Source organism: Balaenoptera acutorostrata, chromosome 21, assembly GCF_949987535.1.
Source record: "Balaenoptera acutorostrata chromosome 21, mBalAcu1.1, whole genome shotgun sequence".
In the NCBI taxonomy this organism is placed as follows: Eukaryota; Metazoa; Chordata; class Mammalia; order Artiodactyla; family Balaenopteridae; genus Balaenoptera; species Balaenoptera acutorostrata.
In genome coordinates this window covers 9,613,655-9,900,928 of record NC_080084.1, presented here as the reverse complement: position 1 = coordinate 9,900,928, position 287,274 = coordinate 9,613,655, and the positions used below count along the sequence as shown (strand labels likewise).

General features: G+C 48.6%; 5 protein-coding genes, 1 long non-coding RNA gene and 1 pseudogene across 14 annotated transcripts; 5 read left to right on the top strand and 2 right to left on the bottom strand.

Moving 5' to 3' along the window:
* Nucleotides 1–105,888: 105,888 nt before the first annotated feature.
* Nucleotides 105,889–115,270, top strand: LOC103021099 (eukaryotic translation initiation factor 2 subunit 3-like; annotated as a pseudogene).
* Nucleotides 115,271–149,370: 34,100 nt separating this feature from the next.
* ZNF703 (zinc finger protein 703) lies at nt 149,371–153,979 on the top strand. The gene is made up of 2 exons (XM_057537477.1): nt 149,371–150,118; nt 151,127–153,979. The coding sequence occupies exons 1-2, from the start codon at nt 149,882–149,884 to the stop codon at nt 152,654–152,656; spliced, it is 1,767 nt and encodes a 588-aa protein (XP_057393460.1). The 5' UTR covers nt 149,371–149,881; the 3' UTR covers nt 152,657–153,979.
* Nucleotides 153,980–166,066: 12,087 nt separating this feature from the next.
* On the bottom strand, nt 166,067–169,130 carry LOC103016200 (uncharacterized). Of its 4 annotated transcripts, XR_003622260.2 has the most exons (5): nt 168,800–169,130; nt 168,431–168,590; nt 168,246–168,288; nt 166,942–167,264; nt 166,067–166,496 (listed from the first exon to the last, which is right to left on the bottom strand). It is a non-coding gene; the product is annotated as an uncharacterized LOC103016200 (long non-coding RNA). The 4 variants fall into 4 exon arrangements; XR_449983.2 differs by having other exon boundaries at nt 168,246–168,590; XR_003622261.2 differs by having other exon boundaries at nt 166,942–167,027; nt 168,246–168,590.
* A 21,925-nt stretch (nt 169,131–191,055) lies between these two features.
* ERLIN2 (ER lipid raft associated 2) lies at nt 191,056–207,897 on the top strand. 2 transcript variants are annotated; one of them, XR_009006532.1, is made up of 13 exons: nt 191,056–191,159; nt 192,428–192,549; nt 193,841–193,922; nt 194,999–195,045; nt 196,768–196,829; nt 197,001–197,126; nt 200,447–200,520; nt 200,687–200,745; nt 201,277–201,368; nt 202,104–202,193; nt 203,905–203,984; nt 204,394–204,785; nt 205,348–207,897. XR_009006532.1 is itself a non-coding variant. In XM_007170099.2 (12 exons), the coding sequence occupies exons 2-12, from the start codon at nt 192,443–192,445 to the stop codon at nt 204,592–204,594; spliced, it is 1,020 nt and encodes a 339-aa protein (XP_007170161.1). In that variant the 5' UTR covers nt 191,056–191,159; nt 192,428–192,442; the 3' UTR covers nt 204,595–207,897. The 2 variants fall into 2 exon arrangements, 1 of the variants encoding a protein (XP_007170161.1); XM_007170099.2 differs by having other exon boundaries at nt 204,394–207,897.
* A 4,846-nt stretch (nt 207,898–212,743) lies between these two features.
* Nucleotides 212,744–224,646, top strand: PLPBP (pyridoxal phosphate binding protein). 2 transcript variants are annotated; one of them, XM_007198715.3, is made up of 8 exons: nt 212,744–212,902; nt 214,886–214,993; nt 215,072–215,107; nt 215,688–215,763; nt 219,552–219,686; nt 221,340–221,482; nt 222,295–222,393; nt 223,257–224,646. In XM_007198715.3, exons 1-8 carry the CDS (start codon nt 212,804–212,806, stop codon nt 223,389–223,391), a joined length of 831 nt encoding a protein of 276 aa, XP_007198777.2. In that variant the 5' UTR covers nt 212,744–212,803; the 3' UTR covers nt 223,392–224,646. The 2 variants fall into 2 exon arrangements, with proteins under 2 accessions (XP_007198777.2, XP_057393441.1); XM_057537458.1 differs by lacking the exon at nt 212,744–212,902 and adding an exon at nt 213,073–213,356.
* Nucleotides 224,647–244,675: 20,029 nt separating this feature from the next.
* On the top strand, nt 244,676–278,963 carry ADGRA2 (adhesion G protein-coupled receptor A2). 4 transcript variants are annotated; one of them, XM_057537261.1, is made up of 19 exons: nt 244,676–245,359; nt 257,393–257,464; nt 266,990–267,061; nt 267,333–267,404; nt 267,546–267,617; nt 267,923–268,086; nt 268,475–268,688; nt 269,323–269,487; nt 270,075–270,273; nt 270,745–270,894; nt 271,023–271,184; nt 271,909–272,133; nt 272,313–272,529; nt 273,132–273,340; nt 274,125–274,252; nt 274,530–274,653; nt 275,098–275,243; nt 275,886–275,975; nt 276,209–278,963. In XM_057537261.1, exons 1-19 carry the CDS (start codon nt 245,097–245,099, stop codon nt 277,476–277,478), a joined length of 4,014 nt encoding a protein of 1,337 aa, XP_057393244.1. In that variant the 5' UTR covers nt 244,676–245,096; the 3' UTR covers nt 277,479–278,963. The 4 variants fall into 4 exon arrangements, with proteins under 4 accessions (XP_057393244.1, XP_057393242.1, XP_057393243.1 ...); XM_057537259.1 differs by having other exon boundaries at nt 269,979–270,273; XM_057537260.1 differs by lacking the exon at nt 266,990–267,061 and having other exon boundaries at nt 269,979–270,273.
* Nucleotides 278,964–278,969: 6 nt separating this feature from the next.
* On the bottom strand, nt 278,970–283,805 carry BRF2 (BRF2 RNA polymerase III transcription initiation factor subunit). Its single transcript, XM_007170100.3, has 4 exons — nt 283,559–283,805; nt 282,781–282,840; nt 281,296–281,617; nt 278,970–280,462 (listed from the first exon to the last, which is right to left on the bottom strand). Exons 1-4 carry the CDS (start codon nt 283,710–283,712, stop codon nt 279,724–279,726), a joined length of 1,275 nt encoding a protein of 424 aa, XP_007170162.2. The 5' UTR covers nt 283,713–283,805; the 3' UTR covers nt 278,970–279,723.
* Nucleotides 283,806–287,274: the final 3,469 nt, after the last annotated feature.

Sequence of the window (287,274 nt, the reverse complement as noted above, 5' to 3'; positions counted from 1 at the left end):
AGGAACGTGACTGAGAGAGTCCAAGAGTTGCCGTAAGGGTGAGTGGAAAAAAGAGTGATGAAGTGGACCAGAGGTCCATGTTACAGATTTTGTCTATCTTATCCTAAATGCAGGGGATCATCACTAAAGGATCTTCAGGGAAGACTGGCAAGATCAGATTTGGGGCTTTAAAAAGATCATCCCCAGAGAAGGAAGCGGAAAGGACTCAAGAGAGGAGCAGTTAAAAAGCTATTTTGGGGGTCAGGCGGGAAGGGGGTACAGTGGTGATCGGCACAAAAGTGGGGTGGCAGAGCAGAGGCCCTAGCCAATGCTGATTCTGTCTGAGCTGCCACCTCCAGGAAAAGGTCAAAGAGCAAGAGGAAAACAACCCCGTGTGCTCAAGGAAAATTATGAGAATCCATTTAAAGCAATCCTAAAGTCTTAGAGTCTGAAGACATGTAATTAGAGTGCAAAGATAGATCTTCAGCCCAGATCATTCACAGAGCCTCAGGCTACTACTTAAAGAAAAAAGAATAGAAGGAAACACACCAGTATGTTAACAGCGGTTATCTCGGATTACGGCTGCTTTTTCCTTCCATCTTTGTGGGTTTCTGTTTTCCAAGTTTTCTATGATCATGTATGTGTTTCTCCTGGAATTAGGGGAAAAATCCATAGATTAATTGAAAAAATAATAATGTCTTCTCAATTCCTGGGTGTGTCTCCGGAAAACAATTAAGGGTGTCTGCTGGGATTTCATCTTCCCAAAGGGATGGTGATCCTTCCTACGTAATAAAGAGGGAGAGGCATTCAGAAGTGACTACCAAATTCTCACTGCCAGAAAGTCCCAGATCCTTAGGACAAACACACACACACAAGTGATTGCTTCCTTCAACTGCCCTGGTAAAATGTACAGCTCCCTTCCGCAGCTGACCCTGTACCATCACCTCCCGGCCGCACCCTCCCAGAGGGGCTCCCCTCGAAGCTGACAACTCTCCGAACTACTGCCAACTGGACCAGAGATGGAAGTGGGACTCAAGTTATGCCAAATGGATTTTCTCTCTCAGAAATTTGGAACTGAGGCAATGAGACTCAGTGAAGAAAGATGATGGTACTTGGACAAAACTACGGTCCTCTAGCATCAGGGCAAAGTTGATACAAGTGTTCCTGTAGCATCAGGGCACAGCGGATACAATTCAAAGCCATGAAGAAGTAAAAACTGAGACACTCCTGGAGGAAACCCCTAAGAGGGGCAGGAACAGAAACAGAGGCAGATCAGAGACTGCACGGCTCCTTGGAAGGTAGAAGAAGGAAGCCGCTCCCATCTGCTGCCCACCTCATTCCCCAGATGGCCTGTCTCCTCTTAGCTGTCTGAAAGATAGACTGTTGTGTTCCTTCAATAGCTCCTGTTTACTTGAATTTGTCCGAGGGGTTTCTCTTCCTTATAAAACCAAAGGGCTTCAACTAACAAACTCTCCTCCTATTTAGCCAGCAGCCCAACTTCTCGTTGTTTAGGAGCAGATTATCCATCCTGCTGATTATCAAGCCTCTGCCCAGGCCTAAGTCACTGTGATCTGGGGAAGGCCATGGGCTGGGGTCTCTCCCCTCCAACTAGGCCCCACCTCCCAACCAGGTCAGGCCAGGCTCCTACTCAAGCCGGGTCAGCATCTCCACTCTCCAAAGCTCAACAAACCAAGAGAGGGCTGCAGCTCCCCTCAAAGGCCATCCTGCGTCTCCACCAAGAAGAAGTCAGTGCCCTGTGGTCTCAAGAACTTCCTCAAGGCAGAGGCTTTGCCCCTTGGGGAGAAGCCCCTCCCCTCCACAGGAGGGCCGAGGGCCCAGCAGCCACTGCCTTAAGCCAGAGGAGGGAGGGAGTTTGACAGCTCCAAGGTAAAGCCTCTTTTTATTAAGACAACACAGCAAACTTTTTTTAACCGCAACTGACATCACTCTAATAAATCACCATCATGTCTTGTGGGATAGAAAAAGCCAAAACACTGTCACATTTGATTTTGCTGGCTACTCTCGCCTAGAGAACAAACCATGTGTTTTTAATCAACAACACTTTGTTTTGCATTTCTCAGACCCCAATACTCTTTAAATAGCTGCTTTTACCAGAGGGCTATTTTAAACCCAGGGCCAGCTTCTTTGCAGAGGACATTAAGAAACAGAACACCACGTTACCAGTTCCCCGGGCTTATCCAAGCACTTTCTCTGCTGGGCTGATTTTGTATTAGGAGGTTCTCTCTGTCTGTTTCAGAGGGGGCTTTCCTTGTCCCTCTTTGGGAATTGAATTACATGTCTTCCCAGAAAGTTGGAGGGGTTTTTTTTTTTTTTTTTTTTGGTTTCTCTAACAGGCAGCGCAACTGGGTTATGGGAAAACGGCAAATTCCCAGCCAAAGGAAACAGAGAAAGTCACATCTGGGACGAGGATTCCAGAGGAGTGAAACAGGAGGTGGCAGAGGTGGGGGACTGTTTGAGGGGAGAGGAGCAATGAAATAAGATTTCTGGAATGGCACATGTCAATTTCTGATGCAAAGAGGCCCCGGGCTTCTTGGAGGCTGATGGGCTCAGACGAACCAACTGAAGCCTGCAAGGGATTCATCCTTTGGATCTTGGGGAACGAGTAGCACCTCAAGGCAAGGAGAAGCTGTGTGCAGGAGCCTTGCACTAAAAGGGGCTGCTTCCCTGACTGCCCAGTCAACACACCAGGATCTCAGCAGTGATTGGCAGCTGGGCTCATTGTGTCCTGACGTAGGTCTGCAACAACACCTGGCTTTGAAAAGAGGATAGAAGGGGGCTGCGAGAGAAGACCTTAACCTTCAACTAGAGGAACACTCTACACTGTTTGCAGAACAGTTAACTGAAGCCCAGTGGAACAATTCAACCAAAAATACAGACATGGCTTCCGTGTGGTTCTGGTGTCAACCGCTATCCCTCAGCTGTCTGGTAAAATTCTTTTCCGTGAGCGACTAGTGAAATCTTCCAACACGGGTCAGCTCAGGGCTTTCTTCTTCCCTGGAGGTCCTAAATGTTCATGCTCTGCTGGTCAGATGATGCGTGCCACCCAGGGGGGCCCCATGCTGATGCACCCAGACCCAGGCCCTTGCACATCACACTCGTCCCTGCCTGGGTCTGAGCCGACAGTCTAACTACAAAGAACTCACTCTCAGTTGTTCAAAGTTCACTCTTTCGTGGAGAGTCTTCATCAGCTATACACTCTGGTTATTCCTTTTTCTATGTATTATTCCATAAAATCACGGAATGTGTAAGCATGATACTAACCCATGGAAAACCTACTCTGTCGATATCCTCTGCAAAATCGCCTGCCTCCACACTCCCCAAACACCTGCAACTGTGTTGGGGAAGGCAGTAGTTTATAAACACACCTGTCATTGGGAAGGATGTGGTCTTCCAGGCTGAATGCTGTCTGGAAGACCCTCTCCCATGACTCAGAAGCCTTCATTCCATGGTCAGTTCTGTCTCCTTCTCAGAGATGAGCCAGCATGAGTAGCTATTGACTTGCAGCCTCGCTGGGATTTGCTGTTATCGTGGTCACCTCTGGGGATTTCATTTGGCTGCGTAGGAGTCTTGGGGCTGATTATTTACAAGTCCAGGCTAGGGATTACTTTCCAGTTAAGTATTACATAGAGGTATTTAACTCATGGCCTGGAACCTTAATGTTCCATGGCAAATGTTTTCATTCATTTGGATGTCTTCACAGAATAAATCAAGAAACCTGAAAAGATAGTCAAATATTGGAAAACATCTTCTGGTTGCTATTTATGTGGGGATTCAAGACCACATTCAGAAGGAGGGGTGTGTGCGGGTGTGTGGTGTGTGTGTGTGTGTGTGTGTGTGTGTGTGTGTGTGTGTGTGTGTGTGGTGGGGAGAACTGAAGATTCCACGGTTGGTACCTGACAGGAACGCCCTCAAGCAAGCCTCCGGAGTTGCCTCACAGATTTCTTCCTATGTTCACCTCCACCTGCTTCCCACATCTGCCATCCCCAGCCATGGCCAGGTGCACAGAGCTGTCAGGATTAGGAAGGGATAGAGTCTTGCTACCCAAAGTGTGATCCATGCACGGCATTGGCACGCTTATTAGCAATGCCCAAGTTCCCCTGCCCCGCATGGATGGACTCCGAATCTACATTTTAATAAGATCCCCCAGGAGATCTGTATGAACATTAAATCTGAGAAGCACTGGTATTTCTTAAGCCTGGCTACACATTAGAACCACCTGGATTTTGATACTAAGTTTTAACTGTAGACCAATTAAAGCAGAATTTCTAGAGGTGGGGTCCAGGCTTTGGAATTGTATCCATCCCACGTAAGTTCAATGTACAGCCTGGGTAGAGACTACTGGTCCACAGGGTAATCCCACGTCCCTCAGGGCTCACGCCAGAACCGCCATTTGAGCCGCGCCTGCACTCCAAGCACCATGCAGCCGGCCCGTCCATGGTAGTGATACCACACGTCTGAGGACCAGAGACAAGCAGGGAAGAACAGCCGTGAAGTTCCAGGAAGCGCAGGCCCAAGGGACGCATCGTTCCTCTCCCAAACAAGCCAAGCAGGCTGCGGTGGGAGAGCAGACTGGAGAGCGCGGCCACCGCACAGCAGAGACTCACAGGTCACACTGGCCGTGACCTCCCTGGGAAGGCAGGTGCAGCAGCCCCCAGATCAGGAGCGCCCCCCCCCCACCCGGAGGAAGCTCCCAGCAGCTCCTGTCTCGGTGCATCCAGAAAAGCCAGGCCAGCCCGGTGAAGGATTTCAGCCCGATTTAATGGGACCTTTGCGAACAAAATGTGCTTATTACTAAATAATAATTACAGGAGAGCCGGTGCCCCGGGGGGAGCAGGTAACATGGGATCCCATTTTCTAATGCCCTCCATGAACAAACCCTGTCTGAAATTAAAACATCCCTGCTGTCAACACGAGTGTTTTAAAGGGGTTTCTGTAATCGAAGCGGTAACTCTAATGCCAACGGTTCACGGAAGGCTTGCTCATTTACAGGGAGCTCTCACAGATACTAATGCTTTTAAGCCTCAAAACAAGCCTGGGAGGCAAGTATTTTTCCTTATCCCATTTTATAGATGAGGAAACAAGCCCCGGATATTAGACAGGGCAGGCAGGCCCAAGGTCACTCAGCTCGTGACCGCATCAGGGAGAGCTGGGCCTTGGGATGCAAGATGGGTACCCAGTGCCCTGCCCCACGGCTGCCTTCCAAAGTGCACTAATGTCATCTAGTCAAAACTCTAATCCCACCAGAAAACTTGCCCTCCTTCACTTCTGGAATTCCCTTTGCTGCTGGCCACCAGAGCCTTTGGGGCCCTACCTACGTGCTGTGTGCCAGCTGACCTCTAGGGAGGCGTGTTTGTGGTAGCCAGGTGGGGCCCCCTCTGAGACTTAAGGCAGCTATGACCAGGAGTTTGCCAGCCAACAGGAGAGCAGGGGCAGGTAAAACTCGAAGAGTTTACACATAGGCGCACGTTCACACACACACACACACACACATACACACACACAGTTTTTCAACAGTAGTACACATTCAGAGTCATGTTTCCAGTCGCCCCAAAATTCTGGGTGGAAGTCGTGAGCCAAAGAAATCGTGAACACTTCAAATATGGCGACCAAGTCATAAACGTCATCACCAACTTGCAGAAGATTAAGGAATCTGGGAACAGATTAGCCTGGTGTAGACAGTGACTTACGGAGATGTGTCGGAGAGAGTCAGAGAAGCCAACGACTTCAAATCCTGTAACGTTTCTTAATCGAGTGACACTATTATTTGAAATTGGCAGAACACCAATGGATTTAGTCCAAAGACATAATATATGCCTTTTTTTTTTCCTGGTTTTCTTTTTTAAGGGCATTAGGGTTTTAGTTCTTTTTCCTTTCTTCTTGAGGGGTTTTTTTTTTTTTTGGCAAAATATCGCTTTCTTTTCTCAAATCCGTTTCCATCTGACATACAGAAAATGGAGACATTCCAGGGAGCCCTACACCTCCCTTCTCCTTGCACCCCTAGAAGAGCGGGCTTCTTGGTTAAACTAGCCGGCTCTGCGAGCCACAAGCAAGAGCACACAATTTTGTGCAAGTGGTTCAGCTATTCCCTTGCAGGGAGAGAGGGTGTGGGAGCCCTCACCACAGAATCACCCCCGAGATTATGGGGGACCTTCCCCTTCAAAGGTCCCCCTCCATCCCCCTCCCTCTCAGGGGTTCCACTCACAAGGCTGCACAGCCCCAGGCGTCCCTCTGTGTTTCCTCCCAGCCTCCCCGGGCCTCAGCCCCACTCCCAGGGCGGCCCTCCCTTCCCGGGGAGGCCCCAGAGAGGCCGTCCAAGGCCCTGGGAGACTTTCGTTCCTGCAGCTCCCCTCCCACGGGCCCTGAGAAACCCTGGAGAAACCCCGGAGATCAAAGGCTCAGCAGCAGACCAGGTGTCCAGCCTCGTTCACAGGCCACGATTAATCAAACTCCTGACTCACAAGGAGATCAAACCCGGCCCCCTGCCAGCTGTTGGTTAAAGCTGGCCTTCAAGTTGCCCTCATTAAATTTCCTCTCCCTCTCTCCCTGCTGACTCTGCCCCGTGACCATCTCTCTCTCTCGGATCTTTCTCTCAGCGCCCGTTTCCTCTCCCTCCTCCCTCCTTCCACTGGCCTATCAGTTTCTGATCTCCTCTGTCCCCGCCCCCCTGCCTCCCCAGCTCCCCGGCACCCCAATTGCTCTGTTCTCTTGGTCCAATTCCTTCAAAAATCCACGGTCCCCAGACTCCCTCGCCTGGACACTCTCTCCTGGACCCTACTGCTCGGCCCCTGAAAGTTCCAAGAGGAAGTCATCAGGGGCATCTGCTGGGGGGTCGGAGAGAGGGTTTCCCCTGCTCTCAAGGCCAAGGATGAGTTCATCCATGCGGAACTGAATTCTCACCTGCCCCTCTTTGCAGCAGACACAGGCCTGTCCAGCACCACAAGCACAGACACACACACACACACACACACACACACACACACACACACATACAGATACATGTACACACACATACAGACACACACAGAGACACATACAGATACATATACATACACACACATACATGCACATACACATACATACACACACACATACACACACATACAGACACACACAGACATATGTACACACTTACAGACACAGAGAAACCGACACACACACAGACACATGCACACACATACACACTCACATACACACACACACAGACACAGACATACACAGACATACACAGACACAGATACACATACAGACACACAGAGACACATACATACACATACATACACATACATGCACATACATATTCACACACACATACAGACACACACAGACATGTGTACACACTTACAGACACAGAGAAACCGACACACACATACAGACACACAGAGACATACACACACACAGACATACACATACTTACACATACACACATACACATATATACATACTCATACACAGACATACACACACACATGCGCATACACACATGCATGCATACATACACACATACATACCTACACACATACACACACCCACATATCCCAGCTGGCCAGTCCCCACCTTAGCACGGTCCTCGACTCTCTCAGCCCTGAACAGGAAGCAGCAAGTACCCACTAGAAGTTGGAACACAGGCAGCGGGCCTTCGTTTTCCTCCCAGCTCTGCCCAGAATGGGGAAATTTTGAATCCTGACTTCTCCCCGGCTGATGTGTTGAGAATATTCACTCCAGTTGTCTGAGGTTTGTTTTTATACACTTTTTCCTACAACAAACACTGACAAAAAAAAAGCGAATCCGGGCTGAAGAGCACTGTCCTCTCTTTTCTCCGTCTCGCTACATACATCTACGTGTTTTTTAACTTGTTTTCCATTTCAGTGGTTCTTCACGCGCACAGGCGCGAGAAAACACAGATGGATAGGAGCAGGCCCTGTAGGAGCCGTGCGCGGGAGGCTTCGCACCGCGCTGGAGATTTTTAGAAGTCTTGGAAGACCTCAGGATGCAGAGAGGTTTTTTTTGGTTTGGGATATTTTTTTTTCCCTTTCCTCCTTATAGACTTGGAATGTTCGCCTCGCTTCCTCTCCCAGTTCTATTCCTCTAGCCCTGCATCACCTGCTGCGGCTGGGAACGCAGGGGCCCTTGGCCTCGGTGAGTGGCTCGCTGTGGCTGTCCCGGGCTTGACCCCTCTACCTGCCCATGTTTCCCCAGCTGTGGTGAGGCGAGCCCAGGGGAGGGGAGGCCATCCATCACCCGGGCGGCAGCGGAGGCCTGAATGAGGGCCAGAGGGGTCAGGGCTTGCCCACTTGGGCAGCTCGGAGCGGGGCAGAGGCATTACAAATTGTTGAGATATCAGGGCCGGCCTTGATTGATGGTGCAGAACGAGGGGCAAGATGCTGGCACTGGGGCCCAGCCTGCGCTCCGGTCCCCCCGGCTTCCTCCCAGCCCACCCCCGGCGGCCCCTCTTCCCCAGCTTGCTTTCTCCTGCCTGCTCACAGCCCATCAGTCAAGCCGTGCCCCGAAGCTGACCTTTGGCAGAGAACAGCCAGCCTCAGAGAACCATTTCTCGCTGAAAAACCTCACCAAGGAATTTTATTAATGCTGGCAGGCCAGCAGTCACCGTGTGCCACCACTGCTTCCTGTCACCGCCGCCTGCCTCCGCGCCCCTGAGTTTCATTAGCTTTGAGCCAGAACAGAAAGGGCCGGGTGTGACCAGATTGCTTGAGCCGCTCCTATTTCTCTCTCTCGGCCCCAAACCCACTTCTGCCGCAGGTAGAGCCACTGGTCTGAGTCACCTGTGGACGTGTGGGATGCCTGTCTCATCTGAGACTCATCGGTTTCCACAGCCCCACCTTCACCTCCACGCAGTCTGGCCTGAGTGATGGGCGTTTCAGGAAAGGCACTGAGGCCTCCTCTGGGAGAAGAGCAAGCATCAACTGAAAAGTCCAGCTGGATGGAGAGGAGACGTGCTCTGGGCTCGGGCCGGGGATGGACGCACCGTCAGGCAGTTGCTAGCTGCCTGGGGGACCTGACCATCTCCTCAGGGCCCCTCTCTGGAGACCACACAGGTTGCCAGTGGTACAGCACAATAGAGCGGAGAGTGGGGACATGTTGGGGCAAACGGTGATGGAAGATGTTTAATAGAATTACTATTAGGCCTCGAGTTAATGAATCACAACTGCAAGAAATCATGATAATCCAGCAGGCATTAGTGACAGATTAGCTTCAAAGCTGCCATAAAAGTGCCGTAATGCTTACCTAACGGCATGATTAATTCTCCCAGCACAGAATGGCTTCATGGAGGAACCAGGCCACAACAGAGGCTTGACAGAAAGCCACGCCAGGATCCCCGGGGCGCCGGGGGCACCCGCACCCTGCCTGGGCCCCGTGGCTTCCACTCTACCGGGAAGCAGCTGCCCCACTGGATTGCCGGTAGACAGGCAGCTGCTCAGGCTAGCCCCGAGCCGCCTCGGGACGGGGACAAGGAACAGTCCCCTGGACTCCCGCCAGGGCTTTGCCCCTCCCCCGGTGGCTGTCCGGGGAGACCGGGAAGTCACATCACCCCAGCTCCCGAGATAGGCAACCCCTGTGACCAGCGCTGCTGCCTGGAGAGCCCCATCCTGGTCCGCTGCTCAAAGGGTCAGAGATCTGGAAAGAGTACTCAACTGGGGAATTCGCCGTGACTGTCCTCACCCACTGTGTGACCTGGACAGTCACTTCACCTCTCTGGGCTCAGGCAGTCAGGCTCCAAGCCTGCATCCTTAACCACTAGACTGCCTTCCTATAATGGCATCTAAGAATTATGAATCGCTAACTTGTCTTTCAGGCATGATGCAAATCTCATATGTATTATTTCATTTGCTGCTGCCAACAGCCCTATGAGATAGGTACCAATGTGTTCACTTCACAGATAGGGAAACTGAGGCTTGGAGAGGTAAGGTAACTCCACAGTTAACCTAGCAGTAAATGTGGAACCAGGCAACAGTCCCCAGTTCCTTGCTTCTCTATCAGCCATCTTTGGCCCTAATACCACCAATTTCACCTCAAGGGAAAAGCAGCTTGTGAGACACTGAACATCATCTTTTACAATGTTCAGCTCTGCTCGATTGCCCACCCGCTGCCCGCCCCGCCGCCCGGGGCAGTGGAGAATCAGAACCGAAAGACAGCCAATCTGGACTCCTCGTCTCCTGTTTACCCCGACTCTAGGATCCCGTTCTGATAGTGTTACCTTGGGCACAAAACCACTCCAGGTTTCTGTTTCAGCTTCTCTTTTGGACCAAGGGAATAGTAATGTAACAGAAGAACAAGGCTGACTCCATATTGGATCTATTCCTTTAGCTCTAACCCTTGTGCGCTTTTGCCTGTGCTGAGTCATGCTGGCTCTGCACTTTTTATAAAAGAATGTTGCCTATAGCCTGAAATATACAGGGTAGCCCATTCTCAAGGCTCTGACCTTTAAAGGTACAGTGTAACACTTTTCCATTCATATAGAGATTAAAAGTTGCAGGCCAGACAATAACCTTTGTCTTGTTGGAGGTTTACAGGAACACTGTGACCAGACCTAGGAGGACAGCTGCAAGAACAAAAGATTCCTGCACCAAAAAGTTTGTAACAACCAGCCACACCCCCTTCCCTTTTATTTTTTTTTATTGGAGTATAATTGCTTTACAATGTTGTGTTAGTTTCTGCTGTACTACCCAAAGCAATCTACAGATTCAATGCAATCCCTATCAAGCTACCAATGGCATTCTTCACAGAATTAGAACAAGAAATTTTACAATGTGTATGGAAATACAAAAGACCCCGAATAGCCAAAGCGATCTTGAGAAAGAAAAATGGAGCTGGAGGAATCAGGCTCCCCATCTTCAAACTATACTACAAAGCTATAGCAATCAAGAGAGTATGGTACTGGCACAAAAACAGAAATATAGATCAATGGTACCGGATAGAAAGCCCAGAGATAAACCCATGCACATATGGTCACCTAATTTATGACAAAGGAGGCAAGAACATACAATGGAGAAAAGACAGACTCTTCAATAAGTGCTGCTGGGAAAACTGGACAGCTACATGTGAAAGAATGAAATTAGAGCACTCCCTAACACCATACACAAAAAGAAACACAAAACGGATTGAAGACCTAAATGTAAGACCGGACACTATAAGACTCTTAGAGGAAAACACAGGAAAAACACTCTTTGACATAAACCACAGCAAGATCTTTTTTGACCCACCTCCTAGAGTAATGAAAATAAAACAAAAGTAAACAAATGGGACCCCTTCCCTTTTAGTAGAAGAGAAACCTGAATTCTAACTCGGGTGAGATGTTTCTTTGGGAGACTAGTCCGCATCTTCCCAGTCTGCTGGCTTTCCAAATAAAGTCACTATTCCTTGCCCCAACAACTTGTCTCTCAATTTATTGGCCTGCCATGTGGTGAGCAGTACGAGCTTGGACTCATAAACTGTAGTGATAATAGTAATAATAGGTTGCCCACCTCACAGCAAGAATGTCTTGACCCCGCAGGGCTCAGCTCTACCTTTTCACAACTCCCACTAGGGCCAGGGCCACTCTCCTGAGCACAGAGTCCGCTCCAGATCCTCGCTCTGTGTTCTGCCCGTCTTCCCATAAATATGGAGGCAATTAGCAGGAGGCCCAGGTCCAAGAGGAATTCACAGAGCCATGTTCATCTTCGTAATGTTGAAGAAACCCCCCAGGAGGCCTGAGTCACTGCCGTGGCAGGCCAGCTGTTTCCGGTCTGATTAACTAGGGCTCCATGAGAGGCACCCAGCCCTGCCTCCCAGCCCACACCGCTCCGGGATTCCCACCAAGTGGGCCCCCCCCCCTCAGACTGCCACTGATACACTTGCAAAAAAGTAGACTTGGTCCTCTCCTGCCAAAGCATCAACAGGCTACAATCTTCCCCGAGGTCAATGTACCTCTTAAACTCCAAAATCAAATGGCAACCATCACTCAATCAACAAATACAGTGGACCCTTGAACAACAGGGGTTTGTACTGCGTGGGTCCACTTACACACGTATTTTTTTCAGTAGTGAATACTACAGTGCCGCGTGACCTGTGCTTGGTTGAATCCGCAGATACGGAACCGCGAAAATGAAGGAACCACGGACGTGGCAGGCTGACTATAAGATATACGTGGATTTTCGACTGTGCAGAGGGTCGGTGCCCTAAACTAGGAGTTGTCCAAGGGTCAACTATATTTGTTTTTACAGGCACTATGGGAAAGGCCAAGAAGACTCATTTCATCCCTTTGCAGCCCTGAATCCCAAAATGGACATGAGGCTTCAAGATGTGTATCACCAGCATTGGGTGGTTTTTCTGACAGTGACTTCATGATGGCCCTTCATGATGGCCCATGCGTCTCGTAGCTGACAGCCTAATGGGTGTCAAATGGACCCCATCACTTTAGTTATAAAGTCACCAAATCTCAGGGCTGGAAGAGACGGCAATGATTGTTTCTCCTGGCCCCCCTCCCCAAATCTACCCCCATCTGCTATTGACTCCTCTTGAGTCAAATATATAGTTCTTATTTCAACACGCTGAGCCCAATGAAAGCCCAATAAATATTTATTGATGGTGGTGCCTGTGATGAATTAACAGCCAAAGCTATAAAATGAAAGTTTCACACAAGCAGAGACCCTGGTGAGAAAAGAAACTGCTATGTAAAGTTTGACATTTTTCAATATGACAAGTATTCACACACTCACACTCACACACACGGGGTGTTAGACAGAAGACCACTGCTCTCTACCAAGCCTACCCAGAGAACCCCACTGGAAAACAGGAAGTATCCCTCTTATAGAATGTTCCTGCCTTTGTGGCAGGCGTGTTCAGCTTCTCAGAGGCCAATCAGCCCAGCCCGTCACCACGTGCTGGGCCCTGGCCCCAGAGCCTCTCCTTGTCTCCTTGTCAGATCCAAGAGCCAATGCAATTCCGGTCCTAGAGAAACAAAATGCCGCCACTGAGTGCTCCATCGGGCATCCCAGACCAGCTAAAGTAAGTGCAGTGACGTATACATTTCTACGGATGCTAAAAATTTAAGGAAAATGATCCAGGGCAGGAGAGGCAGCTTGAATGGGAATTTTTGACAAGACAGTGTGTGTCTAGAAGGAAATGCCATGGAGTGTGGCCATAAAGACGTCAAGAACTTTGAGGCCTGGTGGATGGAGACCAGTCATCATGCAGCCCCCATCCACCCACCCAACGTGTCCATATGCATGAACACACTGACTGTAGGTCTATGAGCCTCACTTGGTTCCGTCAGAGAACCAACGGTAGAGCACACGTTTTCCCCCATCTGGCCTGCCTGGGTCCCCTCTAATTGCAGCTCCGAGGCACCAAAGCTCCCTGTCACCCACTCAATCTTCATCCATTTGACTCTGAACTCAAGTTCCAGGGACTTCGCAAACCAAGCCACACAGCTACCTGGAGCGCAGTCAGAAAGGGACTCTGCCACTCCTGAAACCAAACAAGAGAGAACCGTGTACAAGCCGATAAAGCACGTGGGCTAAAGAAAACCTCAGCCAGCTGGAAAGGAGGAAAACACAGACGACCTTGAAGAAACAAAATCCAGTTTGTGCTGAATTGATAAAGTGAGACTGTGCGTGTCACTCCCTTCCTCTGAGCCTGGTCTGTGCACCGAGATTCTCTCACCCTGGAGGAAGCTGGCTCTAGTGTAGCATGTGGCAGGGCCTGGGGATGGGGACGGAGAAGGAGAAGTAGGAAGGGAAAGGGCGTGAAAACTGAAGATCCCCAAAGAAAGCTGTAGAGGGAAGAGGGTCGGAGCTGCAGGGCAGGCTGTCCTGCCTCTTCTGGTCCTCCCGGACCCCATGCTCTTCTTCGTCTTCCAGCTCTTGCTCCTTGTCCTGTCTCCGGGAACCCCCTTATTTGGACCCGCTGCTGGTGTTGACCAGGCAGCCTGGAGAAGAAGACAGAGAGGGAACCTGTTGATGACCAGCGTTTAGCGGCATCGCCCAGTGCCAGGTCCTCTGCTAGGGAACGTCCTCCCATGGGAAGATCACAGTACGTCCATGGACAGAAGGAACACCCACAGTCCAGCTGGCGATGCCCGCTGGTCCCTTCCCAGCCCGGACCTGTCTTCCCCAGCTGCTGAATATTGTCTCCTAATTCTGCTCTAGGTTTTGGTGTTTGTTCCTGCCCAGATGGGGTGTCTGATCTTGCCATGGCCGGTGTTCTCTGCAAAAGGGGACCTGGTACACTTTTATAGGAACCCAGTGGCTCCCTGGGGCCAGGCTCTAATGCTGTCCAGATGCAGGAAGACAGAAGGGCCATTCAAAAACAACCGAAATATCAACACACTTTGAAAGCGGTCTGTTAGCACTTGTCATAAGCACAATAAACAAAACAATGAAACCATCAGAAAGGACCGTAAGACAGTCAGGCTTTAGGAACTTGGCTTTGATGACTTAGAAAAGCAAAGAGAGGGGGCAGAACCAGTTCCCACTTGGGCCGAGGCTTGTTTGTTCTGCTTATCTGAAGTTAGCGCACGAACGAACGATCCTCACTGTGATGAAAGGACCTAGAAGTTTCTCCCTTGCAACTGGACTCTTTGCAGATGGGAGCTGCCTTCCACAAGCGGTCAGTTTCTGCGCTCGGTCCATAAAACACCCATCTGTATGACACCGCGCCCATCTGCGGAAAAACCCTTGTCCCGTCTGAGTTAGCTCAGCAAACAAGTGAACTTAGCCAACGACATCATTTGCTGGGTCTTCCCCAGGTGAGCTCCAGGAAATGAGACCTCGGCTGGTGGGGACAAAGTTGCAGATCCTCAAGAGTCAGGTCCCCAACCCCAGGGGAGTCAGAGCCAGGACCGAGGGAGGAAGAGGCTGAGAGAGAAATGTCAACCGTCCACCTGGCCCACTCCAGCCTTCCAGTCTGAGTTGTGGAGCTGGGGCCTGGGCTGTCTCCGGGTGAAATGAGGCCGCCTGCTTACCAGTTACACAAGGTTGTTTCCCACTGTCTCCGTGGCTCAGGCTTTACTTAATTCCCAAAGTGGGCGCCGGCCAACATCTATCAAATTACCTGCCAGTGATTTAAGTGAGCTTAGTTCGTTTGGGTGCAGTCCTGCATTTTGACTGTTAGTCAAGCAAAATAGGGGATTAGCCAAAGGGGGGAGGGGGAGGGATCCAACAAGCCCATCTACGGTGGGAGAGGGGGGTTATAGAAGCAAATGAGACCTGACGGCAGGAGTAAAAACCCGGGGGTCCCGAGACGCAGGCACTGGTCCCCTGCTCAGCTGTTGTGACCCCAAATCCATCTCTTGTGACCTCCTCTCCCTGTACATACCTCCAGTCGGCCAGTCTGCTAAACCCTGTGGGCAGATGAATCAGGAGATTCGATGCTGCTCTCCCCTCCTAACTGGGAAAGCAAAAAATAAAAAAACAAAAACAGATGTCAGAACAAAGGAACAAAACATACATACGGCAGGAATGCTCCCATTTCTGCTCCAGACCTAAGGCCTGAAGTCTATTCTGCCATAATCTTCCTCCTCCCAAGTCAAAACGCCCCAAGTGTCTGCTGTTTTAGTCTGAATCTGGCTGTCTCTCCGGAACGGAGAATGAACCCACAATGATCAGTAAGAATTCACTGAACACCTTCAATGTGCCCAGTCCGTCCCTTCAACAACTTCAAACATCTTATCAGGTGGGAATAATCTTGGAACCGAAGCCTCAACTTCTCCAGCTGCCTTGCAGCCTAGGGAGGATGCCGCCCTTAGCATCGAAGGCCCACCCCAGTTCCGTCCCTAAGGCCTCCCAGCCAGGTGGGGACAGAAACCCAAGAGCCAGGAGGCTTGAGCCACCTTTCCTTTGATCAGCCTCCCGTGGCATAGAGGAAAGGACAAGGAGTTTTGGAGTCAGAGAAACCTGTGACTCAAGTCTCACCTTTAGCACTCCTAGCTGCCAGCCTGTGAGTAGCGACATAATTCCTAGAACTTTGTAAGGACCAGAAGAGCTCATGCTTAGCAAAGACCAATGCACAGCCCAACACAGAGTATGTGCAATAAATATTAGCTGCTTTATGCTCATCTCCGCCCACATACAGCTGTCAACCCATAGACAAGTATTTGTTAGAAGCCAGTTAAGCGCCCAACACAATGGGAGTTCAAAGGATACAGATAAGAAGCCAAGGTTGCTGCCTTGGGGGAGTTCCCAGGATGATGGAGAAGATGAGCAGACCATTTAATAGAAAGAGAAATGGCTTCGATACAGAAACAGGATCCTGTTATGATGGGGAGGCAATATGGTCCTTCCCAGGCTTAGACTCATCCTGCTTGGGATGCTGCTTTACTGGTAAAATGACCCTGGACCAAGCACTTAACCCCTCTAAGTCTTGGTTTCCTCATCTGGAAAATGAAGAAAATCACATCTATCTCATAGGGCTGTTGTCAGGATTAAAGTAAATTTAATTTAATTTAATTTAAATATGCCCCTTATCAGTTGTGTAATCTCACATGTAAAATGTGGATAATTGACCTAACTCATAGGGATGTTCTGAGGGTTAAATCTGTTAGTACATGTAAAGCATTTAAAATAGGGTAATGTCGTTTTTCTCCCTGTTATTACCCTCAAGAATGTAAGTTCCCCGAGGGGAGGATTTTGGTCTGTTTTACGCATTGATGCATTCCCAATAGAACAGGACCTGGTACATATTGCATAAATATTAGTTGATTCAATGCTACAGGAGAACCAAGCAGAGGGGCAGATTCCACTCCAGGAAGGCTCCCTGGAGGAGGCGATACAGAATGGTGAATAGGAGTTAGCCATCCTGAGAAGGAAGGTGGGGAAGGGAACGCCTGCAGAGCAACTAGCACAGGGGGGTACCAGGCGTGAAAGAGCATGGTGTGAACAGGAAATGCCAAGCAATCTAGCATTTGCAGAATAAAAACGACAGGAAGAGGCAGGAGATGAGGCTCTCTATCCCAGATCTTCCAGTGATTGATCTTAGTGGAGCCAAATATACCCGGAAAACATACCCAAGAGAAATGTGAGTATTTGAAAAAGACAGCTCCCATCAGCCCCTCCCGAGGCCTCCAAGTCCCTGGGCCAGATCCAAGAGAGCCCCAGAAAGAGCAAATGCCCTGGGGAAGGTCCCTTCACATGGGACCCTAACCCATCTGTCTGCAAGATTTCCAGCTCACTTGGAGAAGCAGGCGACCATGCCTGTGAACTCTGACCCCATCCATCCCAGCAGGGCCTGGGGAAGCATTTACATCTTCAAAGGTCCTGGTAAATGTTAGCCAACAGCCTCTCCCCATCCCCCAATCCTCCCTCCTCCCCCTCTGGGCCACTAGGGGTCAGGGACCAGGGTCACACCTGGCCAGGCCCAGCCCAGGCCCAGATCAGTCTGGCATCTCATCCACAGACCATCCTGCTGCCCCCTCCCCCGTACCCCTCTCCCTTCCCACACACACTTGCGCCCAGGGCTAGGGGAGGTGCAGGGCCACAGAGAGAGGGCCCCTATAAGGAAGGCCCAGGACATCTTCCAAGGGGCCTTTAGACAAATGAGGGCTTGGGCCAGCCACCCTGGAAGGAGCCCTGGGTTCCGCATTAGGGGAGGGGGCAGGACAGGCCTGTAGATGGGGGTCAGCTCCAGGGACTGCCATCAAGCAGGTTTCAGCGACCTCTCCCTGACCCCGAGAGTCCCTCTGATCTGCTCGAGGCAGGGAGGCCTGTTAACTTTTACCAGACTCCTTTGACATGGAGCTCTAATAAGAACCCGGGAGGGAGGTTCACTCAAGTGTCAGAGGTTCAGCGCAGACTCCCACAGCCTCACCACCCCGCTCCCCTGCCCTGCAGCAGCTCCCAGGCCCAGAGCAGCAGAGGGGCGCCAAGGCCCGGGGGGGAGGGCCGCTTCCACACTGGCCCTTCACATGCCCCTGCATCGTGACACGATGGCCTCAGCTCACAGCCTGAACTGACCATCTGACAGATGATGGTCTAAAAGTTTCCCCAAAGAGTCAGGGCCTTGCCACACAGAGCGACGACTGGAACCCGGGCCTCGGGAGCTCCGTTGAGCTGGACCACTTTGGGGATGGCTGCCCAGCCAGTGCTGACCAAATGGACCAGGAATGAAGGGGGGCAGCACCCCCAGGCTGAGCCTCCCTGCCCTTCCCCCGCCACCTCTGCTCCAAGCCAAGGCCCCCTGCAGCTCCCACCCAAAGGGAAAGGAGACTAAGTAAGGGGCAGAGGCTGAATGGCCTCCTCGGCTCCACAGTAACGAGCTGCCTGGCTTGGGAACCACTTACCTTCCTGTGCCTCGGTTTCCCCACTTGTAAAACAGAGCGGGGGCGAGGTCTCTAAGATAACCTCCCCATTCTGCATCCTCTGATTCCAAGTTTTCCATCCGCCTCCAGTTTCTTCCCCCCTCCCCCCCGCCCCTCCCGCCCTGCCACCAATCCTCCTCAAAAGCCCTGCGAGATTCTTCTGGTTTTACCACAGACTTTATAGCCAGAGGGATGCATCTAGCCTAAGCCTTTTACTTAAAAAATGAGATTGCTGGAATGCAGACAGATGATAATTCATCTGAGTGACCTGCAGTAAGACCCCTAGAGGCACAGCCAGGCCTGGAATTTAGGTCTCCCTGGACCTTGTCCTTTATGCTGGGCCAGCTGAAGGCTCCAGATCCCCCGGGGAACACCACCTCCTCAGAGGGAACAGGCCGGAGTCTTTACCGGGCATTCGAGACCACCTGCCCACAGCCTGTCCACCGGCCGGTACTCTTAACTGCCCCCTGATGACCACCCTGCTTTTCAGTCAACTTACCCTCTCCCCAGCAAATCCCAGGATCAGACCTGGCCCGGCCTCTGCTCCTGAAGGCCCCATCCTACAACCCGCCAAGCCCACCCTTTCCCCAGAGCTTCCTGCCCCCAGGGCCCTGCCCTCCCTCCCTGACCTCCCACAGGCCACGTGTCTGAGTCACACCTGCCCACATAGCTCCTCATCCCGCTCTTGAAGGCATCACCAGCCCCCTGCCGTGGCCAGGGGACCACTCTGTCTGGGAGCTCCCCATGGATCCCGGCAGCCTGGGGTTGAACCCTGGCCCACCTCTCCCTGGCCACATGGGCAAGTCACTTCACTTCCTGTGCCTCAGTCTCTTCATATGAAAAGTGGGTGTAACAGGAGCTCCGACCTCAGCCAGCCATGGTTAGGATGCCCTCTAACACATGCACATACTTAAAACCATGCCTGCATACATACACAGACAGACCTCGGGGATTCTGCGGGTTCCATTCCAGCGCAATAAAGCAAATAGCCCAATAAAGTGAGTCACAAATTTTTGGTTTCCCAGTGCATATAAAAGTCGTGATCCCACTATACTGTAGTCTGTTAAGTGTCAATAGCATGATGTCTAAGAAAACAATGCACATCCCTTAATTTTAAAATACTTGATTCCTAAAACATGCTACCCATCCTCTGAGCCTTTAGCGAGTCACAGTGGCAACATTAAAGATCACTCAAATATAACAATGATGAAAAAGTTTGAAATATTGCGAGAATTACCGAAATGTGACACCCAGACACGAAGTGAGGCAGTGTCATTGGAAAAATGGCACCGATAGACTCGCTTGAGGCAGGGTTGCCACAGACCTTCAAACTGTAAAAAAACACAGCATCTGCAAAGCACAATAAAATGAAATGCAACCAAATGAGGTCGGCCTGTGTATATATATTTACTATGTATAATTACGTAATATATATTATGTTTCATGTATATATTTTTCCCAGCTGTTAAGTTTCTCTGAATGCAAGTATAATACTGGGCTTCTTGGTAACTTCTAGAACTGTGGCGATGTGGGTCAAGGAGGCTTTCGGAAATGGATGGGTAGGTATGTAAATGGGTGGCTAGTCTTGGAGGTGACTCAACATCAGGATGAGCTCACTTGTTCTTGGAATGCCCTTCATCGGCACAGCTCCAGAACCCAGGAACAGATATTTTCTCCCCCAAACCATGAAGATTCCCCTTCAGATTCTAAATGCCACTTCCTATCTCCTGCCACCAGCAGAGTTCCTTAAATTCTCTTGGTTCACCCACTCTGCTTCCTGCTCACCTCTACAGACAAAGGGCTCGCGGGTGATTGATGGTGACAGTGACCTGCCACTGACCCTTCCAACCTGGGCTTGCTGCCGCCCATGAGGCCCTCTGCAGCCTGCACGGCTTTTGAAATGCAGACCTGATGGGGCTGCTGGTTTTCTTCCCCTTGTGAAGTGGCATCTTTGAAGTGGACCCCACTGGGTTCTGTCCAAATGCCTGGGCCCCCGAATCACCATCTCCAACAGCTTGCCCTGTAGACTGCCTTTTCAGGTTCAGGGCGTGAAGCTAGACAGACCTGGGTTCAAATCCCGACTCTGCCACTTTCATGCTTTTTGTTCTCCCAGCCTCCGAATCTCAGATCCCTTACTGTGAAGACAGAAGATAAGGCATGGCCCAGGGAGCTGGTGGAAGGAAAGCTTGAGGTAACATATAAGGCTTTTGGCCCAAGGCTGGCCTGTTGTAATTACTCAGTAAGTGATGACCATGGGGAGGAGGAGAATTATATGAATGTGAAAGTAGAGGACTGGACATGAGGACAAACGTGACTCTGTTCTGTCGTCCTTCTTCTTCGTATAATATAACCAACCTCCTTGGTCTCCATCCCTGGAATGGTCACACACACACAGGCCACATTCTATCCACGGCTTTTTACTTAAACTTCTCCCTGCCCAGAACTTCTTGGGCTGCTCTCTGGGACAACCTAACCCCGTGGACCTGTCTCCTTGCTCCTTCCCTTGGTCATCCAGGGATCTGCTGGCTGAGCTCACGTCTTCCACAGCCGAGTCACCCGAGACTTTCTGCCCTCACAAAAGAATCTGTTTCCATTACACCACTGAGCATTTCCCATATCACCATTTTCAAACCATCTATTTATTCATTGTTTTGAGTTTGTTTGCCTAGTCTTCAAAAAATGTTTGGCAGGAGTGACTTCTTGTTACTGAATTTGGGCGCCCGGCCGAAAGGTATCAAACAGCCTGGACTTTGAGATGAGGCTGGGGCTGGGTCGACCACCACTTTGAAACAACCAGAAGACCAAACGAAGCCTCAGCCGGACCCGTGCCCTGCGATTTTCCACAGATTTCAGTGCGAGGGGATCCATGAATGGCAGTTATTGGAGAGATGAAGCTGACGAAAGCCACAGGGCCAGTGACGGCCCTGGGAGCACAAGAAAGAGGGTCAGAAATGCACCAGGGTCATAGATGCAAACTATTACATCTAGAATGGATAAACAACAAGGTCCTACCTTATAGCCCAGGGAACTATACTCAATATCCTGTGATAAACCCTAATGGAAAAGGATATGAAAAAAGAATGTCTGTATGTGTATAACTGAGTCCCTTTGCTGTACAGCAGAGATTGGCATAAGATTGTAAATCAACTATACTTCAGTAAAAATAAATAAATAAACAAATAAATAAAATAGTTTTTTTTTAAAGTAGAAGGAATGATGGAAATTTTTAAAAATCAAAAAAAGAAAAAAAAAATGCACCAAGATCAGAAATGCACCATCATCACAGCTCCCTTGAGGCTACTCACAGGTGTAAAACTTGAAGTGGAAAGTAGAATAGGTGCTTGCATTTGACAAGGAAGCAGGTTTGACTTACGTCAAAGTCCAGCTCCACAAGCCTGAAGACTCATTCGCTCTCTCTCTCTCAGATCCTCATTCATGGGGCCTTAATGATATCCAAAGGCAGACTTCCTATGCTTTTTTAAATGTTTTAATTTTTTTATTGAAGTGTAGTTGATTTACAATGTTGTGTTAGTTTCAGGTGTACAGCAAAGCGATTCAGTTATACATATACATATATATATATATATATCTCTTCTTTTTCAGATTCTTTTCCATTGTAGGTTATTACAAGATATTGAATATAGTTCCCTGTGCTATACAGTGGGACCTTGTTGTTTATCTATTTTATATATAGTAGTTTGTATCTGCTAATCCCAAACTCCTAATTTATCCCTTCCCTCCCCTTTCCCCTTTTGTAACCACAAGTTTCTTTTCTATGTCTGTGAGTCTGTTTCTGTTTCGTAAATAAGTTCATTTGCATCGGGTTTTTTTTTTAGATTTCACATATAAGTGATATCATATGATATTTGTCTTTCTATGTCTGACTTATTTCACTTCATATGATCATCTCTAGGTCCATTCATGTTGCTGCAAATGGCATTATTTCACTCTTTCTTATGGCTGAGTAATATCCTATACTCTTCATTGTAAGGGAATGCACTGGAGCAGATGAGAACCCAGGAAAAAAGAAAGCTGCAAGTCTGTAATAAGATCACCCTGTTTAAAGAATGTCAGTAAACACCTCTGAAAAAGAGCCTTCCCTGGAAAGGCAGTGGGGAAGGAAGAGATTTTTCCAGGCCCCAATTCCAGGGAGCTCCTGGGACAAAGAGATTTCCCTGAAGGACGTCCATGTGAATGGTCTCCTCCCTCTGTTCTTACACCCCCAGGGTGTTCAGAGCAGTGGGCAGTGGGGACCCGACTGCGGAGGGGTGTGCCTTGGGGGTGAGGAGCTTTAACAACTGAAACGTAGAGACAGACGAGCCTCAAAAGGACTCATCTATCCCCCCTTGAACGAAATGAGCTGAGAGAAGAAGAAAGAAGGGAGGTGGGGGGAGCTTACCAAGTGGAATGAGTCGCTGAGTTAAATTACAGGGGCCTGGGAGGGATGATTAACTACCCTCATGGTTTTCTGCTTCACAGCCATATTTCAGCCCAAACCTGGGGCTTCTCGGTTACACAGCCCAGTGCAGGCCGACCATTTTTTCCATTGACTGAAAACACATTCTGACTGAAAACAAACTTTGGATCCCCGAGGCTTGGCAGCCCTGGGTCCTTCTCCATATTTAATCAACGGGAAGCTAAACACTTTCAGTCTGTGATGGCTCATTTGGACGGGGTCTCGGGGCTTTTGCTTGGTGCCAGATATAATAACTCTCTGCTCTCTTTTCTAAGGCCTATTTTATAATTTTGCTGTTTTTCAATGTCAAGCCCATCTTTTGAAGAATTTTTATTGGATTTCCTGCTAGACTTCAACGAGGATTTTTCTTGCTTTGGCAGAAATATCAAGCAGAACAGGGGAAAAACTCAATCATCATCTTGGAAAGTCGTGATGGTGTGTTGAGAGGGGTTGGTGGGGGAAGGCCTTTGTCTGTTTGCACACAAACAGGTTTCTAGAAGGTTGGAGCCCCGCTTGCCAGCTTTGGGGGTGGAGGGGCCTCTGACTTCTGATTCGTGGGGTGGAAATTGACAGGCAAGGTGGATGGATGTGGGAAGAGAGGGGAAGCTGGGACAGGGGAAGGGGAAGAGAGGCATGAGTGCATCAGACAGGCTAAGAGGGGGGCGGGTGGGTTTCCAACTGATGTCCGTGGTGAGGCCTGGTCCCACCATACACGCCCGTTCACGAGGGCTGCCGGGATGCAGAGGAAGGGGACGCAACGCCCACTCAGGGGGCAGCAGGCAGACCCTTAACCAACAGCGTGACTCCTCGGAGCTGCTAAAACCCCAAGAATGAGCAGGAAGCCTCCATCCAGAGGGTCCTGTTCTACCAGCCTCAGCCATGGGCTCTGCACCGGCTCCAGGCAAGGTTCAGATCTTTCGTTTTTCTTCCTAGCAACTTGCCAGTGAGCGACAGCTTTTGTTTGCTCATATTTTCCTCTCTTCCCAGAGTCAACTTTCAGAATATACCAGGACGCTCCCTCTTACTCCTGAACTTTCTTTTAATTTCTCTTTTTTTTTTTTTGGCAGGGGTGGGAAAGGGGGAGTCTCTGGAGAGTATTAACCAGAGAACAGAAGTGGTTCTTTGTCCCAGAATGAAAGCGGGAGAGAGAGAACACTTTGCTTCTTTCCTTTTAGGTTGTGTTTCTTCTGTTTGAGTTTTTGACTTTTTATGATGACATGTTAAGTAAACCGAACATCACGCCCCCCTCGGCCACTTCACATCTACCGCTCTTGGCTTCACAATTGACAGAATGTTTTCACATGTCTCATCTTTTTATTCCCACCACAGGGCAGTGGCCATTGTAGGGGTGAGCAGCCCAGACTCACACGAGCCACGTGATTTGCCCCAGTCTTATGGGTAGTAAGACTTTTTTCTTCTTTGCTACAAAATGTATATGCTGCAGGGGGTGGGGAGGTGTGGGGCTGGCCCCCTTTAAAATGGCATCTCCCTGCGCTGGCAGAGTCCTCAGTGTAAATTTCCTGCAACAGAGGACATTGAGTGTTAAGACGTCACAGCAGTTTTTACCATATCCACAAATTATGGAACAATTTCTCTTCGGGCCAGACTACAAGACCAGGCTTCCAGGGCATCTGAGCCATGCCTCGTTCCTTTCATTGCTGGTAGGAAAAAAGGACACAAAAAGATCAGGTAAACAAAAGAACTTAGGGAATACCCACTCCGGGCCCAGCGCTGGGCTCGACAATGGAGGCAGTCAGTGCAAGAAAAAGAGACTGTCCTTGTGTTTGAGGAGTTTACAGTCCAGATGAGAAGATAATTATAAACAGAATGTTATAACTGCCAAGGACCTTAGAGATCATCCATCTAAACCCCTCATTTTCCGGTAAGGAGAGGGGACAGTTCAGAGAAATGGTGAATCAACAGGGGTAAAAATAAAACAGTATTTTTTTTGAAAATTTCTTAAAAGCAAACTGTATTTCCCAGGCAATAGCTGTTTTTTAAAATTGATTTTTATTGGAGTATAGTTGATTCACAATATTGTGTTAGTTTCAGGTGAACAGCTAAGCGAATCAGTTATACATATACATATATCCATTCTTTCTTAGATTCTTTTCTCATATAGGTCATTACAGAATATTGAGTACCGTTCCCTGTTATACAGTACGTCTTTGTTGTTTATTTTATTTATAGTAATGTGTTTATGTCAATCCTCCCTCTACCTTTCCCCCTTGGTAATCATAAGTTTGTTTTCTACATCTGTGACTCTATTTCTGTTTTGTAAATAGGTTCATTTGGGCCATTTTTTAAGATTCCACATATAAGTGATATCATATGATATTTGTCTTTCTCTGTCTGAATTAATTCACTCAGTATGACTCTCTAGGTCCATCCATGTCACTGCAAATGGCATTATTTCATTCTTTTTTATGGCTGAGTAATATTCCACTGTGTGTGTGTGTGTGTGTGTGTGTGTGTGTGTGTGTGTGTGTATACACCACATCTTCTTTATCCATTCCTCCGTTGATGGACATTTAGGTTGCTTATTTAATTTCATGCTGCAGAGTGCAGTGACCACTGCACGCTGGTCAGAGAAAGTAAAGCGGTCGGAGACGTGCACTAGGAGAAAATAAAACTTGATCTCGACCTGAAAGCATGTGTAGAACAGATGGATGGACGGGAAGAGAAGGGCCACAGAAACCAAAGAGAAAAGGTAAACTTGAGCCTGGTGTGTTCCCGAGACATGAGGGGCAAGAGTTTAGACATGGGGAGAAGGGAGGGGAATCAAGGTTGAACACTGGCTGAAGCCACAGAGGACCTCAAGCAGTCGGGGAGAAAGTGCACACATAGCCAGGGAGAGTCACATGAAGGTCAGGGCTTCGACCCCAGCTGACCAGGAATTTTCTAAACTTTATACCCACACCTGATGACCCATCTAAATGTACCCCACAGACGGCTGTGATCGCAACCGGTGCTCAACTTGGAGTCTGGACAGACTCGCAACTGCTGCAGGGTCCACTTGCCCCTCAGCCTGTCCTGCCGGGAGGGTGGGGACATCACCCCTCCTCGTTCCTGCAGCCACCCCTTCAGTGCAAGTTCCCAGCCCCCAGCCCCATCTGCTAGGTCCCAGGCCAGGGCTGGTCCGCGAGGCTAAAAAGGCAAAGAATAAAGGTGCTTTCTGACCACCTAGAGGGGTGGGATAGGGAGGGTGGGAGGGAGGGAGACGCAAGAGGGAAGAGATGTGGGAACATATGTATATGTATAACTGATTCACTTTGTTATAAAGCAGAAACTAACACACCATTGTAAAGCAATTACACTCCAATAAAGATGTTAAAAAAAAAAAAAAAGAGGCAACGAAGAGGGAGCCCATCTCAGACAGAAAGAACTCCTAGCTGAGGATGGGAAATTAGAGAGAAAAGCTCTCTCCCCAAGACGTCAGAGAAACGCCAAGAAAACCTGGAACAGAATTCTCTCCACAGCAGGGGTGGGGGGGGAGCCTGAGAGCAAGAAAGCTGGAAAGGGGCCGCCCCTGTGACCTGAGCATCTCCACCCACCTTTGTTCCTTTTTATGCCTCACTTTACCCATTTGAGCCTAAAAACAAGAAAGCCAGCCTTTTTCCTTCTTAACAGAGACTGAGATGAGGACAAGGCAAAAGGCGAAGACCCAGAACGCTTGCGGGCATGGCTGCCGTTACAGCTAATACTAATAATGACACAATAATGTCATTGTCACTCTGCCTCCAAACACAGAGCCTGTCTGCCCTCACGAACAAGCTCTTTGTGCCTCCCGTAGCCCCCATGTGAAGGGGAGCATATCCTCCTGGGGATTCCCTCAGCACCCCACCTTCCCTCTTTCTGTCCTAAAGAAGCGTCCGCACTACGCTGAGCTCAAGGCTCCGTGTTCCTAAAGCCCCAAAACATCTCCACCTGACTGTCTTCCCTCCGGGGAGAAGCTTCTGCCCCATCTACCCTCATTTCCCGCTCAAGGACACCAGGAGTGAAGCTTGCCCACCTAACCCGGTGACAACCTCTCCCGGGGAGACCGTCCTCCACCCATTCATCAGTTCTGATCCATCCTGGGAAATTCAGACTCCACAGTCAAGTCCTCGCCTTTTGACTGTGAATACAGTAAGTCCCCTACATCCGAACGAGTTCAGTTCCGAGAGCGCGTTCGTTAAGTCCAACAAAGTTAGCCTAGGTACCCACCTAACACAATAGGCTATATACCACTGCTTTTACCCTTGCTTCCGGATATCCTGGTGAAATAAAGGTACTGTACTACTGTACTCTATACAGCACCGTATAGTGAAATACACAAAAGCACAACCATTTATAGAGGATGCACGCACGTGACAATGTATGCCAGACAGGTGAACTAACACGTGATTGGACATGCGACCTCACGTCTGCATCTTTGAAAGTTCGCAACTTGAAGGTTCATATGTCGGGGACTTGCTGTAACTGCCCAGGTCGGGCCATCCCCAAACCCGATCCCCACAGCCCTGAAACGTACACACCACGCCCCAGGGATGTACCACTCCACTAGGTAGGGCTCTTGCCAGGTCTGAGAGGTGAGTGCCCGGGACCCTCACCTCTCCAGCCCTGTCCCACGCTGGCCTGCTCTTCCATGCTCCTTGAGGTTGCCCCTGAGTCTCCCAGAGCTGCCCCCTTGCCTCTTTGAGTTCACAGTCTTCCTTTGTTCCTTCCCCTGGCCCCCATCTTCACCTCCCTCCTTTGCTGTTTGAGATTAAGAAGCATGCCACAGTCGTCCATAAATTACACAGCAAGAGTAGATGACAAAAACAAAATGTAATTCAGGTTAAAGTCACCCTCCAGCTGAAATGATAGTTTTTTAACTAAACAGCAATGTTGCCCTTCCACTTTGCTGGCAACTGGGCCCCTTCTTAGTCGTCTTTCTTGGGGGTGACTTAGGACCCACCTAGGCCTTTGGAGAAGATTCTCCCATCATTTCCTCCCCATCTCTCTGGATCAAGCTGCTGGGCTTGGCACAGATGACAAATTCCCCAAGTAATCCCTCAAAAGATTGGAGAAATGCTCCGAATGCCCCATTAAATTTATTTTCCATGCTTTAAGAGACCCAAAACTATGTCCAATAAATAAGTGTTCCCTGTGATTTACTGAAATGCTCCTCTGATTTAAAGTTATAGGGGAAAAAATATGAAGCCCCTGGGAGCCCAGGACCAGCCATGCAAGTGAGACCAGATGTGAGATTTCTGCCAGGGGAGGGGTGGGGGGGGGAGGGGGGGGAAAAACAGCCCGACTGATGGAGGTTTGAAAGTGACAATGTCTGAACCCCAGTTCTCGGCTTTAACATAAAAGGTCCCCAGTTGAGCATTCTTTCTTACAAAATTTATTGTGGTTGTAGTTAGAGGGGGAACCATCAAAAGAGTAATTCTGGCCCTTGTTTTGCAGAGCTCTTTTGATAAATATGATACTTAGAAATATGCCTCCCACTAGACAGAAAAGCCATATAGTTAAAATGAAGTAATCTGTCAGTAAACTCGCTAGAATCAAAGCCAAGATGAAACCTGTAACAGGAGAAGGGGAAAAAAAACTCCACTTAGAAACGCTTGAGTCAAGCAGGGGAGAAGGTGGAGATTAAGAATTGTCCTTCATTCAGATATTTTTATCTACAGAGTTAAAAGCGGAGATTTATTTTTAAAGGGGGCTATTTATGTTCCAATCTTCACCAGATGGGCGTGTGTTTCTGCCTCTCTTGTGCAGGCCAGGCTCAGTAAAAACAGCTTCTCTTGTGAGCTGAAACTTACCCAAACGAAGGAGGAATAAAAACTTTGGGAAGCGAGTGTAACCTTTGGAGCTGCTTGGTAAATATTGGATGTGTTTCCTGCAGAGGCCCAGGTGAGCCAAAACCAAGAAACAAACAGGAAGGAGGGGAAACAGCCAGTGTTCAGACTAAACCATATATGAATATATATTATACACATACTGCACGTGTGTGTGCGCACACACATGTGCTGATTCCCAAAGGGCCAGAAAGCTTAGGCTACGAAACGTCCCAGTGGGGATACGACATCAACGGTTGTCCCAAATAGCCCTATCTTTGGAATCCTCTCCTCCATCTAATAAATCACCTGTTTGAAAAATGCCTTTTTCATGGTTAGGGATGAAAATTATAGGGGGTAATTCCCCTGGTGAAATTACCCCCAAAGTGTTTCTTACTCTTCCTTCCTCTGTACCTGGAACCAAAAGAAACTCAACCCCATGTCCTGCAGGCTCTCAGGCAAGCTGCTTTGGAATCTCAGGCTTCCCAAGCCTTCCAGAGCAACCAGGCCAGCACAGGAAAAATCTCTCCTCACTGCTCAGGGCGCTGAGCTGGTCAGCTTCCCCAGAGCCTCACCCCGGGAAAAGCCTCCTTTGTTGTGTCTGCTTCCCCATCTCTGTCCCCAGAACAATGCCTGATACAGCCATCCCAAGAGTATCAGAAGTCTCCATCACTTCCCTGCCATGATAGGAGGCAGGAAGACCTCCCTGCTGTCGGTCTTGTGTTCCGCATCTACCCAAACTGTAGGACAAAAAGATAAAGACCCAAGGTGTATATATATATATATATATACAGCCTCGGACAAATTACAATATTCACATTCTCCCATTCCCTCCCTCCATGAGTACTTGTACTACAGTGAAATGTGCCTAAAACGGACCTGGGGAAGGAGAGGAGAGAGCAGAAGCGTCCTGGAAGGGATCTTAGACATCCGATGACTTCACATCACACCCTGGCTCTGCCATCAGGCATCTGTGCGACCTGAGCCCAGTGGCTTCTCCTCCCAGAAATGTCTCTTTACCTCTTTGGTGAAGGGTTGAACCACACGACCTGCCATCCTCAGACTCCCAGGGGCAGCTCCTTTCTCGTGGACCCAAAGGCGCCCTTCCTCCACAGCACCCGTGCCGGTCCGGGCAGAGCTGGAGGGTGTGGGGTATGAGAAACACCTGTGTTTACACTGTACAATCTGCAGTTTACTGTCATAAAATCATTTAATACAGTTATAATTTTTTTGGCAAAGGGTTGTGTTTATGGTGAAGCAAGGCAGAGAGGGAATGATTGACTACAACTGATTAAAACGATAAATCAAAAACAAAGGAGGGAGGACGCAGGGAGCCCAAAGCCACAGGCAAATCCAATTTAAGTCTCCGGTTCTGGGCCTTTGTGGGAACAATTCTGTCTGATGCGGAGCCAGCCCTGGAGGTACAGGCCCGGGGCTCGGGGTGGGCAGGATGGGGCACAGACTCAACAGGGTAGAAAAATAAGGAAACGGTTTTACGAGAAGTAGTTTTACAAGAACTGGTTTCCTTGGGCCTCCATCTTCAAAAAGGATTTGGAGGGAGGACCTGGGAATAAAGGGCTGTGTGTGCATGTGCGTGTGCGTCTGTGTGTGTGTGTGTGTGGGTGTGCATGTGTGTGTCTGTGTGTGTCTAGGTAGAATACTTTCAGCCAGAACTAGAAGGATCTTCCAGAATCAGAACCATCCCTCAAAGACAGTACCTGAAACCTCACCACCAGCAAGGATGACATGAGACTGCAAACACTCTGACCTTGCAAACATGACATCCTTCAGCAACTGAGGGCCCGCTGCGCGCTGGGCACCGTGCCAGGGCAGAAAAGGGACAAAGGATTGTTCATTCAACACACGCTGACCGAGTGTCTACGCTGGTCCAGCTGCTGCCCTAGGCTCTGGGGAACACAGAGTAGGAAAGAATCCTGACCCCATGGAGCTTCTGTTCTTGTGACACGGACGCACACCACGTTCAGAAGACCCATAGGTACCCAGTTCTTTATGCTCCAGTGTGATAAATGCTGTAATCCAAGTATATTCAAGGGGTCAGGAACACTGAGGAGGTTACTTCTGAGCTGGATCTTGAAGAACGAGAAAAGTCATCCTTTCCCGGCCGGAAGATAACGGTGCTCTGGAGGGGTCACTGCACCGGCAAAGGCAGAGAGTTCTGGAAGGGCCTGCTGAAGGTGGGAGAGAATTTCAAGGTCTAGGAAGGGATGGGTACTGAGCCGATGGTCTGGTTGTCAGCTAGGAACTTAGTCACTTAACGGCGCTCTGAGAGCAATTCTTCAAAGAATAATCAGAGGTCAGAGCCGGGAAGGGGAAAGAGTCACAAAACTGTGGAGGAGCGCATTAGATGGAGTCAAGACTAACCTCACTTGGGAGCTTCCCTGGTGGCGCAGTGGTTAAGAATCCGCCTGCCAATGCAGAGGACACGGGTTCGAGCCCTGGTCTGGGAAGATCCCACATGCTGCGGAGCAACTAAGCCCGTGTGCCACAACTGCTGAGTCTGCACTCTAGAGCCTGTGAGCCACAACTACTGAGCCCGTGTGCCACAACTGCTGAAGCCCACGCGCCTAGAGCCCATGCTCCGCAACAAGAGAAGCCACCGCAGTGAGAAGCCCGGGCACCTCAACGAAGAGAGTAGCCCCTGCTCGCCGCAACTAGAGAAAGCCCGCGTGCAGCAATGAAGACGCAATGCAGCCAAAATTAAATAAATAAAATAAATAAATTAAAAAAAAAAAAAGACTAACCTCACTTATCTCGCAGCTTTGCTTAGGGTGGTGTGGCAGAGATGACTACCGACCCCCAAGGCTCATGCCCCCCTTGACACAGTGTGGCGTTGTTTCTGGGGATCTGCTGCCCCGTCTACAATTTTCAACTCCACGCCCACCCCCCCCACCCTGTGCAACTACATCAGTTCATGGGACTCTCCTCACCAACGAACGTGAGCCAAAGGGCTGTGTCAGGTTCAGGCCCAGGTGGTTAAGTCTCCCATGCGCTCCCTGGATGGAGACCCCTGCACGGAGACCGTGGCTGCCAGGTGGTGACGATGGTACCAACCATCCTCAAGGGCTCAGAGGAACCAACCAACCAACCAACCAGAAACAGCTTCACCGGGTTTTTCATTAGTGATGAAAGCGCTGTTTTTGTGTTAAGCCACCGAGGTGTTGGCGTTGTTTGTTATGGCAGTTAGTCCAGCCTGATACAGGTAACCGGGTTCCAGGTGAAGACTCAGTATTTAGACATCCTTACCATAAGCCAGGTTCCCCAGGAAACAGCCTGAGACAGAGCACTGTGTACAAAGTTAACTGATTTATTTCCCACTGTCTGTAGTATGTGTGTCTTACCAATGACTCCATATACTTGCCATTGCTTGTTAATCCCCAGTAAGATTATCAAAATGGCATTAATAGAGTGTACCACTATGTCATTCTATGGAATGTCTAGATGGCCTAGGTCCCTTCAGGCTTTGTTATGACAGAGGGCAGAAGAGTTAATGTAGCCCTAGGCCAAGACATAAATGTATACTGTTGTCCATCTCATATGAATGTGAAGTGCTTTGATCTCCCTGATAGGTATGGAAAAAATGCATTCACCAGATCAGTGGCCTGTACCTGAGGCCATACTAATACGTCTAGCACAGATACTACAACTGACAAAACAATTGCAGTCAGGGCTCCCACTTGGCTGAGTTTGTGCTAGTTCACTGTCATCCCCCAAGATCATCTGGTTTTTGTAGAGTCTAAATTAGTGGGTTAAATGAAAATATGATCTGGGCAATCATCTGGGCATCCTTTAGTTCTTTAAGAACGGCACTGATTTATGACATTTCCTCCCTTCAGAATGCAATATTGGTTTTTATTTACTATTTTGGCCAGGAGGTGGGGGAAGATTCAGAAGCCACTCCTATTCTAGTATCTCTTACTCCACATGCTAAGGGGCCAATGTGGTCCTGCCAACTACGAAGTCTATTCCAGTTATACATTCAGGGATCAGGGAAGTGACCACTGGGTGGGTCAGAGGACCCAATGGACCCACTGTGAGTCAGACTTAGCCAGAGCGACCATACTGATGCTTCAGTTTCCTGGGAGTCAACACAGATCCTGTGTCCAAAAGTCCTTGATAAGTCTGCATATTCCCTCTTCCCCAGGGAATGGTTACCCAAGTAAATGGCCACTTGTACATTTGGGGAAGGACAAAAGAAATCATTATATATTGGCTGTGGCATTACAGGGTCCTCTCCTCTGGAGACCTGATCTCTCCCTTAGTTGATAGGTCCCAGGTCTAAACACTGGCTTAGGTCCAGAAACTAGGCAAGGAATCATACCTGTTTACTGGGGGTAGACACCCTCAGCTTCCTGAATTTCTCTTGGTTGTATAGCGTGAGTGATTCCCACGTTAGCCGCCCATCTGCTTGCCCCGAGGGATGATATTCTATTAGCTAGGTTCATGGTTCTCTGCAGGTCAGGCCCCCCAACCACCACTCTGTCCCTGCTCCCCTGATAACTGTGCCTACCTTGCTTCTGACGACCGTAACAAGTAAGCATAATTTAAAGAACTTCTGTCAGAATTACATGAGATAAAATGGAGGTTGTCATATGCTAACCCAATGAAGTAAGGTACAGAGGAAGAACTAGCTCTTGTAGACAAAAGAACAGTTTTAAGATCTAGCTTTGCACTTGGCACTTAATGAGACCTTGTAACCAACCCTCTTTAACTCACACTTTCCCTAACTTAAAATAGTGTAGAATTGCAATTGTAATAACAATAACCATGTGAGTTGGGGTGGTAATAATAATAATAATAATAATAGTAATAATTTCCTTTCAAAAGAAAAAGGAACCACATTCTCCAAAAACTTCAGTTTTATTCTTGATTCTGGAGGCTTTTCTCCTTGAAGTTCTCTCCCACGGAGTTTGCTGGGTCAACAAAGTTCTGGTCACGATAGCTACAGATAATATTTTCAAATTTCAAAGTTCTGAACCAAACCCAATGGCAGCCTTTTAAATCATCCAGTGGAGAATCATTCACCCTGGGCCACCAAGGAGTGATTTGACTTCTTGTCTCCAGAAGGCATCAAAAAGATGGTGAAGGGCTTCCCTGGTGGCGCAGTGGTTGAGAATCTGCCTGCCGATGCAGGGGACACGGGTTCGAGCCCTGGTCTGGGAAGATCTCACATGCCGCGGAGCAACTAGGCCCGTGAGCCACAATTACTGAGCCTGCGCGTCTGGAACCTGTGCTCCGCAACAAGAGAGGCCGCGATAGTGAGAGGCCCGCGCACCGTGATGAAGAGTGGCCCCCGCTTGCCGCAACTAGAGAAAGCCCTCGCACAGAAACGAAGACCCAACACATCCATAAATAAATAAATAAATAAATAAAATTAAAATTAAAAAAAAAGAGAGAGGAAGTTGCATTTGTTGAGTATCTTTCATGTAACAGCACCATACCTGGCCCTTTAAATATGCTATTTCAGTTAAACCACACAACTCTATAAGGAAGACATTACCCTCTGGAGGAAGAAAAAAAACCAAGGCTCAGAGTGGTTAATGAGTTGTCCAAAGTAACACAGCTAGTAAGTGGAAGCGCCTATATTGAGTGAAGTTCTGTCTTAGTCTGAAGCCCACGCTCTGTCTTCAAGCAAAATTCCCCCAAGGACGCACACTCCGCAGAAATGCTACTCCTGCCTGCTCCTGGAAGGCCACCCTGGGCCACCTGCAATGAACTGCTGTCTGCAGCAGTTAAGATGCCTCTTTCAGTTTCATCTTTGCTTTAAAAGCAAAGTTTCTCATTTGTTACCCAATTATATTTCCAGTCCAAAAAGGTTGAGAGCTCCACCAAAGCCCCAAATAGTCCCTACTGTAAAGTGTAACATCCAACGTTTTTCTCATATTACAGACTAGAACACTTAGGCACTTGGAACTTGAGGAATCCTAGAATGTTTTTGCAGATAAAAGAAGAGTTTGTTTCTTTAAGAAACATAACTTTTTATTATGATTTCGACAATTTCCACACATCCTTTTCTCCATCCTTAAACAAGGGTGATAAATTATAAGCATTAATTAATGTTTACTTTACAGTAATGACTCCCAGGGTTCCTGACCTGGATGATCCCAGGCTGTTGTGCTTTTGGAGTTCCTGTATCAGCTTTTTATGGGTTTTTTTTCTCCTGCCTGAATGCTGGTCATCTCTCCCTGCTCTTGGTGTGATCTGTCTATAACAGCCTTTACTTTGCTGTTTCTAAATATGATAGGCTTGGAAACAAATAACCAAGCTTCCTGGAGATGTGTGTTCAAGAAATCTATGAAACTTTAGTGCATTTATTCATTCAACAATCATTTATCAAGCACTTCTTATGGGCACTTATATGTTGGGAATACGGTAGGAAACAAAATAAGCAAAAATCCCTTCCTTCGGGAGCTTGACATTCTATTGGGACCAAAGAAAACGGTGGCATCTTTCTAAACATGCAAAGGCCATTTTTGCTCACTGCCTAGTCCCTTACTGTGTCCACATGGGTGGAAACTCACAGCCATGTTCCCCACAAAGGAGGTGTTACTGTCCAAGTACACAAGTTCCTCAGGGCTCTCAGGAGCACAAAGCTAAAGGAGAACTGTTAGTTCTGGAATTCCAACACATTGTGGATTAAACTTGCTTTTGTGGGCCGGTCTGGGCACCTCACCACCATCCGTACCTCTGTTTCTATAGGGAAATATATTCCAAGTCCAGGCAGCGGGCTTCCTGATGAACTTTTGGAACAGAACTCACTTGTAAGTTTAGGACTGCCTGTACTTGTCTATAAATGCTCCAAATAACAAGGGCATATCTGACTGAAGGGTTAGAAATGAGCGTATCTGGATGCCACCCAGCACCACCATTAAAGAACGTGGATGCCTCGGGCAAGTCCCTGAATCTCTCTGAGCTTTAGTTCAGTCTCTTATATATTGGGTTTCATGAGGATTTTATTAAATAGGGGTTCTGCTGCTAAAAGCAAAAGTCTGAAAAGCACTCTCTAAAAGAACCAATACATATTTCTCCAATGAATGAATAAATAAGTGAATGAGACGAATGAATGAGAAAACGTCACTTCCATTCCTAACACACCTGGAGTCGTGTCCAAAAGGAAGAACATTTCATTGAGAAGTGTTTTCTCTTTTTCCCCTTTCTATGGCGGCTTCTGACCCAAAGTCCAAACACTTGGGAAAGGAATAGAATGATTGTCCTCACTCCTGGGGATCCCAACTGAGAATCCGGGCCTCGGCAGGACCCCAATCACTTACAGAAGCCCATTGGGTCAATTATTAGGGCTGGGAATGGTTGGAAATCGCCAAGCTGCATGCACTTGTCTGGTGAAGAGGAAGAAATTGAGGTACTTGAGGAGAAAATCAAACCCAAGAACTAGCTTCACAAGTAACCATTCACCCCTTCCCCAGGGCAGGACCAGTTTCATTCCAGACGTGCCTTCTCCTGGCTGCCAGGAAGGGCAGGACTGGTTCCAGGCAAGCCTTGCTGGGAGGTAGCTGGCCTGTGTATTTCTAAGCCACACTGCTGGATCTCAAGGTCACATTGACGTCTTGGGATGGTCTTTCTCCCACCTCCCTCCTCTTCAGGCCCCCCACCCTTCACCCTACCCCCTGTTCTCCAAAGAAGGATGGCTTTGGGGAAAGGCAAACACCAGGTCTTCCTTCGTGTAGACAACATTTATGGGAAACTCAGAGAAGAAAGTCCAGGGGACCTGGGGAGCTGTCACCACATGCACGAGCAGGGAAGATTTATGTCAAGGACCAGGATGTGGACATACCAATGAATTATCCTTTTGTGCCAAGGTAAATTGGATAGGGAAAATGTGTGTCACAGAGGCAGAGCCTGGGCTTCGCTGCAATCCTTCTGGCACCTGGGGAAGCGGTCCTCCCTTCCATTCTCGTAACAGCAAAACTATCTGGAGCCAATGATTCTTCCAGGCTCTCCTGCACAAGAATAACTAGCGTTCACTGAGTACTTTTTAAGGCCTGCATCTTACTTGCATTAACTCATGTAACCCTCCCAAACTCTAGGAGGTCAGCACTGTGACCCTCCCCACTTCAGAGATGAGTAAACTGAGGGACAAAGAGGTTAACTTGTCCAAGGTCGCAGAGCTAGGAAGTGGCTAAGCCAAAGCATGAACCTAAATGATCTGACTCCAGATCAGCCTCTTCCCCACTAAACCACACCAACGGTAGCCACAGAAAGTGCATAGGAAGTCTTGAAGTGATACAGCCCCTCTCTCCTTAGAGAAAGACACTTGTCCACAAAGACGTTACATGAGTTAATGCAAGTAAGATGCAGGCCTTAATATTCATATAAATATTACCATATTTATCTATGGTAAACACCATAGGTAGTTTTAGAAGGTCCCAGAGAATCTAGAACTTCTTCAGTCTCATTCTCCACATTCTCTGCTTACTCCCCAGACAGTCTTCCGTATCAGACTGAATGTCTCCTGAATAACGTAGATGCCCCAGCTCACCCCCACTCCCCCTCCTCCCCCTGCCCCCAAGCTGTACCTGATTCCTACTCATCAGTTCGATCTCAGAGGGAAAGTAACTTCTTTAGGAAATCATCCCTGACCAACGCACACACACACACAGGTGTCGTCCCTCCCTAGATCTACCTATAGCCTCCTCTACTCCCCCCATCAAAGTGCCTCAGACTGTGATGTAGTGGCCTGTTCACCCCACACCGCCACCCTCCTCTATACTCTCTAAGGCTGACTGTGAAGATATAGATCCCAGCACATATTTCAGTCGTTCTTTGTGGAAGAAAAAAGGAAAGACGTTAGAATAAGCATCAGAAGACAAGGCTCAGGCCCCAGATTTGACTCTAACGAGCTGTGTTCTGTGGACAAGTCCCTCCCCTTCCTGGGCCTCGGTTTCTGCATCTGAGAAACGGGAATTGGACCTCGTGGCCTCTAACATTCCTTCCAGCAGTGACATCCTACAAACCGATTGCCCCAAGTCTCTAACTGGACCTGTGACGTGGCTGGGTTTAGAGATGGAGGTCCTTTTCCAGCCTTTCCACTGCCTCCTGGACTCTGTGGGTGACCCCACTCCTGGGACCAACGCTGGTAGGGGTTGAACGCCCGCGCCCTTCCAAGTTAACGTCCAAGGCCAGGCCCCTGTAGGAAGTGTGTTCTTTGTTTTTTCTTTTTAACAGCTTTATTGAGATGTAATTCACATACCATACAGTCACCCATTTAAAGTATAAAATTCAATGGTTTTTAATATATTCAGATATGTGCCACCATCACACAGTCAATTTTAGAACATTTTCATCATCTCGAGAAGAAACTTTATATCCTTTAGCTATCACCCTAAAGAGGATTCTTACAAGTGTACTTTCTCTCTCTCTCTCTCCCCATCCCATTCCTTGGTTTTGACTTGTACATTACAGGTGGAGGGAAAGACAGATCAGGAGAAGAAATACAGCTCTTCCTATAAATCTCACCCATCTTTTTGATAACGCTTGTCCCTCATTTACTTTCTCTTCAAGATTGGGGTCTCCCCTCGGAGCAAGGACATCCGTGTTCCTCCACACAACTCAAAGAAGATTTTTTTTCAGGAGCTAGTTTCTTCAAAGAGCTGTTCCCTTTGCACAAAACGTTTTGAGAAGAAAACGTTTTGAGAAGAAAAAAGCTCTTGAATATTTCACACCGGGTGCTCCACGGGTTTTAGGATGGGGCAGAGTGTGTGTTGGGGGAAGAAGTGATCCGGTCTGGGAAGGGAGCTGGAGGGTCAACTCCTGTGTCCCCGAGGGAGGCCCTCCAGCACCGCTGCCTAGGAAAAGACCTGACGTCTTCCATCGCTGGAGGCCCAGCAATGAGGAGATGCCCGGGCAGCCGTGAGCTTTGGAATCTCAGACAGACGTGTGGGATTCGCTTGTGTGTTAACATAGGGCTGCTGTCCACCTCTCAGGCTCACCTCTCCATGGTGCCTAACGTCATAAGTGCAGGCAGACCTCAGAGACATCATGGGTTCGGTTTCAGACCCTCACCATTAAGCGAGTATCAAATAAAGCAAGTCACCCGAATTTTTTAGCTCCCAGTTCATATAAAAGTTATGTTTACACTATACTGTAGTCTATTAAGGTGCAATAGCATTCTGTCTAAAAGAACAATGCACAAGAAGGAGAACACTGGCTGTACAGGAAGATAGAGACAGTGGGGCTTTCTCATCAGAGCAGAGGTCGAAATATCAAAAGGGGAAAAGCTGGGATAAATCCTGTGTTGTTGGATTGGAACTGGAGATAACCATGGGAACTCATGGCTTGAAACATATATCGAGTTACAGGAAGAAATGTAAATGCATGGTTTTGGTGGGGAAAAATGCACATACCTTAATTAAAAATTACTTTATTGCTAAAACATGCCACCTATCCTCTGAGCCTTCAGTGAGTCGTAGTAGTAACATCAAAGATCACTGATCACAGGGCTTCCCTGGTGGCGCAGTGGTTGAGCATCTGCCTGCCGATGCAGGGGACCCAGGTTCGAGCCCTGGTCTGGGAAGATCCCACATGCCACGGAGCAACTGGGCCCGTGAGCCACAATTACTGAGCCTGCGCGTCTGGAGCCTGTGCTCCGCAACAAGAGAGGCCGCGATAATGAGAGGCCCGCGCACCGCGATGAAGAGTGGCCCCCGCTCGCCGCAACTAGAGAAAGCCCTCGCACAGAAACGAAGACCCAACACAGCCAAAAATAAATTTAAAAAATAAATTAATTAATTAAAAAAAAAAGATCACTGATCACAGATCCCCATGACAAATATAATGAGAAAGTTGGAAATATTGTGAGAATTACCCAAATGTGACATCGAGACACGACATGAGCCAATGCCGTTAGAAAAATGGCACCGATAGACTCGTTTGATACAGGGTTACTGCAAACCTTCAGTTTGTAAAAAACACAGTATCTGCGAAACGCAATAAAGTGCAGTAGAATGAGGTCTGCCTGTGTTCATTGCTTCCACTGGATGGGGAATCACTCTTCCTTTGCTTGACATAGACCACCCCCCAGTCACGGCCCAGAGGCTTCCAGGAATGGAGCCTTTACGACGTCTTGGCCATGACATTGTACGTTCCCATTTTTTCCTGATCACTTGGTATAAGAAGCATGGAGACTACTGGGCTTTTCTGGGTCCACCGTGCTTTACATGTGCAACCCAATAAGACGGGGTCCCCGGAAACACAGTGTGTACCCTGCACGCCCGGGACCCGTGCAGACCCGCGCTGTTGTGTGTTCACGCGGGTTCATTTGAGGGCAGCAGCTCCCAGATCTCGGGGCAGGTATGGGGTCTTGAGGGGATGGCAGGGTTGCCCGAAGGAACTGGGGGTGGGGAGGATGAGATGGAGAGGGACACAAGGAGAACGGGAACGGGGAGGGCAGGAAAGAGAGGAAGGGTACCAGACGTGAGGGGGGCTGAGTGTGAGTCTCGGGAGACGCAGGGTTCATGGCGATCTTTTGCCAGGAGCCGATTCCAGCTGCAGGTGTCAAAGGGTTCTCAGTAACAAATGTACTTCCTACTGCGGCTCAGAGCTTTGGAGCTCAACTGATGTAGGGGCAAGGAAAGAGACAACGAGTGGGCGTCGGGGAAAAGCCGGGGAGAATTTAATTACAGGGCCGACTGGCCCCCTGGTCGCTGTGATGCGGCCAGCATCCCACGGAGAAGGCTCTGGTCCTCCCGCCCGCGTATGCCTCCCCAGGAATGGGCGGCCCGCTGGCTACCCGCGACGGGACTGGGTCTACAGGAGTCTGTGAAACGTTAGTCTGTCATAGGGTTGTACTTTCCCCTGTTTTTTCCTTTTCCCACTCTTTCTCCGAAACAGGGCCAGTGCCTCCACGCCACCGTTACACATATTGGTTCTGACAGCTCAAATTAATATGTCAGATGCTGTGATCCTCGCTGGCGACAGGCCTTTTGACCCTATCAGCGCAACCTGCCTCCCTGATTGAAAATCTCTGCGCCTCAAATTGATTCCGAGTATTATAAACATCCTGCAGCCACGATCCAAGGAAGCCACCGGTGAAAAACCTGGGAGAGCTTAATTTGCCCTCCCCTGCTCCAGCTGCTCCAAGCAGTGGGGCAGGACTAGCAAAGGGGTTAAAAGGAAGGCCTTAGACTGGGCAACCCTGTAGGCTGAGAGTCTCAGAGACCTTCCACCAGCTAAGCTATGCCCCTGCTTGCCCTGCCTGCATCCTAAAATGCAGTTGGAATAATCCAATGAGATGGAACCCGATTAGGCATCTGAAGTCCTAGGTTGTCTAGCTGTGTGACCTTGGAAAAGTTCCTTAACCTCTCTGAGCCTTGGTTTCTCTTTATAAAATGAAGATAGGGGCTTCCCTGGTGGTGCAGTGGTTAAGAATCTGCCTGCCAATGCAAGGGACACAGTTTCGAGCCCTGGCCAAGGAAGATCCCACATGCCACGGAGCAACTAAGCCCGTGCACCACAACTACTGAGCCTGAGCTCTAGAGCCCACAAGCTACAACTACTGAGCCCACATGCCACAACTACTGAAGCCTGTGCGCCTAGAGCCCATGCTCTGCAACAAGAGAAGCCATGACAACGAGAAGCCCATGCACCGCAACAAGGAGTAGCCCCCGCTCACCACAGCTAGAGAAAGCCCACGTGCAGCAACAAAGACCCAACACAGCCAAAAATAAATAAATAAATAAATTTATTTTTTTTTAAAAATGAAGATAGTAATAACCACTCTGTTTAACTCAGTAGGACTGTCATAAGGATGGCATGAGGTGATGCATTCTGAAGCACTGATGGAATGCAGGGAATTGTGACTATTTTTATAATACACTGGGGAGATGGAGGAAACAACATTGGCAAAATGTTGATAACTGCAGATGCTGGGAGATGAGTACATGGGGACTCACCATGCCCTTCTCTCTAATCTTGTGTATATTTGAAATTTTCCAAACTAAATTTCTTTAAACAAAATGCATTGAGCCATAAAGTATATACGTTTTAGAAGTATGTGTGTGTGAGTGTGCACATGAAGTATGTGTGTGTGCGTGCATGCATGCACGCATGCGGCCACATGCAGAGAGGAGAAATCACTTCACAGTGAACCCTTCCCATCTCACACGTTTAGGGATCCCCAGAACTGTGCATTGAAACAGAGTCTTAACCAAAAAATGGGAATGGGGATGAATTTGGATCAACATGAAAAGATGTCTGTGACACACTGCTGGTTTTTAAAATAGATTATCAAGCATCCAGGGAAGGGCCTGTTTCCTGAAAAGGGATCATCAGTGGACAGGGCAGAGCTCTCTGCACAGGGGTTCCCCGGCTGTGAAGAGTCTTCCACCCAGAGCCCATCCCACTTTCTCCACATGTGCCCAGCTCACACTTAGCATTCGGGATGATAGTTCATCATTTACCTGCCAGCTCCTGCAGCCCTCGGAGGGCTGGGCTGCAGTGTGTGGTGGGGACCTCAGTCCCAGGCACCCAGCACAGCACGTAGCACGTCGTCGATTGCACTGCTCACCGCTGCTCTGCTGAGGCCTCCCTCCCGCTTCCAGCACCTTCTGTCCTGCAGCGGCTTTCCCTGCAATGCAGCCCCTCTGGCCCAGCCACCCACAGGAGGCCAGAATCTCTACTAAGCTTTCTCAGAGGCTTGGGAGGGTTTCAGACCCGTTTTTGTCAAGCACGCACACGTGACTCTGACAGACAGCCCAGCCTGCCCGCCATCAGCCGGACGGGTCCTTTACTTGTCAGCCCCTCCGGACAGGTTCCAAGAGCAGCAGGACCGGAGGAATAGCTCCCTGACGATGGCTGCTGTATTTTCCTCCCCACGTTGACGATGGCACGGAAGGAACACAGAACTTCCTCCAAACTTCTCCAGGGCTTCAGGACAGTTCTCGGGGTCCTCCGAGCACCCCGCAGAGAGGTCACTCTCTCCATCCCATGGCTGCCCCCACCAAGCCGCGCTTGGGAGGGAGAGCGGGTGGGCAGGAGAGGAGGGGAGAGGGAAGCCTGTGCCTCCGGGTGAACCAAGAGACGCCAACCACGAGCAGACCCCCAGGAGAGCCACAGAGTCCATCTTAAAGCACAGGGGACGTTCTCACCAACCTCAGTTCCTCCTGGCAGAGGCCGACAATCAAAAATGTCATGGGGGAGGGAGCAGAAAAAAAAAGAATGTCATGGCTCAGCATCCTAGCAGACACTCCCTCCCACTGGTCACCTCCCCAGGGCCCTGGACAAGTAATGAACACAGGCTCCTCCCCCTTCCTTCCACTTCCCAAGTTGTCACAGACTAAAATGCTTTCCAGCTGGTCCCCTTGACTGTGAGTGAAACTACTCACTCACTGCAAGTCGTCTCCAAATAGACAATGACTCGTAGATACAGCATTTGTCTTCAAAGTCCATCTGTCTAGAGCTGGCTCTGCAGCCCCTCCCATCGTGTCTGGTCCCAGGTATGTTGAGTCTACAGAAACCTGTGACCTTGGGCTCAGATCCTGGATCTCTCGCTTACCAGCTGTGTGACCTGGTTAAGTTAGTTCATCTTTCTTTCTGTGCCTCGTTGTTCTCACCTGTAAAATGGGGACAATAATTATACTTACCGCATAGGGATGTTCAGGGGATGAGCTGAGTTTGTATCTGTAAAGTGCTTTGCGCACTGACACATAGTACGTGCTCTGTGTTAGCTGCCACCATCATCATCATCACCACCATCATCATCACCATCACCACTATCATCACCATCACCATCATCACCATAAGTATCATCATCACCTTCATTATCACCACCATCATCATCACCATAATCATCATCATCGTCACCACCATCATCATCACCATCACCACCATCATCACCATCATCACCATAAGCAACATCGTCACCTTCATTATCACCACCATCATCATCACCATCACCACCATCATCACCATCACCATCATCACCATAAGCAACATCGTCACCTTCATTATCACCACCATCATCATCATCACAATCATTATCATCACCATCATTATCATCATCCCTATTACTGTTTATTAGGAACCTTTGTTTCTGGCTTCCTAAAAATTCACCTTTTTCTTCTCTCTTTCCCCACCTCTTTACTTACCAAGAAGTCTGTTTTCAAAGTCCAAATCATTTCTCAAAACTAAAATATGATTTTTCTCTCTCAAGCTCTCCTCCTTCCTACAGGCCAGACTCATTTGTTCATGGTGTTTTATGATCCTCAAAACATTGGAATTTCTCCTGCAAAAGCAACAAAGTAGCCTTTGTTCATCCATAACTTTGTTAATAACTGCTGCCAGTTTACAAAGCTCTTTTATTTACATTCTGCCATTAATCCTTTATGGAGGCCTGGAAATGGTAAGTTGGTCACCCAGGGTCCTTTCCTTTCCCAATTACAGCTTGTAAATGGCAGAGCTGCAGCTGGACTCCTGGCCTATCTGACCCCAAGTTCAGTGTTTTCCAAACCTTACCTGCCTCCAGGGAGACCCAGGTGTCTACACACCTGAGAATAAACACTGGCCATTGGGGAGAAGTCACTTCTCGGCCAACCCTTTTTCTCACACATCCAGGGGTCTCTGGAACTGCCCATGAGAACAAAGTCTTAACTTAAACAGTGTGATGGAGATGAATTTGGGTCAAAATGGAAAGGAGATGTTTGTGGTATGTTGTCGATCTTAAAAGTAGGTTACAAAACATTATGTACAACAGGGTTTCATTTTGTAAAAATACACACACCAACCCACAAAGAAAAGAAACTGAGAGTACCTATACATTTGGTGTTGACCATGGTAGAAATAATACAGTTTTTAATTCTTTTGTTTTGTCTGTATTTTCTAATTTTTCCATGAAACGCACTATTGTGTTTGTAATTTAGAAAAATTAAGACTCGGGGGGAAATTGATACAGATGCACAAATGCTTTACTGTCTGCCCAAGGGATGCTGGAGCTTTGGCGCTTTCTCTTTAATGAAGAGAATCAGACTCATAGGAGGAATCTGGCCTCTACTCAGGGTCTCGGCACGAGACCCAGATGCCACACATGACGGCTGCCCCCATGTTTCCAGGAGAGCCTTCGTTCCTCCTGCAGACAGAGTGAGACCAGGGATGGGCACCAGCATCCTGGGTGGGGAGAGAAACAGCCACCACCTTCGTCACCACCCCTAACATGGGCAAAGCACTTACACGATTTCTCATTAAACCTACACCCCAGCCTGGGAGGTGAGTCGGGCAAGCGTTATTATCTCTATGCCACGGATGAGGAAACTGAGACCCACAGAAGTGAAGGAATTTGCAGAAGATCCTGCAAATGGGAGGGATTGGGAGGCTATGGATGAAGCCCAGGTTTCCTGGCACTAAGTTTGCATCACTCACACCGGGTCCTGTTGTCACATACAATGGTCCAGGCTATTCTGCCAGGGATTTGAGAAGCCACAGAAGCCCTTCTGTTACCCCAAACCCTCTCCCTGCCTGGGAACTTCCCACCCCCTACTTGGTCTCAGAACTTCCTGGCTGGACCCACTCCCAGCCAGGTGGCTGCAGAAGAGACCAGGTGTATAAACTAGCTAGGGCTGCCATTATGGCTCACCATAGATGGGTGGATGGCTTATACAACACGAATGTGTTGTCACACAGTTCTGGAAGCTAGAAGTCCAAGATCAAGTGTGGGAAGGGTTGGTTTCTTCTGAAGCCTCTCTCTCTTTGGCTTGTCTTCTCCCTGTGTCTTCACACGGTCTTCCCTCCGTACCGATGTCCAAATTTCCTCTTCTTGTAAGGTCACCAGTCATATTGGATTGGAACCCACCGTAATGACCTCATTTTAATGACCTCTTTAAAGACACCCCGTCTCCAAATAGAGTCACATTCTGAGGTACCCGGGATTAGGACTTCAACATATGAATTTGAGAGTGGACCCAATTCATCCCATAATACCAAGTAAAGTCCCTCTAACCTGGAAGAGTTCCCCAAACCTCGCCGGTGGCACTTCAGCAAAGACTGATGACCATTGATGCTAGTAACCCCTTGAGTCCCAAGGGGGATGAATTGCCAAGAGGCAACAGTGCAGAAAACTGGAGTGACAAGTCCTAGGATTGGGGGCCGGGGGTACAACACAAGGGAGCCTGGAAGATGGGTGCTGAGAGGGCAGGTCCCCTGCAGGTTGGCGTGAAATGAGGAGGCAGGACCAGGGTCTCTGATGGCCCATGAGTCCATGTAAACTGTTGTCCCATTGGCGAGTGGGCAGGTGTATCATAAAACATCTTTGCCTATAAAGGAGGATTATGATAGGACAATTGCTTTCCTAGAAAGAAAAAAATTAGAATGTTCTGGAACTTTGGGCAAGTCACTTCCTTATCAGTAAGAGAGGGAGATTAGAGTATAGGGTACCTAGCTTCCCATCCAGCTTGAATGCTTTCGGATTCTAAAATGATGATTCTTTTTTTTTTTGAAGTTTTAATTTTTTAAATTTTTTATTGAAGTATAGTTGGTTGACAATGTTGTGTTAATTACTGCTGTACAGCAAAGTGATTAAGTTATACATATATATATATATTCTTTTTTTTAAATATTTTTTCCATTATGGTTTATCATAGCACATTGAATATAGTTCTCTGTGCTATACAGTAGGACCCTGTTGTTTACCCATTCTACATATAATAGTTTGCATCTGCTAATCCCAAATTCCCAATCCATCCCTCCACCCCCCCCGCCTCACCCCCTTCCCCCTTGGTGACCACCAGCCTGTTTTAAGACAATGATTCTTCTTCATTATTTCTCTGGAAGTGATAAAATTTTTTCTGCAACCAGCACATAGTAGGTACTCAGATAAATTCAGCTTCCTTCCTCCATCTTCCCCCTTTCATTCCCACAGCTGTTCTCAGTTCCCAGTTCCTCCTCCTGGGTTAAATAACAGAAGAGAAAGAAAGTAGAAAGGGCAGTAAAAGCCCCAACAATTTACATCCAAAAAGGCAAGTCTAAGTGGAAAAGAGAAAACTATTCACGTGCGCTGACACGGCTGAGATGCCTGTCAACTTCCAGAGAACCTGGGCGACTCTTCTGAGTCAGGCAGCCACAAGTATAACCAGAAAGTAAACGTGTTACGGACCCTGAGGCCCTAGCAAGCACTTCCCTTTCTCATCACTCCCAGGGTGAAGGCTCTGCTCCATCATTAGACCTGACAAAGCTCTGCCACTCAGCCCACAGGGGCTGGGCAGAGATGAGGGGCCCAATTCCAGTCTCTCCTCCCCAAGTGCTGCCATCACCGGGGTGCTTCCATCTCTGCTCAGATGGCACATGCCCCAACCCGGCCCCTCACTTCCTTGACTCCATTGCATCCACTCTTCTGTAGCTACTCTTTCTAAGACACCATCCTGAAGTCATAAATGCACAGCCCATCATCCTTACCATGATCCTTCCCAAAGCCTCTAGATCTTTGACCCCACCAGGATCGTCACTCCATAGACGCACACATGCTACTGTCTCCCTTATTCTCCCTCCGTCTTCACTGTCTTCTTCCTCCAGCCCAGATTCCATGGGCCATCATTTCAACCTCTCTTGCCAATGTGCGTAACTGGTTAACCCGACATGCTTCACTGGGACATCTTGGCCCTTTTCCAATGTCCTCGCACCATCCACACCCGGCCAAACCCCCAACCAGAGAACCCAACTGTCCAACCCCACTGTAGCTACACTGGGATCGCCAAGCACAGATAGAGGAAATCCTACAGGATTATGACTGGCTTTCCATATTGCCCTTCAGACAAAAGCGAAAATCCTCACCGTGGTCTACAAGGCCTTGTACAATTTGCCACCTACCTCTCCAGCCACACCTCTTTAATCCATTCAACAGATAATTATTAAGCACCTACTCGATGCGCTTACAGGGCACTGTGGCCCTCCCCCTTTGCACCCTATCTCCAGCGAGGATAAACTTCTTTCAGTTTCTGAAATGTGATCCTTGTCACCCAGGCTTATCTCTGCTTAGAAGACCCTGCCGTCTCCTTCCCCTGACCGACATCCTCTCGTTCCCTCTGCAGGTCTCAGCTTCAGTGTGGCTTCCCTGAGCAGCTCTGTCAACCTCTTAAGCTAGATTTGGTGGCTCTGCCAATGGGCACACGATAGCACCTGCCCATTTCTCATGATGGCACTTTTTGATGAGGTATATTTAATTACATGATCTGAGTTGCTCACTCATATACATATATATGTATATGTGGCACACCCACACACATATACATAACACATATATATACACACCTATATATACACACATATGTATACACACATATGTATACACACATATGTATACACACATATATATAACACATATATATACACACATATATATAACACATATATATACACACATATACATAACACATATATATACACACATATACATAACACATATATATACACACATATACATAACACATATATATACACACATATACATAACACATATATATACACACATATACATAACACATATATATACACACATATACATAACACATATATATACACACATATACATAACACATATATATACACACATATACATAACACATATATACACACACATATATATACACACCTATATACACACACATATATATATAACACATATATATACACACATATATATAACACATATATATACACACATATACATAACACATATATATACACACATATACATAACACATATATATACACACATATACATAACACATATATATACACACATATACATAACACATATATATACACACATATACATAACACATATATATACACACATATACATAACACATATATATACACACATATACATAACACATTTATATACACACATATACATAACACATATATATACACACATATATATAACACATATATATACACACATATACATAACACATATATATACACACATATATATACACACCTATATACACACACATATATATACACACCTATGTATACACACATATATATACACACATATATATAACACATATACATAACATATATATACACACCTATATATACACACATATATATACACACATATATATACACACATATATATACACACATATATATACACACATATATATAACACATATATATACACACCTATATATAACACCTATATATACACACCTATATATACACACATATGTATACACACATATGTATACACACATATGTATACACACATATGTATACACACATATATATAACACATATATATACACACATATATATAACACATATATATACACACATATGTATACACACATATGTATACACACATATATATACACACATATATATAACACATATATATACACACATATACATAACACATATATATACACACATATACATAACACATATATATACACACATATACATAACACATATATATACACACATATATATAACACATATATATACACACATATATATAACACATATATATACACACATATATATAACACATATATATACACACATATTCATAACACATATATATACACACATATTCATAACACATATATATACACACATATATATACACACCTATATACACACACATATATATACACACCTATGTATACACACATATGTATACACACATATATAACATATATACATAACATATATATACACACATATATATACACACATATATATACACACATATGTATACACACATATGTATACACACATATGTATACACACATATATATAACACATATATACACACATATATATAACACATATATACACACATATATATAACACATATATATACACACATATATATAACACATATATATACACACATATATATACACACATATATATACACACATATATATACACACATATATATAACACATATATACACACACATATATATACACACATATATACACACACATATATATACACACATATATATACACACATATATATAACACATATATATACACACATATATATACACACATATATATAACACATATATATATACACACATATATATACACACATATATATACACACATATATATACACACATATATAACACATATATATACACACATATATACACACATATATATAACACATATATATACACACATATATACACACATATATATACACACATATATATAACACATATATACATACATATATACACACATATATATAACACATATATATACACACATATATATACACACATATATATAACACATATATATACACACATATATATACACACATATATATAACACATATATATACACACATATATATACACACATATATATGTATATATATATAGCAGGTTTTAATGAATAGCTACAGAAATGAAGACTTTGCTGTGAAATCTCTATGCACACATCTTGGGTCACCCCTTGTGTCACCGGGGTTGGCTCACCAGATCTAAGCAGGCAGCTCTCCAGGTTTTAACCCTGGTGTGCCCCTTCCTCTGTAGCCTTTACAAACCAAGGAGGGACCACTTCTCTCTCCCCCAAAAGAAGTCCAAAATCTTTCAAGGCCCATCTGAGAAGGGTGTCGAGAAGCTCCACTCCCACCCCGCTTGGCTGCTCCCTGTTGGGTCTGGATGATAGGGACTCCCAAGGACAAGAAGCCAGAGGATGGCATCTCTACTTAGACCTTATCCTCGCTAGAAGGTTAAAGCTCAAGAGAAGCCCCCTGGAGCCCCCGCTGTCTCACCTCCATCTCTCTCCCACTCTCCCTGCCCATGAACTCCTGCTCAACAGTCTGGCCTCCACAAGGAGTGGAGGGCTCTCTCAGTCCCCCACCTCTACTCATGCTTGATTCCCCCATCCCACCGTGTTGCCATGGCAAAATGCTAGGCTAAGGACCAGGAGGCCAGAGGGGGCTAAGTGCCAGCTTGGGATCAGTTGTACGGTTTGCGGCAAGTCACTTAGCTCCTCTGATTTCTCTTCTCATCTATGAAAATGGAGATGGTCATCCCTACCTGCTGTGTTTTGGGGAAAATGGAGTAAGAGCTGCAAGACTCTTGTGAAGTTTTCTGTAGACGTTTGACAGCACGACCTATATTCCTCGCCATCCTCCCCAGCCCTGTTCCTTTATGAAGTCTCTCCAATGACCATGGCCCATCCGCTTCCCTAATTATCACTGTTGTTTAGGGAATTTTTCTTATATATTGAGATTGGATAGATATAAGTAAATGTCTCAAATGGAAACAAATAAAGTAAAAACATTTAATTATATGTTATATGTTCCGACAACTAGTGATAACAACGGTACCTACCTTATAAATCATTACTGTAACAATTAAATGAATCTGTATGTTATGTATATGAATATGAATGTATAACTATGAATATGTGCATATGAATTAAACCTATTAAGATAAGCACTTAAAATAATGCTGGGCACACGGTAAGCCTAAGGAGTATTAGCTATTTTCATCATCACCATCATCATTATATGCTGATACCCCAGAAATTGGTGACAGAGGTTGCCTCTGGGAAGAGGGAAAACAGTACTTACGGGACAGGGAAGGCAGCTATTTTCCTTTTCTATGCACAGTTCTTTTTAACTTTTAAACCACTTGGATGTATATTACCTATTAAAATGAACTGGTTCTAGAAAATTCCCTGACGGTCCAGTGGTAAGACACCGTGCTTCCACGGCAGGGGGCACAGGTTCGATCCCTGGTCAGGGAACTAAGGTCCTGCAAGCCACACGGAGCGGCCAAAATAAAAAAATAAAATAAAATAAAAATGCACTGGTTCTAAATTTTTTTGAAATTGAAACCAGTGGTATAGCCAGCATGCACAGAGCCCTGAGTCGGTGACAGTCATTTGGTTCCTGGTCATCTGCAGCCTGGCTCTGTCACTGGATCCCCATTCTCCATCACAACCATGTTGGCGATGTTTCCTGCTGAGCTACTGATGGGGGATGGTGCTAAGTCACCAAATCATGTAACCTTCATATCAACCTTGGGAGCTGGGGAATATCGCCGTCTCCATTTTAGAGGTGAGGAAATTGAGGAACCCAAGAAACAAGAAACTAACCCACGATTCTACAGACAGTAAGAGGCAGAGCAAGGATCCCACTAGGTGTGAGTGCCTCCTCAAGCTACACTCTGGACCATCTGTCATTACATCCCAACTCCACCTGCCCGCACTCACTCCCAGCCAGCCAGTTTGTGCATGGCCTGGCCCCTCAAAATAGGTCAGCGTTCTAGAGAAAAGAGCCTGTGTCATCTTTATTTATATTTTCAGTGCCTTTCCCTCCTTCCTCCCCCAAAATAATAATTAGAACTTTCCTAGTCCTGGGCAAGAATGGGTACTTGTTAAATATTCGCTGAATTGAATTAATTAAACTTGGCAAAAACACCGTCCCTTCCAGGCCCCCCCATCGTCATCATCACTGTCTCATCACAGGTAACTATTTCATGAGGTGTCTATGCTGTGCTAAGATCTGGAAGCAATCCATAGGTCTATAAATTCTGGAAAGACCTTCTAGATGATACTTCAGGGAAGGGAGGAGGGCTAGGAATTTCCTGAGCACCTCTGGAAATGTTCTCGGAGCTGCCTTTTCTCCCTTCCTATCCACCCCCACACCCACGTACATGCACATGACAGATCCTCAGCTCAGATAAGGTGTTTCAGCCATCAGTCTATCACAGGGGGGCCAGGGTTTTATTGAGCAATTACAGCACTGCTGTTGCACTGCAATTATCGTCTCCAGGAGGAAAGGACTTAACCGGCCTATCTCCCTCACCTCCAGGCTCTGGCTGGGATACCTGTCAGACACCTGTCAGCTCCAGAGCCTACAGGGCCAGCGGGTTGCCTTTCAGGTCTGACATCGCTGAGGCCTTGCTACGTGGGGCTGGCCCTGGGGCCAGGCAAGGTACTTCCACTCAGATGGAGGGGAGATGGGTGGCTCTCAGAAGACCCTCCCGCCAAAAGAGCATTCTCCTTCGCCACCTGGATCCTTGGAAGGAGGGGCCCTCCCTGAAGCCCCAGGGGAGTCAGAGCCGGTCTGTCCCCGACAGGACCACACACAGACGGCAAGGCCACAGGTCTCATCGTGCACTTGGGGGGTGGGGGGAGGCTAGCAGCCCCGCCCTGGCCCTTCTTTATCCTCCACTCTTCTCTGTGCTCAGGACCGCCCGGGCAGCTGGTCAACCTCAGCAAACCCTCAGATGACTACGGAACAAGGAACTGAGGGCAGCGTGCAATGCTACTCGCCATCCCAGCTCAGGCTGCACTTGCCCAGACGCAGGGTTGCAATCTCCTTCTCCCTGCAGAGACAGCATCTGTTCTCCTGGCTTCAGGCACCATCTGTCTCCTCTAGGCTGAGGCCCTGCATGGCCATCTCTGCCTTTGCCCCGGGCTCCAGGCCCCTTCTCTAAAGCCCGCAAGGACATTTGCATGTGGCTGCTTTGCTTCCCTGTAAGCTACATGCCTAAAATGAGAGGGATTCTGGTGTTCTTCTGCGCCCCTCTCTCTCTCTCTCTCTCATCATTTCTAAATCCTCTCCGTCCCTTTGCATTTCCAACCACCAAAAGTCACAGCAATCACTTTATCAATGTTAGACCTCATCACATTCTACCAAAGTTTCAAGGTGACCTACAGAAAGGGCATCACTACTCCCTTCAAGGGCAAAGGCAGGAAGGGCAGCACGTTTGCCGGAGGAGTACCCCTCCCCCTGCCTGTGGCCCTGACTCTAGACTTGAGCTCTGCGGGGTTGATGGTGTCTCTTTTCCTCACCACCCTGCACACAGGACAGTGCCTGGCACACAGGAGGGGCTTAGAAACTCTCCCCGCACCAGACACTTGGAACTTCAACAGTTCTTAACACGTCTGCTTCTAGTGTTTTCCAACTATGGGAAAGACAGCAGAAATAAAACGAAGGGGCAGCGTGTTTAGGGACCACCTCCACTCTGTCTTGCTTCTTTCCATTTTTAAACCTGTCTGACTCCACCCACCTACCCGACCTTACTCCCTGACAGGTCCTGACAAACATGCTCTGAACTCCGGACACATAGATCCAGGCCAGAGCAGTGTAATTGAGGAAGCAGTGCCCAGCCCTGGCTGCCCTGCAGAGTAAGCAACTAAGATGATTTCAGGGGGTGAGAATCACAAGTCTCTGCCTCAAAAAGCATTGCCTCTCTTCTCACCAGTACTAGAAACTCTGTTGACAGGGAACAAAGCCCAGCTCTGTCTGTTTAATGGGGAATGAGCCTTCAAAAGCAAACACATCTGACTGAGCTAAATATTGAGTTAAATTCATACTAGGGTGTAAATGACTGCCAGAAGATCTTTCCCTGAGAGAGAATTGATGAGGATACCTGAAGAGAGGGGTGAAATCTCCTGTTAGTGGGAGAGAAGGAGCAGCCAGAATCATGGCCATTAAGGGGCTTTTCCCAGTGAGAAAGTACTGGACTGGGGGTCAGCGACACGAATTCTAGTCCCACCACTGCTGACTTCAGGAATGTCGTTCCACCTCTTTGAGCCTCACCTTACAAATCTATAAAATGGGATAATTAAACTAGCCGCTCCCTAAGGTCCCTTCAAGATCTGACAAACTGTGATTCAACCATTTCAGTTTGGCCCCCAGCCTATTTGTTTCTGTATTCTTAACCCAGCACTGTACACAGAGCCACTGTTTGTCGTCAATGTGCCTGAAGATCCCCATTGTTCAGACCAGGAGTTAAACAATGCCTCCCAAGTCGATTTAGAAACCAAGGTCATCACAGCCTTGAAGAACCATAAAGAGAAACAGAAGACTGATCCTGATAGGCTTACAATCCTTTGGAATAACAGGAGCTGAGGCTCAATTAGACATGAAACAAAACTCGGTGACGGCACATATGAAATTACAATAATCCACCAGATTTGCAGGGTGATTTGCTGTTAACCACCCTCTTTGATCCGTTTTCTGATTTGGTCCTCTCTGAAGCCGTGTGAAGTAGTCAGGGCAAGAACTGTCACCCCCATTTTACAGATTTAGAAACTGAGTCTCCGGCTGAAGAATTGCAGCAAGTGAGGGGCAGCCAGGACTCAAGCTCAGATCAAGTGATTCCTCTCCTTCAATCCCCCCACCACCCCACTGCTACCTCCAGATCCAGAAGCAAGCTAGGAAAAGGCAGAGGGAGATAAACTCCGGAGAGAAACCCAAGTAATCTGCAAAAGCAACGGATGCTAGAGAACCCCCATTAGCTGGAGCCAGAAACCATCCGAACACCTCCTGCTTTTCTCTGCTGCCTGCCTGCAGCCGCCAGGGCTGGGACACCGTCCTGTCTCCACAGACCCCGTCTGTTGGCCGCAGCCAGTAGCAGGGTGATGGGCTCCCATAATCTGCTTTCCCATGAGCTCTGCCTAGCCAAGGCCAGGTTCACTCTGGGATAATTGCAAAGCAGCAGACTCCTGCCTGTGACTAATCAAGCAAGTAGGACAGAGGTAAGAACAAACTCAACCAGGAAAGGAGGTGAGGGAGAGAGAGAGAGAAAAAGAAAAATAAAGAGAGAGAGAGAGAAAGCAAGCCGCTTTAATAATAGGGCAATTGCCCTCTTTAGGATTACAATCTGCCAGCATTTCACTAAACTTTATGACACATGATGACAAGTTAATAGGCCAATACCTCACTGTGTGCGTTAAACAGATGCCCCGGCCTCCTTGTGCAGGGAGGTAACCCCCAAGGCCAAAAAAAATCCAGCCAGGTGCGGGGGAAGAGGCCAAGAAGCTGGGGAAACTGGTTATTTCTGTTGTCAGAATGGCCCTGGCAATAAATCACCATTAATAATACGGCTATCTATCAAAGAAGAGCTCTGGCTGCCAAGGCCTTTGAAGTGGCAGCACCTATACTCTCCCACCTATAAAAGGTACCTTTGTGCGTCTGTCACGCTGGGAGCTGACGAGGTGAGACTCCGAGGAGTTCAGACCTTCCCCCCACCCCTCACAGCAGCCAACCCACCACGCTCCCCACCTGGCCCGCCTGCAGGCCGGCCTGTCTCCACTCACTCGGCCCCAGGCTGCCAGGCCTCCAGCCGCCAGCAGACCTGCGAGACAGGGGTGTGGAGCGCTGGGAGGGGCTTCCAGCCTCCTCGGTGACCGAGGAGTGACACCGGCCACCATCCCCTCAGCATTAACCCCCAGGAAGGCAAGCCTGGGTGGGTCTGAGGGCGAGACAGTGTCTCCAAGGGACAGACCCTGTCATCAGAGCCACTGGGGAACCTCCCCAGGGCGCCTGCCCAGACATAACTGGATGAGGCTCTGAATGGGGGGAGTGGTCATGGGCTCTGCATCTTCAACGCAAGCCCCTCGAGGAGATTTTCAAGCACACAAAAGTCTGTAGTGGCTGCACCAACTTACATGCCCACCAACAGCGTACTTCGGTTCCCTTTTCTCCACATCTTTACCAACATTTGTTATTTCTGGTCTTTTTGACAACAGCAGCCTCTATGGAAAACAGTAGGGAGGGCCCTCAAAAAGCTAAAAATAGAACTACCATATGACCCAGCAATTCCACCCCTGGGTATATATCCAAAGAAAATGAAAACACGAATTCAAAAAGATACATGCACCCCAATGTTCACAGCAGCACTATTTACAATAGCCAAGACATGGAAGCAACCCAAGTGCCCATCACCAGATGAATGGATAAAAAAGATGTGGTATATATACACAGTGGAATACTACTCAGCCATAAAAAAGAATGAAATTCTGCCATTTGCAACCATGTGGATGGACCTGGAGGATATTATGCTTAGTGAATTAAGTCAGATAGAGAAAGACAAATATGTATATAATATCCCTTATATGTGGAACCTAAAAAATAAAATAAACATATGAATATAACAAAACAGAAACAGACTCACAGACCTAGAGAATAAACTAGTGGCTACCAGTGAGGAGAGGGGTGGGGGGAGGGGCAAGGTAGGGGCAGGGGAGTAAGAGGCACAAACTACTACGTATAAAATAAATAAGCTACAAGGCTATATTGCAAGGGACAGGAATATAGTCAATATTTTATAGTAACTCTATAGAGTTTAATCTATAAAAATATTGAATCACTATGTTGTACACCAGAAACTAATATAATATTGGAAATCAACTATGTTGCAATTTTAAAACACCACACACACAAAAGTCTGAGAAGCAGCGCTGGCCCCTGGTCCCGTCCAGGAATCTGGGCGCCAGGGAGGGGCAGCTGTTGCTGCTCCTGAGGCCTCAGGAGCCGGGCTGGGTGCAAGCCAAGTTAGTCAGCTCTGGCTGCCGTAATCCAGAACCACAGACGGAGTGGCCTCAACAACTGAAGTGTATTTTCTCACAGTTCTGGGGGCAAGAAGTCCAGGATCCCAGGGTCAGCAGGGTTGTTTCTGAGGTCTCTCTCCTTGGCTTGTAGACAGCCGTCTTCTTCCTGTGTCTTCCCATGGTCTTCCCTGTGTGCCTGTCTGTGTCCAAATGTCCTCCTCTTATTAGGACCCACCCTAATGACCTTATTTTAACTTAATGGCCTCTTAAGACCCCCATCTCTAACTACAGTTGCATTCTGAGGCACTGGAGGTTAGGACTTCAACATATGAATTTGGGGGACACAATCCAGGCCTTAACAGAGCCCTAAAGCTCAGCCAAGGGGTGAGCCCCCGAGATGGAACAAAGGCCCTAAAAGCCACCCAAGCCACTGGCAACATCTGCAACTGGGATAAATCTGAGTTAATACAACCCAGCCGTCTCATGGCCCACTTCACCTTGCAGGGGATTTGCCCCTAGGCTTCGACAGACCCTGCGTGCCCGCGTCCTATCCAAGGGGGCAAGGTTCTCCTTGTTTCTGCCTCCCAGAGTGAGATGTTTTCAATGTGACCTGGACCAAGATCCCAAGGCATCTCTAAAAGGGGACACCTACTGAGCACATACCAGGTCCCCAGCGTTGCTCCGAGGACCGATATGGTCTCATCCGTACGATTACCTATGAGGAAAGTACATCAGGAAACTGCGAGGGAATCTGCCCAAGGTCAGCAGTGATCGAGAGCCCAGTCTGGCCTGGAACCCAAGTCTCTGCGGCTCCTGATCCCCTGTCTCCGTCCCCTTTGCTTCTCGGCCTCCTCTTGACACGCGCAGGTGCCGAACGGTCAACGCTGGAGCTGCTGCCACCGTCGCCTTTGAGAGCCAGCCGAGCGGCTAGGAGTTAAGGACTCGCCTTTAACATTTTATAGGGGATTTAAAGCTACTTTTATCTGTGGGGCATTTTCCCGAAATCGTGGCCATATACGTTTACGTGTTTTATACAAGCACATCTATGGTTTGTCGACAGCAACACTTGTGTGCATTTGTCTTGTCAACTGGCTCAGGCTTGAGTCCCTGGAAGCCAGGCCAGACCCCAGGGTTCCCAGGCTGATGGCTTTCCTTCTGTCACTAGTCCCTTCCCTTCTCTGGCCTCAGTTTCCTCGGGGGCGGGGGGTAAATGAAAGGCTCAAGCTAAGTTGTGTCTACAACCTCTTCCTTCCCTGGCACTTGGGATTCTTAGGGAAACCCTGAAGAGGAAAGAAAATGGTGAGTTTTGCCTGAACAGTCCTGTGCCCTTTCCAGGAGAGCTAAAATCTCAGCCCCAAAGCCGCCAGTGTCCTGAGGCAAACGGAGGACCGCTGAGGCCTCCTACACATCCAGACAGAAAGTTCCACACCCACCACCACTGTCCAGGGAGGCGGCACCAGCCCCTCACCATCCGACGGTTTCTGAGATCCTCCAGTTTCATTTCATTTTCTCCTCCAGCCTCAAATTCCTCGTGGGTGTCAGTCACACAGCCCCCGAGGTGCCTGCAAAACCCACAGGCACTGCCTCTACGAATGCCAGAGAAGGGTGAGGAGGGGTTCCCTCGACCTTTCTCGATGTTTCGAATCCTGACGGATGGTTCCTGCGGCCTTGATGTTCTGCTCCTGACGGGGAGCTAGGCGCTGGTTTCGCCATCTGGTTTCCTGAGGAGCCCGAGCTGTGGGGAAGGAAGCTCTTCATCCTCCTGGGCCTGGGCCTCTTCTATAAAATGAGGGGTTTGGGTCTAAGGGTTCTGTCTCCCCCTCCCCCCAGCTGAAGGCGCCCACAAAGCATCTCACAACCACACAAAGCATCTCACAACCACACAGGTGAAGGCACACAACACCCCTCGTGTGCACTCACACACACACACACACAGGGGGTCCCTCCTGCCCCCCTCCAGCTCGCCCCCCTCTCACAGGCCCTGCTTTCTCTCCCCCCCAAACAAGCCCGTCTCCAGAAGCAGCCCCCAGGAAAGGACCGCCCAGCGGGGGCTCCGAGAGGACAGCTTCTTGGCAGAGACGGGAGTGGGTGGAGTGGATCAAATTTTTTCCTTTGAGGCCCAAAGGGCTGTCAACCCTCTTCACCTGCCCCGGGGGCCTGACAGCCACCAAAATTTACGACCTGGACAGCTTTGATCCAGGCCTCTGATAAACATCAGGAACAGCTAGGCTCTAAGCCCCGGAGAAGGAGGTTTATGGACAGGAATGCAGCCTCCAAGAGAAAGAGAGCCCCTGGGAGGCGGTGCCTGGGGCAGGTGGAGGCTTGAAGCCCCCCCTTGCCATCTGGGGAGAGGGCACAGAGGCCTGGGCCTCAAACCACCAGTGACACTGTTCAGAGGGATGGGAAGTTGCCATCAAAACTAAACCGGGAAGAGGCGACACTCTGGCCCAGGCCCCTGAAATTCCCTCACACTTGCTCACCTGTTCTTCCAAACACGGTGCCCACGTTTCTCTAAACAGAGACCAGAGAGAGCGCCAGATGAGACAGGAGCTGAGAAAGGCACGTTCACCCAGCAGGCCCCTGGGTTCTGTTCTCGTTCGTGATACTGCTGTTCTTAGCGATGATGGGTGCGGCAAATCGCCGCATTAGATTTCCTCCCTGCCTCCTTGCAGAAAGGACAGGAGGCAGGACAACGTCCAAGCAGCCACAGAACCCCCGTGGCCCTTTCCCTCGCCCTCAGCGTGGCCCTTCGGGAGGGCAGGGAATCGTGCACCCTCGGGGAACATCCTCCGCTTTGCCCATTGGCGAAGGTATCCCCGAATTAGAGCCACGTCCAAGACGAAGGAGCCCAGGAGTGTCATCCGGACACTGCGTCCGATTGGTTGCCTCAAATTTCCACGCTCAGCCACTTCCCTAAAACCGCCCCCTTTGGGAAAGCAGGCTCAGCTGCGGAGAGCCGCAGAAGGGTCGTTACGAAGCCAGCCAAACAGGTGTGGTCTCTGCCCTCTAGGGTCCACAGTGTGATACAGACGTCAGGAGACAAGTGTCCTAAGAGGCACCCCCAGAAACAGGCAGCTATTCACGGGCCCAGCGAGCCTGTCTGAGGCCACGCGGGCAGGAATAGACACGTGTGCGCTGAGCACCAAACTGGGTCTAATGACCCTGGCCTGTCTCGCAGGGTCATCTTGAGAAATAGCTGATGTCAGACCATGAGCCGGAGCAGCTGTCCTCCATTTGCACTCAACAAGAGGAAGGGACCTTGAGTTACAGCGGGAGGGATTAAGGTTAAACATTAAGAACAGCTTCCTGGAGAGGAGGGTTGTGAAACACTGTAATGTGTTTCCCAGGGCCTGCCATGGACATGCCTTCTTCAAGGAGGCTTGAAAGAAGAAAGAGGTTGGGGACCTCGCCAGGTCATCTCGTCCATCCTGCTGAAGGCAAGGACTTGGACTCCAAACCCACCAGGCAGGGCCCCTCGGACACAGGATGACCTCGATGGCTCCTTACAATCAGAAATGTGATTTTGAAAATCTCCCCACACCCTACAAATTGAGAAGAGAATCCAGAGCCGTCTTGAGACTACCCTTCGGGGCCTACTTTCGAGCCTTCGTGTAGCAGTAGACAGTATTAACAACAGAGTAGGAAACAGAGTGATTTCCAAATGCTGTGAAGACCGAGACAGAAATGTATCAACCAGCACCGAGAGAAAGCCCCGCACCCCCAGGGACAGAGAAATCATAAGATCATAACCTTTGATTGCAAGAGGGAACCATCCACCCATTTTACAGATGGGGAAACTAAGGCCCACCTAGACGTGGGCAGTTACTTTGAATCAGAGCTGGGACTGGAAGACCCTGGTGAGGAGCCTGGCTTTACCACTAACCAGCTGTGTGACCTCCAGCAAGTCACTTAACTCCTCTGGTCCTTGGCAGCCTCGTCTCCAACATAGGAATATTATAAATGTTAAACCTAATACATAGGACATCGTCACCAATTCTAGAACTCAATAGATCTAAACATTAGAACTTACTATTGTTATTCTCAATTTGTGAACCTTTCTGTTAAGTCTGGCTGCCTTGATCGGAAGTGATTCTTCTAAATTTTCAGATGAGCAGAAAAATAAAATGTTTGGTCTCTAAGACCAGGGAAGATATGTAATTAGCCTTAGACATCTTCCCATCCAAGTCCATTCATCTTCCAGGTGAGAAGATGGAGAGGTGTCCAAGGGCGCTCAGAGAATGACAGGAGGGAACGTGGGAGAGGGGATGCTGAGGGGAAGCTTTCTACTCCTTCAGTGCTGGGGGAGCCAGTCCATCCCTGGGGATGGTTTTCAAACACGTGAACTTGAAATCCCAAGTTGTTCTTTAGAAGTTGCCCCTTCCATAGCCCCCAGTTACCGGATCCTGAAGTTGGTACCCAGAGGGTCCCGAAAAGCCTTGATTAACCTGATGAACCCGGCGTGGTCGCTGGCACCAGAGTAGGCGGGGTTTGTCCAATGGCTTGGCTTTCCCAGCCCTGCCCTCCGTAGCCTCCTGCCTCGTCCCGTCTCCAGCCCGCTCCCCAACACACTCTCCCTCTATCTCTAAAATCAAACCCCACCCAAGAAAAGAGCGATGGAGAGGCACACAAAGACACTTGGTGAGCACCTCTTGTTCGCAAGCCTCTATGTCAGTAAATATTACCCGATTTGATTCCCCCCCACCCCGCCCCATCCCACCATCATGCAAGGTAGTTATCATTACCCACCTTTGAAGATAAGGAAACCGAGGGTCAGAGTGGTTAGCCATGCTGACCTCGTCACACAAGGAGTGAAAGTGGCAGGTCAGGGGATTAAACCCCAGTCTCTGCATTCTGAAGCCGGCCCTCCTCTCCTGGGGCAGCTGACCCAGCCCAGCCCTGGGGCCCCACTCCGAGTCCTCTTCCTGAATGCTTCCAACATCACTTGCCAGTTCGGATGCCCCAGTCTTCACCTTGTCCCCGGGCCTGAGTCCCCTTCTTGGTGAAGTCCCCTGGGACTGGCAGAGCCCCCCCCCCCCCTCCCTGTTCCTCAGGCCCTGGAACAGACATCCTTCCGTCCCTTTCCTACCTGGGCTTCCAAGCATCCAGATTCTCTGTCACTAGGAGCTTCCTGCTTTGGGAGAGGGCCTGCCCCCTCTCTCCGTTACATGGGTGACTACCCTGTCTGTCACCGCATCCTTCGGGTTGTAAGATGTGGCTACAGAAGGGGACTCCTCCCAGGGCCTGCTGTGGGACTTTGCCCCAGATGCCCCTCAGCCGTGCCTGACTAAGATGCTGCAACCACGCCCCCTGGAAACACCCCAGGAGACAGGACCACAGCAGCAGAGTGGGCAGGAGAACAGACCCTGGAGTCAGACTGACTAGCTGGGAACTCTTGGGCAAGCTTCTTATCTACACCTCAGTTTCCCCAGCTATAAAATGGAAATACGAGGACCTACCTCATGGTTCTCATTAATTAAATGAGTTAATATGCGTAAGCAATTAGAACAGAGCCTGGCACGTGATTAGTACAACGTACATGTAATTAAGTGAAAGTAAATGCCTATCCCCTTCAGTTTGAAAATCACATTCCCAGGCTTGGGGAATCTCAGGCTTGGAAGGATGCATCTCCTGCCCAGCACAAGAGTGCTTACAACCACAGCACCCAAGGGTGAGCATCAGGCTCTGGAATACCTCTAAGGACGGGGAGCTCACTACCTTACAGCAGCCTATCCCAGTGTTAGACCTTTTTTTTTTAAATTGAAGTATAGTTGATTTATAATGTTTCAGGTATACAGCAAAGTGATTCAGTTATATAGATATATATCTATATATATATATTCTTTTTCAGATTCTTTCCCATTATAGGTTATTACAAGTTGCTGAATATAGTTCCCTGTGCTATACAGTAGGTCCTTGTTGTTTATCTACTTTATATACAGTAGTGTATATCTGTAAATTTTGTTTTGTTTTGTTTTTACCCTGAATTAAAAGCAGCCTCCCTGGAGCTTCCACCTCCTGGCCTGAGCCCCAGGCCTGCTTCTGCCCACATGACAGCCCCACATTCCCTCCTCACCCCTGCTCCGGGCACCCTCAGCTGTGCACCGTGATTTACGGGCGGTTTCCACGCTGACAGTGAATGCAGACCAGCCTGGCACCTTCTCACCTGCTTCCCGCACCTTCCCTCCCCAAAGCCCCCAGGCTGGCATTCCAGCACACACGCCGGTGCTGACAGCTCCGAGGGCAGCTCAGCTGGGCTGGGCATGTCCAGAGCCAGCGGCTGGTGTCCAGGGACACAGCCGAGAGTGTGGGCCCCGAGCAAAGCCTCCAAGGCCAGGTCCAAAGACAAGGAAGGGAGAAGATCTTCCAGGATCTGCCTTAACACAGGCAGAATAAACAGATGGGGGTACCTGGGAGGCACCAGGAAGACTCTTGCTTTTTTTAAGGTCTTGTGCTTTGGGGTTAAGCCTTGCCCTCTTCCTCTTAACCTTTATTCAATGTAAAGATTGATGTTTATTGTTAAAAATTGATTATATAAAGCCTGTGATCCTTTGATGAAAATGAAACTGACATTTGTGGTGGGTAAATGACAGAACAAAGTGCCTAGGAAGAGAGAATATTCTGGAAAATGGAGGAAAGAGCAAACCCCCTCCACCTCTCAGCTTGCCTGGAATGATTGAAAAGGTGAAGATAAATAATATTTATTTTAGGGCCTGCCATGTGCTAGGCATTGCCCTTCACCATTGACCTAAATGAATATATCTAATCTTTCTAACAACACTATGAGGTAGACGCCCCTTCCACTTACAAATAAGGACATCAAGACTCAGAGAAGTCAAGCAGACTGCCAAAAGTCACACAGCTAATAAGCGGCTGAGTCAGAGCTCAAACTCAGGTCTGGCTCTGCCCTAAGCCCTTTCCACTTTCCACTGTGTGACCAGACCCCACGGCCTCCTCAGTGTCACCCAAGCCCTGAGAGCTTCCACATCAGGTTGAACGAAGTCTCAGGGACCTGGAACCACCCTCAGCCCCTGTCAGGGAGCAGCCCAGCGCAGGGCCCGGGAGCCAGGACATTGGAACCAGACCCCCTGGTTCCGTTCCCGGCTCAGCCTCCCTGGGGCTTGTGACCTCTTTGAGCTGCAGCTTCCCCATCTGTAAAATGAGGACGACAGCAGCTACCTCTCTGGGTTTGGGGGTTGATGAAACGAGTCACTTTGTGAACAGTGAGTGAGTAAGTGTCACACACATATGTGTGCAGCATTGAGCCCTGATAGTACGGGAGGGGCCAGGCTGGGGACAATCCTCATCTCTGAGTCCCCATCGCAAAACAGGAGGGCTGGTTCCAGATGAACCTTCACAGCCTTTCCCAAACCAAGCGTCCCGGGATGGAGCCTTAAGCGCTTCTCTCTGGGGCAGAAACACCTCCTGGCAGGAGCCCCAGAGAACAGCTGGCTCCAGGTGTCACTGGGGGACATAGGGACTTCTTCCCAGCTCTTCTAGAAAGAAAGGTTGAGCTAAAGGTTCTGAGTGCCCAGTGTCCAGCCTAGAACGAGGTGGCGTCCGGGAAGCCACCGCAGAGGCGCGGGAGCCGGGAGGGCCTAGCCTCCACATGCCTGAAGGGCCCTGGCAGCCCACGCGCGGATGGCCCTGGGGGTGGGTGTGAGGACAGGACACCCCCAGTGAAACTGCTCAGGGGGCCATCTGCTCTGCCTTCTCACCCAGAGACAGGACCCGGGGGGCCAAGCGAAGACATCTGCCCTGCGGGAAAGTAAGCAAGGTCCTAGGAACTCCTCCCCCGCAAAGGACACGGCCCTCCTGGGCGCCGCACGCCCGGGGCCGCCTGAGCCGCTGCTCCTTCACACGTGACTGCTCCCCTGCTCAGAGCCAGGAAACCACATTCATACTGGGTTCTTCTCTCACTCTACCATTAGGCTGGGAAGAGGCAAAGAGGCCCTGCCTCTCTCTGCAGGGTGCAGCAAGGGCTGGATTTTCCCTCTTTTGAGACATTTTGGGACCCACTGATTCCTGATTTCCATCCCGCTGTGGAAAGGGACTGACAACTCATATGTCCAACTCGGTGCAGCTCAGCAGAGGTTCCCCCTGGGCACATGCCAGGAACTAGGTCTCTAGGGAGAGACAGAGATGAACGAGACACAGCCCCTGCCCCCGAAGAGTTTAGAATCTAGTTAAGGAAACAGAGTAAACAAATGACTCCAACACAAAGGAGATGCGATCATTGCTAGATGAAAGACCAAAACAAAATGCCGCAGAAGCCCAAGAAAGGGACCTGTGGCAGGAAGACTAAGTAGTATGTGTTTGCTTTCTAGAAAGTGATATCATACGACGTCATATGATATCACTGAGATGTGGAATCTAAAATATGACACAAGTGAACATATCTACGAAACAGAAACAGACTCACAGACATAGAGAACAGACTTGCGGTTGCCTGGGTGGAGGGGGGCATGGCTTGGGAGGTTGGGGTTAGCAGATGCAAACTGTTATATACAGGATGGATAAACAACAAGGTCCTACTGTAGAGCACAGGGAACTATCTTCAGTATCCTGTAATAAACCATAATGGAAAAGAATATGAAAAAGAATATACGTATATATGTATAACTGAATCACTTTGCTGTTCAGCAGGAATTAATACAACATTGCAAGTCAATGATACTTCAGTAACATAAAATTTTTTTAAAAAGGTGATCTGGCAAGATTCCTCAAAAGCCTTAAAAAAATGTTCATAATCTTTGATCCAGAAATTTCCACTTCTAAGGATCTATTTTGAGGACATAATCAGAGGTGTGCATGAAGATTTATGGGCAAAGACATATTTATGTTACTTATGAGAGAAAAATGGGGGCACAAAGCAAGTGTATAGTAATTACATTATAGGTGAGAGGATGCAGAGGGGAAAGTGTTCAAGCAGAGAGAAGAGGATGTGCAGAGACATTGTGGCAACTCCAAGGACTGAGAGAGAGAGAGGGAGAGAGAAGAAGGAGGAGGGGGGGAGGGGGAGGAGGGGGAGGGGAGGGGAGGGAGAGGAGGGGGAGGGGAGGGGAGGAGGGGGGAGGGGAGGGGGAGGAGAAGGAGAAGAAGGAGAAAGAGAAGGAGAAGGAGAAGGAGAAGGAGAAGGAGGGCGAGGGGGAGGAGGAGGACCAGAGAGGAGGGTAGAGGCCATACCTTGTGGATCTCAGACGGCGGTGAGGGTTCTGCTCTCACTCACTCGCCTTAAGGGCAGTGGGAAGGAAGCCTTTGCCGTATCTTACGAGGAGGGTAGCCTCTGGCCGCACTGTGGCAACTGCCTGCCGTGTGCAGGCGCCAGTCTAAGCGCTGCATGGATTCACTTATTTAATCCGTACCGCTTTGTGAGACAGGGAAGTGAGACTCAGCGAAGTGAAGTAACTTGCCTAAGGTTGCACAGCAGTAAGAGGCGGAGCCAGACAGTCTGAGACAAAGAAGTTAGTTGCTGGGCTAAGGGTGGAGGGAGGGGACAGTGTGATGTGGGCAGACCAGTTCAGAGCCATTGTTAGGAGCCATGATTAGCAGGACCTGGTGAGAGGTGAGGGTGAGGTGGGCAGTAGTGGGGAAAGACAGAGCAAGAGTAACTCCCAGGCCTCTAGCTGGCACTTTGCTGATTTGGGGGAAACCAGGAGAGTGTTAAGTACATATGCGTAGCTATTATATACGTACACGCACACAGACATATATGCCATATGGCCTATTAGGCAGAGAGAGAGTGGAAAGAAATACAACAGGATAGTAACAGTAGCCATCTTTAAGTAGTAGGCTGATGAGTTATTTTTGTATTTCTTTTTTTACACACCTGCACATTTTGTAAACTTCTTACACTAGGTGTACATTATTTCCATAATCAAAGTAAAATTTGTGAGGCCTCCAGATACGCATGGAGCTGTGGGCAGCGCTACCTGGGTGTGCAGAGGCCCCCAGGCACTGTCCGTGGCCCCGCCTGCTGTGAAGACAATCAGCCTTCTACGAGCCTCCCAGCTGCGGTGCTCTCTGTGCTCCTCCGAGGCCGCCCACAGCCTGAGGCCAGCCCAGCTCCACTCCGAGCCTAAGGGTGGGCATTGGAGGCGGAGTTCTCAACAGGAATTCCAGACCAGGCTGAGAGGTCCTGGCTTCCTGTGGAGGAACCCGTAACACAAGTCCAGTGGGAAGTAAAAGCAACCTCACAGTGGCGGGATGGGGAGCGGGTCCTCCTGTGGTCCCCACAGCAGGTGGCAGTGAGGTCTCCCACTGGGCTCTGCGTGTCCTGCCAACCCCCCTGGGCTTCCCCTGCAGGCCTGGGGCCACATTCCAGCTTCCCCGCCGTCTGGATGTAGCCAGAGGTAAGTCCCGGAGAAGACGGCTGGGAAGCAAGAAGCAGGCCATTCCTCTAACTCCATCCTCTTGAGAGCAGGATTGGGGTTCAGAGGACAGAGTCTACAATAAAGACTCGAAAAGGCCCGGAGACCCCCAGCCGAGCGGTCAGGAGCTTGGGTGGGCTCAGCTGAGGGTGCAACCAGGAGGCACCCTCCTTATTCCCCAGGGAAGCAAAGCGAGCTCCCTTGAAACCAGCCGGTAGGAAGGTGCTAAGGAAATAGGGGTGGAGGGACCCCAGGAAGAAGTGTCCGTCTGCCTGGCAGGGGCTTCTCCAGGGCGCAGCTGCCTCTGCTGCATTTGGAGAGGCCACTTCTGGTTTCTGGAAAAAGCCACAGCAGCTTCAAGAGCCAGCACACCCCGGTTCACATCCAGGCTCTGTTACCGCTTTTGAAGAGTTACCACGTTAAAGACCTAAATGTAAGACTGGATACTATAAAACTCCTAAGGAAAACATAGGCGGAATGCTCTTTGACATAAATCACAGCAATATTTTTTGGCTCCGTCTCCTAAAGCAAAGGAAGCAAAAGCAAAAATAAACAAATGGGACCTAGTTAAACTTCAAAACTTTTGCACGACAAAGGAAACCATTGACAAAACAAAAAGTCAACCTACTGAATGGGAGAAAATATTTGCAAATGATATGACCAGTAAGGGATTAATATCCAATATATATAACCAGCTCATACAACTCAATGTCAAAAAAAAAGAAACAACCAGATTTAAAAATGGGCAGAACGGGACTTCCCTGGTGGTGCAGTGGATAGGACTCTGCACTCCCAACGCAGGGGGCCCGGGTTCGATCCCTGGTCAGGGAACTAGATCCCACACGCATGCCGCAACTAAGAGTTCAAGTGCCACAACCAAGGAGCCCGCCTGCCACCACTAAGACCCGGTGCAACCAAATAAATAAGTAAATAAAAATATTAAAAAAAAAAAAATGGGCAGAAGAACTGAATAGATGTTTTTCCAAATAGGAAATGCAGGTGGCCAACAGGCACATGAGAAGATGCTTAACATCACTAATCATCAGGGAAATGCAAATCAAAACCACAATGAGATGTCACCTCACACCTGTCAGAATGGTTATCATCAAAAAGAACACAAATAACAAATGTTGGCAAAGATGTGGAGAAAAGGGAACTCTTGTACACTGTTGATGGGAATGTAAATTGGTGTAGCCACTGTGGAAGACAGTATGCAGGTTCCTCAAAAAACTAAAAATAGAACTATCATATGACCCAGCAATTCCACTCTTGGGTATATATCCAAAAAAAAACAAAAGTACTAATTCGAAAAGATACAAGCACCCCAATGTTCACAGCAGCATGATTTACAATAGCTAAGACATGGAAGCAAACTATGTGTCCATCAACAGATGAATGGATAAAGATGTGGTACATATCTACACTGGAATACTACTCAGCCATAAAAAAGAATGAAATTTTGCCATTTGCAGCAACATGGATGGACTTGGAGGGTAGAAAGACAAATACTGTATGCTATCACTTATATGTGGAATCTAAAAAGTACAACAAACTAGTGAATATAACAAAGAATGAATAGACTCACAGATACAGAGAACAAAGTAGTGGTTACCAGCGGGGAGAGAGAAGGTGGAGGGGCAATATAGGGGTAGGATATTAAGAGGTACAAACTATTACGCATAAAATAACCTACAAGGATATATTGTACAACATGGGGAATATAGCCAGTATTTTATAATAGCTATAAATGGAGTGTAACCTTTAAAAATTGTGAATCACTCTATTGTACACTTGTAACTTATATAATATGTACAACAACTATATTTCAATAAAAATGAACAAACCTTTTAAAATTGAAAAGTTAAATGGTTACCATGGCATGCCTTAAACTTATACAGTGCTGTACGTCAATTATACCTCAGTGAAACTGGAAGGAAAAAAGTGGTTATGATGGCAGTGGACCCACAGGGCTATTGGGAGACCACAGATTACGAGTAGGAGCCACTGTGCCCAACACACGGATCCACACAGCAAAGGGCTGCCTCTGTAGGAGTGTGTTGCTGGGTAACGCTGTCCAGGTGCTGTTCCAGTGACCAAAGGACACATACACACACACACAACCCCCCGTACACGTCGGTGTCAACAGTCACATTTACGAAGGCATAAAGCTAAGCATAACCACCTAAACACACAAATGCGTGCACAACCTGTTTACTCGCATTCTTGTAGTCACATTTCATTCATAATCATAAGTTAGGACAATATGCAAATTACAAAGTGCTTTTTACCTGACCCTTATCTCATTTGATTATCAAAACTTATGGCGAGAGGTAGATAAGCTAATTGTTATCATCCGGTTTTCACAGATGATAAAACTGAGCTAAGAGTCTCCCAAAGACACACAGTAAATGACAGCAGTAGATTTAAACCCGGTTCCAAACCGTACGCTCTTCCACTCTGCCATACAAGCTCCCATGACACAAATACACCCTTATCTCCTAATTGGCAAATCGAAGTTTCTTAGCTGCCAAGAAGACTTGGAATCAGCCCATCAGGTGAGAGTCAAATAAGACAGAGAAGCTGATAGTCTAACAGAGAAGGCTCCCTCCGCCATCAAGCAAGAACAAGCAGCCCCTCAATCTACCCTTCTTACTTCCCAGCCTGTATCTGGCATGTTCTTTCCACCCAGGACACCATCCCCAGACTTCTCTCTAATCAAAAACCAAAGCCCAGCTCAAGTCCCACCTCCTCTGAGGAGCTCCCCTCCTCCAACATCCCACCACCACCACCCCGCACACACACACACCTTTCTCGTTTCTCTCATGTCCCATCATAGAGTCGGGTCCTCACTGCTTGGCACATGTGGTTCTGGAGTTGTTTTCTGTGTTTCAAGTATGAGCACAAGGGCTCTGCGCTCAGCCAGCCATGGGTTTGAGTGAGCCCCACCTCCCCCTTCCTAGCTGTGTGGCCCTGGATAAGTTGCTTAACGTCTCTGGGCCTCATTCTCCTTGCTATCGAAGGGGGATAATGACAGGACAAAGCTCATAATTATGAGAGCTAGATGTAAAACATGTGCCCGACACAGAGCAAAAGCCCAATAAATGTGACCTAGGAATACAGTTTGAATTTTCCAGCAAATGACAGCTCACGGAGTTTTGGACACATTCTTTTGGGAACCCCCTAAAGGGTCTAGCACAGGGCTGGGCACAGCCAAGTCATCAGTTGGCCAGTAAAGATGAGCACCAGATCAGCCACCAGCCAGCTGTGGGCGCTAACCTGTCTGGCCTCAGTTCTCTGATCTGCGGGGCTCGGCGTCTTCCCTGACCCAGAGCACAGAGCGGGTGACAACCTGCACTCTCAACAGCACAGATGGTCCCCAACTTGTGACGGTTTGACTTACGATTTTTCAACTTTACGATGGTGTGAAGGCGATACGCATTCGGTAGAAACCATACTTCCAATTTTGAATTTTGAGCTTTTCCCAGGCTAGCGATCTGTGGCACGATGCTCTCGTGATGCTGGGCAGGGCACCCAGCCACAACTCCTCGTCAGCCCTGCTATCAGGGGGTGGGGGAAACAGCAGATGCGATTACCACCGTTCTGCACCCAGACAACCATTGGCTGTTTTCCACCTTCAGCACAGTATTCAATCAATTACAGGAGAGATTCACACTTGATGATAAAATAAGCTTGGTGTTAGATGATTTTGCCCAACCGTAGGCTAACGGAAGTGTTCTGAGCCTGTTTAAGGTTGGCTAGACTCAAATATGCTGTCTGGTAGGTTTGGTCTACTATATGCATTTTCAACTTATGATATTTTCAACTTCTGATGGATTTATTGGGACATAACTGCATCATGAGCCGAGGAAGATCTACATTCACGAAGGGGAGTGGCTAAGTGAGCCAGGGGTTATTTGGACCTGGGTCTGGACCCTGGCTCCACCTTGAGCAACAGGAATGTCCTCTCTGAGCTTCAACAATAAAGTAAGGGTGACAAGAGCAACTTCCCAGCACTGTTACAACAACTCATGGGCGTCATGCACGCAGAACTCCTGGCACGTGACGAACAAACGTGCAATAAAGTCATTGGTGGTGGACATTGTCACCATTTCCATTATTATTGTTACTAGTAATCCCTAGAGTGAAGGATAAAGGAGGTACAGAGAATTCAAGCCACAGCTGCTGGGACAGAAATTTGACTTAGGAAACCGTAATTTGAAAAGTTACATTCACCCCAATGTTCATTGTAGCACTATTTACAATAGCCAAGACATGGAAGCAACCTAAATGTCCATCAACAGTGGAATGGATAAAGAATATGCGGTACATATATACAATGGAATATTACTCAGCCATAAAAAAGAAAGAAATAATGCCATTTGCAGCAACATGGATAGACCTAGAGACTGTCATATTGAGTGACGTAAGTCAGACAGAGAGAGACAAATATCATATGATATTGCTTATGCGTGGAATCTAAAAAAAAGGGTACAAATGAACTTATCTACAAAACAGAAAGAGAGTTACAGATGTAGAAAACAAACTTACAGTTACCAGGGGTAAGGGGGGGTGATGGATAAATTGGGAGACTGGGATTGACATATACACACTACTATATATAAAATAGATAACTGATAAGGACCTACTGTATAGCACAGGGACCTCTACTCAATACACTGTAATGACCTGTATGGGAAAAGCATCTAAAAAAAAAGAGTGGATATATGTATATGTATAACTGATTCACTTTGCTGTACAGCAGAAAGTAACACAACATTGTAAATCAACTATACTCCAATAAAGATTTAAAAGAAAGAAAGAAAGAAAGAAAGAAAGAACTTAGGAGAATTGCCTCTGACAGAGTGAATAGTAAAAGTCTGAGAGCTTGTGAATTACATGAACCCCAGGATCTCCTTTCTGTCTAATACTCAGTGTCAGTGGATCAAGCCACACGCCTTTCCCAGGCCCCCATCCCACAAGGTACGGAAAGAAGCTAAACACACACTTGTCCTCTGCTGTGTGTTGATCGGAAGATCCTCGGTGCCACCTGGGCTTTACTCCAGCTTGTCCGGTCAAGGCCCCCGGGCAGGCAAGGCACACACCCAGGGCGGCACCTGTGAGGCACGGTCCCCGCTGGGGCTGAAATCACAGGCTCCCTGCCCCTGGGGACCCCCTGCCTGCCCAAGGCCCATCTCCAAAGAGCAGAACTGCAGGCAGCCAGACTGTCCCAGGCTTGTCCGACTGATGTCCCCCAGCGGGAGGCCCAGGTCACCACTGTGACCCTCTGTGGGGGGGGGGGAGGGGCAGGAGGGGCCTAGGTGAAGGAGGAAAAGTCTCTCGGGGACCAGGAGAGGAGTCGGGCATGAAGCAACGAGCGCTCCCAATGAGCAATAGGGCACTCCCAACTCCCAGAGCGGCTCTGCCCCGCCCGGCCTCCCTTGAGGCCGCTGCAGCCAACTTGAGCCTGGCCACTTGCCAACCCTCAAGTGTTGCCTTTAGGGGGACTCAGCAGCTTTCCAGGTGCTGACCTTCCTGCCAGAGTTTGCTGATGAACACCTGTCACAGGCGTGAGTACCAATGACAGCCCCGAGTGAGTGGCGTTAAGGGGACACCTGCATTAGTGACGTGCCTTTTCAAGGTCAACGATGCCTATTTAAGCGCCTGAGGGGAGGTGAGGGTGGGAGGCACCAGCCACGCTGCAGCCCAAGCCAGGGGCCCCATGACTTGTACTAACCCTCTCCCCAGGCATCCCTGTCATTGAAGGAACTCAGAGACTTTCTCTCCCTCACCCTGGAGCAGAGGGTGACAGAGAAAGACACATTTGTCTCAAGCCGGCCCTGCTCACCTCTGCTGGGAGGCTGAGCTCCCTCTGTGCTCACAGGAGGGGACGGGGTGGGAGTTGTTGATGCCAGATGAGAAGATTTGGATGGGAGGTGATGGGGACAGCACATTTCCAGTGAAAATGCAGGGGCTCGGGAGAGGGAAAGCGTTGACAGAGTGTTCCCGACGACAGCACACCCTGGATGGGCCAGGCGTTGACCTAAAAGTCGGGAGGAACGTATACAAAGATAGCTGCTCCATTTCAAGAAAATGGAACAGGTGTCCCAGGGAAAAAAAAAAGTCCCGACGCTGATTTTTAAGGGGTCTGTGCATGTGATACATGGTGGGTGGTGGTATTATTATAAAAAGATGTCGGGGATAAACCACAGGCCTCCCCACAGATGCCACGGCCAGACGGGAAGATTGGCAGGATTTTGACCTCACTCGTTCTCTCTGTCCCAGGATCCCCACAAAGCTCCGCTAAGGGGCCCAGACACCAAGTGCTTCCATCAGCAAAACAGAGATGCAGAAACGGCAACACAGCACCGCCCAGAGCTTAAGGACCACGCCGTGTCTCCCACCAGGGCAAGTTTATGACTCACCCCACATATTCCATTTCCCATCTTCCTGCAGGCCTGCGACTCACCTCAAGAGGCCATTTTCCAGTTGAGGAAAACTGAGACCCCAGTCACTGAGCTTAGCTCAAAGCAGAAACCAGGGGTGGTTGTAATGGTAACACGTAGGATTTATTACCGTAGCCTGGCGCTAGATACACGCTAAGGTTATTAATTCATGCAATCCTCACCTTATTATAATCTCCACTTTATAGATGAAAAAACGCGGAGGGACTTCCCTGGCGGTCCGGTGGTTAAGACTCCGTGCTTCCACCGCAAGGGGCGTGGGTTCGATCTCTGGTCCCGGAAGTTCCGCATGCCGTGTGGTGCAGCCAAAAAAAAAAAAAAAACTCAGAGAAATTGAAGGAATTGCCCAAAGTCACACAGCCAGTTAAGGAGTGAGGACAGCTCTCAAACCCGTCCATTTGGACCCAAGGGCGGTTTTTAACTGGTATAACTGGGGCACAAACAGGCTTAACGGCCAGGATCAGGGCTCTATGGCTGGGTGGGAGGGACTGAGCCCCCAGGGAAGCCTGCAGGAGCAGACAGCGAGCCCCGGACTCTTCTGAGAGCAGCTCCCTTCCTCTCAGAAGAGAGAGGTTCCCAAGGGCTGGCAGGGAGGAAAGGCCCGGGGTTTAACCCTGTACTGGTCCAAATACAGGTTCCCGCGTGGGGAGGGCAATGAGAGAAGAGAAGTCAAAGCCATAAACCTTCCCTGCCCCCTAAGGCAGGTAAACGGGAGGAAACGAGGCCAGCAGCCATGTACCCCTCGATCCATATTTCACAGGAAAGATGATAACGATTGGACATGTCACTCCCCAAAACCAGAAACTCAAAGCAATTTTAGATGAACTTTCAGAATGATGAAGGAAACGGCCGTGTTCGTGTTCTACACCAAATAAATCACACCAAAATGATAGTTGTAATTCCCAAAAGTACACAGAGAATTGATTTTACTATGACACTTATCATGATGAAAGGGTTCACCCCTGTAAGGGCCCTTCTTAAGTGTCTCCAGCTTAACCCCTGCCCTGCCAGGTCCAGCTCATCTGCGCCCTGAGCCCCAGCGTGCAAAGCTGCCCCCTGATTCCAGGCTGCAGCCTGGCGCTGCCCCTGGGCCCCGCCAACGTGGGTCACCAGCAGCTTCCAAAGCCCTGGGTGAGCCCAGCGCCAGCAGACGTCTGAGGTCAACCGAGCTCCTCTCTGAACTAGGAAACAGCCTCACTGGCTGTGTCTGTCTGAGTCTGAGTGAAGGGAGGAAAGAACTGGTGTTTTTCACGTTTACCTGCTTAATCTTCACAATTACCTGTGCGCTGGGTGTTATGACTTACTCCCTTTATCAGATGAATTAACTGAGGCTCAGAGAGGCCAACTTACCCAGAGATTTGAATATAGGTCTTAGTGACTCCCAACTGGATTCTCTTCCCAGCACGTCCTGCTGGCAGTTGGGCTGCTAAGATGCTACCCCCAGCCCTGGGCCAGAATTTCATTCATTCATTCAGGGCTCAGCAAGTATTATTGAGTATCTATAGGTACCAGGCACTGGGTTGGGGACACGGTTGAGAATAGGACTCTGTTTCTGCCTCATGGACCTAACTTGACACAAATGAATGAAAGTAAATGAATTACAAGCAGTGAAAGAGTGCTTTGAAGGACATGCATGGTGCTGTCCCACTTTAAAAGGGAGCTGCCTAGGTCAGGAAGGGCAGAGGAGGCGTCCCTGAGGAGGTGACCTGAACTGGGAGCCCAAGGATGGGACGGTGCCAACCAGGCAGAAGGATACCTACATAGTGGGGACCAGGGTCTGGAGGCAGGTGTAGCCGGAGTGGAAGAGGAGGTGAGGGAAGCAGCTGTCAAAGGAGGCCAGAGGGATGGGAGGGCTGAACCAGCAAATCAAGGAGCTTTTCTCCATCCATAGGAAACCATGGAAAGCCATTGCAAGGATTAAGCAGGGGAGGTTGGGACATGATCAGATTTGTGTTTCAAAAGCTCACTCCAGTGCCGATTCGAGGACCAGGCTGAGCTTAGGTGGCCTGGAGGCTGAGCTTGTTTTCAGATAGGGGCCCAAGAAGGCATAAGGCACAATGTATCCTTACAGGAGTATTTGCATCCTACCAACTGGAGGTCAGAATTATACGGCTCACCATCAAAGGCTGCTATCAGACTTCAAGAACAAAGACTGGATAGAACAAGTTCTATAAAATAAGCTATAAAAATCAACTCAGGACAAAATCAAAGAGCGTTTCTGGAAAGAAAAATAGATGACGTTTCAGAGTTAATGTCATAAACATCTTTAGCTCTATATTGCCGTCTGTTTTTACACTTCTAACTTCAGAGCTAAGATCGCTTCAGCCATTTTGTTATGTCAAGAGTTTTTTCTGGTTTGGTTTGGTTTGGTTCTGGGGATTTGTCTTTTGTTTTCTAAATGCAGCTGGTCCAATCCCGGTTCTGCCTCTTACTACTTTGTGATCCTGGGCAAAAGCCTTGACTTTGAACTTCAGTCTTTCCTCTGACTTTACAATATTATGATCCTATGACATACAGAGACCCTGTAAGAGTCAGATGGTGAATGCTTGTCAAAGTCAAGCTGTGGGAATTTACGGTTAGACATACTCCAGAGAACAAATAACAGGAAAGCTTTCTAGCCCCCAAGCCCCCTAAAAACAAATCTGCTGGGATCCAGGAGTCTGGCTCAGAGCAAAAGACATACCTTTAAATCAATAACCATGATAACGTGCCCCACGGTTTCAAAGATTAGGAATAATGGGGGCAGTAATCAGAATACAATCATCTTAAAATTATCAAAGGACAAAAAAGCAGGACTCAAGTAATTACCTCCCAATAAGTTTCTTCTCTCTTGCATTCTCCAAGTTACAAGGTAAACACTTAATGAATTAAACTAGAAAGGAGAGAGATTTTAGTAATGTCATTCCGCTGCCCAAACAAGTTTATAGGAGGACAATTAACAGTGAGCATGGTATAACTTAGCAAAACCTAGGTACAAGCTCCTACCGGATGCCCTTAAACCAGTAATTTTCAAACTTAAGTAGTAAAGGATAAGAGCACATTTAAAGGGAAAAAAAAAAAAATCGCACCAATCCCCATGGGGTTGACTTAAGTTATTTTACCATAAATTTAATATATACAAACACTGACTGAGGTATAAATCCTATGCTTCTAGCTCTTATGCACATATAAAATAAAAACAAATTTATGGAGTAAATACAATTAAAACTACCAAACCAATAAAATTCAAATTAACAACATTAACTTACTATGATGGATAATGATGCCTTGTAGAAGCTAGGTCTGGTGCTGGGCTCACCAGAAAGATATCATTGTTTTAGGCCTCACCTCCACTGTCAGCTCGATTCTTTGGACTTTAACATGATGGACCATTATTTAATCCAGAGGTCATCAAACATTTTCTATAAAAGGCCAGATTGTAAATATTTTTGGCTTTGCAGACCATATGGGCTTTGTCACAAACTACTAACTCTCGTTGCAGCATGAAATCAGCCATAGACAATGGTTAATGGATGGACCTGGCTGTGTGCCAATAAAACTTTATTTACGAAAACAGGTGCTGGGCAGGATTTGGCCCAAGGGCCAGAGTTTGCTGACTCCTGATTTCATCCATCATCTTCATTATGTCATCATTTGGCCTTTTGCCTTTTAACAACGACTTTCACTCAACTATTGATTTATTATTTTTATGGACCAGTCAATCCAATAATTCATTCCAAATTTCAACCTTGAAAAAAATTAAACGGAACATATATTTCTTGCCTATTTACAGTTCAATCACTGGTAAAAAGTTGATATGAAAAAAAGGCAGGATCTGAGTAATGCACCTTCTAAAGGGGGTTCTGGGTGCCTGTGGTCCCCTGGACCATGTGTCAGTTCCATCCTTTTATTTCTTTTCTCTATTTGAACTACAGATTAGACATCCAACAGCGATATCCTTCTACCTTAATTGGACATGAGCATATCATTTAAGATTGTCAGCCTCTGCTGTTTTCTCTTTATTTTACCATTTGGTCATTCAAACAAAAAACGATCATTGAGCACTTACAATGTTCTGAGCACTTGAGATCTTAAGTGCGGAAAACAGACCCAGAAACCCAGCCTTCACAGATCTTACATTCAGATTGGGGAGTGGGTGGCAGAGACAGACAATAAAAATTAGTCTATTAATACATAAATGGTGCTGTTTGAATGAAATGAAATGAAGGTCTATGTTCAATGATGAAAGAAACCAGCATCTTCATCTTAGAAAATGCTCGCCAATTATGAAAGAGCATCCCAAAGAGAAGTGTTCTGTGTTTACCCTCTACAAGAATTCAACGACGGCAGACAGGGAAGGTTTGCTTTGTTTTGCACTAGGACAGGTCATCCTAACAGGAACCAGGCTTGCTCACCAGCCCATCAGGAGCTACCATGCTGTCACATCTGGGGCTCCTTAGGCGCCAAAGTGGTCAAAGCACAAAGGCTCCAGAACTGAAACGGGGCAGCACTATTTAGTACTTGCAGGTGACCTAAGGTATTGCTGGTATTGTTGGTTAGGTAGTCTCACCTCCTTCACAGCCCCTCACAGATGGCCTGGAGATGAGGAAGTGGACTTTGGAAGGCCTTGCCGGGTCCTGGCTCTGCCACTGGCGACTGTGGACGAGTCAGCCACTCTGTTTGAGTCTCGGTTTCCCCATCTGTAATTCTGGAATGACAGAAGTGCCTTTCCTGTCTCCCTCAAAATTCTTAAGAAAACCAAATGAGATAAGTTATGAAAGAGTTTTGAAAGTGAATCTGCTGAGAGCTGGCTTGACCCCAGAAAAAAAGTTGGAGGGCCCCAGAGAGGGGAGATTTGTATTGTTAAGTAACATGGGCCCAGGCCCCTCCACCTCACTGGGCCCTGCTTATGTGCACTGGGTCCTTACTTTTGTTCAGCCCTGTGTACAGGCAATCTATAAATGTCATGTAACCCGGTTATTACAACTGGTATTATGATGATGATGATGATATCAGTGTGTTGGAAGAACTACTAAAAGTCTACATTTCTAGAATGTTCACACAGTTGAATCCTCTTTACAAAGGAGAGACCCTTATCTCTATTCACCTTCATGAACATAATTAGCTAGCAAGCCTAAAGATTTTTTCCTCTTTTATTTTTTCTGGCGAAATCTTTTATAGACTGACAATCTACATTATTCCTATTATCTTTTGCTTTAATCAGCTTCAAAAAACGATCCCCCAAGCCCCATTTCTATTGCATTTTTCTCCAGACCTTGGAAAAGAAAAAAAAAGCAAAGCAAAATAAAACTCCCTGGTCTGCAGACTGTATTTCTGCAGGGTCATGGAGAAGAATATGAATGAATATTCGGATTTACTGAATACAAACAGGAGGGAGGACATCTTTCCTAAAAGCTCACAAACGTCTGTACAAACACTCTTATCCCATCCAATCCCTACTGTGTGAAAGCACAGAATCAGGACAGACAGAATCATCGCTTACTAAGCCCTGATTGTATGCATCGTACTGTCCTACATTAATATCAACCTGGGTATTTACTGAATTTCTACTGGGGGAAAATCACTCTACGATGTACACCCATCTAAACACAAACACGTACGGTTCTCTTTCTCTTTCTGTATCTTTCTCTCTCCAACTGTCTCTCTCTGCCCCATATCCTCTGACCACAGACCGGTTGTTCTCAATCAAAGGCTGCCTAGAATCATACCTCATAAGCGCCCAGGGCAATAGCCTGAGGTTTACAGAGACTAATAATAATGTGGTTCCCAAGAGGAATAAAACGTCTTCCTCCTCGCTCCCCACCTCCCAGCCACCAGGCACCCCACTCCCAGGAGGCAAACGCAAACCAGACTAACCCGAAGAAAGCCAGCCCCCTAAGATGACAACATTTTCAATTCACAGTCTGATTTTTTTTTTCTTTAATATGTGCGTTCTGTGCTTTTCCCTTCGTCAAAAGAGCACAAGCCTTTCATTTTGCCTTTTATTTGTCTTGCTGCCGGTACTGTGAAAATGTATTGGCCTTTCAGTTAGTGATTACACATCATCACATACCCAATTTATAACACCATGCCCCAAAGAACAGATGTAATAAAGCAAGGGCAGGAAGTAGCAACCTGATAAAACAGAGCTGCCGACTCAAAGGTCTTTGCATGTGTGCAGGACAGAAAACAGTGCCGACCAAAGGCCTGGGAACTTGTATTTTGCGAACGACTGCAGATGTTATGGACACAGCCCCAGCGGGTGGGTGGAATGGGGAATAGAGAAAGTGTAAGACCCACACACAGTGAACAGACTTGTGGTTGCCAAGGGGGAGGGGGAGGGATGTATTGGGAGTTTGGGGTTAGTAGATGCAAACTATTACATATAGAATGGCTGGACAACAAGGTCCTAACGTATAGCACAGGGAACTATATTCAGTGTACTAGGATAAACCATAATGGGAAAGACTATAAAAAAGAATGTAGGTATATGTATAACTGAGTCACTTTGCTGTACAGCAGAAATTAACACAACGTTGTGAATCAACTATACTTCACTTACAAAAAGAAAACAAGTGTGAGACCAAATTTCCTGGCCCAAGGTCTTCTATGCTCATCTGATCCAACCCAGAACAGATCCGCGACCAGACCCCTAAAGTCAAGGAACCCTTGGCTGGGAGGTCAGTCTACTCTCTAGTGGTCTGGAATTCTATTCCTTTGTTGCAAGAGGTCCCTGGGACTAGGGTCGTGAATAGGGCCTTTTGATGGCCACTTGCTAGTGACACCTCCCCTGATCCTCCTCAGAGACCCCCAGACTGCAGAAAGGATCTACCTCGAAGGACCCAGGAGAGATTTCCTTGGTTCCATGACCATATGAACAGAAATTATACCAGTTATCTCTGACTTTACAACTAATGAGATGTACAGCTCAATGTAATTTATTTGTATGTCTGGACTAAATCAGAAAAAAAAGTCTTTCATCAAAGGAAGAGCCCTCATTTGGGGCTCAGAAAACGTGGTCCCTCCACCCAGGGCGAACGGGCCTCCCCTTGGCCCCATCTAGACTCTCCCCTTCGCCCAGGTGGCCTCCAGGTCAGGGGTGGAGCCCCCTCCTCCGCCAGGCTCAGACTTGTTTGACAGGCACTTAGCCCTCAAGCCCACAAATCCGGTTCCCTGACAGTCAACTGGGTACAAGGCTTCCTGGACACGAGGTCAGAAGGAACTGTGACACAGATGCCCTCCAGACCAGCAAACACTTGGGTCCTTTCCTTCAGCGTTTTCTCCAGAGTGACCTCTGTCAGCTTTGATCTCAGCCAGGCGGGACCATCTCCCAGTCCCTGTGCTGCTCTGAGCTGTGGCTTCCCTGAGACCCTGCCCCCCACCGCCCCTCCCTTCCCCCCAGCCATTCCTCTTCCCTCCTCCTTCCCTCCTTTCCCAGGAGACCAGCGGTGACCTCACGGTCTTCTCCTCCAGCCCAGGTCCCTCTACACTTAGTCACATAGCGGCACACACCCTCACACATCCATGCCCACTCACACATACACACACCCCTGCTCACACACACTTGCACATGCACAAATACACACTCCCACATTCACACTCACACGCTCACAGGTCACTCACATACACACATTCACGCACACTCACATGCACACTTACTCACATACAGTCATACATACTCACACATGTACAGAATCCCTTCCCAGCTGCTCCACCCCCACTGAGCTCAGAATCTAAACTCTGCCCCACACTTTCTACCCTTCAGTGTTGTCTCACTGTTTTATGTGTGTCGATCACACATCAGGCCCCCTAACTCTGCCCCTAAACTGCACAAGGGTAAGGCAGAAATGTGGGCTTCCCCCATCCCTCATCCATGGCATTTAGAGCTCAGTAAACTTTCAGAAGCGCTGAGCTGAGCGAGATCCTGGAGATCACCAAGCTTCCAAGTTCTCCGCTCCAAACTAAGCCCACTGATGGATGGACGTACCCACGCACACTCGCACGCACGCATGCACACATGCATGCTCTCACATATGCTAACACACACGCGTGCACACACGCACGCTCACGTGCACAAATGCATGCTCGCACACTCGCACACACATGCACACTCACATGCACAAATGAACACATGCACACACGCACACTCACACATGCATGCACACATGCACACACACGCACACGCACGCTCGCACACATGCACACACGCACAAATGAACGCATGCACACACGCACACTCACATGCATGCATGCACACATGTACACACGCATGCTCGCACACATGCACACACGCACGCACACATGCTCACACGCACACTCACACATGCATGCACACACGCACGCTCACATGCACGCATGCACACATGTACACAATGCACACTCGCACACATGCACACACTCACACACACATGCTCGCACGCTCACACGCACGCACGCACACACGCACGCTCACACGCACTCAGTGATCGATGCGTCAGTTGGAAGGACGGGGACAACAGTGCATGCACTCCAGGGTCACGCAGTGGTTGCTCCCCTGTACTTGGCACTTTGGTGGTGGACTGGGACCCAGGGCCCTGCCACTGGACGCTCCGTTCTGGCCTCAGACCACCCCCCGGGGGCGGGGAGGGGGTCCTGGAGGTCCCAGTCAGAATACTGATCTGGCTTCAGATGGACCTGGGTTCCAAGACTGGCTCTGCCACTTACTCCCTGTGACCATCAGCAAGTTCTTCCAAGGCTCGGTTCTTCAGTGTAAAATGGAAATAGTAATGGGATCTGTTCCACTGAGCTGCTGTGAGCATTAAAGGAAATAAAGCAAGAAAAGCATTCAGCACAGGGCCTGACACATAGTAAAGAGCAATATGTGATTATTATCTGATTATTATCATCAGGGTTAAAAAGTAAAAGGAAGGGTGGTGTCCAGTCCTGGACCTGCAACCACTTACCTGTGAATATCACTTCACCGCTCTAAGCCCATTTCTTGCTTTGTTTGGGGTTAACTTTTCTCTTTGGCAAAAAATGAAGATCATTAAACCTGCCTTACTGGGCTGTTGTGAAAGTTAAGTAAAATTCCAGCCAGGCTGCACCTCTCACCTGTGTGCACACCTAGCATGTAGGAAGCCCCGAGTCAAGGTGGTAATTGTGCTTATCTATAAGGCTGTGGTGTCCACCTACACGCCTTCTGAAGTCCCCACCAGCTCTTCCCACCTCTGTCCCTGCTATCCCTTCCCTGCCCCAAGTCCCACGTAAGCCCAGCCAGGCTCTTCAAGGACAAAAAACCTCAAAAATGCCCTCTCTGGCCAAGGCTGCTAGGGACAAGCTTCCTCTCTAACATCTCAAAGCACTATAAAGCTTGTTGCCACTCACTTCTCCCATGTTTTTCGTAAACCAGATCCCAAGTTGGCTCTGTCATTGCTGAGCTTGCAGTCTCGTCCTCTCTCACACCCTGGAGAAACGGAGCCCCTGTCATCTTCATACACCCTGAGGGCTGTGTCCAGCCGTGGGCTAGCCAAGGAAGGGTCATCTAAGAAGCGTTTCAGGGACTTCCCTGGCCGTCCAGTGGTAAAGACTCTTCCCTGCCACTGCAAGGAGCACGTGTTTGATCCCCGGTTGGGGAACTAAAGATCCCGCCTGCTGCATGGTGTGGCCGGAAAAAAAAAAAAAAAAAAGGAAGTGTTTCATTGCAAATGATCCAAATCCCCTTGTTTTTGGAGAGCAAGGGTTTGGGGATTTAGAACCAAGAATGAATGTTTGGATTCACAAACACAGAGAACAGACTTGTGGTTGCCAAGGGGGAGAGTGGTGGGGGAGGGATGGGTTGGGAGTTTGGGATTAGTAGATGCAAACTATTATATAGAGAATGGATAGACAACAAGGTCCTACTGTATAGCACAGGGAACTATACTCAATCTTGTGATAAACCATAATGGAAAAGAATATGAAAAAGAATATATATATATGTATAACTGAATCACTTTGCTGTACAGTAGAAATTAACACAACATTGTAAATCAACTATACTTCAATAAAATAATGTTTTTAAATTATTGACACGTGTACACTGATGTGTATAAAATTGATGACTAATAAGAACCAGCAGTATAAAAAAACAAACAAACAAACAAAAAACAAGTAATACCAAACTTTCTTGGGGTTATTTGTATGGAAATATGTTAATATAAATGTTTCAGACATTACATGAAATTTCTAAAAATCTTATATGTTCTGGTATAATGTTATAAGTCATAATTCTAGTTATTACTTTAAAATGTATATCTCAGAAATAAATAAATTTCCTTGTCAATTGCATTATTATGAACTTTCATCAAATCTTTAACCGTGGTCATTTTTAAGTCTTTTGTCATTTACAGACAGTTCTGGGTGTACTCTGATGCTTTCGCAAAAATGTTCCTATAAAAGGGTTTCATCTTCAAGGAATTCATGGAAAAGACTCTGACAAGTACAGGTTTCTGGTAACTGACTGTACTGCTGAACTGAATGAATAAGCATTTTCAGAACTCTAATGAAAAACTGATGAACTCATAAAAGTGCTAACAAAAGATCAAGATGAAAAAAAAATTAATTACATGGGACTGAGTGAACTGATGAGGATAAGTATAATTTTTGTGACTTTCTGTTTTAATAAAAAAAAAAAAAAGAAAGAAAGAATGAGGGCTTCCCTGGTGGCACAGTGGTTAAGAATCTGCCTGCCAATGCAGGGGACACAGGTTCCAGCCCTGGTCCGGGAAGATCCCACATGCCGCAGAGCAACTAAGCCCATGCACCACAACTACAGAGCCTGCACGCCAGAGCCCGAGAGCCACAACTACTGAGCCCGTGTGCCACAACTACTGAAACCTGCGCACCTAGAGCCTGTGCTATGCAACAAGAGAAGCCACCGCAATGAGAAGCCTGTGCACCACAATGAAGAGTAGCCCCCGCTCGCCGCAACTAGGGAAAGCCCACGCGCAGTAATGAAGACCCAACTCAGCCAAAAATAAAATAAATAAATAATATATTAAAAAAAAAAAAAAGAATGAACGTTGGAGGAAAACTCCAGAACAGACTCACGTCACGCTTTGAGAATCTGCGTAAACCGCTTATTCGTTTGATTTTAATTTTAAATGATTTTTCTGATTATAAAAATAATCATAGATGTAGAAAACAAACTTATGGTTACCAGGGGGGTACATGGGGGAGGGATAAATTGGGAGATTGGGATTGACATATACGCACTACTCTACATAAAATAGATAATCAACAAGGACCTACTGTAGAGCACAGGGAACTCTACTCCATACTCTGTAATGGCCTGTGTGGGAAAAGAATCTAAAAAAGAGTGGATATATGTGTATGTATAATTGATTCACTTTGCTGATTTGCAGCATTGTAAATCAACTATAATCCAATAAAATTTTTCTAAACTAATCATAGAAAATACAGAAAGGCAAATATTTATGTATATACAAGTTACGTAATATATACGACTACTATTACCGGTTTTCTCATGTTTATTTTAACATCCTTGGGATCAACTTGTATAAAACATTTTACATCTGTTTTCCAGTTAATGTTACATATTATTATACAATTAATTTCCCATAGCATTAAAAACCTCTTTAATGACATCATCTTTAATGACTCCATAAACACACCCTCATTTGGAGACCACTAATTTATTTAACCATTCTCCTATCTTTGGCCATTGAGGTTGTAACCACTTTTTAACCGTAACAACCTCTGAAGCTCCCTGAAGTTCACGGCTCCCGACCAGAGGTGAGGAATTTGCGGCCCATGGCTCATAGGTGCCTCTGCACCCACCCACCCATGCACCCACCCAGCTCCACGTTAAGGTCCTGCTTTAACTACAGGATGAAGATCAGAAAGCCGCCTGCATGCTGCCTCTTTGCTCACGCATCCAGAATTAACATTTTAATGACTAAAGAGCAGCGCTGTCATCCTCACAGACATAATTCTGGTCAATAAGACAGGTGATCTAAATTGTAGGGAAATCCATTTTTACTAGAATTCCATAAGGTTGATTGAACAAAATACAATCTATAAATCCTTTCCTTTCTTTTTTCCTTACCTTTGATCTGGTCTATCTTAGTCCAAACTCTTTTAATTGCAAGAATCAGAAACCCACTCCAAGGAGCTCGAATGAAAGGTTAGAGTTATTGCAAGGATACACAGAGGTCCAAAGGGAAACCAGGAAGCATTGAATCATGCCTAAAGCAGAGCAGAAAACAGGGATTTGCCCTCTCTCTCTCTCTCTCTTCACTCACACGTGATTTCTCTGCTTTTCTCTGGGCTCCCACTCCCTCCCCGTCTCCCTCCCGACTGGCTTCTCTGAGTCTCAGTTCCTTATACATTCAGCAAATACGTAGACCCAAAATAGCTCCCTTTGCCCCCAACTTTACAGGGAACTTTCAGCACACATGCCCAGCGTCGGCCTGCAAAATCCTTCTGATGCCTGGTTCAGATTCCCCAAAGAAGGAACCTTACTGACTTAGGAGGACACGTAAGCCATTGATAGCTCTCTGGCCAGCCCCCAGTCAGGTACTCCTGGCCCAATCGTCTGTGAGGGGGAAGCAGGGTCACGTGGGCCCCGCTCACCCAGCAAGGCCATGGGGGGGCAGAAGTTTCCCTGGAAAGGAAGTTTGGGCCAACAAGGAGCCCCGTGTCTAATTCCTAGACTAAGGGCTATAAACTGAGTCAGAGATTTTCTTTCCACAGAAGTTCTGGAAACACAGTCTTAGGAAAGTGCCTAAGACTAATGCTATCTCTTCATAACCAGGTGAACAAACACCATGGTTCCTGGAAGCCATTAGCCCTGTGTACCCTTAACTAAACCCCTGATTCTAGTCAGGAGCCTAGAGCCTCCAGCAGGTTCTTCAGATCAGCCGGCTCCTGGAGGTACACCCACAAGCTCAGGGCTGCTCTCCAGCATCATGGGATTGGTCTGAAGCTGTCCTGACAGGCGGGCAGCTACCTGGAGGCTTCCCCAGGTCACCTGCACAGTTGTCTGGTCTACAGGGGGCAGTGGGTGTAACAGAAGGACACTGAGCCTCACACCCCAAGCAAAGATTTCCCAAGTACAATACCAGAAAAGGCGCTAACAATACAGGAAATGTTGATATGTTAAGCTACATTAAAATTAGAAGCTTCTGTTCATAATAACATAAGATGAAGAGAGTGAAAAGGCAAGCCACAGAGTAGGGGAAAATATGTGCAAAAAAGATATCCAATAACAGAGTGCAATTAAAATAGAATAAGAACTTGTACATTTTTTTTAAATGCAACAGAAAAATGACCAAAAGATTTGAACAAGCACTTCACAAAAGAGGATATTGAAATGGTTTATAAATGTACAAAAATATGCTTAACCTCAGTAGCTACTGGGGAAATGCAAATGAAAAAACAAAGTGAGATATTGCTTTACCTCGTCAGAATAACAAAATGAGAAAGAATGCCAATACCGAGTATTGTAGAAGATGGGGAGAAATAGAAACTCACACGCTGCTGGGTGAGAGTGGAAACTGACATGGCCATTTTGAAAACCTATCTGGCGATATCTATTCAAGCTGAGCCCTAGACATACCATAGGACTCAGCAATTCCACTCCTAGGCATATGCCAAACAGAAATGCAGGCAACATAACATTATGTAAGAGTGCCAAAAACTAGAAGCCACCCAAATCTTCATCAACAGTAGAATGGATATGTTGGGGTGTAATCACACTATGGAAATTATATAGTAATGCAAATAAATAAATGAACTACCGTTACCTGCAAAAACATGGGTGAACTTCACAAGCAAAAAAGCCAGAGTACATACTATATGATTTCATTTACATGAAGTTCAAAAACAGGCAACACTATGCCATATGATCCAGCAGTCCCACTCCTAGGCATATATCTGGACAAAACTATAATTCAAAAAGATACATGCACCCCTATGTTCACAGCAGCACTATTCACAATAGCCAAGACATGGAAACAACCTAAATGTCCATTGACAGATGAATGGAAAAAGAACATGTGGTATATATATATACACACACACAATGGAATACTACGCAGCAAAAAAAATGAAATGATGCCATTTGCAGCAACATGTAGAGACTTAGATATTATCATACTAAGTGAAGTAAGTCAGAAAGAGAAAGGCAAATACCATATGATACCATTTATATGTGTAGTTTAAAGTACGACACAAATGAACCTATCTACAAAACAGAAACAGACTCACAGACATAGAGAACAGACTTGTGGTTGCCAAGGGGGAAGAGGGGGCGGGGGAGGGATGGATTGGGAGTTTGGGATTAGCAGATGCAACCTATTACGTATAGAATGGGTAAACAACAAGGTCCTACTGTATAGCACAGAGAACTATACTCAATATCCTGTGATGAACCATAATGGAAAAGAATATGAAAAAGAATATATATGTATAACTGCATCACTTTTGCTGTCACAGCAGAAATTAACACAACACTGTAAATCCACTATACTTCAATTAAAAAAAAAAAACAGGCAACACTAGTCTATGGTGTTCGGAGATAGGATTGTGGTCATTTTAAGGGAGGAGGCTGGAGGGTGGCGGGGAGAGGGCAGAGAGGGGGTTCTGGGACTCTGGAAACATTATAGTTCTTCATTGCGGTGGTGCTTACCTGAGTGTGTTTACTTTGGGATAGTTTGTCAAGCTGTACTCTTAGATACAGTCAGTTTTCTGAATGTACTTTATACACGGATTTTTAAATATTCATGTTTTACAAAGGTCAGTACTATACAATGTGATACGTGTAACTATCCCCAAATATTGTTATATTCCATTACATATGTGACTCTTGAGGGCCACACAGATTAAGTGATTTCCTCAAAGTCACACAGGTAGTTAGTGGTGGGCCAAGTCAACCTAGGTTGTAAGACTCCAAGGTCAGTACTCTTTCTACTATATTCTGATGCTTCCATTTATATACCGAAGCTTCAACCATAACGCCCACTCCTGCCAGGACTGATCAAATAGGCCTCCACCTCACAGAAAGAAGAAACAATTGATATTGAAGACTTTTGTGGAGCCATGAGCTAACCTTGATGTTATGTCAGCTCTCTAGTGGGCATTAGCCACACTCAATGGTCAGTACTTCTGCCTTGCCTATAAAAGTCACTCCTGCAGAAACACCTCAACATGGAGTCACCAAACCAAGGGGGCCCTCCTTCCACCGGCCTCCCCAGACAGCTGCTGTGCTCTGACCTCATGTCTGATGCTGCAGCTTTGGCAAAGACACCCCAGTGCTCTTCCTGGTACCATTGTGGCTTTAAGGATCTGTTTGGTTCAAATTCAAACAAAAATAAAGAGAAAAGGAGAGAAAATGTAAAATGGGACTAAATTAAGATAGGGCAGAGAGTCAACTCTCTGAATTGCACCTGGACCTGGGGCACCTCTTGGGACTGTGGGTGTCTCATGGGAAGAAAAGAGAGCTCTGTCCCAGGAAAAGTTTAACATCACAGAATTCATCACAGTTGAAAGAGACTTTGAAGACTTTGAAAATTCTGACAGCAGAAAATGATACAGACAACACTTGGAGAGTATTTTACAGGTTCCAAAGCTTTTTCCCATTTCTCTGTTGATTCTCCAGGCAATCATTACAGGTAAGATAGCATCATTATCCCCATTGTAGAGACAAGGAAATCAAAACTCAGGCTATCTGCAGAGTAACTAAGTGGTGGTCTCCTGTGATTGGTCTCAGGTTGATTGAGTCCAAATTCCAAGTTCTTTCTACCCCCCCATACTATAAACCACACCCCACTCCAAGGGGACACCTGAAATTTGTCCTGACTACTTCTCAAGAAGTCCTGGAACCAGAAACCAACAGGGTTCCAAGAAACTCAACTAAAGGATGTGTTAGCCTAAGACCCTGGCTGAATATGATGTTAGATGTTTTTTCATTTTCTGTGTCAGCATCAAGAGGCAAATCTGAATTCAAAAGAAAAAGTTTTAAACAAGAAACTATTCACAGTCTGGATATATTCTCGAATTCCCTAGTTTTCTAGAATTCTTTAATTTTAAGATGACAAGGAAGAAAACACCACAAATAATTCTATAGCTATCTCAACTGACTACATGGGAAAAGCATAACACACAATTATTATTTTATTTCACTGCTCAAATGAATCATCTGCACTCTATGACTGCCTGTTCTCTATAACAATAAGGTATCAAGCCATCTACATTATAATCATCTACTGCTAATCTACAGATCTGATTATGTGAAGCACTCAGAAGTTCTGCATACCAAGTTGAAACTAGTTTAGAATAAAGTCCAAGTTCTCCAGTAATGAATATACTTTTTTCATCTCTGCAAAAAAAAGACCCTGGCTGGTTCCAGGCTGAAAGTCTGTGGATTTTCATAGAGACACTGTGTGCCCATAACACACCACATCTGTACAGAGTACCCCTCAGCCAGCCTTCTAAGTCTGCAAGGTTGAACCACTTCAGAAGCCTTATCCAGCTTGGTTGCCGCCCAGGTCTGCATTAAGACATTACAAAGTTAACAGAGAGCGAGTGGAATCAGTATAAAGGGTGCACCCCTAACGTCTTGGGTTATTTCTCTCCAGAGATGAAAGGCCATGCTCATCGTGACAATTTCTGCAGTCAAAGAAGGACCCACTTGCCCCTGGGTTGGCTCCCACGAAGCCACGGAGCTCATCGTCTGGACAGCGTGTCCCAGGGGATGGGCGGTGAGTCACACACAACTAGCAGGCCCAAAAAAAGCAACGGGAAGGTCCCACAAATCCCCTGTATCTCCCCAGAGCACCTCAGAGCCCGGCCACTGGCTTCCCAGCGAGCGCCCCACTGGCAAGAGCCTCAGACTAGAAGATTCTCTGCCCAGATTTCTCCCAGCAGCAGAAGCAAAACCACCAGGAGCCCATCAGGAGGCCCCTCACCTCCCAGCATCACCCGCCCTCCCGAGCCAGGAGCCACGGGACAAGGGAGGCCACCCAAGATTTATAACATCCGGTACGTGCACCAATTTAAAAACCAGTTGCTTTTGAACAGTGAGCTTTCCTGTTCGTGGTCTAGCCCTAAACAACATAAGGGTGAAGGAGGCTGCTGTTTGCACAAATGAGGAAGCAGGACTCAGAAAGGGCATCTCCCTTGTGTTAGAAATCTGGCTGCTCTAAAGAACTTCCCGTTCTCAAAATCACCTCTCTTTGCACACGTGCTCTGATTGCCCCATAACAAACCCTCTTCGCTGGGCCAGTTGGAGGTGCGCGATGGTTTAAATATTGCTGCTCCAGGGCTACCACCACTACTTTAAAAAGCACGCCCAAGGAGCCACTGGGGGTGGGGGGCACAGCCGGCTGGCTGGATGCAGATGCAGGCCAGGAGCCAGACACCCACGTAGGCACTCACTGCCTTCTCCTCCTCTCAGGTTTCCTGAAGTTCTGCTGATTGTACCCCGCAGGCCCCAGCTCTTCCTGAAAGTAGCACGAGCGCACGCAGCGGCCACCGGCTTGGCACGAGGGGTGCAGCCGAACCAGTGGGCCCGTTCCCATGGCCGGGAGGACCGGGCCAGGCTGGCTTTCAAAGGAGCCAACCCAGAGAGCTCAGGTTCCAACCCTCTGAAATCCCCCCCTGTAGCAAGATGGCAATGGCCTGGTCATTTCCCTACCTGCTGCTGCCCCTGCCATCAGAGGGAAGAAGAATCGGGGCCTGGAAGAGGGGTTGCCGTGGGCTGGAGCCCAGCCCTGGAGGGCAGGCAACCAGATGTCCGTCAAGAGTGAGTATTGACGTCTATTGACCGTCTGTGGACGGAGGCTGCATCAACAGCTTCGGGAGTTACGGAGGAAGGCCTCGAAATACCACATGACCCACGAGGAACACCCCCCGAACCCTAGCCCTGTGCAGAGGCCTGGCCTAAACCATACCAGACACAACACAATTCCCTCAGCTGAGATAAGCATGTATCATAATCAAGCGTCCCTTGGTCCAGGGGTTCCTAACAGTACCCCCTCTCCCATGGGCTATTTGGAAATTCGGGCAATGGGGTTTGGGTTGTCATAGTGCCTGCGGTATGCTGGTGGTCCTCAGAAGGTAAGAACCAGAGATGCTAATCCTCCAGCAACGCAGGAGATAGTTCTGCACTAAGAGTCACCCTGCTCGAAACACCAGCAGTGTCCTTGCTGAGAAAATTCAGCGCCTACCGTCCCTCCCCTTAATTCTCAGCCTGATTTTGTCTTGTCTCCCTTGGATAAATTTCAGTCTCACGCGGTGCCCTGCAGGGTGGGCACTCGGGAGCATGCGTGCGAGGATGCTTCCTCAGGCAGGGTGCTGGCTGGCACGGGAAGCTGGGTGGGATAGTGTCACAAGCATGGACTCGGGGGAGCTTTCCAGGGTGAAATCCTGCCTGTGGGACAGCGGTCAGGTCCCCATCTGTACAGGTAGTCATTTTCTCCTCCTTCCTAGAGTGGTTATGAGGATTTACTGCCATCATGTATTTACAAGGCTCTGCTCCATACATGTAGCAATTTCTACTGTTTAGGAGCTGTTAGCCCAGGAATCTGGATTTCAGTTGTTCAGGAGCCGACATAGTACGATAGAGTAGAATGAAGACCGATTGGGACGTAGAAATGGAGCTTCAAACCCCAGATGTACTTTTTCACTCATGAGGTCGGAAGCCAATCAGCTGACCTCTCAAAGCCCCATCCTTTCACACCTGAAAACATTCATGTACCAGTAAATCCTTCACAGGGTCATTGTGAGGATTAACGGATATGAGGAAGTGAAAATGATTTGATCTCTCTAAAGAGAGGCTGAAATATAATGTGTTCCATTCACATATAAGCATCTAAAACTAGAATATCCACCCATATATTGATATTTTCTCCTTCACTTAAGATGATATCATTTCCTCTGTGACTAAAAGTAATCAATGTGATGACATATAGAAAGATATTCAGCCTCGCTAATAATAAAAGATGCATATTAAAATATCAAGAGACCATTTTTCAGAGAGCACATTGGCAAAGATTCAAAAGGCAGATGACACTCAGTGTTGGCAAGGGAAACAGGCTTATTATATATAAACATCGTGGGTGGAAATATTAATTGTTACAATATTTCTAGAAGACAATATGGCAAGAACTACCAAAAATTATATACATGCATACATACTTATATATAAAGGAAATAATTAGTACTTACCCCCAAAAAACTGTACAAAAGTGTTTACTGCCACATTCCTTACAAAGGATAAAAATTGGAAATAGCCTAAATGTTCTTTCACTGGAGATTGGTTAAATAAATAATGCCACACCCATATACTGGAATATAAGCAGTCACTACAAAACATAAAATAGAGCTATATGGAGTCTTGTGGAAAGATGTTTGTATTAAATTATTGAGTGGCAAATAACAAATTGTTGGACAGTACCCTGGTACAATCCCATTGTTGTGAGGAAAGAATATAAATATTTTATAGCTACATTTCAGAAGTTTGAGAGAAGATATGCTAGACTCAGGGGTTACCTCCAAGGAAGAGACTAAGGGTGAAGGAGAGAAAAAAAATTCAGTTTACATCTAGAGGTGCGTTATATTCAGAAGTACATTCCACCTGAATGCCAAGTGGTCAAATGTTTAAATTCAGCCAACGAGAACGCCAAAACCAACACACACTTTTATGCTAAAGCTTTATTATTGCAATTTTAAAATATTTATTTATTATTTTATTTTATTTTATTTATTTTTTTGGCTGCGTCAGGTCTTAGTTGCAGCACAAGGCGTCTTCATTGAGGCACGCGGGATCTTCATTGTGGCACCCCGAGTTCTCTCTAGCTGTGGTGTGTGGGTTTTCTCTCTCTGGTTGTGGCGCACGAGTTCCAGGGCGCGTGGGCTTTGTAGTTTGCGGCACGTTAGCTATCAGCTAGCGTATTCTCTCCTGTCATTCATATTAATTATCCGCTATTCCCCCTATTTATTTATCTATTTGAAAGTTCGTAAATTTTGTGCATAAAAGTAACACACATAGTGCAGCACTTCACTTCTGCAATAATAAATGCACATTTTTACTTCCACTGATTGATAAGATTCTGACATGTAAAGTACAAAAGAGATTCCCACTCCAAGCTACATCTAGAGGGCTTGCCTTTATTTCAAAATCAATGTTTAACTATTAATAAATCTGAATGCCACACCTTGTTCATATCACTGCTGTCATTATGATTACATATGATGCAGTCACACAACCGTTGATCACACACAGGTTCAGCGAGGCCAGAAATGATGTTGAAGTCGGTCTCAACTGTCTGTCCCTCCAAAGGCAAAGCCCAAAACTGAGGCCAAATATCAGATCTGGGCAGAATACTAAGGCCAAAGTGGCCTCTGGTCCGTCTTGAAATTATTCTTGTCTACGTTGTTTGATTTCTTTTTTTTTTTTTTTTTTTTACAAGAAGCATGTATTTCTTTCATGACTGAACAGATATTTCTATTAAAATCACACACACACAAACTAGCACCCCATCCTCAAAAAAAAAAAAAAAAACACAGATGGGTGAGAACATTGGATTGAACCTCTAAGTAGTTCTCAACCTTTGTGAATAGTGGGTGTTATTTGGTTATTATTTGATGCTGGATTCTATGGGCTGAGAGCTTGCAGTCCACTCAGGGATGAGCGTGACCCATGGCGCCTCCCACTCAGGAGTCCCTGATGGAGTCAGCTGTTTCCCCAGCAGCAGACTGCCCTCCCTCCACACCATGCTTTGAAGCATTGCAGAGGCAGTGTCTCGAACACAGATCTGACTACCTCAAGCGCCCGTGCAAAGCTTGCTAGGGCTTCTTTCACTGACAGGATAAAGCTTAATCCCTGGGGTGACATTTAGCATCTTCCCAAGGATGTCCCCACCCTACCTCCTCACTCCATCCTTCCCCTGCAAACCATGCCCCTGGCACACTGGACTCTGCTCCTCTGTTCCCTTCACCTCAAGTTCTCTTCCTGGTGAACTTGTACTCGTCCTTCAAGATCCAGTGCCAACATCGCCCCCTCAGTGAAACTCTCTTCCCCCGCATCCCAGCAGAATTCATCTGTCCGTGCTGCCTGCTTAGACGGAGAGGCTCCCTCCCCAGTCTGCAAATTCCTGGACATAGTTACCACATCATTGTCACCGTTCATCCCAAGCCCCTGCACGTAGCAAATCCGTCCTTCCGGCAAACAGAAGGACCTCAGGGGCTTCCCTGGTGGCGCAGTGGCTGAGAATCTGCCTGCCAATGCAGGGGACACGGGTTCGAGCCCTGGTCTGGGAAGATCCCACATGCCGCGGAGCAACTGGGCCCGTGAGCCACAACTACTGAGCCTGCGCGTCTGGAGCCTGTGCTCCACAACAAGAGAGGCCACGACAGTGAGAGGCCCGTGCACCGCGATGAAGAGTGGTCCCCACTTGCCGCAACTGGAGAAAGCCCTCGCACAGAAACGAAGACCCAACACGGCCATAAATAAATAAATAAATAAATAAATAAATTTAAAAAAAAAAATAATAATAATAATAAAAAAAAAAAAAAAAAACAGAAGGACCTCAGCAAACGGTGAAAGAAAGAATGAATAGATGAGTATAGACCACTGGTCCCAATTTTTTGTGTGAATTTTACACCCATCCCTTGATATTCATGGAAATGTTCTGAACAGATTGCAAAACCAGGGCTGGGAATCACTGGACCGTTGGTTTTCAAGCCCCATTCTCCGGAGACCCCAAGTTCAAGGCAGCGACTGAGGGCAGCTGTGAGGTCCCAGGAGAAGCAGGGGCCTCCCAACTCAGTTATTTAGTACGACGCAGACCCTCACTGGCCCTTATGTGCAGGATCCCAGGGAGAGTGTGTATGTAGTATTCCTTTTCATATTCTTTTCCAGTATGGTTTATTACAAGACACTAAATATAGCTCCCTGTGCTATACAGTAGGACCTTGTTGTTTATCTATTTTATATATAGTAGTTTGTATCTGCTAATCCCAAACTCCCAATTTATCCCTCCCCCTCCTTTCCTATTTGGTAACCATAAGTTTGTTTTCTATGTCTGTGAGTCTGTTTCTGTTTTGTAAATAAGTTCATTCATATTATTTTTTAGATTCCACATATGAGTGATATCATATGACATTTGTCTTTCTGTCTGACTTACTTTACTTAGTATGATAAACTCTAGGTCCATCCATGTTGCTGCAAACGGCATTATTTCATTCTTTTTCATGGCTGAGTAGTACTCCATTGTAAATATGTACCACATCTTCTTTATCCATTCATCTGTCAATGGACATTCAGGTTGCTTCCATGTCTTGGCTATTGTAAATAGTGCTGCTATGAACGTTGTATGCATGTACATTTTTGAATTAGAATTTTCATATTTTCCAGATATATGCCCAGGAGTGGGATTGCAGAATCATATGGTAGCTCTATTTTTAGTTTTTTGAGGCACTTCCATACTGTTTTCTATAGTGGCTGCACCAATTTACATTCCCCCTAACAGTGTAGGAGGGTTCCCCTTTCTCCACACCCTCTCCAGGATTTATTGTTTGTAGACTTTTTGATGATGGCCATTCTGACCAATGTGCAGTGGTACCTCATTGTGGTTTTGATTTGTATTTCTCTAATAATTAGCGATGTTGAGCATCTTTTCACATGCCTGTTGGCCATCTGTAGGTCTTCTTTGGAGGAATATCTATTTAGGTCTTCTACCCATTTTTTGATTGGGTTATTTGTTCTTGTTGTTATTGAGTTGTATGAGCTGTTTGTATCTTTAGGAAATTAAGCCCTTGTCAGTCCAGTTTTGCCTGCTTTTAAACTTCATACAAGTTGAATCCTAGAATATGTGTCCTTTTGTGTCTGTCTCCTTTCATTTAACCTCATATCTGAAGTTTCACCCATGTTACTGTGTGTTTTCTTTAGTTGTTAAAACAGCCAAATAAAATACTAGGGAAGAAAAGAACTTAGAAACATGTGTAGTATTATTAGCTGAGTCTCGGGCAGTCTGTAGACTGTAAGCTCCTTGAGAGTAAAAATGATGTCTTATTCTTTTTTTTCTATTTTCATCCCTTAAAATTATGCCTAGCTCATAATCAGGGCTCGACAATTTTTTGGTTGAATTGAAAATTATTATTATTGCATAGACCATCTGGCCTTTTATATCCCATGTTTTTGGGGTTTTTTTTAATCCACAGCCTAATTGCCCCTCCAACCCCATCTCCCCAACACAAGCCGGCCTGGATGGACTCTGCCCTTTGTCTTTCCTCTCCAGGCTGTGCACAGCCTCTGTCCCCAGTTTGGACTCCGTTACTTCCCTCTCCAGACGCTAGAATGACTCACTGGGGTGGAAAGAAGGGAGCAGGGAAGGAGTATGGCTGAGTGGCTCAAAGATCTAGACAGAAATCTGTCAGTAGAGGATCGTGGCTGGGCCAGGAGAAGAGCTAGAAGCAGCCTAGATGCAGTGGTCAGACAGGAGACAGAGGCAGACCCGGTGAGGGCTCCCCACCCGGCCTGGGCTCCAGACACCAGCTCCGTGGAGCTCCCTGGTGTGGGTCTTTCCTCCTGGGTGTGCACCACGGCCAAGTTCAGAGCTCACCCCAGCTGTCGGGACACACTCTCACTCCAGCTGTTACTGAGCAATGGATTCCTGTTGCCAAGATATGGATTTGGTTTTAATAACAGTTAGTGCAAACACTGTAAATTTACTGCTGTGAGAGAGAGTTTTTGAAAACGTCCACTCGGGCTATAATTTTTCAGCCGTGCCAGCTGTTTGCACTCAGCTCATACCTGACGTGGTGCTTTGAAATAGCAATCACTGTATTTATAAGAAGGCGAGGACTCATAAATATGTCACAAGTGGAATATACAACGCCATATTTCACCATTTTCTATTTCAAAATTGTGAGTTATGACTGCAGAAATGCACGCCCATTAAAGGTGATATGATGTATTTTCTGCCCTGTTCAGGAGTCCATCCATCATCGAGACAATAAAGAAAACCGCACTTACTTTTTTCCTGTCGACTGTAATTTATGATCCCCAAAAAGCTGTAACCTTTTGGCAGGCTTTGCAGAAACCACTGCACTGTTAGCAACTAAATAACCTTTTATAAGGTTTTAAATGTGTTGCTACAGTCTCAATGCACTTGCTGTATTGATCCAGAAGATCTTGGGGGGAAAAAAAAGGAGTGGGAGGAATGGAGGAAGATGATCTATAAGCAGATCGATAACAGCATATAGATTGTTGAAAGATGCTTCTAATGATTTTTGCCAGCCATCATCTTTCAGCACGCCACGCCCCATCTCTTAGGCTTCAGTCTTGGCTGGAATTGATTGACCTTGCTTTTTTGCTCCCTCCCTCCCTCCTATTGAGCAGCCAGACGGGGGAGAAGCAGAACGAATTGGCCACCACAGGCTCTTTGCAGAAAAGCTCTGAGAATCACAGGGCTGGAAGGTGCCGTCAAGACTAGCTCAGCGCCCAGATGAGGAAACCGAGGCCAGCCAAGCAGCTGTGACTTGCCCAAGGTCAAGTGAAGATTTAGGAGCAGAGCTCTGATGCAGAGTCCTGGTTTTCAGCCCATGTTTTCCCCAACTCTTCCACTCCGCTGTCTCATGTTTGCCCTGGAGGAAGAGGGTGTGCCCGGAGCAGGTGAAGGCATTTCTGCTGAGCTCTGTGGACCCAATAAATCTATCTGGCAGTGAGGTGTAGTGGGAAGACGATGAGCTTGGAAATCAGACAGAACCGGACTGCAACCGGACCCACCTCTCACTCCCGTTGGCAATAACCAGCCTATCTGGGTCTCTGCAAGATGGCATAAACCACCTTGTAAGGTGGTGGGAAAGATTAGATCTGGTGTCTGGGTGACACCAAGCTCAAAGCCTGTAAGTGACGAAGGAACAGTGAATGATTCCCTGTCCTGCCCCCTTCAGCATCCTCCCATCTCTAGCATTTTCTGGGTTCTCCTCCCTCTCCCTTTGACCCACCTTATCCCCCAGGACGGTGGCGATGGAAACCCTCCAGAAAGAGCCAGCTATGGGAGAAAGTTGGGTGAGCTTTTCAACCACAAAATCTTTGGTGCAGAGGCGTTAACTTAATTGTCAACAATGAAAGCAGCGGGGGGTGAATACAATTAATTTCCTCTCCTAAGCACAAGTGGGGCCAGGTTCCTGGAGCTCAGAGACCCAGCCTGGTCAGTTCCCTCTAGAGGGGCCCACAGGAGGCCATGGGTAATGGAGCTTTTAATACTATATTCTTGGTAGGGAACATTTGCAGGGGAAAAAACGTCCTTGTGAAGCAACCAGGCTGTGGTGCAGTGAATGTGTCTCAGGGGACCCTCCCACCAGACAGCCCTGTGTTCTCAGAAGCAGTGCTTTCAGCCCCAGGAACATGCTGCTTGGGAGCAGAAGTGGACACATGGCCTGCAGGACAAATCCGGCCACAGCCTGTGTCTGTAAATAAATTCCATTAGAACACAGCCACGCCCATGGAATTATGTATTGTCAAAGGCTGCTTTCAGCTACAACTGCAGACGGGAGTACAGTGTCCAAGGGGGACAGGTTCCAGGACCCCCTCAGACACTAAAATCCATAGATGCTCAAGTCCTTTATATAAAATGGTGTAGAATTTGCATAGAACCTACACACATCCTCCCGTATACTTTAAATCATCTCTAGATTATTTATAATACCTGATACAATGTAAATGCTACATAAATAGCTACCTGTGTGTGACAAATTCATGTTTTGCTTTTTAGAGCTTTCTGGAATCTTTTTTCCGAATATTTTCCATCTCTGAGGATGCGGAACCCAACGGATAAGGAGGCTCAATTGTAGTTTCAACAGAAACCAGAAGACACGCCACGTCTAAGACAGTTTCCAGCTAGCTCTTTCCCCCAAAAATGTTGCAAACCCCTGCCCTGAAGTCCACCCAGCTATGCCACAAGCCAGAGGGCCTTCCCAGCAGCAGGTGATGGATAAATATATGTGCAGTGACCTATAGTTTACAAAGTACTTTCACAAATGTGTTCTTGAGAAAATCTCCCAGCAATCCCGTGAGATGGAGATTCTGATTCTTCCTGGGTTACGGAGACACATACCGAGACCCAGGAGCCAGGGAACTTGCCCAAGTACCCACGGATAGTCAGGGGCGGAGCTGAGCCCTGAACCCAGGCGGGGTGACCTGAGATGCCCAGCCTCCCCACTACCCAACCCGAAACAGGAAATCGGATGCCCTTCCCACGCCCCTGTGTACCACTGCCAACCAGCTGGTGACCTGGGAAAGTCACTTGGCCCCTCTGGACCTTAGTTTCCTTACATCCCAATGAAGAGTCACTTCACAGACTTAGAGAACAAATTTATGGTTACCAGGGGGGGAAGCATGCGGGGAAGGGATAGTTAGGGAGTTTGGGACTGACATGTACACACTGTCATATTTAAAATGGACCAACAAGGACCTACTGCAGAGCACAGGGAACTCTGCTCAGTGTTGTGTGGCAGCCTGGATGGGAGGGGAGCCTGGGGGAGAATGGGTACGTGTATAGTATGGCGGAGTCCCTTTGCTGTGCCCCTGAAACTGACACAACATTGTTAATCGGCTTGACTCCAATATAAAATAAAAAGTTAACAAAAAATTAGGAGTCGCTAAAACACTCATTTTGAAAGACGCTAAGGGGCTCTCCAATGATGCAGGTACACTGTGAAATATTTCCTGGAGCCAGGAGCGAACCCACCTCCTCACTCCCTTCGCCCAGTCTGATCCTCCCACGGACAGGCCAGAGGGGAAGCTAGTGAGGCAGGCCTGAGGGTGGGGAGGAGGAACCCCACTAAAGCCCACGGGGCCCCTGGACTCCACACGCCACGTCAGAGGGTGGACACAGTAAGAGCGGGCCCAGAAAGGCTGCCCGCACACACAGGACGCCTCGCTGGCCCCTGGTCCTTAGGCTCCAGACAGAGAGTGTCTGCGAGGCCGGAAAAGCCCCTGCTGCCTGTCCCTGGGGCGCTGCCCCTCACCACTGTGGGGTAGGGCGGGTCAGGGGCGGGTGATGACAGAGGTAAGAGCGGTCTCCACTTTGTCACAAGCCCTGCCATCTCTCTGTGTCGAAGTCACCATGTCTCTCTCTCTCTCTCTCTCTCTCTCCCTCCTGCTCTCTCCCAGAGCACCCGCCCCAAATCATTATTAACATTATAAATAAAAACGAGCGGCAAGTTATTAAATGTAAAATATGCAGAGTTCCTCCCAGAGCTCGCCGGGCAGTTCATAAACGTGACGGCTTAATTTTGCTGCCGGTCCAGGCAGCTGATGAAGCATCGCTGGCTCCTGGGCTAATTGAAGCTGTTAACGAAGTGGAGGAGAGAGATGATTGCAGGCGGCCCCTGTCCTGCCCGCGGGGAGCAGGGGGGCGTCTCTACCCTGTCACTGCCGCCACTGCACCGGGGCCTCGGAATCCCCAAAAGCGAGCTCCTTCCCTGGATCCACAGCTCTGCAGCTCGGAATCTCCATCTGGAGTCACTTTAAAAGCCAGAAGAGGTCCCTGAGTCTCCCATGGAGAAAAGCAGTTTCAAACACAGATGGGGGTAGAGTCGATATAGGGTTGGTTTTAGGATAATCTGAGGGATTCTGGCTCTCAGAGGCCCTGGCCCTCAGAACCCAGGCTGTGTGGAAACAACCCAAATGTCCACCAACAGACAAATGGATACACAAACGCTGGCATATGTATACAATGGAATATCATTCGGGCATAAAAAATGAAACAAAGGACTGACACCTGCTGCACGTGGACAATCCTTGAACACATTATGCTAAGTGAAAGAAGCCAGGCACAAAGGTCACATATCGTATGGCTCCATTTCTATGAAACATCCAGAACAGGTAAATCCAGAGAGACAGGAAGTAGATGAGCGATGGGCAGGGGCTGAGGGAGGGGAGAGTGGGAAGTGGCTGCTCACTGGGGACAGGTTTGCTTTGGGGCGATGAAAACGTTTGGGAGTAGATAAATATGGTAGCTGCACAATATTGTGAGTTACTAAATGCTACAGAACTGTTCACTTTAAAAGATTCGTCTTATGTTTATATGTATTTTACCTCAATGTAAGAAAAATGAAAAAAGCAAAACAAAACCGAGGCTGAGTTTAACTTGATGCCTTTACACCAACCATACAGGCACCTCTTCATAGGCTTCTGGTTCTTCAATCCAGAAACCCGGTCAAGACCTAGCTCCATTCTCTTGGTATGACAAGGGGTGACCATAGGCCTCCAGCTTCCTCTTCAACCCATCCAAACATCAAAAACAACTGCCCACCCTTTGTCCCAGTTGGGGGTTTTGGGCAGGAGCAAGAGAGCCTGTGTGAGGGAGAGCTCAGTATAGCAGAGAGAACTGAGTGTTTGAAGTCAGGAGAAATTTACTGAGGCCTGGTTCTGCCATGGTCTAGCTGTGAGATCTTGAATAAGTCCCTTAAATTCTCTGATCCTCACTTTCCTCATCTATCACACAGGGATGGCCGTGTCAGCTTTGCCTTCTTCACACTTCTGTTGTAAGTATCCAATGAGATACTTTGTGTTATCATTATTGGTACCTCTTTAAAAACCAGTGTATTACGCTCAACATCACTAATCAACAGAAATGCAAATCAAAGCCACAATGATATATCACCCCACACCTGTCAGAATGGCTATCATCAAAAAGCCTACAAATAACAAATGTTGGTGAGGATCTGGAGAAAAGGAAACCCTCATACACTGTTGATAGGAATGTAAATTTGTGCAGCTACTATGGAAAACAGTATGGAGGTTCCTCAAAAAACTACAAACAGAACTACCATATGATCCAGCAATCCCACTCCTGGGTATATATTTAAAGAAAAGTAAACACTCATTCGAAAAGATACATGCACCCCAATGTTCATAGCAGCATTATTTACAATAGCCGAGATACGGAAGCAACCTAAGTGTCCATCAACAGATGAATGATAAAGAAGATGTGATACACACACACACACACACACACACACACACACACACACACACACACAGTGGAATATTACTCAGCCATAAAAAAGAATGAAATTTTGCCATTTGCAACAACGTGGATGGACCTAAAGGGTATTGCTTAGTGAAATATCTCAGACAGGGAAAGACAAATACTGTATGTTATCACATATACATGTAATCTAAAAAAATAAAACAAATGAATGAATATAACAAAAAAGAAACAGACTCACAGATACCGAGAACAAACGAGTGGTTACCAGTGGAAAGAGGGATGGGGGGAGGGGCATAAGGGTATGAGATTAAGAGGTACATACTACTATGTATAAAATAAATAAGCTACAGGGATACATTGTACAGCACAGGGAATATAGCCAATATTTTATAATAACTTTAAATGGACTATGATCTATAAAAATACTGAATCACTATGTTGTACACCTGAAACTAATATAACATTGTAAATCAGCTACACCTCAATAAAAAATAAACAGTGTATTAACTAACAAGTATTTATTAAGCAACCACTCCATTCCTAGCCATGTGCTAAGCCTTGTGCAGGAAGCAGGGGAAGGGAATCGGGCACCAGATAGGGTAGATAGAGAACAGGCGTAAGAGACCATCCCTGCCCTCCAGGTAGGAAGGCAAAACCAACACAAATTAAGCCATTGGAAAGCAAAGAACAGCAATGTACAATCAGTACTGATGTGATGCTGGAGAAAACACTGTGAGTTTCGGACACCGAGAGCCCAGGGTCCTGGGTTCTAGGAATGCTCTGTGGCCAAGTCTAGGAGCCATTTGGAAGTCACTTAAATATTTTGGCAAAATGGGCAGAAGATCTAAATAGACATTTCTCCCAAGAAGATATACAGATGGCCTACAGACACATGAAAGAATGCTCAACATCACTGATCATTAGAGAAATGCAAATCAAAACTACAATGAGATATCATCTCACACCGGTCAGAATGGCCATCATCAAAAAATCTAGAAACAATAAATGCTGGAGAGGGTGTGGAGGAAAGGGAACCCTCTTGCACTGTTGGTGGGAATGTAAATTGATACAGCCACTATGGAGAACAGTATGGAGGTTCCTTAAAAAACTACAAATAGAACTACCATACGACCCAGCAATCCCACTACTGGGCATATACCCTGAGAAAACCATAGGTCAAAAAGAGTCATGTACCAAAATGTTCATTGCAGCTCTATTTACAATAGCCAGGACATGGAAGCAACCTAAATGTCCATCGACAGATGAATGGATAAAGAAGATGTGGCACATATATACAATGGAATATTACTCAGCCATAAAAAGAAATGAAATGGAGGTATTTGTAATGAGGTGGATGGAGTTAGAGTCTGTCATACAGAGTGAAGTAAGTCAGAAAGAGAAAAACAAATACAGTATGCTAACACATATATACGGAATCTAAGGGGAAAAAAAAAAAAGGCCATGAAGAACCTAGTGGCAAGACGGGAATAAAGACACAGACCTACTAGAGAATGGACTTGAGGATATGGGGAGGGGGTGGGGTGAGATGTGACAGGGTAAGAGAGTGTCATGGACATATATACACTACCAAATGTAAAATAGATAACTAGTGGGAAGCAGCCGCATAGCACAGGGAGATCAGTTCGGTGCTTTGTGACCACCTGGAGGGGTGGGATGGGGAGGGTGGGAGGGAGGGAGATGCTAGAGGGAAGAGAAATGGGAACATATTGTATATGTATAACTGATTCACTTTGTTATAAAGCAGAAGCTAACACACTATTGTAAGGCAATTATACTTCAATAAAGATGTTAAAAAAAAAATATTTTGGCTTTAGTTTTCTTGCTTTTAAGAGGAAAGAGTTAGCTTTAAGTTCCTCAGAGATCCTTTCTGGCTTTAAAAATCTGACACTAAGCAAAATTAAAAGACACACCAGGAAATATATTTTTCATAGATATGTCAGAAGATGGATGCTCTTACTACATAAAGGGGTTTTGAAAAATCAATAGGAAAAAAGATGAATACCCCAAAAGGAAAAAAATAGATAAATAACACAGGTTTTTGTACAAAAATTTTCCTACTAATTTTAATAAAGAAAAACTGGAAACAGTCTAAATCCAAAGCAAAGAATAGTTTTTGTCTTAACCATGACACAGTCATATCACATAGTCATTGATAATCATTTCATAGTATTTATTGATAAGGTGTTTGTCATAAAAGAGGAAAAAAGAATGAAAACTTTCAGAATTCCAGTTTTATGTCTTGTTTTTCAAAAAAAAAAAAGACATTTATAGATAGACGATAAGTAGGCTAGACGGAAATGGACCCAAAAGTTAACAGCAGTTATCCCTGAATGTAGGTTAATAATTTTATTTCTCCTTTACTCTTTTATGTTTTTCTGAATTTCTACAATAAGCACATTATTTTCTAATTTAGAAAAAAAATGTTTAATCTATGATGCAACAAAACAGCAAATTCAGGGTTTTACATTCAGCTCCATTAAAATTTCATTTTAGCACCAAAGTGATAAAACCTTCACTAAAATAAATTTTCGAAGGTTATTACAAACAGCCTTTATTATTCTGCAACCGTTTCTCCATAACACCATCTGTCTCACTCAATTGTTGATTAACCTACCTAAATTCTCAACTATTCATTAAATGTCTTGAGGACAGGCATCTAGTCAAATTTACTCCCAACACCCAATACCATAATAGGTGTTCAGGAGATGCAGGTTGAACCGAGGGCAAGAATTGAGAGAGCATCATTCTGGAAGAAATTGAGCAAGAGGCAATAGAAAGTGCGGTGGGGGGCCTTGAAGGATGGGTTGCCATGGACTATTTATAGGTTCATTCATCTATAGAGTGAACGTGCTAGGTCTCGAGTGCTGTGCTGACACTGAAGTTCCTGAGTTAAACAGGACCCAGAGCCTCGCAGCTTAGGGATCAAGGCAGACACGCCAACAAATGATGGGGACAAAATAACAGAGCTGAAACAGGAGCACAAAGGAAGAAGCTGTTCATCCTGCTGGCACTGGAGGGCAGAAAGAGAAGCAGGGAGAAGGGACAGGACCATGAGGACAGTCTTAGAGGGACACAGAGAGGGAAGGCAGTGATCAAAACCAAGGCTGGGATGCTGTGAGGAGAGTTGGGTTTGGGAAACTGCACATTCAAGAATATCAAAGAACTCCACATACATCCCCATCGCCCACGCCCACACAAAGCTCACAGGTGGGGAGCCAAGGCACCGGGAACATGCACGCCTTCTCAGGAGGGCTCATCCTGCACGTGGACCTGGGTGGGTATCCCAGCAACTGAGCCATCGCTGTCTGCCTGTGACCAAGGTCTTGGACCTCAATGCCCAGCTCTGCAGGAATCCTGTTTCCCCACACTCTGGCTGGGGTACATGCCCAGCTCTATGTGGGAAATATTTTTAACCTTGAGAAGAGGCGTTTCTGAAACTGAGGAGCCTATAACATGCCATCTGCATCACAATTCCATCACCTCCTCGTGATAAAAGATGAGTCTCTTTTCCTGCATGGCTCTCTGGTGTTAAACGGGATTACGCTCCCTGGTAAACTGGTGGACCGTTTCCCAAGGAATGTCCTGAAAACACACACAGTCTCTTGCATACAGGGAAGGGTTTTCTCCATCCAGGAAATGCCAGTATCTCCCTCTGAGTCATTGTTGCCGGCTCGGATCTGGAATGCATTATTTGAAAATGGGCAAATGTAAATTAATGTCATTTTCAAGTTGAGCTTCTCAGCAAGGTAAGAAAATGCTGACATCAGCCTGAAAGTCAAATTAGGCTCTGTGTGATGTGGTGTGACCTGAGGTGTTGACACTCTGGCCGGGTGCCTTTCGAGCTTCAGGAAAGCACGTGATTGTGAACAGAGCTCGTGACTTCAGCTGCTTCCAAGAATGCCCCTGGACAGTGAAGAATCCTTAGTGAGCAAATGTGTGATGTTGCTTCAGCCTCTTCCAGGAAATGTGCATGATGCATTCATTCTTCACACCATTACTGAGTATTTACAACATGTCTGACACTGGGATGGGTACTTGGGGGCAGCTGGTGACCTCCAGCAGATGTAGATCCGGCCAACAAAATCTCCCTGGGACCACTGTGGCTAGCTACCACCCCAGAGCTCTCCTCCCTTTCCTGGCCAAGTTGGTTTTACCATGTGCTTTCCCTTCCTCACCTCCCAGTCACCCCTCAGTCCACTGCAGGCTACCTCTGTCCCCACCTCTCCGCGGAAACCTCTTCCACAGAGGTCACCAGAAATCTCCGCACCGTCCAACCCACTGATGGGGCTCATTCGTCTGGTGACCCAACCTCCTTCCAATGTTCACACTGTTGATGCATCACTCCTTTCTGAAATTCTTCTCTCTCTTGCCTTGTGCCACTGTTCCCTTATGGTTTTCACCAACCTCTCTGACATATAATTCTCCCTAAGGCCATTGAAGACCTCCCCATATCTTACAACTATAGAATCCAAGCTTCTTGGCATGAAAGACCTCTTGGGATCCAGCTCCCACCAGCCTCTCCAGACTGGCTCCTTCTCCCCACACCTAATGCCACAGCAACTCAAAATCATGTGTGGTATCCCTCCAAAGACCACGCTATCTCACATACATGCTGTGCGCCTGCGTCTCCCTAGAATACCTTTCTCCAGCCCACCTGGCCACCCACCTGGTGAACCGGGACCCTGTGTCAGAACCTGGTCAGTTGTCACTTTCTTGGTGAGGTCTTCCCTGGCCAGCTCTCCACGACTTACTCCAGAAAAAGCCATCTACCCTTCCTCTGGGCTACCTCTACTGTCTGCACTCAGCTCCACTATCGCACGGGTCGCACTGTCTTGTCATGGTTTCTGCGTCTGTCTTATCAGGTTCTAAACTTCTTGAGGCTAGAGATTACGTCTCAGTGCTCTCTCTATCGCTGCTCCACGCGCAGTGCCCGGCACTTAATTGAATTTTGAAAAATATTTATTGAGAAACCAAAAGGAGCTCTTGGTATAAGGGAGATGTGATAAACACAATAATGCCTTCCCCCAAGATGTCCCCGTCTTAATCCCCAGAAGCTGTGAATATGTTACGTCGCATGGCAAAGGGAATTAAGGTTGCAGATGTGATTGAAGTTAAGGACTTTGAAATGGGGAGATTATTCTGGATTATCCGGGTGGACCCAAAAAATCATGTGAATCCTTAAAACTGTAGAAGCTTCCCCAGCTGTGGTAAAAGAGAGATGTAGCAATGGAAGAAGGGTCCAGAAAAAGGCAGTGTGGCTGGCTTTGAAGATGGAAGAAGAGGACACAAACCAAAGAATGTGGGCCTCCTCCAGAAGCTGGGAAAGGCAAGGAAATTGATTCCCCACTTGGGCCTCCAGAAGGAACACAGACACGTTGATTTTAGCCCAGTGAGACCTATGTTGGATTCCTAACCTCCAGACCTGTAAAGTAATACTTTTGTGTTATTTTAAGCCACTAAGTTTGCAGTCATTTGTTACAGCAGCAGTAGAAAAGTTAATACAAAAAAAAAAAAAGGGAGTTCATGCACAAATATAATAACAAAAAAGAGAAAGTGAACAGTACCATCAAAGAGATGAAAATAGATGCCAGTGGGGTTCAGTGAGGGGAAAGGGAACTTTCAGCTGAGGGACTGGGTCACACTTTCTGGAAAAGATGACAGTGGAGCTGACTTTTGAGCGATTTGGATTTCAGACACAAGGCAATGGGGGACCCAAGTGCTGTAGCTAGAGAGAGAAGCAAGGAGAAAAGCACAGAGGCCAGGGGTCCCAAGAACAGGTACGGGTGCAAAGGGAGGCTTGGAAACCAGAGGGAAGGACTTCCTTGTGTCCAGGCTCCTCAGACTCTGCCCAGCGGGGGGTGCACCCCATTCCTCAGGAAGGCTGGCATACACCCCGCCTCAGCCCTCAGCCCACAGCCCAGACTCCAATTTTCTCCCTGATTCAAATAAGCATGAATTCACTGAGGACCACCCTCCCCAACACTGCAAGCCCCTGGATAAGGGTTGGCATTTATAGCCTGGCTGGGCGACAAGACTTACCCACAGGAAGTAATTAGAAAACAGAACAAGACAAAGCACAGTGAAAGAGCCAATGGGAATATCACTGAGAACCAATGGTATATTTTAAGTAATAAAGGCAACGGGAGGCCGATGAAGAAAGACATCACTGTTGGCTGGTTTTTGGGGGGACAGTTTTATGGAGGACATGGGACTTGAGACGGGCTCTGAAGAAAAAGAAGCTTCTCCCTAGAAGGAATGATGTGGGATCTCTTGCTAAAACCCACTTTGAGCTCTTGCTATTGGCAGTTTCTAGAGGTGATGGCGGAAACCTGAAAGAAGAATGATATTCACCCTCCATGGTGCTCCTCAGGCAAAATTCGGACCGTGGCAGAGCATCCTTTCTGAGCTGCTGGCAGCCACCTGGGAAGAGATGATCCACTTGGAGCACGTTGCCCTGTTTTCGTCTCAGAAGCACAGCCAGGAAAGAGGTCTCATCACTGGGCACTCGGGTGGCCCTTCCAGGCTCTGCTTGGAGGCTGAATTAGGAACAAACCAGAGGATTGCCCCAGAGCTCGTCTAGGGAGGGTCCAGGGTCCCCCCCCACCAGCGCAGGGTCCCAGCCTCCTTCGGCAGTGCAAAGGGCAACCCCACGGTCCAGAAAAAAGACAGGATTGCCCAGGAAGTGAGTTAGCAAGTGAGCATGGAGTAAGCCCAGGCCCTGCAATATCTGAGCATGAGTGGTGAGTGTGGGTCACAGATTTCTCTGACATGGTGTCACTGGTCTGTCCACGAGATGGAAGGCTGAATATCCTGTTGGTCCAGTTATACCAAAGGGCTCCTAGCTTTTCTTTATTCTATTTTTTGTCGTGGTGAAAATTTTGTTTTGTTTTACACTTCCACGAGATAAAGAGACTTACATTTCACAATTTACACAGTGATGTCATGTGCATTTGAGAGTCAGGGCATGTGTCCTGCTGCTGTAATTTTTTTCCCATCTGGAAAGATGAGGGGGGCGCATTCACGCCCCCTGCAACCGTGGCCTTCCAATGTTATGGTTTGCCTGCTGGCGCTCCAACGCACCACCCAGCCCACTAAGGGTGGTAAATCATTCTCTTGGGTGAGTACCATTAAAAACTAAAACCAGCTGTGCTCAGGGCCCCCAGGGTACAGAAGGATGGACCCCCCTCACCTTGGCCATGCTAATACATCTCCTTCCAAATCTCCTTGAGAAGGCAAAACCCTGAGCTCTGGGAAGAGGCCGGCTGACTCAAGACACGAAGAAGGGCTTTTCAAAAGTGGCACGAGAAGCGGGGGCGGGTAGAAGAGGAAAGTAGGAGTCCAGTGCATAATGGTATGTTTTAAACCATGTGCCTTTTTCCAGACTGGGTTATTAAATTAATTCAGAACTTATGCTTACACTTAAAAGATTTCTGTCATATTTTATGAACACGATGATCTCAGAGTAATTTGCACTGGAAATGTGTCATATTAAATCAGGGGCACTAATAAACTTTATGACTTAAACTCCACATGGATCAGACGTGGCAGATAAACCATCCTATTTTTGCACTCATATTCATGCCATTGAAATACAGTTCCTCCTATGGGAAAACATAAATAAATTTGATAACATTCCATCTGCCCCAACATAAATGCACCTGTCGGGCATTACCTGTCTGTCCTGCTCCTCCACACCGAAGCTTGTGATGCTGGTGGGACGGGTTGACCCAGGCAGAGATATTTCTTCAGGATTTTAAAACACTTTGTCTCCTATGGGTTTATGACCTTCCATTCACTCTGGCACAGCCTTTGTGCTGGGCTGTGTGTAACTGTTCAGAAGTGTTTTACAGGTACAAATGCGGTGTAAAAAGTGCTGGATGATAAGTTATGACACCTGAGTTCTTCTGGTTCTGCTTCCGGCTGACTCTGTGATCTGAGCACAGATCAGACAGGACGGTGTAATAGAAAGAACCCAGGCACTGGAATCAAAGGTTAATTTCCATTTAACAGATGTTTTTTGAAAGCCTAACGTGATCCAGGCCCTGTGCAAGGCACTAGAAATACGAGAATGAATAAGAATTCAACTAGAACCCCAACAGGGTTATTTGGGAAACTAAATTAAATTATTATAAAATTCGTGTTGATCTGTACACATCTATAGAAATACTTTGTAATTTTTTTGTTTGTTTTGTTTGTTTTAATTTTTTTTGAAATATAGTTGATTTACAATGTTGTGTTAGTTTTAGGTGCATAGCAAGGTGATTCAGTTATACATAATGTATATATATTCTTTTTTAGATTCTTTTCCATGATTTTTAAAAATTCATATAAATAAATAAGTGTCTTAGACTAGCCAAGAAAATTCAGAAGAGTGAGGAGGGACTTGCCTCGCCAGATATTAAATACAAAATCAATACATTCAAAGTGTTGTGGTGTAACCAAGCTTGCATGCAAACTTCCAGCCAACAAACCTGTGGATGTGGGAGTTGGGGTGAAAAGAAGGGAAACGATTGAAAGTCTGTATTCAGAACACGTGGACTTCCCAGGAGTCCTCACCAACACGAGCAGCCAAGCGTCTGCCTTCCCTATTACTCAAGGAAGCTAGAAGTCTTTATTCTGAAAAAAAATTAAACCAAGGAGATTCTAAATTAAGGAAGATGGGTTCATCAAAGCACAAGAGCTAGGCAAACAGTGAAAATAAGAGAATTCCATGAAAGTCTACTCTTTACATATGAAGGACCCTCCACCTTTTCCTGCTCTGTTTCCAAAATGCAAGCAGCCAAGTACACCCTCACATACATCAACAGAATTCTAAAGCAGGGGACTGGCTGGCACTTCTCTGGTAGGAAAAAAAAAAAAAAGACCCCCCACATACTGACACTGGAGGGATACAGTGAAAAGGGTCACTGGCAACCTGATCCTCCTCTCCCAGTAAATCCCCTCCCCCAGTCAAAAACAACTCCAATTAAACACAGAGAGCTTTAAGGAAGTCATCAGACCCTTAAGGAAATCCTTTTCATAGAAGATACAATGGAAAGTAAACATGAGAAAAAGAATTTGAAAGGAAAATAGACAAGGCTGTAATATTCTCAGAAAGATAACATGATTTTTTCATCCATAAAGCAAAAGTAAAATGCTATTTAAAAGGTATTAGTGCTATTAATGCCCAACTTGAAAACAAGAAAGAGCTCTTAGAAATTAAAATTGATAACCAAAATAACATTATTCAAAATGATTAAAATTAAAAAGTAAGGAAGTCTCCCATAATTTATAATGAAATGACAATAAAGTAGCAAATAGAGGGACCTCCCTGGCGGTCCAGTTAAGACTCCAAGCTTCCACTGCTGGGGGCACGGGTTTGATCCTGGTCAGGGAGCTAAGATCCTGCATGCCATGCAGCATGGCCAAAAAAAAAAAAAAAAAGTAGAAAATAGAAGTAGAAAAGATATGAAGACTTGTTGTAAACCCAAAGAATAAGAATCTAAATACTAAGAATTTCATAAGAATAGAAGAGAAAAATTCACTGGAAGGAAATTATTGATGGAAAAATTAAATAAAATTTTATAGAACTAAAGGACATGAGGGTTCTCCGAGTGACTAGAATAGTGAATGAAAAAAAAAACCACATCTAGGAAGATCATTGTGAAATTTCAAACAATAAGATAAAGAGATAATCCATAAAAAGTCCATGGGTCAAGGTAGAAGTGGAGGGAACAGGTGCATATAAAGAAATGGGAATCAGAATGGATCAAAATTCTCAAAAGAAATCCTAGATGTCAAATGATGGTGGATCAATGTCTTAAAAGTTATGAAGGGAACACAAAAATCAGTTGCATTACCATACACTAACAATGAACAAACTGAAAAAGAAATGAAGAAAACATTTTCATTTACAATAGCATTAAAAAGAATGAAATACTTAGGAATAAACTTAACCAAGGAGGCAAAAGACTTGTATACTAAAAGCTACAAAACATTGCTAAAAGAAATTAAAGAAGACACAGAAATGGAAAGATGTTCCTGTTCATGGATTAGAAGACTTAATATTGGTAAGATGTCAATACTACTCAAAGCCATCTACAGATTCAGGGCAATCTATTAAAATCCCAACAATGTTTTTGCAGAAATAGAAAAATTCATCCTATATTCATATAGAATCTTAGGGGACCCTGAAAAGCCAAAACAATCTTGTAAAAGAATAACAAAGTTGGAGAAGGTCTCACACATCCTGATTTCAACACATACTACAAAGCTACGATAATCAAAACAGTGTGGCACTGGCATAAAAACAGACATATAGACCAACGGAATAGAACAGAGAGCCCAGAAATAAACCCTAGCATGTGCTCAAATGACTTTTGACAAAGAGGCCAAGACCATTCGACAGTCTTCAGCAAGTGTTGCTGGGAAAACAGCCACATGCAAAAGAATGAAGTTCTTTACCTTACACAATATACCAAAATTAACTCAGATAGATGAAAGACCTAAATGAAAGAACTAAAACTATAGAATTCTTAGAAGAAAACATAGGGAGAAATATTCATGACACTGGATTTGGCAATGCATTCTTGTCTATGACATCAAAAACACAGGCAAAAAAAGAAAAAATAGATAAGTTGGACTTCATAAAAAATTTAAATTTTTGTGCATCAAAGAACACTATCACCAGAGTGAAAAGAAAACATATGGAATAGGGGGAAATATTTGGAAATCATATATCTGATAAAGGATTGATATTCAGAATATATGAAGAATTCCTACAACTCAACAACAAAAAAACAAACACCCCAATTAAAAAATTGGCAAAGGACCTGTATAGACATTTCTCCAAAGAAGATATACAAATGGCCAATAAGCATTTGAAAAGATGCTCAATATCATTAATCATTAGAGAAATGCAAATCAAAACCACAATGAGATACCACTTCACACCCATTAGGATGGCCTATATAAAATAAATCTTAAAAAAGCAGAAAAAAAAAGTGTTGGCAAGAACATGGAGAAATTGGAACCTTTGTGCATTGCTGGTGGGAATGTAAAATGGTACAGCTGCTATTAAAAAATGGTATGGCATTCCTCAAAAAATTAAATACAATTACTATGTGATCTAGTAATTCCACTTCTAGATATATACTCAAAAGAAGTGAGCTCTCCGGGCTAGATGGCAGTGGGGCGAGGCTGGTGTGACATTAGTGCAGCCGCGCCTTTCTCGGCAAGATCTCTCCACTTTGGATGTTACCAAGTTGACGCCACTTTCACATGAAGTTATAAGCAGACAAGCCACAGTTAATATAGGTACAATTGGTCATGTAGCTCATGGGAAATCTACAGTTGTAAAAGCTATTTCTGGAGTTCACACTGTCAGGTTCAAAAATGAACTAGAAAGTAATATTACTATATTGTGCTAATGCTAAGATTTATAAACTTGAAGACCCAAGTTGTCCTCGGCCAGAATGTTATAGATCCTGTGGAAGTAGCACACCAATGAGTTTCCTACAGACATTCCAGGGACCAAAGGGAACTTCAAATTAGTCAGACATGTTTCCTCTGTTGACTGTCCTGGCCACGATATTTTGATGGCTACTATGCTGAACAGTGCCGCAGTGATGGATGCAGCTCTTCTGTTAATAGCTGGAAACGAGTCTTGTCCTCAACCACAGACTTCGAACACCTGACTGCTATAGAAATCATGAAACTGAAGCCTATTTTGATTCTACAAAATAAAATTGATTTGGTAAAAGAAAGCCAGGCTAAAGAACAGTATGAACAGATCCTTGCATTTGTACAAGGTACAGTAGCAGAAGGAGCTCCTATTATTCTAATTTCTGCTCAGCTAAAATACAATATTGAAGTTGTCTCTGAGTACATAGTAAAGAAAATTCCAGTACCCCCAAGAGACTTTACTTCAGAACCCCGACTTATTGTTATTAGATCCTTTGATGTCAGCAAACCTGGCTGTGAAGTTGATGACCTTAAGGGAGGTGTAGATGGTGGTAGTATTCTAAAAGGAGTATTAAAGGTGGGCCAGGAGATAGAAGTCAGACCTGGTATTGTTCCAAAAATAGCGAAGGAAAACTCATGTGAAAACCCACCTTTTCCAAAATTGTATTGCTTTTCGCAGAGCATAATGATCTTCAGTATGCTACTCCAGGAGGGCTTATTGGAGTTGGAACAAAAATTAACCCCACTTTGTGCCGGGCTGACAGAATGGTGGGGCAGGTACTTGGTGCAGTTGGAGCTTTACCTGAGATCTTCACAGAACTGGAAATTTCCTATTTCCTGCTTAGACGCCTTCTAAGTGTACGCACTGAAGGAGACAAGAAAGCAGCAAAAGTGCAAAAGCTGTCTAAGAATGAAGTGCTTATGGTGGACATAGGACCCCTGTCGACAGGAGGAAGAGTTAGTGCAGTCAAAGCTGATTTGGGCAAAATCTCAGAAGTAGGAGAAAAAATTGCCCTTAGCCGAAGAGTTGAGAAACACTGGAGTTTAATTGGTTGGGGTCAAATAAGAAGAGGAGTGACAATCAAGCCAACAGTAGATGATGACTGAAGAATTAAATAACAGATTTGGATGAAGTCGGAATTTCTCTTAAAAACCTAGGGATATATTTTCAAAGCAACAGTGAGGACAGCTCATTACCTTAGGAGTAGCTGTAAGATTATTATCATTTTTTGGTGATGCAAATTTAACCTCTAGTACTAAAATAAGGTCTACAATAAAAGTAAAAATTGGCATAATGTTAGATTGAATCTACATTTTACCAGAAATTAATCATTCCCAAATAATGTCTAATTTATACATCAATGAAGGTTTGAAAGGAAACTGCTACAACCAGCCTTTGCTGTACCACACATACCACTGAACCTGTTTGAAATAAAATTTTTCTTCTTATTTAAAAATAAAAATAATAAGGAAGTGAAAGCAGGGACCCAAAGAGATATTTCTATACCCATGTTCACAGCAGCATTATTCACTATAGCTAAAAGGTGGAAATGACCCAACTGTTCATCAACAGATGAATGGATAAACAAAATGTGGTATGGCCATATAGTAAAATCCTATTCAGCAATAAAAAGGAACAAACTACTGTTATCTGCAACAATATGGATGAATCTCAAAAAATATGTTCAAGAAGCCAACATAAAAGCGTAAATATTATATGATCCCATTTGTAAGATATTTCTAAAGAGGGCAAATCTCTAGAAACAGAACGTAGATCAGTGGTTGCCTGAGACTAAGGCAGGGAGTGGAGGTTGGCTCTAAATGGGCACCGGGAGACTTTGGGGTGATGCAAATGTTCTAAAACTGGATTGTAGTGATGGTTGCACAACTGTATAAATTTACTAAACTCATCAAACTGTACACTTAAAATCAGTGAACTTTATGGTAGGTAAATTCTACCTCAATAAATCTGTTTTTTTAAAAAAAAAAAAAAAAAGTGGTGTTGGTTATTCCTCCCCACACTTACTGTATGACCCAAAGAGATTTGTTCTGAAATCCTGAAAGTGAGCAGGTGAGGCCGGCAAACTGAAAAAGATGAAACTGTCCGCTGAACTACTTTATGACACCGAAAGAAAGAATTGCAGTCTTTAGGGGCTACTTGGTCACAATCTAAGGAGATGGAGACGAGGTGGAGCCAGAGTTCCTCTCCCTGCAAAGGGAAGATCTTGGGCAGCAAAGCCCCGTGAAAGTGCCAGGCACTGTTTCCCATCGTCCAACTGGGACATCAGAATCCCAGGGAGAGGGACCGTGTTTCTCCATCTCCCAACATGGAGAAGAAAAGAGGGAAGAGTTATTACCATCAGGTGGTTGGAGGAGAGGAGCAGGGCTGGATCTCTGTGTGTGTGTGTATGTGTGTGTGTGTGTGTGTGTGTGTGTGTGTGTGTGTACGAATGCACCAGCACGCAGTTAAACCCCTACACAAACACAGACCCATTTGTATGTATGACATAAAATACAAAGTTTCAATACAATCATATCACAATTACATTACATATTTTTAATTATAGGCAAATGATAAGAAGGCAATACACTCAAATGCTGGACTCTTGGTTGGTTGCTCATTTTTAACTGAAATGAAAAAACTTGTTTTAAAAACTTCCCTTTTTACACGGGTTGGCCTTCATACATATTAGCAGGCAGCATCTGCACAGAGAAAGTCTCTTTTTCTGGAAAGGTAAATGCTTAATTCAAGCTTTTGTGTCATGAAATTAATTCTAATATAAATAAGATTATAAGGGATAAAAGCAGTCTGGAATGTTAATGTAAAAATGTGCACTGTTACTGAAAGAACAGACTTATTAGAAAACAAGGAAACAAATTAAAAACCCTTGCATTGGGTTCAAATGAAAACTTTTACCAGCTTCATTAGTTTGGGAGTCAATGTCCTTTATCCCCTCCAGAGCCAGCCACGTGGTTGTTGCTGCCATTGTCGTTGTTTAGTATGTCAGAAGGTGAGGAAGACCAAAAAGGCAGAAGGTAACTCTGGGCAGAGAAAAACACCTAAGTAACACAGGTCTCCAGAAATAATTCTTTTGCTTGTATTTCCAGAATGGCTGGTTCTGTAATCAGATTAGCCAAATATTTATAGAATTTCTACTTTCCCACTATGCTTTACAGACATAAACAGTGTGATTCGTTTGTGTGGAAAAGTTCATTGAGGTCAAGGGGAGGAACTGCATTTGACTCTGCCACTTACAGGCTGCCCACCTACATGTGTACCAGCTTCTACGTTTTTAAGACACGGAGGACCCTTCCCACCCTCAGGATTGTCTTGAGAATTGAATAGTGTAACACCTGGTAAAGCAGCTGCCACCAAGAGGCCACCCAATCAATGGTGGGTCTTTTTCCGTTCCATTGCACATTTTACCCACTGTTCACCATCCTGCTCAAACATACACACACACACACACATATCACAAGTCTTACTCTGAGAAGTTTTGCTGACATTTCCCATGGAAAAAAACAAACGGAACCATTTTCAAGAGGAAAAACTCAACAGCACACAAGATGAAGACTGTAAAGGGCACCTCTACTCCCAGGGAAGAAGGATTGGTGACTGGAAGCAGCAAAGAGACACCTATTCCCCTGTCCTCCCCTGTCCTGGCAGGAATAGAAGTAGAGGACACCAGAGCACCCAAATCTGGCTAGGAATCTGCTGAGTGAAAGGCAGAGCCTAGTGGACCTGGCTGATTATGAGGTCAAGGCTGCATATTCAAGCCCCATAAGGAGATTGATCCTGGCAGCAATCTTATTCCTGGCCCTGACCTACTCACTGTGCTTCCATTGGATGGAGGAGCTACGTCTGGGGGCTGGGAGGAGTAAAGGCTCATTGCAGTCCATTCCCATCATCAGAAAAAAATTCAAAGCATAGATCCTATTAACAGATGTCTTTTTAATATCAATACGTGAGAGGGACCACAAATAAACAGGGCCCTGGAATGTAAAGAAGAACTGTATTACTTAGATAAAACATTCAGCTGCTAAAACAAAAGTCAAAATAAGAGTGGCTTAAAGATGATGGTTTATTGCTCTCTCACAGACGAATCCAAGTGCAAATAATCCAGGGCAATAAGGCAGCTCCACAATAGCAGGAATCCAGGTTCCTTCTAGCATGCTGCTCTGAAGGCCTCAACACACGATTTCCATTTTGCAATCTCAGATGCGTTTTTGGGTCCCATTATTTTGCATACATTCCAACAAGAAGAAAGGGAAAAGAGCAAAGTCAAGCCACCACCCTTCCCTTTTGTTTAAAGATACAACTAGAAAGTCGTGCACATTACCTGAGTTCGTATCCCAGTGACTAGAACCTAGTAACAAGGAACTTAGATACCTAGCTGCAAGGGAAGCTGGGAGATGCAGTCTTATTTTGTGTGGCCATTTGCTTAGCACAATTGGGGGTGGGGGTATTTTGGTTTCCATAACAAAGTACCACAGACTGGGTGGCTTAAAACAGCAGAGATTTATTCCCTCATAGTTTCAGAAGCCCAAAGCCCAAAAATCAAGATGTTGGCAGAGTTGGTTCCTTCCAGAGGCTCTGAGGGAGAACACATCCCATTCCTCTCTCCTAGCTTCTGGGGGTTGCTGGAAATCCTTGGTGTCCTTGGCTTGTGGCTGCATCACTCCAATTTCTCCATCCACCATCACCTGGCCTCTGTATCTCTGTATCCAAATCTTCTTTTCCTTTCTCTTATAAGGACACCAGTCATCTTAACGTGAGGTCATACCACAAAGATTCTATTTCCAAATAGGGGTCACATTCAGAGGTACCAGGGGTAGGACTTGAACATATTTTTTGGAGGATACAAGTCAACCCACCCCAGGGGGTTACAACTAGAATAAGAAGAGGAGAATGGACATTGGTGAACAATAGCACCCCTGCCCCAAGACACCAGGGAAGTGTATCAGGGGACATCTGCCAAGACATCAGAATTCACATCCCTGGTCCAGGCTGCCTAGAAGTGAACCCAACCAACATTTCTCCTCTGCAGACCCTTCATCTTCTAGGCAGGTCATTTCTTGTGTCCCCCAGACTCATTTGTTCTGCCTCTACGGATCCACATCTGGGAATGTTCTCAAGGCTCCTCTCCTCAGCCAAGTCTTAACTGGCTGCTTCCAAGGCTTTTCCTTCTGTCCCACAGTGACTGACAGCTGTCACCTTGGGGAGCAGGGCCACATCATGACCCTGTGGAACCTAAACACTTTGCCTTTCTGGGCCCTCCTCTCTATGAAAAAATTACTATTATTAACTTTTATTTAAATGTTTATATTAAAATTCTATTTTACGACTGCATTGGTATATGTACTAATATTATATAGGAAAACATTTTCTTCAACCTAAAAGATTTTTTTCTCATTGTTTTAGAAAAACTAAAACATTTTCTGAGTCCTTAAAAGCACTAAGGACAATAGGCACTGTCCTACTGGCTTAATGGTAAGTCGCTCCTGCTGGGGAGGATGGTAAGAGGGACAGTAGAAATAGCACCCAGCCACCAGATCTGACCACAGATTCTGATCAGAGCATGGGAGGGACTGCCCACCACTCCACACACCCCCCACCAGGCCCTAAGAAACTCTATTTGCTCTCACCACAAGTTAGGAATATGGAACAAGGCACCAAACACCTCATTGTTGGGTTGGAAAGGCAGCCTCCCCTCAGGGTAGGAAACAAACTTCCTTACTCCAGATGTGTTCCCACCACTGCTGTCAACACAATGTGACTTGGAAGAAGTGTAACCACCCCATCCAACATGGTGGACACACGGGAGGATCTGCCTGCTCTCCAACATCGTGAACTGCTCAATCTTGCCCCACAAATCTGACCAGTCCCAGAATACCTTTCATCCCACACTAGTCTCCTTTATTTTATAACCCATGTGGATTTCAAATCTGTTATTTCCTGATGCATTAGTTTCAACACATAAGATTTGTAAGACCCATTTATTAGGGTGACCAACTCATCCTAGTTGGCCCAGGACCTTCGTGGTTTGGACACGGAAACCCGTGCATCCCGCAAAACCTCTCAATTTGGGGCAAACCAGGACAGTAGGTCAATGTTTAATGATATCCAAGCTTCATCATCCTCTGCTGACATTTGGATGTTTAGACCAACAAGAGGAAAAGCACGGAAACGAATGTTTAAGTAGCAATAGTAATTCTGGAAAGTTCTAGTAGGGTCCAAAGTTACACTTGGCAAGATGGACACAGGCATTGAATCCTTGGCGTGGAAAGGGATGGCTGCAAGTCAGCCCCCTCTTTTCTGGGCTCCCTGGAATAGTCTCTTCCATAAATATTTTAAATGATTTGCCAAAGGAGAAAAGAAATTTGGGCAGTGGTTCTCCAACCACAGTGCACTTGAGAATAACCTGAAGAACGTGTTAAAAAATATGCCTTTCTGAGCCCTATCCCACCCCCCAGAGAGTTTAGTTTGGCAGTGTCCAAAAAGCAGTCTTTTTAACAAGAACCCCGAGGGATCCTGATGTACATAGTGGGTGGAGCACACTTTCAAGGGTCTGCAGTAGGGGGGAAGGTGTGAGAATTACTTCCCCTCTCACTGCAAGTAAGGCAAAACCATGCAGCAAGGAACACTTAGTGTCAGGACAGCTGTTATCCAAAAGGCACTTTCTTGTAAATCTTAAGATTGTCGGAACACCTAAAGCAAAGCACATCTGAGTTAATCCAGATAACTATGGTCTACGTACATACACATGCTGTGTAGTGTATAGACCCATATAGCTATCAATATAATGTATACATAGATAATGGCATACAAAAGATCACAGTCGTTAATGTGACACTAGGGAACAGGCACCCATTAAGCCTTTATACATAGGAATGCTATGGTGGTGTTTAACACTTGTATATTAACACATCTGGAGTCCTGTTCTGACCACATTAAATCTGAGATGGCCATAAGATAACCAAATAGAGATGATAAATGGACAGTTGGATCAAAAGCCTACAGTTCTGGGGTTTGGTTAGGAGTCAGGTTAGGTGTAGAGATACAGATTTAGGGAGTGACCCACATAAGGCCTCCAGGTCTTCAGTAAAACACAGGCTACAGGGGCTGGGGTTTTAATGCCAAGGCAAGGTCAGAGACACCATAGCCCCAGAGGCAGGAGCCCAGTTCCCTACCTGGAACCAGGAACTGGTAGAACTTGGGCTCTCTGTCCACCAACAGAAATGAGAGTGTCTGTTCCTCAGCTCAGGCTACAGCTCAAAGGCCAGGTGTGGAAGTCCTTTGTCTCTTGAGGTAAAAACCCTAATTCATTATCCTTCAGTACAGAAACTCATAGAGGAAAGCATAGGATTGTCCTGTGGGCACTCCACAGCCCAAGACATCAACAGGAAAAAAATTCCCACAGACAACATCCCCAAGGGAAGATGCACTCAGGCCAAAATCACAGAATATATGAGGAAGGCGAAAAGCATGGCAGGCAATCGACATATCCCACCCCTCCAACCCTCATCCCAGGAAAAGGAAGAAATCACACCTGCAGAGCTAGAGATAATAAGACAATTTGAAAGGGACTTTGAAATTGGTTCAGTTGGAAATAGAAAATCATTTAAGGGTTTTGAGAAAAAGCCAGACATGCTGAAAAGGGTATTTTACAATGACTAGGGTGGCAATGACATGAAGAATTAAACAGAGAAAGATGTGATTAGAGGCAGCAAGAATAGATAGAGGCTTCACACTATCTACCTACAAGTAGTGTTCTCTCCTTCTTCTGAACACCCCTAAAATTTAACCTGCACATCTCTTATGACTTTATGACCTCACCACTTTATTCCATGTTTTAAAGCTGCTTTCAAATATATAAGCCATATAAAGGAATTTGCCGAGGGCTTCCCTGGTGGCACAGTGGTTAAGAATCTGCCAATGCAGGGGACACGGGTTCGAGCCCTGGTCCAGGAAGATCCCACATGCCACGGAGCAACTAAGCCCGTGCGCCACAACTACTGAGCCTGTGCTCTAGAGCCCGCGAGCCACAACTACTGAGCCTGCGTGCCACAACTACTGAAGCCCACGCACCTAGAGCCCGTGCTCCGCAACAAGAGAAGCCAGGACAATGAGAAGCCCCCGCACCGCAACAAAGAGTAGCTGCCACTCTCTGCAACTAGAGAAAGCCTGCGTGCGGCAGCAAAGACCCAACGCAGCCAAAAATAAATAATAAATAAATAAATAAACAAACATGTCCATTTAAAAAAAAAAAAGGAATTTGCTGGACTCAAAGCTCTCTCTCTATATACACATGTTTATCTTTCTGTATCTCCCGCAGCACCTACCCTAGTGTGCTGGGCACACAGGAGAATCTCCATAAATGTTTCATGAATAAACGATCCAGCACATGAACCAGCACCATGTTAGAAGGTGATTGATCAGAACCTTGCTCCGTGGACCTCTGACTTGAACCGGAGCACAAAACCAAGCTGCTGGCACATGATTAGTTCATCTCCCTGGGACCGGCTAGGTTCCCTAAACTGGTTCTCTTCTTAGCCTATGTGGACATCATCTGTCAATGTATTTAAAACTCAGGTGGATTCAGTGACAGCCTTAAGCCCAGTCACACTGAGGAAAACCTTTTGCTATGTGTGGATTTCCCTGGTGCAGATGGTTGTATAACTTGTCTTCCTCTTCCAACTGATTGTCAGCTTAGAGACATTTGACTCTGCGTGATAGCAGGCTTTGCCCTAAATCTGACTACCCCATTCCTAATCAGTTAGAGCCCTTCTCCTTCCCTCTTTGAGGAAAAAGTCCTAATGTAATGACCAAGCCCTGGGAAACAGCAATAACTTAAGATCCTGCACAGGAGCACAAACTTACCACGTTGCATAGCAGGGAAGCAAAGATTGCGGGCCCTCCTGAGGGGACCAGAGCCATGCTCATTGCCAAAGCTTTCCTGTGTGCTGGTGGTGATGGGAATGATGATGACGGTGATCACAATGACACAAAGCTATCTTTTATCGAACGTCTAATATTGCCGGGCATTATCCTAGCCATCTTTAATATAACTTGGCATAACGTTCTCACGAGAATCCAATTAAAAAGGTACTAGCATGCCCATTTTACAGATGAGAAAACTGAAGAGGAAAGAAGTTAAATAAGTCATCCTTTGTAAAAAATCTAGTAGGTGTCAAAGCCGGGATTCAAACCCAGATCAGCCTGAATGTAGTTTGTATTCTTTCCACCTCCCCACACTGCCTCCAAGTGCCCAGGCTCCAACGAAACATCCAGCAGCAGCCCCCAGCCACTTTGAATAACTGTCTCGAGGACTTCGGATGATGTACAGGGGTTTTGGAGCTGGAATTGTTTCCCAGGAGACTGGAAGCAGGCACCAGCTTCCTGAGTTTTTATTCCAGTTTCATTCATGGCCTCTTGAAGAGACTGACTAAATAAACCTGGTTTCATCATGCTGCCCCCATTCCACTCCACAGAGAACGAGCTGATCCTGCCCAGCTCCTGATTTTTGTGCCCCCAATGCGAAGCCAACTACCCACCCACATGGCCAAAGCAACTGCAAATAAATAGCTCTGAAACTGTAATGGGCTTCTTTTGGGATACAGAATAAGGCCATAATGGAGAAATAGTATTCACAGCACATTCTGGTACTTACATCATTGAAAGGGTCCATTGCCAGCGTGGTCAAAACACACTGTACTGGCTAGCTCTCTAGCTCAAAATAACTGCAGAATTAATTATTTTAAAGGGTTTCGAGAAACTTAAAATGAGTGATTTTTTTTAAATGATTCTACAAACCACATGACCATCAACAAGCCAATAGGAGAAATAAACTGTGGTCCAGGCACACTGTGAACTATTAGAAATTAGTAAAAATAGATGCATTGCATTACAGCTACTTGCAACAACATGGATGAATCTTAGAAACATAATAACCTGGCAAGACATAGGATCTAATGACTCAAAATCAAGAAGAAAAATAAATAAGTAACAGAAAACACAGTGATGCAGATATTAGTTATCAAATAGGAAATTTAAAAGTTATTATTAATGCGTTCCCCAAAAAAGAAAGGAAAGGATGGAGAATTTTACCCAAGAACTGGAATCTGTCCAGGAAAGGGTCAAATGGAAATCCTAGAATGAAAATAATAAAATTACTGAAATTAAGAATTGAATAGATAGGCTCTAAAGCAGATTAGATGTAGCCAAAGAGAGGATAATAAAGCACAGAGGAGGGCTTCCCTGGTGGCGCAGTGGTTGAGAATCTGCCTGCCAATGCAGGGGACACGGGTTCAAGCCCTGGTCTGGGAAGATCTCACATGCTGCGGAGCAACTGGGCCCGTGAGCCACAACTACTGAGCCTGTGCTCTAGAATCCGTGAGCCACAGCTACTGAGCCCTCGTGCCACAGCTACTGAAGCCTGCGCACCTAGAGCCTGTGCTCCACAACAAAGAGAAGCCACCACACTGAGAAGCCCGCACACCCCAATGAAGTGTAGCCCCTGCTCGTCGCAACTCGAGAAAGCCCGTGCACAGCAACGAAGATTCAACACAGCCAAAAATAAATAAATAAATAAATAAATAAATAAATAAATGTATTAAAAAAAAAAAAAGCAACTGTTAAAGAAATGCTGGCTGAGAATTCTCCAAAAATGATGAAAGATATTAAGCCACAGAATAAAGAATTTCTACAACAGTATGGAGATTCCTCAAAAAAGTAAGACTAGAAATAACATATAATCCAGTGACTCCAGTTCTGGGTATTTATCCAAAGAATACAAAAACACTAATTCAAAAGATATATGCACCCCAATATTCATAGCAGCATATTTACAATAGCCAAGATATAGAGGCAACCTAAGTGTTCATCAACAGATGAATGGGTAAAGAAAATGTGGTGTATATATACAATGGAATACTACTGAGCCATGAAGAAGAGTGAAATCTTTCTATTTGTGACAAAATGGATGGACATAGAGGGTATTATGCTAAGTGCAATAAGTCAAACCAAGAAAGACAAGTACTGTGTGATTTCACTCATATGTGGAATATAAAAAACAAACAAAGAATAATAAGAAATGACCAAACCAAACAAAAACAAACACATATATACAGAGAACAGAGTAGTAGTTACCAGAAGGGGAGGAGGAGGGAGGGTGAAATGGGTAAAGGGGATAAAGTGAATGGTGACAGATGGAAACTAAGTTTTTGGTGGTGAGTCCACTGTAGTGTATACAGAATTAGAAATATAATGTTGTAAACATGAAACTTATATAATGTTGTAAACCAATGTTACCACAATAAAAAAATTAATTAAAAAATGTTTTAGGGCTTCCCTGGTGGCGCAATGGTTGTGAATCTGCCTGCCAATGCAGGGGACACGGGTTCGAGCCCCGGTCTGGGAAGATCCCACATGCCGCGGAGCAACTAGGCCCGTGAGCCACAACTACTGAGCCTGCGCGTCTGGAGCCTGTGCTCTGCAACAAGAGAGGCCACGATAGTGAGAGGCCCGCGCACCGCGATGAGGAGTGGCCCCCGCTTGCCGCAATTAGAGAAAGCCCTCACACAGAAACGAAGACCCAACACAACCATAAATAAATAAATAAATAACCCCCCCCCCCAAAAAAAAAGAATCTGCCTGCCAATGCAGGGGACACGGGTTCGAGCCCTGTTGTGGGAAGATCCCACATGCCAAAAAAAAAAAAAAAATGTTTTAATCTGAAAAAAAAAAGATTTTCTACAAACCCCAAGCGAGATAAATACAAAGAAATAAGCACAGAAAAATTGCTGAAAACCAAAGACAAAGAGAAAAACATTAAAAGTAGCTGGGGGAGGGGTGGGGAATCCACATTTTTTCAAAATAACAACAATAAAGCTGATAGCTAAAAGCAATAGAAAAAATGGGAACCAGAAGATAGTTAAAGGAAATTTTTAAAGTGCTGAAAGAAAGTAATTGCTAACCTAAAATTCAATGCTCAGTGAAAATAATCTTCAAAAGTGAAGCCATAATAAAGATATTTTCAGGCAAACAAAAACTGAGAGAATTTATCATTAATATATCTGTGTTAAAAGAAACACTAAAAGGATTTTTTCAGGCAGAAAGTAAATAATTCCAGATGGAAGCATAGTAATGCACAAAGGAATAAACAGCACCAAAAATGTAAAATGTATGGATAAATCTAAATTAATATTTACTGTATAAAACAATAATACTAATGTTTTGGGGGGTTCAAAATATAGAGAGAATTAAATATATGTTAACAATAGCACAAAAGACAAGAAGAAGGTAGTGGAGTTAAAGTGTTGTAAGGTTCTTTCATCATCCAGGATGTGAAACAAATACTCATTTAAGGTAGGTTATAATAAAACAATGGTACACGTTGCAACCTCTAGGATAATCACTAAAGAATAATAAAATAATGTACCAATAACAAGCTAATGGAGTAGGAAAATTGAATAATTTTTGAATGCATGATTAATCCAAACGAGGAAAGAAAGGAGAGCAAATTTAATTTAAAACACATGGAACAAAAAGAAAGTAAATAGTAAGATGATCAGTGTAAACCTTAATATCAATAATTACTTTAAATATAAATGGATGAAAGTCTCCAATTAGAAGACAAAGATTGTGAGACTGGATAAAAATAAGTAAAATCTGACTACATGCAACTTACCAGTAACACAACTTAAACGTATGGATACAGAAAGAAAAGTTGTGCAGCAGTTTCAAAACACAGCCACAAATCCTTTGCCACTCCTCTCATTAAGAAGTGGGGGTTTAACGCCCTTCCCCAATCTGGACAGGCTTGTGACTCCTTCAACTAATAAAGAATGGCATGGGACTTCCCTGGCGGCACAGTGGTTAAGAATCCTCCTGCCAATGCAGGGGACACAGGTTTGAGCCCTGGTCTGGGAAGATCCCACATGCCGTGGAGCAACTAAGCGCATGCACCAGAACTACTGAGACTGCACTCTAGAACCCGCGAGCCACAACTACTGCTGTACACTGAAGTTTTGTGAATTTTACTGTGATGTATGTTATACTTTAATTTTTTTTAGGTTTTTTTTTTAAAGCAAAGGGATAATAAACACAAAATTCAGCATAGTGATCACCTCTGGAGGAAAGACCAGGAAATAGGAAAGGAAAGAAACACAGAGATGCTTTAAATTTACATACATGACTCAAACCTATACCTTTTTGTATGTATCAAATATTACATTAAATGTAAATAAAAATCATTTTAGCAAAAAAAAGTATTCAAATATTTAAAACGCCTGTGCTGAACTCAGGAAGAATTTTTAAACTAAATTCATATAAATGACTTTCAGTGATATTTAAATACAGGAAGACAGTTGCATTACTTGAATAAGTGTCCTCCTAGCATCATGCTGATTGTCCCTTTAAGAGACCACTTTGTATGAGGTCGAGCAATAATAATGACTGACATTATTGAGTACATGCTATACTGTCTGTTGAGCACTGTTGTGAATGCTTTACATGCATTTAATTGTCATATAACCCTATGAGGCCGATACTGTTATCACCCCAATTTAACAGATGGGGATACACACACAGGGAGTTCAAGTGATTTGCCCGTGGCCTCACAGCAGGCAAGCGGGAGAGCCAGCATCTGAAGGCTGGTTTTGAATTGCAGTCCAGCTCCACAGCGTACTCACTTAACCTCTGCACCACTCTGCATCTTGCAAGAGGCATATCTCCAATTTCTGGGAGTTCTCAACCATACCCAACTCCTGACAAGGCCTGAAATGGAATTCCAGAGTTTTATAACACCCGCCTCCTAAAGAAGGGGTGCGGTGATGTGTCCTAAGTTACAACGACAACAAATTACATTGTCATTACCACCAGTAACAATAGCAATAAACGTTAAGCCCACACTGTACTATATTACAGAGTAAATTTGAAAGTTGCCATGATGGAACGATTAACATGTGTCTTCATTCCAGACCCTCCCTAAGAAAAAAGTAACCTGGACAAATTATTTTTTCTCTCTGAACTTTTTCCTCTTCTTTCCTGGCTTGTGGCATCTACCACTTTAAACTATGCACTCGATTTATTCATGATGTATGTCTTACCTCTCCTCTGGGAGGATAGGATTTGTTTCTGATTCTTCCTTGCCTCCTTGTGGTCCACATTACATAGACATAATAGATGCTCAGCAAATATCTGTGTGATGAGGGCATACATGATATAAATAAAGATGAAGTCGAACATTCCAGTTCTCTGTAAAAAGTGCCCACATATCCCTTGACCTTGCCCATCAAACTCACTGCTGTATTCCAGGGACTTAGAAAAGGGCCTGTAAGTTAGTAAATACTAAATACCAAATTTTGGTTGAATGAATGAAAATATGAAAGACAGGTAATTCTCCCACACTGTAAAGTGTCCACATCCAATTCCTAATCTGTGTGAAAGGTCTCACTGACACTTGGGATGGGTGAACATGTCTATCAACTCAAAGGAAGAAGGAATTTGCTGCTGTACTTTGCTGCTGTACTGCTGGGTCTTGATCATAGAATGAAGAGTTTACAATTAGAGCCATGGGCAGCTGGTTTGAGAGAAAACCCTGCCCACTGGCCCAAGCCTGTGGCCATGGTGGTGGTGGCCTGTCTTTGGGATTTGCAGTGAGCACTTCCTATCATGCAGTCTGGGGGAGGATGGGGATGAGTGTGAATGTCTTGAGCATCTTCAAGAATTTTCTTCCCCTCCCCCAGCTTTATTGAGTTGTAATTGATGTATAACGTGTAAATTTAAGGTGATAGACTTACATATTGCAAAATTACCACCATAGTGTTAGCTAACATCTCCATCTTGTCACACAATTACCATTTCTTTTTTGTGGTGAGAACATTTAAGACATACTCTCTCAGCAACATTTAAGTGTATATTACAGTGCTATGAACTCTAATCACCATGCTGTACATCAGATTCCCCAGAACTTATTCATCTTATAACTCAAAGTCTATCTTTGACCAAAATCTCCCCATTTCCACCAACCTCTAGCCCCTGGTAACTGCCATTCTAGTCTTTGTTTCTATGACTTTAAGCTCTTTTAAGATTCCACATATACGTGATATTGTACACAGTTTGCATAATACCCTCAAGGTCCATCCATGTTGTTACAAAAGGCAGGATTTCCTTCTTTCTCAGGACTGAATAATGTTCCTGTGTGTGTGTGTGTGTGTGTGTGTGTGTGTGTATTACATATACACACACATATATATACATATGTATCTTCTATATATACATATATATCATATAATTATAAATATATAGATATAGATATCATATATTCTTTATCCATTCATCCCCTGATGGACACTTAGGTGGTTTCCCTATCATGGCTACGGTGAATAATGCTGCAATGAACACGAGAATGCAGGTATCTCTTGGAGATCCGGTTTTCATTTCCTTCAGATATATACCCAGAAGTGGAATTGCTGGATCGTATGGTAGTTCTATTTTTAACTTTTGTGGAACCTCCATACTGTTTTCCATAGTAGCTGCACCAATTTAATTCTCACTAACAGTGAACAAAGGTTCCCTTTTTTCCACACCCTGGCCAGCACTTATCTCTTGTCTTTTTTCTTTTAATTTTATTGGATTATAATTGATTTACAATGTTGTGTTAGTTTCAGGTGTACAGCAAAGTGATTCAGTTATACATATACATATATTTATTCTTTTTCAGATTCTTTCCCCATATATTTTATCACATAATACTGATATCGTCATTTCGATGACAGCCATTCTTAATGGGATATTTCATTGTGGTTTTGATTTGCATTTCCCTGATGATTAGTGATATTGAGCACCTTTTCCTGTACCTGTTGGACATTTGTTTGTCTTCTTTGGAAAAACATCTATTCAGTTCCTCTGCCTATTCTTTAAATTGGACTGTTCGATTTTTTGCTATTGAGTCGTATGAATTCTTTATATATTTTGGATATTAACCCGTTATCAGATATATGATTTTCAAGTATTTCCCCCCATTCTGTGGGTTGCTTTTTCATTTTGTTGATGATTTCCTTTACTGTGCAGAAGCTTTTTAGTTTGATGTAGTCCCACTTGTTTATTTTTGCCTTTGTTGCCTTTGCTTTTGCAAATTATCACCAAGACTGATGTCAAGGAGTTTACCACCTCGGTTTTTTCCTAGGAGTTTTACAGCTTCAGGCCTTAAGTTCAAATCTTTTTTTTTTTTAATTGAAGTATAGTTGATTTACAATATTATATTAGTTTCAGGTGAACAACACAGTGATTCAATATTTTTATAGATTACACTCCATTTTAACTTATTATAAAATATTGGCTATAGTCCCTGGGCTGTACAATACATCCTTGTAGATTATTTATTTTATACCTAGTAGTTTGTACCATGTTCAAGTCCTCAATCCAGTTTGAGTTGATTTCTGTGTATGGTGTAAGATAGAGGTCCAGTCTCTTTCTTTAGAATGTTCTTTCTTTGTCTTGTAAGAAGTCACCACAAGCTCTCGGGCTGGGCCTCCAGCTCCGTGGTGGGAGAGGGGAGAAAGTCCCCTCCCTCAGTCTCCCCTGCTCCACCTCCATCTCTTGTTCTCTTTTGGGAATTATTCCTCTAGCAATGGGGAAGGCATGTGACGGCCCTTTTTAGGTATGAAACATCACGAGTCAGGGTGAGCTATGCCTTGGGGCACCTCTGGAACAGATGTCTGGGGAAAGACTGTTCTTTCCTTCCCTTAAATAGCATGCCTTGTTCCTCCAAACTGGATACTAACCCTCCTTCCTCCCTCCTCCCCCGTCCTTCACCTCCTACCCAGCCCCTCCTTCAAGCCCAAAATACAGCTGTCCTGTCTCCTCTTCTCCCTCCCCCTCCTCCTTCGGGTCTGCCCCGGGGGAAAGCCGGAGCTTGATCCCAGAAGCAGAAAGAACCTACAAAACAGCCCACAGAGCCTGGGAGAAATGCCCCAGAATGAAGTGGTTCTTAGGGCCTCGCTTAGCAGCACATCACAACCTGACACTCAGTCCAGTTTGTCTGTTCAGATCCTTTTATTGCAGAAAATCCAGTTCTGGCCATCACGTATGTAGATGTCCGATACCAGGCATCACTCAGCAAAGCACCACCATTCCCTTGGCTAAAGGACATTTGGAGACTGCCGTGGGGATGGGACGAACCTAACCTGGATCGGTTTCTGACACTGTGACCTAGAACCCAGTGACTGAGAAGTTTCCTCCGGACGCCTCCTTGTCTTCTAGAAGCATCTATTCATTCTCAACCCTCTGGGTGAGTTTTTATGGCAACTGTCTCAATCACGTTGCGTGTCTTCCAATTATTTCTACCTTGGTCTGTTTTCTCAGGCTGCTTCTCCCCGCCTCTTTTTTGTTTCCTTCAGTTTCTTTCTGCCTCTATCTCTATGCGTCTCTCTCTGCCCAGCTCCAGACCTCTTCGCATCGCCGTGTGTCTATGCCTCGTTTTCTGCCCCTGAACTTGGTCCACCATCCTCCGGGAGACCCTGGGAAACGCCTGAGTGCGGCGCTCGTGGCGCCGGCGCTTTCATCCCGATCCAGGTGGCTACAATCCAGTACAGGATTTACGGTGCCCTGACCCTGAGCCGTCAAGAAGGAACAGCCAGATTAATGGGGTGGGCGGGCTGGGGTAATAATCGTTTGTTTGATGTGACAAGTCTGATAGGCGTTGATTTACTTACAGACTGATGGGCTTTTAATTGAGCACCTCCATCCCAGGCACTTCAAAGGCAGGGGAAATTGACAAGGGGCCCCTTTCACGGAGGGCTCCCGGTGACTGACAGCCCCCCTCTGCCCACGATCCCCTCGGCCTAGGATTGGGCCGGGCAGCCCTGACCCGGCCCCTCTGGCAAAGTAACACGTTTTTCTGTGCAACTCAGAAATGGCCTTTTGTCTGCTGCCAAGGAAGGCAGGCCCTGCTCGGAAGGGCCCTTCTCCCTGGAGGATGAGGACCGGAGGGGAGTCGGAGATGCTGAGACGCATCCAGAGGACCCAGGGGGGCGGGGCGGGGATGCCAGGAGCTCAGCCTGTGGACCGCTACGTCTGTTCTTCTGACTTCTGCTGGCCCAGCTCTCTTCACTCACCTCTTCCTCCTTCTCCTCACTCCCTCCCTCTAGTTCAGCCCCTCTCTTTGCTTTGCCCTCCCCAGCTCTTGGCCTCTTCCTACTCCACCTCTTTCCCCTCCCACTTCCTCATTCCTTCTTCTCGGGAAAGGCCAGAAGGGGAGGAGTCGGCTTCTGCTGTCCCCGGAGTGGCCTGTTGGCACCAGTCCCGCCTCCCCCTGGACAGCCACTCTTCCCCTCTCTTCCTGCTGCGGGCGGTGAGGCCTCAGTCGGGAGCACCCTTGGACCCATCCCCGCTGTGGGCTACACTGCAATGAACAGGGCTGCCGATGACCTCTATGGCTAAGGGCAGGGACTCGGGTCCAGTGGGGTTTCTACCCCACTCTTGTTTGGTCTAGAATAGGCTTTAATAATAGAGGCTTTATCCTGTTTGAAATTTTAGAGAATAGCCTTTATCAGGGAAGTTCTGTCTGAATGGATTTGCTTTGTTTTTGTTCGTTTGTTCTGTTTAGTCCTGATGTCTGGGCTGCTGAACTTTCCTTATTCGTGGAAGAAGATATGCCCAAAGCGCTCTCCCAATGTCAGCTCACTTGCTGCGGCTGGGCGGGGGGGTCGAAGGAGTGGGGGCAATGAGTACTGAAGGCTAGGATCCCATCCCCACCCATGGGGCAGAGTCCTTGAACTCTAGTGGGGGTCCCCTGTAGCCCCCAAGCTTCCTCACTAGGTCAGGGGTCCAGTGAGACCCCCAGCCAGGAGGAGCTTCAAGTTCTAAGTCAAGCTGCTTTAGTTACCATGGGAAGCCATGTTCCCTGTGTATCTCTTCTTCCCCTGTAGTAACTGGTCCAAGATCATAGAGCCAGGAAGTGAAAGAGCAGGTACCTGGCTAGAAAGACAACAGTAATAAGTCATATTTGCATAGCATTGTGGAGTTTGGAAAGTATTTTCGCATATATTATCTTAATTGGTCTTTTAACCACCGTGTGAGGTAGTAAGTGCAGTGTTGTTATGCCCATTAGACAGAGGATAAAATTGACACTCCAAGGACAACATGTCCCAAGAGGCGGAATCAGCTCTCAATCTCAGGTATTCTCCCACCAAGCCTGCTCCTTCCTTCTCTGCCCCTCACCGTAGCCCAGAGACTACTGTCCCATTCCTTTGGAAGCTGCATTTTCTTACTCCAAACAGGTGGTTCCTTCCTGTTTCTCTTTTTTGTTTTTCACCTCTTCCAGGTCCTCCCCCAGCTCCCCACCCTCCGGGATTGGGCATCCGGGGACAGAGCCTCCGGCCCTAGCGCTGAGAAGCCGAGCCTCTCCCTGTGTCTCTGCCCCCAAGGCCACTTCCAAGCCTCACCTGAGAGCATGATGCTGCTCGCTTAAGATCTGCTGCCCGCAGGGCTCAGCCAGCATCCACGTACGAAATGGCCACAGGTGGAGCGCCTGTGCGTTTGGTTCTCTGCTGTTGGAACGTGTCGTCTATCATTTGAAGGTCCACCCCACAGACTCCTCTCAGAGCCAAGAACACACATGTCTCTCCTGGCGTGCTGGAGGGGCAGTTTCTACTACAGAGCCAAGCCCTAGGGCAGAGGCTTTTGAGCAACTAATCATCCCTCCCTTCTCTGCCTCTACGCCTTGGATATCGTTCCACTGATTGCACTTAGTGTCCTGAAATATAATGATCTGTTTACATGTTGGTCCCCTCACTGGAGTTCATGGGCAAGTACATGTCTTTTCATCTTATATTCCCAGTATCTGACAGTGAAATTTTTTTAATTATAGTTGATTTACAATATTATATTAGTTTCAGGTGTACAACATAGTGATTCAATATTTTTACAGATTATACTCCATTTAAAGTTATTATAAAATATTAGCTATATTCCCTGTGCTGTACAATATATCCTTGTAGCTTATTAATGTATAAATACATATATATTAATGTATAAATACATAGGAGTTTGTACCTCTTAATCCCCTGCCCCTCGCTTGCCCCTCCCCACTTCCCTCTCCCCACTGGTAACCATTAGTTTGTTCGCTGTATAGGTGAGTCTGTTTCTGCTTTGTTACATACATTCATTTGTTTTATTTTTTAGATTTCATATATACATGATACATACAGTATTTGTCTTTCTCTGTCTGACTTATTTCACTAAGGCTAATACCCTCTAAGTCCATCCACGTTGTTACAAATGGAAAGAATTCATTCTTTTTTATGGCTGAGTAACAGTCCATTGTATGTATATACCACATCTCCTTCATCCTTTCATCTGTAGATGGACACTTAGGTTGCTTCCATATCTTAGCTATTGTGAATAGTGCTTCTAGGAACATTGGGGTGCATGTATATTTTCGAATTAGTGTTTTCATTTTCTTCAGGTATACACCCAAGAGTGGAATTGCTGGATCATACAGTAATTCTATTAACAGTGAAATATTTTTTTCACGGATGAATCATTTCATTCTGTAATTTCAGAGTGGAGACCTTCTAAAGCATAAAAATCAGGGCCCAGGAGTCATAATGGAAATGATGGATAAATTTGTCTACATAATTTATCTTTATATATTTCACAAGCAAAGTCAAATGACAGTAAACAGGTGTTGAGGAACATTTGTGCAAATACATGTGTAATAATAATATTAATATCAGGGCTGCCCTGGTGGTGCACTGGTTAAGAATCCACCTGCCAATGCAGGGGACACGGGTTCAAGCCCTGGTCCAGGAAGATCCCACATGCCGTGGAGCAACTAAGCCCGTACGCCACAACTACTGAGCCTGCTTTCTAGAGCCTGTGAGCCACAACTACTGAGCCCACAAGCCACAACTACTGAGCCCGCATGCCACAACTACTGAAGCCCACGCACCTAGAGCCTGTGCTCTGCAACAAGAGAAGCCACCGCAATGAGAAGCCCGCGCACTGCAACGAAGAGTAGCCCCTGCTCACCGCAACTAGAGAAGGCCCGCATGCGGCAATGAAGACCCAACACAGCCAAAAATAAATAAACAAATTTATTTTTTTAAATAATAATAATAATATTAATATCAGCATTACTTAATGTAACAATAGAGCATTTGGAAAACACAGCCGATAAGAGGGACCAGACAAATAAATTTCCAGTACATAACAGTGAAATTTTTGTCAAAATGATTGTTGCTGAACTACTCAGTGAAGGGCAGTATGGTGTGGAGGTAGAGTCAAACAGCCTAGGACACATTCCCAGTTCCACTGTTTGCCATCTATGGCCCTTAGAAAAGTCATTTAAAGGTTCTGTTGGGACTTCCCCAGTGGTCCAGTGGTTAAGACTCCACGCTCCCAGTGCAGGGGGCCCAGCTTCAATCCCTGGTCAGGGAACTACATCCCACATGCACACTGCAACTAAGAGCCCAAATGCTGCAACGAAGATCCCACATGCCACAACTAAGACCCGGTGCAGCCAAATAAATAAATAGATTGTTTTTTTTTTTAAGTTCTATTGCCTCAGTTTCCTCATCTGTAAAATGAGACAAAAACAGCCCCTACCTCATAAAGTTATTGTGAGGATTGAATGAGTTAATAACACATTTCATCTAATCATCTACATTATGCCATTATTTCAGGTCCAACAAAGAAAGAAGAAATGCTGCAAAATAATCTGTGCTAAATGCTTTTTTTAAAAATCAATGTCAGATGTTAAAAATGAGAAAAAAAATGCATCTTAGAATTGATGAAATATGTCCATGCAAAACACTTAGAAGAGAGACTGCACAGTCCACGCTAAGTGAGCTACTGTTCTCGTCATTGAATTGTATTCTCGAAAGACCCCTATGATGGGCGAGTTAATCCTCATTTTATAGATGAGGAAGCAGAGATTCCGAGAGATGCACTAGCTGGCCAGGCTCACAGGGCAGTGAGCTCCCAGCAGGCATTTCAACCTGCCCTGGAGGTGCGATAATCCACAGTTATTACAATAGCTGGCCCCCACCCACTAAGCTGCCAGGGAGCTGGGAGCTGGGTTTTGTTCTCAGTTGCATTAGCTTTCCTAAATCTAAGTTTTTCCCCCTCTGGTGTAATTACTCTGCTTCTTCCTCCCCCTTCCTCCTTTGTCCTTGGCTCTGATCTTGTTACTTTTCTGCTAATGGCTTCAGGTTTTACTGTATCTGCATTTTGAATTGTAAGGGACCTCAAATCTTTTAAGGATGCAGAAGGGGTTCAAATAAGTATAAAGGTAAAAGTTAGTTTTTAAGGATGACACGCAGCAAGAAAAAGGGAGAGAGAAAATGTCCACAATCACACACAAGGACACATAGGCTCAGCACTGACACCTCAAGGAAGTGCTCACAGCCCACCCTCCAATCCTACCGCTGAGAAACTGTGGTGCCGTGTATCCTCACAAGATGTAGAGCTCAGCTGGCCTCTGGAGTTAGGTTGTCTGCCACACCAGACTCTTTTTTCCCATGACCCAGCAAGACACTATGGGTCAGAGGGGGTAGAAGGGACTTTGGGAGGATATGAGAGGGTGGTTAACTTTTCTAGGACATTCTCTGGCTCTGCTTGGTAACCCCCCCACCCAAGAAAAAGCATCTATTTGAAAGAGTGTGAGTTTCTCACTCACTATTACAATGAGTCTGAGGCAAGGGAGGGCATCCCATTAACTCCAGTTGGAACCAATGTAAAAGGTTCATCATTGTTTCTAATATCAGAAGGGCAGACTTCAGAAGATATTTCATTTGAAGTTTTGTAGCGGTCTCCCCACAACCCTAGTGGCAGCTCAGGACCCATGGCTGTTAAGATCACAAAAAGATGCCACTTGCCACTTCTGCATCATTTCCCCAAGTGAGGAACCCTGATATGCTACCTCTTCTACCAAGCTTGTAATGCTCATGTTAAAAGACAATGAATACCCAAGTTCCCAAGGATTGACATCATCAAACTTAATGTAACTCAGTTTAATGTTGAAATTGTTAACCATCTTGGGCTAGTTAGTGTGGTATCTGAGAGATGTATTTCCTTTAAAATTTAAAATATCTGGTGGAGCTCCTGTGAGCTCTGGGCACCTTGGTGCAGGTCTAGCTAACTGGTAGCTCAAAATGGTTAACAGATAAAGAAAAACAGAAAGATAATGAATAAAGCAAGGCATAGTATTGTACTGGGTTCTTCCGTCCCACGTAGGGAAGCCACAAGCTGGCTAGAGGATTGTATTTATGAATTTGCTTGGATTTTTCAGGATGGAGAGGGTTTTTCTAGAACTTCTGTCCACTCTCCTACATGCCCTGAGACCTGTTTGAGTAGAGTGGTGAAGAAGCAAGTTTCAAAAGATCATTGCATTAGGGAGCTTTGCCATGGGACACAGAGAGAGCACACCATCCCTCGGTACCCCTGAATGGAGCCCACTGTCCTTCCTCCAGGACGGAATAAAATGTACTCTAGGCTCTGATCCACCAGACCAAGAAAGATATATCAGCAAAGGAGGGGAAAGGCGAAGATTGGTGTTTGGCTCTCCATTCACATACACGCAGTTCATCTCTAAGGCTTCCCAAAAAGCAGCCACGCACCAAATCCCTTCCAACGTCATCTGTATCCGAGCCTCCTGTGAGATAATCCTCATAATGGAATATTTAAGAAACAAGATATAAATCACCACCCTTTTTTCCTCACCTGAAGATTTATACTCCATAGGACGTACGGTGTATACGTCTATCTACACACAGATGGTTGCAGGTGACTTTCTCAGCCGACGCCATCATGTTTTTAGGCTCTATATGTTTTTCAATATATGAATCTAATTTTTTCTGGGTGCAAAAATATAAATTTTAGAGATCAGAGCCCAGAAAATAGAGGCGCCCTGAGACATTTCCAAATTAAAACACACATCCGTCAGAAAAAACTTTTTTTGTCATTTGCAGCCAACAAAAATGCCTATTGTTAGGACGTGCTCATAAATAACTCGATCTTGGCATATGCTTTCGTACCATACAGAAGATGAATAAATTATATGTGATTTACAACCTTTTTCATTTTTATTAGCACTGCTCTGAAGAGTTTATGTAAAGGACGTGCCGGAGCAGTTATGCCAAATGTTTTCAGGCGTTGGCATTGATATTACGTAAATTAAGGTGTTTTAATTTGCATCTTTAATTAACTAAATACTGGCAGAAAAATAAAACACAGGGCAGCCCTGACTCATGGCCTCTATTAAACTGCTGACGTCTCCGAAAAGATGCTTTAAGTAATCCAATTCATTCAGAGAGGTGGAGGGAGGGGTATTAACACTTTTATTTGGCAAAATATACTGGGGTTTAGGAAACCAGTGTCCTGCTTTGCTTGCAAGGTGGCCGTGGGGAGCACGGGGTGTCCTGAGAAGGTCTGCATTTGTGTCCCTGAGGAAGGAGCTGACCGAGTACTTTAACTACCCGTCCTGTCCAGGTCTGAGCCGAAGGGTGGGGAGCAGCGCAGCCCTGCCACTGGGCGTGGGCAGGCTCCTGGGCGCAAAGCCTGGCAGACCTGGGCTCGTTGCCTTTGTCACCCAGGGCTGTATGGCTGCCTACCTCGGAAAAGACAAGCTGGTTGAATTAATCCAATGGTCTGATGGATCCCATATCAACATAATCATGTCCAAAAACCAAGGAGAGAAATAGTCAAAAATCCTTCACTGGGGTTGAGAATCTGCCTGCCAAGGCAGGGGACACGGGTTCGAGCCCTGGTCTGGGAAGATCCCACATGCTGCGGAGCAACTAGGCCCGTGAGCCACAACTACTGAGCCTGTGCGTCTGGAGCCTGTGCTCCGCAACAAGAGAGGCCGCGATAGTGAGAGGCCCGCGCACCGCGATGAAGAGTGGCCCCCGCTTGCCACAACTAGAGAAAGCCCTCGCACAGAAACGAAGACCCAACATAGCCATAAATAAATAAATAAATAAATAAATAAATAAATAAACCCAAAGTTAAAAAAAAAAAATCCTTCACTGGAATTAGCTGCTTCTGGTTAATCCTTTCCATCACACTTGGGACCCCCCAACCCTGCCCCTCCCCCCAAAACAATCCTAAAATGATGTTCCAGCAGTACCCTAATTCTTTCCCACAAGCCCTGGGTCCTGTCACCACCTCCTGAGACTTTTTTTTTCTTTTCCATTATACTTTATTACAGGATATTGAATATAGTCCCCTGTGCTATACAGTAGGACATTGTTGTTTATCTATTTTATATATAGTAGTGTGTATCCGTTAATCCCAAACTCCTAATTTATCCCTCTTCCACCCCCTTCCCCCTCTGATAACCGTAAATCTGTTTTTCTATGAGAGACTTTTTAAAAATTCACTCTTACCATGGACACAATAGCTTCTTTCTCTCCAAGTTCTTCCATTCCCCTGCTTTCTGGAGCATTCTTGATTTTTGCTCTCCGTTTCTCCTCTCCTGGTAAGGCTTCATCTTCTGTCATTTTCCCTCCAGACTTTCAGGGAGGAACAGGTCTAAGGAGAGGATTACAACTTCCAGTGGCTGGCCAGAGGAGACGGCCTGCTCCTCAAACACAGGTGAGAACATTTTATTTCTCTTCCCTAAACCCACAGGGAATGAGCCACCTGTACAAGCTTTCCTGTTCTCCCGCGATTCCCAGGGTGTCTGGCTTTAATTCTCTACCAGGACTGGGAGGCATCATGTCAAGGGCGGACCTCTAGGGGCTCATAGATGCCTATTGAGCTGACCAGAGATGTCACCCAGGGAGAGGTGGGTTGGGGAATGGAGTTCACGTTTCTCCTCTGTTCACACTGTCTCTGCACCTTCGTGCACATGGTCCCTTCTGAGACAGCCCAATTGGAAGCAGTTCAGGGCAACCCAAGCCCCCTTGCCCAGACCTCAGAGTACTGTCATTATGCCATGTCCCCACCCCAGCATTCTTCCTGGATGCTTTTCTCCCCTTGCTCCACAAGTAAAGGATGGATTCCAACTTTTAATAAAGAAAATGCTGTTCTCCTTTGCCAGCATCCTACCCCCTCCCCCATCACAACCCCTACCCCCAAATCGCACTTTCTTGTCGTTTCCCATCTTGCAGCTCCATCAGTTGTTTTAAAACAAAAACACGTCTCCTGTCATAAATAAGATTGTCATTATGCATTTTGACTGCAGTAGGGAAAAATTCACCCGGCGCCTGATGTGGAACAGGAATAAACATAATAAGGGGGCTTCCCTGGTGGCGCAGTGGTTAAGAATCCGCCTGCCAATGCAGGGGACACGGGTTCGAGCCCTGGTCTGGGAAGATCCCACATGCCGCGGAGCAACTAAGCCCATGCGCCACAACTGCTGAGCCTGCGAGCCACAACTACTGAGCCCTCGTGCCACAACTACTGAAGCCCGTGCGCCTAGAGCCCATGCTCTGCAACAAGAGAAGCCACCGCAATAAAAAGCCTGCGCACTGCAATGAAGAGTAGCCCCTGCTCGCTGCAACTAGAGAAAAGCCTGCTCGCAGCAACGAAGACGCAATGCAGCCAAAAATAAATAAATAAATTTATTTTTTTTAAAAAACATAATAAGGAAAAAGACACCATCTCCTCGGCGTTTTTAACTGCCGTAGCTTTTCTGGTTGGCTTGTTTGGGTTGTTTTCATTGTTACGGTTGTTTTTATCATTTGTTCATTGATTCATTTATGTAAGGAAATTAATGAGAAAAACAAAGAGAGCCTGGCAGAAAGCGGTTGTGTTGAATGTATCATAACAGGCCTTGGGTGATGTGGAAGGGGTGCCTCAGGACACCTGAGAAAGGTCTTCAAGATGTTAAGAATTCTACTTTAGACAGCCTGGAATGTACGTTTATCCTGAGTCCACGGCCCATCAAAACTCCGCCCAGTCCTGACTCTTTCCAGTGTCATAGGGTCAAGGTCACTAACAAAAGGTGAGCTTCGAATCGGTGGACCAAGGAGGCCCAGGCCTTGGCCTGAACTTGAGGAGACAAGAGGAGGGCTCATGCTGTGTGTCTTTGCAGGGAGAAGCTACAGGTGCCAAAACGCCCGCATTTTTTTTTTTTCTTGGCGAATGGTCGATAAAGCAGAAAACTCTTATCATCTCAACCCTTGTTGAGAAATCACATATCCATGCCCTTTGAATTTTGCAGGTAATACCTATTCAAAAGTACAAACATTAAAAGAAGAACAAAATAAAGACTACTTCCCCCACCTTGGGTAGCACTCTGCTAACAATAATTACTGATGGCATGATTTGATGTCTTCCGTTGCTTCACAGGCCTCATGCTGGAAATTCATGGTTAGGACTGGATATAAACCTCCATGGACACGACAATATTTCATGCATTGTCTTTGGCATGAAACTTTGCCTTTTTATGAGCGTGAACAAAAAAGGTCCAGACAATCGAGGGTTCTTGTTAGGGTTCACTGATTGGAAAGTTTGCAATATTAAAATGTGTATTCATCAATATCGTGGATTCTTTTAGGCCAGACCTCATTATTCCTCTCCTCCTTCTCCTCCTACTTAATGAGGGAGCAGGTGGGAACAGGAGGAGGAAGAAAGCAGGAGAAGCATGCACATTTTCTTAAATCCAAAGATGGAAACAGAACCCCTTCTTAGTGAGCCTTTAAACTTCTCCAAATGAACGTGACTGGAAGTTCCTAGAGGTATTGCCTTTGTTTTCTTGCCCGAATCCCTTGGCTGAACTTCGAACTCACTCCAAGTCTATCCTACCTACTGTGTTAAAAGGGACTTGTTTTGAATGCATATAGGTTTTGGCCCTGCAATTCTACTCCTAGGAATTTACCCTATAGTTTTACTAGCACACACGGAGAATGATATAAATTATATATATATGCACATAGATATACACATATACATATATATGGTTATTCACTGCAGGAGCAAAAACTAGAAACCATCTAAATGTCCACCAGCAGGAGACAGGTCAAATAAACTTGTGGCATATCCATGTAACGATGCTGTGAATCTGAAAAAATAAATAAATAAAATGCAGAAGCCCGTGATGCAATCTCCAAAATACATTAACTTAAAAAAAAAAAACCAAGTACAGAACAGTTTGTGGTATGTTGCCATTTGTGTATAAAAGGGAGAAAGAATATATATGTATTTGCAAGAATACAAATATACAAAGAATATATATGTACAAAATACCTCTGGAAGGATGGACAATAAACTCATAGCATTGATGCATTGGGGAGAGAAACTGGATGGCTAGAGGGAGGTTTTCTCCACTGTACAGTCTCATAGTTTGGGAATTTGGTGCCATGGGAATGCACTTCATCATAAATAAATAAGTGCATTTCTCCCAAAAAATTAATAATAATTTAAATCACTTTTAAAGGGGGCTTATTATGCAAATCTCCACTCTGAATGGACCACTATACTTGGATAATTCCAGCCATCAGCTTGGTTGGGACCCCACCTCTCAGGTTTCCTTCTCTGAGCAGAGGCTGGCAGAGGGCCACGGAAATAAACACTCCTCGAAATTGTTCTGACATCTTGGAATTTGGTTTTATCAAATACAACCAGTGGTAATTGAGCCACTGCCTGAGCAGCTTTCCCCTTTTCTCTAATCGTATTTGTTGAAATGAATTTGGAGCTGCACATCCCCCTAGTCAGGAGCCCAGCCTAGAAAAGGGCATGCTTTGGGCAAGTTTAAAGGCTTATACGCTGACAGAAGTGGGGCGGGGCGGTGGGGGGGGTGGCGGGGGGGCCGTGGGTGTCAGAAGCAGGTACCTGCCCTGTGTAACTGAGATATTCACAGTTTTCCACCAAGATCTCCTGGGGGTCCAGTAGTTCCAGCTGGGGGATGCCCAGAGCATGGGGGCAGGATATCTGGGGAAGCCTGGTCCCTGCTTCCCTTTCAGGACCTCCGCTCTGCTCTTGGACTCCCCTTATACCCAAATGAGAGATGGTGCACGAACACACCTAGAATGATTCATCCTGTCACCCAGAGGTGCTCAGTAAATGTGGTAGAATCTGAATTGAACTTGAAGCAAATTCTCTTAAGAACGGTGAGCAACTGGTACAAACTCCTATGTATAAAATACATTAGCTACAAGGATATATTGCACAGCACAGGCAATATACCCAATATTTTATAATAACTTTGAATGGAGTGTAATCTATAAAAATATTGAGTCACTATATTGTACACCTGAAACTAATATAATATTGTAAATCGACTATACCTCAATTTAAAAAATAATAAATAAAACAATTTTTTTTAAAAAAGAATAGTGGGCAACTAAACTACAGGGTAATGGGCAGGATTTAAGTTAGAGCCTGCTGACTTTTTCTTTTAATCTGCAAAAGAAGCCCACAGGGCTTCCCTGGTGGCGCAGTGGTTGAGAATCTGCCTGCCAATGCAGGGGACACGGGTTCGAGCCCTGGTCTGGGAAGATCCCACATGCCGCGGAGCAACTGGGCCCGTGAGCCACAACTACTGAGCCTGAGCGTCTGGAGCCTCTGCTCCGCAACAAGAGAGGCCGCGATAGTGACAGGCCCGCGCACCGCGATGAAGAGTGGCCCCCACTCACCGCAACTGGAGAAAGCCCTCACACAAAAACGAAGACCCAACACAGCCAAAAATAAACATAATAAATAAATAATAAATAAATATTAAAAAAAAAAAAAAAAAGAAGCCCACAGATGCCCGAAGGAAAGGGCTGCCCCACCTTTTAGGAGCTGGGAATATGCATGCCAGGGAGGTGGCCTGGACTGACCGACTCGTTCTGGTCCTTACATGCTCTGGGATCGTCTTGGGCCTGCACCTACCAAGTGGCCAATAAACAGAAATTGAATGAATTCATTCAATCCAGTTCAATTAATTAAATGAACGTTCCGCTTACTTCCTTCTCTGCCTCAGTTTCCTCTCTACCATATTCTCATTCCTGGACACACAAAAAAAAACGCTGGTTGCGAAGACCAGCATTGTGGAAAACAGTTGAAGTCATTTGCTTTTTTTTGGCCATGCTATGCGGCATGTGAGATCTTAGCTCCCCGACCAGGGTTCGAACCCATGCCCCCTGCATTGGGAGCAAGGAGTCCTAACCTGACCACCAGGGAAGTCCCTGAAATCATTTGTTTTCAGTGTCTCCTCCTGTGGGCCTCCCTCTCCCTCAGGCCTGCACTCAGTAGGTTGGCTCAGAAAAAGCTACTTGGATTCGAATCCCGGTTCTACCACTTTTGAGCTGTGTAACTTGGACACGTTACTTAACCTCTCTGAGCCTCAGTGCCTCACCTATAAAAACAAGCATAGTCCCTACCTCATCAGTTTGTAGTGAGAACTGAGTGAGTTATTACAGGTAAAGAGCTCAGACAGGCTGGCACATAAGGCTCCGTCAATGTTATTATTACAGGGTAAAATACTCACTGCTAATCACAGCTGAGGTGTTGGCAGATTACTAAAGTATAATTCCTCCCAGCAGTATTTGCAACTTAAAAGAGAGAAGAAACTTGAAGGCCCAAAGGAACAAAGTAGTCAAGGGTGACTGCCCAGGGCTAAGGTTGATGTCTGGGGCGGGGCAAATTGAGGGAGGAGAACTTCAAAAGCACACCTCCTCGCATCGCCCCTCCCTGCCAGCCCTGCCTATCTCCCCTTGGGCTGATAGGAGATAAACGAAACCACTTCTTCAAAGCACTCTGCTCAAGGACCAGGATCAAACACAGGGCTGGGAGATAAGCTTCAGCCTACATTTCCTTTGTCCATTCCTTCCCACCACTTCTCCAAAGGAAACTCAAGGGGGAGGAAAAGTAGTTAATTCCTCCCTCTTTTATCAAAGGGAGTTACCTCCCCATCTATAGGGCGATGGGGGCGATGGGGCTGTGATAGGAGAACCAGGGAGAGAGGGAAGCCTCTTCTTGCTGCGCTGCCAGGGCTGCTGTGTGACTTCAGACTCCCCCAGAAGCTCTGGGAGCCCCGGTCTTTATCTGTCAAAAGGGATAAAAACACCTGCCCAAAATAACTCAGAAAATTGTTGCGGGATGATGAACGCAAACGTGTATTTGGGAAAAGATCCTTTAACAGGCTCATATAGTTGACATTTTGAAAAATACTAATTCATCCACCTTGAGTCTTTTTACTAATATGGTGAGGGGAGATAGAAAGAAAGAACCCTCTGTATGTAAAATTCTTATTCGTTCGTTAACAAACTTTCACTGGGCACGTATGGCATTCAGACTGCGTGCGTTCATACCCCCATCTCTTACCAGCTGGGACTCGGGGCAGGGTACTTAACCTCTCTGTGCCTCCACTTCTCTGTGAAATGGGGTAACAATAGGACCTACTTCCTACGGCTTCTGTGAGGATTAGATGAGAGAAATTGAGAAATTGTGCAAAGCGCTTACAACAGTGCTTGGCTGTCCGTGTTGGCTGTTGTGATGAAGATAGTTAAACATCCCTCTAGGCAAGAAGAATACGAAGCGGATGAGGGCAATACAGCAGCATGCACAGTCCAGCAGGAGGATGGACAAGTAAATAAATAACGGCAGATGCCCTGTGATGAGTGTAAGAACATAATCGGAGCTGTGAGAACACAGAAGAGGGGGCTACCAGAGTGGGCTCCCTGGCAAGGCTGGTCCTTCTTGCTTCGCCTATTTGTTCCCACTGTTCCTTGGGCCCCTCTTGTCCTCTCATTCCCCGGGGCTGCGTCTGAAGCCCGGGGATGGGGCAGACAGAGGCAGTGCTGAATCAGGGCTCCTGGCCAAGGCAGTAATTGCCAGCCGCTGAAAGATATTAAGCGCCAGGGAGGAAAACCAAGTCCCCTATGAGGCAGACATTTCAGAATTCTTACAGCTTGTAAAAAAAAAAAAAAAAAAAAAAAAAAAATGTAAATAGTTACCCAGTGAGATATTTCTTGTTGTTGCCATTAGGGCTTGAGTGTCATGAAGAGAGAAGCCATGATTCAGGCAATTCCGCCTTGGCGAGGATGGAAAACTCCACATTAACCCCACACAACACACGTCCCACCTCTCCTCCGAACCTGACTCAGGCGTTTTTTTCCTGGGTGGTGAGTTTTATGTAAATTGAAATCATGACAAAAATCTATAAATATTCAGAATTTCCTAAAGGATTTTCTTGATGGCTTCTGAGAAGCGTTTATTTTTTTAAAGACTCCTTTGACTGGAGGCTGGGGGAGGGGTACCCTCATTTGGGTAGGATGCTGGGCCGACTTGGGTGTTCGCGAATGGGTTCCCAGCGCTGGGAGCCTCTGGATCCAGATGTGCAGTGACTGTTCTCCAGAGCAATCGCCCCACAGAAGCCAACGATGCTGTCGGTCACAGCCGTCATTGACCTGGGACTTTCTTTGTGCCAAGCACTAGATGTGTAACATGCATTGTCTGTTTTGGGCCTCCCAACTCGGAGGTGGCCACTCTTAGGTTTTATACCTGAGGTTTCCAAAGTTTAGGGAGGTTTCCTTGCCCGGGACCACCGCGGCAATGTGGCTCAGAGGTCTGGTTCCCAGAGACCTGACTCCAAGGGACCATTCTGTCACCCACTGGTCACGGGCCTTTGGGTAAGTGACTAACCTCTCCACGCTAGAAATGGGAATGATGAAGGTACCTGAAACTTATCAAGAGCCTGACAGAATTGTAATTCTTCACCTCATTGTCTGGGGGCATTCTCAAGCAGTCCCACTGTCATGGTGCCCCTCCCTCGCAGGGCAATCTGGGAAGGGTCCCTTAGCCACAGGACTGCCGCTTTTCTGCAGAGGAAGGACTCGGGCCCTGTACAACACCGTCTTGTGTGGCATTTTCAACCACACCCCATCAACCTCAATAAACACGACCCAACTGAAAACTTCTTCAGCCTTATTCTCTCCCAGGTGACAAGACATTCCTTTGAAAACGGCCCTTGCTTTAGGCCACTAGGGCCCCATTTAGGACTCTGTAGAGGTTAACATTTCCCTTTTAATTAGGCCTCTGGCCTGGCTGAGTATGATCTTCCATTTTCCCTCCTAAGGCGATTGGATGGATCCAGCCAAAGGGTTCCTGCTTTCCTCATCAGCACCCCAAAGGGAAGCATGGCCCTATTCCTTTGCTAGCACTTTCCAGGAGTGGGGAACTAGGCCTGGTCTCCACCTAAGTGCTGTCTGGCACCCCCTACCCCGTTCCTAGTGATTAGCTGTGAGCTTAGGGAATGGGGTTTCTTAAGGACAATATATGATTACCTGGGCAAACTCTCCACCCTCCATCCCGAGCCTGGTCACCCTGTCCTCACCTCCTCCGCTCTCCCTTCCTTTCATTCATTCTTTACCTTCTTCTTCTTTCCTCCCCAAATAGAGAGTAAATATTTTATCACCCTCCGTTCTCCCCTCTCTTTCTGCTGCCTCCTACCCCTCCAGATTTCTTCCAAATTCCTAAATGCCTTTGTCTCTCTCCCCTCCCCTTTGCTCCCAACTGATTCCCCATTAATCATCCCTAACACACATCTGCTGGGGTCCTAGCAGGAGTTCTTGGCTGGTGCTCACAGCTGGGCTGGTTACGATAATCAAGAAGGGGTCTTTCATCTTTTCCTGTCTCCTAGGGCTCCCCCCTTCCCAGCTCCTCCTCCTCCTCCTCCAAGATTGCCTACAAAGGCCCACCTTCTTCCATTCTGGAAGGTTCTGCTCTCTCTCTGCAGAGCAATCTCCCAAAGGCCAAATGGGCTCGTAGGCTGAAGCAGCCCTGCAGTGGATGTTTAAACTTGGTGTTGGCAGTAGCAAGGATGTCAGAGTGCTCAGAGGCTGGCATGAGAAGGAGGGGTGGGCCGGGGGTAGGGACCACCACAATAAAATAAGTGAGGTCCCCCCTCCTTCTTGTAACCCTCTTGCTGCAGTATGGAATACATCACCCAGTCAGGGCATCCCTTGGCATTCGTGGTAACCTAATTTTACCAGGATTAAAACTGGGGCAGGGAAAGCTTGTGTAATTTTTCAGAGGCCTATGCATACTGTCCAAAAACCAGATGGATCCAGGAAGTACATTCAGTTTAGTGTATAATTGATGTGGCCTGGGAGTGCTGCCTGCTGCCTTCTTTACTGAGCATGATAAAGATTGCCATTTGTTATTTCTGTGATACTTGTTTCTTTCCATTGGAAGAACCCCTTTGAAATCATCTATCCCCATCTTGGGAACTCATGTGATCTCAAGGCGTTGATCAACGAGCAGCAGAGTCCTAGAGCAATACGCCCCGAGTGACAGGCCTGACAATCCGAGTGATGGATTCAGGCTGGGAAAGCGGTACTCGAAGCGAGGCAGTGACACCAGCGCGCCTCCGCTGGCCGCCGAGAGCAAGGAGAAGTGGTCTCCCTAGAGGCCGGTGCACAAAGGGCCAGCTTCACCTTCTGATCGGCGGACCAGGAACTTTAATGTCCGGACAAGGACTATGTGAAACCTCTGCCCGGTGCGAAGCTGGCAATGCATACTTCATCCAAAAGGCACGGGAGGGAGGGGATAGGGTGAAGGAGGATACTGTTATTTTTAATAAAAAGTTTTAAATTCCGAAATTCCCCTGGGAAAACCTAGTGCATTTTCCCCCGCGAGAAGAAAAGGATGGGGGTAGGGTAGACGCATCTCTGGAGTTTGCAGCGACGTGCAGCACTTAAGAGAGATTCCTCCCTCCTCTGGGATGCTGACCTCTCCATGGTCTCCATCCCACCCCCAATAGCAGCTAGGCCGGGTGCAGTGAGAGAATTTTACGCCTCTAAGCAGAACGCCGTAAGAAACCTGAAACATACCAAACATCTAACCTATAAATCAGAGCGTAGGCACCTCGCGCCCGGCGCATCCGGGAGGGGCGCACCGCCTAGGGAACCGCGGCTTATTGCGACCATCTCACTCCGGAAGGGACACCTCAAACTTGCAGGCTTTGGACCGGACTGGCTCAAAGTTGTTGGAGCGGTTTACGCCGCGTCCCGAGAACCGTGGCTGCCTCCGAGGCTCGGGCGCTTCCAAGTGAGGACACCCTGGAGAAGCCAATTAGGGGAAGAGAGCTGGACCCGAGCAGAGCCGGGACTGAGCCTGAGCAGAGCCCGAGCAGGACCAGACCAGAGCTGGGGCTCTGGAGGCGCGGCCCGCCCCTAGGCTGCCTCCCAGAAAGGCTTGGACTTGGCAGTACCGAAGCCGGCGCCAGGAGCTCCTACCCCACCCCCAGCCCACACCGCCCCACCCCAGACACACACGGCCTGCGGGTGACTGCCCCCGCCAGCACCACCCCCCGGCGGTGCCAAGGGAGAGAGGGCAGAGCGACAGGAAAGCCAGCGGAGGATAGGGAGCAGAGCCCAGGGTCCCGGAGAAGTCCCGTCCTCTCTGGGACCCCCGGGGCAGGGACAGCCCAGTTGGGGGGAGGAGAGGAATGCGGCGGGTGGTAAAGGCCGAGGCGGCGGGTTCGCGGGCGAGGCCCCTTTAAGGCTCTCCCCTCCCACCGGCGGCGCCGGCCTCCGCCCGCCGCTCTCCCCGCCCCGGGGTCCCGGCGAGAGCTGCGATTGGGCGGGCGCGGCGATCCCTTTGAAGTGTAGCTGCCGATCGCGGCTATTTGACGTGCGGCTCGCGAAAGGCGAAGGTTTTTGTGTTGCTCGCCGGGGCTAGCGGCGGTGGCGACGGCGGCGGCGTCGTCGTCGTTGGAGGAGGGGTGGAGGCGCAGCGACTGCTGCACCGCGCTCGGCGCTGCGGAGCGAGCCCACCCGCCCCGGGAGCTCGCCTCCCGGTGCTCCCCCTCCCTCCCCGCCCCCCTAGTGGCGCTGCCTCCTCCAAATGAGCGATTCGCCCGCTGGATCTAACTCAAGGACACCCGAAAGCAGCGGCAGCGGCGGCGGCGGGAAGAGGCCGGCAGTGCCGGCGGCGGTGTCCCTCTTGCCCCCGGCGGACCCCCTGCGCCAGGCGAACCGGCTCCCTATCAGGGTCCTGAAGATGCTGAGCGCTCACACCGGCCACCTCCTGCACCCGGAGTACCTGCAGCCGCTGTCCTCCACTCCCGTCAGCCCCATTGAGGTCAGTCCCCTGGTCGCTGCCCGCCCTGCGCCGGCCCCATTCCGCCCACGACTGCCGGGCCCACGGCCCTGCTCCCTGCGCCCCGGGGCTCGGTGCGACGCTCAGATTCGGCCACACTGGCGGACGGAGTGAGGAGGGACGGAGAACAGAGGGGTTAGAGCCCACCCGGTTCTCCGGGAATGGTTCCCCTTCCACACTCTCCCTTCGGAGCTACGTGTTTTCTCTCAGATTGGGTTTGCTCTTGGAGTCTCCCCTGGGTCCTTTACTTCTCCTGGGCACCCAGTCTCCAGGCCAGAGATGATCCCTCCTGGGCCTTTTCCCCCCGCCTCCCCCCCCCCCCCCCCACTCCTCCACCCGGGTTTGTTCTCTCTGAAGCCCGATCGCCCCCGTCCCACGCCGCCCCTGTCCCATCCGGTTAGGGTGCACTACGACCAGGCACTCCCGACCCCAGGTCTTTCTTCCTCCCACTTGCCTGGGTGCCCTCCCCGGGAGGGAGGGGCTACGAAGAGAGCGCCAACGGCATCCCCGGCTTCAGAACGCGCTTCTCCCGTCTCCTACCCCGCGGCGCCACCGCCAGAAACCCGTCCCAAGCGAAGTTCCCCAAACTGAAGGAATAAGTTTTAACCCGGGCCTAGAGGCGGGGGAGATGAGAAGGCAGGAATCGAGTCACAGCCCCTCCCCCAGCCCCGAATCCAGAGAGGTCACCTTCTCCCGTGGTGACCTTTGGTGGACTACTTCCACTGCCCATTCCCCGGGGCCTACAGCGCACTCCAGTATCCGGAGGAGCGAGGGATCCCACCGACGGGCAGTGTGAGCGCAGTTCCGTCCAGCTGCCCCGCCCGCCCGCCTGCCAGGCCCTCGCAGACCCTCTCCCCGAGGCCCTCCCGCCCCGTCGCGCCGCCTTGCGTGCTCCCCGCGCCCACCCCGCTCCCCTGGCGCCCCGCTCGCTCGCTCCGTGGGTATCTGGTCTCACTCCCGTCTCCCTTCCCTTACCACTGTCTCCCACAGCTGGACGCCAAGAAGAGTCCTTTGGCGTTGCTGGCCCAGACTTGCTCACAGATCGGCAAGCCGGATCCGCCGCCCTCGTCCAAGCTCAACTCGGTAGCGGCGGCCAACGGGCTGGGAGCGGAGAAGGACCCTGGCCGCTCGGCCTCGGGCGCCGCCTCCGCGTCTGCGGCGCTCAAGCAGCTGGGGGACTCCCCGGCCGAGGACAAGTCCAGCTTCAAGCCCTACTCCAAGGGCTCCGGAGGCGGCGATTCCCGCAAAGACAGCGGCTCCTCTTCCGTGTTCTCCACCTCTTCCTCCTCCTCCTTGTCCCCGGGAGACAAGGCGGGCTTCAGGGTCCCCAGCGCCGCCTGCACGCCCTTTCCCCCGCATGGAGCGCCGGTCTCCGCGTCGTCGTCCTCGTCCTCTCCCGGCGGCTCCCGGGGCGGTTCACCGCACCACTCTGACTGCAAGACCGGCGGCGGGGGCGCCGGCGGAGAGCTGGACAAGAAGGACCAGGAGCCCAAGCCCAGCCCGGAGCCCGCGGCCGTGAGCCGAGGCAGCGGTGGGGAGCCGGGCGCGCATGGAGGCGGCACCGAGGCCGGGGCCTCCGGGCGCAAGTCGGAGCCGCCCTCCGCGCTGGTGGGGGCCGGCCACGTGGCGCCGGTGTCGCCCTACAAGCCGGGCCACTCGGTGTTCCCGCTGCCACCCTCCAGCATCGGCTATCACGGCTCCATCGTGGGCGCCTACGCCGGCTACCCGTCTCAGTTCGTGCCTGGCCTGGATCCGAGCAAGTCTGGCCTCGTGGGAGGCCAGTTGTCGGGGGGCCTGGGCCTGCCCCCGGGCAAGCCCCCCAGCTCCAGCCCGCTCACCGGGGCCTCCCCGCCGTCCTTCCTGCAGGGATTATGCCGCGACCCCTACTGCCTGGGAGGTTACCACGGCGCCTCGCACCTCGGCGGCTCCAGCTGCTCCACCTGCAGCGCGCACGACCCAGCTGCGCCCGGCCTGAAGGCGGGGGGCTACCCGCTGGTGTACCCCGGGCACCCGCTGCAGCCCGCCGCGCTCTCGTCCAGCGCCGCCCAGGCCGCGCTCCCCGGCCACCCGCTCTACACCTACGGCTTCATGCTGCAGAACGAACCGCTGCCGCACAGCTGCAACTGGGTGGCGGCCAGCGGGCCTTGCGACAAGCGCTTCGCCACCTCGGAGGAGCTGCTCAGCCACCTACGGACTCACACGGCCCTGCCCGGCGCCGAGAAACTTCTGGCCGCCTATCCGGGGGCCTCGGGCCTGGGCAGCGCCGCCGCGGCCGCTGCGGCCGCCGCCTCCTGCCATCTGCACCTCCCCCCGCCGACCGCCCCCGGCAGCCCCGGGTCGCTGTCCTTGCGGAGTCCACACACTTTGGGCCTAAGCCGGTACCACCCTTACGGCAAGAGCCACTTATCCACAGCCGGGGGCCTAGCCGTGCCGTCCCTCCCCACAGCCGGACCCTACTACTCACCATACGCGCTGTACGGACAGAGACTGGCCTCAGCCTCCGCGCTCGGATACCAGTAACTACAGCCCTGCTTCCTCCCCAGCCTCCTCTCCTCCCCGCCGCTGCCTCCCTTCCCCACCCGCCTCCGCTGCCTCCTCCACCACTGCTTGTCCCTGCCGGACCCCCGCCCAAACCTCCCCCCCCCCACCGGACTGTGTATTTATTTACTGTAATGTTAGCTTACAAGCTGGGAATATAAGTGCATTAACGGCCCACACGAGTCAATGGTATGCAAAGAGTCTGTTCCCCCCAAATAATAATAATAATCACACAGGTAACTACATGTCCCCAGCCCCTCTTTCTTTCTTTTCCGTTTTTTCTTTTACTTAGATGTAAGTTTTCGAGTTTTTTTCCTTTTGCGCTTTTTTTTTTTTTTTTTGATTGGTTTGGTTTTATGGGGAGGAGGGGGAGTTGGGGGTTCTTCTTGTTTTCCCTTTCTGGGGAGTTTCTTGCATGCTTCTTAACCGTTCAAACTACACTTCCTCCTTCTCTTGCCCCCTCCTTTCCCTTTCATTTCTTCTTGTTTCCATCCATTTGAGGTTCTGTATTTTTCCTTTGTACAAGTAACAGAGAGGAGGTATTTTTTGTAACGCATTTGGGGGTGCAGGGAGCGGCCTTGGGAGCTAGAGGTCTTGCCCTCTTATGGACCTGGAACTTTGCTCTGTGACCCCTGCCCTGCCACTCTCCCTAGGCTCCTTGGTCTGCGCCCTGGCCCCCCAAATTAGAGCCTTGCTCCCCGATCTTGCTCTGAGCACCAGTCAGTGGCCGGAGAGGCGCCCCCAACAGAGCCTTTCTCCTCCCAGACTCTTAACAGGCCCCAGACACCGGGTGGTCACACTGCCTGATGGTGAGGGGCCTGCAGGGCTCACTTCATTGAAGTAAAAGTTCTAGAAGGCCCTACTGGCATGGAACTTTGCTCTTTATAGTTTGCAAAGTGCTTTTATAGTCATTGTTTTTCTCTGGCTATCGTGGCTGTGGTCCCTGTCCTGGCGACGGGGGCTGGGTCGGTGATTCTTGCTAGATCCTTCCAAAGCAGACCAGTGGTAGTGTCAGCTGGCAGCACAGCCTTGTTAGCACCATTGGGGGAGTTAGGGAGCACACGGATCACAGCAACCCCGGTGGCCCCCTCCCAGGCCTGACCCAAGAGTCCCCAAAGTTGGCCGTGGGCTCCCTCAGTTACTGGGATTGAAGGCTCGGCCCCGGGGTCTTCACCCAACACCCTCCCTCCCTCCCTCCTGGCCTTATGCAGCTGCGCAAGGGCTGCGGGGCCTGTTTGGGATGAATAGAGCTCTCCCTTGGTTAAGACTTATTTTGTTAATAAATGGAGTACTTGGCTATATTCACACCGTGGTGTTTCTCTCTTGCCTGCCCCACTGACCCACTTCCAGACGCCTAAGCAGATGCCCTTCTTTTGTTCTTGTTTAAAACACCTTATGGTTTCCTGCTCAGATTTCCGTTCAAGGACGAGTTTAATGCCTTTCCTCAAGAAAGCAGGAGAGAAGAAAACAAAACTTCTGCCAACGCGTTACGAATAACATAAAACGGCCCCTTTTTTTCCAACTTGGTTATTTAGCTCCCAGCCTCACTTCGAAGGCCTTGCCATTTCCTGGGGACAGGGTGGAGGGAGTGTGTAAATGTGGATTTTCCTCTGGGCCTAGCTTCGAGGTCCGAGGGGCCGAGAAGGGAACCAGGCCCCAAGACCAAGAAACTCGGCAGCGCCGCCCCGGAGCCCTGCGGGCGAGCAAAGACGACGTGCCTCTGGCGCCACCAGGTGGCGGAAAGGCGAGCGACTGTCGCCAGCCCCGACCGCGCCTTCCGCGCTACGCCCTCCAAGTGGGGAGGATTTCCTCTCCCTGACGGTGCCTTTTATACACCTTGAAGCTGAAGGGTAGATGCACCTGTTGAGAAGGGTGCTTCTCAAGGCTTGGGAACTCCCCAAGGCCAGCTCTGGATTGTGGACCCCAGTCGTCTGCGCCCCCAGAGACTTCTCTGAGCGGGGTTTGGGTTTTGTGGAGAAGGCGCGGCGATTACTCGGGACCTGGAAGCCACCCTCGGTGCCCGTTTTCTTGAGCTCGCACGATTGACACCGGCTTCTGCATTCTCGGGCAGGCCAGAGTTGGGATGCCGTTTATCGAGATGGTGGGAGAGGGCCGGGGCACCTCCCCACTGCGCGGGGAGTCCGAGGGCCAGAGGAGAGGGCCGTGGGGCCCCGGGGCCTGTGTGTCCTCCCCGGGCTCGGGCCGCCCCCCCCCCCCCCCCGAGGCTGGCGCCGCTCAGGTTCCGGCTGCAGGACGCCCGGTGCCCACCTCTCGGGGCGCGGCTGGCCAGGGCGCGCGGAGCCACCCGATGAGCGCACTGCAAAATGCCTGCCTCGCCCCTTCTTGGCCGTGCTCCTCTGCGTCGGCGCCGCGCAGCTTTGGGAGGTGCTGTGTTGCAGTTCGCGTTGTTTCGCTTTACTTTCTCCGTGAGGAAGGCGACTTCGGGGCAGCTCCTGCTCCGCAAACTGTGTGCTTCTGAAATGTCCCTAGACCCAGAGGTCAAGTGCGGAAGGGGGCGGGAGGGATGCTGCGCTCTCTGCGCTCGCTGTCTCAGCCCACAGCCGTCCCCAAACTCCTTTAGAGAGTCACAGGGTGGGTCTCGGCCTCCTCCGGCATCATGACCTCGGGATTTGACAGAACCTCAACATACGATGTTTCTGCGGGCGGGTTGGTTTGGGGTTTGCGGGGGTCGCCCCTATATCTCTGTTTCTGGGCAAAATTCCTTCACTAGTCAAGGGAACCTCAGTCTTCTTCTGCAGCAAATGGCAGTGCTGGAGTAAGAGCCTGTGTGTGTCGCAGGGGAAGGGACCTGGGCTGCTGGCATCCTTGCGCACGGGGCGGGGCGGAGTCAGGGAGAGGTTGCATGGGCTGGAGAAGTCGCCCTGAGAGCAGCTCAGGGTCTTCCTCGGGAATCATCCTTATGCAACGTCTCAGAGTTCAAACTGGCCCAAGGGAAGCTTTAAAAGACCTGAAATGTAGCAACTTGTTTTACTTTTTCTTTTTCTCTGTTGTTTTGTTTGCTCTTGGTTATTTTATTTCCCATCTTCCCTTCCTCTCAAATCCCCCTCTTTCCTTCAGATACCTTTTTTGGTTGGTTTGTGTGGGGTTTTTTTAATGCCTGCTAAAATTGCTGGAAATTGCTCCCTCTGCAGGGGGACTTAAGCTTTTCTCTTTCTTAAACTGGGTCTTCAGACCTCCCTACCTAAGGACCACAGGGCTCCCCTTGTTGGGACAGCAGAAAGGGAGAGACTCCATATCTCCAAGAGCAAACTCTCCATATAGCAAAAGAAACTTCTCTCGAGGTGCTTGGCTTACATGGGAGGTGTGAGAATGCAGGTTAAAAACTCCTCAGAGGATTGAGTTTCCCCCAGAAAATGTATTATCGGCCTTTGCAGAACAGGAAGGATGCCGTTGGCCTGATTGGAAAAGGCTGTCACCAACTACCACTGTGACACGGAGGGCAGGCATTGTAGTCTGGAGGGGCCCAGTTTTCACCCTCGGATGTCAGCTCTCCTCACCATAAATGGGTGACAGTCGTAAGACATGGGGCTGTTTTCACTAACTGTGGGGGGAGTTTGTTACTTTCAGGAGCTACATTCCTAGGAAACAAAGTTGCTGTTTTAATAGAGATAATACTCCCCACCAGCTGCTCATTTGCATAATTAATTCACCCAGCAACTCTTCTTTGAGAATCACCTCTACCTTCCATCTCTCCACCTCCTTCTCTTCCTAGCCCTCCTCCCCCTCTTCCTCCTAATCTCTTCCAGGCACCAGCAATGGGGCCTGCGTTCCCCAGGCACCAGGAAAGGTGGCAGCCACAGAGCTGGACCTTGAGACACTGGATGTTCCTGGCTCTGGGTGATATTTTCACACCTCCTGCCTGGTTATTTTTGTGGCCTCATGGGCAGCAGTGGGAGGAAGGGAGGAGAGAGAGGAAAAGGCCTCACCCTCAGATACAGGTTTGACACAAACAGAATTGAAGGGTGTTAAGTTTTGAACTTCCCAGTCGCCCCCCCAAACCCATCCCCTGAGAATCCACAGCCCAAGTGGGAGAGGTGGGGCCCTCCAGCATTTTTCTGCAGCCATAATTGCCTTGGTCTACACAGCATCCTGGGATGTGTCTTTCAATACACGAACTAACCCCCTCCTGATGTATGTCTGGATTTCCGTGGACTCCGTCTTCCAATAATACTGTGGCTCTGTACTTTATTAATCATTCTGTAGGGGAAGCTGCACTCCAGTTTTCTGTTTGACTTGATTTCATTCATCCTGTCTTTTTGCAAAATAGATGGTTGACTGCATCCGATAATGTATGGTTTAATTTGGAGCACTATGGGTTTGAATTACCATTTTCATAATGTGCTGTGCATTAATGTGTTACATCATTTATAAAGAGGAATGTGCTGGGTTTCAAACTTTCTCCTGAAAGCCAAAGTCACCTCACGGAAACAAAGCCAAATCACATCGACCCATCTCCTTCCCTCGCTGCCCAGGAAACTCTTGCCTCCTCCCCAGCCCAGGTGAAATCTGCAAGCCCCCCTAAAACTCCCCATGAGGCTTTGGTGTTCACATAATGCAGGTGGGTGTCAAGGTTTGGGGGGAACGTGCCCATGGCTGCCCGGGAGCCATCAATGGCAGCACAAAGCTCCCCCTCATTACTGCATAGCAACCCCGCCCCTTTGCGGAGACCTCCAGTGGACGGCTCCGCCTCGACCCTAATCCCAGCACTCCCTCCCCGATGGCTGTAATAACACCAGCTGTCTGTTACTCAAACTCTGACTGAGGAGGAAAAAGCACTGATTATCCAAATACAGTCATTAAAGGGGAAATGTGTTTTTAGGACTGTCAGAGTGATTAATGAGGGCTAGCCGTCTTTGCAAATGCACTTGTTTAGTCTAACTGGCAGCTTCTATTTTCCTATTGATTTATTGCAGCCGTTGCCGGGCCTCGGTGTGTGCGGAGTCAGGGCACTTCACAACTGTGCCCTGTTTAAACAGGAAAAGCACGCACCGTTTTGTCCAGGAGGGAGGGAGCAGCCTAAAGTCTCTCCCCTCAGTTCAGTCTCCAGGGCCCCAGACCAACAAAGAAGACATTAAAAACCTGCAGCCCAGAGAGAGAGAAGGAAACTGCCTCCCCTTGGTCGTCCCCAGTTCCAAGGTCAGCGGAGGTGCGCCCTGGCCCCTGGACAAAGCCCGCCCTATTGTCACACTCAGCATGCCCGCATCCTCTCCTCCGGCCCCCCCAAACCAGCTGTCAGCCACCGAGTCCAAGGACAGGAAAGGCACCCAGCAGAGAGGGAGGCCAGGGAGGGGGCCAATGGGCTCAGCCAAGCTAAAAACGGAACCGAAGCAACCCTGCCGTCCAGGGGCGGGAACAAGGTCAGGAGTTTGTGGGAAATTGATGGAGCCGTGTGGTTGATTTCAACTTTTAAAAAGTGGCAAGGGGTGGGGAGGGGGAGGGATACAAGAGTGATACCGACTCCGTTCCACTTGTACAGTTTATGTTTTGACAAATGATGTACCTAATGACCAAGATAGAGAAATGGCAGCTTGAAAATAGAGACCCAGCATTGGGGAATTAGACTTCCAGGAGGTCGATCACCAAAGCAAACAGAGTTTACAGGATTCCTGTTCCGTGCCCAGCGCAATGCGGGGGCATCGGGAGACACAGGAGAAAACTCAGACCATGTTCCTGCCCAATTTAGTTGGAGGAGACAAGATATACCCATGAGATCGGGAACAAGACAGTATTCTATATCACTGCCTTTATGCCAGTCTAGTAAGTGCTGAATTGCACGGTGCAGACAGTGGAGAACAGGACAGAATATAATAAGGGGCTAGCTGTGCAGATTGACAGCCGGGCTACAGAAGCTGGAGGGAGAGCTCACTGGGGCTGACACTGGGGACCTTCCCATGGGAGTTCCATTCTGTTGGGAGGCGCCCCAATTCCTCGTAGGCCCGTCCTCTTCTGGAGGCTGGAAGATGGGTGAGGCCTTCATTCCATAGTGGTGAGAGGGCTGAGCCAGAGCCCAGAGCCGGTGATTTCCATTCTCAAGCAGATCAAGGAATAGCCTTGCCTAACCAGCTTGCACCTTCCATGGAAAATTCCAGACCTGGAAATGGTTTGTGCTTCTTCCTAGATGAGGTGCCTTTACAAGTTTTCCCAGGGCTGGTGGCATATCACGAGCTTTATTAACACTTCCCAAGACAGGAAAAGCTGTCAGTGGATGTGGATCACAGAGGAGCTAGGAAAGCTTTCTCTTAAGAGAAAAGAAAGTGAACCTGCCGACTGAGAGGAAGTGAAGTGACCGTATTGTTCAAAATGGAGACCAAGAGTGTGAGTGTACTTCGGTAGCTGGGGGACTGTCCTGAAAAGTCCAGAAAGTGTAGTCATCATACGTATGGTAGAAAGAGCATTGAAACAAGAGTCAGAAAACCTGGATTTTGCTCTGGTTCTGAAACTTAATTTCTGTGCGACCTTGAATAAGTCACTTCATCTCTCTGAGTCTCTTTTTTTCCCATTTCTGAAATGAAGTTGTGGCACCTTGTAATTTTTAAGCCCCTTTTTTTTCACATGAAGCATTTTATTTTATTTTTTTTAATTGACGTATAGTTGATTTACAATATTAGTTTCTGGTATACAACATAGCAACTCAATATTTTTATAGATTATACTCCATTTAAAGTTATTACAAAATATTGGCTATATTTCCCCGTATTGTACAATATATCCTTGTACCTTATCTATTTTATACATAGCAGTTTGTATTTCTTAATCCCCTACCCCTATCTTGCCCCCCTTCCCTCTCCCCACTGGTAATCACTAGCTTGTTCTCTATGTCTGTGAGTCTGTTTCTGTTTTGTTATATACATTCATTTGTTTTATTTTTTAGACTCCACATGTAAGTGATAACACAGAGTATTTGTCTTTCTCTGACTTATTTCACTAAGCATAATACCATCCAGGTCCATCCGCATTGTTGCAAGTGACAGAATTTTGTTGTTTTTATGGCTGAGTAGTATTCCATTATATATATATATATATACCACATCTTCTTTATCCATTTGTCTGTTGATGGACACTTAGGTTGTTTCCGTATCTTGACTGTTGTAAATAATGCTGCTGCAAACATTGGGATGCATGTATCTTTTTGAATTAGTGTTTTCATTTTCTTTGGATATATGCCCAGGTGTGGAATTGCTGGGTCATATGGTAGTTCTATTTTTAGTTTTATGAAGCTCCTCCATACTGTGTTCCATAGTGGCTGCACCAATTTAATTCCCGCTAAAAGTGTACAAGTGTTCCCTTTTCTTCACATCTAAGCCCTTTCTAACTGGAATATTCTATGAGTTTATAAAATGTTTAAAGGGTGAAGCATGGTGGTCAGAGTTGGGCAGGATGCTGTGACACTGGTTCCCAGTCTAATGCAATACTAAAGTTCCCATCAGGACAGTAAAAGTGGAAGACCGAGAAAAAGGAACCTCGTGACTTTACCTCAGTTATGGAGGGTGGGTGGAGGGTCCACAAGAAGAATGTTGTAATGTGGACTTTCCATCCAGGGAACTGGGCCCAAAAGAATGAAGCATTAAAATATTTTTTCATTTGATGAAATGCTGAGAATAGGGTGATGCCGGTATTTCAGCGGCTGCTTGGTAATTAAGTGGGTCAGACATTATTATTTTAAATAATATGAGGTTAAACCAAGGTCTACAAAAAGAATCCATTTTTCACAGCCTCCGTCCAATTGCTTTTGGAAAGTGGGACTGGCGAGGGAAGAAATGAAAGGCAGATAAAAATCAAACCACAGTGGGGGGACCTTTGCTCTGAGTGGGCAGTGGCGATCTCCATAGCTCTTTGGAACATAAAATAAAATGATCCTCCTGGAGTTTAAATCAGAGCCAGATTTTAGAATGGAAACAGTCATTTGGAAAATGTCACTGCACGTTCCCCACGTCCTATTTGTTTTCCTGGGTATGTGGATGTGTGAATTCTTGTGGAGGGGTGGGGGGCTGGGCGGGGGGTGAGTTATATACAGGTTTGTACCCAGTCCATAAAGGAACTAGCATGATGACGCCGTCATGCTTATCCTTCTTACTTACAGCTTACAACTTCAAATACAGACAGCACCAAACGACTACACGATAAGCCAGGCATACCCTAGAGCATCTCTAGGAGCACAATTTTGTGTGCGCCCATGGCACAGTTAAATATAATAATATGTGCTGGGCATTTAATATTTACAACAAACCTCCAGTTCACGCTGATGAGAAAACTGGAATTTGGAGAGGTTAGGGAAATTGCTCACGATTTCACAGTTAAAGAGCTGTGGAACCAGGATTCCAACACCGTCCTGACTATAAAATTCTTTGCACTGAGCCAGTAGCTTTCGACTCTGTATCCAGGTGGGTTTAGATGCTGCAGATGGATAGAATCAGGGGAACTGTCCCATCAGAATGTCTTGGCCAGTGTGCCTACATGTGTTGGGACCTCGCTGGACACCATGCAGTTGAAGGTACCTAGGTCCTTCCTTCCGAGAGCTGAGATGCCACTGAGTGCAGTGGGTTTGACTCATTTGTTAAACATTACAGAATGTCCCCTGCATACCAGGTACAATTGTCTCCTCTGGGCACTAAAAAGGTGAGAGAGACCCTGGCCCTTGCCTCAAGGAGCTTCAGTCTACTAGGAGATAGGTGTATAAGCTAATTAAGATATGATGGACTAAGGGCTTACTAATGCTGTTGCAATGGTCAGTATAGGCTAGATTATGCTACAGTAACAAATTAACCCTGAAATCTCAGACGCTTAACACAACAAAAGCTTGTTTTTCACTTACATTACATCTCCATCATGGGTTGACAGGGATCTCTGTATCAATCTGGATTTGACCAGAGAAGCAGAACCAATAATATAGTAAGGCATTTATTGTAAGGTGTTGGCTTACACAATCGTGGTGGCTAGCTAAGCAAGTTGGAAGTCCGTAAGGCAGGCAGGCAAGAACGGAAGACCACAAGCAGGCTGAAACTCTACTGGCATGAGCCCTTTGGAGTCTCTGAGCTCAGGGAAGCCTCTTTGAAAGGGCTCACCTGATTAGGTCAGGCCCACCCTGGATAATCTCCCTTTTGAGCCACTTAAAGCCAACTGATTAAGGACTTCAATCACAGCCACAAAATTCCTTCCCAGAAGCAGAGTTTGATTAAATAACCTGGACTCTAGTTCAGTCTAACCAAGGTGACACCTCAGAAAGCATCACTGTGTTGCACATAATTAATCAGGACTCCTGACATCCTCAGTGGTCACAGCAGGGGGAGAGCTGGAGGTCTTGCACGAACAATCACACAGCTCAGGCCAAAAATGATACATGTCACCTATGCTCATAATCCTCTGGCTGGAACTGGTCACACGGCCCCTCCTAATTGCAAGATGTTGACCCTCCCTTGTGCACACAAGGAGAGGGGAGCTGGAGGGTGGTCCCCCACAGGCATTGTCTGGGAGCTCTGACCGGCTTCCATCTTGCCCTCCCCATGCTCAGGGTGAAACTGAGTTTGTAGCAAGATGAAGGCACGTGGTGACTGCCAAGGGCCACACGGTAGGTCAGAGAAAAGCCAGGACAGAACTCAGCTCTCCTTCACTCCAGCCCCCCTCCATCCTGCTTCCTCGGACTTTCCCAAACAGAAGCCCTTCCAAACCCACAGAGCCCTGTTCACCTGGAGGAAGTTTACATTTGAAATCGTAGGAAACAGGCGCAGGGATGGAACGCTTTAGCCAGACACAGCTGACCTCACTCCTGTTGGGACAGACATCCCAGGGCTCTGAGACCCTGAAGTTCAAAGAGGTTCATGACCTTCCGCATAGCTTGTAGTCCTGAGGCAGCATATTAACACCTCCTCCTTATAGGAAGGGGAGGGACCTTCTATGCACTGGACTCTAGCAAAGCTTCCATCTGTGAAACTTACAAAAAGCTACAGATTGATTCAACGTGATAATCATCAATGGTCACCAACAAATAAGTGCCATCAACAGGATGTCATCTTAAGTTCAAAGGAAAAGGTCTGGGCAACAGGACCAGACCTGGCCTTTTTCCTCCTCTAACATTTATTGAGTGCTTGCTGTATGCTAGGCACTGCGCTAAGTACTTCCATACAAGGTTTTATTTAATCCTGGCATCCATTCCCTGCAGTAAGTCTACTCTTGAACACATTTTGCCCAAAGTCACAAAGTCAGTAAGCATTAGAGGCAAGATCCCTACCAAGTCTATCCGATTCCAAAAACCTATATTCCTGCCACCAGAGCCATCCGGCCAAGGGAGCGTGAGGGAGCTCCACGGCCACCCATGACACCTGGCCTGGGCTGCATTAGCTGGGAAGGGGGCGTTTGTCTAAGTCCTCCAAAGGCCCCAGGTGGGTGGGGGCAGGATAGGCAGAGCCTTGCTGATCTCTGACCCTCTCCTCTAAAGACCACGGGTCAGAGAGGGACATTAAATCCCCTGATCCCAGGATCACTTCCTGAAGTCACGACTGAGCCTTGTGGAATCTCCTGTGGAGATATTTCTGGAGAACCTGCTAAGTTCTCTAAATGCTATCAGAGGACAGAAGATGCGTAAGACATGAGCCCGCACATCAAACTGTTTGCAATCTAGTAGGAGAACCAGGACAAACACATGTTAATAACATGAAATAACGTATGACATTAACAAATGAAGGGGAGCTGTGCAGAGTGCCAGGCGTTTGGAGCAGCCCAGGGGCCGGGAGGACTCACCTGTTCACTCAGCCCCCAGAGGAAGAAGGAGGGGCCTTCCAGGCCAGTGGGGCGGCCTGAGCAAAGCCAAAGCTGGACTGTGCAAGGTGTATTGAGGACATCGTCCAGCCCACGCCAACCAGCTGCCATCTGCTGGGAACAGGAAGGCACTTACAAATGTAATTTAAGGGAGTCACTGCTTGGGGCCACCAGCGTTAAGTGTGGTCACCCAGCAGCTTACTCCGAGGGGCGATGGCCTCAGTACAGACACAGCCCAGTGAAGGGGCTGCAGCAGAAGGAAAGGAAGGCTCTTTGCAAACTTCAGCTCAGGGCTCAGAGCTGAGACATGCCTCCCACTTGCTGGCCCGGGTCACCTTTGTGACAGCCACCCCCCCCCCCCGCCAGGCTCTCCTGCTCCAGGCCCACCTTCCTGGCTCCACTTACAGCCTCGGGGCCCGGAGCACAGAGAGGGGCTAGGGAGCCTCTTGACGATGACCCTGACCGGTGGGGTCCCCCGCGCCATCCCCATCCTGAGCCTCACCTGTCTCCCCTGACCCCGCACCCTTCTCTGGGGGCACTGGAGGAGAAACTGTTCTTGGAAGCACCCTTCTTGGCACCCCTTGCCCCCAACCATCACCCTCCCCCCCGTCCCTCCCCCGATGCCATTCCTCCCCCACCACACACACACACACACACACACACACACACACGTGCGCGCGCCCCTCCCCCTCCCCTCTCGTCCCTCCCCACCCCTCCCCCTCCATTTGTGTCAATGAACAGCCCCTTTTATCTCTTCTGTAGGTACAAATGAAGCTGTCAGATCTGATGAGACGCTTGATATGACAGGCTCTAGGAGTCAGGACCCCTGGAACAGAGTGCGCCTTGTCCGTCACGGCCCGCCCGCCACTTTCCATAATGCCCAGACTGATGAGATTCTGAGTAGGGCCCAGCACATTTTCAACTCTATTTTGGGTGAAAACCCTTCTTGAAAGATCTTGAAAGGAGCTGGCAGTTCAGCCGCCCAGATGATTAATGAGGGTTGGCTCCGCTGGATGGATTTCTCCCGGTGCCAACAGCCGTCCTCCCGACAGGCCAGAGCCTGTGGCCGTCGACTTCCCCCAGCACTGCTCCTTCCCAGCAACACCCCCCCAAAAAGCCTTTCCCCGAACCCTCGGACGTCCCCCCACACCATGCCTCACCTCCGCCCACACCCACCTCCGGCCCCACATCTCTCTGGCCGATACGGAAGCGGCCAGACAGATGGAAAAAAGTTAGACGTCACAGCTCGGTGAGGCCTGGCTGGGCACGCAGGGCCTGCTGGGGAGCTTTGCAGGCCTGTGGGGCGCGGAGGGGGCACCGAGAGGGGGTGAAGAGGCAGTGACCCAAGTTCTCCTTGAGCGCCGTGTCACACGCCCCCATGGTCAAGCGTGGGCCTGTCTCCTTTTTTCCCATGGATCTCAGGAGCTCTGGGGACAGAAACCATGGGGCATCTTACACCCCAAAGAGTCGAGCATCAAAGGCCTTATTTTTCTCTCATTTCAGTGTTTCGCAGAGGGGACATTTGGAACAAGGCAATTCTTTACTGGGCAGGACTCTCCCATGCAGGGCAGAAGGTTTAACGTCCTTGGTCTCAAGGCACTACTTGCTGGTAGCTCCTCCCCAGTCGTGGAGACGACCCAAAAATATCCTCTACGATCGCAGCGCCCCTGGGGGTGGTACCAGCCCTGGTTGAGGACCACCATTGAGGTCAGGAGCCTCCCCTCCATCCCTCGTGCCTCGAGGGCCTCGTCCACGCCACTGTCTCCTCCAGCTCTCACATCCTCAAGCCCACTCAGAGAGGAGACCCCTTGAAAGTCAGGAAAGAGGAGGTGGGGTGTGCTCTCACTCCCCCATAACACTAATGCCCCCCTTGGCCGCTCGCCTCAGGCCAGCCCTGCTCTAAACTCTATTTTCTTCCCTCTTCTTCTGCTCTTCTGTCTCCCCGGCAGACTGTGGTTCACCCATGCGTCAGGGAAGAGAAGGGTCCCCGAAACTTCTTTGGGATTTCCAAGCTCAGAATCCTTCAAGAACAGGCTGGTGGTGGGCGGTTGGGATCGGGAATGGGCTGTTTGGTTCTTTCTGGAACATCCATTTATTTCTTTTTCAAACAGGCTCCTAGGTCTGGGGACTCCATCAGAGGAGAAGCTGGTCCCTGGAACCAGGGCTGTCACCCAGGATCTCTTGTGGGGCAGGCTAAGCACCTTCCATGGGGCCAGACCATGAGGGAGGGCCCCCAAGAATGCCAAGCCATGCCTACGCTCCTCACTCCCCATTTTTTTAATTGAAATATAGTTGATTTACAGTGTTGTGTTAGCTTCAGGTGTACAGCAAAGTGATTCAGAATATACATATTCTTTTTCAGATTCTTTTTCATTACAGGTCATTACAAGATATTGAATATAGTTCCCTGTGCTATACAGTAGGTCCTTGTAGTTTATCTGTTTTATATATAGTAGTTTGTATCTGTTAATCCCAAACTCTTAATTTATCCTTCCCCTCCTTCCCCTTTGGTAACCATAAGTGTGTTTTCTAGGTCTGTGAGTCTGTTTCTGTTTTGTAAATAAGTTGACTTGTATTATTTTTTTATTTTTATTTTTTTATAAATTTATTTATTTATTTTGGCTGTGTTGGGTCTTTGTTTCTGTGCGAGGGCTTTCTCTAGTTGTGGGGAGCGGGGGCCACTCTTCATCGCGGTGCACGGGCCTCTCACTATTGTGGCCTCTGTTGTTGCGGAGCACAGGCTCCAGACGCGCAGGCTCAGTAGTTGTGGCTCACGGGCCCAGCTGCTCCACGGCATGTGGGATCTTCCCAGACCAGGGCTCGAACCTGTGTCCCCTGCATTGGCAGGCAGATTCCCAACCACTGCGCCACCAGGGAAGCCCTGTATTATTTTTTTTTTAGATTCCCCAGATATTTGTCTTTCTCTGTCTGACTTATTTCACTCAGTATGATCATCTCTAGGTCCATCCATGTTGCTGCAAATGGCATTATTTCATTCTTTTTCATGGCTGCTTCACTCCACTCCCCATTTTCTGCTTTCCCTTTCCTTCTGAAAAAGAGAGAGAGAGATCCCATAGTTTACCTATCCCCAGGCCACTGGGTAAATGCCCAACCGGCTCTGAGATCATTCAGCCACCAGATGGACACAACTCATTCATTCCCTAACATCTCCTGAGCATCTGCTGCACACCAGGCATGGGGCTAGACTCCAGGCATACGATCGTGGGCAAAAAGACACTCAGCGCCTGCCTTCATAAAGCTTACAGACTAATACGGAGGGAAAAACTAAACAAATCAATATATAATTAAAAACTGCGGTAGCAGCAATGACAGAAATTGTTTCACAGTGCGTACAGAGCGGGTAACAAGGAACCATCGTTTAGAACTAAGGTCAGGGAGAATCTCTGGTTACGTGACCTTGCAGCCAAGCCTGAAGGATGAGTGGGATCAGGCAGGTGAGGAGGGGAGCGTGTCTCAGGCTGGGAAATCCATACCCGAACGGCAGCCGGATTCTCCTGTCATGAAGGAACTTTCCCTTGTAGCTGTGCCTCCAGAGAAGGACAAAAATTCAGCCTGAGCCCTGGAAGAGCCCGGAACGGGCTGAGTTGGGAGGAGAAGGGATGCCGAGGGTGTGGAGAGAGAGCACCACCATCCAGGGACCACCAGCCGCAGAAGCAAGGCAGGGCTGCAAAGCAGCACAAGCCAGAGGGAGATGAAGGCAGATCCGGTGCCGCCGGGACCTCTCCAGGGGGTCACAGGGACACCCTGGGACAGAGCTTGGAGGTTTCTCTAGCTCCCGGAGCTGTGGCATGGACAGCTGCTGATGGGGACAAAGATTAAACTGCTGATCACTCAGATCAACCTATAATTACAGGGTTCTTGCCGGGAGTGTGAAGCTTGAGGGGAACCTCAGCCTTCTCTCTTCCTGAAAGATACATTTTTAATGAAATATGCAAGGGTGTGTTTCTAACTCTTGGAAACTCATAGGCCTTATCTACCCAAGGTCAAACTTGTAACCCCACATTCAAGTCCATCACTAAGTGGTCCGCACAGACCAGTCCATCACGTTCTTCCTTCTTACCCCTCCTCACAAGTTCACTGGTCTTTTTACCATGACCACTTGTGGTTTTCCCTCGCTCTGAATCCCTTGAGCCCCTTATTTTATCTTCTTTCTAGTCCTTCTCTATGTGAGGACCCCTCGTTGCCCTTCACCGGCCCACAAATTCCTTAAAGGCGAGAAGGATCTTTTATTCATCTTCGTGTCCCCTGCGTGCCTGGGACAGTACCAGGTACGTGGTGGACAATCTGTGGAAGTTTGCTGAATTCTACTTAATTGGAAAACAGCGAAAGGGCTAAAATATTTGTCAACGTCTTTGAACTGAAGTCCTTAGTTGGGTGAGAGAAGAGACCTGAGGGTGAAACTCAGAGGAGGGACAAAAGACAGAGCCACCAGGGAAGAGAGAAAGAAGGCACGCCCTCCAGCGACGCCCAGTGACCAGCTGTTCCAGAAGCCTTTCCTTCTCATCAGCGCAGAGCAGGAGGGGTGGTCCTGGGGGCAAGGCGGTCACCCTGGGGACTCTGGCTGGAGTGGCAAACTCTTGAGGCAGGCAGAGGAGATGCGCTTGGGGACGGAGCTGTCAGTGGCCTGCATCCTCTACCAACTCACAGGGATGGCTGAAATCCCCCCACTCAACTCATTCCTTGGAGTTAAAGAACAAAGTCCCGTAAAAACATTATAAAATGTGCGCGTGAAAGGGATGGAGGGAGAAGTCAACCCTCTGGAGACATCAGTGCTCACCTGTTCGGGGACAGCCTCCACCTGGGTAGGCAAAGGGCAGGGTCTGCAGGGCATGAGACATCAGAGGGGTGAAGGAGCCAGGTCAGGAAAGCTTCTGGAAATGACCGTTTTCCCAGATGCTCGCACCCCTTGGAGGAGCTGGCAGCTGGGCACACGTACCAAGGATGCAGAGGAAGAGGACTTACCTTCAGAGAGCAAGCCTGGAGCAACACAGCTTCTCTCTCTGACCCTCGTCCCACCCACTCAAAGCCACCACCACGAGGGAGGGACCTGGGCCTGTGTCCATCGCTGCAGCCCCAGTGTCCAGTCCGTGCCTGGCACATAACGGGCCCTCAGGAGATATTTCTGGAATAAACGAATGAATTAATACGGCTATAGAGAGGTGCTGAGATTGGACCCCAAGGAGAAACAGTCCTCCCTCTCAGTTCGGCAAAGGGACCCAGAAGACCTGTGGAAGTTCAGACCCACATTCCTGGAAGCGATCCCTGAAATTAGTCAAGTCCCCCAGCTAGCAGACACAGGTCCACACCTGAGGACGCACTTGACAAACTTACCCCACCAGCTTTTGAAACAGAACCGAGCTCCCTGCTGTCTTTCAGAATTTCTTCAGGGAGAAAAAGAATTTTCCTGGCCATTGGGCCAGAATAGAAAAACAAGGCTACATAAAACAGCCCTAGGAGGGAAAGGGTAGGCCAAAAAAAATACGCTCCTCTCTCCCCTATTTTTTTATCCCTGGGCTTCTTTCTGCAGCGCAGGGGGGAGGGACTAAGGACCTAAGGACCCCCGCCCCCTCACCAGGACAGAGGCCCTCACAGGCAGGGAGTCGAAGAAAAGTTTTCCGGGACTGATTACCGAGAGGGTAACTGGACACACGGAGCACATGTGAACAAGTGCCTCGTTTCCAATTCAGGACTGTCAGATGGTGATTAATGGCTAACAGCCGCAGAGCGGTCTTGATTGCCAAGTGCCGTATTGTTAATGCTGACATTTAATGATGCCGGACACGACTCCAGCACAATTCCGCACCATCATCCGCAAATAGCACTCGACGGACTTAATTGGTTAAGTGTTTGTGTGTGTGTGTGTGTGAAAGAGAGAGGGAGGTATAAAGGGCAGAAGAAAGAGGTGAGACGTCGATGTGTGAATTCGCCCTACGCACACGTCTATATTTTAACATGTGTCACCGTGTTGTCCCACGAGTTGGGGAGAGATTCCATGTAACTGTATCTGCAGACACGCAATATCAACCCCAACAGAAAGGTCTCGGATACAGCGAAACCCCCCAGCCTGCCCTCCGCGCTGGCCACACCATCTGACCCCTGCTGTGGTCACCACCACCACCGCTGTCTCTCAGAGGGCAGCTGGGAAACCGGCATGTTTGTGAAGTTAAAGCACACGAGAGCGCGTTGAAAGAAGAAGTTGTCTAGAAGTGGGCCTGGATCCAGGGCTCCTGAGAAGCCACTTTTTCACTGAACTCAGATCAATGGTCCCTTGGCCGCCTGACTGGGCCAGCCCTCCGCTGCCAAGAGAGAACTCTTCCCCCCATTCCGGAACTCAACCCTCTCTTAGGAGAGGAACAGAATCCAGCCTATTGTTCTAGAAACAGAGTCCCGGGCAACAGGGACAGAAAGACGGTGCCCAGCAAGGATTCTCGGGGCCCACTGAGCAAGGAGTCAGAGGGCACAGGAGAGGAGATCAATTCAAGGAATCCGTATTCACGGAATCCTGGCCTTACCGGGACAGAGGGGAGGAGGCGAAACCCAGGTAGCTGGCAGTCAAGTTGGGGAAACAACAAGTGGATAGAGAAGAACAGCCCGGACAGCACTGCTGAGGCCAGATGAGCAGCGCGGATGCTCGGTGCCACCGGCGTTCAGAGCAGAGGTGGGTTCAGAGGAGGGGCTGGAAATGTCTAGAAAAGGCAGGGAATATGCAAAGCGGTCTGAAAGATGGCAGCCCTCAGGTGGAAAGAGCTGGGAAGGCCGTTCTCCAGGTGAGGGCTTTGAAAAGTTGAATTCCCCTTTAAAGCCTCGTTCCTCCAAGCGTGGGCGTAAGACCAGCGGCATCTCCATGGGCTGCGAGCCTGTTAGAAATGCAGAATCTCAGGCCCCAGCCCAGACCTGTGGCTCTAAATCCTCATTTGAACTAGATCCCTAGGGCTCTGCTGCACAGACAAGTTTGAGAAGCACTGCTCTAAACGCCCTGCTCAGGAAGCCACAGGCAGAAGCAGGCTTGACCCAAGGGCCTGGTGTCTGCAAGGCCCCTGACATTTGCCCAGAGGGCTGCTCACCACAAAGGAGACACGGGTTCCCCACATAGTCCCCGTCTCACTCCCTGGGGCCCTGTGAACCACGGCCAGAACAACTGCAGAGAATCATCAGTGTGGGTCCTGTTGCTTTCTTCCATTTGGAGCACGGACCCAGCTGGACGGCCGGCCCGACTCGGTTTCTAGGCTTTGCGACAACAGGAAGGCCCTGGCCAGGTGGCTTTGCAGGGCTCACTTCTGGCTGATCCCCCCTGGGGACTGAAGGGAGTGGGTCACAGGAGCAGGTGACTCTCTCCTGTGAGTGTCCCGGGTCTGGGGTCTTTGCTCCAGCCCAGGTGTTGGGACAGAAATGCCCCATGCTGAGGAATTCCGTTCATCACTGAGGCCACCCGGCCGGCCTTCACTCCGTCAGGCATTCCTAACCTCCCCGACCACCCTGCTCCAGCCACCCTAGCTGTGGGAGGGTCAGCCTCAGAAAATAATAATCAAAAGCTAATGTTGGGCTTCCCTGGTGGCGCAGTGGTTGAGAATCTGCCTGCCAAGGCAGGGGACACGGGTTCGAGCCCTGGTCTGGGAAGATCCCACATGCCGCGGAGCAACTAGGCCCGTGAGCCACAACTACTGAGCCTGCGCGTCTGGAGCCTGTGCTCCGCAACAAGAGAGGCCGCGATAATGAAAGACCCGCGCACCACGATGAAGAGTGGCCCCCACTTGCCGCAACTAGAGAAAGCCCTCGCACAGAAACGAAGACCCAACACAGCCATAAATAAATAAATAAACCCAAAGTTTAAAAAAAAAAAAAAAGCTGATGTTTTTTTTCTTGTGACTGGGTCTAGGGGTCCCCCTGCTGTGACCCCACCTTCCAAACCCCTTAGATGAACCAGCACATCTGCCTGCCTGGGTCCCTCCTCTTTGAAACGACAAACGGGTATGGACTTTTGCCCCTAGCTGCCTTGTTCTTTCTCCTCCTGCCAAATCAAGCTTTCCCCCCAGCTTCACGAAATGCTCCTGTGATCTTGATCCTGGAGGCTGACCCCACTCTGAACTTGTAGGAGAGAACTGGGACCCCAGAGACCTAGTTCTAGCTCCCCTGCTCCCTGAGTGACCCGGGGTGAAGCACTTCAGATACCTGTGCCTCGATTTCCTGCTCACAGAGGGAGGGGGCTGGATAAAATGGATAATCTCGAGGGTTCCTTTCAGCTGTAACACTGATTTTATTTCAGAGGATTATCACCAATGTTACACTACATTGAGGAGTTTACAATGATACACACGCATTTGGCAACATGGAATCTCCCTTCCTGGAATCACCCACCAGCCTGTGTCTTTGTAAAATGTCCCATTGTCTTCATGGTTCGTGGTTTCCTGGACAGATTGCGAGCAACATGAGGGCAAAGTTGATGCTTTTTATTTCTTTTGTATCCTTCCTCGGTGACTAACACTCAGAGAAGCCACTCAACGATGTTGCTGTCTGGGTGACAGACTGATTACCCTCCTAGCTGCGTGTTCATTTAAATGGACTTGTAAGAAACTGAACAAAAAGTGGTCACCTTTGCTTCTCAGCGGGGGAAGGTAAAGAACCTCTTTTAAATATGCATGTCTCACTTCTCTTAAGGGAAAAAAAATAGTTTGCCCCCTTAAAATTAGCTGGATTTGGAAATTCAAATGGAATTTTTAATACTGCCTTGCAAACGAGCACATACCAGCATGCCCAAGGCTTAACTCCATTCCCCAAGTACTTACTGAGCGTACTGTGTGCTGAGTGCCAAGCCTCTGCTCAGGAGAAGGGGGAAGACGGAAGAAATACTATAAAGTAACAGAATTTTTTAACAGACATAGGACTTAGACATCAAAATAAATACTGTCCCACTCAAAATGGTTACTTTGGAATGACATACATTTATTCTATTCTCTTACCTTGCCCGAAACTCTTTGGAACTCTTTAAAAACCGTCGTCAAAGCCCATCACATACTTTATTGGCAATGACAAAGCTGTGTGTGTTGATTAGGGGACAGAAATGTCTCCTGAAGCCAAGCTGGATGGTCAGGCTTATTCAGTCAGGTCAAGAATCTAAATAATGGGCATCTTATAATGACGCTCTTAATCGCACATAGGAATAATGTGCCCCCTTCCCATGTGAACGCTTTGAAGGTCCTCTTTCACTGACTTGCATGAGCTCAGCTGTGTCTGTAAAACCTGATCTCATGATGGACTTCCTGGCTTCTACCGCCAACCCCCATCGGCTGTTCTCAATCCAGCAGCCCAAGAGGTCTTTTAAAAACGTCACTCAGATCATGTCACTCATCTGCTTGAAACTCTGCGAGGGCTCCCGTCTTACTAAGAGTAGAGGTCAAAGTCCATAAGGTGGCTCTGAGACCCGACGTGGTCCAGCTCCCTGCTCCCTCTCTGGCCTCCTCTTACACCGCTGTATCCTCCGTCACTGGGCTCCATCCACGTGGCCTCCTTGCCACTCCTCAAAATGCCAGGCATGCTGCAACGTAGCAGCTTTGTTCTAGAAATCTTTTCTCTGTCTAAAGATCTTTTCTCCCAGAGATCCACTTGGGCAAATGCCTCATTTCCTTCAAGTCTTTTTTCAGTTCTCACCTTCTCAATGAGACCTCATCTCGCCTTGTATTTAATACCTCTATTAATAATGCCTTGGGGATTTACCTGGTGGCACAGTGGTTAAGAATCCGCCTGCCAATTCAGGGGAAACGGGTTCAAGCCCTGGTCCGGGAAGATCCCACATGCTGCAGAGCAACTAAGCCTGTGTGCCACAACTACTGAGCCTGCGCTCTAGAGCCCGTGAGCCACAACTACTGAACCTGCGTGCCTAGAGCCCGTGCTGCACAAGAGAAGCCACATCAATGAGAAGCCCACGCACCTCAATGAAGAGTAGCCCCCGCTCGCTGCAACTAGAGAAAGCCCACGCGCAGCAACGAAGACCCAACGCCACCAAAAATAAATAAATAAATAAAATTATTTTTTTAAAAAATAATAATAATGCCTTGTATTTAATATCTTCCATTCAATAACTCTATATGCACACACAGACACACATGCACACTCACCTACACACACTCACTCCTGATACCCCTTACCCTGTTCTCCTTTTTCTTTTATCCATGGTACTTTTACTTTTACTAGACTATGTAATTTATCTATATATTATTTATAGTGTTTATTGTTGTCTGTATCCCCTGGCTAGAATCCAGGCTCAGAAGGGCCAGTGTCTTTGTCTGTTTGATTGAATCCCAAAAGCCTAGAACTGACACAGAGCTGGCACTCGGTAAATATATGTTGAATTGAACTGAATTGAATTGAATTGAATGATAGGTCCCAACTTATATAAAGTATAGCCCCTGTTTCCAGTTGCTTACAAATCTGATGGTGAGACCTAGAGACACATACATGAAAGTGACCGAACAGTACAAAACCACTCACGACGATGTGGAATCCACAGTGATGCTGTAGGAAGTGTGGCAGGGATGTGTGCAAGGCTGAAGGAGGGGGAAGGGCTGAGCTTTCTATCTAGTCAAGCAAATCTTCTCCTTGTCCACAGTACACGCCCCAATAATTTCAGCCTCTACTCATATGCTCATGTCATCCCTCTGCCTGAAGTCCTCTATCCTCCCTGCCCCCCTCCCCAAACCCCACCACCCATCAACGCTCAGCCCAGCCCCTTCCTCCACACAGCTTTCCATGATTGCTCCAGCCCTCCCTGACTTCTCTCTCCTCTGAGCTCCGATAGCACCTACATCAGGTATCAGACCATTTAGTCTCTAAATAGAAACAGTATGTTCTAAAAATGTCCCCAGCTCAGGACCACATCTTTTGCTTCTTCCCTCTTTTTAATAAGACTGTACTGTGCAGTAGAAGCAATTGACATGAGTGGCACAGTTGGTCCGTCAACAGGCAGACAGAAAAGGGGCGGGGGGGGGGCATTCCAGGCAGAGAAAACTCAAAAGCAAAGATACTGTGGTGGGAATTGACGTGATGAGTGTAAAGATATTACACCCATAGTTGTCAGCCCACCTGAGATTTGAACCACCTGAAGGTATCTCCATGTGGGGACCCCTACCCGAGATCAATGTTATCAATAAGAGTATCAGGGAATGCGGCTTAGGCATCACTATTTTTTAAAAGCTCCCCAAGTGTTTCTAATGTGTGGGTAGAGGTAAGAACAACCATAGTGTTAGAAAAAAGCAGAAGGAAGTAAAAGAAAAAGGAACGTAAAGAAAATTACAAAACAGACCTAAAAAGCTGTCCTTTTCCATTTTGTTCCTATGAGTTGGTCATGGGAATTCATCTTTGTCAGAGTAGTCCGGATGGATCAGCTGGAGACAGACGCTCCTATTCTCTGCCATGGAGAGAACAGACAACACCAGCTAACGTGGGCCAGGATACAGTCAATCTGTACCCGCGGGATTCAGAAAAGTTCGGGGAAACTAGAGGATCCGTTTAGACCACTCGAAATTTTATGTTACAATTTCTCCCCGTGCTAGGTTTTAGCATTCGGTTGACTCTCTCTTATGCCTGCCCATCCAAAGAGCCAAAAGAAGTATGCAAATTACAGTCAGGCTACCATTTCCGAAATTCCTGGCTAATTCTGAGCGCCCCTCTTCCCTCCGCATCCTCTGAAATGGAGCAGAAGTTGCACTTTCTCGCTCTAAAAGGTCACATGGCTCAAGTGCATGGAAGAGCAGGCCAGGAACTTGAAGAGCCAGCGAGATCTCGCCTGGCCTGGGGCGTCACCTTTCTCCGCTGGTCCCTCCTTGCCTCTGCGGACCAGGCGACCCTGCTGCACTTCCCGAGAGCTGCCTTCAGGGGGCGCCGGTGCAGACCGGCCCGTCCTCCCACCCTACCCACTGCCTGCACCTCCCACACGCAAACTATCACTGTCACCCAAAGTCGCCTGCCGCCAAATGCTACGGTTAGGGATGAGGATGACAATACAAGTGCCTGTGGGAAAGGATACGGGGCTTACATTCAGAGCGGGGAGTAAAGGATTGAGATGAAAGCTTTTCCCGAGCTGAGATCTGCTTAGGAGAGACGGGAGGGAGGGGCCGATAGGGGATGGGAAGAGTAGGAGAGGAACAGAAAGGGAAATATGTTGGCACTTGGTGGCTGAAGGAGGGAGAGATGGGGTGCAGGGAGTGAGGGGGAGGGTGTAGAAAGACGAGGCTGGGGCGCTGACAAGTCTCCCCAACCCCACGCTCGCGCTGGCCAAGTCCCAGCCTGGATCCCAGGGGGCCGACCTCGGGGGCGCCTCCCGGCACCTCCTCGCCCCCTGGTCCCTGTGCTGGAATCTGCTCTGGCCAACCTGTGGCCTGTCCACGCTGAACGCGGCCTCTTGAAAAGTGGAGGGGGAAGAGACTAGCCCCCAGCAGCGAACCCCATATATACCGAGAGGTAACTCGAAACCCCAGAGCTGGGCCAGGGGAGGAGGGGGAGGGGAGAGGGGGGGAGAGGTTTTTCCACTTCCATTCGCAACTGTCAGGCGGGTGATTAATGACCAACAGGTTTGGAATCGCCTTTATTGCCAGATCAGTATTGTTGCCCGTGACAGCTAATGAGGTTGGACAGGCTTCTCCTCGCTGAGCTTTATGGGGCCGGCTCCCTCCCCTGCAGAGCTCACAAGCCCTGCCAGCTTTTGTGCGCTGGAATGTTCCAGCCCCACCAGCCCCACTTCATTCTTCCAATACCACCTCCCCCCAAGGCCCTGAAGCACCATCTCACCCAGAACCTGCCCTAGCCACAAAGGAAGCTGGTACCAGGGGTTTCCCATCCCCAGCCTGCTCAGAGAGACCCATCTGTGACACCCACTCCCCTAAGAGCCCTCTCCCCACCCCTGCAGGAGCTGGAACGGTGGGATTGGGGGCACTCATGGATAAAAAGGAAGGGAAAGGAACAAAAGCAAACCTTAGGGAGTTTAGGCGGAAGACAAGGGGAAGAGGCTTCTGATGCCTACTCTAGATAATCTGACCAGCGACCTTCACAAGCCATTCCCCAGACAGCTGTAAAACCCAAGAAGTGTGTTTGTTACACACTTACCACTTGAGTCCAGCAAATGTGTTGAGGGGGTGAGGGTGGAGGAGTGAGGGAATTTAGGAAAGGAGGTTTAATAACAGTTACTAATGATTTTTAACCAACCACCTTAAGCCTAGTTACACAAAGCCAGGTTTCAGTGCAAAAACCAACTTGGTCCAAGGTCTCTGGGTCAGGAAATACCGGCTTTGTTTTCTGCTCTCTTCCAAATAATCTTTACCTTCGTGCTGGTTCATATCTTGACACAGTTTAGCACGTGTTTGCCTGGGGTTTAATATTTGAAGGAGTCGGAGCAATGTAATAAGCAAACAGCTTAAAAGGCCCAGCAAGACCCCCCTCAGCTTAAAAATCTATTATTTTTCGATGTGATATAAATGTATTTTGCTTCTGCTCAGAGCAATTTGCCAGTTTACTCTTATTAAACCAGGAGATGGCTTAGCAGAGTTCTTGATTTATGAAACACATACTAGATTCATTAAAACCTTAAAAGATTTAATACATTTTATCAGGACATTAAATCTGGGCAGGCTTTTTAAATCAAATACCTGCCATATTTCATCCCCCACACCCTGCACACTTACTCAAGAACACTAAAATGTGAACTGACAAACATTATGGGTGTTTCAAGCCTGATTTCTAAGTGGCATTAAAGTCCTCCCCTCCAGGATTTACAGCCCGGCCTCTCCCCATGTCTGATCTTCTGAAGAACAACTCATTGGAGGTCATTTCAGGAGAATGAGCTGAGATCTACATTCCAAACATATACACAAATGTTTCTGCCTCTCCTGTCCCACGGCCAGTGGTTTTTATCCGCACAGCTTCTCCAGGACCCACCAGCAATAACCTTCCCCCCATCTTCCATCTTCCTCCAGAACCCCTCCTGGGCTCTGCTTTCATTCATCCACACTCACAGCATCTACCCCATTCTCTACTCCCCTGGTTCTCTCAGCCCGAACAGCACGTCCTGGATACAACATCCATCACACTTTGGGATGCCTGGAAAGCTTGCCGTCTCGTTCTCAATCCCCCCCCTTTTATAAGTCTTGCTATACAACAGTGGTTCTCAGCTGGGGGCAACTTTGTCACCACACACACACACACACACACACACACACCCCAGGGGACATTTGGCAATGTCTGGAGATATATTTAGTTCTGACAACTGGCAGGGGAGGGGAAAGGATTGCCACTGGCATCGAGGGATAAAGGCCAGAGACGCTGCTAAACATCCTACAAAATGCACAGGACAGCCCGCCCGCAACAGCAGAGCAACAAACAAACGAAAACAAAGAATTATCCAGCCTAAACTGTCATAGTGGAAAGGTTAAGAAACCCAGCTGTGGAACCTTAACAGGTGCAAGGGGTCTCCCCCTTCTTCTTCTGTGCTTTCATCACTTAGGATTGTGATGTACAGCTAGTAGATGGTCAATAAAATGTTTGTTGAATTGAACTAAATTTCTCTCCTGATACACTGACATTTTCCAAATTCACAAATAGAGGGAGGAAGCATGTTGCATTGACCATCAGAGGGATCTGCCCATGACCTTGAGGAAGTGACTTAACCCTCTAACCTGCGTGCCTTCATCTGTAAAATGGGGTGATAGTGAAACTATCCTCATGGATTATTATGAGGATCAAATGAGCTAATGTAATTTATTATGTTATTCAACAAACACTTATGGAGTGCTGATTATGTGCTAGGAATAATTTAGCACCCCTGGGGGGGGGGGGGCGACACAAAGGTAAATAAAATGAAACCCCTGCCCTCCAGGAGCACACATTCTTAGGAGAAGTACTGACATATAACCAGCCTATTTCAGTATGTTAGAGTGAGTGCCACCCAGGAAGAAGGCTCAGGATACTATGGAAACAGAGAGGAGCAGCACTTAGAAGGGTCTTGAAGGATGAGTAAGAGTTGGTCTATTAAAACCCAAAAAGCAGAATGAAAGCTGGAGGGGTAGGTAGGGGATCACATCATTAAGAGATTTGAATTTTTTTTCTCTAGGAAACCTATGACTGGGTTTTTAAGAACACATGGGGCACAGTGTGGAAGGTGCACTGATTTAAGCCACAAGGTGGAGTTAAGAAGGTCACGAACATTAGATTCTTACAACAACCCAAGTGAGAAGTGATGAAGCCAGAACGAGGACAATGCACAGAGAAGAGGGTACAGGGTCAAGGAATAACCAGAACTTCATAACTAAATGGATGGGGCAGATTAAGATAGAGGCAGAGCGTCTGGCTTGGATGGTTGAGTGCATGGTGATGCCTTTAATGAAGGAGCGTGTTGGTGGGAAACCTCGAGTTCAGGCTGAGACACAATTGATTTCCCTCCATCCAACATCTAATGAGATGGTGTGCTAGTCTGTAACTCACGGCTATCAATATGCATTTGGGGGAGTCATCAACAACCCCATAATTAGAAGACTGAGAACACAAGAGACCTTCCAGAAGGAGCAGGGAAGAGCAGGGGTTCAAGGAGAGAGTTCTGGGGAATTGGTGAGGACGCACTCATGATGGAGACTACAGAAGGAACATTCTGACATGGAAGAGAAAAACCAGGCGGGTGTGGCAGAAAGGAGTCTATCAATGATACAGAGAGATGTACGGATAAATACACACAGACAAAATGCCATACAATCTTTTTTATAATTCCTAATATTGTTATGGATTCAAGTGAAGGGGCAACCCAGGCAAACCAAACCAAGCCATATCTCACACCACCAGGCCCCCTGGCATAGCTTCCCAGGGTAGCTGGCTGCTTCCTTATCACTCCCCAAATGCATTGTGGACCTTGACCAAGCCCCCTCTCTGAAGACTTCCTCCCCTTTGCCCTCTGTTTTTCCATGAGTGAAATAAAAGGGTTGGATTAAAATCACAGCCAACAGTGTATATGTCCATCAACAGCTGAGTAGGTGAAACAAATTGTTGTACAGCTGTACAATGGAATATGACACAGCAATGAAAAGGAATGAACTCCATTCAACAACACAGATGACTCCCCAAATAATCATTCTGGGTAAAAAAATAAAAGCCAGACAACCCCCTCCCCCCAAAAGAGTACATACTGCATGATTCCATTTATATAAAATTCTACAAATGCAAAGTAAGCTAGAATGACAAGCAGACAAGTTGTTGCTTGGGAATTAGGGAGTGGGGGTCACAGAGAGGACTGGGAGGGAAAGATTACACAGGGGCATGAGGAAGTTTGGGGGCATGACGCATGTGTTCTTTATCTCGACTGTGGTCATGGTTTCACAGATATATATGGATGGCAAAACTTATCAAATTGTGCACTTTATGTGCTTTTTATTGTATGTCAATTATTCCTCAACAAAGCTGTACAAACATATAACCACAAAATGATCTCTAGGGGACTTCCAACTGATTTCCAACTCAATTTTGTTTTCATGATCCCTCTTTGATCCCTTTACAGAACTCTCTTCAAGAAACATCATTAGCCCCAAGTAAATATCCTTGTGTTGTTACAAGGCACCAGTCCTAGGTTTGCCAGCTGGAAGAATTCTGAGTAACCCTCAATAATTAAGGATACAGTTCTTCACTTCTCTTCCCCCCAAGCTCACCAAAATCTTACTGGGATCAAATGTCCTAAAAGATGACCTCTATTCTCTGTGTAGGGCATTAAGTAAAGAAGAAAAATCAAAATCAAACAAAAACTTTTTCCACCAACTTCCACTCTTGTGATATAAATGAACTGAAGCCAAAGATTTTAAGAGTTGCCTGATTCCTTTGGGGCTAACCTGGTTATTGATGAAAAGGGCTCTAAATGTGAAAGAAGGGGTCTCTTCCAGCGTTGGGGTGAGACCCTCGCCAACAATTAGTTTGTTGGAGGACTAAACAGCAATCTAGGGATTGGGAGATGAGGATGGCTGTGACGGGAATATTTTGTTTAAATCCTGTTTCAACTTCCAACTGCAAAATGAACCAGCCCAATTTAAAGTTTCGCAACTTCTGACCACTGATCTACATTCCTGAGAGGTTACATATGAAATAAATGTGGTAAGTGTGTGTGTATGTGTTTTAAGTTGCATCATTATTCTCTAATTCATTTACTATAATGAAGAAAGAGACTTGGGGTCATTTGAATTCTGCCTTGGCAACTTACAAGCTTTGTGATCTTGGACAATCCCTTGACTTCTGTAAGCTTCAACTTCCTCCCTAAAATGGAGTTGAACTCCAAGAGCTGATGTGAAAATTCTACAAAACGAGAAAGGCACAGGGCCTGGTACGTGGAAAACATTCAGTAATGCTTTATGAAATCTGTATTGTAAATATCTATGGGGGTGTCATTTTGGAGTCCCTCATCTCTTCCTCTGATAAGCCTTCATCTGGTTACGACGCAAAACCACATAACTTACAGCTCATCGTTCTCTCACCTTCCGTCACATTAATAATTGGAATCCACAAAAGGTCAAGAACATATTAATGGAATTCCCTATTTAAAACAGCAACAGCTAAAGCTTATTGAACACTTAAAATGTGCCAAACATTGTTGTACGTGATTTTCTTGGTTTGTCATTTAATCCTCGCAACAGTCCTATGAAGTTCATACCATGACCCCCATTTTACAGATGAAGAAACTGAGGCACAGATAAAGTCTTTTTCCCAAGGTCACACAGCTAATAAGAGGCTGGGGGAGAGGTGGTGGCCCAGGATTTAAATCCATGCAATCTGACCGTGGGGTATCTGCACTTAACCACTACTGTCTACTGCAAGCTTTTTATAAATTTATTTATTTTATTTGTTTTATTTTTGGCTATGTTGGGTCTTCGTTGCTGCGCGCGGGCTTTCCCTAGTTGCGGTGAGCAGGGGCTACTCTTCGTTGCAGTGCACGGGCTTCTCATTGAGGTGGCTTCTCTTGTTGCAGAGCACGGGCTCTATGTGCACAGGCTTCAGTAGTTGTGGCGCACGGGCTTCGCTGCTCCGTGGCATGTGGGATCTTCCCGGACCAGGGCTCGAACTCGTGTCCCCTGCATTGGCAGGCAGATTCTTAAATACTGCGCCACCAGGGAAGCCCTGCAAGTTTTCTAAAAAATTGATTTTTAAACACATTTGTTTGACTTTTGTTAAACAAATCATCACACACTTACCTCCTGGGTAATTTTGTATATTGAGTCATAAAAATCACGGGTCTCTGAAGGAAAGAGTTTTCAGAAATGTTAGATTATCATTTAGTTATGGCTGTAGGCAGGGCCATAACTAAACAACAGACACCTGGTTAAAAGCCTCCTGAGAACGAAATCCCACCACTTCCGTTCATAGTTCATTTCAAAGTTTAATAGTCAGGAAATTCTTAAATGACAACTAATTTAATTCCTTTATCTGCACGCTAAGCCCCATTCCTTGGGCTGATAAACCCCAATATTTCCATTTCTCTTATTCATTCACTCAACTATTGAGTAAACATTTACTAAGTGTGAACTATTAAAGAAACCTTTATTAAGTGTGTGGGGCCCAGTTCTATCACTGAACATGCGGAGAAAAAGCTCTCAAGGTCTGATAGGATCAATCAGGAAATTGGCCAAGTTTGTGTGCACAATGCGTGTGTTGGGGGAGGGGGAGATTTGCAGTGACAGGGTGGGGAGAGGAGAAACCCTCTTTTATGGAGGTGGGCACAGAGCTCCCCGGCAGCGCCCACTTGTGGGCTTAACATATAATGAAACATCTCAACACAAGCTCACGCAGAGCAAACCCCCAGGAGATGGGGAGGGGGTTGGAAATGCGCCAGTTCCATGCCTGGAAAACCTACACTTTCCTTTTCCAGTGTCCTCAGTCTGTCCAGCACCACCAGCTTGCCATCTTCCCTGTGTAAACGCTTTGCAAGTACCGAAGGCTGTAATTAAGTGGACTCTCTTCTGCGAACACAGTAACTTCAGTGGCTGAATTAGAAATGCCCGATAGAGATTAACCAAGATGGCGGAGTAGAAGGACGTGCTCTCACTCCCTCTTGCGAGAGCACCAGAATCACAACTGGCTGCTGGACAATCATTGACAGGAAGACCCTGGACTTCACCAAGGAGGACACCCCACGTCCAAGGACAGAGGAGAAGCCACAGTGAGACGGTAGGAGGGGCTCAATCAGAGTAAAATCAAATCCCATAACTGCTGGGTGGGTGACTCACAGACTGGCGAACACTTATACCACAGAAGTCCACCCACTGGAGTGAAGGTTCTGAGCCCCACCTCAGGCTTCCCAACCTGGGGGTCCGGCAAAGGGAGGAGGAATTCCTAGAGAATCAGACTTTGAAGTCTAGTGGGAATTGATTGCAGGACTGTGACAGGACTGGGGGAAACAGAGACCCCACTCTTGGAGGGCACACACAAAGTAATGTGTGCATCGGGACCCAGGGGAAGGAGCAGTGACCCTGGGGGAGACTGAACCAGACGTACCTGCTGGTGTTGGGGGGTCTCCTGCAGAGGCGAGTGGTGGCTCTGTTTCACCGTGGGGATAAGGACACTGGCAGCAGAGGTCCTGGGAAGTTCTCCTTGGCGTGAGCCCTCCCAGAGTCTGCCATTAACCCCACCAAAGAGCACGGGTAGGCTCCAGTGTTGGGTTGCCTCAGGCAAAACAACCAACAGGGAGGGAACCCAGCCCCACCCATCAACAGTCAAGTGGATTAAGGTTTTACTGGGCTCTGATCGCCACAGCAACAGGGAGGGAACCCAGCTCCACCCATCAACAGTCAAGTGGATTAAGGTTTTACTGAGCTCTGACCGCCACAGCAACAGTCAGCTCTACCCACCACCAGAGCCTCCCATCAAGCCTCTTAGATAGCCTCAACCACCAGAGGGCAGACAACAGAAGCAAGAAAAACTACAATCCTGCAGCCTGTGGACCAAAAACCACAGTTACAGAAAGACAGAGAAGATGAAAAGGCAGAGGGCTATGTACCAGATGAAGGAACAAGAAAAAACCCCAGAAAAACAACTAAATGAAGTGGAGATAGGCAACCTTCCAGAAAAAGAATTCAGAATAATGATAGTGAAGATGATCCAGGACCTCGGAATAAGAATGGAGGCAAAGATTGAGAAGATGCAAGAAATGATTAACAAAGACCTAGAAGAATTAAAGAACAAACAAACAGAGATGACCAATACAATAACTGAAATGAAAACTACACTAGAAGGAATCAATAGCAGAATAACTGAGGCAGAAGAACGGATAAGTGACCTGGAAGACAGAATGGTGGAATTCACTGCTGCGGAACAGACTAAAGAAAAAAGAATAAAAAGAAATGAAGACAGCCTAAGAGACCTCTGGGACAACATTAAACGCAACAACATTCGCATTATAGGGGTCCCAGAAGGAGAAGAGAGAGAGAAAGGACCAGAGAAAATATTTGAAGAGATTATAATCGAAAACTTCCCTAACATGGGAAAGGAAATAGCCACCCAAGTCCAGGAAGCGCAGAGAGTCCCATACAGAATAAACCCAAGGAGAAACACGCCGAGACACATAGTAATCAAAGTGGCAAAAATTAAAGACAAAGAAAAATTATTGAAAGCAGCAAGGGAAAAACGACAAATAACATACAAGGGAACCCCCATAAGGTTAACAGCTGATTTCTCAGCAGAAACTCTGCAAGCCAGAAGGGAGTGGCATGAAATACTTAAAGTGATGAAAGGGAAGAACCTACAACCAAGATTACTCTACCCAGCAAGGATCTCATTTAGATTTGATGGAGAAATCAAAAGCTTTACAGACAAGCAAAAGCTAAGAGAATTCAGCACCACCAAACCAGCTCTACAACAAATGCTAAAGGAACTTCTCTAAGTGGGAAACACAAGAGAAGAAAAGGACCTACAAAAACAAACCCAAAACAATTAAGAAAATGGTCATAGGAACATACATATCGATAATTACCTTAAACGTGAATGGATTAAATGCCCCAACCAAAAGACATAGACTGGCTGAATGGATACAAAAACAAGACCCATATATATGCTGTCTACAAGAGACCCACTTCAGACCTAGGGACACATACAGACTGAAAGTGAGGGGATGGAAAAAGATATTCCATGCAAATGGAAATCAAAAGAAAGCTGGAGTAGCTATACTCATATCAGATAAAATAGACTTTAAAATAAAGAATGTTACAAGAGACAAGGAAGGACACTACATAATGATCCAGGGATCAATCCAAGAAGAAGATATAACAATTATAAATATATATGCACCCAACATAGGAGCACCTCAATACATAAGGCAACTGCTAACAGCTATAAAAGAGGAAATCGACAGTAACACAATAATAGTGGGGGACTTTAACACCTCACTTACACCAATGGACAGATCATCCAAAATGAAAATAAATAAGGAAACAGAAGCTTTAAATGACACAATAGACCAGATAGATTTAATTGATATATATAGGACATTCCATCCAAAAACGGCAGATTACACGTTCTTCTCAAGTGCACACGGAACATTCTCCAGGATAGATCACATCTTGGGTCACAAATCAAGCCTCAGTAAATTTAAGAAAATTGAAATCATATCAAGCATCTTTTCTGACCACAACGCTATGAGATTAGAAATGAATTACAGGGAAAAAAACGTAAAAAAGACAAACACATGGAGGCTAAACAATACGTTACTAAATAACCAAGAGATCACTGAAGAAATCAAACAGGAAATAAAAAAATACCTAGAGACAAATGACAATGAAAACACGACGACCCAAAACCTATGGGATGCAGCAAAAGCGGTTCTAAGAGGGAAGTTTATAGCTATACAAGCCTACCTAAAGAAACAAGAAAAATCTCAAGTAAACAATCTAACTTTACACCTAAAGAAACTAGAGAAAGAAGAACAAACAAAACCCAAAGTTAGCAGAAGGAAAGAAATCATAAAGATCAGAGCAGAAATAAATGAAATAGAAACAAAGAAAACAATAGCAAAGATCAATAAAACTAAAAGTTGGTTCTTTGAGAAGATAAACAAAATTGATAAGCCATTAGCCAGACTCATCAAGAAAAAGAGGGAGAGGACTCAAATCAATAAAATCAGAAATGAAAAAGGAGAAGTTACAACAGACACCGCAGAAATACAAAACATCCTAAGAGACTACTACAAGCAACTTTATGCCAATAAAATGGACAACCTGGAAGAAATGGACAAATTCTTAGAAAGGTATAACCTTCCAAGACTGAACCAGGAAGAAACAGAAAATATCAACAGACCAATCACAAGTAATGAAATTGAAACTGTGATTAAAAATCTTCCAACAAACAAAAGTCCAGGACCAGATGGCTTCACAGGTGAATTCTATCAAACATTTAGAGAAGAGCTAACACCCATCCTTCTCAAACTCTTCCAAAAAATTGCAGAGGAAGGAACTCTCCCAAACTCATTCTATGAGGCCACCATCACCCTGATACCAAAACCAGACAAAGACACTACAAAAAAAGAAAATTACAGACCAATATCACTGATGAATATAGATGCAAAAATCCTCAACAAAATACTAGCAAACAGAATCCAACAACACATTAAAAGAATCATACACCACGATCAAGTGGGATTTATCCCAGGGATGCAAGGATTCTTCAATATACGCAAATCAATCAATGTGATACACCATATTAACAAATTGAAGAATAAAAACCATATGATCATCTCAATAGATGCAGAAAAAGCTTTTGACAAAATTCAACACCCATTTATGATAAAAACTCTCCAGAAAGTGGGCATAGAGGGAACCTACCTCAACATAATAAAGGCCATATATGACAAACCCACAGCAAACATCATTCTCAATGGTGAAAAACTGAAAGCATTTCCTCTAAGATCAGGAACGAGACAAGGATGTCCACTCTCACCACTATTATTCAACATAGTTCTGGAAGTCCTAGCCACGGCAATCAGAGAAGAAAAAGAAATAAAAGGAATACAAATTGGAAAAGAAGAAGTAAAACTGTCACTGTTTGCGGATGACATGATACTATACATAGAGAATCCTAAAACTGCCACCAGAAAACTGCTAGAGCTAATTAATGAATATGGTAAAGTTGCAGGTTACAAAATTAATGCACAGAAATCTCTTGCATTCCTATACACTAATGATGAAAAATCTGAAAGAGAAATTATGGAAACACTCCCATTTACCATTGCAACAAAAAGAATAAAATACCTAGGAATAAACCTACCTAGGGAGACAAAAGACCTGTATGCAGAAAACTATAAGGCACTGATGAAAGAAATTAAAGATGATACCAACAGATGGAGAGATATACCATGTTCTTGGATTGGAAGAATCAACATTGTGAAAATGAGTATACTACCCAAAGCAATCTACAGATTCAATGCAATCCCTATCAAATTACCAATGGCATTTTTTACGGAGCTAGAACAAATCATCTTAAAATTTGTATGGAGACACAAAAGACCCCGAATAGCCAAAGCAGTCTTGAGGCAAAAAAATGGAGCTGGAGGAATCAGACTCCCTGACTTCAGACTATACTACAAAGCTACAGTAATCAAGACAATATGGTACTGGCACAAAAACAGAAACATAGATCAATGGAACAAGATAGAAAGCCCAGAGATTAACCCACGCACCTATGGTCAACTAATCTATGACAAAGGAGGCAAAGATATACAATGTAGAAAAGACAGTCTCTTCAATAAGTGGTGCTGGGAAAACTGGACAGCCACATGTAAAAGAATGAAATTAGAATACTCCCTAACACCATACACAAAAATAAACTCAAAATGGATTAGAGACCTAAATATAAGACTGGACACTATAAAACTCTTAGAGGAAAACATAGGAAGAACACTCTTTGACATAAATCACAGCAAGATCTTTTTCGATCCACCTCCTAGAGTAATGGAAATAAAAACAAAAATAAACAAGTGGGACCTAATGAAACTTCAAAGCTTTTGCACAGCAAAGGAAACCATAAACAAGACGAAAAGACAACCCTCAGAATGGGAGAAAATATTTGCAAATGAATCAACGGACAAAGGATTAATCTCCAAAATATATAAACAGCTCATTCAGCTCAATATCAAAGAAACAAACACCCCAATCCAAAAATGGGCAGAAGACCTAAATAGACATTTCTCCAAAGAAGACATACAGACGGCCACGAAGCACATGAAAAGATGCTCAACATCACTAATTATTAGAGAAATGCAAATCAAAACTACAATGAGGTATCACCTCACTCCTGTTAGAATGGGCATCATCAGAAAATCTACAAACAACAAATGCTGGAGAGGGTGTGGAGAAAAGGGAACCCTCTTGCACTGTTGGTGGGAATGTAAATTGATACAGCCACTATGGAGAACAATATGGAGGTTCCTTAAAAAACTAAAAATAGAATTACCATATGACCCAGCAATCCCACTACTGGGCATATACCCAGAGAAAACCGTAATTCAAAAAGACACGTGCACCCGAATGTTCATTGCAGCACTATTTACAATAGCCAGGTCATGGAAGCAACCTAAATGCCCATCAACAGACGAATGGATAAAGAAGTTGTGGTACATATATACGATGGAATATTATTCAGCCATAAAAAGGAACGAAATTGAGTCATTTGTTGAGAAGTGGATGGATCTAGAGACTGTCATACAGAGTGAAGTAAGTCAGAAAGAGAAAAACAAATATCGTATGTTAATGCATGTATGTGGAACGTAGAAAAATGGTACAGATGAGCCAGTTTGCAGGGCAGAAGTTGAGACACAGATGTAGAGAATGGACATATGGACACCAAGGGGGGAAAACTGCGATGAGGTGGGGATGGTGATGTGCTGAATTGGGCGATTGGGATTGACATGTATACACTGATGTGTATAAAACTGATGCCTAATAAGAACCTGCAGTATAAAAAAACAAACAAAACAACTAATACTAAACTTTCATTGGGTTATTTGTATGGAAATATGTTAATATAAATGTTTCAGACATTACATGAAATTTCTAAAAATCTTATATTTGTATTTGTATGGAAATATGTATGGAAATATGTTAATATAAATGTTTCAGACAGTACATGAAATTTCTAAAAATCTTATATTTGTATTTGTATGGAAATAGGTATGGAAATATGTTAATATAAATGTTTCAGACATTACATGAAATTTCTAAAAATCTTATATTTGTATTTGTATGGAAATATGTATGGAAATATGTTAATATAAATGTTTCAGACATTACATGAAATTTCTAAAAATCTTATATTTGTATTTGTATGGAAATATGTATGGAGATATGTTAATATAAATGTTTCAGACATTACATGAAATTTCTAAAAATCTTATATTTGTATTTGTATGGAAATATGTATGGAGATATGTTAATATAAATGTTTCAGACATTACATGAAATTTCTAAAAATCTTATATTTGTATTTGTATGGAAATATGTATGGAAATATGTTAATATAAATGTTTCAGACATTACATGAAATTTCTAAAAATCTTATATTTGTATTTGTATGGAAATATGTATGGAAATATGTTAATATAAATGTTTCAGACATTACATGAAATTTCTAAAAATCTTATATTTGTATTTGTATGGAAATATGTATGGAAATATGTTAATATAAATGTTTCAGACATTACATGAAATTTCTAAAAATCTTATATTTGTATTTGTATGGAAATATGTATGGAAATATGTTAATATAAATGTTTCAGACATTACATGAAATTTCTAAAAATCTTATATTTGTATTTGTATGGAAATATGTATGGAAATATGTTAATATAAATGTTTCAGACATTACATGAAATTTCTAAAAATCTTATATTTGTATTTGTATGGAAATATGTATGGAAATATGTTAATATAAATGTTTCAGACATTACAGGAAACGTCTAAAAATCTTATATGTTCTGGTATAATGTTATAAGTAATAATCCTAGTTATTACTTTAAAATGTATATCTCAGAAATAACTAATTTTCTTGTCAACTGCATTATTATGAACTTTCATCAAATCTTTAACCATGGTCATTTTTAAGTCTTTTGTCATTTACAGACAGTTCTGGGTGTACTCTGATGATTTTGCAAATATGTTCCTATAAAAGAGTTTCATCTTCAAGAAATTCATGGAAAAGACTCTGACAAGTACAGGTTTCTGGTAACTGACTGTACTGCTGAACTGAATGAATAAGCATTTTCAGAACTCTAATGAAAAACTGATGAACTCATAAAAGTGCTAACAAAAGATCAAGATGAAAAAAAGGAAATTAATTACATGGGACTGAGTGAACTGATGAGGATGAGTATAATTTTTGTGACTTTCTGTCTGAATTTAAAAAAAAAAAAAATCCCACAAGGACTCAGAGGAAAAGAATATACAAATCAATTTTCACTGCAAAGTAAAGGAGCTGTTACAGTGGAGGATTACTGGACTGAATGTCAATGTTATGACATAGTATAAGTGTGTTTCATGTTTGGTAATTGCAATCATTGTTGCTTTTGTTGTGGTCATCCATGTACAATGCTTGGTGTCAGTCTATCTATCTCTTGTAAAAATAAAATACAGTGTGTGTGTGTGGAAAAAAAAAAAAAAAAAGGCAAGCAATAACCACTGATCAAATAAAAAAAAAAAATAGTAAAAAAAAAAAAAAAAAAAAAAAAAAAAAAAAAAAAAGAAATGCCCTAGTGTGATGCTGCGGACCAGTGAAGGCTGCGGACTGGGAGACACAAGGTCTGGATGCTGGTTCTCGGCCACCGTGCTGCGGTCTATTTTTATTGGGCACCTGAGGGCCCGGGATGCTGAGAAAGACGCAGTCCCCGCCCTCAGGGAACTTACAGTCTAGCGGGGAGACACTGACAAGCACAAGCCCCTGTGTGGAGCGGCACCAGTTACAAGGCAGTTAAACTCCTGACGTTAAGGAAGAGCAAAGCAGGCTTTCATCCACTGCTACCCTCGCACCTCACTGAACCTAGATTTTGTTCACTAAAATTGAGATAATTCCTTCTTAATCTACTTTACGGTGCTGTAGGGACCTCAAAGGCCAAAGTTCCTAGAAAAGCATAAAGGGCAATTCAAAGTAGAGACTGTTGATTAGCTACGTAACGGTGCTAATCTGCACATTTAAAGGATGTTTCATTCAGCGGTGCTACAGGAGAGCGGAACAGAGGGCTAGAAGGCTTGCAAGTCACTGGTACCTGCTCCGAAAAAAAGCAAAACAAAACAAATAAACAAACAAAAAAACAGGCTTGACCTAACGTGGAGGGGAATCCGGAGCAAACTCCAAAGTCAAATTCTCGGAAAGTGACACGTCGGTCTGAGCACCCGCCGCCACTCACCTCGTCCCCAGGGTCACTCTCCAGGCGCCCGCACCACCCTCACCCCGGAAATCCCAGACCGCAGTCCTGACCGCCCGGACCGAGTCGCGGGCGCCTCCTGGCGGCCACCCGCGGCCACCGCCCGCTCGGGGCGCGGGAGCGGCACTGGCGAACTAGGGAGAGAAGGGGCGTGGTCTTCTCGCGTGAACTAATGGCGTCATCGAAGCGACGGGCCCGGAAGGAAGTGGCGTGCGGAGAGGTGTGGCGGTTTCTGCGGTTGCACAGGGGTTCGGACGAGTACGGAGCGCCTGGAGGGACAGCCTGGTACGCGCCCCCCCCCCCACCTTAGTGCGCGCGCTTGGGCCTCGGTGAGGCTCCCGGCAGGAGCTGATCGGCGGTTCCCCCCGGCCCCCAGCACAGCATCCTTTCTCCCTCGGGAGCGGGAAAGCAACCCCTTTCTGTCCCGTCCCTTCCCCGCGAGCCTCTAGGCGGGACGGAGCGGAGGCTCTTAGAGCCTCCAGCCCCGACCCAGGGCTCCTGGGACTCGCGACCCTCTCTCAGAAGAGGGCAGGGAAGGAGCGCGAGGTGGGGCGGGGGTGACTTCGGGGAGCAAAGGGCTTTTGCAGATAGGACGCAGCTGCAGATCGGTAGCTGGAGGCCGCACCGTAAAATAAGCGCCTCTCAGACGTCTGCGCCCAAGTTAAGTTAGACCCGGGCGGCAGAAATCCACGCGCTGGACGCGTGGGCCCAGGCGCGCCCGATTGGGAACCTCGCTGACAGTTACCGCAGTTTTTCCAGATCATTCAGTGTTCAGGAAATGAGTCTCTGGATGCCAACTCGTTCGCGTCCTGGTGCCTGAATACAGTTGAACCCAGGAGCCCCAGAGTCTACCCAGCCTGGGGAACCCCCTTTCCCCTCTAACCATGGGCTTGGGGAACCTGTCAGGTGCAAAGTGCCGGTCAAGCATATGGGAGGGAGTGTGGCTTCAGTGCTGCTCAGAGCCCTATATTGTTTAGGGCCAAAGGAATAACTGGGAAGGTGGATGAAAGGCCAGAGAATCCCGCCATGGAACTCGGCTCGCATGCTGTCTCTGTCGCTCCAGCCTCTGAAAGGAGTAAATAATGGTTTCCTTTGAAGTGGCAGGCAATTAGGGCTGGGAGGCTCTGACCAGAATTACACGGCCACAACTGCCTGTCATCTGACATCCTCTGTAATTTGGACCAACGTACTGCAGCTGCCTCGCTTCCCTTTTACTAATATGAGCGGCTCCGGTGACAGCCCATTCGTGTTCACAGGAAGGGAAGGCTGTGTCCTGAACGCTGCCCAGTTGGCACTGGTTCTCGCTTGGACCACGGCTGTATCTGGAGCCACTGCCTCTTCGGGGAGGTGGAGAGTATAATTCCATAGTTAAGGAATGGTGGTGCCAAGTGAGAGCAAGGAGGAAGAGAGTTGTAGATCTAGCCTTGTGTTCGTACTACTACAGGCTGGACGTGAGCCACTTTCCAGAGCTCAGCTTGGGGAGGTGCTCTTGCTGTGAGAGCTTTTCTCCCGCAAGTCAGAGCGCACACGTCTTGCTGTATCTTTTCCCCCAGGGTGAACGCTCACCGATGGCTCAGTTGGGAGCAGTTTTGGCTGTGGCTGCCAGTTTCTTGTGTGCATCTCTCTTCTCAGCTGTGCACAAGATAGAAGAGGGACATATTGGGGTGTATTACAGGTAAGGCAGCGACAGGGAGTTGCTTGCAACTTCCTGTTCAATGACTGGCTTTCCTAGTCAATGTTTAACAGATTCTGCTGGCCAATTGTGTTTCTATTTTGTTGATTAGGGGAGTCTTTTAGATTGAGCTTTTGTGTCCGTGACCATGGAGAGGGGAATACACACACACACGTAAATACATATATAAATGTAAATATAAAACCTAGTAGTCTGATGCCATGGATGATAATCGATAAACGTGTAGAGAGATTTAGAGAGAAAACCTAAAGGCAACCATGCTCCTTGAAGATCATCTCTGAAACATTGTTTTCTCCTACTTCCCTCTGGGCGTCTTGGCGCCACAAGTTTACCTCTGATGAGTACCGGTTCTTGATGGCAACCTGAGGAGATGTAATGGGGACCTACTCTTTAAAATTAACATTTCAGGAAAAATGAAAGAGCCTGCAGGTTGATTTGTATCCATCAAGGCAAGCTCTAGGATAGTGGTTCTTGCAATAACCCATTATATCACTTTATTTTTATTGCTCTTTTTTAAAAAAAAATGTATCTGTGACTTAAATAATATAAAGCAAAAAAGCATTTAATATAAATCTTAGGTTGCTTTCCTTTGAGTAACCTCCATAACCAAGTTATTTGCTTTAAGTCTTTATGAACGCCTTCTTATATGTACCCCGTAATGCTTTTTCTCTGGATGCCAATAGCGAGTTCTAGAAATCTGATTGGGTTCCCCTCTCCCTTTAATTATTTCTTCCCACCATCTGTTTCTATGTCCCCCAAAATGGCTTTTAATTTTATTACCATTTACATATAACTTGATTAGAAAAGTAACTGTACTGCCAAAAAAATATTTAGATGGTTTATCAAGTGTACTTAAAATTATTCTTTTGGTTCTTTGTGTCACTGGACTCCAACACTAGTACCATTAATTGGTCACTGTATTACCAGATTTAACTGCCCTTGTGGATCGCCACAAGCCCAACAGATACGACAAAACAGCTCTCCTCTCTTACCTCAAGTATAGCCAGGGATTCTGCTGTCTTTATTCCACTTTGTCTGTGTGCCCATTTTTCTCACTGCAAAGCATGAATAGCGGTTTTAGGTTTTAGCATCAGGCTTCCTAGAATATTAGGGTCAAGCTGAGAGGAAGAAAGGGATCTGTGGGCATGGCTCTGGCACATGTCACTCTATATTAAATGTTTATGGGGCTGCAGAGAAAGTGGGCCCAAACAGTATTGATGTAACAGACACCCCTTTGCTAAACCAAGCCTGCCTCTCTCTCCCTCCTCTGCAGAGGCGGTGCCCTGCTGACTTCCACCAGCGGCCCTGGCTTCCATCTCATGCTCCCATTCATCACATCCTATAAGTCTGTGCAGGTATACTCGGCTTGTGGGGCAGGGCTGGACGACTGCAGACTTGGGTGGTGATTAGTGCCTGATTTGGAATGATTTAGCCATTGGATGAGTGGATGGGTATAATGCCTTTCCAAGGAATCACTTAAGACTAAGTCATATATATAATATAAAGTATGAGGCTCCGTGAGCCATTCACTTCTGGGGTTTTACTTGATCGTTGAAATAGCTGAACGCGGTCATTGCCTTGGCCCGTCATTCCCAGCTGGGAACTATGGCTTCACTTCAAGACAAAACCAGAGAAGAATCTGTTCTGAATATGCAGAAGGAAAAATAGGATGTTTGTGCATCTGTATGTTTTAAACCACAGGCTACCAAGATAGATGGAAATAAAACATGGTAATTTTGCTGGTTCTTTTTTGAACTTCAGAGATGTGAACATAATTGGGGGGGGGGTGAACTTGGAGAAGGGAAATGACATCTAAAATAGGTGTAGGATTAGTTATGACAGACCCAAAGCCAGGCTAAGTTAGACTAGTCATCTTTGAAGTATATCCAGCTAAGAGGAATAAGAAGATTCAGAGAATGACTTTTAAACTAACCCAGGAAAATATCCTGGTATACCTCATCAGCATTTGCCCTGTAGGTTTCTTCTGCCATTTACTGTGCTTGATGGTTTTCAAAGTGCATTCATGCACATTATCTCATCTGAGTCTCACAATAATCCTGAGAATGGGCCAAGCAGGTTTTAGAGGCTATGAGGTTAAATAAAGAATCTGCTGTTTCAAGACTAGTAAATGGAAGAAATGGAAGTAAACACGGGTCTTAGGACTCCTAATCCAGGGTCTTTTTCACTAAACCATCATTGCTCAGCTTGTTCATGTGGTGGTTCATTTACAGGGAAGCAGGGTGGGTACCTTTGCTTGGTTTAGTCTCACACTCTGTAAGTGAGGAGGATTCAGTGGGGGTATTCACGTTTCACAGAGGCAAAGTTTAACCCAAATAAGTATTCAAGGCCAAGGCTATTTAGGTTTCCCAAAAGAACTCACTTTGTTTGTCACTGCTCACCTTACCGCATCTTATGTCTCCCCTAATTCCAGACCACACTCCAGACAGATGAGGTGAAGAATGTACCTTGTGGGACAAGGTAAGGTGCCCAGAATAAAGCTGTGAAGCCCACATAAGAGGCAAGGCCATCTGGCTGGCTACAGTAAGAGACAGTGAAAAGGGACGTACCCCTTGGTGGTTTCACCAAGTTCTTTGTCCCCAAGCTCCCTATGTTCTGAGTTGAGTAGGTGGTGGAATGCAGTAGAGAAAAATCACAGAAGGGAGACAAGTTTGGAAGGGCCTTGAATGCCATGATAAAGGCTTTTAGCACATAAATAACTTGCTAGAGGAAGATAACTTTAGCAGAACTAGCTATGGAGAATGTTGGAAAGGTGGTAGCGGGGAGAACTCAGGGGCAGGAAATTCAAAGAGAAAACCAATACGGTGGTCTGGTTGAAAAGTCAGGAAGGTCTGAACAGGGACAGAGTAACAAAGTAAACCACACCACAAGAAAACACTCGGACAAATACAGAATCAGAACATCCCACAGAATGACTGGCCCAATTTCATCACAAAGTCATTGTATCTGGAGGGGCCTTGGGTCAAAAAGGAGACGTAAAGATATAAGCAAATGTAACGTGGTGAACCTTGCTTAGAACATGGTTCCAAAATAACAGCTATTAAAGACATTACAGAAACTGCGTTAGTCATTTTGGGCTGCCATAACAGAATACCACAGACTGGGTGGCTTAAACAACAGACATTTATTTTCTCACGGTTCTAGAAGCTCAAAGTCCAAGGTCAAGGTGGCAGCAAGGTTGGTTCCTGGCCTGCAAGTGGCTACTTTGCTGTGTCCTCACATGGCCTTTCCTCTATGCACGTGTGGAGAGAGAAAAAGATCTCTGGTGTCTTTTTCTTCTTTCCTTTACCAGTCCAGTCAGATCAGGGCCCCACCATTATAACCTCATTTACCCTTAATTACCCCTGTAAAGGCCCTGCTTCCAAATGCACTCGCATTGGGGATTAGAGTTTCAGCATACGGATTTTGGAGAGCACACAGTTCAGTCCATGACAGGAGCTTCTGGGGAAATTTGGAGAAAGACTGGGTATTAGATGGTAAGGAATTATTGCTAATTTCCTTAGGTTTGGGAATGGTATTGTGACTCTGTAGGAGACTGTCATTATTCTTAGGATGCTTGACAGGTGTTAAGGGCTAAGGTATCCTGACCGCAGCTTGCTTTGAAATGTTCAGCAAAAAAAAAAAGGTAGATCAATCAATAGGTAAAATGTTAACAATTGTTAAATTTAGGTGTTGATATATGAGTGTTAGTTGTACTATTCTTTCAGCTTTTCTGTATGTTTGAAATTGTTTTCTAATGAATGTCAGGGGCGGGGAGGGCTGAACTGAAGTGATGGTGAAAACAAAGTGAGAAACAGTGACCATAAAACCCCACATTTTTAAGTTCTGAGAACTCCGTTACCTTCTTTAGTCTCTTCCTTTCGATTGATTGCTTTAATCAAAAGGCACTGCAGATTCAAAGGAGATGAACTACTCTTGTCTTACCGCCAAAGTTTCGTTTTTCTCTTCGCGGAGGTATTTTTAGGAGGTGTGATTTCTCGCGAGGTTGTGTTCTCACTAGCGGCTCGGAAGGACTCCTGCCTGGAGAGCCTCCTGCCTCTGACCTCTCACCGCCTCCCACCCCACCGCCCCCGTGAACTCTCCTCCTTTCCCGTGGAGTCACACACCTGCCGCTGCCCCCTAGGAGGGGCACCATATTCCAGAGCTTAGCCCTGACTGCTGTGTCCGTGCCTCTTCCGACAGCGGTGGTGTGATGATCTACTTCGACAGAATCGAGGTGGTGAACTTCCTGGTCCCACACGCAGGTGTGTGCTTGCCGTGCCCCTCCCCCAGCCCAGCCCCTCCCCCGCGGCCCACTCCCCCCGCCCCGCCACTGGCCCCGTGTCTGCTGCAGCGCCCCGGGAAGGGACCGCCGCTGTGTCCGGGGATGTGGCGAGTCCCGCCCGTCCTCATGCTGAATCTCTCCTTCCTCCCAGTGTATGACATAGTGAAGAACTACACTGCCGACTACGACAAGGCGCTCATTTTCAACAAGATCCACCACGAGCTGAACCAGTTCTGCAGTGTCCACACGCTTCAGGAGGTCTACATCGAGCTGTTCGGTAAGAAAGCCTCTTGTGATGATCACCTGCTCGAGCAGCCCTGCTTCCGCCGCTGCCTACTTCTGAGCTGCCCACAGGGCGGCATGGGTACCAAAGGCCCGGAAGTGCTGAAGATCCAGTGCCCGGGAAGCGGGCGGTCACACAGGGCACTCCTGGGAAATGCTGATGCCGGTGGAAGAAGCTCGTGAGAGTGGTTGAGCGTTGGGCACAGGAGTAATAGTGGATGAGAGGACTCGCTCCTGCCCTGAATCAGAGGTCTGGGATGGACATGTGTTCCCACTGTCCCTAAACATCGTTCTGTAATAAAGAGGGATCAGTTCTAGAAGGACCTTAGAGATTACCCAGCATCCTCCTTTCAAGATAAGGGTACTAAGGCCCAAAGGGAGAAAGTGCCAGAGCTGGCTGGTAGCAGAGCTGAAGCTCAGACCTCCCTCCCCTGGCTTCTGGCTTCTGGCTTCTGGCTTCATCCATGCCACCCTGGATGAAGGGCACCAGGACCGGCTGATGAGAACAGCAAGGGTCACGTTTAATTCTAGAAGTGGGACAAGGACCATAGCTACTTAAAGTTCCTATGTGGGTTTTGGTTGTTGTTGTTTTTACCCTATACCTGTAGAGAAGAATAGGGAAACGCTTAGAACAGAGAGGACCCACGTGGGACTTCCCTGGTGGCGCAGTGGTTAAGAATCCGCCTGCCAATGCAAGGGACACGGGTTCGAGCCCTGGTCCGGGAAGATCCCACATGCCGCGGAGCAACTAAGCCTGCGAGCCACAACTCCTGAGCCCATGTGCCACAGCTGCTGGGCGCACATGTCGCAACTACTGAAGCCCGCGTGCCTAGAGCCCATGCTCTGCAACAAGAGAAGCCACCGCAATGAGAAGCCTGTGCACCACAACAAAGAGTAGCCCCCGCTCGCCGCAACTAGAGAAAGCCCACGCGCAGCAACGAAGACCCAATGCAGCCAAAAATAAAATAAATAAATTTATTAAAAAAAGCAAATGAACTTTGCCGTCAGTGGTAACAGCTATTCTTGACATCAGGACTGGACAGTGGTTTTTCCCAGGAATCTTCATTAAAAGGACCCTGAGTGAGAACATTCTGTAGAGTAGACAGAGGCGGAATCATTGGCGACACCAGTGGTCTTAATTAAGCAAACAGCCTTTTGCACTGTGTTTCAGATTTGGGAAATCATCAGAAGCACTTTTGACTTTTCTGCAGAAGAAAATGAATCTAAATTCACTTTATAGGCTTTGGATTCTCTTGTGGGGTTTGGATTCAGTGTGCTGTTAAGAACAATTCAGTAAATCTGCTGTTGATTTTTTTTTTTTAACCTCAAACTGATAGAATTTCATAAAATATCTTAGTTTTCTCTCTAGGCATTGTTTTAGAACTTGTGCCATTAAATGAACGTTTCAAAGCATTTGAAACAACAAAAGACAGAAGAGCTCTAATTTCCATGTAGAGATAATTAAAATGTGAAATTGTTCTGCATTAGAGAACTTCTCACTATCTTGCAGATGAACTTGGCGGCCTGGTAAAGTAAAACTTCTTGTACAGAGGAGCTAGGGAAGTATGTTTGCTTTGAAATATCTTTCTTTTTAACATCATTCTTGCCAGCAAGCACTGTTTTGTTTAAAATCCATTTGCATCTGCAAAGGAGAAACTCAAGTCTCTAATCCTGTTCCTTGAAGTTGGAAAGTTTTTCTCTGGTCCCCTCCTCTCAGGACTTACAGCCCTGACTTTCAGCTTGACTGCAGTTTTTATCACTGCTTGCTCTGATGCATCCTCTTTGCCTGTTTTATTAAAATGTTATCCAGTACTTGTTAAGAAGTTTGTCTGAAGACCCTCTTTGTGTTCACTTAGTAACATAACTTAATTGGCATCTGTCAGCATAACCATCACCTATAAACAACTTAGTACTGGTGTTACTTTGGTAGTAAACCACCTTGCAAAATATTTCTTCCAGATTTTCCTAGAAAGTTACTAGCCCAGGGTCACAGTTTTCTGCCTTGACTCAGATAGAATTTAATCTGATAAACAGCTGTGTTATTAACTTATGGAGGGTACAGGCCATCTCCCTTAAAGTTTGGTTGGTCTCCTATTTAAAATAGAAAATATGGAATGGAATGTTTATCTCTAGCCGTCAAATTGTTAGACCCATGTCAGGTGTGAGGTGCTGCCCTTATGGGCATTTCTCCCTCAGTGCTGAGAGGCTGGTGGGAACGTATCTGATATGTAGAGGTATTAAAACCCCTTGCTTAGCGATATGACAGTTGAAGGAAGTACTGTTCTCAACCCTAACAACCAAAGCATAATAATTGAACAAGTTCCTCATTTGGGGTCCTGACTAGCTAGAGCACATCACTGAACCTCTGTGGGCCTCAGTTTGAGCATCTGTAACAGGCAAGGAGTTAGACTTACTGTTCCTCAAAGGCTCCTGGATCACGAATGGCCACTTAAAGCAGATGGCAGCTGACAGTAAGGGAGATGGTTCCGTGTAGATGTCCCAGCCTGGTTTCGTGGGTCCTTTTCTCGGTGATCTTCCAGGATCTTACTGAGGATCTCATGGGCGGGGGGGGCAGGGAAGGGAAGGCCCAGGCCAGAGCAGGCAGCCTGGGTGCCGCTGTTCCTAGGGTCACAGCTAGAGGGACAATCGGTTACAGCTCTTCCAACCCTTGTCCGTGAAATGACTCACGTGTCATGTTTCAGACAGAGAATCAGGACCAAAGCAAACAACACATCAAACCACTTGGGCTCGTTTCCAGAACTGTAAATTGTCATTTTTCTCCTTGGGTTATTTGATGGAGTTCCTAAATAGAATTAGTCTTCCTTGGGGCTTTCCTTGACATCAGAGTCTGTTTATCTTTTAGAAACCTCTAAAATTACTAGATTTAATGTGCTTGGCTTTTTCAAAATACCTAACTTGGCCATTCCGCCTTCCTTCTTCGTGAAAGCCAGGCGGCCACCTTCTGTTGCTGCTGTTTCTAGGGAAGGGCTGCTGCCTGACTCCAAAAATGTGCTAGAGTTGTTGTTTGTCCTTGTAAAGTTTAGTTCCCTTCTGGGCGAGGCTGATATTTTCTTGAGGCCCCAGGGAAAGGACACGCTCACGTCTGGCTCACATAGCGGACCGAGTGGGCATCCCGCTGTGAGAGTCTTGCAGGGCGTCTTTAGACATCCGGGCTCTGATGAGCAGTCTGCCTTGGGAAGACCTTTTGCCTGTGCATTCTTCAGCCGGTGTCTTGCCTTGCACTCTACCACCATACTTCCCTCCTCCCCGCCTGAAAAGTGTAACAGCTCCTTTTTCTATGTGTCTTGATTCCAGATCAGATTGATGAAAATCTCAAACTGGCTTTGCAGCAGGACCTGACCTCCATGGCCCCCGGGCTCGTCATCCAAGTAAGCACCGCCCTGGTGGGAGCCCTGCCACCGCCCCCGACCCCCGAGGAAGGTGCATCCCCTCTTCCAGAGGATGTCCTGTCTGTGCAGGAAGATCAAGGACCGGTGGGAGCTGGTCCCTCAGCCCCTCACCTCCCCATCGGGTGCTGTTTTTATCCCTCTCCAGGCTGTGCGGGTGACAAAGCCCAACATACCCGAAGCCATCCGCAGGAACTACGAGCTGATGTGAGTGTGCCCGGTGCCCCAGCTGTATCCACCGCTCTCCCCCGCCTCCCGTTCATCCCATCCCGGGGTTGATCGACGCCGGGCCAGACATCCCCTCTTGAGTATTTGTTACAGCGCACCACCCTGGAAGATGGGGCAGGCATGTCAGGACGCTCACCTGGGCTCCGGGACGACAGAGCAGGGATGCTCTTCAGGGGGTCGGGGAGGGGGCGGGGGGGAGGTGTGTGGCATTTCACGACTCGTGCCAAAGAAGACGGGGAGCAGCGATTGAGTGGGCAGGCAGGTGCCTTTTACTGAAGTCAGTTATGCTTTATTTCCTACCAATGAGTTTCGGAGGAGAAGGCAAGCCATGTTACTGCCTGCAGCAGAGCCGCTTTCACCTGGGATGTTAAAGAGCCTGCCAGGAGAGAGGAAGGAATGACAGCTTGCGTCCCCCTGGGCGGGGGCAGCTTGTCTTCTCCAGGGCACAGTGAAGCTCCGCAGAAGCTGGTCCCCAGTGGCCTCACAGCTGTGCATTTTTCTCCCCTTCAGGGAAAGCGAGAAGACGAAGCTTCTGATTGCAGCCCAGAAGCAGAAGGTGGTGGAGAAGGAAGCCGAGACAGAGCGGAAGAAGGCCCTCATTGGTCTGACTGTGCTTCTGGGGTCCCCTTTCGGGGCGGAGGGGCTGGGGAGGGTGGAGAGATTCAGGAAGCCTGGGGCACGGTCCTCCGAAGCCCTGCCACACGCAGGGGCGGCCTTCATCCCCCGGAAGCAGAGCTGAAATTGTCAGATTGCAGCCAGCGATCGTGAGTTTTGAGTTTCCACAAATCTCTTAAAGGAGCCCTTCCAGTTAATTCTTCATTCACAATAATAATAACACCGATTGGGCCCTTACTATGAGCCGTGGGCTTTTCTAAACGCTTGCGGGTGAATCATCTCGCTCCCCACACACCCAGCCCTGCCGGGTGAGGAAGGCACCATCCTTAACCTCCTTTCACTGAGCTGAAGCACACAGAGGCTAGATTACTGCCCGAGGTCACATGGCAGAGAGCTGATGGAAACGGGGTTCAAATCCAGGGACTCTGCCCCCGAACCCGGGTTCTTCACCACTGCCCCAGACGACCAGCCACAGCCCTGGCCACTTCCTAACGTGCAGTGGCAGGAGGAAACCTGTACCCTAACCCTTAAAGCATTCCTGTGGAAGAAATGTCCTGTGACTTAGGAGAGAGAGCCTGCCATGGCCGCCTCTGGGCCAGTGGCCCTTCACTCGAGCTCACCCACTGCCCTGCATCAGGGCCTCAGATCAGGTGAAAGGTGCAGTGCAGTCAAACTCTGGAAATACCAGAGCTCTAAGCCTTTTCTCAACTTCATTAATATAGAGGCAGAGAAAGTGGCTCAGGTGGCAGAAATCACCTATGGGCAGAAGGTGATGGAGAAGGAGACAGAGAAGAGAATTTCGGAAATCGAAGGTGAGCAAGAGTGAAATTCCCGCCTGCCTTTTCCTCAGACCCCTCTCTGTGACCAGGGGGTGGGAGAGTCATTTCCTTTGCTCTGTAACCTCTGTTCTCAGATGTTATGATTTCTTTGGAACATCCCTTGTTCTCTGTGCTCTGACTCGAGTTTTGGGGAGATTCGGTCCAGGCTGGCATTAACTTTCCACTTGAGAGATTCAGTCATTCATCAGATTTTAGTTGGATGCCATCAGAACTCTTCTGCCAGGCTTAAGAAAAAGGGAAATCACGTGGTCCCTGCTGTCTTGCGCTCACAGTCTGGCATTGGAAGTAAACCAAGAAGCTAGGTCCAGACAGCAGCTCGCTCCCTCCTGCCTTACCCACCCCCCTCCTCGGAAGCCCGTGATCACCATAGTTTTGGCCTCTCAGGGTCCCTGTGGATGTTAAGCTGGGTGTGAAGAAGACACCTTGCAATACCGACACCACGAGCTGGAGAGAGGTGTTGTCTTTGCCAGCTTCTCTGAATCTCACTCACCTTCAGTCCCCTGCCCCTCAGCTCTCACCTCATTCCCACCACTCACCTCCTCCTCCGTGTGGTGCCTTTATATCAAGCAAATTCTAGGCCAAAAACAAGACCTCAGGGCCCAGCTTCAGGCTACACAGTGCTGTGTCCAGTTGTACTCACGATGGGGCCTCTCGGGCTTTGCAGGTGCCCGTGGAGGAGCCAGTTAGGCTTTTACAGGTCAGCAGCTCCTCACTGGGGAGCTCTTAGCTGAACAGCACATTTTTATTTCTTATAAACGCAGGTCACCAGGCGGTAAGGCCAGTCGAGTTGGCCGCATGCACCCCAGCCGGCCTGCAGGCTTCCACCGCCCAGGGCCCTGCTGAGGCTGTGCAGTGAGAACCCACCCGCAGTCCCCCCTGGCTTCCCAGGCTTTTGCTACAGATGTTGCCCATGCAAGGCTGGCCTCATTCCCAAGGCCAGGGAGTAGACATCAAAAATTTTGCGTCAGCTTGACCGAAAGCTGGTCTGAGCAGATTAAGGAAGCAGATTGCAAAGCAGAAGTTTAAATGGGTCTTAGTCCAAACAGGTGTTAGCCTGGACCACGGCACGGCATGCCCTTCAAGTTGTGCCAGCTTAAGCGCTGCTAATTAGAGCCTTTCTGAAATGACTGATGGAAATGAAAAGGGAGCTGAAGTTGGAGAGGGGCTGAATTGTTTTGCTTATGGTAGTCGGTTTCAGGGCAGATCCACCTCGGGCCTTATCCAGAGCCTTCTTCGGGCTTCCCTTGCTCTTGCTGTGTAATAGGAGGGGAGGGGGCCGGGGTGGAGAGCTCAGAGACTGGAGGTGGAGGCGGGTCCCGCCCCTCCCCTCACAGGCCACAGCAGGAGTAAGCGGCTCGAAAGAGGACGTGTCTCCGGGCCGCAGTGCCTTTCTCCACAATGCTGTCAGAAAACACACTGTCGGGCACAGCAGCAGACTTGCTCAGGGTTAGCTAGTCCCCAGCACCGGGAGATGCTGTCAGAGCACTCTTTCATCTTGGTCGATTTTCACAACCACTTGTGAAACAGGAAAAAAATGCCTTTTCCCCAGTTTCATAAATGAGGAAATCAGAGCACAGAGAAGCCAGAGCAGTGTGCCCAGGGTCACGGAGGCAGTCGGGGAAAGTTGCGGGGACTAGCCTTCTGATAGCCGCTGCGCTTCACTTCACTGCGTTCTTCCCTTAAGATGCTGCGTTTCTGGCCCGGGAGAAGGCCAAAGCGGACGCTGAGTGCTACACTGCCCTGAAAATAGCCGAAGCAAACAAGGTAAAGGCCCAGCGCCGCCTGGCCGCCAGAGGGCGTGTGCCCGGCTTGAGAGTTGCCGGGTGGTTGTAAGAACACTGCCTGCCCCAGCCCCTCATGGTCGGGAGTGAGGACTCCTGTGCCGTGTGGGCCAGCGCCTTCCCTTTCCCTTAGCTGGACCCTGAGAGAAGTTTAATTTTGCTGGTAAACAGAGAAACTCCTGAAACTCTCGCAGTTCTCACCTTGAGGACCTGAGATTACTCTCTCCCAGAGAAGGGGTTTTGCGGTTACTAATGTAGCAGTGAGACCAGGAAGAGGAGCAGGGGGGTGTGGTTCTCACGGAGACCCTCTCCTCACGAAAGTAAAGGGATGCCGCCCAGACTTTTCCCTAATCTGGCCCCACCAGAGTCTTCCTTCCTCATTTTTCTTCCAGCTGAAGCTGACCCCTGAGTATTTGCAGCTGATGAAGTACAAGGCCATCGCTTCCAACAGCAAGATTTACTTTGGCAAAGACATCCCTGACATGTTCGTGGACTCTCCGGGCAGCCTGGGCAAGCACTTGGAGGCGCTAGTTGACAAGCCGAGCTTTGGCTTAGAAGAGGAGCCCTCAGAGGCGGACGCGGAGGAGAACTGAATGTCCACAGCCGCACATGACACTCAAAGAGATCTTTATTTTTTAATGATGAACCAGGATGCCGCTCCCTTCCACACTACCTTCTTTGACTCTCTTCCACGTACTGTGGTGAAAAAAGAAGAAACAGACTTAAATCTATTCCCCTTCCTGGGAAGCGGGGGCAGGGACTGATGAATTGGGGTTTTCTTCAGGTAAGTAGGTTATGTGACTTCTGTTAAGATTTGGAAACCATGGGTTAGACCTTTGACCGCCAGGCACTGATTTTCGCCCTTCTGAAGCTGGCTTAATTAGTGATGCTATTAATAAGGAGTGGGAGAAATGCAGGGTGTCGCCTCCGATCGGACTGCCCTTATTTGGGGAAAGGCAGTCCAGTGTTCTCATCGTGCCTCCAAGGTGGGAGATGCCCGTGGGTGAGGCCCAGCTACCGAGCAAATACGTGCTTGCAAGTTTGCCAGCAGAGCTGTGGAGAAACGGCTGCGGTGGATGTTGGCTTTCCCGGCGCTCCTGGCCGTGAGCCCGTGAGTTACTGCCGAGGCCCGCTCTCTGGAGCCCTGGTAAGGAAGAGCTGGTGCTAGGTTTTGCAAGCTTTCCTACACACCACCCTCCTTGCCCCAGGGCTGAAAGCGTGGTGGCTTCTGACTACATTTCCAGGGTCAGGGTTTGGCCACCACCACACAGTTCTTTTTAAAACTTTTCACCTATTCTGTGATTTGGTTTTTTTCTCCTCTTAACCTGTTCGTTGGTTCCACTCAGCATCAAGAAGACAGGAATGAAGAACTCAGGTGTCTTCAAAGCTGCTGAAGTGGGACCGTGCTATCTGTTAGCCACTGTGGTACCTCCTTGGCAAACTGTGTGCGTTCCTTGAGATCAAGTGTCTTTTCATTGCTGTGGGGATCCTACGGTTGAAGACCTCCTCTGGGGAGGAAGAAGGGCTCGTCCAAAAGATTCCCCACTCTCAGCGCCTGTGGCTTGTGCTGGGGTCTGTCTGATGTAGTGATAAGGGGGAGGCCGTTCGCTAAGCGGCCGATGTCTTTAAATCCAGGGCTCCGGGGGTCACACCGAGTGTTAAATTTCCAGAGACAGCTGTGTGGGTACGAGTTCATGCCCTAGTCCCTGGGTCAGAAGGGCTGCATCAGAATCCACTCAAATGTTTTTTCGTTACTAATTGGGAGATTTGGATGGGGGGAACACAAACATGAAAAAAAGGTTTTCTTGTGTCCTGAAGTTGGAGTTGGGGGCAGGAGTGGGTACCAGGTCGCTAAGTGCAGGGCAGCTGTCTGGAGTGAAGCCTGTTGGTATCGTCCACGACAAGCCCTGGCTGAGGATTTGTTATTAGCTGCCCCCGTCCAAGAAGAACTCCCACTGTACCCCTCTTTTCTCAGTGAAACTACAAATGATACTTTCTGGCACAGATTTCCATCTCATTTTTGATCCCACGCCCAGACTTCTGATTAATCGAATGGCCCCAAAAGTCGGGCTACCTTGCTTCTAAGTAGCACCAGGCTTGTCGGGAGTTGGGGGAGCATTCAGCCGGCCTAGGAATACACAAAGGGTTAACCCCTCTTAATTTAAATGTTGCCCTTCTCTGTTCTAATCTGTGGGACTTAGAATTCTCAAACCACCATTCCTGGTCACACTTTGTGCAGGCAGCCAAATGTTCCTGGGAGTGATGGATTTTAATGTGCTCAGAAGGCCTTGCAGAAGGCAGTTAGTCTAAGACCAACATAAGGTATCCATCATTAAGATACACTCACCCTCCTCCCATTTCAGTGCCATTAATCACTTGTTAGGAGTACCATGTCACATCCAGCACCCCTGATTTACATATCTGTCGGCTCCTCTGCTCTGAGACCGGCTGCGTAAGCCTCAGAAAACACTACTCCTCTCCAGTGGAATATGCAGCAGGGACATCTCAGCCTCTCTGAATAGCAAGCTTGCTCAGATTCTTAACCGGAACTTCTAATACTAGCATCCTGTGATGGCTTGTCCCTTGCACTAGATCACAAAGGAGCCTCAGTGAAGTCCTGCTACACCTACCCCCCTTCAATGTCAATGTCACTTCTTCTTTAAGCAAAAAATATAACTGTTGTAGTACCCATTCGTTTAACTCCAATGTTGTCTGTACCTCCCTGAATAGGAATATCATGGAAATGGGCTGTTTCCTTAGCTTGGGACAACTAACCAATCTGTCTGTGTGACTTCGTTTCTGTAACACTTACTAGAAAACCTGATGTAAAAACATTTGAATTCTAAACATGTAAACTGTGACAGCCTGCAATTTTGTAGGCAGTAAAGTCATGGCTGCTATTGATAAATGGAACCTCTATCAAAATAAGGAACTGTTTATAAAAGTCAGTTTTTGTAGGACTTCCCAAGGAAAAATCACCTTGGTTGAATGTTTCTCACTCATTAAACTTTGCAGAAGTGATCTATATTCAGTACTGTTTTTAATCACTTTTTTAATATCAGGACAGAATATTTGAAAGGAAGCCACAGTTTGTTATATGACTAAAAAATTTGGAGGGATCTGCGATCATATTAAGTTGAGAGAGGAAAAAAAAATCACTGAAAGAATTTTAGCAATATAGTCATCCCTCGGCATCCGCGGCGGACTGGTTCCAGGACACTCCTCCCCCCCCCCCCCATACCAAAAGCCGTGGATGCTCAAGTCCCTTATATAAAATGGCCTAGTACAGCTGCCTCTGTATCCGCGGGTTCCACATCCGCAGATACAAAGGGCCAACTATATTGATCCGGAAAAAGTAGATGTTTTATAAATGATCTGTTGCAGTCTCTATGGGTCTCTATCTTTCAACACAGATAACTTCACCATTTATAAACAGTGGAAGTCAGATCTTCATATTTACTGACTTACCTATTTAAGTTTGATCGAGGATAAGTTGTATCCTGACTAGTGGTCACTCTGCATCTATGGACTTAACCACTGCTTCTTTAGTTCTATTCAGTAGGGTTCTAGCCACTATTTCTGGTGTTTCCTTTTAAAAGAGGTAATAGCCAATCATTTTGTGTTTGTATTTCCGTTCCTCTCTATTTCTGCTTTTGTGCAAGCTGGTGACTGAATAGTCAAAACTAATTCTACTTGCAAAGAGCCCCGAGGACTGAATGACCCCCTTTGTAACTGAGAAATGATTGTTGTTAGATTAATCACTCTACAAATGATATGCTGGATTAATTGCCTTGGACTGATGGATGGAAGAACTGTTTTGGACAACTCTAAAGGTGTGATTTGATGTCTTAGTTTTATTTTCAATCTTGCTAAATAAAATGAGTCTTTGTATTTTTTTTTTTTATTACAGTGAAATTTAGCAATAGCTAAAGTTAGGTGATAAAAAGAGATAAAACATTTCTGCCTAGTAAGTTAAGTCGAGCCCCAAACATATATTCAGATGAATATCTATTCCCATTATCAATGTAGAAATAATAAACAGCTTAATTCTTGGTAGGTGCTACGGAGATTTATTGTAAAATACTCCATACACTGCTGCAATTCTGCTCCAAAAGAGCAAAGGTACTTTCAATTGACCCAAAATTCACTTTGATGTCAACTCGGTAGGGAAGTCGCGGTCTCTATCTGGGAAATCTGCCCAGCCTAGAGTTGCCGAATAAAATACAGGATGCCCAGTTAAATGTGATTTTCATATAAACAACGAACAATTTTTAGTATAAGTATGTCCCAAATATTGCATGAGACATACTAAAAAAGTATTCGTTGTTTATATGAAATTCACATTTAACTGAGCATCCGGAACAGTTGACCCTTGAACAATACGGGTCCACTTTTACATGGATTTTTTTCAATAAACACATACTACAGGACTATTCAATCTGCGGTTGGTTGGCTTCGCAGATGCAGAACCACAGATACAAGGGCCTGCTATAAAGTTATAGGCAGATTTTCGTCGATGCCAGCCGGAGTCAGTGCCTGTAACACCTGCATTGTTCAAGGATCAACTGTATTTTTATTTGCTAAATCTGGCAACCCTAGCCCATGCTTTCTCAGGTTTTTCAATGGTCCTCCCAAACTTTCTCTGTTGGTTGGAGAGCCCAACACAAATACTATGAATTTACAATTGAATAGGTAAATTAAGAATGTAGTTTCTAGAGTTAGACTGCCAAGATTCAAATCCCTTCTCTACCACTTCTTAGATGTATGGTCTTGAATAAATTCTTTAACCTGTCTGAGCCTCAGTTTCTTCATCTATAAAATGGGTTGAGTGGATGAAATGAAAACGCATGTGAAGGGGTTAGCACAGTGCATACGTGTTCAAAAATAACTTATTTTCAGTCATCTGGAAAAACAGGCTAGAAAACACACAGGTAACTGGGAAATCAAACAGATGTGATAACATGGAATAAGATTACAGGTAGGATAGCACATAGAGGAAGAAGGGAACAACACTGCAATTCAGCAAACGCAGTATTGAGAATTCGTACTTCCAGCAATGCAGTAGATAGGTAGAAAATTAGCCAGTTTGGCCCTGTTGAAATGAATTGCCCAGTTCTGGGCTCCAATTTAAAAAAAAAAAAAAAAAAAAGACTTGTAGAGGCTAGAAAGAAAACAAAATGTTAAAACCAAAAGAAAAAAAGTAGTTAAAAACTAAATCTCATGGGTTGACCCCAGAAAAGGCAGAAGGGGAGTTTAGCAACTTCACATTTATAAAACTTGCATCATTGTACAACACAGGGAATATAGCCAATATTTTAAAATAGCCATAAATGGAGCATAACCTTTAAAAACTGTGAATCACTATATTGTGCACCTGTAACGTATAATACTGTCCATCAACTATACTGCAATTTTTTTTAAAAAGTTGCAGGATTTCCCTGGTAGTCCAGTGGTTAAGACTCCACACTTCCACTGCAGGGGGCACGGGTTCGATCCCTGGTCAGGGAACTAAGATCCCGCCCGCCTCACGGCGCAGCCAAAAAAAAAAAAAAAGTTGCATCATGGTCAGCTAGATATTCTAGCTCCTCAGAGACCAAAGAAGAGGAAATGGGCTCGCAGAATAGAGCATTTTGAAAGATTTTACTTTAAGACTGGCTAAAATTTGAAATAGGGAAAAGTGGTTATCTGCAAATAGAAAATAAATCCAGGGATTATCACAGATAACATTTTCTTCTCTGATGGCCTTGGGGAGATTCTGTGCTGTTTGGGATGGTTTAAATGTCATCCTCTCTATATGAAGGATCAAATGATCTCTAAAGGTCCTCCCCAGGTCTAGGGTTCTAGAATCTATATTGACATTTCAAAAGCCAAATGTGACAGCATGTTTGCTGAGGGATTGCTGTCATGACTTCTCTACCTGAATTCATTTAAACTGGAACATGGGCATTATTTTTCCATTTCTCTTCGGAGCCAAGTAACCAGGCAACAGTAATTTTTTATTATTTTATCTTTTTTTTTTAATACCCCCAAAAGAATCACAGTAAACTCAAAAGGAAACTTTTGTTTTGTTTTGTTTTGTTGGCCACACCGCGCAGCTTGTGGGATCTTAATTCCCTGACAGGGATGAAACCCAGGCCCTCGGCAGTGAAAGTGCAGAGTCCTAACCACTGGACCGCCAGGGGATTCCCTAAAGGAAATAATTTTAAAATCCATAAATGTTTTTCTCATAATTCAGGGCCTTAGACTACAGAGGTGAATATTTTAAAAGTTTGATGGCATTTATGGTAAGTATACTAGATTTTTATAAAATTGTTTATGAAACCGGTTCCTCTGGGTATTTGGCTTTCTAATCTCTTTTCTTCTTTGTCCTTGCAAACTGTTGGAGCAATTTAAAGACAATTACTAGTGATGAGGTGATTTCAGACTTGCATTTTTCAAGGATTAAGTAGTATGGAAGGATGAAAGGTTAAATTAGATGGTTGATGTCCCAGGAAGAGGAAGAAACTAAAAAAGAAAATAAGGAGGAAAAAGTGGAATAAAATTCATTCAAAAGCACAGCTAAGACGTTAAAAGAAAAAATTGGAAAATGGGAATTGATAATGAGACTGGGGTCCCCATGATCTTTTTGCCTTTATTTCCATTTTTATAAGGTCATAGAATGTTAGAGATGAATAGTATCTTAGAAGCAAATCCACAATAAATCCTGTCCTACTCATCTTGGTCTCCCCTGGTTCCTTTACAAAGAAAACGTCTCAATAAATGTTGACTAATGGAGGGACTAGTGTTCATTGAACACTTGCTTCGGGGAGCATTCTGCTAAGTGTGTGTCACATGTTACCTTGATTGATCCTTACTGCAAGTCTGAAGGAGATATTGACTGACTCCATTTTATAAATGAAAAACTGAGAAGTTCAGTTACTTGTCCAAGATCACAGTTTAGTGATGAAACCAAGATTCAACTTGTGTCAGCCCTATGCCCACCACCACCCAATCTTGCCATCCTTATTAACCCGAAAGCTTAAATCACTCTTCTGATACTTTTTGGGGAGCCACTCTCACATACACCATTGGGGTGGGGAGGTTGACCTTGTAATTCAAAGAAATGACCTGACCTATTAAATGAAGGTACTTCTACTTATTGTCATAGCTATCACCTGGATTATACATCCCTTGGTTAAGTATTTATGGTTTTTAAAATGTTTTCTGAATAGCATATCCGTTTAAGTATGTCATGCTCACCCAATCCCTCCGCTATACAGCCCTTCACCATGACCCCCATCACTGTAATCCCTTTGTTCCTTCCACCACTGACTGCTGGCTGCCACCTCCCAACCTTGCACCTCTACCACCAGCATCTATTAGTATATTCACACCATGAAGGGCTAGTCTAAGTCATTTTTTAATCTTTATCACTTTGGCAGGAGTAGAAATTATCAAGTCCAGAGACATTTTACTTGAACACAATTACTGCAACCCTAGTTTACAGATAACCCAGTTTTGTGTTCCTGGTAGATGGAAACTTCCCCAAAAGAAGTGCTTGATGACAAAGACCCTAGGTTCTGCTCAAAGTGATTTTCCCAGAGCAGACATGTGAAATTCTATCTCAGTTCCCAGGGTCTGGGAAGACGGTGAGAGAACAAAGTACGAACGTTGCCCTTTCTCTCCAGAAGGCTCGAAGTAAGCCCAGTCACCTCAAGACAACATGGAGAGCAAACTTTAGCCCTTTCTCCAACGTAATAGCATCTCATTCATGAAGCTGAATTAATGCTTGAGAGTCTTTTAACAGTACAGCAGTACAGCCAAGAATGTTTTCCGCAACAAAATCCATCTCTACTTGCCTCAGCACCTACCGTTTCACCATCCGACTATTAAACTTAGTATTTTACTGCGCTAGTCTTTGTATCGTTTGGCTCCTCATCCTGTTTGTGATCTTCACACGGCCCAGAGCTGCACACGTAGGAGACTCAAGAACTGGGCTGAATGTGTGCGGAGCCCAGGCTGGACTGTCTAAAGCTGCCTGTGCTCTCCTCCCAGAAGGCGGCACCTGCCACCGGGGGGACTGTGGTGTGGACAGTCCGAGTTGAGGCTTGTCGTCCAAACTACACACCGGGTTTTGTAAATTAAGTATCAATACAATAAGAATTCAAAGATCTCATTAAGTTTTTCTATTGGTTACATATTGAAACCTTACTCTGGATATATTGGGCTATATAAAATGTATTTTTTTAATGTGCCTATTAGAAAACTTTAAATTACATATGTGTCGTACACTGGGCAGTACTGGTCTAAAGGATGACCAGAGGAAAATAACCGTACATTTGAATCCTGCCACGTTCTTTGCAGTTTTCTTTTATATCTCTTAACGGTTCCTCCCGAGAATCATCTGAGATAAAAGACATGTCTCCAGCCCCAGCAGCTTCTCCTGCTGATCCGCGAGCAAAGGACCCCGGGAAGAGGACCTCGGGAACAGGCCACCTTTTCTGCGTCCCTTCGGTTCCACGGGGGCGGCAGAGACGGCGGACGCGGAAGGCCCGCCCCGCGGCCCGGGAACGACGCCAGCAGCGCCTCCGTAGCCAGGAGCCCCGCCGGGCTTCCGCGGCGACCTCCTCAAGATGGCGCCGCTGAGGGGTCGGGGCCGGGGCCGCCGGCCGCACCGTCCCCGTCCCGCCCCGTGCTGACGATTGGCTGAGACGACTCGGTGGTGAGCGGTGATTGGGCACACGGAGACGTGAGCTGGGCGGGACCGGAAGGGGTCTCACCCGGGGGAGCTGGGGGTCCGGGCTCGACGTTAGTCCCTGGGGGATGTGGAGAGCTGTCAGCATGTCGGCGGAGATGGGGGTCGGCTTCGCCCTGAGGGCGGTGAACGAGCGCGTACAGCAGGCGGTGACGCGGCGGCCGCGGGTGAGGAAGGGGACCGCGTGGTGACAGTGGGCGGCCGCTTTGAGGCGGGGTGGGGGGTGGGGGGAACACCTGCGTGTGAATGGGTCGTCACAGTGACGCAGAGGGGTCTCCCGGAGGGGCGGGACTTGCCCGCCGCCTTGGCATAGGCGCGGGTTGCAGAGCCCCCAGAAGGCCAGCGAAGGGGTTCCTCAGCTTCCGTCAGGTTTTCTGGAGGTTGGCTTGGTCGGAGCAGAAGGGGTCGGTATCCCGGGAAAATGACCAGTCTCCAGGCAGCGCGATCATTGTCCATCCCGCTTCGTGTTAGGGGTCAGCAGCCTTGGCGGATGGGAGAGGGGCCAGGCCTGTGCCCAGAGGCTGCAGGAGAAGACGTCCACCACCAGAGCAGCCAAAGGAGGCCAGGTCTGCCGGAGGTCACGTGTGTGGCAGCGTCTCAGCTAGTAGATGCTCAGTAAATGTCAGTCCCCCCACCCCCCTCGCTGGCGCAGGGCAGGGTGGATTGGCGCGACTTGGGAGGGAGGCACCAGAGCTGCACTTGCGCGTTTGGGGCAGGAGGGAACTGACCTCCAATCCCAAGCAGTTTACGGGGAGATTTTTTTTTTTTTTCGTTATCTATATTTCCTCTCTTGTTGGAAGTTCACTAAACCAAAGGTCAATATCTTCCCCTCAGTGCAAGTTTAAGCTGAATGGTGTGGAGTGAGACAGGCTTGAATAGAGAGGTCAGAGTTTTCTCTGACCAAGCATTTATGGTGTTAGAGCTCAGAATGGTGGCCTGGAGACAGAAGACCTGTATTAGTGTAGCCTTTACTTGGCTGTTACTTAGACGTTACCTTGAACAAGTCACTTATCTAACTACTCGGGCTGTCAGTTTCCTCATATGTACAGGCAATGGAAAGCTCTAAGCTCCCTTCCAGCATTAATTTTTTGTGCTTCTCCAAGAAAAAGCTAGCGATTCCCCTAAGAAATAATCACGCTAAGGGGTGCTCCCAGCATAACTCTCAGGCAGATGGGCTGCCTATTCCACTTTTTTCTCTAGAAACTGTCAATTCATCAACATAATCCTAGGAGTTATGACATGGTCTCATAAAAGGTTGGCAGTGCAGCCCCCAGAAGGAAGGGGAAACTCTTTGCTAATCAGTGTAACTTTTCAGGCCCTTTGAGAACTCTGTGATTCTGTAAAAATTCCAGAGGGTGATGGGGTACATGAAAACTGAGCCATATGGGGATAGGTGAATCTCTTCCCTGTGTGGATTTGGTTGCAGCAGAGTCCAGGGAAGCCGTGTTCTTTATGTAACGGCCATGACGGGGTCAGATAGGTCTAATCCTGAGTCCAGAACATTCTGTGTCTTTGCCTCAGTTCTGCCCCCAGTTCTTGATTAGATTGTACAATAAGTTACAGAGTTGCCCTAAGCAGGCAGCTTTTGAGAGTGCCTGTGGGCAATATGGATAATTACACCAGGACCCAGATGAGTTTCCAAAACTGTTGACCTCGGGGTTTCAGAAGCCACAAGTGGCCTCCCTTCTAGTCAGAGAGCAATGCCTTCTCTTGACAAAGTGATTCTTAAACCTCCAACCTTGGCATGCAAGAGACTCATCCGGAGAGCTTGATTTGAAGGAGATTCTCAGACTCCAGACTGAGATTCAGATCCAGTGGGTCTGAAGCAGGACCCAGGTGATGCTGATGCTTTCGGTCAAAGACCAGGCTTTACGGAAATCCTGCTCTTACTTACCTGCCCAGCTCTCCTGAGAGAGAAAGGTCTTCTCCTAGGTGTTAAGGTAGCTAGCGTATTAGAGTCAGATGCCACGCGTACAAAAGACATTTGATCAGCATCATTTGATACTGATCTCCCTGCAGTATTGGAATAATGGATCTTACAGAATGCCAAGTTAAAGATCTCTGCCAGTCTCTTCTACAGGATGTCCTACAGGGCTTATTGGGATAATATTCCCAACCATTGATTCATCTGGGTCTTTTCCTCTTGGCAGGAACTCCCAGCCATCCAGCCCCGGCTAGTAGCGGTCAGCAAAACCAAACCTGCAGACATGGTGATCGAGGCCTACAGTCATGGGCAGCGCACTTTCGGGGAGAACTATGTAAGAGCCCTTTTCCACGCTGCCCTCGGAAGAGTCACGTATGCCAGGCTTCTGACTTGTTCTGTTTTTACCCTCTAGGTTCAGGAACTGCTTGAAAAAGCATCAAATCCTAAAGTAAGTGGAATCTGAATTCTTTAGTTTGTATCTCAATCTTGGCTGTTCAGTTGAAAATTAGACCCACTTCGGTGGTTGAGTTTTAGAGCAGGAGGTCGGGCTGGCGGTAGAAATGTCTGTGTTCACCCTGAGCCCTAAACATTTCTCATCTAGATTTTCTTTCTTTCTTAAGACCATAGTTTTCTCCTTACTGATTGATTGATTGATTGATTGATTGCTGTGTTGGGTCTTCGTTTCTGCGCGAGGGCTTTCTCTACATGGTTTTCTGCTTTGCGGCTTTTTGAAAACGGTGATTTTTAGGAGCTTGCTGTGATCTTGGATCCTTTTGAGATTTGAAAGCTTTAATCAGTTCATTCTTAATGGGCAATATCTGAAAGAAGGAGAGAGTTGATAGGAACAAGGAAGAGAAACGGAACAGAAGCCTTCAGTTTTTCTCTAAGTATCCTTAGGAGCCTGACCAAGGATGGCAGTAGTGGTTCATTGCATAGACGGGGAAGGTCAGAAGGCAGCGTGCAAGGTACGTGAGCGGGCAAGGCCTCCACACAGTCTAAGTCAAACGCGGTCACCTCTTTCTCTTCAGATTCTGTCTTCGTGTCCTGAGATCAGATGGCACTTCATTGGTCATCTACAGAAACAAACTGTCAACAAATTGATGGGTAAGATAACACTCTAACTATGAAGACACAGTTTTTTCATCATGGTATCACTTACAGTACCTTCTGTGGAAGAGAGAAGATTTTAGACTATTTCTGACTCACCATTTGTGCTTTGGAGTTTCTTTTGGGAAAGAAATCTTAGTTCTTTTTTCAATTTTTTTTTTAATTGAAGTATAGTTGATGTACAATGTTGTGCCCATCTCTGCTGTACAGCAAAGTGACTCAGTTATACACATACATGCATTCTCTTTTTATATTCTTTTCCATTATGGTTTATTACAGGATGTTGACTATAGTTCCCTGTGCTGTACAGTAGGACCTTGTTGTCCATCCATTCTATATGTAATAGTTTGCATCTACCAACCCCAGACTCCCAGTCCGTCCCTCTCCCTCCCCCCTCTCCCCCTTGGCAACCGCAAGTCTGTTCTCTATGTCTGTGAGTCTGTTCCTGTTTTGTAGATAGGTTCATTTGTGCCGTATTTTAGATTCCACATATAAGTGATATCATATGGTATTTGTCTTTCTCTTTCTGACTTACTCCACTTAGTATGATCATCTCTAGTTGCATCCATGTTGCCGCAAATGGCATTAGGAAATCTTAGTTCTTGATATAAGGGAAAACATCATGTAAGAAAAGAATGAACTCACAATTGACTGGGTAATATATACTTGGAAACCTACCCTACCTCACAGTAGGTATTTTTTGGTGGTCTTTGAGATAAATTATAAGGAATTGAAGCCCATAAAATTTTTCAGCTGGCAAAGGAGACACTTTTGTCCTTTTCCCTTTAAATAAAAGGCTACACTAAATAAAATGCAATAATATACGATTATACAAGTACAACATACTACAAGTAAAGTATATAATAATGAAATACAATATACAGTAACATACAGTAAATAAAGTAAAATTAAGAATTAACTATAGAAAGACTTAACTGGGTGAAAATGACAGGTGGAGATCTTCCTGAATAACTGAATACTTATTTCTCTCAAGGTGTCAAAATTAAAGTAACCTGTATTTATTTTTTAAAACAGCCTTATTGAAGTATAATTGACATACAATAAATTGCACATATTTAATTTGATAAGTTTTGACATATGTTTGCACTTATGAAACCATCACAGCAATCATGGTCTTAAACATATTCAGAATGGCCATCATCAAAAAGTATACAAATAATAAATACTGAAGAGGGTGTGGAGAAAAGGGAACCCTCCTACACTGTTGATGGGAATGTAAATTGATACAGCCACTATGGAGAACAGGATGGAGGTTCCTTAAACTAAAAATAGAACTGACATATGATCCAGCAGTCCCACTCCTGTGCATATATCCAGAAAAGACGAAAACTCTAATTCGAAAAGATACAAGCACCCCGGTATTCATAGCAGCACTGTTTACAATAGCCAAAACATGGAAGCAGCCTGAGGGTCCATCAGCAGATGAATGGATAAAGAAGAAGTGGTACCTATATACAATGGAATATTACTCAGCCATAAAAATGAATGAAATTCTGCCATTTGCAGCAACATAGATGGACCTAGAGATTATCATATTAAGTGAAGTAAGGCTGAGAAAGACAAATATATGCTATCACTTATATGTGGAATCTAAAAATAAAAAGGTACAAAATGAACTTATTTACAAAACAGCATCAGACTCACAGACAGGAAACAAACTTATGGTTACCAAAGGGGAAAGGGGTGGGGGGAGGGATAAATCAGGAGTGTGGGATTAAGAGATACACACCACTATGTATAAAATAGATAAACAACAAGGTCCTACTGCATAGCACAGGGAACTATATTCAGTATCTTGTAATAACTTTTATGGGAAAAGAATCAGAATATATATAACTGAATCACTTTGCTCTATACCTGAAACTAACACAATATTGTAAATCAGCTATACTTCAATTTAAAAAAAAGAATGCAAATAAAGTGATTAGCATATTACCGGGAGGATTTCAGTGTTTAATAAAAGTAAGCTGCTGATGTTGCTTCTGTCTTGTTTTTTTTTTTTTTTTTAAGAATTTCACTTTTTAAAAATTTATTTATTTATTTATTTATTTTGGATGTGTTGGGTCTTCGTTTACTGTGTGAGGGCTTTCTCTAGTTGTGGCAAGCGGGGGCCACTCTTCTTTTCATCGCGGTGCGCGGGCCTCTCACCATCGCGGCCCCTCTTGTTGCGGAGCACAGGCTCCAGACGCGCAGGCTCAGTAATTGTGGCTCACGGGCCTAGTTGCTCCGCGGCATGTGGGATCCTCCCAGACCAGGGCTCGAACCCGTGTCCCCTGCATTGGCAGGCAGATTCTCAACCACTGCGCCACCAGGGAAGTCCCTGTCTTGTTTTTTATCTGAGGCAAGACTAAATGCATCTTTGGGAAAGAAGTTGGTTTTGATGACAGCTAAGTGTCTCCCTTAGCTGTCAGCGGTCATTCTGATGTCCTTGTTGAATAAGAGCATCCCCATCCCAGGAAGTTTAAAGACATGGAGATATCAGGTCCGGGGAGCACTTTAGCTTTCACTGTTTAACCATTCCTTATTGTCACCTTGGCCTGTTTCTTTCAGTTTGAACTGAGATTTAATCAGATCAAGCCTGCCATTCAGAATCTCTACAATTATCAGCTTCTTTTTTTTTTTCACTGTTTATTGTTTTTTTAATTTTTATTTTTTTTATTGAAGTATAGTTGATTTTCTTTTTTTAAAATATGTATTTATGGGCTTCCCTGGTGGCGCAGTGGTTGAGAATCCGCCTGCCAATGCAGGGGACACGGGTTCGAGCCCTGGTCTGGGAGGATCCCACATGCCGCGGAGCAACTAGGCCTGTGAGCCACAACTACTGAGCCTGCGCGTCTGGAGCCTGTGCTCCGCAACAAGAGAGGCCGCGATAGTGAGAGGCCCGCACACCGCGATGAAGAGTGGCCCCCACTCTCCGCAACTGGAGAAGGCCCTCGCGCAGAAACGAAGACCCAACACAGCCAAAAATAAATAAATAAATAAATAAATAATATGTATTTATTTATTTTTAGCTGCGTCGGGTCTTAGTTGCAGTGCGTGGGCTTCTCTCTAGTTGTGGCATGCAGGCTCTCTAGTTGTGGCACGTGGGCTCTGTAGTTGCAGCACATGGGCTCTCTAGTTGTGGCGCACGGGCTCAGTAGTTGCGGCGTGTGGGCTTAGTTGCCCCACGGCATGTGGTATCTTAGTTCCCTAACCAGGGATCGAACTCGCGTCCCCTGCATTGGAAGGTGGATTCTTAACCACTGGACCACCAGGGAAGTCCCTGAGTATAGTTGATTTTCAATGTTGTGTTAGTTTCAGGTGTAAAGCAAAGTGATTCAGATAGATAGATAGATAGATAGGTTCTTTTTCAGATTCTTTTCCCATATAGGTTATTGCAAAATATTGAGTATAGTTCCCTGTGCTATACAGTAGGTCCTTGTTGGTTATCTGTTTTATGTATAGTAGTGTGTACATGTTACTCCCAAACTCCTAATTTATAAACTATCGGCTTCTTGAAGCTTATGGATGGATACGTGTGCTGCCTGATTCTAGCACGTCATCACCTCCCTTTCCTTATTTGTCTTTTCCGATTAGACAGCAATGGGCTGACATTGGAACTTAATATCTAGTAAACTGTTGCGTAAGTCTTAGCAGAACTGAGACTTAACTGTCCTTTTCTTTTCCTGGGAAATTATTTTCCTGTGTACCAAGAAAAGCTTTGTGGTGTGTTGCTTGCTGCGGTCAGGTGAGTGAAGAATGACCTGGCCTCTTTCTCGTTACAGCTGTCCCCAATCTCTTCATGCTGGAAACAGTGGATTCTGTGAAGCTGGCAGACAAAGTGAACAGTGCGTGGCAGAAAAAAGGTTCTCCCGAAAGGTTAAAGGTTATGGTCCAGATTAACACCAGCGGAGAGGAGAGTAAGTGACCAGACCTGGACTGCAGACTTTTCTCCCCTTAGGATGGTTGGAGCTCAGGAAGAATGGCAGCCCTAAGCATCTGATACATAAGGTTACAGAAAGAAATCACAGGCCTTTAAGGAATCTGTTGTATGTAGGGTCTCGGCACAGTGACATCCAAACCCATCCATGTGTAATTCTTTGATACATCATGGTTTGTTATTTCTTAATTTTTGAGGAGGTGGGCAAGGGGAATCGAGAAGGGCATTGTGACTTTGATCCTGAAAATTCTCAGAGGTCACCATCCCTCCTGAAAGAGATTGCAGTTTTACATGTATAATACTTCTCAGGACCTAACAAAATTATTTACTGTTACATTAGGAGAAAATCAAAGAAATATCACTGTGAGTACCAGTCAGTGAATATGTTTTTGGGGCTTGGGTTAACAATGTAAAATAGTAAACAGAGCCTGGACTCTGAAATCAGACAGACCTGGGGTCTGAGCTCCACCACTTTGCAGCGTTGTAACCTTGAGTAATGTACCTAACCTCTCTGCACTTCACTGCCTTATCTGGCAGTGCTAGCAGGGCAGTACTCCCGAGGGTGTTGTGAGGCTTGAATGTGGAAATGGAGGTAAAGCTGTTGCTATAGAGCCCTGAGCATCTTACCTGTTAGATGTTTGTTGAGAATAAGTGTTTACAGACCAGTCATCTGCCTCCAAAGCTTAGGCTGAAGGAACAAGCATGGGGCCTGGAGTCAGGCTACCTGGATCCACATCCCAGTTCCACACTGTGTGACCTTGGGAGAGGTACTTGGTCTCCCAGTGCCTCAGTCTCCTCCTCTTTAGAATGGAGAAGGTAAGAGTACTTACTTCATCCAGTTACTGCATTAAATGAAAAGCTCTAAGGACTTGGCACATGTGCCTGGCACAGAAGTGTTCAGTAAATTTTAACAATTATCGTTATATGAACATGCACCTAGATTCTACATTACATTATCAATATAGGTAAATCTGAAATTGACTCCAGATCAAGTCTGTTACATCATTTCTCGATCAGTGGCTATCATTTGCCCTAATTAAAGATTGGTGGAGTGTTAGCAACTCCATTTGTTAAATTAGAGAAGGACAGTATCCACCCTTATAACTGTATAACAAATAATCATTTGCTGCAGATTCCTCCTCTGGTTGTTAATTAGCAAGTTCAGTTAAATTTTACAAGTTATAGTCAAAACTATGTAATATATACTTCATTTTTTATTTTTTTACAATTCTACTAATGAATTAATAAAACGGTAGAAATACCAGATTTGGAAAAATAATTCTCAGGTTAATCTGGCATTTTGGTGATGTGAATCTTCTTGGTGTCTCAACAAAAGCAGTGTTCTTTCTTTTCCTCCTACTCTAGCTGTTCTCAGATGCTGAGATAGAATAAAGAGAATCCAGTTTAGAGCTCTTCCCTTGAGAAACTCAGAGCCAGGTCAGAAGGGGAGTAACACACACGGAGACCTCAATGTAAAGTCACTCTTTTGGTCTTGAGGACAAGTTCTTCCAAGAAGTCCTCTTGTCTGAGAGCCACCTCCTCTGTCATAAGGAAGGGATGAGAAGGGGGCTCTCCTCTGGCTTCTTGGAACATCTTGGTATGTTCTGCGTGTCTTCTGTTTCTTTTTGTGAAGGCAAACACGGCCTGCCGCCTGCTGAGATGGTGGCCATGGTGGAACACATAAACGCCAAGTGCCCCAGCCTGGAGTTCGTGGGGCTGATGACCATCGGGAGCTTGGGGCACGATCTTAGTCAAGGACCAAACCCAGACTTCCAGGTACTCGGGGCCCGGGACGGGGCGCTGCTCACATGCTGAGCAAGCATCCGGTGAGATGCTGTTGCAGGGCTGGCTGCTGCCGTCAACTCCACAGACATCCCGGACGCTGCCTGTCGTGTTATATTATTACCCTCTTCTGGAACTCTCCTCACACGGGAAACAGAGCAGGTCCCCAAACCTCCACAGACCCTTCTCGGCTCAGTTTGAACCTGCCTAACACAGTCTTTAGAGAAAATGAGCTCTGACTTCCTCCCCAACGACTGACGGCTTTCTTGAAAAGGAGGAGAATTTGCTAAAGAAAAAAAAAAAAAAAAACCCTTTCAGTAACTTCTGGCAATTTTTTTTAAAACATTTTTTTTCTATCTTTTTAAAAATATTTATTTTATTTATTTATTTTTGGCTGCGTTGGGCTTTCTCTAGTTGTGGCGAGCTGGGGCTACTCTTTGTTGCGGTGCGTGGGCTTCTCATTGCGGTGGCTTCTCTTGTTGCGGAGCACGGGCTCTAGGCACACGGGCTTCAGTAGTTCTGGCTCACGGGCTCTAGAGCGCAGGCTCAGTAGTTGTGACGCATGGGCTTAGTTGCTCCGCGGCACGTGGGATCCTCCCGGACCAGGGCTCGAACCCGTGTCCCCTGCATTGGCAGGCGGATTCTTAACCACTGCGCCGCCAGGGAAGTCCACTTCCGGCAATTTTAACAGGCCTTGAAACCATGAGGAATAAAGAATCTGTGTCAGAGATGTTGAGACTCAGCCGCTTTCGGGCATCCTCGGAGAAAGCAGGGATAAATGGATGTCACGCTTGTCTCTCTGTCAGGTGTTACTGGCCCTCCGGGAGGAGCTGTGCGGGAAGCTGAGCATTCCTGCCGACCAGGTGGAGCTGAGCATGGGCATGTCCGTGGACTTCCAGCACGCGGTGAGTGTCCTCCCCGGCGCCCTCGGGTGCCTCAAGTTCGGGTCCAAAGGGCCCCAGCAAGAATGTGTTTTTGCTACAGAAAATACCTCATTGCAGCGTTAGGGCGCCCAGGAGTGCTGGTTCTCATCTACACTAACATCCCCAGCCCCTTCGTTTTTGAAATGAAGTGTGTAGAAATTATAGCCCCACACATAATTTTTTAAATTAATTCCCTAAGTGGAACCTAAAGGAAAATAAGAAGAAATTAAACTACAACTTCTTACAAAGGCACTTCACTGTGTTCATGCTTGGGCGTGGTGACATGACAGTAAGTCGTGACGAAGTAGTCTGACGCCTCATCGTATGTGTAGAGTCACCATGATGGCAGCAGCTCTAAGTGTGTTCTGATAGGTGCGCTGTATTAACAACTCACAAACGTGATCTTCTGGGGCAGTGAATAACTTGATAAAGTGTTCCAGAAATCACACTATAAACTTTCCTCCAGGTATACCGTAGTAGCTCTTGTGGAAAACAGAATATACTAAAACAATGCAAAAATACTTTGTGTTTATAAGTAAAATGGAATTAGATCCTGTGCTCAGGAGGATCTAAGCCGCACCACATAGCTTGCGACATCTTAGTCCCCTGAGCAGGGATCGAACCCGCGCCCCCTGCAGTGGACGTGCGGAGTCCTAACCGCTGCACCACCAGGGAAGTCCCCTCACTTATTTCTTAGACACCTTCTCCTGGTGAACCACTGCCCCACAGTCCTTTGCAGGTGCGTCATCGTTGTCCTTCCGAGAAGCCCCTCAAATGAGGCGCAGCTTCAGCGTCTGCTGCGTTTCATTATTTTAAACTCAGCCCTTGGTACTCCTTTCCCACAGATTGAAGTGGGATCTACGAATGTCCGAATAGGAAGCACCATTTTTGGAGAGCGAGATTACTCCAAGAAAGCTGCCCCGGACAAGCCTGCAGCAGAGCTGAAGGCCCCGGCGGCGGAGGTGGCCCGGGCACATTGAGCAGCGGCCCAGCCCAAGGGCCGGGCCCAGGAAGACTAACTATGCACTACTCTGGGCTTTCACTTCCACGTGCCCCACGTCACAGCATGACCACACCCTCCTCGGGACCTGGAGAGAGCACGCCGACGATTACGTGCGTCGATGGAAACCATCTGACTTAGTGTCTGACACAGGAAGCTCACTTCAGGCAGTGACTTTGGATTGGATTTGAGGAATCCAGACTTTTCTGCAGAACAGGTACCTGGGCACTAGCCGGGAGTTGAGTTCAGGCTTGAACATTGCCCAGGAGCACCAACCAACCCATGAATGCCTTTCCCAGGTTAAAACTTGGTGACTAAAGCCTAGCCTATAATCACCAAAGTCACAGGGATTCCCACTTGTCATCCACTTCAGTAGAAAGTTCCCTGTTACCAACTTCATACAAACTCCACTGACTAGCCATCTCTGCTGCTCTGGAGCAGCGTGGGTTCTGCCCCCAGTCTCCACCCACCCAGTAAACGTTGGTCTCCACTCAGCAATGGCAGTACAGGTAACTTCGGGACCTGCCTTGAGTTAGTCCTCCAGACCCACATTGTGGCTGATGAGAGCTGTGTCCTCGGCCACCGTGTGGTGCTGACCCTGAAAATTACAGGGCAACTAACGTAAGCGGTCCCTGGCCCTGTCTAACATCCTCCTCCAGAGACAGGACTTTGAGCTTTTGCCCTGGGCCCTACGGTGATGACCATCAAATGATACGATCTTTCCGCCACCATAGTCCCCGTTATGATTATTTCTTATCTCATAGCTCCCCAGATATGAAAGATTCCCTCAAAGCCAGTTCAGGCTCACGGTTTCAACAAAGCCTGGCTTTGAGGTTCCTGTTCCTGGGAGCACTTTTTAGGCATATTTATAGCCTCCCCTCCCAACCATGTTTATAAGGCAGAATTTTGCAAGTCTTGACGTTAATAGAGTAGCTAGCTCTTCAAAACCCAGAAAGAACAATTCTCGGATAGTCACAACAGGCAACTGTAGTCTGGGTCGTTGTTTGTTTTCTAGGTGGGTTTTTCTTACTTATTCAAGCCCCAGTCTTTAATTTTATGAAACAACTTCCATTAAGCTCCTGCCGAAATGAAATTTTGTAAAACTTAAACCATTACGATTCCTGTACTGTTTCAATCAAAGCTATAGTGTGATATTTCAGTCTGTTAAATAAAAATGTGAGTTTGAATTATGCCATCTATGCCAATTACAAAGCGATTAAAAGATTTATTTTCTACATCTGGTGTAGTGAGTGAGTATAACAGGAGGGGGGCATTGGACCCGATAGGAAGCCACTGTGCCTGTCACTGGCATCGTACAGCTTTGGAGAAGGGCTTCCCGTGGGTCACAGATAACAGCCAAAGCCAGACTGCGGATGAAAGAGGGATTCTGAACTTCTAAGAGCAAGAAAGTGAAATGTTGGCATTTCAGGAAATGCAAGAATAAAGAGGTTGACTCTTGCTGTAAGAAACTCTTAAAACTGCCTCTAGGTGGCGACATTGGCTAACCTGAGGGGCAAGCTTTGGCGCGCCACTGTCCCCAGACTACTCTGGAAGAGGCTCTCACCCAAAGTCTCACCCCTTATTTTTTTTTCAAATTTGCCTGGGAGTGGGTACAGGGTAAGGGGCCCCGGAGCCCAGGAGTGCGCCCCGCCCACTGCTCACAGCATCCGCCACCTCCTCCAGGCTGCCCTCCGGGTTCTCCAGTCAGACGCTGCCGCCCGTCACCCCTTCTTTTAAGGCAGAAACAGAAGACAGGGAGGACACGATTCTCCCAAGTGATATGGCCGACTCTTGCAGAGTCACAAGGTTCTTCCAGATACCGCATTTCTTTTCGAACTCAGCCGAGGGTCCTGAGGGTGACTGTGGAACCTTTGGGTGAGAAACGGGTCTGAGCAAGAGAGCCCTCTGGCTTGTACCTGGAAATCAAGAACAACGAAGGAGGGGAGCCCGGAGAGACGGACTCAAACCCAGATGAGGAAAGGAAACCAAAGTATGTCTGTCCGGTGTGCCCACCACAGGCCGGGACCTTTTGCGGAGAGAAAACAGAGCAAAGTTGTGACTTTGTCTTTTGTTACACGGGCCGGGCATGAGTACTCACAGATTTGCATCAAAGCCGTGACAGTACCCACAGCAGGTTTCCTGAGTAACAACAGCACGCTGTCCTGGGTCGGACCCACCCAGGCAGCCTGCCTCTGTGACAATACTGTCACCTCCTGGGCCCTGCTCTGCCGGGTGCCAGACGCTCAGAGGCTCCCAGTAATCCATCAAGGCTCTGTCCTCTGGAAGCTCCTCACAGATTCATTGCATCTCTTAACAAAGCAACCTCTTAATAGTCAAACTGTACTCCTCTCTCCCCTTTTTTAATCATTCGTGGCACATAAAGCACCAACCCCTACATCCGCTCGTTTTGCCCTCACGGCAGCTGGTAGGGTGATTTAGGCTGTTGGGCGGCGTCCCTTCGCAGACGGCACGGAGGCCCAGAGAAGGTTCAGTGTGCTCCTGGCCTGAGGTCAGAGTGGGTTGGTGGCAGGACAAGAAATAAACTCAAGACCTTTGATTCCTGTTCCAGAGCTTGGTCACCACACCACACCACGTTGGTCTCTTCTGTTGTCTCAGGCTTTAATAGTTAGTAAGCAGCACATTCTTAGATTTATAAGCTTCATTTAGTTTAGGGGTTTTTTGGGTTTTGGTTTTGGTTTTGCTTTTTTTTTTTTTTGCTTTTTTTTCGGCAGTGCCACACAGCTTGCGGGATCTTAGTTCCCTGACCAGGGATCGAATCCGGGCCACCACTGGACCGCCAGGGAACTCCCTATAAGCTTCATTTAAGAGAACCTTCTTACCATGATAGAAATGTGTGTTTTCCAGCCTGCAGTCATTGTTGAGAACTGACACATCTTGATGCAGAACAAACTTTGAAACCACAAGTAGAGGGGATAAGAAGGAAGGAGAGAATTAAACGCAGCCTGAGTGGAATCAGCCTTCCCCTTCTTTTACCCTATTTCCCCCCCAACAGATTCAAACTGTGCCACAGGCTGCAGGGCTCAGGGTGTGCTGGACTGTGTCCTCCTGCCCCCAGAGCTAGATGGGCGGTGAATTCTGTTCCCCAAGGCCGGGCCGGGAGGAAGGAGGTCAAATGGGACATTCTGAAAATCCAAGACATCCTAGTTCTTCAGACAAGAAATGGCCCTGGGCTTCCCACCAAAGCACTGGAGGAGGAAGGCCTCGCCCCCCAGTCCCTGGAGGGCTTCTATGAGGATGGATGTGCAGTGGTGCAATTGAACTGATTTGCTCCGGGAACTGCAGCTGTCTTTACCATGAAATCAGTTGAATGCTATTACATCAGCCTCGTGACTAAGGGCGAAAGAATCCAGCCTTCCACGAGACGTTTTACTAATCTGCTCCCCCCTCAAGAAGCTTGTTTGAGGTAAAGAGAGGGTCCTTCTTTCCCACCCGCGTTGCTCCCACCACACCCAGGGGCACCCAACTTGCACCCAGTTTGTAGACACTTGGGCTGCGTGCGGCTGAGCAGCTACTCACGAGGTAGAGTTCTCCTAGAAGCACTTCAGGGTCCCAGGGGACCTCAGAACTAACACTGTCTTTTTCTATCAACTGCAGCACAGTGAGCTGACATGGCATGCAGTGGGGACAGAGGTGAGGGGTGTTTTCGGCAACACCCTTGTATTTAAAATGAACACAAGCTCCGGCTCCTGATTTGAGACCACAAAGGAGCAAGAAGGCATCCTTGGAGTGCCGACGGCCTTCTCGAAGGTTCTTTCCGTGAGCTGGCTTCCTGCGCTCCTGCTGGTGCTCCCCTACCCCTGCGCCAGCAGAGGCACGCCGCTCCCCAGCTTCAGAGCTAAGCCTGGCCCAGCTGCCAATCTCCAAAATAAAATCAATGTGTGACCTTATTCACCAGCTGTACCAAAGAAACTAACTCAAACTAGGGCCAACTTTGAAGCCAAAAAGGGAAGATGAGAAGTTGGGAGAGAGACAGAGAAAGGAGGGGGAGGAGAGAAAACTTGGCTGGACATGAAAGGTGTCTTGTCTGTCTGTTCCCCATTAGGCGCAATTCTCTTGCAATCTGCAGCCTCGACATAATTCTCTTGACCAGAAACTCTCCGGAGAGATAGTGTCAGAAGGAAAAACAAACAGAATAGCATCTCTGACAGCAAAGTCACTTAAAAACCTATTTGGGGGTGGGGATAGGGGGAGAGATGTCAGCTCTTAGGAGAGGGCGCTCCTCACAGCAGGCCACATGCGGAGGACCACTCGCCCTGGGACAGACAGGGGCGGGAGGGAGCACCCAGAAGAGAGCTGGTGGGGAAGCAAAACCCCAAGTCCTCTTCCCTCCCAGCCCCTCTGATGCCACACGACCCACCTTGCGTGGATTTCTCAACTGTGCACTCAACACAAAACCCCACGGTGCTGGGCTTTGCACAGCCTGCGTTGCATTGAGGAGACTTCAGAAGGATTACCTTAGGAAAAAGTGATCCCAATTTGTCCTAACTCCACTTCTTGTTTCTGACTGCCACTAGCAACCAAAGGCCGAGAACCCAGCTATTCCTATAAGCTGGCAGCCAGCTCCCCAGGCTGCAAGGCCTGTCCCCCCAACCCCCTTTGACCTGCCTTTGAGCAAAGCCTTCAAGTGTTCACAGCCCCACCCTTGCCTGCAGCAGCCTGGGGGTTAGGATTCTGGAGTTGGGGTGCAGAGCGGGAGAGGGCACAGTTCTGCACTCAAGTTTCTGGGGCAGGCATCCTGTTATAGGAGAGGGCTTTTTTTTTTTTTTTTTTTTTTATAAGGAAGAAAAACTAATCAGAAGAAAAAAATAAGAGCTTTCCCCTGCCTTTTGGACTTGTTTATTGCTGGGATATCTGATTTCAGCAGAGGAAGCCGGCACTGAAGCAAGGTTTTTATTGGCCGTGAGCAAGAGGCATTCAGGGTTTGCCTTTGATTTGGCTTCTCCTGAACTGGAGGTACAGAAGAGCCCTTGCTGCTTTGATGGAGCAGCTCCATACTTCGGGGTCCCCTGAACTCCCTATTTCTGCAGTAGCAACAAAAATGCCCTTTGGAGGACGAGGGTGGAGCGAGGGCGGCCCAGAGTGGAAGGTGGCCTCGTGGACATTTGAGAAGAGAGAGCAAAATAGGGGACAAAGGTTTAAAAAGTTCTGAAATTGGCTCCAGGGCTGTGCTCTCTGCCCCCCTTCCCCCAAGTGGGGACCTGGAGGAGGGAAGGTCTGGTTTGGATGAAAGCTCAGTGTCTCTAGCTGACGGGGCTAGGCAGGCTGCTCGGAGGGCCAGGCCTGATGGTTTCAATGTGTGGGGAAGATACAGCCAGATCTGCAGAGGGGGCCCTGCCAACGGCACTCCTCAGCTGGGCTGGCAGGCTCTGGGGAGAGGCTGGCCAGCTGGGCCACAGGCCCTCGGGGCTGCTGTCGATCCCCCAGGGCTCTCCACTGACACCTTTGTGCCCAGACAGCAGCCGTTTGGTGTCTGGAGCTCCAGCCACATTGATCTACCCTCCGGCGCTGGCTTTCTGCCTCCTGCTGGCTTCCAAAGGGGGCATCTCCTCCCTCGGAGAAAGAGGGGGTGTTCCTCCATTGGGGGGCCTCTGGGTGAGCCCAGCCAGCTCACTCTCTCCCTTTTTTCCTCCCTGCATCCTACATCTATCTTTCCCTCGGATCCCCCCGCCCACCTTTCCCCCACAAACCACTGGTGATGGCAAGGACCTCGAAACTGAGGACTCTTGAGCATCTTCGCTTTACTGCTTTAGCCATCCATGGGCAGGAGCTTGCTGCTGCGGGTGCCAGGACTTTGGGGCCCGCGCGGATGGTGGAGGGCAGCCCCTCTGGCGGGAAGAGGCTTCTGCCCGGGTATGGCCCGCTTCCCGTTCCAGATGTGCGACCAGAAGGTCCACAGGAGAGCCACGTTCTTCCCCTCCCCGGGCCTCACAGCATCTGTGTGTGCCTGTGTGACGGGTCGAGGGCCTGTCTCCATCACTGAGCACGCTGTCCGGCCGAGGTGGGCGCCGTCCCCGGCGTGCTCCGCTCACCTGTGAGGTCCAGGCCCGCTTTGGCAGCCACTGTGCCGTTTGGCGCCCTGAACTGAGGCCCAGAGCCTCCCTCTGGCGGGGTGGGGAAGCGGGAACAGGGCTCTCACTGTGTCCGCTGCAAGGAACCCGGGCATCAAAAGGATTTTATGCAGTGAGTTTGGGAACACACTCCCAGGGAGAGGAGCTGCGGGAAGATGGGCAGAGGAACCACGCTGGGGCCGCGGAGCTGTGGGCGCACACACGCGTGTGCACAAGCACGCATACGCACACACGCACACACGCACGCACACGCACGCACACGCATGGCCACGAGGCTTGCTCCAAGACTGACGCCCGTCTATCTGGGTCTGAATCCCAAATCTGGTCCTCGCCAGCCAAATTCCCGTGGGCCAGAGACTAAGCCCCTTGGTGCCTTGGTTCCCTCACCTGTAAATAGGCCTCATGGTGTCCTTGTGACCGAACCTGGCACATCGTAGGTGCTCAGGAAGCATCAGGGACCAGCACTGGACCCAGCCGGCTGGGCTTTGCACTCTGTTGCAATCTCCACGGAGCATCGGGGCAGAGCGCTGATGGACGGAGCAGATAAGGACTGTCGGGGAAAACTGCCGCCTTCCTTCAGAAATGAAACACGAGCCTCTGAGGCCGAGGAGGAAGGGGACCCTCCGAGAGGCAATCAAAGCTCGGAGTGCCCGGCAAGCTTCCCTCGTGGGTCTCTCACCAAGTCCTGCTGACATAAAGGGGCTGGATGGGAGCAGTGGACGGGCCAGCTTCCCCTTCACAGGCTGGCCGAGCACGGACGCCCAAGCCTCCCTTCCAGTCCCCCTAGCTCGAAAGGAAAGGCCCAGCTGGAGACTGGGGCACAAAAACAGCAAAATCAGCCCAGAGTGAAACCAAAACTAGACACTGGCTCACACACCCTGGGCATCGAGGCTCTAGCCACACTCCCTCGCTCTCTGAGTGCAGCCCCTGGACAGGAGGCCCAGAGCGAGGGTCCCGCTATTGCATTTCTCCCCTCCACCCCCATGGGCCTTGCAGGGCCCCAAGGCAGCCTGACAGGTCTTAGGGAATAAAGCCCACCTCCCGCAAAGAAGCCTGACCTTGGCCTTCCAGAGAGAAAGAGAGAGAGATTGGATGTACTGTACAAAGAGGACAGGAGAGGAAAGGAGAAAGAAAAACACAGAGAGGGGGAAAGAAGCAGAGGGAGTGAAAAGACAAACGGCAAAGGGCCAGCTCCAGAACCCCCAGCCCCTGCCCCACCACGGGCCAGCCAGGCACCAAGAGGACAGCTGCCGCAGGGAACTGGGGTTCCACGCAAAGACTGACTTTTCCAGCAAACTGGAAATGCACTCTGCCAGGCTGTGTGCGAGTAACGTTTCTCTGAGGCTCCCCTGTGACTGGACGGGCTTCCCACGTGCTGCAAGCGGCGGGGAGTGACCCATGGGAAGGGGGCAGTAGTTTTGGGAGAGGGCAACAGTGGCCCAGAGCATCAGACGTGGGAATCTAAGGACAGCTCCTGAAAGCTGGATTTGCAAACCCACGGTCACACAGGGATGCTCTCCCAGGTCCGAGGCCTCCTGCCCCAGCTTCTCCTACAAAGAGCAGAGAACTAAAAGCAGGACTGGGTAACAGCTGCCTCTGGCAGCAGGACTGGAAAGAGGCCCTTGCTTTTCATTATAAGCTCTTCCGTGCTATTTCATGTTTTCACCATATGCGTGTATCCCTTTGATAAAAATAATTTTTGTAAATAGTGGTGAGGGCTGGAAGCAGGCTCAGCTCTAGACAAATGCTTGAGGTTTGCCTTGACCTCAGGCTCCCTGCCTCACGCTTTGCAGAGGGAGAGCCTCCACCTGGCCTAGCACCCCAGGGTGACCCCAAACACTCCAGGCTAGTCGGGGTCGTCCTCCACCTCTCCAGCCACCCAGAATAATGCCCGCGACCTCCTCCAGCAGCTTTTTGCTCCTCTTCTGTTTTCTTCAGCGCCGCTTCAGGCCTCCCTGGGGTGTGATGGGCACAGATGTGTGAGCCTCGGTGCTGGGGCAGGGAGACCAGAGACTGACACCCATGCAACTCATCCACCACAGTGCACGGGGGCAGGTGCGGCAGATGCAGTGAGAGAGGCGTCCGGAGAGCCGGGGCCCAGCCAGGCTGCTCTAGTGAGTGCCTCTGTTACAGCACAGAAAGGAAGAAGACCAGCGAGCCCCCCCCCGCCACACACACACACACACACACACACACACACACACTTGGCCAGAGCTGCTTCTCCTCCCTCCAGGGCCTGAATACTCTGACCCCAGTGGGGCTCAGGGAGAGGGGTGCTGGCCTGCAACTGGGCCCCATCCTCTTGGCTGCCTCTGGAAACAAAAGGCTATGGATGGAGCAGAGCAGAAGCAAGAATAACTACAATTCTGCAGCCTATGAAAGGAAAACCACATTCACAGAAAGATAGACAAAATGAAAAGGCAGAGGACTATGTACCAGATGAAGGAACAAGATAAAACCCCAGAAAAACAACTAAATGAAGTGGAGATAGGAAATCTTCCAGAAAAAGAATTCAGAATAATGATAATGAAGATGATCCAGGACCTCAGAAAAAGAATGGAGGCAAAGATCGAGAAGATGCAAGAAATGTTTAACAAAGACCTAGAAGAATTAAAGAACAAACACCTAGAAGAATTAAAGAACAAACACCTAGAAGAATTAAAGAACAAACAAACAGGTGAGCAATACAATAACTGAAATGAAAAATACACTAGAAGGAATCAATAGCAGAATAACTGAGGCAGAAGAACGGATAAGTGACCTGGAAGACAGAATGGTGGAATTCACTGCCGCAGAACAGAGTAAAGAAAAAAGAATGAAAAGAAATGAAGACAGCCTAAGAGACCTCTGGGACAACATTAAATGCAACAACATTTGCATTATAGGGGTCCCAGAAGGAGAAGAGAGAGAGAAAGGACCCAAGAAAATATTTGAAGAGATTATAATTGAAAACTTCCCTAACATGGGAAAGGAAATAGCCACCCAAGTCCAGGAATTGCAGAGTCCCAGGCACGATAAACCCAAGGAGAAACACACCAAGACACATAGTAATCAAATTGACAACAATTAAAGACAAAGAAAAATTATTGAAAGCCACAAGGGAAAAACAACAAATAACATACAAGAGAACTCCCATAAGGTTAACAGCTGATTTCTCAGCAGAAACTCTACAGGCCAGAAGGGAGTGGCATGATATACTTAAAGTGATGAAAGGGAAGAACGTACAACCAAGATTACTCTACCCAACAAGGATCTCATTCAGATTTGATGGACAAATCAAAAGCTTTACAGACAAGCAAAAGCTAAGAGAATTCAGCACCACCAAACCAGCTCTACAACAAATGCTAAAGGAACTTCTCTAAGTGGGAAACACAAGAGAAGAAAAAGACCTACAAAAACAAACCCATAACAATTAAGAAAACGGTAATAGGAACACACATATCAATAATTACCTTAAACGTGAATGGATTAAATGCTCCAACCAAAAGACACAAGCTCGCTGAATGGATACAAAAACAAGACCCATATATATTCTGTCTACAAGAGACCCACTTCAGACCTAGGGACACATACAGACTGAAAGTGAGGGGATGGAAAAAGATATCCCATGCAAATGGAAATCAAAAGAAAGCTGGAGTAGCAATACTCATATCAGATAAAATAGATTTAAAAATAAAGAATGTTACAAGAGATAAGGAAGGACACTACATAATGATCAAGGGATCAATCCAAGAAGAAGATAAAACAATTATAAATATATATGCACCCAACATAGGAGCACCTGAGTACATAAGGCAACTGCTAACAGCTATAAAAAAGGAAATCCACAGTAACACAATAATAGTGGGGGACTTTAACACCTCACTTACACCAACGGACAGATCATCCAAACAGAAAATTAATAGGAAACACAAGCTTTAAATGACACAATAGACCAGATAGATTTAATTGATATTTATGGGACATTTCATCCAAAAACAACAGATTACACTTTCTTCTCAAGTGCACACGGAACATTCTCCAGGATAGATCACATCTTGGGTCGCAAATCAAGCCTCAGTAAATTTAAGAAAATTGAAATCATATCAAGCATCTTTTCCGACCATGGCTCTATGAGATAAGAAATCAATTACAGGGGCTTCCCTGGTGGCACAGTGGTTGGGAGTCTGCCTGCCGATGCAGGGGACACGGGTTCGAGCCCTGGTCTGGGAGGATCCCACATATCGCGGAGTGACTGGGCCCGTGAGCCACAATTGCTGAGCCTGCGTGTCTGGAGCCTGTGCTCTGCAACAAGAGAGGCTGCGACAGTGAGAGGCTCGCACACCGCGATGAAGAGTGGCCCCCACTTGCCGCAACTAGAGAAAGCCCTCGCACAGAAATGAAAACCCAACACAGCCATAAATGAATAAATAAATAAATAAGTAAATAATTTTTTTAAAAAATCAATTACAGGGAAAAAATGTAAAAAATACAAACACATGGAGGCTAGACAATACATTACTAAATAACCAAGAGATCACTGAAGAAATCAAAGAGGAAATCAAAAAATACCTAGAGACAAATGACAACAAAAACACGATGATCCAAAACCTATGGGATGCAGCAGAAGCAGTTCTAAGAGGGAAGTGTATATCAATACAAGCCTACCTCAAGAAACAAGAAAAATCTCAAGTAAACAATCTAACCTTACACCTAAAGGAACTAGAGAAAGAAGAAGAAACAAAACCCCAAGTTAGTAGAAGGAAAGAAATCATAAAGATCAGAGAAGAAATAAATGAAATAGAAACAAAGAAAACAATAGCAAAGATCAATAAAACTAAAAGCTGCTTCTTTGAGAAGATAAACAAAATTGAGAAACCTTTAGCCAGGCTCATCAAGAAAAAGAGGGAGAGGACTCAAATCAATAAAATTAGAAATGAAAAAGGAGAAGTTACAACAGACACTGCAAAAATACAAAGCATCCTAAGAGACTACTACAAGCAACTCTATGCCAATAAAATGGACAACCTGGAAGAAATGGACAAATTCTAAAAAAGGTATAACCTTCCAAGACTGAACCAGGAAGAAACAGAAAATATGAACAGACCAATCACAAGTAATGAACTTGAAACTGTAATTAAACATCTTCCAACAAACAAAAGTCCAGGACCAGATGGCTTCACAGGTGAATTCTATCAAACATTTAGAGAAGAGCTAACATCCATCCTTCTCAAACTCTTCCAAAAAATTGCAGAGGAAGGAACAGTCCCAAACTCATTCTATGAGGCCACCATCACCCTGATACCAAAACCAGACAAAGATACTACAAAGAAAGAAAATTACAGACCAATATCACTGATGAATATAGATGCAAAAATCCTCAACAAAATACTAGCAAACAGAATCCAACAACACATTAAAAGGATCATACACCATGATCAAGTGAGATTTATCCCAGGGATGCAAGGATTCTTCAATATATGCAAATCAAGCAATGTGATACACCATAGTAACAAACTGAAAAATAAAAATCATATGATCATCTCAATAGATGCAGAAAAAGCTTTTGACAAAATTCAACACCCATTTATGATAAAAAACTCTATAGAAAGTGGGCATAGAGGGAACCTACCTCAACATAATAAAGGCCATATACGACAAACCCACAGCAAACATCATTCTCAATGGTGAAAAACTGAAAGCATTTCCTCTAAGATCAGGAACAAGACAAGGGTGTCCACTCTCGCCACTCTTATTCAACATAGTTTTGGAAGTCCTAGCCACGGCAATCAGAGAAGAAAAAGAAATAAAAGGAATACAAATTGGAAAAGAAGAAGTAAAACTGTCACTGTTTGCAGATAACATGATACTATACATAGAGAATCCTAAAGATGCCACCAGAAAACTACTAGAGCTAATCAATGAATTTGGTAAAGTTGCAGGATACAAAATTAATGCACAGAAATCTCTTGCATTCCTATACACTAACACCAAAAATCAGAAAGAGAAATTAAGGAAACAATCCCATTCACCGTTGCAACAAAAAGAATAAAATACCTAGGAATAAACTTACCTAGGGAGACAAAAGACCTGTACTCAGAAAACTATAAGACACTGATGAAAGAAATCAAAGATGACACAAACAGATGGAGAGATATACCATGTTCTTCGATTGGAAGAATCAGTACTGTGAAAATAACTATACTACCCAAAGCAATCTACAGATTCAATGCAATCCCTATCAAATTACCAGTGGCATCTTTTACAGAACTAGAACAAAAAATCTTAAAATTTGTATGGAGACACAAAAGACCCCGAATAGCCAAAGCAGTCTTGAGGGGAAAAAACGGAGCTGGAGGAATAAGACCCGCTAACTTCAGACTATACTACAAAGCTACATTAATCAAGACAATATGGTACTGGCACAAAAACAGAAATATAGATCAATGGAACAGGATAGAAACCCCAGAGATAAACCCATGCACCTATGGTCAACTAATCTATGACAAAGGAGGCAAGGATGTACAATGCAGAAAAGACAGCCTCTTCAATAAGTGGTGCTGGGAAAACTGGACAGCTACATGTAAAAGAATGAAATTAGAACACTCCCTAAATTGGGCAATTGGGATTGACATGTATACACTGATGTGTATAAAATTGATGACTAATAAGAACCTGCTGCATAAAAAAATTAATAAAATAAAATTAAAAAAAAAATTCCCTAATACCATACACAAAAATAAACTCAAAATGGATTAGAGACCTAAATGTAAGATCAGACACTGTAAAACTCTTAGAGGAAAACATAGGAAGAACACTCTTTGACATAAATCACAGCAAGATCTTTTTTGATCCACCTCCTAGAGTAATGGAAATAAAAACAAAAATTAAAAAATGGGACCTAATGAAACTTAAAAGCTTTTGCAAAGCAAAGGAAACTACAAACAAGATGAAAAGACAGCCCTCAGAATGGGAGAAAATATTTGCAAACGAATCAACAGACAAAAGATTAATCTCCAAAATATATAAACAGCTCATGCAGCTCAATATTAAAAAAACAAACAACCCAATCCAAAAATGGGCAGAAGACCTAAATAGACATTTCTCCAAAGAAGACATACAGATGGCCAAGAAGCACATGAAAAGCTGTTCAACATCACTAATTATTAGAGAAATGCAAATCAAAACTACAATGAGGTATCACCTCACACCAGTTAGAATGGGCATCATCAGAAAATCTACAAACAACAAATGCTGGAGAGGGTGTGGAGAAAGGGGAACCCTCTTGCACTGTTGGTGGGAATGTAAATTGATACAGCCACTATGGAGAACAGTATGGGGGTTCCTTAAAAAACTAAAAACAGAATTACCATATGACCCAGCAATCCCACTACTGGGCATATACCCTGAGAAAACCATAATTCAAATAGAGTCATGTACTACAATGTTCACTGAAGCTCTATTTACAATAGCCAGGACATGGAAGCAGCCTAAGTGTCCATTGACAGATGAATGGATAAAGAAGATGTGGCACATATATAATGGAATATTACTCAGCCATAAAAAGGAATGAAATTGGGGCATTTGTAGAGATGTGGATGGATCTAGAGACTGTCATACAGAGTGAAGTAAGTTAGAAAGATAAAAAGAAATATCGTATATTAACGCATATATGTGGAACCTAGAAAAATGGTACAGATGAACCGGTTTGCAGGGCAGAAATAGAGACACCGATGTAGAGAACAAACATATGGACACCAAGGGGGGAAAGTGGAGAAGAGGTTGGTGGTGGTGGGATGAATTGGGAGATTGGGACTGACATGTATACACTGATATGTATATAATAGATAACTAGTAAGAACCTGCTGTATAAAAAAATAAGTAAAATAAAATTCAAAAATTCAAAGCAAAAAAAAAATTGTTTAGAGATAATGGAGATAAATCTAAAATACAGTCAGCTAAAAGAGTTGAAAATAGATGCCTCTGTGAAAGCGGAAATGGGGGAAAAGGTAGTGGACTGCCTTCTGTTTTCATAGAAAACCTTATAATACTTGTTATTTCTTTAAACCATGCATATGTATAACTTATGTTTTTAAAAGAATATAAGTTTCCTGATGGCAGGGACAAAAAAAAAGAAAAAAGGATGGAGCAGCCCCTGGGTCGCGGGGGGAGGTCCTAGAAGAACAGATCACAGACCCCAAGGAGCCCCGGAACCAGATGGGAAGCCAGGCCATGATGGGCACGGCCGCCCCAGCCCACCAGAAAAGCCCCTCCCCCCGTGACCTGACGAGAGGCTTCCGGGGTCCTGATCCACCTGGGAGACCCGGAGCAAGAGAGATGCAACCGTCCTGAGCTCTGAGGAGCCACGCAGCTCACCGCGGGGCTTCAGGGGCTGGCCAGGGAGAGGCGGGGACAGGAGGCGCGCCCCCACCCCTCCCACCCTCCCCCTACTCCCTCGAGTGACAGAGGTCTGTCCTATCCCGGCCTCCCTCCTGACCTGGCCGAGGCCTGATTATCCTCTGGGCAGCTTAGCCATTACCTCCTCAGAGGCCTGTCCTGATCGCCAGTGGAAACTAAGGGCCTTCCACCCCCATTATTCCCCCTAACGGCCCCCTTCCCTTCCCAGCACTCATCACGGTGTGTCATTATAGACTCATTTATGTCCTACTTTGTTCCATCCCGGCCTCTCCTGCTGCACTATCAACTCCATGACGCAGCAAGCTGGACCCCGAGCTCCAAGCACAGTGATGGACCAAACTCTTGATTCTTTCCCCAGATCTGATCCTTCCTGAGTCTTCTCCAGCTTCGTAAGTGGGGATTCCATTCTCAGCCTAAGCCAGACACCTAGGGGTCATTCTGGACAAATCTTTCTCACCCCACTCTCTGTATCAGGGATCCCGCTGGACTCACTTTCCACCCACATCCAGGATCCAGCCTCCCCTCCACCTCCTTCACCACCTCTTCATCCACTGGACTGTCGCACTGGCCTCGGAGGTGGTCTCCTACTCCCCGTGCTCCTCCCGCCAGAATCATCCTCCGCCCAGGAGGCAGAGAGGAGATGTAGAAGTCCAATTCAGATCAGACCACTTCTCTTTTCAAACCCTCTAGGCTTCTCTTCTCATTCAGAATAAAATCCACATCCTTCCTGTGGTCTTCAATACCCAACATGATCTGGACACGAGGTCAAGGGTACTGTGAGGACACCGCCCTCTTTCTCTCCCTCTCCCTCCCTGTGCTGCAGGGAGCGCTCTCCCACGGTGCTGCCATTTGCCATGGCCTCGGCATGGAGTGCTCTGTCCCCCAAAATCCATGGACCTGTTCCCCCATTCCTTCAGAATTCTTCTCCAAGAGCCCTTGCTCAGAGAGGTCTTCCCCATCATTCTTTTGTTTTGTTTTTTATTGAAGTATAATTGATGTACAATATTATATAAGTTACAGATGTACAATATAGTGATTCACAATTTTTAAAGATTATACTCCATTTATAGTTATTATAAAATAGTGGCTATATTCCCTATGTTGTACAATATATCCTTGTAGGTTATTTTACACATAATTGTACCTCTTACTCCCCTACCCCTATATTGTCCCTCCCCCCTTCCCTCTCCCCACTGGTAACCACTAGTTTGTTCTTTGTATCTGTGAGTCTGTGTCTTTTTTGTTATATTCACTAGTTTGTTTAATTTTTTAGATTCCATGTATAAGTGATATCACACAGTATTTGTCTTTCTCTGACTTATTTCACTTAGTGTACTACCCTCCAAGTCCATCTACGCTGTTGCAAATGGCAAAACTTTATTCTTTTTTATGGCTGAGTAGTATTCCATTGTGTGTGTGTGTGTGTGTGTGTGTGTGTGTGTGTGTACACAACAGCTTCTTTATCCATTCATCTGTTGATGGACACTTAGGTTGCTTCCATCCTCCCATCATTCTTTGTTCCCTTACCCTGTTTAATTTTGCTTCATTGGTCTTATCCCCACCCACTAGATTATACATATTTATTGATTTATTTACATATTATCTGGTTCCCTCTGCTATAACATTAGCTCCATGAGACCACAAACTTTACCTTCTGTGCACTGACTGCTGTATCTTCAGTGCCCGAAACAGTATTGGGCACATAGTAGATGCCCAGTAAATGTTGTTTAAATAAGTAAGATCTCAGGAACACTTTGTTGAACAAGTTAATTAAATGTCTCTTCTATTTGTTGGGCACTAAAACTGGCTGGGAATCATAGAAATAAGGAAAATAATAGCCTCTTCTGGGATCTTCCATCCTAGTGGAAGACTCAAATATGTAAACAGTGAACTATAACACAGGACAAAACTAAGCAGGTATCAATAACAAAAACAGCAGCAGGCCGTACTAACATTTACTGAGTACGTGAATGTGTCAGGCTGGCGTGTTTTCTGACTCCAATCAACTCTCCAATTCTCCAACACCTACTGGGTGTCCTATAATTTAATTCGATTTTGACACCGACTGCTTGGCACAGACCACGCAAGCTAAGGGCTCTGTCCCACAAGACTGCCTCCACTTCAGATGCCATTTACGAGTCCTAGGTCACCCTCCTGGCTTTAAATCAGAGATTTCCATGACCCCCTCTTCAAGTTCGATAATTTGCCAGAACGGTTCACAGAACTCAGGAAAACACTTTACTCACATTTGCTGATTCGTTATAAAGGATACAACAAAGGAACAGCCAAATGGAAGTGATGCATAGGACAGGCTATGGGGAGAAGGGGCGCGGAGCGTCCGTGCCCATCCTGGGTGTGCCACCGCTCCAGCACCGTGACTGTTCAGCACCCCAGAAGCTCTCTGAATCTCAGTGTTCAAGAGTTTTTATAAAGTTTAATCTCCAGTTCCCCCATCCTGTTCCCAGAGGCCAGTGGGTGGGGCTGAGACTGCCAACCCTGGAATCACTAGGTCTTTCTGGTGACCAGCCCCCATCCTGAGGCTAAGAGTACCACCCTCGTGAGCAGAAACTCCAGTGTGTCCCAGAGAGGCTCCAGATGAAGAACAGAAGGTACTCCTGTCATTCAGGAATTGCAAAGGGTTTTAGGAGCTGGGGGTCAGGAACAAAGACCAAATATATTTTTATAGTATACCACACAGGCACCGTTGACATATAACTGACATCATCATCACAGTCCTCTGAAGTAAATATTCTTTTTTTATCCCCGTTTCACAGATGAGAAAACTGAGGCCTGCGTAAATTAAGTGAGTTGCCCAGAGTTACGTGATCCATAAAATGGAGAGCCCAGGATTTGAATCTTCAGAGTCTCATGCTCTTAGGCACGACACTCCTAGTGCAGGAGGTTATCCATCATCTGGGCGAATATGAGCAGATTTCACTTAAAGGGGAAGTCATATTTTCATGGAGACAGAGATTATGACCCCCTCCTATGAGAGCGTCTAAAGTATACACAGGTACCCTGTATGGGGTGGAGTCTGATCTCCGAAGGGAAGCCCTTTCAGGCCCAAATATTTATCTCAGTAGCTTCCCACAATTCCTATTCATTCCTTCCGGTTGAGGCATGAGCATTTCTCTGCCACGAACGCCCAGTGTGACTGTTCCAACAGGACAGGCAGCTTAGCATAGTCCCCACAGGGAGGAGAGGACAGAGAGCTCAGAGGACCACCCAGGAGAGCCATGGGGGTGGGGGGAGGTGGGAGAAAGGGGTGGGGTTAACAGGTTCTGTGCCTCCGTGTCCTTCTAAAGTAAAAGAGCTCTGGAGGGCTGTCACGTTTGCATGATCGATCCAATTATGGGCCATGAGCTCATCCACTGTTACCCTGGGTCTGTGTTAGGATCCTGCCTCTGGAAGATGAGAAGGCACAGAGGGAGCCGGGAAACCTGATAATTAAATGTGAACATCACCGGGGTGGGGGGCACCCTGACAGCCAGGAGAAGAGACCAGGGCCTGGAGCTGGGCGGTGTTAGCTACTGCCGGCTCTGATTCTATACGTGTTTTTTTGTTTGTTTTTTTAAAATTTATCTATTTATTTATTTTTGGCTGTGTTGGGTCTTCATTGCTGCACATGGGTTTTCTCTAGCTGTGGCACGTGGGCTCGGTAGTTGTGGTGCACGGGCTTAGTTGCTCCGCGGCACGTGGGATCTTCCCAGACCAGGGCTCGAACCCGTGTCCCCTGCATTGGCAGGCGGATTCTTAACCACTGCGCCACCAGGGAAGTCCTCTATACGTGTTTATAGTCTCTCATGGTCTTTCGAGAGAGACTATTTTCTTCTAGCTGAGGAATGGAACTCCTTGGAAAGCTTTTGCCTTCCTTGACTCTGCTAGAAGAATTAGGGCTGGGGGTCCTGGTTCTACCACGAGCTATGGTTTGGGGGTGGACATCTGTAAAGGTTCAGCTCAGAGAGGGCCAGGGAATCAAAACGAGAAAACCTCAAGGGGAAGTGAGGGAATTTCTTCGGGTGATTATTGAGAGTCCCCTCCTCCCCTAGAAATTATAGAGCACGGCAGTTAAAACTAGACTCTGGAATCTGGAGTTCCTGGTTCAAATCCTGGTCCCATCACTTCTGAGCTGTGTATCCTTGGGCAAATTACTCTTAAGGTGCCCCTTCCCCTCTTGTCTGTTAAAACAGCCATCCTCACCCTGTTGTGAGGACAAAATGAGCTAATTCTTGTAAAACATAGTCACAAGTGCCCAGCAGGCAACAAGCGCTCAGTAGGTGCTAGCTGTCCTGATGTGCAGGCTGTCCTGTGCTAGCTCTGCTCTGCTCTGGGCTCAGAGGGAGGGGACACCGACCGTGGCCCCATTTTCCACTCTCAGCTGTCCTCAGTGGAGGGTCTGGTCAATCGTGGGGTAAGAGGCCGCGGCCACTCCTTGACAAAGGGGAATGGATCAGCTTTGAAGCTGGAGGCGAGACAGACGTTGGCAGTTAGCACCCAGCAAAGGCCAACTTCTTTAGAGACGGCATAACGGATGTGAGTCCCCCAGGCCCTTAAGGGGACAATTATGGTCTAGTAGAGTCAGGTCGGTTACACTTCTGTGAGAGATTGGACTAAAGCTTTTGGTAAGCCCCCCTCCCTTGCTTCAGGCAGGATTAATTCAGCCCATCCCTATATCGTGGTAACTTATCCATAATTCAACGAAGAGTTTATCACACGGGATCAGGGCCAGGGTCAAGCTTCCTAACCAGATGTCGTGAGGGTGGGAATTAAGCCTGAGTCATCTTTCTATTGCAAACAAACTTCAAAACGTGTAGCCACTCATTCATTCCACCCTGCACCTCTGAGAACAGATAACCAGGAAGGATTTTTACGCGAAAAGTTTTGAGTGGCTCAGAGAAAAGAGCATTTTAAAAGGAATCGGAGGAAAAGTTCCCAGCCCTGTCTCTTTATCTCTCAGCGATTTGGTTTCCTCATCCATGTTTGTAAAATGGGGAAGTAACCCCTGCTCCACTCACCTTCCTGGATGGGTATAGAGACCAAAAGTGATGACCAGCAGGACAGGACAGTGTTTTGTAAATGTCTCCACCACGCACCTCATTCCCACCTGTGGGGAAGCATCGCCTCATTAAATGTCATTTGGCCCTGATTCAGCCTCAGAGAGCCGGTGTTTCAGTGGAATTCCTTTCCATACTTAGAGTGTCTTCGTTTAGCAAAAAAGAAATGACGGGGAAGCTGTGTGACCCAGGCCAGAGGCCTCCTCTTCTCTTGTCTTTGAGAACTTCCCTGGCCTCCGAACGGGATGATTGGGTGGCAGACCGGCCTGTGGGCCGCAGCTCTGTGAGGACCCTTCCTAGGAATGCAGGCCCAGCCCCTGTGCCCGCCCTGAGGAGGGCTGCTGCTGGGGGAGGCCGGTCCCCTTCTCCCTTCTTCCATTTGCAATCACTATTTATTTATCTTTGAAAGTTGAAGGAACCAGAGCCTGCAACTGGGAGAGACTTGTGGAGCCAGAAGAAGCCAGCGTCTGGGCTCAGCGTCTGCCGCCCACGCAAGGGAAAGAAGCCATTCCCAGTAAAGGGGGGTGGGGACCCGGCTGAAAGGCCACCGTGCTGGAAAAGGTGCTACACACACCAGCAGGGCCAAAGGCACAGAAAGAAGGTGGCAGTCACCGGAGGGACGACTTTGGTGGCCCAGTGAAGGATGGGGAACAGGAGACCTGCCCAGGGGTCCCTCAACCCGCGCAGCCTGCGTCTCCACAGCAAAGGTGCTGTGTCATTAAGCGGCAGAAAAGGCCGCCTTCATGGGCCAACTGCGGAAGCAGACACACTGGGCCACACTTCACTGTTCCCTCTATCCCCAGCCCGGTTCCCAGCTTGCATTGCAGCCCATCTAAGACCCAAGGCAGTTTTCATACCCATCCGAGTGCCCCCCATCACTCACTCATTCTCAGGCCGCAACTTGCAGGCAGGCAGGGCCTCATGTTGACCCCCGAGATTCGATACCCCAGGATGTTAGGGTCTGTGCCCTTTGTCAGTGCTGCCGAGAACGAGAACGGGCCCTCCTGACTCAGCGCTGTGCTCCTTCCACACCCAGCGGGAATGCCTGCTTTTCCCTCTGTGTGCCCCTCATTCCCACCTACCATCAAACACACACACACACACACACACACACACACACACGGATGTGGAAAAGGTAGGCAGCCAGATCTGGCAGGCCTGCCTCGGCCTTTGACCCCTCCTTGGCCGAATGACATGCATTCCCCGCTGGGCGAGGTCACCCAGAGGGTCTGAGCCTCCTTAGCCTCCGCCTTGTCTCCTGCAGTGGCTGGAGCAGGGCTGTGGGAGCGAGCCCCGGCTTCCAGACTGGCCCATCAGGTCAGGGGGTCAAGGGAAGCCGAGTCTCAGCAGCCCGAGAGCGGTGAACGAAGTGCAGTGTAAAACATGGCCATCTTTGGCCAAGCCCGCGGGTCAGTGAAAGCCCCAGAAGCATCGGGGGTGCAGGCTGGACGGCACGAGTGAGGGAGGGTTTTGTGGAAAGTGATGGCGGTTGGCTTTGAGGTCTGAGGTGGGTTATGGAGAGGAAGATTCCTGGGTGGGGGGAGAGAGGCGCGCGGGAGAAGTCTAGGTTCAGGGCGGGTGCAGGGGACACGCGGGGCCTCCAGCCGGCTGGCCCGCTCTTGCTCCGAGGAGGGCAGCGGCCTGGCTGCGCATCGGGAGGCGCTAGGGCCTCGCGGACGGACGAGCTGGCGAGGGGAGGGCGCCCTCTCTGGAGGGCGGGCGGGGGCTGGCGGCGGCGGGAGCGGCGCCGAGCAGAGTTGCCTCCATCCATGGCACGGAGCGGCGGCGGCGGCAGGAGCCCGGCTCGATCCGCTAGGTCACAGCCCCGCGCAGAGCGTGCAGACGACGCGGAGGGGCCCGGCCTCAACCGGCCCGGGAGCACCGCGCAGACAGTCGGGCCGCGCCGCCGGGGGCCGCCCGCGCTGCGCTGACAGCCGCGCCCACGTCCTCCCCGCCGGGGCGCTCGCCGGACATGCCCCCGGGGCGCGGCGGCGGGGACCCCGGGGCTTGCCTCCGCCCAGGGCCCCCCGCTCCGCCCTCGAGCGCCCCGGGCCCCCGCTGAGCACGCCTCTCGCACGCCCGGATCCCTCCGGCCGGCGCGCAGACGGGCCCCAGCGCTGTTGGTCCCCGCGGGGCGATGGGCTGATGGGCGCCGCGGGACGCAGGATGCGGTGGGCGCCCGCGCGCCTGCTGCTGCCGCTGCTGCAGTGGCTGCTGCTTTTGGCGCCCGAGATCCGCGGCGCGCCCGGCTGCCCGGTCCCTATCCGCAGCTGCAAGTGCTCAGGGGAGCGGCCCAAGGGGCTAAGCGGCGGCGCCCCCAGCCCGGCGCGCAGGAGGGTGGTGTGCGGCGGCGGGGACCTCCCGGAGCCTCCCGAGCCCGGCCTTCTGCCTAACAGCACCGTTACCCTGTAAGTATCCTGCTTGGCCGGCCCGGCTCGAGCCCCGACGGGGGGACGAAAGGAGACCAGACGGGAGGGGTGGGAAATGGGGGACAGAGTCGATGCGCCACTTCAGAGACTCTAGGACAGGCCTGAGTCCAGAAGCCGAAAAGGGAGGCTTGAAGAGAAGTAAGGGAAAGATTAGGGCTCCAGGGATGTGGAGGGAGGAAGGAGCATTGCGGGGCGGGGGCTCCCCAAAGTGAGGCACCGCGGGCGCCCACTCACCTGCACAGGTGACAGGGAATGCGCGCTGGCGGGACGCCCGCGCCCCTTGAGTTTCTAAACAGGGCTGGTGTTGCGGACCTTCGGGGGGTGGGATGAGGGGAAGGCTCAGGGAAGACCGACGCCCGCGGCCCAGTAGATGGCTGTGGTCGTTACCACCGCGGACGCGTCCCTGGCCGCACTGGAGGAGTCTCCCGGCTTCATGCAGACGACCTGGCTCCTCCAGTGGGGGGCGCCCCATCGGGGCCCGGAGCCTGCCAGCCCTGCTTGCAGCCCGTCTCTCTAGCGCTGGCGGGAGGGTGGGCTCGAAAACGTCTGTCCTTGGGGTGCAGGCGCTTCTGGTATGAATGAGACCCCGGCGTCCCGATTCCCACTAGGACCCCTCTCCCGCCGTGCGCATCTGTGAATTGAGCTCTGCTCTGGATCCTGCATCCCTCCCTCTTCCTCCCCTCCTCGGATATAAAGACAAGTGAACTTTGGCTGTTTCTCGATTGACTTCTCGAAAAGAGTGCGGAGAAAGAAACCTGGCCGAGGGGAAGGAGAGTGCCTCCCAGCCTCCTTCCGTCATACCCTTTCCCTCCTCAAGCCCGGGCCTTATTAAGCCCTCACTTTGCTGGCAACCAGCGCAGCCCGTTGCACCCGCAACCCGACCCCAAGCCTCCTCGATGGGGGTCCGAAGTCCCCGTAACTGCAGGAGAATTAGCGACCCCTCCCCACCGCAGAGATTTCCTGCGCAGACCACGTGCTTGGAGCTCCACGCACGCCGTGGACCGGAGGGTCGGGCCCTGGCGGCGGCCCCTTCCTTTCCCGTCCTGGATCCAGCCTCCAAGCCTCTTCCCCTTCCCTGTCCTCCTGACCCCAGCGGCGACCGTTTCCCCACGGCCCCTTGCCCAGAGTTGGAGCTGGCTCACAGTCTATCCGATTGTGTCCAGAACAATACAGTAACGCCTCTGGTTGGGTGAGTTCAGAGGCTGCCTGCTTCCTGACAGGACACGACTGGTCAGCCTCTGACGTTGTCCGCCTGGCCTGCATTTTCCCCAGCTGGGGTGGGTGTGTGCATGTGTGCATTAGGGGGGTGGAAGCCGTGTCTCTGCTCTCTCCCACGTCCCAGCAGCTCAGGGATACAGCCATGGCCTGGGAAGGCAGCTGTGGCAGCTGATTCAGGTCCCTCTGACTGTCCACTGGGGTTGAAGTGTCCAGACAGGCCTGGGCATTCCCCAGCCCACTCAGTTCTGGAGGAGAAAAATGCTTGCTGTGTGGAATGGTTGGGCTGATGTCTGTGTGAGTCCCCGCTGGGCCACGATAATTCAGTTCCGAGAGGATCGTGTGTGCCCTGGATCCTGCAGCAGCCGTGCTCACACGCATGTGTTGGGATTAGGGAATCCTAACATACTGACGGCAGAAAGAAGGGGGGAAACATTAAGAGGTGGTTTTGCAGTACATTTTAGAATGATTTGGTAACTAATGCTTTCCAGCCACGGCTAATTCCCATCGACGCCACTCCAGGGAGAGAGCGGGGCCAACTCTTGGCGAGAATATATCAGAACAGGGTGGCAGCCAGCAGGACTGCTAGCTCACCGTCCCATCCCAAACCAGCCCCGGAGGAAGGGCCCTTCCTTTGTCCCAGGCCACTGACCTACCTGGCTTAAGACACCTTCCAAAAGAACAGCCCCCCCCCCGCCCCCGCAGCCTGGCTGGACATCTCCGCAGGAACAACAGACAGGGCAGGTCAGGCCGGAGCAACCCCTGAGAGCCCGCTGGCCCATCAGCCGGGGGTGTGACTAAAAGCTGCCGCAGACATATGCCTTAGGCTCTCCCCACAGGCTCCACCTAATCCCGGTCCTGACTGCGACCCCTCCCCCAAGCTGCCTTCTGAAGGAAAAAGAGCGCACGTTCTTCTTCAGCAGAAGCTTGGCAGGGATTCTCTTCTGGGGGCTCAGTCCCCCCAGCAAACCCACCCCTACCCAGCAAGCATCTCAAGGGAAGAAGGAAAAGACGGGCTGGGAAGGGGCTTTTGCCGCTCCAGCCTGGCAGCAAAGAGAGGCTATGAGCACAAAAACCTTCACACTCTCCCAAACTCCTCCTCCTTACTCGTTTATTATTCTTTTTTTCCAAATTTCCCCTTTCCCCTTTCTGCCCATCACCTGGTGCAAACAACAGGACTTGGGCCAATAGTCTTTGCATTATTGCTTTCCCCTCCCTCCGCCTCCCCTGTTTTCCTCCAGAATGGGCCACCATCTCCCAGCCCCCTCCACACACCGCCCTGCCCATGTGGGTCCTGGGGGAGTTGGGGGAGAGTCTGGCCTCTGCTTTGGGAAGCCCGGCTGACTGTTCAGGCAGAGAAAGTGCTAGATAAAGTGCCTGTCTGCAGAGAGCCTCCGTCTCTGCTCAGAAAGCCTCCAAGCCGTTGAGGGCAATCCTGTCGACAGCCCTGTGCACCTCACGGAAAACCCTTCCACCTCCACTCTGTTATCTCGGCTTCTGCCCTCTGGTTTTGTAGACTGCAGGCCCCCTCTCCCCACACTTGGCTTTTTTTTTTTTTTTCTTCCTCTAATGGATTTTCGTTCGTGGTTTTCCAGGAAAGCTGAACTCTTGGCTTCCTTCCTGATCTGCCTGCCCCACCCCAGCCCCCATTCTCGAGGCCCAGTGCACAGGGCACGTCCTGTCCAGAGCAGGAGCCTTTATGGGCCTTCCCTGAGGGGCAGGGTCTCATGGGCGGCGGGGTGGAAGTGGCTTATCACAGGGAGAACCCGGGTGGAGGAGGGAGACGCAGACCACTGTCAACCCCCCGCCCGCCCTGCGCAGCAGCTGATGGGCCTGCCCTCTGGTTCTGGGCTCTGGGAGTTTGAGTGAGGGGGATACTAAGGAATTCCAGGAAAGGGCTGATGATGGATAACTCTAGAAGGAAACCTCCTACGAGGACCTCCCAGGACATCTAAGCAGGCCCTCGGAGGATACCAGGCAGTGTCATAAATTCCTGGGCCCCTGGGCCGAAAGGGGCCTTAGGGACCAGCAGGTCCGGCCCCTAAATCAGCGTCTGACAGCTGAGCAAACTGAGGCCAGATGGGGAGAGGGCCACGTCTCGCCAAGAGCCACACAGCTTAGCTGACGCCAGCGTCAGGATTAGCTGCTTGGGTTCGTTTAGTTTTCCTCTCAGGTGAGAGACTCGCTGTTCACCTAGCTGGACTTGGGACCCAATGGACACAAAGCCTGCTTTAAAAAACCCGGTTCCTTCCCAGCAGGACCCAGGCCCTTTTGACCTGGGAACATTCCAAAGCTGGGTGAGGAGAGGGGCGGGCATGGGACGCTCCCTCGGTCCAGATTCTCCCAGGGCCCGCAAGCCCCCATCCCCTCAGCCTCCCATCTGGGGGAGTTGCCCGCCACGTAGGCTGCCCCCATAGGGGAGAAGGGGCAGTTCCCACCCAGATGTGCCTAGCGGAGGCCGGGGCCCTTTGCTGGGAGTTTGGTGGTCTTTGGGAGCCCCGGGGGAGGGGAGGTGGGAGGGGAGGGGGGAGGGGAGGGGAGGCCCCTTCCCAGCCCCACCCCCACCCCCACCCCGTGCATGGCCCAGCAGTTCTTGAGCACAGACATCCCTCTGGACCTCCAGCTCTGGACTGGGCCCACCTCTCAGTGCCCCTCATCCCAGCCCCCGGGATCCGCTTAGGGGGAGTTTGGGGCAAAGTGTGCCAACCGCCTGCACAGAGCGCGAGCGGAGGGAGATGGTGGCTGGAGGGGCGGGCCGCGCGGCCTCCCCACCCCCTTCCCTTCCACCCTCTTTCCCCCATATGGTTCTCATAAGGTCTGGGCTCAGAGACAGCAGCCAGAGGAAGTGGCAGTGTACAGAGAGCTTTTGTGCCGGCGGAGGGGGAGGGGGAGGGAGCGAGGAGAAAGAAGGAAAGGAGGGAAGAGGCTGGAGACTCCAACACACTCTCCCTTACCCTTCCGATGGTGCCGGGGGAGGGGCGGAGGGGGGGGGTCTCAGCTGCAGCGCCCCCATGTGGGCTCCCGGACCCCCCGCTGGTCTGAAGGGAGGGACTCAGAAGGAATCTCCCTGACTACCTACTGGAGGAGCTGGAGGCCACCAGCCCAGGTTCCAGGACTCATCAGCCCCTTCCTGGAGGTGTTAGGAGCCCTGCCCAGAGGGTTGCCCCTTGTGCAGGACGTCGGGGCCCAGGGTCCCAGCTCAGGGGAGCGCCAGGCGGAGAGCAGAGCCATCCGTGCTTCACTGGCTGAGTCCTTCTTGCACCAGAGAGGCTGGACCTATAATTCAGGCCCCCAGTGGGACCAGGACCCAGAATGGGTTATTTGGCCTGAATTTTTCAGAACTCATGCAAGAACCCAGCCACTCCTGACCTCTAAGGAAGTCCCTTCCTGCTGCCTACTGTAGATCACCCCTCTGGGTTAGGGTTGGGAGGGATGCAATCCCTAGTCCTGGTGAGTCTGCGAATTTCCCCCAAAGGCACGGGCAGACCGGTGTAATTTGAACCTCACCGTAAATTGACCCTTAAATTTGGGGTCATGTTTTTAAAGGGAGCGAGTGTTCCTAAGTTTATGCCACATGGGAGTCATTGGGATAAGAACTCTTTCCTGAAGGAGAAAGAGTTCCAGCCACCTCTGAGTTGATCTCTGTCCTTCCATTCAGTGAGCTCTCCTCGCCAAAGCCCAGAGAGGGGAGGTGAGTTCCCCCATGCCACGCAGCGTGGACCAGGACCCCTCACTCCCCCATCACCCTGAGGTAGAGCCTTCGCTCCCGTGGGACCAGACAGAGAAGAGGGGAGGGGAGAGGAGGGAAATGGCCCTGGGCTGAGGAACCAGAAGGAAAATCCGGTTAACTACTAGGAAGGGGCTGTTCAGAGGGGCTGTTTATTTTCATTCCCCCAGCCCAGCCGCTCCGTTCTATTTAGAGCTCAGACACTGACAGGACAAAGCTGCCTCCTCCCCTTCCTCCCTCCTCCGGGGGCCCCCATCCTTCCCAAACTCCAGAACATTCCTTTGCTTTTAGAACTGGGTGATGGGGGTGGGAGAGCAGAGACACTGTGGAGTGTAGCTAACGTGGGCAGCCCTCCCAGGACCCAGCTTTCCCAGCCCTGGGAGTGGGGAGAGGCGGGCTGGAGGAGCCGGGCTGGGGGAGCAAAGGGTGTGTAAAATGGATGGGACCAGGTGAGGGGCAGGGGACCAATCTGTCACGGAGGAGCAGGGAACCGGCTGCAGAGAGCGGCCCAGGAGGGAGTTCCAGCCTGAACTTGAGGGGCCAGACATCTCCCAGCTGGAAAGCGAAGGGGAGGTCGAAGCCCCCTCCTCCCTCTCCTCTCCCGGCCCCCCCTCCCCCAGGGCGCTTTGCCTGCTGGGAACTGTGTGTTGGAGCAGAAACTCTAGACTTCAGGAGACTCGGCATCCAGGATGGGAAAAGCCATCAAACGTACGGAGTGGGAATCTTCGGTCCAGATCCTTCTTTTACTGAGAAGAAAACCCCCAGAGAGGGGCTGACTTGCTCAAGGTCACACAGCTCCTAGCCAGACCCTAGGGCTCCTGCTCCGGGTCAGCCCGGTCCCACACTGACCAATCAGAGCCGTCCTCCCTGGGGACAGGGCAGGGACGTAACCAATCCGCTTCCCCCACGTGGATAGTGAGCCTGGGAAAGGGGGGCCACCCGCAACGATACATGTGTACTTAGGGGACCACTAAGTACAAAATCACTTCACAGAGGATTTGGTGGGAAGTGGAGGCAGGAAAAAACGCCTCCCGACTTGGGAAAATCGGGGTTCCTGGACCAACCCCACCTTCCCTGGGGCTCTGCCCCTCCAGACAGCCACCCACCCATTCCGCCAGTGCCTGTTGTGAGGTGAGAGAGCTGGCCTTTGCCCTCAGGGGCCTTGCAGTCTCACCCTGGAGACTGAATACAGGCTCACAAAGCAGGACAAGAGCAGGACCTCCAAGCTCCCAAGGAAAACCTCTGGGCTGGAAGGATTAAAGGACTAATTTATACTTAGGAATAAAAGACTGATGACAGACAGATCCTTTCAGGTTTATTTGTATGTTTAAAGAAACCTACTTTCTTCACCTAAAAGCTTGGCTCCCCAGTGGTGAGATGTTAGGCTGTGGGTGCAGGAAGTGCTTAAGGTGGATTGGGAGTAATTTCCCAGCTTCCTCAACCCCCGGGGACACACGCACACAAATAGTCCACCCAGTGTGACACATCTCCCTTCACCTTCCACGAGTGGGAGATGTTAAACACCAGGTCCTATTTGTGTTTGTAGTACTGATGCGTTCCACAAGGCCGAGCACACAGTAGGTGTTCACGCAGGATTGAAGACCAAATGAATGGATGCCCAGGGTGAACAATTAAAGCAGAATCAATTCCAGTGCTGGGGGCCCCCAAGTCCCCATCAAGGCACACCGACCACCCACCATGAACACCAGTAGGTTAGTCCTTCCCATCCCCGCCCCAATTTCTTGGTTTCTGCCTAGTGACCACCAGGGTGCCGTGACCTTGCGGAGAGGGTAGAGAAAAGGACCGAAGGAAGCCCCATGTGTAGGAGCCGTTGCAAAATAGTTTTCCCTCTTGACCTTGACCTCAGGCCCTGCCTGGACAGCCCGGCTTCAAGGCTGAGGTCAGAGGCTATCTCAGGACACGGCTCTCTAAAGTCTGGGGAAAAGATGTCCCACCTGGGTGCCTTCCTAACCAGAGGGAGGCTGACGGACAGGCTTCCAGCCAAGGGAAGGATGGCAGGAGGTGTGGGAGTGCTGTGTGTCCTCTCCAGCATTTATGTCCCCTGCAATCAGGCTTGGTAGACATGAAGGCAACCTTTAGCCTGAGGTGTGTGTCAAAGCAGGGCCTGTGGACCAGAGGTAGTCTCCTGTTTGGAGGTCCCACTGTCATATCAGTCAGGCTAAACTGCATCCACAACCTTTATGAAGCAGAACAGTTATTGCTAATTGGCATAACATGACATTTGGTAGTTCTATAGCTAAGTCTTCCTTAATTTATGTTTGTAGTATTTATATTTCAGTGGTGATTTTTTTTTTTTTTAGGTTTCAGATGCCCTTGTGGGCCCTGGGTACTGTGCCTGTGGGCGGGGCTGGGAGTACAGTTTCACCTTGATGGTGCAGCTGGTAATGGGCCTGAGGCCCTTCTGGTGTTAGCAAGCAGACCACCCTCCTCCCCTCACTGATGGTCTCCGGAAGACACTGCCGAGGTGCCAGCAGCAGGTGTTGGGGACGGGCCCCGCACAGCCCAGAGGGCCTTAGCAGTGGCCTAAACGCCAGGCTCAGAATTCCTGGAGAGCACGGGGCCACAGTGTCCAGGCCTGTGGTCCTTGCATCTCCGTGCTGGGGTGGGGTGGTGCGTCGGTGAGGGGGCTGACATGTATGACTCTTCCTGCACATGTCAGAACCCTTTTGTTCAGGCAGGTGCTGGCCCCGTGCCCAATGGGGCGGTGCCCATGTGACCCCAATAGGGTCATCTTTGATGTCGGACTGGGATCTGGCGAGCTTTTGCGGCTGCCCAGAGGCCACAGGGCCTCTGCAGACGCCAGCCACTCGCTCCCGTGGCCTCCAGCCTCATTAGTGGTAACTCTGCTTGCTGCTCTTCCCTAAAATAGGACCCGAGCCGGGAGAGAGTTCTGGAATGGACTCAGTGTGCCCCCCTCTCCTTGGCCAGATTTCAGATTCTGGGGTAGAGAACAGGGGCCCCCAGGGACTGGCCCCCCTTCCTGTGAAAATGGGATGTTGGGTGGTAGACACGGGAGAGAGGGAGGGAGGGAGAGAGAAGCCGAGGATGCTGGGTTGGGCGGGCCTGGGGTCTGAGGGGTGGGAGGCATGGTTGGGAAGCAAACCCACCTGGCAGGCGCCCTGTGCTGATGCTGGGGGGAGGCCGGTGGGGCTGAGGCTGTCTGGGTGGGGTTGGGAGGCGATTAGGAGGGGGTAGAGACTGGCGTTGTGTCTGCGACTCTGGACAGAAGCATGGGGCCACCCTGCCTGTTTTCCTCCCATGAGAGCCTAGCGTGGCGGGAACATTTTTCTTCCTATTGGATGGGGCTGTGTGTGTGTGTGTGTTTCATCTACCCCCATTAGCAGCCCTGTAACTGCCAGCTTCCTACCTGCCCCAAACACTCTCCCAAATCTCTGCCCTCACCTCCAGAGGACTGAACCTACCAGCATCATTGAGGCCATTCTCCCTCTAATCTGGGCCTGAAGTAAAATTTCCTCAGCCCGATCTAGGTTGTCAAGACCAAAAGATCCAGTTCTGGGTATCTGGGGACTAAACCATACCGATACCTGCTGAAGTCTGTCCAAGAACTGGAGACGTGGCAAGAAGGGGCCCATTGGAGGAGAAGGATGCAGCACTGTTTGCCTGGTGCCCCCGCTTTCGTGAGTGGCTTAGAGGGTGGGCGATCAGGAATGTGTTCTCGCAGTGAGAAAAAAATCTCATTTCAAGACTCTCCAGGATAGAGTTTACACTGGGCTGGCCGAGCCTGCAGCATGGGCCGCAGCCGACCCCAACGCCACCCCGCTGTACCCTCTCCTCCCCAGCCCGACAGAGGCTGCCTCAGAGAACGCGGGCCTTGGGGTGGCAGCCAGGAGATGAGCTGCCCTGGACCAGAGGCTTGTCCTCACCTGCCTCGGGGGCTGGTCCCCATGCTTTGCTCTGTTCCCAGGCCACACACACACACACACCCCACCCCGGCCGCCTGAGTATCTCCCCAGCAGCCCAGACTTCCTCCTGGGGAGGTGCTGGCTGCAAGGAGACTAAATCAGGGATAAGACTTAAAGCCACCGGCCCCATGTGGCCCTGAGTACTTGCGATGTGGCTGGTCTGGGTTAAGTAAATTGTGCTGGAAGAGGAGAATCCACACCAGATTCCAAGACTTAGTACCAAAAAAGGGAAAATATCTCATTAATAATTTTTGTTATTTATATAATTTATAATATATGTATATTTATAATATATAATAATATATTTATTATGTGTTGAAATGATAACATTTTGGGTGCATTGGGGTAAATAAAGTATATTATTAAGATTAATTTAATTTTTAACTTTTAAACAACGTGGCTGCTAGAACATTCTAAATTACGTATGCAGCTGGCATTGTACTTCTGTTGGCCAGTTCTGGGTTAAATTTGGGGTATGTGAAAGGTGTTCAAGGGTTAAAGGACAAAGAGTCTGGAGAATGTTGGGTACCTATCCCCCCAACACTACCACAAGACTTGTCTGGATAGGGTTCTCCAATTAGGATCCTGGGTTTTAATATCAGGGATTTGGGAGTTGGAGAATTTGTTTAATTTTCTGTTTTCAATTCAATGATCTTTGAACAAAAAATTTTTTGCCCATAATTTTTTTTTAATTTCTATTTATTTTATTTATTTTTGGCTGCGTTGGGTCTTCGTTGCTGCGCACGGGCTTTCTCTAGTTGTGGTGAATGGGAGCTACTCTTCGTTGCAGTGCACGGGCTTCTCATTGTGGTGGCTTCTCTTGTTGCTGAGCACGGGCTCTAGGCAAGCGGGCTTCAGTAGTTGTGGCGCACGGGCTCAGTAGTTGTGGCGCATGGGCTTAGTTGCTCCGCGGCATGTGGGATCTTCCCAGACCAGGGCTCAAACCCATGTCCCCTGTATTAGGCAGGCGGATTCTTAAGCACTGCGCCACCAGGGAAGCCCCTTTGCCTATAATTTTGAGATAATTTTTTACTAGAAGGTATTTTCATAGTGTAAGGTTTTCATTTCTAAAGTCAGTGTTTCTCAAACTGGGATCTTCAGACATATTTGCAGGAAATAAGATACTTTTCCCCTCCCTTTAACAGGTCCATACTCCACTCAAGTTTGGGAATGTTCTCAGGCTTCCCCCTTCGTGCACGGGGCTGTGATAACCTGGCTCCCCCGGTTGCTCTAACCTTCCACACCCCCTACCTCTCCCCTGTGCCCCCCCCCATCAGCATCCCCATCCTCCTCCCTCCCCAAGACCCAGGGAGGGGCAGTCCCTGGGAGAGACCCTTGGGGTTTGGGGAGGTTGAAACAGATGCCCTTTCTCACCCCCCTTGCTGACATTTCAGGACCCCTCCCGACATTACTAAGGATATTGAGGGGTCCTCTCGCCTTCTCCAACATTTAATGCAACCTCTGAACCTCAGGCTCTGAGGGTGTATGGGGGAATGAGCAGCAGATGAGGTGGGACGGGCTTCGATTTAAAACTCACACCATCAAGAGCCTATCCCCACCCAGGGGGCCACCGCAGCCCCACCAGGGCCTGAATGAGACCATTCGAGGCCCTAAGAACTAAGATAATTTATAATTGGCCACCACAGGTAACGTGAAATAAAACTATTCTAACCCATAAAATGAGAATAAAGGGGTTTGAGAAAGTTCTAATTATTCATACGATGACTATTGTGATGTGCTTTTTGAAATATCAAGACAATGTGTGTGTGTGTGTGCGTGTGCGTGTGTGTGTGTGTGTGTGTGTGTGTGTGTGCAGCACTTTGGAAGCCCAGCACTCCCTCGAAACCCTCCACACAGTCACCCTTGAGACCCTGCTGGGAAACGTCACCATTGGAAGGACAGTGAGGGGGGGACCCGAAGGGGAGGAGGGGCCTCTCTGGAAAGGGGAGAAGGGAGGAAGGAGATGAAATGCCACGTCTTCCCACTGACCCACAAAGCCCCCTTCCACCCTTGCCTCCGTCCCGACCATGGTCTGTTTTCCATGTGCCCTTGAGCGTGGTGTAGCATGGACGTCTGGGGTCCTCTCACTGCCAGTCTGGTTTGTGCACCCACCCACTTCCATTAAGCTTTGGGGCAGAGCTCTGACAGCCCCTCCCGGGCCCTGCCCCCGCCCCCTGCCCTCTCCCTTACTGTCCAGCCCAGAGGCTGCTCACTGGAGGGGAGGCCCAAGGTCTGCACCTCTGGCCTTCCCGGGTCCGTTCTCCACCATTCAGAGCAAAGATGGGAAAACTTTTGCCTCAGCGCAGGGCAGGCAAGAGCTGGAGCTGAGAGGCTCATTAAAGCTTTTTAATAAGCAATTAACTCAAGGGATGAGCCCTCTGGCTGGTCTGGAACTCTCTCCTCCCAGCGGGGAGCCTGACAGAGAAAGGCTGAGTGGGTGGGCAGAGTGGGTTCGGTCAGGAGCTTGGGGCCCTTTTCTGCTTCCACAAATACAAACGAATAAATAAACAAGACTCCGAGTGGGCAGAGACAGAGGCTGAGGCCTGGGCTCCCCCGGGGCCGAGGACTCCATCAGTTTCCGGTCAAGGCTATAGACAGGCTTGGGGACGCATGGGCACTCCGTCCCTCTGAGTCGGGGGCCTTTGAGGGGAGGGAGGGGTCCCCTTCTGGTGAGGTCCTCAGCTCCCGGAGTGATGGAGACCCCGAGGAAGGGCAGGTCCTCCCACCTGCCTGACTTCCTCTTCTACCTGCCAGACCATTCTCCCCAGCACTGTCCTCAGATTACTGGGCCAATGGCTTGAGCAAGACAGAGCTGTGGAGGGCAGAAAGGGGCTGCCGTGGGCTCGGCCCTGTGGTTCCAAGGTCAAAACGGGTCATCACAACTTCACACCTGCTCAGCTCACCTGCGCACAGAGCCTAAGTCAGACCCAGGCTGTGGGGAGACCCAGGGCAGGTGACACGTGTGACCTGGCATTCAGTGGGCTGACCAGCCTGCCGGAACCGTCCGCTGGCTCCTCCCCGTGGTCTCCCGGAGCCCAGGGTGGGGCTGCTCCTTGCCCAGCTTCAGGGGGCGCCGCTTACACAGAAGGCAACACTCTCCCGTCTGTGTTCTCCCCGTCCCTCCAGGCTCTTGAGCAACAACAAGATCACCGGGCTCCGGAACGGCTCCTTCCTGGGACTGCCCCTGCTGGAGAAATTGTAAGTGCTCGGGCAGGGTGGGGTGGAGGTCACGGGCAAGAGGTCGGGCCAGGGAGGGTGAGGAATCCTGGCTGCTGAGGGGCCCGGGACCTGCTGGCTGAGCAGGGCCCACCGTCGGACTCAACCACCAAGTGGAGGGCAGAGGGGCTGGTCCGGGAGGGAGAGACCAGTTCCCTCACCAGCCACAGCACAGAGAAGCGGGGACACGGCGCTGGTCCAGGCAGGGATGGGGCGTGGGAAGCTCATTAACACTCTTTAATGAGCAATTAGCTACGAGGGCTGAGCCCCTTAACTGTCCAGAAGCCGCCTCCCCGTCCCAGCTGGGGGCCCAGCATAAAGGGCAGAGGGAGACTTTAGTGTGACTGAGGCCTCTTTCCTCCTTCCCTAAACACAGTCGACAAACAAAGCTCCAAGGGGCCAGAGCCCTGGGCTGAGGGTGGGGACAGCGGATCACATCCACTTCTCCCCCCACCTTCCTCCACACGGCCCTGGATTACAGCTGCGTCAGCAACGGCATCCTTGGCTGCCCTGTGGACCGACGGCAAGGGCCCTGCTAGCCCGAGAGAAGCTCCTTCCCAGAACTGGGGACCTGCCTCGGTCACGGGCAAGTCCGTGCCAAAGGAGGGGGTTGAGTCAACCCCTCTCTCGATTCCTCGTTCAGTTGGCAACTCCCGATCCACAGCCTGTACAACAGCTTTGGGTCCTGTCTCCTCCACGGGACCCCTGGGCCTGCTGTCCCTCCAGGAGCTGGATCCTTGCCACCTCCCCCACGTCCAGGCCCCTGTCTCCTAGCTCTGCTCCCACCTGCTGGGCATTCCCAAGGCCTCCAACACAGTCCTGCCCCCTCTAGTACCATTTTGCCTGAAAGGCTTGGATCAGAGCGATGGGGGATACGAACGAATAAGGCAGACGCCTGCTCTCAAACAGCCAAAGAGATCACAGTCTAGTGAGACTACAGACCTTGCCATATATATAGGAATGAAGTAGGTCGGAGTTTCTGTAAAGTCCAAAGGAGGGATCAGCGGAGGCTAGAAAGTTCAAGGGTAATAGAGATGCAGTATGGACATGATGGAGTGTAGACCTTTAACCAGGACAACAGTCTTACGAGGTTGTCTCTATTAACACCCACTTCACAAGGGAAGGGCAAGGCTCTCCCCCAAGCCGCCTGTGGGGAAAGCTTGGTGGCCTGGCTGGGTTGGGGGCGGGTGGAAAGGGACACAGCCACGTTTGGCGTGGAAAGGTGGAGCACGTTCTGTGGGATCAGGGCATGTGGGGGGTGGGAGGGCTCCCGGGATGTTAGCCACGGTGCGCGCACACAGCCGTGACCAGGTCCCGCTGACTCTGCTCCGAAAGGGAGGAAGGGCTGCCCCCGAGCTGCTATTTAGAAGACTCGTTAGGTACCAACATTCTCCTCCACGAGCAGCTAAGCATTCAGGAGCTGTGATTCCTACGCTCAGCCCAGGCTTGGTCTTAGAGGGCTGAATGGCCAGAATGCAGATGTTCCCTCCTGGGATCTTTTGGAGAAAAACTAACCGCAGCTGCCCACAGTCCTTTGGCCCGGCCAAACCAGGGCCAGTCACCGCCCAGCGTCCGTCTCTGTTCTCCTTAGCACAAGCGAGAGCTGCCCAGAGCCTCCTGAGGCCTCTGGGACATCTTCCCATCTTTACCCTCTCGCCTCATCTGCCAAAAATCCGCTGGGTCTGCCCCCTTGCTGGGTCTTCTGGGTGGTCCTTCAATCTCATGAGGGTAGATTTTCTGGTGAAGATGAGACGATGGCCTTCTCCTTCCCCCCACCACCCCCACGCAAGCCTACCCAACTGGACCCCTCCCCACGGCACCGGGACCCAGATCACCACCCTGCAGGTGCACTCAAACCACGGGAGGCAAGCAGAGCAAAGTGGGAGAGGAGATGGGAATAATGACCTATGCTGAGGGAGGAGAAAGGGCACTAGAGTGAGAATTCTAGGTCCTGAGTTGGAGCCCCTGCCCTGTTAGGAATCATCTAGTCGTATACTCTCGAGATGTTTCTTGAGTCCCCTCTGTGTGCCAGGCTGCGTGCTGGGCATCCGGAGTGAACGCGGTAGGCCTGGTGCCTGCCCTGGGGAACTTACCTGCCACTGATGGGACCCAGAACGCAGCAAAGAAATGTATAATAGGTCAGGAGACCATAAACACTGCAGAGGAAAACAAAGCAGCAGGGGAAGGGGGGCCGCTATTTTATGTAATGAGGTTAAGGCCTCGCTGGAGGTGATGGAGCCCTAGCCCTAGGGAGGGAGGGAGCTGGCGGGCAGGTAGTTGTCTAGGGGCAGAGGCAGTAGCAGCGGGGGAGGCCCTGGGGTCCAGCCTGTCTGGTGAGCTTGAGGTGCAGAAGAAGGGCAGCGTGACTGGGGAGTGTGGGGGGTGGGGTCAGAGGGATGCCTCACTTTGGGGCCTCAGTTTCCTCATCTGTTAAAAGTGTGGGGGAGTCCCTGGCGGTCCAGCGGTTAGGACTCCACACTTCCCTTGCAGGGGGCACGGGTTCGACACCTGGCCGGGGAACTAAGACCAAAAAAAAAAAAAAAAATGTGGGGGGACAGGGCAGTTTGTAAAGTGCACTCTGGATTTAAAACTCTATGATCCTTGGGTGTGTGTGATACCCACAGAGCTGCAGGAGAAGGAAAAGATCAAAAAGCCCACTGACACGGCCGGGCTTTCAGAGGAGGGGACGCTTCTGGGCAGAGGGGTGCTGGGTTCAGCATCCTGGCCTCACTTCCCTGGGATGGAGAGGCAGTGCAGGGGCTGGAGGAGCCCAGGGTCTCCAGCCTGGCTGGTCACCACTGTATCAGTCAGGCTTCTCCAGAGAGACAGAACCAATAGGAGATGTATGTGTCTCTGTCCTTATATAAATATACAAAGAAATTCTTTCTTTCTTTCTTCTTCTTCTTATTTTTTTTGGCCTCATCACGCGGCTTGCGGGATCTTAGTTCCCTGACCAGGGATCAAACCCGGGCCATGGCAGTGAAAGTGCCGAATCCTAACCACTGGACCACCAGGGAATTCCAAGAAATTATTTCTTTATAACGAAATTTACTTTAAGGAAATGCCTCATGTGATTGTGGGGACTGGCAAATCCAAACTCTGTAGGACCAGCCAGCAGGCTGGAGAGTCAGGCAGGAACTGATGCTGCAGTCTTAAGGCAGAACTTCTCTGGGAAACCTCGGGTTTTGCTCTCCGGGCCTTCAACTGATTGGGTGAGGCCCACCCATGTTAGCAGAGGTCGTCTCCTTTATTTAAAGTCAACTGACTGTAGACGGTAACCACATCTACAAAATACCTCCGCAGCAGCACCTAGATTAGTGATTGATTAAGTCACCGAGGGCTGTAGTCTGACACATAAAACTAACCATCACAGTCACTACCCACTACCCCAGAGGCAGGGAGAGGTCCTGGGCCCGGTCCTGAAGATGCTAATTCATCAGGTCAGCAGGGGCCTGGGAATTGTTTACAAGGTATGCGGGCAATTCTCATGCTCATTGGCGTTGGGAACCAGTGGACCAGATGACCCCTGCACTGTGGGCCTATTCATCGCAAACGAGACGCCGTGGCTTGGTGTGCAGTTGCTGCCAGGAAACACTGATCTCTCTGTCCTCTTGGACTCAGCCGTCCAGGCTGGGGCGGCTGAGCCCGTGGCAGCTTCACATCCCACAGTCCATGCAGCAAGTCCCATGGGAGTTAGCGGCCTGTCTGATAACTGAGTAGGTGTGGGCTGCTCCAGAAAGTGCCAGCATTGCCCGCCCTGCTGAGCGCCCCTCTGGCCTCTGCAAACAGGTGGGATGTAAGTGGGGGAGGGGGTCCCCTGTTGTGCAGTGCAGGGCCCCGAGGCCGGGAAGGGGACACAGAGAGGGCCCTGAGAGGGAATGTGCCTGAGATGATCCCACGGGAGGACCCGTGCTCCAGAGAACTGGGGGATGAGGTGGGATGGGGGAGAAACACCTTTATCAGCCAGGCAGGCTGAACTGGAGAATCTGAAACAGTCCAGCAGAGTTCAAGGCCAGCCCAGGATTGTACAGAAGGGCCCAGAGGTGTGTGAGGCCCTGTCTCTGAGCCCTCCTTTGTGTCCCGCCTCCCTCAGCGTGGACTAGCCAGAGGAAAGGCTTTTGGAGTGAAGGGGCAGGCGATGAAAGGGCACAGGACTTCACCCTGCAGTGAAAAGAGACTGGGATTGAATTCCACCTCCATTTACCTTCTGGGTGCCTGTTCAGGCTCTCACCTGGAACAAGGGGCAAGGCACGGCTCCCTGACAGGTGGTCACGGAGGTAGATGAGTTCACCCAGGAACAGAGCAGGGGACACCTCGGCCTCTCAGTAAATGGCCGTCCCCTCCTCCTCGGAAGAGTTCCAAGTGGCAAGGTGTCACACCAGCCGCCCCAGACCGCTTAGATTCGTCCAGAAACCCCAGCCCTTGGCAGGCGGTCGTGTAGATGAAGTCTACGGGCGGAAAGGACTCGCTAGGATCATTCCTCGGGTCCCTCGCATCTCTGCCCGGAACCTCCCCGCGCATTCAGCAGAGGGCCGGCCACCTGAAGATTTTCCTGGCCTCCAGGGTGAGCCAGCCACAGTGAGAAGCCCCCAGAGCGTGGACCGAGCCGGCCACAGGGCAGACAGCCCCCAGGAGAGGGCAAGGGAGCCCGGGACTGGGCGTGCAGGCCTGCGTGTGGATCTGTGTGGACACACGCCCCCGGAGGCCTGTGCACCCCCGGAGGAGAGGGCCCGGGGCGGGGGCCTGGGCAGCCCCAGGATGATTTGTCGTTGCCTAATGAGATTAATGAGCCCCGGGGGCTGGTATGCCGCGGTGCTGGGGCACTCATTAGACGCAGATGCTCACGGGAACGATGGGGGGGGGGCCTGGGGGCGGGGGCGGTGCGTGCGGCTCACCCGCCAGGTGGTTTCCATTAATCTGGGGGCGGGGCCGAGGGTCCGGCGGCCGGGTTCTAGCCCTCCCCCGCCCCCGCCCCCGCCCCCCGGCGCTGGAGAGGAATGCTGCGCCGCCGCAGAGGGCGCGGGAAGGGAGGCCGGTGGGTCCGGGGACAGCCCTCCTGCTCGCTGTTGAAGGCCCAATGCCTGGCACCGGGTATGTGCTCCATAAATACCGACCGGATGAGATCAGAGACAAGAGGGGCCCGGGGCGTGGCGCTGCGAGGGAGCCTAGGACCGCCTGGGGTTTCCTCCTGGTCCCCACAATCTCTCCGTTTCCCCTCCCCCCAGGCAACCCCTGGACGTGCGGCGGGGGCTTCTGCCCACTCCTCAGCCAGCACCCCCCCCACACTTTCTAAGGAACCCTGAAAGTCCTGGAGGGCCCAGGGGAGCTGCTGTGCGGCCTCCAAACCTATAATTCAGTTTTCAAACCCACAAGCAGGGAGGTCTGTGGGGGCCAGAGGGAGCCAACTTCGTGCCGCCCCGCCCTGTGCAAGCGTGGGTACACACTCACACACACACACAAGCTCACACACACACACGCTGTCATACAAACTCACACACTCACGCTTAACAGCTTTAGTGAGACATAATTTACATACCGTAAAGTTCACCCGTTTAAAACGTAGGATCCAATGGTTTTGAGTATATTTACAGTTGTGCAATCATCATCATAATCTAATTTTAGAACATTTTCATCCTCCCCCAAAGAAATCTTGAATCATTAGCAATCACTCCCCGTTCCTCCCGCCCCCCCCCCCTATTTCCCACCCCTAAGCAAACCACTAATCTACTTTCTGTCTCTATAGACTTGCCTATTCTGGACATTTCATATAAATAGGAAGCACACAGTATGTAATCTTTTGTAACTGGATTCTTTCAGCAAGCATAGTGTTTTCAAGGCTCATCCATATTACAGCATGTGTCGGCACGTCTTTCTTTTTTATGGCCAAATAATATTCCATTGTATGAAGATACCATATTTTGTTTATTCATTCATTAGTTGATGGACATTTGGGGTGTTTCCACTTTGGGGCTTATGAATAATGCTGCTATGAATATTCCTGTATGTGTTCTTGTGTGCATGTATGTTCACTTCTCTTGGATTTGTACCAAGGAGTGGAATTGCTGGGTCATATGGTAACTTTAACTGCCAAGCTGTTTTCCAAAGTGGCTGCACTATTTTACACTCCCATCTATAATATATAAGGATTCCAATCTCTGTTTTTTAAATCATAGCCATCTTGGTGGACGTGAAGTGGTCTCTCATTGTGGGTTTGATTTGCATTTCCCTAATGGTGTTGAGCACCTCTTCATGCATTAATTGGTCATTTCTGTATCCTCTTTGAAGAAATGTCTATTCAAATCCCTTGCCCATTTTTTTCAGCTGGGCTATTTGTCTTTTTATTATTGAGTTGTAAGAGTTCTTTATGTATTCTGGATAGAAGTCCCTTATCAGGTATCAGATTTGCAAATATTTTCTCTCATCCCAGGGGTTGTCTTTCAGCTTTCTTGGTGGTATCCTTTCAAGAGCAAAAGTTTAACATTTTCAAGTCGAACATATCAATCTGCTCTTTTTTTTTTGGCTGCGTTGGGTCTTCGTTGCTGCACCCGGGCTTTTTCTAGTTTTCATGAGCGGGGGCTACTCTTCGTTGTGGTGCGCGGGCTTCTCATTGCGGTGATTTATCTTGTTGTGGAGCACGGGCTCTAGGCGCGCGGGCTTCAGTAGTTGCGGCACGCGGGCTCAGTAGTTGTGGTTTGCGGGCTTAGTTGCTCTGCAACATGTGGGATCTTCCCGGACCAGGGATCGAACCCGTGTCCCCTGCATTGGCAGGCAGATTCTTAACCACTGCGCCACCAGGGAAGTCCTCAATTTGCTCTTTTATTGCTTGTGCTTACACACTCAGTCTTACACATTCAGCTTCCTGAGCTGCTTTTTCCCCAGGAAGGACATAGGGCAAGATTTGCTCCCAGGGATCCCCCGCCCCCCAACTTCTGCCATAGGGTGTCCTTCCCCTCCATGTGGACATAGGTACAGGGAGAGGGGTCTATCTTGATCCAGGAGCCTGGTCTGGATTAGGCGAGGGGGTGTAGGGAGGGAGTCTCCACCCATAAGCTGCATTTTCTCCAGGTTCCAAGACCAGAGGTCTGTGGAAGCAGGCAGAGGGCAGGAGATTCCACATCACAGAAGCATCAGTGCGTCCTTGCGACCTCACCTAAGGAATGAAGGAATCCAATGGGAAAGTCCAGAGCAGGGGTTTGTAACCTGGGTTCCACGAGCCCCTGAAATCAGATGCACAGTATTGGGGGTAGTGCATTCTTCTAGGGCAGGACTCCATAGCCCTCATCAGATATTCAAAAGGATATGCTAAGCAAGAAAGGTGCAGAACCACCAACCTGTAGGGGCCTCGCGGGTCCACAAAAATATCCAAGTTCTATGGTAGCATTTCCTCCTACCACTAGGGAGGGTACAGCCCCAGAGCTGCGTCCCCCACCTTAGGGACCAGGAGGCCTCAGCTGCCCAGGGGCCAGCCCCCATCGGGCTACCAGCTCAGCCAGGAGCCGCCCCTGGCCCGTGCCCCTCCGGAGAGGACCCAAGACTGGTTGGTCCAGGCCAGCAGGCCATCTCTGAGGGCACTCCTTCTGAGGGCTGCCTTGGTCACCCCGGAAGCCGCTCTGCGGTCGTGAGACAAGAGGTGAGGACCGCCGACACTTGCTGGAAGCTCCCCTTTCAGAAGGCCCTGGCTGGCCCGGGCTGCAGGAAACCCAGGGCAGGAAGGGGCTGGGCCCAAGCGGGCTGCCTTGCTCCCATCTGTAGAGCATCAGTGGGGCAGCCGGGCGGGGGTTCTCGAGGGGGCCAGGGAGGAAATGAGAATAAACACAGCGAGCGGAGAGGGAAGGGGCGGGGGGCTGCAGCCTGGGCCCCTTGGCAGCCCATGAAGGGAAGTGACACAATGAGGAATGTGTCTCCCTCTGCTCGTCCCCCGCACGGGTGGGAGGCGGAGCCCTGAGAACGGCCAGAGCCCAAGAGGGGCCGGGGGCACCGGCTGCAGCAGCATCGGAGGACGGAGGACGGGGCTGTGCGGGCGGGGGACCGGCAGGAAGGGCAACCCTGGGCGGGCGCTCTCCCGCCACCTCCAGCCTCCACTCTGCAGGAGCCTTCTAGGGGCTGCGTTCTCGCACATTCCCTGCCTGCACGCTGGGGATGGAAGTCGTCCCTCTAGGAAGCGGCCCTTCCGGGGGCTTCCTCTTCTTTCTCAGTGGGGCGCAGGGTGATGCAGCCCAAGTCCTTGGTATGAGAGGGTGCTGAGGTGTGAAGACCCCTGGCCAGGGGCAGGGCTGGGCAGGGGATTTGTTTCATTTCTCTCTGTCTCTCTGTCTGTGTCTCTCTGTCTCTGTCTCTCTCTTTGTCTCTCTGTCTCTGTCTCCCTGTCTCTCTCTGGGTGGTTTTGTCCCCAGCTGGGACTGTCTGTGTGAAAACAGACCCCCTGCTGGGATGGCTCCTCCCCATCCTGGACACCCATTTCCTCTCCCCACAGCAGGGAGCTGGCTCAGTTAACCCCCTCCTGCCCATAATCCGGAGTTGCCCCTGAGGCTTTGGCCTGCAGAGCCAAGAGGGCGGGTCTGGGCCGGGGGGTGGCAGGGCCTTGGAAAGCAGGCTGACCCCACCGGCCAACCTAAGTTGGTTATTCCAGGAACCCCCCACCCTTGCCCTCTGCCTCATGATCGCCTGGGAGCTTGGGTGGGCCCGAGAGGATGTTGGAAGGTAGGGAGCTAGCCAGGAGGCTGCAGCCCTCCCCGTCCCCCGGTGGGCAGTGAGGCCTCCTGGTAAGGCCTCTGTGGGCCGCGAGCCTGTTCTGGTTTGGCTCGGGAAAGGCCCAGGTAGGCCTTGGGTAGGTGGGCAAGTGTTGGGTCAGCCTGGCGCCTCTCCCCATGGCTGTGCCCCACAGAGGACAGGGTGCTGGGGCACGCCAGGGGGCCGGCCATCGCCTTGGGCCTCAGTGGTCCCAGAGGGCTGCCGGGTCTGGTGGGGGGCTGGGGCCATGTGGGCACCGGCCGGTCCCCAGTGGGCCGGGACTGTCCCTTCGGCCCGCCCCTGCTGCCCCTGGGAGGATGTGACAAAGGGGAGGGAGGGTGGCACTCTGATCTGACCGTGTGGTGGAGTTTGAGCCACCAGAGCCTGGGACAGAAGCTACTCTGAAAACTTCCCGGCAGTTCGTCCCTCCTGGTGGGTGACCCTTGGCCCTGTGGCGCCTGGGGGCCAACTGCCATCTTCTGTCCAGCCTGTGACCTGCTGGAGCCCAGCCCGAGGTGGCACTTCCCCTGGCACCCTCTCTCTCATCCGAGGCCCTTCCCCGGATCTCTCTCGGTGTCTGACCAGGGAGCCAGGGAGGCGGAGGGGGACCCGTCTGAGAGGCCAGGTCCTTCATCCGGCCTCCCAGCCGCGCTGAGGCGAGCAGGGACTTAGAGGGAAACAGAGACCCCAGCAGTGGCGGCGGCGAGGCCGCCCGCCCCGGGGAGCCGCGTGGCCCCGGAGCGGGCGAGGTGTGAGGCCCCCGCTTGCTTCCCACAGGGACCTGAGGAACAACGTCATCAGCACAGTGCAGGCGGGCGCCTTCCTGGGTCTGGGGGAGCTGAAGCGCCTGTGAGTGGCCTGGCCTGACCCCACGCCCCAGCCCCCCTCCTCCCTGGAGGTGGTCCCGTGGATCCCAGAGCCGCCGCCCTCCCACGCAGCCTCCCTCACTGCCTCTCCTCCCCGCGCGCGCAACAGGCTGGGGGCAGACACTTCATGCCCCAACACCGGCTCCTCTTTCTCCGCTCCCCCCCCAAGCCCCGCCCACACGCGTGTGTCCCTCACAAGCGGATCCGTGTGCTACCACGTGGCCGACTTGCTGAGGTTGTGTGTGTCTCTCCAGAGATCTCTCCAACAACCGGATTGGCTGTCTCACCTCTGAGACCTTCCAAGGCCTCCCCAGGCTTCTCCGGCTGTGAGTGAGGGGCGGGGAGGCGGGGAGGGGGGCAGAGGGAAGGCTCCCCAAAGTCTCACGGGTCCCCGCATTCTCGTCACTCACCACCCACCTCCTGTGGCCCAGGGAGAGCGTAAGATCCCCTCTCCCTGTTCCCTGCAGAAACATATCTGGAAACATCTTCTCCAGTCTGCCACCGGGGGTCTTTGATGAGCTGCCAGCCCTTAAGGTTGTGTGAGTATCCTTCCCCAGCCCGAGCAGTCAGGCCCCTGCTTCCTTCCTCTGCCCAGGAGGGAGACGCGTGAGCACCGTGCCCACGTGGCCAGCCTTCTGAGGAGGTGGGACAGACGATGGCTGGAGCTCCACCATACGCGCCTCCCCGTGCTTGCCGTGGCGGCCGTGGTGGCAGCAGGGCACACGTGCACAGTTTTGCCCTCCCCGGCCCTCTCCAGCCTCAGTCTCTCCCTGGGGCTCCATCCCCACCCCGGGAGCCCATGCTCCCTCTGCTCTACCCTGTGGCCCCTCCACACCCCCTGCAGGGACTTGGGCACCGAGTTCCTGACGTGTGACTGCCGCCTGCGCTGGCTGCTGTCCTGGGCCCGGAATCGCTCCGTGCAGCTGTCGGAGCGCACGCTCTGTGCCTACCCCAGCGCCCTGCACGCCCAGGCCCTGGGCGGCCTCCAGGAGGCCCAGCTGCGCTGCGGTGAGCAAACCCGCACCCTCAGGCTCCCTCCTGAGGGGCCCCTGCTGGCTCAAGGCTCCCTGTGCGGTGGGCTTGGTCTCCAGGGCGTCCTCTCCCTCAGATCCCACCGGGGGCCGGTCCTCCATCTGCTTTTCTAAACTTCCTTTGGGGCCGCTGCTTTGTTTATGTTTTCATCTGGTCCCACCTCTTGGGGTGACAAGCGTGCAGTGGAAAGCATCATCTTTATTCGTTCAAAACCCGCCTGCTCCTCTCCTGTGCTCTTATCTCCGGAGACTCTCCAGCCCCCCTTCTCCTTCCAAGCTGGGGCGGGCTCCAGACCAGACAGAGGGGCCTGGCTCTGCCCCCCCCACTGGACCCTCAGCCTCACGGCCAGTGTCGCCTCCCACAGAGGGGGCCCTGGAGCTGCACACGCACCACCTCATCCCATCCCTCCGCCAAGTGGTCTTCCAGGGCGACCGGCTGCCCTTCCAGTGCTCGGCCAGCTACCTGGGCAATGACACCCACGTCCGCTGGTACCACAACCGGGCCCCTGTGGAGGGCGACGAGCAGGCGGGCATCCTCCTGGGCGACAGCCTCATCCACGACTGCACCTTCATCACCAGGTACAGGCCCTGCGGCCCCTTCTGGGCCCACAGCGCGGGCGGGGGTGGCCACAGTACCCTCGCGCACCCCGCGAAGGAGATGGCCTGATCCTGGGAATACGTGCAGATCCAGGACTAAGTCAGAAATGGTCTGGATGAGGGACACAGATTGAATGCCTGATAGAAAAAAAACGATCATATCTGACATTTCTTCAGTGCCTTTACAATGATATAGCGGCTCTCACCTGTTATTATTGGACTTGACCTCTCCAATAGATTTGCAAGAGAGGTAATATTATCTCTGTGATAAAGATGGGGAAATTGGGGAATTCCTTGGCGGTCCGGGGGTTAGGACTCAGCGCTTTCACTACCAGGGCCCGGGTCCACCCTGGTCGAGGAACTAAGATCCTGCAAGCCGCGTGGCACAGCCAAAAAAAAAAAAGAAAAAGGGACGGGGAAACGGAAGCTCAGAAAAACACTAACGGAAGGTCAATCAGAGTTAAAGAAGTATGTACGTGTATCCCTGGCTCAGTTAAAGAAATGAGCCTGAAGCTGATGCCCTGCGTGCCCCAGGGCGGCCCCCGGGCGCTTGGGGAGGGTGGCGTGGCCGCTGGGAGCGCCTCCAGCCAGCCCTCGCCCGCCCGCCCGCCCACAGTGAGCTGACCCTGTCTCACATCGGCGTGTGGGCCTCGGGCGAATGGGAGTGCTCCGTGTCCACGGTCCAGGGAAACGCCAGCAAGAAGGTGGAGATCGTGGTGCTGGAGACCTCGGCCTCCTACTGCCCCGCTGAGCGAGTCGCCAACAACCGCGGGGACTTCAGGTTCGAGACCCAGGCCCCGGCCCACACCCCGCTCCTGCCCCTGGGACCACTGGTGACCAGTCCCCCACCCACTCCAAGCTGGAGAAAACACTGCCTTTTGTCATTCAGCTCCAGGTCCCGCTGGTGTATTTATAGAGAGCATATCCTTTCGTATAAAATCACCCTCCGAATGTGTGTGCAGAGCAAAAAGGTTGTTTTTTCTTTTTCTTCCTTACATACATAGTTGACAAAGCTCTCCCACTACGGATGCCACACTTTCATATCCCAGTGGCCTCTCACTTAGGCAGGGAAGGAGTTATTCTCCCCATCGTACAGCTGAGAAGACTAAGGCCCAGAAAGCATAAGTGACTTGAACTCAGGACTTCAAGTCCAGCCTCGCAGCACCAGTGACAGCACTGTCCCAACAAACACAGCTTTAGAAAGAAGGTGGAGCTTGGGAAGCCCCTGAAGTCCAGTCCAAACAAACACCCTCTTCTGGACCCTTCCTGCAGCTCCCAAGGAGTCTGGCCTCACAGTTCTCAGGGCAGGGGAGGGACCCTTGCCCTGAGGAGCCCAGGTCATCGGCAACCTCCCGCCTGTGCCCCCAGGTGGCCTCGAACCCTGGCTGGCATCACAGCCTATCAGTCCTGCCTGCAGTACCCCTTCACCTCGGTGCCCCTGAGCGGGGCTGCCCCTGGCACCCGCGCCTCCCGCCGGTGTGACCGAGCTGGCCGCTGGGAGCCGGGGGACTACTCCCACTGTCTGTACACCAACGACATCACCCGGGTGCTCTACACCTTTGTGCTGGTGAGGCCGGGAGAGGGGAGGGGCGTGGGAAAGGGGGAGGGGCGCGGGAAAGGGGGAGGGGAGAAGCCTGCCTCCTTGGGATGCATGGTGAGGGGCCACGGGCACCGTGTCTCATGCTCTTCTCCTCTAGCTTTCCCTCTCCCAGGGGATTCAGAACCCCAGGGCCACACTCGGGACACGTGGGCCACCCCAAGGTCCCCAATACAGCAAGGGCAGCCTTAAGCAGAAAGCAGGGACAGTGTGAGGTCGTCCCGTTGTCCTCAAGCAGTGGCATAACCCGTGGGTGGCCCTGAGTTGGGAAGGGCTCACTCCTGACCTTCGCCTCCTGTCTGGATCAGACCCAGCTGTGGGCTAGACCCTGCTCCCTAGGCCCCATTGCTCTGAGCAGCAGCACAGGGGAGGGGGCCCCCGGGCTGTTTTGGGGGAGAAGGAGCCAGATTAGACGGTGCCCTGTCCTCCCCACACCCCCAGATGCCCATCAATGCCTCCAACGCGCTGACCCTGGCCCACCAGCTTCGAGTATACACGGCCGAGGCTGCCAGCTTCTCCGACATGATGGACGTTGTCTACGTGGCTCAGATGATCCAGAAGTTTCTGGGTTACGTCGACCAGATCAAAGAGGTGAGATTCGATTGGGCCCCTGGGGCCCCTGGAAATCACCTGCCCCCCACCTGCTCAAGCCGGTCTCGCCCCAGCCTCTGGGTCCCCAGGCCCCCTCCTGCCCTCAGTGACCCCGCCCCCGCCTCCAGCTGGTGGAGGTGATGGTGGATATGGCCAGCAACCTGATGCTGGTGGACGAGCACCTGCTGTGGCTGGCCCAGCGCGAGGACAAGGCCTGCAGCGGCATCGTGGGCGCCCTGGAGCGCATTGGGGGGGCCGCCCTGAGCGCCCACGCCCAGCACATCTCTGTGGTACGGTGGGCCAGCTGGGAGGGTGCCCTGCCCAGGGAGGGACAGGGAGGGACCTCAGAGGTGACGGGGGCCGGCCCTTGTCATCCAGGAGCAAGTCCTCCAGGTGTGCACCAGCCGTGCGCCCGGTTAGCGAGAACACCGAACGTGACTAGGGTTCCGTTCGTGTGGCATCAGATTCCAACTTGTCGGGAGCAGGGCAGAGGAGAGGGAGGCCAGCGACATGGGAGGAGTTACCCAGGGCTTCGTGCGGGGAACCGAGTTGAAGGCCTGGCCCGGTGGAAGCACGTGGGGGTGGGAAGGAGGAAAAGGACCAGCAGGAAGGCTTGGGAGCCAGGCAGCAGCACCTGGGAGGGAGCGAGGGTAACGGAGACTTCTGTTCCCTGAAGGGGGGGGGGTTTCCAGTGGGGGGTGGTGAACCAGTTAGCAAGCCGCGCACAGCATCTCCTCTGCTGGGTGCTGGGGGAGATACGAGGGGGGCGAGGACCCTGCCGTCCGGCGTAGTTGGAGCAGCAGGACTGGGGCGTGTCAAGAGCTGAGCCAGCTCCGAGACAGGGTGTGAGTGAGTGGGAGGAGGGGCCGAAGAGCAGGGGTTTGGGAGACTCCCCGGCAGATGGAAGGCTGCCAGGCCCTGAGTGATGAGCAAGGATGGCGGGTCGGCCTGAGCAGGTCTGCGGTCTCGAGCAGGAGAAGGCCAGGAGAGGGCTGACAAGGTCCCTGTCCCTAGAACTCGAGGAACGTGGCCTTGGAGGCCTACCTCATCAAGCCGCACAGCTACGTGGGCCTGACCTGCACGGCCTTCCAGAGGAGGGAGGCCGGTGCACCGGGCACCCGGCCCTTGGGTCCCGGCCAGAACCCCTCCCCTGAGCCGGAGCCCCTGGCCGACCAGCAGCTCCGCTTCCGCTGTACCACGGGGAGGCCCAACGTTTCTCTGTCGTCCTTCCACATCAAGGTGGGCGCCAGGGGAGGGAGGACGCTGAGAGGGCAGGTACGAGGTGCAGGCGCTTGGTCAGGTGGATGGTGTGAGGGGACGCAGGACTCAGGGGGAGAGGGGACGGAGGAGGAGGGGCGGGAGGACAGTGGAGCTCCAGGGACCCCGGGTGTCTCTGAGGAACTCCTGTTTCCCCCCAGAACAGCGTGGCCCTGGCCTCCATCCAGCTGCCGCCCAGTCTGTTCTCGTCCCTCCCGGCTGCCCTGGCCCCCCCGGTCCCCCCAGACTGCACCCTGCAGCTGCTCGTCTTCCGAAACGGCCGTCTCTTCCGCAGCCACGGCAACACCTCCCGCCCTGGAGCCGCTGGGCTTGGCAAGAGGCGCGGCGTGGCCACCCCTGTCATCTCTGCGGGAACCAGTAAGGGCCTGCACACACACACACACACACACACACACACACACCCACACCCACCCTCTGCCGCACCGCCCGGGAGCCCTCCCCCGCGCCCCCGGCGCCCTGGTGGAGGTGGCCGGGGGCGGTGGCCCTGCACCATTTCCAAGGGCGGTGCAGGGCAGGGATGTCCCGTGAAGGAACGGACTGGTGGAGAAAAGGCTCAAGAGACCCTGGGTTTCACATCCCAGATTCGTCAGATTTCCGAAGGGCTATAACACAAACCCTCCACCCACCTGGGCCTCCTTCCGTCCCCCTTCGTCACCTGGTGCCTGCTTCCCCCGCAGGGTGCCCTCCTGAATCCCCCCTTCACGCGGGCTCCCGCTCCCTCAGCGTCACCTTCCACCTTCTCGTCCCCGACCCCAGAGTCCTCCCTTCCTGGGCACGTCGCCACGACTCATTGGCGCTTAGGTGGGCCACCACCTCCGGGTGCCTTCATGTTGATTCGTCCTCGTGTCTCCCCAGTTAGGCTGAGGCCCTGGGGGGCAGGCCCGCGCTCGGCATCGAACTCTGTTCCCCACGCGCAGCGCGCGCCCCGGCCGAGCCTGAGTGGACCCCCTCCCCTGCAGGTGGCTGCAGCGTGGGAAACCTGACCGAGCCGGTGGCCGTCTCGCTGCGGCACTGGGCTGAGGGGGCCGAGCCCGTGGCCGCTTGGTGGAGCCAGGAGGGGCCGGGGGGGCCCAGGGGCTGGAGCTCTGAGGGCTGCCAGCTGCGCTCCAGCCAGCCCAACGTCAGCGCCCTGCAGTGCCAGCACCTGGGCAACGTGGCCGTGCTCATGGTGAGGGTAGCGGGCACGGGGGTGGAGGGCAGGGGAAGCAGAATGGGTGCCGGGGGGGACCAGGGGCACTCTGAGCACCTGGGGCCACAGAAATCCTGAAAAAACAGAGGCCTTATCGGGCCTCGTGACGGTCAGGACTCGCAGGGAAATAAATGGCCTTCTGGTCTCCCCCATAGCTCTTCATCTTTCAGAAGACAGGCAGGTCCTCAGGCCCTCTATCAGGGGTCAGCCCCATAATAGCAGCCCCAGAGCAAAAAAAAAAAAAAAAGACAGAGAGGTCCTGCCTCTACTCCCATATCGAGGGAGATGGATCAGAGACCGCCCAGCCTGGTCTCCACATCCTGCACTCTCTGACACCCAGATTGTTAAAGTGAAAAAAAATCTGGGAACATTTCTCCTTCCTGGTCACCCTCCCCGCTCACCCCTGTGCAGCCCCCGTGCCCGCACCACACTTCACAGCCCGCTTTTCCAGATCCTGAGCAGGCATGCGGCTGTATGATAGACAGAACCTGCCCCTCTTCCCTCCTCTCTGATTGTTGGGCTGGGAACCTGAAAAGTTCCCAGAAAGGCAGATCATTAACGCCACCTAGACCGACTTTCTAAGAGAGGATGTCGTGGTGCCTACATCTTTGCTACCCAGATGGACCAAGGGCCAAAGATGGGGCCCAAAGCTGACTGGGCTTGGGAAGAGGAAAACTGGCCCGGGGGACCGGCCAGGACTCCACAGGGCGGCCTCTCAACTCCCGGCTTCCCCTTACTCACTTCTTCTCTCTGCTCTTTCCAGGAGCTGAGCGCCTTCCCCAGGGAGGTGGAGGGCTCAGGGGCAGGCCTGCACCCTGTCGTGTACCCCTGCACAGCCCTGCTGCTGCTCTGCCTCTTCTCCACCATCATCACCTACATCCTCCACCACAGGTGAGAGCTCCTGCGGGAAGGGAGGGCATGCTGGGTGTCACTAAGTACTGGCAAGGCGACAGTGGGTGTTCCTTTCCCAGGCTCTTGCCTAGCCTTTCCTTCGAAGGTTCTGCAGCTGGAAAATGCGTTTGGGGGTTAAGGTGTCCATCCCATTCATGCCCACGCGTGCACACAGATATCTGCCTTCTCCTCTTTGACTCTCCCAGTGGCCTTGAGACCCCCACAGGCCTGACCTTGGGTTGGGTGGCCCAGTTGTTAAAGACTGTTTCCGTGGCAGCTCCATCCACGTGTCCCGGAAGGGCTGGCACATGCTGCTGAACCTGTGCTTCCACATGGCCATGACCTCCGCCGCCTTTGCGGGAGGCATCACACTCACCAACTACCAGGTGGTCTGCCAGGCGGTAAGCAGGAGAAGGGCTGGGGTGGGGGGTCTCCAAGATCGGGGACGGCAGCCTCGGGTACAGGAGGGAGGCACGCGGGAGGAAGGGGGCTCATGGCAGTGGGCTCCCGCTCCGCTGTTCCGTGTCCAGCCTCGTGGCCGAGGTGGGCATGAGAGTAGGGGAGGGAAGAAGCAGAGCAACTAGGAGACAGGACAGAGTGGAGAGTGGGGTCCTGCGACGGAAGAGAGGTCGGGGACGAGCCAGGCAGCAACGACAGGGTCATGGAGAGTCCCTGGCATGGGGGAGAACCCTGGGCTGGAAGTAGAGAGGGTACTGGCAGGGATGGAACCCCGGGGAGGTTCTGGGTGGAGCTGGAGGCTGGGCACAAGGGAGGCACGGGAGAACACTGCGGGGCTGAGGCTCTGGGACGGCCAGTCCCCCAGCCTCAGTGCCTTGACCCCGCAGGTGGGCATCACCCTGCACTACTCTTCACTGTCCACACTGCTCTGGATGGGGGTGAAGGCCCGTGTCCTCCACAAGGAGCTTACCTGGAGGGCACCACCTCCACAAGAAGGGGATGCTGCCCTGCCCGCCCCCCGACCCATGCTCCGGTATGTGCTTCCATCTGTCAGCTCTGCAGTGGGGAGGGGCTCAGGTGTGGGGGGAGGACACCAAAAGCTGTTCTCCCAGGGTGCATGCTCTCCCAGGGGCCCAAGGTCCTGGGAGATCACACTCCCAAGACAGAAGAGGTGGGGAGTTCCCTGGGGGTCCAGTGGTTAGGACTCAGCGCTTCCACTGCAGGGGACCCGGGGTTCAATCCCTGGTCAGGGAACTAAGATCCCTCAGCCAAAATTTTAAAAAAAGGCAGAAGAGGCAGGGCCCTGGGTGGCACTAGGTTGCCCAGTGCCATGGAGGGGGTGCATCCTTGGGGTTTTCAGGCATGACAAGGCCAGGAAGGGAGCGACTTCAAAGGGCATTGGGCAGGGATCCTGGGAACCCAAGTGGCACCCCTGGCTTCTGCACTGTTCAGGGTGACAGAAAGCAATTCTGGCCACTGTCCCTTAGAACAGTCTTGGCCAAATCCCTTAGGGACCTACTGTCCGGCCCTGGAGGGGCATTGCATCCCTGGCTAAAAAACTCTGACAATTTCTAGGGGAAAGAGGATAGGACAGAGACCCCAAGGTGAGGGTTCTGAGCACCTGGCCCCCTCCTTGTTCCCCAACTCTCTGACCCCCAAACCCATTCCTCTCCAGGTTCTATCTGATCGCGGGAGGGATCCCACTCATTATCTGTGGCATCACAGCCGCTGTCAACATCCACAATTACCGGGACCACAGCCCCTAGTGAGTGCGCGGCCCACCTGCCCCAAACCTCCCCGCCCTGCCCGGGATGCCTCCTGCTCCGCCGCGGCGGCGCCGCCCACCCGCCCAGCCCGTCGCCCGCCCAGCCCGTCACCCAGCCCCAAGCCCTGCTTGCTGACTGAGCCGCTTCCGCCTCTCCACTCACCATAGCCTCCCTTCCCGCCCACCCAGCCTCCGCGCCCCACCTCACGCGCGCCGCCTGTGTCTCCCCTCAGCTGCTGGCTAGTGTGGCGCCCAAGCCTAGGAGCCTTCTACATCCCGGTGGCTTTGATTCTGCTCATCACGTGGATCTATTTCCTGTGCGCGGGGCTGCGCTTACGGGGTCCTCTGGCACAGAGCCCAAAGGGGGGCACCAGCAGGGTCTCCCTGGAGCCAGGGGAGGAGCTGAGGGGTTCCACCAGGCTCAGGAGCAGCGGCCCCCTCCTGAGTGACTCGGGTTCCCTTCTGGCCGCTGGGAGCACAGGGGTGGTGACGCCCGGGCCCCCGGAGGAGGGTGACGGTCTCTATTCTCCAGGAGTCCAGCTGGGGGCGCTGGTGACCACGCATTTACTCTACCTGGCCATGTGGGCCTGCGGGGCTCTGAGCGTGTCCCAGCGCTGGCTGCCCCGGGTGGTGTGCAGCTGCCTGTACGGGGTGGCGGCCTCCGCCCTGGGCCTCTTCGTCTTCACCCATCACTGTGCCAGGCGCAGGGACGTCAGGGCCTCCTGGCGCGCGTGCCGTCCCCCCGCCTCGGCCTCCCGAGCCTCCCCGCGGGCCGCACCCACCGCCCCCGAGGACGGGTCCCCGGCGTTCGGAGAGGGGCCCGCGTCCCTCAAGTCGTCCCCGAGCGGCAGCAGCGGCCCCGCCTCGCCCCCGGGCCCCTGCAAGCTCACCAACCTGCAGCTGGCGCAGAGCCAGGCGTGCGAGGCGGGGGCGGCGGCCCGCGGGGAGGGGGAGCCCGAGACGCCGGGCCCCCGGGGGAGCCTCGGCCCGCGCCACCCGAACAACTCGCACCACGGCCGCCGGGGCCACAAGAGCCGGGCCAAGGGGCATCGCGCGGGGGAGGCCTGCGGCAGGAACCGGCTCAGGGCGCCGCGCGCGGGCGCGGCCGGGGCGGCCGAGTTGCCGTCGGGCGAGAGCGGCAGCCCGCACAACAGCCCGTCCGACAGCTACCCGGGCAGCAGCCGCAACAGCCCGGGCGCCGGCCCCCGGCTCGAGGGCGAGAGCACGCTCACGCCGTCGGAGGGCAGCGACACGAGCGCCGCGCCGCTCCCCGAGGCCGGCCGGCCGGGCCAGCGCCGCAGCGCCGGCCGCGACCACCTCAAGGGCGGCGTGGGCGGCGCGCTGGAGAAGGAGAGCCAGCGCCGCTCGTACCCGCTCAACGCGGCCAGCCTGAACGGCGCCCCCAAGGGCGGCAAGTACGACGACGTCACCTTGAGCGGCGCCGAGGCGGCCGGCGGCGGCTGCATGAAGACGGGGCTCTGGAAGAGCGAGACCACCGTCTAGGCTGGGGGCGGGCGCCGCTTCAGGACGCGCGGGCCGCGCGCGCAGGAGACCCCGCTTCCCGGGGGCCCTCAGAGACGTCGATCGGTACGTCCCCAGGATTGAGGTAGAGGTGGCTCGCTGCGCCCGGGCTCGCCAGCTTTAGTCCCGGAGGCTGGGGAAAGGACAGGCACAGGCCCGCCACCACCAAGAGGGCCATCCCTCTGGGGTAGCGACAGACAATCCCCGAACCGCAGGCAGGATACGTTTCCGTCCCAGCGCAGGCTGGTTTCGGCAGCCCCTGCCGTCCAGGCTCGGGGGGAAGGTCCTGTGGGGCTGCGGAGTGAGCAAGAGCGGCAGGGACAGCACAGCTCAGGCGGGCTTCTCCTAAGGTACCCCCCGCACCTCCCGCCCCGCTCACGGGCGGCCGTCAGCCTTACCGGGAACACACGGGGGATGGGGGCCTGAGTAAGGTGTTCTCTCCTCGCTGCTCTCCTCGGAATCAGTCACCCACCTGAGCCCAGATCCTAGGGCCTCTCCCCCACCCAGTTCTGGCTAACTAGGGAGCCAGCCTAGCAGATGAGCCAGGTGACCAGGACCGATGGGAGGTAACAAGGTGCTGCTTTTCGGATCAACTATGCAAAAGGAGAAGGTGGGGCAGTGTGAAAAGCAGCTGCAGGGATCACCCAGCTCTCTGGAAGGGGGGCAGGTGGAAAGGTGCACCATCAGGGCTGGAGGCCATTCCCACAGGACTGGGACACACACCACACGGCAGGGCTCAGAGGTGGCACTTCAGGACAAAGCCCAGGCCCTACACCTAAGAAGCTGCCTGCCAGATGCCTGGAGGTGATGTGAGGGAAGCAGAGAGAGTTAGTGCTTAGATCTGGGGCTGAAGCTAGTCCTGCCTTAAACCTAATCCTATTAAAAAAACACAAAAAAACGCTCTGAAGAGGGGCGCCACCGCCAGGCTGCAGGTGGTGCTGGAGAAGCACTTACTGTCCAATCACAGGCCCATATCCCCAGTCTCAGCCCTCCACCCCGAAGGACTGACAAAGAGCACTCCCTGCCTACATGAGGCCATAGAGGAGAACCTTTCCAATGATTTGATCTCCAGCTCCATATTAGGGAGAAACCTCCAAAACATCAAACCAGCTTCCTGCCTCCCGGAAGCCCAAGCCAAGTCCCCGGGGCAGTGGGCGGGGCCCCCTGCAGCTCACCTGGGGCCTGCACGTTGACTGCTTTTAAACACCAGCACGCATATTTCTCCCAACCTTAAAAGCAACCACCAGCCTTTGGTTACAGGATGCAATGCAAGTGGAGGGAACCCTGGGCCTCATGAAAAGCCCCAGGGAAACCTGGCCATATCATATCATATCACCCCAGCCTGATCACCAAGGCAAGAGAAGACAGAGGGGAAGGGAGAAAACCCACACGCCTTGGGATGCATCCTGTTACTTATGCTTGCTGCACAGACAATATTAGACAGAAAAAAAAAAAGGCAAAAAAAACCAAAAAAAGCTTCGTATTATTCTTCCACGTATGCTGGCTGCTGTTTACATACCCCGCCAATGCCTTAGCACTGGAGAGCTTTTTGCAATACGCTGGGGAAAGGGGAGGGAGGGGATGAAAAGTGCCAAAGAAAACATGTTTTTAAAAGCTCGGGTTTTATACAATAGAATGTTTTCTAGCAGATGCCTCTTGTTTTAATATATTAAAATTTTGCAAAGCCCTTTGAGCTATGAGCTTACTCCACCCCCGGTCCTTTTGTTAGGAGGGAGAGGATCTCTGACACTGTACACATGAACCCACTCAGGCCTGTGAATGGACGCAGGGCCAAGGGCTGCCCAGTTCCATCCTCTGAGGGCTGATACCATCGGGAATGCGCACTGCTCCACACCAGCAGGGAGGCCCCGCCAGCCCTACAGCTGCGGTGTATGCAATCTGAACATACGCAATCTGAACCGAGAGCAGGAGAGCGCCTGGCACTTTCCCAACAGTCCGAGAGAAAGACAGCCCACAGGAGTATGTGCGACCACTGTCTGGGACCGAGGGATGGGACTCTCCAACCCAGGCGTCCCATGTTCCTTCTGACTTCGACTCTGGGACCTGGGGTCCAATAACTGCAGAGCCCCTCTTGGGTCCCTTAAATGAGAACGGAGATACCTAAGGACTTGTATACACTGATTTCTCTGGCTACATCAGGCCTGTTAGCAAGCCGCTGTCAGATGGGGTTAAGCGGCCGCCCCACCCCCCAGACCCCGGCTGTGCATCAGGGAGGGTTAGGAACACTCGTGGCAGCCTGTCTGGTGGCCTGAGCTCTCTGGAAGTCCCTAACTTCCTGAGGGGTACGCAAATACTGCTCGATCTCACTATCAGAAATGTTCTCATCTCCAGTGACCGTGGAGACAGGGGGTGTGGGACAGATCCGCTTTGGGGGCTTCAACATGCAGGGTGGAAGGAGGAGGGCAGGGCTCGCTGGCCGCTTCCCTGCAGGCAAATCTAAGGAGCCATGGCCCCGGTCCTCTCTTCCCCATCCTTGCCCCTGCCCCGGCCCCTGCAGCTCCTCCTCCCTGGCGTCCAGCGCGCCTGGCTCTGCTGTTCCGTCTCGAAAGGCCTTGCGGACCAACATGTGGCGGTGCTGGAGAAGGTCGCCGATGTGCGCGACCACAGACCGCTTGTCAAGCTTCAGGACCTGCAACCAGGCCAGCTGCTCGGCCAGCCGCAGCAGCACAGCCAGCAGCTCCTGCAGGCGGGAGGAAGCGGGGTAGGGCAGGTCCACGTTCGCCAATTTACAAAACCGGGCAAGGGAACACGTCAGCCGATCTGAAGGCCGCAGCGACTGCCAAGCCAGGAAAGTGGCGGCAGTGATGACAGGCAAGGGATGCCTCCCGGTCACCAGCCACGTCTCATCTGCCAGCTCCACCAACTGCAGCGTTCGCGACAGCATCTTCTCCTTGTCTTCCACGTACTTGGCTGGCACAGACGGGGAGGCTTCAAACAGTTTGAAGCTGAAATAACCAAAATGAGGGTCTGGTCTCAATACCTCTGGGGGACCGCTCTTTCAAAGCGCGGAAGATGGGCAAGCTATGCTATCCTCCCGGGAACACTCAAGCTTGCTGGGCAGCAAGTTTATCCAGGTACCGAGAGAAGACAGGGTGAGTCTCCTGCTGAAGAGGTAAAGGGCAAGAGAATGCAGAAGGGAGCTAACATTTCTTGACAATCCCCCTCCCCCCACCCCATCAGCCATCATTCTGAGGGCTTCACAAATGTTCTCCTTTAATCTACGCCACAGCCTGTCACGTGCATTCAGAGTCAAAACGCTTGCCCATAGTCATCCAGCTTGGAGGTAACCAAGCTTCACACCCAAGATTGTTTCACACCGATAGTCTTTGCTTTCTACCATATTTGTCAGAAAAAAAGAACACAGCTACTTATTTAAAAAACAAAAACAAAAACAAAAAAAACTGGCTTCTAACTCCAGCTCTGTCATTCACTAATATCCTTTCAGCTCTAATCACACATGATCCTGTCGAGGCAGGGCTGTTGCATCTAGCCAAGTAGGCCACACACAACATGAGTGGTGGAACCCAGGAGCCCCGTGCCAAGGCTAACACCTTCCTTCCTACATCATTAGGTTGCTGTAAGGGCAAAGGGATTTGAAAATTATAACATTCCAGAAATGTAAAACAGGATTAACCTGATTAGTGCTAGGCACAGGGGAGGGAGAAGACTTTTTTCTCCCATCCTTGTAGAATGGGCTTTGGTCAAATACAGACAGCCAGAGGTGAAAGGATTCGGGTCTAAACCCATCCCATCCCCGTGTCTCCCACTAGGCAGGTACCTGCTACAGTAGGTCTTCACCAGGTCCACCAAGCACAGGGATGGCACATCCAGCCCCAGGAGCCTCACCATCTGCATGTAGGTGCCAGAAAACATATCCAAATCTGCATACAGCAGGGTGCAGATGGTTCCCATGGTCAGGGGCCAGTTACGCTGCCGGCAGGTGATTAAGACACAGCACCCGACCAACACCTCCTTCTTCTGCAGCCTGGCAGCACGGATGCCAGAGTGCTGGTATGCCTGTTGGTAGTAGGCAACTGCCGTGTCCTCAAACGTTGGTGGCAGTTGCAGAACTCGACAGAGGTCTCTCACTCGGCGGAGACCTAAGAAACCCACAGCAGGAGTTAGAGGGGTCCCAACAACACCTTAAAAGGATCATACACCATGATCACGTGGGATTTATCCCAGGGATGCAAAGATTTTTCAATATCTGCAAATCAATCAGTGTGACACACCACATCAACAAACTGAAGAATAAAAACCGTATGATCATCTCAATAGATGCAGAAAAAGCTTTTGATAAAATTCAACATCCGTTTATGAGAAAAACTCTCCAGAAAGTGGGCATAGAGAGAACATACCTCAACATAATAAAGGCCATATATGACAAACCCACAGCTAACATCATACTCAATGGTGAAAAGCTGAAAGCATTTCCTCTAAGATCAGGAACAAGACAAGAAAGTCCACTCTCGCCATTTTTATTCAACATAGTTTTGGAAGTCCCAGCCATAGCAATCAGAGAAGAAAAAGAAATAAAAGGAATCTAAATTGGAAAGGAAGAAGTAAAACTGTCACTGTTGGCAGATGACACGATACTGTACATAGAGGGTCAAAGAAGCCACCATGCAGCTCCTAGCAATTTCTGTTCAACTTGCCTCAGATACCAGAGGCACAAATAATGGACCTTTCTACAATGACAAGAGTGACACTTGGTGAGGTCATTCGAAAGGCACAAAGACATTTGTGGAAGGAAGTCACACTTCAGTGTCCCATCTTCTGGAGGCTGGTTTGATTTGTGGCCAAGCCAAAGTTTGATCTGGGTTCCTTGAGTCTACCTCAGACATACCCCCCAAGCAAACCTAAACCTTCCACCTAATTGCTACCTGTCTTAGAACCATCTCCATTCTTTATTTCTAATTACCATTCTCTTCTTCTCTACCTTACCCAGTAATGCTGAAAACAGGAAAGACAAGCAGATGGGCTAGACAGGGGTCCCCAACCCCCGGACCAACCACTACCAGTCCTCCGCCTGTTAGGAACTGGGTGCCACAGCAGGAGGTGAGCGGCAGGCGAGCCAGCAAAGCTCCATCTGCCGCTCCCCATCGCTCACATTACTACCTAAACTATCCCCCCCCACCCAGTCCGTGGAAAAACTGTCTTCCACGAAACCGGTCCCTGGTGCCAAAAAGGTTGGGGACCACTGGGCTAGACCATCAGGAGAAATTTCTTTAAAGCCACTGTGTCATAAAAGGTTGATACTCACCTCGTTGCTGGCTGCGACTAACTTGTTCGTTTTCCCCTGTGCTTCGGGAATATGTTACTTCTGTAAGATAATGAACAACAAATAGCTTGTTTAGCCTCTATTCACCAAATCCCTTCCCTCCCACCACACAAAACCGGGGAGCAGAATCCCAATCATCATGCACCCACTCCTTGTCTCACAGAAGGTGCCCATCTTTGCAAGTTAAAGGTCCACTTGGTTTTCCATGACCACAAGCAATACCAAATACACAGAGACTAAAGAGGACTAAGACTGCCCTAAAGCAGCTCCAAGTGTTCCAAATTTCCAGCCGTCCCTCCTGTACATCCAGTTCAGGCAATTCTCCTGCCTGCACAGATTTTGAGGGCTGCATTGCTCAGGGACTTGGAAAGCAAAGTAAAGAAAAAAAAAAAAAGATTGCTTTTGCCAATTAGTGCTCAAAACTACTTCAGGATAATAGTGTTTTCTGTATTCGTAAAGAATTGATCTATCAATACAATTCTTCAACCATGCCCAGACTAGGTAAACTGAGTGGAACTTTGTTTCTGTTTCATTTATTCAACATTTGTTAATACCTACTACATATACCAGATATGGTGCTAGAAAAACACAGATAAATGGCAGTCCCTGACCTTCTGCAGCTCGCTCGTCCACTTTAGGCTGTTTTCTCTCATATTTAAGTGTGCACGTGACAGGGAGAGGGCAGGAGATAAGAATCTGACGTCAATCCCTCCACAGCCCCAGGCTGTATCCACGGCCCCGGAAAAGCCCGCAGAGGTACCTCGGAGGTTGCCCTCGTCAGTGTAGGTGGTAGTAAGGACTCCCTCGGTGACCACACAGCCGCAGTCGGAGCACACCAGCTGGTTCTGCGAATAGTGCGAGTCTTCCACGAGCTCAGTGGAGCCGCAATCGGGACACCGGCCTCCGCCCGGCATCTCACAACCCGTCCAGAGCCGAGGAAGCTTTCCGATACCCGCCCCTAACGTCGACAACAGCAACTGTGCGGAAGCAGGAAGTAGGAGCGGAGCCTTGTAAGGTCTGCACCGTTCTCTTCCGGCCAGCGTGACGGCTGTACTATAGGTATTTCCTCCGCGGCTGCGCGCCACTTCCGGTCCGTTCCTATTTGGACTCGGGTAGAAACGTGATCTAGGAGAGGAGGTTCCTGTTCTGGACTGTGTCTTCGGCTTCCCCGCAATCTGTAGTTACTTTGAGGTGGGCCAGACTGGGGGTTTGCATTTGAGTGAGCGTTCTACCTGCATGGACACGGATAACAGACAAGAAATTGTTGCCATCCGCAAACAACTCTTTTTCTAAAGCGCTAGGGGAATAGCAGATTCTCCATTTCTCTTTGGTGATGGATGTTGATTTCGGCTGTAGTACAAAATCTGTGTCTAAAAGGGAGAGTAGTGTATCAAGAGAGCAGGAAATCGTGCTCTTTCCAGAGTGGCTTCCCCTCAAGCAAGTTGTTTCCTCTCTTTGCAGTCTATTTTCCTCCACTGTAGAATGAAGGAGTTGAATTAAAATCCAGAGTGGCAACCTCGGATGCTTTCAGAGGCTAGGCAAGGAATGTCTAAGGGAGTTGGAGAGAAAGAATATGGGGTGGTGAGGCCCTTGGCAATCTGAAGGGTTCAAGCAGATTCGGATATTTTTAAACGTGAGCTTTAAGATGCTCCAAGATTCTAGCTCCAAAGTTCCTAGCATGGGATAGTATAGATCAAAGAATCTTGAGCAAAAGAGTGCCTCAAGCAAGCTTACACATGAGAGATTTTGTATGTCATGTTTGAATATAAATTAAACATGACCAAAGAGAGTGTGCTTTCTCATAAGTAAATCCTAATTGCACTCATCAAGAATACAGGTTTTTGGGAATTCCCTGGTGGTTCAGTGGTTAGGACTCCATGCTTTCACTGCCGAGGGCCCGCGTTCAATCCCTGGTCGGGGAGGTAAGATTCTGCAAGCTGCATGATGTGGCAAAACAAAACAAAACAAAACCAAAGGTTTTAACACTTGAAAGTTTTAGAATCAGTTGTGTCTGAAAAATAAGAAAATTGAGTTAAATGACAAAGAACCAAAGGCCAGTTCCTTCTGACTCCAAGACAACAGATGGAAGTCATCATAGCCAGTACTGAAAGCAGGTGGGGAATTTCTGCTTCTCAGTCTGGTGGTGGAGAATTTCAGGCAGGTCCGGCATTAGCAGATCTTGGGAGCTGTTGTGGGCTCAATTTCAACTGTGCACTGGGACTTGGGGGTGAACGGTGAGCACTTCCTACTGAGAACGGAAAATGATTGGACAGCTCCTGCACAGACTGAATTGAGGAAAAAGGGTGTCTTGCCAGCCCCTTAACAGATAGGGATGCTCCCTTGAGGATTAAGACACAGGTCACAGCTGTCTTCTTTAGAAGACCAATAAAGTATGCATCCTAGAGCTAAAAAGTTTTCAACAGAAAAACGGTACTTATTAGTATGAAGAGATGAGGTGACATAATGACCATGTACCCAGTGAGTCCTCAGAGGATGTGAGCCTCAAAAAAAAGGGTTCTGATCAGGCAGAGCTATAGGTTCTTTTGAAAGAGCTACAACCAGTGGTCAGGTACAGAGGACTCTATGCCTTAAGAGACTGTGAGTTCTCTGGACCACAGTGCAGAACAAGAGCATCTCTGACCAAAATAAGATTGCCTCTTGTCTGTAATCCACGCAGCAGCCTTCTCTGCTTCAAATGCCACTTTCCTCTAATATAAATTGGGAGAGAGGTGCTGTACCTTTCAAGAATTGTCCGTTCAGCCCCTCTGGCTCACAAGTCCCTCCCCTCTGCTCAGGGCTACTCCAAAGCCTCCCCTCCCTTCCTACTGCACAACAGAACTTCTGGCACCCTGGACCTCAGTGAACTGTCAGGATTCCAGGTATTAGCTGACCAGTGAACACAGAGCAGCTAGACTTCCAGTTTTTCATTTTCCACATCAGCATCACATGAGATGGTTAATGGGCTATACTGAAGGGTTGAAGAACTGAATGCGATTATAATATAAATGAAAACATATCAGTGAGATGGGAACTTTCATAAGATTCCCCTCACAGGTCAAGAGGAAAGCATTAAAAACCAATCAAACCAAACAAAAACACCTTCAAAAGGTGTCAGCGCCTTCTTTCCCACACTCTCCTCGAGTCTCTCTCCTCAATAGCCACATCTAAGGGTCCCATCCGGTCCCCCAGAGACTGCTTTCTCAGAGCAAGAGAACCGCTCTCCTAGAGAAATCCCATGCGCTACCACAGGGCTTGGTCCCACTGGAGGGATCCACCCCCTCTCCCAACCAAGGGATGCAATAATCTCTAACAGTCCATTCCCTGAGGTGTGAATTACTCACTTTAGCCCCATGCCATGCGAGGGCTTGAGTGAGCTTTGGTGCCCCAAGTTCCCTCTTTCCTAGACTTCCCCACTACTGTGAGGTATGACAGGATTTATTTCTGGTTGTCCAGCAGATCAATACTGGGGACACACTTGTGTGCTCATGTGTGCACACACAGCTCTCAGAGACATTGGTTAGCTTCAGACAGTGCAGTCGACATCCTTACTGGGGATGGGAAACAGGTCCCTAAAAGCAACATAACTGGCACTGGGAGTAGGTGTTTTTTGTTTTTAATTAATTTATTTTTTGGCTGTGTTGGGTCTTCGTTGCTGCGCGCGGGCTTTCTCTAGTTGCGGCGAGCAGGGGCTACTCTTCGTTGCGGTGCGTGGGCTTCTCACTGCGGTGGCTTCTCTTGTTGCGGAGCATGGGCTCTAGGCGTGCAGGCTTCAGTAGTTGTGGCTCACAGGCTCAGTAGTTGTGGCTCGTGGGCTCTAGAGCACAGGCTCAGTAGTTGTGGGCATGGGCTTAGTTGCTCCGTGGCATGTGGGATCTTCCCGGACCAGGGCTCGAACCAGTGTCCCCTGTGTTGTCAGGTGGATTCTTAACCACTGCACCACCAGGGAAGCCCAGGAGTAGGTTTTGTTTTTTTTTTTTAACTTTTTATTTTATATTGGAGTATAGGTGATTAACAGTGTTGTGTTAGTTTCAGGCGTACAGCAAAGTGATTCAGTTATACATACACATGTGTCTCTTTGGGAGTAGTTCTTTACATTATCATACAGAACAGCATCAGACTCCTCTCATCCCCAGTTTTGTCCAGATCTTGAACTGAACTGCACTTTTTTAAAGTGGAATTTTACTACAGTCATCTACCTATGACAGAAGCCCCAAAATTCTGCTTTCCCCAACACTACTCACAGTAAAGTGGAAGAGCAGCTTTATGATTCTCCTACCAGCAACTCTAGGGGTGGAGGGGTAATTCTCTTCCAGCCACAAGTATGTGACAGTGTAAGAGAGCCTCGCCCTCAGACACAGACAGGCTAGGAGGTGGGCAGGACCCAGGCCAGAAGATGGCGCGCTCCACTAAGACATGCAAGTCTGGGGTTCACATTCTCAGGAAGAAATCTGTTTATTTAGGAAATTTATTTGCCTT

What these genes read in the sequence shown, in the direction of transcription:
- PLPBP (XM_007198715.3), top strand. Translation starts at nt 212,804, where the DNA reads ATGTGGAGAGCTGTCAGCATGTCGGCGGAGATGGGGGTCGGCTTCGCC. An exon ending in GCACTTTCGGGGAGAACTAT is followed by an intron (nt 214,994 to 215,071) that starts GTAAGAGCCCTT and finishes TTTACCCTCTAG; the next exon opens with GTTCAGGAACTGCTTGAAAA. An exon ending in AACTGTCAACAAATTGATGG is followed by an intron (nt 215,764 to 219,551) that starts GTAAGATAACAC and finishes TTCTCGTTACAG; the next exon opens with CTGTCCCCAATCTCTTCATG.
- ADGRA2 (XM_057537259.1), top strand. Translation starts at nt 245,097, where the DNA reads ATGGGCGCCGCGGGACGCAGGATGCGGTGGGCGCCCGCGCGCCTGCTG. An exon ending in CTGGGGGAGCTGAAGCGCCT is followed by an intron (nt 267,062 to 267,332) that starts GTGAGTGGCCTG and finishes GTGTCTCTCCAG; the next exon opens with AGATCTCTCCAACAACCGGA. An exon ending in ACGCCCAGCACATCTCTGTG is followed by an intron (nt 271,185 to 271,908) that starts GTACGGTGGGCC and finishes CCCTGTCCCTAG; the next exon opens with AACTCGAGGAACGTGGCCTT.
- ERLIN2 (XM_007170099.2), top strand. Translation starts at nt 192,443, where the DNA reads ATGGCTCAGTTGGGAGCAGTTTTGGCTGTGGCTGCCAGTTTCTTGTGT. An exon ending in CTTCCTGGTCCCACACGCAG is followed by an intron (nt 196,830 to 197,000) that starts GTGTGTGCTTGC and finishes CCTTCCTCCCAG; the next exon opens with TGTATGACATAGTGAAGAAC. An exon ending in GGTCTACATCGAGCTGTTCG is followed by an intron (nt 197,127 to 200,446) that starts GTAAGAAAGCCT and finishes TCTTGATTCCAG; the next exon opens with ATCAGATTGATGAAAATCTC.
- BRF2 (XM_007170100.3), bottom strand. Translation starts at nt 283,712, where the DNA reads ATGCCGGGCGGAGGCCGGTGTCCCGATTGCGGCTCCACTGAGCTCGTG. An exon ending in TAGTCGCAGCCAGCAACGAG is followed by an intron (nt 281,618 to 282,780) that starts GTGAGTATCAAC and finishes TGGGTTTCTTAG; the next exon opens with GTCTCCGCCGAGTGAGAGAC. An exon ending in GTGAAGACCTACTGTAGCAG is followed by an intron (nt 280,463 to 281,295) that starts GTACCTGCCTAG and finishes TGGTTATTTCAG; the next exon opens with CTTCAAACTGTTTGAAGCCT.
- ZNF703 (XM_057537477.1), top strand. Translation starts at nt 149,882, where the DNA reads ATGAGCGATTCGCCCGCTGGATCTAACTCAAGGACACCCGAAAGCAGC. An exon ending in CTCCCGTCAGCCCCATTGAG is followed by an intron (nt 150,119 to 151,126) that starts GTCAGTCCCCTG and finishes TGTCTCCCACAG; the next exon opens with CTGGACGCCAAGAAGAGTCC.